Raw genomic sequence first — 219,952 nt, forward strand, 5'->3', positions numbered from 1 at the left:
AAGGACAGATACTTTATATAAACTGCTGCAAACTAGTTATATATAACTGACTGGTACATGACAGTTCATAAATTCTGTGAACTGAGTGTTGTAGTTGTAATAAATATTTAGGAATAAAGCCCGTAGATGTCAAATTATTGGGATATTTTGGACATTACTTTAATATATTTTTATCTTGTTACATATTAATGTGACGCTTTCATTTTTGTCTTCTCTATTAATTTACTATTAAAAATTGTGTTAATGTACCTGGCAACAGTGTGTTAGTAGGACGCTGTGGTGGAAATGAACAGCTATAATTACAGTTTGCAGACTGCCTTAAATTGTAAGACACATGCCATAAACACAGAAATGATTAATACTGTCTTGATTATTAATCAGATGAGATATTGTATTACTGTTCAGGCTATCTGCAGTTAGTATAACAGACCTATATAACAATGAATTGTTCCACTATAGGACTCACTGTCACATCATTTTACAATGTCATGCATTTTGCACACAACTACATACAATGTATGACAATATGAGACAGCTGTTCAGAGTATCAACTATATGATAAAAATAGATGCAGAGAAGAATCCTTATGTATGAGAACAATTTCAGAAAAAAGCTATTGTTTTACTTGAGGTACAACTGTGACTATTATTAATATTTATTTGAACTCAGATATCCAAGTAGTCACAGAGTCACTGTGGTGATTCTAGACATTTGTTTCAGTTGTCTAAAATTCAAAAGAAACTAGGATGGAAAAAAATGATACACAAAATAAGTATGTAAATGTAACATCTTGCCATTTTGAAAAGTCCAGTGTGCATGTGTCCCCTCAATGTGGTAATCTCATTGGCAAAAATATAAAACCACTATCCATAAAATTACTTCCTTCTTTATTTATATGAAGTACATAATCAGTATAAAAAATTCGCAGGAAACTTTTACTCCATATAAAATATCCATAGTATAACAATATACACTATTAAAAATATAAATTCATACACAAGAAAAAAGTATATTGTCACAGTGACGAACTTGTTTAGTATTGATACTGAGTGTAGATTTCATAAAATTTATTACATGCATAATATATATGTAAAAACAGATATTCTTGAATATTTATTTTTTTCACACAATGCTAATACTACATACAATGCAACATATTACGATGAGGTTAGGAACAGTAACATAATAAGTAATTGAAAGAATAACAATTCTATATTATGCTCTTCATGGGCTTCACCTTGCTAAATGAGGGTATTTTTGTACTGTATCACATGTATATCTCTGGTTGTTAAATATGTTTGATGTGTGTTACTTCCAAGTGTGAACAAATTCAGTAGAGCTAAATTTCTGTGATGTATGTATCTGGTGTTTGGAAACATGATTTGCTACGAAGAATATCTATAATTAATAATATGTAACTCATGTGAAAAAGTGCTCTTAATGAAATATGTACCCTGGTGGTCCAAGAATGACTAGTCTCAGTATACAATGTTACTGAATAAGATGAGATAAGTGAAACAAAACTATTTCAGGAATGGCACTTTCTCAATGAGAAATGGGGAAATCTGAGAAAAGCAACCCAATTTAACCTTTAGAGGGTGCTAAATTAAGGCAATAGAAAATCTGTGTCACAGTGTGACATAAAATGTATGAACTCATACAGTTTCTGACTTTTTTTATTGTGCTTGTCTCTAGTGTCTCATGATGAGCCTGCCTGTTTTTAGCATTAATTAACATTACTAGAATTATTTTTTTAAACGGTTACTGTAGATACTAAAACCTGTAGTACAAAATAAAATAAGTTGATTGTAATATGACAATACCTATCTTTACACTGAATGATATTGGATGAAACCATTACCCTAGAGTCTAGACAAAAGTTTACAACAATATCCCAGTACCAATGACTTATTGTGGGAAAAAAAGGTTAAAGACATCTACATAAAATGCATTTTCAATTACTTAAAATTGACTTAAATTTTTTTGGTAATTATTCTTGTCCCATTTCTTATTCATTTATCTTGAGGGAATAAACAGAACAAGATTATGTGTTTGAGGATATTTCTTTTGAAAGCATTATAAAACTTAATGACCAGTCTAATCATAAAATATAAGCAGTATATGATATTTGAGAAGTATTTTGTTACATGAAAATCTGAAATTACAGTGTTTAATGAACTGTAGTGAGAATGTTTCCTCTATAACCAGATACCAAAGAATGCCCTTGTTGTAAAATTTGCTTTATTAAGTACTAAAGTAGCCAACTTTTGTTTTATTATAGTTGTTAGGAATGCATCAGCATAAAAACACTCTATAGTAACAGTTTAGCGACACACTAAACTCATGTTATTGCATGGATCTAATTCAGTTAAGGGTTGTATACAGAAAATAGTGACAAACACGAATCACTTAAATTATACAATTATTCATGATGTCATTTAATAATACACGGAAAGAGAGTGTGCAAAGTAATCAGCTAAGGGCAAAGAGCTAACTGGTCAAATGGAAAGAAAATTAAAAAAGCTTGAAAACTGTGAACAGTTGTAAAGTTAGAGCTCACAAAATACAACAATGGTGCCCTTCTCTGTGTGAAGTCTGCCAACTAAATTTTCACAGTCACATAACTGGAAATGTCTTTGTTCCATTCATGCCCATAAATTCTTAAAGAAAAACTATACAGACAAAATACTATTGGGCTGATTTCAACAGTCACACCACAACAATGAAAATGTGCCAGTATAGTCATTTACAATTATAATAAATGTTAACAACTTCTGTATAATTCAGTATCATACTGAACTTCCAATATTAGGCTGTAAATTAAATGAGTATAATTACATGAGAGAACAAGAACAACCATTGCCTTACCCTTGTAAAAATACAATATTAGCATAACAGACAAGCAGATACATGCTTTAGCCAAACAAGGAATGATATTTCATGGCCCTGTAGGATGGCTGCACCTCTATTGTGATCATAAATTGTAGTTTATAGGGAAACGCAGACATTCAGTATTTCTTTCCTCTAGAACATTAGTCCAGAAAGCCTTGCATCAAAAGCACAATATGATCAGAACCAAATTCTCATGATCCAGAGTCCCTAAAAAATTAAAAAATTCTATAGTTTTTCTCTGTAACACATAATATGCATGTTATGAAATTGGTTCTCTCTTTATATTTTATATTATAAAGTTTCAAAAAAATAACATGTGAATTAAGTATATTTCCAGATGAAAATTAAGTGCTGCCAACATGAGCTACTCTACTATAACTGAGTTTAAGGCAACAATAATAAATCAAAACTTGCTGATAATTTCCTGTAGTACAGGTTTGGGAAGAGTAAAATTTGATTTTGAAAAGACTGTAAAAATCCAATCAAGTTTTACAAATTGTATTTTTACCAACATAAAGTACATAAAAAAGCATTTAGAAGTAGCTAAGATTTAGAAATAACTCAAGTATGATGACATCCATTCAAATGTAGAACTCACTCTTTACTCTATCCCATCATGTATTTTGTAAATATAAATTCCATACATAAATAAAAAAAGTCACTTAGAAAAATCAATATCTTAACATCCGATGACATTCATAGTCTCTGATTTTATAATGCAAAATAGAAATAAGCACTTCAATGTTGGATCTTTAATAGGCATGTTTAAAAAAGACTGGTTATTACTATAAGTGTGTCAAGCCATTCCCAAAAGTCATCATCCTACTATGATTGTATTAATTCCAAAAAGAAAGAACAGAAAACTGAATGCAGTTTCAAATTCACAAACATCTGTCAGTAAACAGCAGGCTCAGTGATTTTTTGCAGTGGATGAGGTCTGGTTTATAAACTTGTAGTAGGAGGTAGTGAAAATGTGATTCATTAGTCTCATTACATACAGTGTACAGATCATTAGATCTGCTGTACAGTAGACATGCCAAGTTTGAAAAGAATATAATATATTTTTACACTGTTTTGACAAAGTTACATGTTACAGATGAACAGTTATGCATGTGCTTCTATATAATATTTGTTATACATTAATAGCTACAGATAAACAGTCTACATCTTTCTATTGTTCCATGAATTCTCAATGGAATAGTAACTTTTACTGCTAAAATATTATGAAGTAGCCTTTTCAGAGAGTCAAGATCCATGTTTAATTTGTTTCTACCTTGTAGTTTGTTACATATTTTAGCCCCATGTACAGAGGTGTCTGAGGATAAAGCTTTAAGTGATGTGAGGAAAGTTTGAAGTTCTCCTTGTGATGAGTAACATAGCTGTGCTTAAAGTGGTATTTCAGTTTATATTGGTTATTGTAAACAAAAATCAAAATTTCAAAAATGTACAATGAAGGATTGGTTAGTATTTTTAACTGTTTATATAATGATGACATAACTCATTTTTATGGACAGCATACATGTTTGTAACAATGTACTTCTTAAGAATTAATGGTCTTGTGATGTTTCTAGAATTTCCCCAGAAAATTATCTCATACTGAATAACTGGTGAGTATATAGGGCATCTCCTGTACCTGAGTTATCCATGGTATGCAGTGCTGGGAGCAGGAGTGTCATAGGGATTAACTTGGATATTGTGTAGGTTGGATGGTTGACAGTATATTGCTCTGGGGCATGAATGTAAAATTGTGGTTGGGATATAAACCACCTTAGGGTGTGATCAAACAGTCCATGCATGTAATGCTGGTTCATGGTATCCAACAGGCACAATATTTCAGCAATTAAACATGTCACCATCATCAGGTGCACTGATGAAATGAGCTCCAAGGGGTGTGTGACCAACTTATATCCTCTCCCCCTGTGAGCCATTCGCTGGGCAGTCTGTGCCCAAGGGAGTGCATCGGCAGCTGCGGAGGTGATGGTGATGGAGTCCGTGGTTGCATTCCATTCATTCTGGCTGCCAGATCATTGTGTTTGCTACAGCCAGAGTCCCAGTTGATTAGATTATCCTTGGTGCAGATTTCAATAGGGTTTCTAATGGCAATGCCACATTATTTTGAAGTCTATGCCAAAACCTTGGTATGTTTATATTCCACTGCATGATTCTCAAATAAACTGTGGTCTGCCACTGCCGACTTGGTGGGATACATTAATTGAGTACCTATGTCATTGGTTTTCTTGGCATCAATCTTTGATGCCGCATGCTATTTGTTCAATACTTGTCTTGCCACATCTACATAGATTCTGATATAACCTGGCCTATCGCAAATGGAGATCATCTTTGACACCCAGCAATAATGCCCGTGTTTTCTTGGGTGGGCAACATAAAGTTTATACTCAGTGTTTTTTCAGTATGTTTCTGATTTTTCCTGACAGAGCACTGGTGCACAATATAAAGGCACCGGCTACATCTTCCTCTGTGACTCCTTGAATCTCCATACATTGTACTATGGTGGGGCAGAGAGCATGCATAATATGCTATTCTGAGGAACCATTTTTTCGGAACACAGATCTGAAGTGTTCCAGATCCTGGGCAGTCTCTTTACATCTGGGATAGTGCAGGCTCTGTGTGCAAGCATTTTCAGTACCCCATTCCTCTGCACAGGATGGTGTCAGTGTCTGCATGCAAATACAGGTCAGTATGTCTTTTATTCTGAGACACACAATGGCCCAGGATGTCATGAGCTCTTCTTTTGAGTATGGTGTTCAGGAATAGCAGTCTTTTTTCTGCTTCAGTTTCTGTAATGAATCTGAGGTTGAGATGTATGGAGTTCAGATGTACAAAGAAGTCAATGAGTTTGTCCCTTCCATGGGACAGGTGATGACTGTGCTATCTACATAAAGGAAAAAGCAATTAGGTTTCCTTTTGGATTATGTCAGGGCTTCTTCCATGAAGTGCTCCATATACAAATTCACAACCACAGGTGAGAGTGGGCTGCCTATTGTGATTCCTTCCATTTGTTCATAGTATTCTCCATTAAAGCCAATGATCTTGCCACAGTGGTAGCACCGGTTCCCATCAGCTCACCGTAGTTAAGTGCTGGCGGGCAGCACTAGCACTTGGATGGGTGACCATCTGGTCTGCCAAGTGCTGTTGATAAGCAGGTTGCACTCAGCTCTTGTGAGGCAAACTGAGGAGCTACTTGATTGAGAAGTAGTGGCTCCAGTCTCGTAAAATGACATACGGCCAGGAGAGTGGCGTGCTGACCACTTGTCCCTCCATATCCACATCCAGTGACCCCTGTGGGCTGAGGATGACACACTGGCTGGTTGGTATGGTTGGGCCTTCATGGTCTGTTTGGGTGGAATTTAGTTTAGTTTTCATTTTATTCTCCATTACACAGAAAATGTGTGGAGGTCAGAACATGTCTGAAAAGGATGGTGGTCTTACCATCAAATTTCTGACCAATAAGTTCTAGTTACTGTCGTAGTGGCACCATGGTGAATAATGAAATGAAGTCAAAGCTCATCAGGATATCTGAGTCCTTCAACCTGAAGCTGTTGAGGTGTTTCACAAAATCGACAGACTTGCAATAGTGATGTGGGCATTTACCCACAGAAGGGCTTAGTATTTCTGTCAGGGATTTTACCACCTAGTATCAAGGATCCCTGATACTGCTGACAACGGGGCATAACAGTGCTCTATCTACAAAGTCTTCATTGTACAGTTCTATGTGGTAACTATTTTTTGATGACCACCTTTGGTAAATCCAAGTTGTTGTACTCCACCTTCTTGGTAGAATCAGTGCTGATCTTCCTGTAGGAATCATCATTTAGCAGGCTCAGTACCAGCAGCATATATTTGACTAATGTATTCCAACAATAGCAGTTGGAGAACACTGTGCAGTCGAGAATAATGTGATGGAATATGAACATACCAGGATTTTAGCACTGTCTCCAAAATACTGGAACAAGGACAATGTCATTATAGAGGCCATCAAAATTCACACCAGGAACAATCTTATCAGCTGGGGCTGCAGCTGTAGTCTCAGCAAGGCTTGGGAATTGGCACTGGGTTTAATTAAGCAGACACTCACTAAACACAATGATCTAGTGCCAAGGGAATATCGAGTAACTACACCTACTCCATGACAGATGGTGAAACCATCCCCTCCATGGCTGTGAAAGTGTGACCTCAGGTGCGGATCATGTAGGGAACTGATCGTGGGTTGGAGGTGACATAAGTCAGCCATGCACCACTCCAGTGTTCAGTTTGTAAGCACACCTGATGGTGGCTACATGTCTGATCATCAAAATATTGTGTCCACTGAATACTATGAACCAACAGTACACCCCTGGTCTGTTTAGCCAATAAATATGCTGGGAGAAACTGAAAAATCACATCTTAGAGCTTGATGAGAATTACCTGGAGCCCTGACTAAGGTTGTGTCTTGTTTTATTTAGGCTTGGGTAATAAAGGTAGAGCCGCTCAACAGCTAGTTTGCAATTATCATCTACTTTTCGGTGATAAGTACTGATTGAAAGATTTTATCTTTCACTTAATTATTTTGTACTAGTTGAACAGGATATGGTCTTCCTTCAAAGGCTTTGATAGGTTTATTAGCATATTTAGATAACTCTTGTTTACCACTATAGCTGCAATATTTATTATGTCAAGACTTTAGGGAAGGAACAGGTCAACATGGAAATGTGCCAGATGCCATCCTGTCTCTGTTTCTATTCTTGTTTTCTTGCCTAGAGCTCATCATCCAGTCTTTGTTTCTTCTTGTTTTCATTTTTTGATACTTCTTTAACTTACATGTTTCGTCATTGTATAAAGCATATCCACTGTCATGCAATTGAAATGCCTCAACCTTAACATAGGCCGTGGAGTGGCAGTTACTCATTGCTAGTGTTCATGTCACATCTTGTTAGTTTGTCTTCCTACATCTGAGACACTAATCATCTCCTCTACTCCTTCCCTGAGGTACCTGCCCCTCTACCACCACCAGACTCCTTACTTGTCACTGTGGATGCCATATTCCTATACAACAACATAACCCATACCCATGCCATTATTGCTATGGAACATTTCTGTTTCCAGTGTCATCAAGACACCAATTCTATCTGCTCCAACCTAATCTCTTTGGACACCTCTTTTTCACCCACCTTTACATCTTTTCTGAAGGGCAAATACATGAACAAATCTGCAGGGCTGTTCAGGGGATTCATATAACACCTGCTGTATGGAAATCTAGATAATTTGTAATGCCACTCATTCCACAGTATCAGTCTCATCATCAATCAGATACGTGTGTGCTTATGTCTGTTTAATTTCCTCCACTGAAGAATGACAATGCAGTTTGAATCAAATAAGTGATTTGATGCACCTTTCCATGCTCATCTGTCCTGTGTGAGCCTCTTCAGCTTGAAACACACCAAGATGGGATAGCTCCACTTGGCACAATTCTATTCCTTAAATATTTCTTTTTTCCATTAATGAATAAACCATAGTTACATAAACTAACTGAAACTGTAATGGAACTGTTCAACATAGCTCATTTTTATTGTCAAGTACTGGAGAAGCTGATTCACTGTAATTGAAAACACACACCAAAGAGATGGAAACCACAAGTTGTATAATTTTCCAGAGATCTGAGTAAATGTATGTTGTAGAAGCATTATTTTATGAGAAACAGAATTATTTTCGTATTACTAATATACAGAATATAACAGTACTTACTTTTCAAAATGTAGATTGTATGTGGGATACCTTGGAACAAATCTGTTATCATCCTGATAATGTCTTGTATCTTCTTCGTCATCAATATTACTGGCTCCATACACACATTCTTCATAAGAAGGAGGCGCTGCAACGAAACACACATAGAGTAGTAACACAGAATGTGGTGGCATATATGTTTCTTCTTCTTGCAATACAGAAATACAGTCTTCTTTGTGACAGATAAACCTAGGTATACTTTCTGCAAGTAGTCCTCAACAGCTCTTAAATGATTCTGGAAAGACATCATAAGGTGGACAACAGCTATCAGTTTAATAATAATTAGTGTTACTTACTAATTACTAATTTCAGTCTTAAATCATCAGCACTATGCAGAATACTTAATAACATTCTGGATAGATTTTTTGGCCATACACCTAAAGAATGATAGAAAAATAGTCATGATATTTTGGTTATTGGAAAACAAGTAATTCAAAGAGAATAATCAATTACATGTCATATTGAGAGAGAAAAGTAGATCAGCTAGATTAAGGGGCACAGAAACAAAATGTTAAAATGGGTTTAGTTAACTGCTGGAGCATGCACAGCAGCCTTTGTATTAGTCTCACTAAGGTTTCTCGCTCTTAGCACTAGGAACAGAAAGCTGGCTGAAACAAGAAGTGAATGTGAGTGAAATCTTAAATTCACTTGGATAAGCCAGTTGCCATTTGTATGGTGCATTTCTGTATTTGCCTGAAGGTGAGCAAGTTCTTTTGCATAACCTACCTACAATAATGCAGGTATCTCATTAAGGACAAGTTCTTTCCTTTATTGAGTAAATTATTTTATTTTCTATTCAGTGAATACTTGTTTCAATATCTGTCCTTTTAGCATCATACAAAGAGTGAAAGGAGGAAGGATAACACAATCTTTCACAGTGAAACAATCTTGGAAGACAGAATTCAGTATTTTGTACCTTTCTAGCTCCTCATCCTCTGTATCACTCGTCAGCAAGATATTGCATTTGGCTAATTAATGTGTATTGCTCATCAATATGGAATGGGTAGGATTAACAGAGGAGATAGAGGAAAACCAAAATACAACAGCTAATTTCATAATGGGTTTGTTAAGAAAGTGTGGAAATGTCTCAGAAATACTTATCCAACTTCATAGCTACTGTAAGTGAGGCATTGTGCATCACTGTTTAGTCTTAAAACTTGAGAACACTTTTCGAAAAGAGTCAAGCAACATTTTACTTTTCTCCCAGGTATTTCTTGATAAATGTACGGGATATAAAAATCAGAAAAAAATGAGCTCATACAGGGACTTACCAACAGTTATCTTCTGTGAATAGAAAATGTAAGTGGAAATGATAGTGGTATATGAAATATACTCCACCTAACACCCTAAGGCAGCGTATGCAGTATAGTTGTGGATTATAATAAAATGGCTGGGAGTATAATAATTCTAACAGTATATTCAGACATATGAATTTAAAAATAAAAATGTAATAGTCTGCTTAATTCTCAAACATATCTTTATCTTGAGAAAGGTAAAGAAAAAATATTTAAAAATATGTAAGAGAAAGGAATGATGGTAAAGAGGGAAGCTCAGTCCAAACACAGATGAACAGAGTCATACAAGATCAAGGAAATTACAGGGAAGCAATGTGTAATTATTATGCAACTACAGAATATGCAAGTAAGTGCCACTCAGAAATATTTCAATCTGGGATCAACATACATGACAAATGCTGAAGCATTGGGCTATCAAGACAATAGTGGTATCAGATGAAGAATATAATGAAAATCAGTTTTTGTTGTGTTGTAAATTGCATGAAATAGTCACTAGAGCAGCTCAGATTTCACAGACTGATCAAAGATGGTAAGATGTTATTTAAATGATAAGTAACACACTTTTATAAGTTATGGCTACAGGACTTTAATATCTATATTTAACAAGGAAATTATAAAAGCTAAATCAAAGTGAAATGGGCACTAACAGTTAATATGAAATTGGAATGAGATGCACCAAACTGTTAATAAGTCATTCCGTTTTGCAATAAGTTCTGCAACATAACAGCAGAGCCTCAGGTTACGTTGGTGATACAAAGGCAGGGCCAAGTGTTTTGGGTGGACCTTAGGCTAGAGACCAGTTGTATACACAACAGAAAGGTCATATTTTTATCCAACAGAAGGAACATCTTAACTGTAGCTATCCTACACTACAGGATCAAAATTTGAATATTATACACTTCCTCCAGCTTAGGCAAATGAAATGGAGCAAATCAGTTGGTTCTTTCCACATAAGATCCAGTATATGATGTGCCTTAAGGGGCTTAATGAAGCACTATTTTGTTCATGGGCGGTTCCTGTCAGCAGCACATATCTAAATAACTAACTGCAGCATATTGCTCAATATTGGAAATTAACACATTTATGGATGTGTACATCCACAAAGGTGTTAACTTCAAAATTCACACCAAAAACATAGGACAATTTTGGCATGCAAAAGCATACAGCACTGTAGCAAACCAATAATGGATACAAAATGAGGCCCCAGCAAAAATACAAAATGAAATGTGTACACCTGTCTGAAGATGGATTTGTAAAAAACCAGTCATGGTTTGATCCAAATAAACATTGTTAAATTATACCTGTGGCTGGTTGCTTTTACAATTACAAAGCCTATAGTATTACAGCCACAATCTTAAAGTGTCAGTTTTCAACAAAATAGTTTCTATCAGAGGCGTGCTCTTGTTTAAATGAGTATGACTGAACAGTGAGGTACTAGATGTCTCATTCTACCTTCCTCAGCACCTCTAAAAAATTTCCCAGAAATTTTGGCATACGAACATATTCACTCTGTTTATGCTGAGTAGATGGAGACAGTGGAAGTGGGAAAGGGACAGAAAAGTAATAAATACTGAAAGATAGAAGACAGTGCTTGTGGTATAGAAAGAGTGAGGGAGCCAATTGCAGTGTGAGAGAATGACAGGGACACAGTGGCAGTGGAATATAGTTGACAGAGACAGAACAGTGCTAAGAAAAGAGAGAAGGAGAGAGTGCCGGTGGGAGTGGAGTAAAGAGAAAGAGGAACTGGAAGTGGGTGAGAGTCAGTGATAATAAGAGCAAGGCATTTGACTGTGTAAATCACAATATCCTTTTAAGTAAACTAGAATATTATAGCGTAACAGGAAATGCTGCAAAATGGTTCAAATCTTATATCTCTGGCAGGAAACAAAGGGTGTTATTAGGAAAGAGACATGTATCAAGCTATCAGGCATCATCCAACTGGGAACTAATTACGTGTGGGGTCCCACAAGGTTCCATTTTGGGGCCCTTACTTTTTCTTGTGTATATCAATGACCTTTCATCAGTAACATTACCAGATGCCAAGTTTGTTTTGTTTGCTGATGATACAAACATTGCAATAAATAGAGAGAGATAATGGCAGTGAGAAGAGACAGCAGTAGTAGCAGAGAGCAAGAGGGAGACAGTGACAGTGAGAGGAGACAGTAGCAGTGGGACAGAACAAAGGAGACTGTGGCTGTCAGACAGGAGACAGTGACAGTGACAGTGACTCAGAGATAATGACAATGATTTGTAATGAATGTGTGAGAATGGGCAAGTGAGAGTGAATGGTTTTGGTGACTTAAAGCAATAGAATAGTGCATGTGAATGAGTTACAGTTAAGGGAGCTTGTGGCAGTTAGATGTGAGTTTCATGTTAAAAAGAGTGTGATATGTTTGCATGCTCAAATTTTTGGGAAAAATTTTAAAGACACTGAGGGAGGTAGAATGAGGCAGCTAGTTCACCACTTTTCAGCAGTCAGAGTGTTTTAAACGGGAGCATATTCACACTTTTGGGCTCCGATGGGACCATTTTTCCACTGGTACTTCATATGAACTTTTTTCACATATTTACTTATTATTTTCTCTCTCTCTTTTCCAGTTATTACTTCTTCCAACTCATGAAAAAGAAAAAAAAATATTCTTTCTTAATTATGTGAGCTGTGCAACTATTTTTCCTACTGTCAGTGATTTATCTGATTACTCTATTTTCCAAAAAACTTTGTCATACAATCAAGTTGCATTAGGAAGTCTGCTTTATTTGCTAGTGGTGTTTGGTTTCAGGCCTTCATCTATTTTCAAACAGAATACTGTTGTGTATGCATGTCTGAACAACCATAGCAAATAATCCAAATTGCAATACAAATACTTAAGCATACAGTAGACAAGATACAATGACTAGTGCAAAAAGAACTTCTGCTTTATGTATTGCTGATATTTATGTCTTAATTTCATACTTTTAAATTTCAATTCACTGTGACGGTAATAGTACAAACTACCAAAATGTTCCTGAAGGTTGTGTTCATATATTTTGTAGACCATAAAGAGTAAAATGACTGTTAATATTAATAAATTGAATCCATGTGAAATAAAATTGATACTGGAGATGTCTAATGGAAAGAAAAACTTATAAACAGGTCTGGCCCATATAATTGTGATTGTGTGATTGTGATTTTTAATAATCCCATAAATTACCTTTCGTACAGTTATTTACTTGTAACATAGCACAGATCATTAGGCTTACAATCTAGATAATATGAAATATAAAAGTATATAAAATAGCTTACACATTAAATATACATAGGAGCTTTCACAGTATATATATAATATTACGTCATACACAATAACTTATGATGCAGTATATTCATAATCCCCCCCATCAACCATGGACCTTGCCATTGGTGGGGAGGCTTGCGTGCCTCAACGATACAGACAGCCGTACCAGGTGCAACCACAATGGAGGGGTATCTGTTGAGAGGCCAGACAAACGTGTGGTTCCTGAAGAGGGGCAACAGCCTTTTCAGTAGTTGCCGGGGCAACAGTCTGGATTATTGACTGATCTCACCTTGTATCACTAACCAAAATGGCCTTGCTGTGCTGGTACTGTGAATGGCTGAAAGCAAGGGCAAACTATAGCCATAATATTTCCCGAGGGCATGCAGCTTTACTGTATTGTTAAATGATGATGGCATCTTCTTGGGTAAAATATTCCAGAGGTAAGATAGCCCCCATTTGGATCTCCAGTCGGGGACTACTCAGGAGGACGTCATTACAAGGAGAAAGAAATCTGGCGTTCTACGGGTCGGAGCATGGAATGTCAGATCCCTTAATCGGGCAGGTAGGTTAGAAAATTTAAAAAGGGAAATGGATAGGTTAAAGTTAGATATAGTGGATTAGTGAAGTTCGGTGGCAGGAGGAACAAGACTTCTGGTCAGGTGAATACAGGGTTATACATACAAAATCAAATAGGGGTAATGCAGGAGTAGGTTTAATAATGAATAAAAAAGTAGGAATGCGGGTAAGCTACTACAAACAGGATAGTGAACACATTATTATGACCAAGATAGATACAAAGCCCATACCTACCACAGTAGTACAAGTTTATATGCCAACTAGCTCTGCAGATGATGAAGAGATTGAGAAAATGTATGATCAGACAAAAGAAATTATTCAGATAGTGAAGGGAGATGAAAATTTAATAGTCATGGGTGACTGGAATTTGATAGTAGGAAAAGGATGAGAAGAAAACGTAGTAGGTGAATCTGGAATGGGGGTAAGGAATGAAAGAGGAAGCCGCCTGGCAGAATTTTGCACAGATCATAACTTAATCATAGCTAACACTTAGTTCAAGAATCATAAAAGAAGGTTGTATACATGGAAAAAGCCTGGAGATACTGACAGGTTTCAGATAGATTATATAATGGTAAGACAGTGTTTTAGAAACCAGGTTTTAAATAGTAAGACATTTCCAGGAGCAGATGTGGACTCTGATTACAATCTATTGGTTATGAACTGTAGATTAAAACTAAAGAAACTGCAAAAAGGTGGGAATTTAAGGAGATGGAACCTTGATAAATGGACAGAACCAGAGGTTGTAGAGAGTTTCAGGGAGAACATTAGGGAATGATTGACAAGAATGGGGAAAAGAAATACAGTAGAAGAAGAATGGGTAGCTTTGAGCGATGAAATAGTGAAGGCAGCAGAGGATCAAGTAGGTAAAAAGAAGAGGGCTAATAGAAATCCCTGGGTAACAGAAGAGATACTGAATTTAACTGCTGAATGAAGAAAATACAAAAATGCAGTAAATGAAGCAGGCAAAAAGGAATTCAAATGTCTCAAAAATGAGATCGACAGGAAGTGCAAAATGGCTAAACAGGGATGGCTAGAGGACAAATGTAACAATGTAGAGACTTATCTCACTAGGGGTAAGATAGATACTGCCTACAGGAAAATTAAAGAGACCTTTGGGGAAAAGAGAACCACTTGCATGAATATCAAGAACTCAGATGACAAGGGAGATGTTCTTGAGAAAAATATTATGGAAATGAAAGAGGATTTAGATGAAGATGAAATGGTAGATATGATACTGCTTGAAGAGTTTGACAGAACACTGAAAGACCTAGGTCAAAACAAGGCCCCAGGAGTTGACAACATTCCATTAGAACTACTGATAGCCTTAGGAGAGCCAGCCCTGACAAAACTCTACCATCTGGTGAGCAAGATGTATGAGACAGGTGAAATACCCTCAGACTTCAAGAAGAATATAATAATTCCAATCCCAAAGAAAGCAGGGGATGACAGATGTGAAAATTACCGAACTATCAGTTTAATAAGCCATGGGTGCAAAATACTAACGTGAATTCTTTACAGATGAATGGAAAAATTGGTAGAAGCCCATCTTGGGGAAGATCAGTTTGGATTCCGTAGAAATATTGGAACATATGAGGCAATACTGACCCTGTGACTTATCTTAGAAAATAGATAAAGAAAAGGCAAACCCATGTTTCTAGCATTTGTAGACTTAGAGAAAGCTTTTGACAATGTTGACTGGAATACTCTCTTTCAAATTGTGAAGGTGACAGGGGTAAAATATAGGGAGTGAAAGGCCATTTACAATTTGTACAGAAACCAGATGGCAGTCATAAGAGGCGATGGGCATGAAAGGGAAGCAGTGGCTGGGAAGGGAGTGAGACAGGGTAGTAGCCTCTTCCTGATGTTATTCAATCTGTATATTGAGCAAGCAGTAAAGGAAACAAAAGAAAAATTCAGAGTAGGAATTAAAGTCCATGGAGAAGAAATTAAAACTTTGAGGTTCGCTGATGACATTGTGATTCTGTTAGAGACAGCAAAGGACTTGGAAGAGCAGCTGAACGGAATGGACAGTGTCTTGAAAGGAGGGTATAAGATGAACTTCAACAAAAGCAAAACAAGGATAATGGAATGTAGTTGCATTAAATCGGGTGATGCTGAGGATATTAGATTAGGAAATGAGATGCTTAATGTAGTAAAGGAGTTTTGCTATTTGGGGAGCAAAATAACTAATGATGGTCGAAGTAGAGAGGATATAAAATGTAGACTGGCAATGGCAAGGAAAGCGTTTCTGAAGAAGAGAAATATGTTAACATTGAGTATAGATTTAAGTGTCAGGAAGTCTTATCTGAAAGTATTTGTATGGAGTGTAGCCATGTATGGAAGTGAAACATGGACAATAAATAGTTTAGACAAAGAGAGAATAGAAGCTTTTGAATTGTGGTGCTATAGAAGGATGCTGAAGATGGGTAGATTACATAACTAATGAGGAGGTACTAAATAGAATCAGGGAGAAGAGAAATTTGTGGCACAACTTGACTAGAAGAAGGGATCAATTGGTAGGACATATTCTGAGGCATCAAGGGATCACCAATTTAGTATTGGAGGGCAGTGTGGAGGGTAAAAATTGTAGAGGGAGACCAAGAGATGAATACACTAAGCAGATTCAGAAGGATGTAGTTTGCTGTAGGTACTGGGAGATGAAGAAGCTTGCACAGGATATAGTCGCATGGAGAGCTGCATCAAACCAGTCTCTGGATTGAAGACCACAACAACAACAACAATGACATATTCACAATATTACACGGTACAAAATGTCTTATGATAAAAAAAATAATAATAATAATAATTTTGTGAGACATAATTAGCTTATATTATACATCAGTGGTTCCTAATTATAGTTAATTTCTTTAACACCAATTTCTGTTGCCAGGTCTTTTTATGATGTGTGAGATTTATCACTCACAGGATGAACTCTTGATAACTGTTTGCCAATGTAGTCAGCTACACTATAAAATTCTCCTTGTGTCAGAAACTGTTTTAGAGTTGTGGGGAACGTTTTCTCAGTTTTGAGGTCTTGTAATTCCCTTGGCATTGCTTGTATTAACTTGATGCCAGAGTATTTGGGTCCTTTTTCCTTGTGTTGTGTGTATGAACATACTGTGATTCCATATTGCATGTATGGTTCAAAAAGTCCATGATAGACAGTGCACAAGAGGTCTCAGTGAGTATACTGAGCCAGTTGTTTCATTATAAATATCACTGAGTTTAACTTACTGGAAACAGTATTTATCTGCTGTTTCCAATTTAGCTCACTATCTATTGTAATTCCCAAAAACTTAACAGAGGCTTCTTCCTCCAGTCCTTTTCCATCTAAGAAAACATCCATATGTTCTTCTTTCTGTTTATTATTGAAGACCATGTACATAGTTTCTTTTTTCAGATTAATAATTAATTCCTTTTCAGAGAGCTATTGTGTTGTACTACTGACTGATATGAATGTATTTTGCTCAAGTGCCTCCAAATTGTTGGAAACATTTTCTTGTCTTATATATTTCTCCTGGTGCTGCCTGTAGGCTTCAATATTTTCTCTGTTTCATTTCTCCTAAGGTAGCTCTCTGTTCTATTATTTCCTTCATTATCCACTGCTTATTTTCGAGATTTTTTTCTTTTCCTATTGGTTTTTGGAAATGCTAAATTGTAGTATTGTGTTATGGTGTCTTGGAAAGCATTGTATTTTTCATCTGTTCCCTGGGCTTGAAGTGTGTCCATCCACTGTTCTTTTCTTAACATCACTTTGACAATGTTGATATTTTGTTGGCTGATAAGCCTAACATCTCTTTCTACACTTTTGTGTTCCTTTTGTGAGTTCAGATTTCCATATAATTCACAAAGCTGTCCAAAATGATCAGAAATTCCTGTTAGCAGAACCTTTGTTGTATATGCTTCGCTATCTATATTAGTGATAATATTGTCAATAATTGAATCAGTTACCAAAGTCGCTCTTGTTGGTTCCATAACAGTTGCCTTCATGTTGTATTGTTGTAGCAGCTCCTCAGATTTTTGCTTTCTCTGTCTCTCTTCCCATATCAAAGTTAAAATCACCACATATTACACAATCTTTCATTTTGTTTTTTTCTACTAGAATCGGCATTTTTTTGAAGAAAGGATTTATTTTGCCACTTGGTGATCGGTACACACAATACTCTTAACTCATTGTAGACCATACCTGTAATTTCAAAATCTTTTTCTTTGCATTTTGGTAAGGTTTTGTAAGTACACTACTGGCCATTAAAATTGCTACACCGAGAAGAAATGCAGATGATATATGGGTATTCATTGGACAAATATATTATACTAGAACTGACATGTGATTACATTTTCATGCAATTTGAGTGCATAGATCCTGGGAAATCAGTACCCACAATAACCACCTCTGGCCATAATAGCGGCCTTGTTACACCTGGGCACTGAGTCAAACAGAGCTTGGATGGCAAGTACAGGTACAGCTGCCCATGCAGCTTCAACACGATACCACAAATCAACAAGAGTAGTGACTAGCGTATTGTGACGAGCCAGTTGCTCGGCACCATTGACCAGATGTTTTCAATTGGTGAGAGATCTGGAGAATGTGCTGGCCAGAGCAGCAGTCAAACATTTTCTGTATCTAGAAAAGCCCGTACAGGACCTGCAACATGCGGTCGTGCATTACCCTGCTGAAATGTAGGGTTTCACAGGGATCAAATGAAGGGTCGAGCCACGGGTTGTAACACATCTGAAATGTAATGTTCACTGTTCAAAGTGCCATCAATGCGAACAAAAGGTGACCGAGACGTGTAACCAATTGCACCCCATACCATCACGCCAGGTGATAATGCCAGTATGGCAATGACGGATACACGCTTCCAATGTGCGTTCACCGCAATGTCGCCAAACACGGATGCGACCATCATGATGCTGTAAACAGAACCTGGATTCATCCAAAAAAATGACATTTTGCCATTCGTGCATCCAGGTTCATCGTTGAGTACACCATCGTAGGTGCTCCTGTCTGTGATGCAGCGTCAAGGGTCACCGCAGCCATGTTCTCCAGGCTGATAGTCCATGTTGCTGCAAACGTCATTGAACTGTTCGTGCAGATGGTTGTTGTCTTGCAAACGTCCCCAGCTGTTGACTCATGGATCGAGTCATGGCTGCATGATCTGTTACAGACATACGGATAAGATGCCTATATTTTCGACTGCTAGTGATACGAGACCGTTGGGATCCAGCACGGCGTTCCGTATTACCCTCCTGAACCCACTGATTCCATATTCTGCTAACAATCATTGGATCTCGACCAACGCAAGCAGCAATGTCACGATACGATATACCGCAATCATGATAGGCTACAATCCGACCTTTATCAAAGTCGGAAATGTGATGGTACGCATTTCTTCTCCTTACACGAGGCATCACAAATACATTTCACCAGGCAACGCTGGTCAACTGCTGTTTTTGTATGAGAAATCAGTTGGAAACTTTCCTCATGTCAGCACGTTGTAGGTGTCGCCACTGGCGCTAACCTTATGTGAATGCTCTGAAAAGTTACTCATTTGCATATCACAGCATCTTCTTCCTATCGGTTAAATTTTGCGGTTGTAGCACATCATCTTCGTGGTGTAGCAATTTTAATGGCCAGTAGTGTATGGGCATATTTCATTTGCCTGTAGTTCTACTTCTAGTTTTTTATTACTCATGTATTGCAGATTTTGATGCAGAATTCTGAGCTTAATTTCTTTTTGCTTACTAATAAAGTACTCAGTCTCTATTTGATTAGCATGTTCATGTTTCTTGCCATTAATATTTAACTTCCAGTTTTTTGCTTCCCTTGGCTGTACCATAAAAAATCGTCTCCCAAATGTTGAGACATCATCTTTCTTCTTACGAAAGTTCTTGTGGGCACTGATTCACTAGGCTTTCTTTTTTTTTCTTTGTGCAGCAGTTTGCTGCTGTTCTTCATCTTTATTACTTTTGCATTTTGGACTTAGTTCCAGTAATATATGCTCTTCTTCTGCAGTGTGTTTTGGGTTTTTATTTAGTGTCCTTGTTTCTCTTGTGGCTATGTTAAATTCAGCTCAGTCTCATTAGGCCTAACTATTTTTTGTTGCTCTTCATCAATAGTTTTGCCTTTCAGATTAATTTGCAATGATATTGCTTTTTCTGGTGCTGGATATTTTGGATTTGGAATTGGTTCTGTCATTTCTACTATGGAGCTATCAAAATTCACCACTTTTTGGTTTTCAATTACTGACTTCATTTCTACTGTGGATATGTTGCAATTCAGTCCAGTCTTGTTAAACCTAATTATTTTTTGTTGCTCTTCATCACTGGTTTTGTCTTTTGGATTAATTTCCAGTGACATTATTTCTTCTTCTGCAGCTTATATTGCATTTTGATTTAGTTTCATGACTTCTTCTGTGGAGATTTCACAGTACAGCTCACTATTGTCAGATAAATTTTGGGTAACTGTTTTGGTTTCAATATATTGTTAGTTGCTGTTGAAGTATTCCTATTTGCCTCACTTATCACCTCTATTTTCAATCTTTTACACAAAGCTGTTTTTATTGTCAACACTAGATGCAGCCCATGCCTTGTAGAATCATTTCTGCTCAGAAAGGTGTTAACATCAGTTACTGTAACGTGATCATGCTCAACTGCAGCTCTCGTTGTTTGATGGTTTAATTTATAAAGTGAATTGTTTTTGCTGGGAATGTTGTACCTGTGTGGGACTGTACACAATATATGTAACAACATAACAGCAGTTGCATCCAGTTGCAGAACAGAAGTCTACATAATATTTGCAAGTTGCAAAAGTCATTACAAATTCACTGCTTAACAAAATAAGCAGACCACCCAGAATACATGGTCAGATGCCAGTGTAATTTTGGACAAGTACACACTATCAGCATGTATGTAAATGATCTGAATCAATTCTCTGTGTGGAACAGCAACGACAGTGTATTAGTGTTGTTCATGTTTAGTGTTGCTGCTGGATTTGGGAAGTTATATAGGGGGCATGAACAGCTTCAGATGTTCAGTGAACACTCTGAAGGTTAGAGCAATGCTGTGTATTCATTTTAAACACTGCTATCAGCATGTGGCACAGTTTGAAAGGGGCCTCACTATGGACCTCTATTGCATCACCCAGTCTAATTATCATAGAGATTTGTGGGGAATTTGGATGTGACAGTGGCCCAGTGTCGGTCTCCATGAGAATTTGAGGGTAGGCATACTTGTCAAGCTCCCAGTTGACCCAGTCTATCCATCACAAGGGAGGGTCACCACTTGTGCACTTGCATGTAACAGCGCATGTTTCATACAACTTCAAAGCTAATTTGGATTGTATGGTTAACTGTTATGCCATTAAGTAGGCCCCATACAAATAATTTTGTCTTCTGAGCTGCATAACATAATTTTCAACAACTTCCTGTCAAAAGACTCACTAATATTACTTCCATCTGTTTGTAGAAACATGTATTACCAATTCATTTAATTGTAATTGAGTTACTAAAGAGATAGAAAATATATTGTAATTATAATGTTTCAAACCTGTAACAACTCTGTTTCTCATACTGTCAGCTTGCTATGCTATTGGTTAACATAACAAAGACTTATTACCTCATAATTATGGTAATTCATAAAATGAAACCAGATTAACAATATGAACAGATTGTTTATTTGGGCTACTGTATTATATATTGAAATTCCATTCACACTAAAAAAAATGCACTCAGTTTTGAAACAGGGAACATGGGAGGAATACTTGGGATAATGCAGTTTCACTGTAATTAACAAAAATGTAATCATCATTTATTTGAATCACTTCACTTATTTTTGCATGGAAACAAGAGATATGTAATCATCTTTTTATCAGTTTCATGCATTTCAATTGTAAACACTGTATGATGACATTTTTTTGTAATTATGAATAACTTCTGTAATTGCAGTTAGTGAATTCACTATACGCAACAACACATCGAGCATTAGCAAGAGATATAAGACCCACAAGAAATCATACAGGAAGCCCAGTATGGTGCAAGATCTTGAGCAGCACTTTATGATGTAATAAATTGTACACTCGAAACAATAACTGACTTTCCATGTCTTTTGAGAACCATGGTGTTCTCTGACCTGTTTTGACTTAAGAAACTTACAGGAAACATCAACTGCAGTGAAGCAACCAAATGAAGATGAGTTATGATCAATGTTTATTATTTTGAACAAGCCGAGTTATATTCCACAAGTTGTAAGAACATTTATTTCAACTGACATCGACAAAATTAATATTTCGTGAAGATGTTTACTTTGAATTGATTTGCATTGAGAACATTTACCCCCAACAAGGCGGTTACACTCCAGCACTAAGTACATCATAACCTTTTCACATCTGTGCATGCCAAGCAAGAACAAGTGATGGACTCCCTGTAACACCCTGTGTCATCCTGGACCATTGGTCAGAGACTAGCAGCAGCCGGCTGAGGGAATTACTGTCCCAGGCATAGACTGCCATTAACACCACAATACAATGGCTGTGTTTGGAGTGATGCTATGCCTGGGAATCGTGGACTGCTGTCGAATGCCATAACATTGTATTTAGTAATGAATTGTAGTTCTGCACTACCCCACATGACCATCGCCAGTGAGTATGTTGGTGTCCTGAGGAGACGTCTCCCTCTTCCAATGTTTTCGGGAGGCACAGCAGTGTCACTCCAGGTGTCATGATGTGGGGAACCATTTGGTATGGTTTCAGGTCACAGTTTGCAGTAAGGGAACTCTTGACAGCACATTCTGTGCCCTCATGTGTTATTTCTTAGGCAACAGTAGATGCGCTTTTTCAATAGGGCAGTGCTCATCTACAAATGGAATGTGTCTACCAACAGGCCACCTGACGCTAAGCTACTCTCATGGCCAGAAAGACAGCCACATCTGACCTCGATAGGGCATCTGTGGGACCAGCTGAGATGTAACTTCATCACAGTGCTTCCATCCAACCAGTGCATGCACTGAGGCCAGAGGAGGTGAATGTTTCTATATTCTGGTATATTCAATGTTGGTATAAAACCAGCATTCTGGCATGTTTGATATTTGTGTAAATTGCTGCACTCTCCATCCAGGAGTTCAGTTCTGCTCCGAACGTACATTAGGGTCAATAATAAAAATGCTTTCAGTTCTAAGTGTTTTACTTCAATGATGACCCTGCTTCAGATTTGGACTCAATTACGTTTCCAGCCCAGACAATATTGTTTTTGAACATCCACGTATTTTGTGTTATTTTTATTCTCCAAGATGGGCCACAGAAATTAGAAGACAATACAGTTAAAATTATTATTGAGAACTATCATGTCCCTTCTTTACATTAGTTCCTAACTTTCATGTAATACAAACTGACAGGCCACTCCACTAGCAGAAGAAAGAGTTGTTAATTTTGTAGAACCAGATTTAAATGATGTGGTGCGGTATACAGAAATGGTCTAGAGATGCTATGATTTTCATGAGAGAGTGATATTTATCACTAATAACAACGTTATTTTAATGTTCACCCAAACTACACTGCATACTTTTCACCAGTGAACATGACCAGAACATGCAGCCTTGACTTCTGACTTCTGTTTTTCATTCACGAAAATGAAAAGCTGTTTTGTTAATTTCTGATTTTACAAATCGGAGAACAAATATGGAATTTGTAATTAAAACTGAAACTAGAATCACACAGTATGAGAGTGAATAAGCTCTTCTTCCACAAGACAAATACAAACACATTTACAAACTACGTAACAATATAAGTCACTTTTCCATCTCTGTAACTTTCCCAGTTACCACCAAACACTCATCTGTTACCTGTTGCTTATACTTTTATTTTTTTGAAATAGCATTATTTTGGAAAGAGCAAATTAAGCAAATTGCTAGTGTATATACAAAAGTAGAAAACATCTTTCTAGTAATTTGTTGTCCCATCTGTACACCCATAATTGTTTCATACAGATTAAGTACAGGTTAAAAAGGAAACAAGAGAATATGAGAATACTTACGAACTTCTGGGTATGGCAGGGGTGGCGCAGATGGAACTATGTTTAACTCATTTGACAGTCCATCTGTCATACCCTGCTGACTTGTGCTGGGTGGCATGACAGCTGCAATATTGGAGGAACATGGTGCAGTAGAGTACTGTGTCTGAGGTGGTGGACATGGTGCCGAAGCTGCGGATGACTGTGGAAATTTGACAGGGGCATCTTGCAAGGGGGGGAGTTGAGGAGTCTGAATGGAGGAGTTCATTATCTGTTTGGATAATGCAGGTGGTATGTAGCTCAAGAGTGGAATTGTTCCTAATTTTATTGGGATGTTTGCATGTAAGTTTCTGTGGGGCCCATTGATAACAGCTTTAACCTGTTAACAGGAAAAATGAGAAGTAATTTCATATACAGTTTACAGATCATCAGTTCTAACAAAATATGGCACAAATACTGTTAAAACATGACACTTCATAATTTATGATTATTGAATAAAAAATAACACACAATTGTGACAACAATTTAGTGTAACATTTATCTGCAACAAAGGAACACAAAGTTATAATTTACTACACACACTTATCTCTATTTGAATGAAATTTTCTTGAAAAAATGTATCACTAATAATAGTGAGCTCCACATAAGTATTTCTTAATAAATGAAAAGCACCAGTTTGCTTTTGTTAGCAAACTGGTGCTTTTCATTTATTATAATGTTGTTCTACCACGAACCGATGGCAGATTCTGTTAGCATAAGTATTTCGTCATTATGGAGTCAAACTTAGAATGCTTACATGCAAAAAGTAATCAAGATCAATGATACTGCAGTTATTCAAATTGGATGGAGGCAAACTAGGAATTTTCAACTTTCTGGTCCAAGTTCTAGATGCATTTGGCCCCACAGGTTCATACACAATAGTCTCCATCTTGTCTGTTATTCTCTTTGTTTCCTTACGAGGTGAATGGGCAGTGAAACACACATTCTGAAAAGAAAAAATGTATTTATTATTATTTGCAACAATATTTATGAAAACCAAAGTAAAAATTCAAACAGTGTAAAGAATAAATGTAGATGCACTTTGTGAACAAACCACTTCAGTCATTCAATCAGTAATATGAGTGTAATTGATAATTTAATACTGAGCATGAACTTGATGGGCAAACAGAATTTATTATAGAACCATGACTTTTTTAAAGGAATTCACATGAATGCCACACATGCTCTACAGTTCACTGTACTTTTCTTGTAAGTTTATCTGCTAAATAGTGGAAATAAGTGACATCCATACAATCAAAATTTTCTTTCTTATGCTATTCTGTCACAACCTACTCACAAATCCATTCAAATTATAAAAGTTTGTGTATGTATGTTTCACATCTCCTTCTAAACCACTGGATCAATTTCAACCAAACTTGGTGTGCATATCATTTACTGTAACAAAATAATCACTGTGTGTGTAAGAACCATCAACCTCTGAAAGGGGTGGGGCTGAAAAAGAAGCATAGTTTATGCTACACAAATAGCCTGACTATATTCATCCAGAATTCGAGAATGAGAGCACTTAGTGACTTGCAGCCAACTTAGACATAATTTAAAATTTTTATAAGACATTTTCTTGCTGACAGCCCCCACAAAATGATGAAAGGAAAAAAGTTATTGGTTACTACATTTTTGTTGTTCATTTTGTAAAAGTGCTGCATCATGTATGATGTTTTAGTTTACTACTTCTTTACTACTAACTCTATTCACCACACATTTTTCAGGCAGTACCCACAATTACCACTTGATACACATGCAAAATTACATCATTGTGTGACACATAGTTCAGGAGATATGACGTCACAAACATTGAGCTGCATGAAAACAAAACTGCAGGGCTAGATTTGCTAGAGATGCAGATAAAGTATGTGTATACAAATGTGACAAATACATTAAATATATGTGACATGAGAGCATATGGTAAAGCCCAGCATAAAAAGTTCCTCCTAAAACATTGATTTCAACCAAACTTCATACACATATTATTTACTTTCTGGAAAGAAATACTGTGGGTGTAAAAAGTAGAAATCTCCTATTGAGGTGAAGATGATAACATGGGGAAAGAAAAGAGGGTAGGTGGAGATGGACAGAAAGAGATGAGGAAAGAGGAGGTGCACACAGATAGGGGAGAGGAGGAGATGGACAGAGACAGGGGAAAGGAGGAGATGTGCTAATAGAAGGTTAGACTAAATACATACCCAAGCAATGCCAGTTACTCAGCTAGTAAACAATAAGTAGAGGTGTTAGTTGTTTGCATTTCATTCGCATACTTTTTTTTTTAGCTTATCTTAGGACTTTTTATGCTTTGCAAAAATGTATTCACTGTTTATTTTTTGCCTTCTTTTATGACTAAATAATAGTAAATGCACTCATAATTTTTTTCAGACTGAAATACAAACTTTCATGTGTGTTCATGGAACAAGCTGAAATGATTAGATGGAGCATTTTCTTTCTCCAGACTAATTTAATATGTGTTTATCACAAGGATGGCTGTGATGATTATGTCAACAGAATTGGTCAACATTAACCATTTTCATCATTGTTCTTACACAATATTTCAGTAACTTAGCTTGTAACCTTCATCTGGTGTGACCTGAGCCTGCTCCTCAAGTGGACCTGGTCCAGTATTTATGTCAGTGGCCTTACCCCTCCACTGGCTTCACGAAACTGTATTTACTGTTTTATTTTTTGCCTTCTTTTAAGACTAAATAATAGTAAATGCACTCATAATTTTTTTCGGACTGAAATACAAACTTTCATATGTTTTCATGGGACAAGCTGAAATGATTAGATGGAGTATTTTCTTTCTCCAGTCTAATTTAATATGTGTTTATCACAAGGATGGCTGTGACAATCATGTCAACACGACTGGTCAACATTAACTGTTTTCATTGTTGTTCTTACACAATCTTTTGGTAACCTAGCTCATAACCTTTATCAGGTGTGACCTGAGACTGCTCCTCGGGTGTACCTGGTCCAGTATTTATGTCAGTGGCCTTCCCCTCCACTGGCGGTTGCAGGCGTTTCCTCTGCAGTCCGCACCCACTCGCCGCGACCTGCTGGAGAGCTGCTGTTCTGTTTTCTGTCAGCTGCAGTTCTGCACCCACCAGACTTGCTCCTGGGTGTTCCATCTTCTGCATGGCATGTTTGGAGTTCTATCCGGGTTGCCAGCCATTCTCCATGTGGTCCTCTCCCGCTCACTGCAATTTCCTGGAGCATCACCATTCCAGTTTCGGTCCGCTGTGGTTCTGAGTGTCCCCTCTGTGGTCCGTGCCTATCAGATCCACTCCTGGACGTTCTGTCTTTGGTCCGGAGAGCCTGGCACTCTGTTTGGGATTCGTTTTCTATATCTATGTCTTCAGTTATTCTGCTCATGGAGTGCTGCAGCTGTCCCCGTTGCTCCTTTAACAATTCCAGAGCAGGATCCCGGGCTCTGCTTAGCTGGTAACCCAGGTCGCAGATCATGAGATTGTCAGTTACTTTTATCTCTATCAGTTCCCTTATAACACTGTCCCAAAAGCTGGGTGTCTGTGCTAGAATCTTGGTTTCATCATAATTCATGGCATGTTCTAGTTCTAGACAGTATTCAGCAATGGTTGATTTCGTCACCTGTCTTAATCGGGTGTGCCTTCGATGTTCCTTGCACCTGATATCCAGTGTTCTTGTCATCTGGCCAATGTAGGATATGCCACATTGACAAGGTATATTGTAAATGCCTGGTTCCCGTAACCCCACAGCTCATTTTTAACATACCATCCCACCCGACCCCCATTCTTGCTGCATGGACAGAAAATACACTTGATGTTGTGTCTATGGAGGATCCTACTGATTCTGGCAGAAATAGAACCAGCATAGGGCAGATATGCTACCTTCTTTGCTTCATCTTGCTCTGCTTCTGGAGCCTGTGGTGTAGTGGCTGGTTGGAGTGCCATCTCAATTTGTTTGGTAGTATATTCATTTTTGCAGACACTGTTTTAAGATGCTCTATTCCATTCGTAGACTCTCTTGGTCTGACAGGATATGTGCTTTATGGGCCAATGTCTTAAGAACCCAGTTCTTCTGCACAGGGTGGTGACGGCTGCTGGCCTGCAGATATAAATCAGTGGGTGTGGGTTTTCAATACACTCTGTGACCAATGGATCCATCTGCTTTCCTTTTAACTAGTAAATCCAGAAACGGCAGCTGGGCATTCTTCTCCAGTTCTATGGTAAACTTGAAATTTGTGTGGCAGAAGTTAAAATGTTCAAGCAACTCACTGAGTCTGTCCTTATCATGAAGCCAGATCACTAAGGTGTTGTCCACATTCATACTGCCCTTCTCTGTATAAGTTCAATATCCCCTGCTAGTCCTATTTGATATGGGTCCAAAACACTTGAGCAGTAGTCTAGGACGGGTCACACAAGTGATTTGTAAGCAATCTCTTTTGTAGACTGATTCCACCTCCCCAGTATTCTGCCAATAAACCTAAGTCTACCACCTGTTTTACCACATTCCATTTCACACCCCTATAAAGCATGTGGGTTTATATACTGTTGTCTCTAAGGCCCTCTCCTCAAATCTCTCCATAAACATGTTGGCAACCACAGGAGACAGTGGGCTGCCCATAGCTACACCTACAGTTTGCTCATAATATTGGTTCCCATACAGGGAATATGTGTACGCCTGAACAGATCCAACAGAGCACTGTCAAATTATTCTGCAATCAGTTCTAGTGATTCTTTCAGTGGGACCCTAGTGAACAGAGATACCACATCAAAACTAACCATGATGTCTGAATCTATGATGTATAGTTGCTTGAGGCATTGCAGGAAGTCTTCTGAGTTTTGGATGTGGTGAACACATTTCCCCAAATATGGAGAAAGCAGAGCTTTCAAGTACTTGGCTGTTGCATATGAAGGTGCCCCAATATTACTGACAATTGAGCATAGGAGCATGTCCTCCTTGTGCATTTTAGGCAAACCATTTAATCTAGGTGGTACTGGTGCTTTTTCCTGGAGTTGTCTGATTATCTTATTGAGCATCCCCATCTCCTTCAGAAGAGCCCTGGTCTTCTTGTCCACCTTGTCAGTGAGGTCACACTCCAAGGTTCTATATGCAGGGTCCCTCAGAAGTTGGCGTATTTTCTCATCGTAATCCACCCATTGCAGAATCACTGTAGAATTCCCTTTGTCTGGTGGCAGTACTACAATACTGTTCCGTCTTCCCGGAGCTTATTGAGTGCACGCCTTTCCTCAGTTGTGATGTTCGATTTTGGAGGCCTGGCATTGGTGAGAGCCCTGCAAGTCTCTTGGCGGACTTCCTCTGCCACATTAGGTGGAAGTGTGGCTGCAACTTGCTATATTACACTGATGAAACCAGAGATGGGCACATTTCTAGCGGTTGTTGTGAAGTTGAGACCCTTGCTGTGTAACTTTAAGGTTGCATTATCAAACTGTATGTCACTTGGGTTTGTCAGAGTGTGAATCTCCTCCATCTGCTGCGCTTTCTTGTTCATGCAGTCAAACTTCGCAGATTGGCAAGATGAAGCAGTCCTTCAAGCACACTCTGCTAAAGACCAGGAGGCGTGGTCTACCCAGTTCCAGTATTCCTCTGTTAAGGAGGCTGTCAAGTACAGATGAAGATGTGACAGCTCCCTTGCTACAACATCTAATCTGTGGCACATATCTTGGATCCTCTCTCTCACCAGTGCCATGCTTGCTCTGCGTTTTACCTTGTTCACCACTCTGGAGTTGATGTGATGTTTAATTTTGGGAAATACTGGTACCACTTCTCCATCTCGACATCTCAGCAAAAAACTGAGAGAATTCGGCATCCTCCCTTTCCTCTGTCGAAGCTTGTCCAGCTTCTTGAGATTCTGGTGCATCTCTTCTCCATAGAGTCTTCTGATGTAACTCTTCGGGCTTTCCAGGTGATCTAATGACAGCTTGGGTTGTCGGATGTTCTACTGGATATCAGCATCATTCTCACATGATATTTTGGTAATGTAACTTGTAACTTATATCAGGTGCTCCTCGAGTGGGCCTGGTACAGTATTTATGTCTGTGGCCTTCCCTGCACTGCCCTATGCTGGTTCTATTTCTGCCAGAATCAATAGCATCCTCCGTAAACACAACATAAATGTGTTTTCTGTCTATCCAGCAAGATTGGGGGACAGGTGGGATGGTATGTTAAAGATGAGCTTTGTTACGGAAAACAGTCATTTACAATATGTCCTACATTGGCCAGATGACAAGAACAGTGGATATCAGGTGCAAGGAACATCAAAGGCACACCCGATTAAGACAGGTGACTAAATCAGCCATTGCTGAACACTGTCTAGCAATAGATCATGCCATGAATTATGATGAAACAAAAATTCTAGCACAGCCACCGAGATTTTGGGGCAGTGTTATAAGGGAATTGATAGAGATACAAGTAACTGATAATCTCATGAACTGCGACATGGGTTACCAGATAAGCAGAGCCTGGGATCCTGCTCTGGAATTGTTAAAGGAGCAACGGGGACAGCTGCAGCACTCCATGAATAGAAGAACTGAAGGCGTGGATATACAATACGATCCTCAGACAGAGTGCCAGGCTCTCCAGACCAAAGATGGAGTGTCCGGGAGGTGGTCCTAGGGGCATGGACCACAGAGGGAATACCCAGAACCACAGCAGACCAAAAACGGAATGGCAACACTCCAGAAGATCACAGTGAGCGAGAGAAGACCACATGGAGATTGCCTGGAAACACAGACAGAACTCCAAATGCACCAAGCAGATGATGGAACATGCAGGAGCAGGTCTGGTGGTCGCAGACCGCAGAAGGAATCCCCAGAACTGTGGCAGACAGAAAACAGAACGGCAGCGCTCCAGCAGGTTGCAGCGAGCAAGTGCAGACCGCAGAGGGAACACCGGCAATCGCTGATGGAGGGAGAAGGCCACAGACATAAATACTGGACCAGGTCCACTTGAGGAGCAGTCTCAGGTCCCACATGATGAAGGACACACACTGTGTTACCGAAATATTGTACAAGAACAACGCTGATATCTGGCAGAACACCCTAGAACCCAAGATGTCATTAGATCTCCGGGAAAGCCTGAAGAGTTACATTAACCGGTTTGCTGCTACAGATATGCTGAGTAAGGTGTCATTACAGCCTAAGCCCACTATCTGCACCACGATATTTCCATTAGTGACAACTTAATGCCTGCTGTATTACCCGTGCTTGTCTCCTGGCCATGTGCTGAACATTTGTCATAGCTTGTGAGGTACACACTGTAGAATCCGTATGCCCACACTCTGTAATTTATCTGTGCTCTTGGCGCATGCTACCACAATAATTCATTCACAGGCAGTTTACAAAGGAAATGAATTCCTAATTGGAAAAAAACTTCTGTTGCATCTGTTTTAAATACAAATTCTTTCCTCTCTGTCAGAATAATTTCATCATATCATGAAGAGAAGAAGCTGCATGATTTTTTATTAACTGGTATTATGTGTGCTGTGTATTTACTTTGTGCTTTGAACAGATATTTTTGCATATGAAGACTCAGGTCCATCTGTTGCTAGCACACTGTTTCATCTGGAGAGATTGTTCAAACTCGAAACCTTTAAGCTTTTTAATTCCTTTTACAATGTGCAGCCCTTTTATATGTCTGTACAGTAGGTTGTTTCAGCCCTTTTATATGTTCCTAGACAACATGGAGATGCAATAATCATGATACCCAAATATAATCATCTCTGTTAAGTGGTAATAATTTTAGTGTATCATTAGCAGATAGGTATGTACAGTTTTTGTTTTACTACTGCAATGTATGCTTTGTAATTACCTCATGCACAAATACAGAGTAGCATCATCTGAAACAGCAAGCTTGTTTCTTGTGAGCACACTTCTTCATTTGGAGACACACAGCAAAGTGAGGAAACTTAATTGCTTGAATACTTTTTACAATACTTCGTATGTCTTTCATCCTTCCTTATGTCCTTACATTGTATCCTAGTACAATTGTTTCTGCTGTGTTGTAATAAATTCATCAGATCATAAAGTAATGAATATGTGTAGTTTCAGTTTAACTGGCAAATTGAATCCTCTGTATTTATTTCATGTAAGGTATAGATAGTGTAGCAACTGAAATACCATGCCTGTTTGTTGCAAGCATATTCTATTATCTGGAGAGGGATTTCAACCTCAGGGACTTGAAGCATTTGATTACTTGTTTCAATGTGAACTATATATTTTCAGTTTTGCTCTATGTCCCTGTGTTAATTTCAGCACCAAATAACATCTAAATTCAGTTGCCTACATTACATGGTAATAATTTAGGCATGTTATAAGTAGATGGACATGTATGAGTTTTGTTTTACTATCACAATGTATGCTGTGAAATATCATTAGGTACAGAATATATATGGTAGCATCTGAAACACATGTCTGTTTGTCTGCTAGTGAATGACTTCATCTGAAAGAACTGTTTGAATATTTTTTATACTCATTGTATCTATTTCCCATCCTTCTTTTTGATCCAGGCTTTGGTCTGACACTGACAAAATTAAAAATAGGGTTTTGTATTCTCTCTCTCTCTTTTAATAATTTTTTTAGAAGTGTCAAATAATTTCAATTATCAATTTTAGTTCCCACTGATTAGTAATGTTCCTTTGTGTGACAAATCTTGAAACAAGGTACAACATGTAATGGTCTGTCACAAGTTTTGCATTAGTATACAGTTCCTGGTGCACTTTCTGTTTTGTGGAAACCATACGTCTGCAGATTAGCAAATTTTTCTTTTAATGTACACTCACAATAACATCAAGGAAATGCCTATCTGTAAACATAGAGGATTCTTGACATTTGATCATTTTCTCTGCCAGATTTTCTTCAATCCATTACATATTTTTCTACAGTTTCTACAAGTGCCATTTTTCGCCCAGTAAACCAAACTAAGGAGAGCATGAGCATTTAAAATGCAGTAATCCAAAATGTGAAAAAAATATTTCTTATACCATTTCCCAGTGTTACGCACCAATCTTATTGAGCTCAGTAGCATGTCAAAAATGTAAACTGCACTCAAACTTCAGTTTCAATTTGCAAAACATTGGGTTTATTGCTTTTCTTGCCAGTATTTCCATCACCCTTCTCCATTTCAACCATTTGCGTTGTGTTGTATATGGTCAAACATCTGGGCTTCTGTTTTGTCACACTAACTGATAGCAATCCTTTCATCTGTAAAACTTCAACTCAGTTTCTCCTCGTTTCAGTTATCTCTGCACATTACACCTCTCATTATGAACAGCACCACATGATCGTTCAGTGGTTGTGAAGACAGGAATAGGTCTGGAGTGAAATACCATTATATGACCCTGTTCCGAATAAGCTCTCACCAGTGTTCCCACTACATCCCTACTTTTCTCAACTGTGGAATGCAATTCCTGTTGTTGTGCCAGAATATACAATGAATTCCAAAATGTACCTAGTCTGACTGACACAGCACCAATGTTTTTATTCTGAATTTATTTAATTTGGATGGAATATACTGTTTAAAAGATAATTGTCCTTGTACAAAAAGAGACTTTTATATATGCAAAGTTTCTGATGTGGACTATATATCTTGAAAACATCAAACAAACCATATCAACACAATTTCTAATTTTAAGCAAACTGTTGCCTCCGTCTCCTGCACAGTTGTCACTAATCAATAGCATTTTCAAGAGAAAAATAAAACTGTCCTGGGGCACAACTTTGCTGAAAACTGGAATGTTTAAAGTAAGTCAACGGACCAAAAAATCACTTATTTTCAACTTTTATCTTGAGCCACTAGAGGAGAAATAGCAAAGAAACAATAAAATTTCTCAAAGTCAGTATCATTTCCCCTTGACCACTGAGAATGCACACTTTCAAGAGTATTTGCAATGGTGCATATGTAAAAGTGATTAATTTAATCAACTATAAAATAAAACATGTCTCCTGATGGGAATATCATAGCAAAAGGCAGAATGCGTGAGTCATTAATCAATTAACATTGGTTCTATGAAGTCAAATTATCAAACATATACTTTAATAGTTAGAAATCCAATCAAAAGTGTCACTGTGGCGAGCTCTATTTCAGAGGGTTTTGCTATCATTTTGTGATTCTTTGCATCCTGAATATCTCCCAACTTCAGCTATTATAGAAGCATCAAATTGGTGTAATGTACCAGCTGATGTACAGGGCTCAGGGCTATTTTTGAGATTCAGTTGAGGACTCACCACTGTTATGGACATCAAAGAATTCACACTCACTGTCACTCCTCATGAGTATCTGCATTGTATCTGTGTTTGTGGAACTACAGTGATGTGAAATTTATCTAGTACAACATAAGACTATAAAGTTAATATTGACAAAAGCATGCAAAGTGAAGTTGAAATCTGCAGTGACAGATCACATTGGCAAATGTGAAAATGTTACAGACTTGAATTGTGTGAGATGATGCAGAGATGTTTAGTTTTTGGTCCTGTTTCTTTGTTTGGTTTTTATTCTTTGTTTATTTTATGAAATTTTGTGAGCTAGATTCTTTTGCTCACATTAAAATTATTCAAAACTGAAATTTGCTGATTGGAAACAAGTTGTTATTGTATAATACCTTCTTTAGAGAACATGTAACAGCACTTATTGTTTCTTCAGTTGCATTATCAACCTCTACTGTCACAGGTATTTCTTGTCCAGAGACAAATCCTGTAGCTGGAACTTTAGCAACTAATGTTAAAGGGCCGGATCTGCACCAGCAGCAGCACAGACTTTTCTCAGTGACTTGAGATACAGGTTCCTGAAACATTATGGCACAAAATGTAGTATTCTGTGGACAAAAAATAGAAGCCACTGAATATGCTAATCTACATATGTAATAGCTGCTGTTATGTGAAATTTAACATTGTAAAAAGCATGCAAAAGAGTTTTGATCCATATGGGCAAGTCATAGCTTGCTTCTACAGAAATTTAAATCATACTTTTTAGCAGAAGCTTAAGCTCTTCCTTGCTTTTTTTCTGTATCTGTTTATTAACTAGTGATACTGTATGAAAAAATGGTGAGCCTTTTTCCAGTACAGATGACCATGGAAAAATGTTTCATGGATGTGCCTCCCACAACTGGATAACACATCCATACAGCTTTGTCATATTAAAATGAAGTTTAGTGTTTCTGAAGGCAATGAGACCTTAAATGATGCTATCTGCTTAGCTAGATATCATTCATTGGCCACTGAAGGCAATATTGCAGGAGTATAAGGACTAATGCAGCCAGAGTAATGTGGCTGTCACACCACCAGACAGAATATTTTATGCCTTTTTGTACCAGCAAATCCCAGCACCGTGCAAGGTTGCAATGAACAAGAAATTTAGTTTACTGTGGAAACAACACACCTAGTGTGACAAAAAGATGGAACATCATGTCACTGTACAGACACTTGTTTAAAATCCCTCATGTGGTGCACCTCACAATTTGAGTATGTCTCTTTGATGCAATGAAACTTGATTTCATTGTTATAATGCTCTGACCATATTGCAAAACAAGTGGGTGTTCAAAGACAAAGATGCATCTATTGCCTCCAAAATTATTTAAAATCATCTACCCAAAATATGCTTTTATAAAAATAACATTTCAGTGTATTAGCTGTACTATGGTTGCAAAACGTTGGACGCCTTTGATATAGCACTGGTATTACTCTATATGCACTTGTGTTACTATATGTGACTCTCAAAAATAAAGACCTGAGTGTAAGGAGGGAACCTTGCCATGGTTAAAATACTTCTGTAGCCACAGGACAGTAACTATGCTCTGCTTTTAGAAGGTGAACATTAAAGAAAATGTGATTGGTTGAGGGTTTCTAGAGAATGAAGGCATACAGTTATTGGGCTGGAAATTATTTGGAGCTTAAATGAAATATATAAGGCTTTATTTCATACTTTTTCCATTACCATTTGTATTGATATTTAAACTTTATATTAACTATTATTAAGACCTCATACAAAAAATACACACATCTATTTGCATGGATTCCAAACAAGAAATGCCTCCCCCCTCACCTCCATCACACACACACACACACACACACACACACACACACACACACACACACACAGAGAGAGAGAGAGAGAGAGAGAGAGAGAGAGAGAGAGAGAGAGAGAATGAACATTTATGGAAAAGCTCATCTGCATTATTATCTAAATTCTCCTCCCCAACCATCCCTGCAGGAAGTTACATGTCCAAACCAAATGCAGCCAAATTATTATGTAAATACTTTAAAAGTAAAGGAGACCACTCACCAAATAGCAGAAGCATTGAGTCACTGATAGGTGCACACAAAAGAGACAGAGAGCTTACTAGTTTGTCAGTCTAGAGCACAAATACATACACACATGTATATGGTCAAATCAAATCCTTGCTATAATACTATTAATATTTGCAATTATCATTGCTCAGCTGCCTATTTCATGTGTGCTTATCCTATAGATAAGAACCATTCTGTCTTCTGCGACTGAATGTTTATTTTGTTTTTAACTAAACGTATTTTGCCCACTTATACTAGGCATCATTAGTGATCTATAATATAATGAATATTATTTAATGATTATTGATTGTAGATAATTTAAATGTGCTCCCAAGTAATGCAACAGATTTCATGACAAAATACAGGGGTCCAGAAAAACATGAAAACATCCCAACTACAACATATTACCATGCCTAATACATGCTGGCACTCAAAACAGCTTCCAGTCATCTCAGAATGGATAAATACAGGCCCTGTATGGTTTTCATTGGAACCTTATACCAGTCTTCTTGCAAAATAGTGGCAAGTTCAGATAATGATGATGGATGTGAATAGTGATCATACATCCTTTCCTATGAAGCAGGCCAAAAAGGTTTAGTAATACTGAGACTGGTGATTGTAGTGGCCAGGGAGATGTGACAGTTCATCCTCATGCTCATAAAATCATCCTTATGCTCATAAAACCAGTCCTGGATGATACAAGGGGGCCTGTCATCTTGGAACAAAGTATCAGCATGGGGAACAAACATTGTACCATGAGATGATTAGCCAAAATGATCACATAATCCTTGGATGTGATGTGATCTTACAGAGTAACCATGGGGCCCATGCAATACCACACAATGATCGCCAAAATCATCATTGAAGCCCCACCATGTTTCACTTTCGGCAGGAAGCAGTCTGCATCATATGCTTGGGACAGCATATGCTAGATGTAAACTCAGCCAGAGGTTGTAAACAGTGTGAAATAAGACTCACCTGACCAAATTTATTTACTTCCATTGATCCATAGTCCATGTTTTATTGCTCCAGCACTATGTTTTCCTGTTACAGGCATTTGCATCACTGAAAGGTGATTTTTGGAATTCTAGCTTGTCCTGCAATTGTCAGCTTATGGAGATCTTTTAGTGTTGTTTTGGTGCTGACAGGGTGTAAGAGTGTGATACTCAGTTCTGCAGGGACATTGGCAGCTATCCTCCTCATATTTTTCGTCCCAGTCCCCTTCAATGACTTTCTCTCACAATCACTCAACACACATTTCCATCTGCATTGTGACTTAGTGGTTAATGTTTTTTTTGTTTCCCCTGTATGTGGTACAAATCTTCAATATGGTGCATCTTGAAATTCCAAACTGTTCAGCGACCTTGGTTATGGAAGCACCAGTGGTACAAGCATCAATGATGTGCCCAAGTTTGACTCCACTTAGCTCCAAAACAATATACTCACAACTACACTTTTCTGATTATGACTGACACTTAAAACCTACTGAGGGAACTGCACAGGTGTCATTTGCAGTTTGCAGCACCTACAGTCTTGGCTAGGATCTCCTTTTACATTTAAGCAGATGTTTCTTGAGGTGTTTCCATGTTTTTGTCCATTCCCTATACCTAACACTAAATAAATTTCTTTGCATAACAGAGCACTGACGATGCATAGTATGACTGTACAAAACATGTTTGGTTAGATACAAAAGAAACATTCAGCTTGAAAAGACAGAACTCTTCTTATCTAGATTATCAACATGAAACATTAGTGTAATGTTGCTGATACAAACAAAACACATATTTTCACATAATTTCAGGGTCTGTAGTCACAACAGCATATACCAAACACATCACATATTAGAGCTGAAGTGGCCTGTATATAGCCCACAGTAAACAATTCAAATCTTAATCTCACCAGTTCTTGTATTACGCAATTTCAAACAAGAAACAATGGCCTGATGGCATCAGAAATAGATATAAATGTTCATACACTAAATGATGTACTATATGTAACATTCCTTTGTACATCAGCATTAAAATAAATCATTGTCATTGTGTTGACACGAAGCTTAGGGTGCTAGCTTATTTTGCAGCCATTTACTTGCTTTTTGTTTGTGGAATTATTTTGTGGAAGAACATACCAAAATAAAGTATTCTTGCTGCAAAAATGAACAATAAAAACAAAATATATGTAAGATGATGACATGTCTTGCAGGGATCTCTAAAAATTCCTTTAGAATCTTATATTCAGTTAACAGTGTACTCTTATTTGCTATTTATTGATAATAAGAAAAACCATGTTTGAATGATCTATAATTCATTCATAATTAATTTTCTCATTCAAATTACTCTTTTTTCTATAACATTCTATGAGATTACAGACTATAACAAATGAAAGTGAAAATTTTACTTAATGGTCCTTAATTTATGAGCAATAAAAACTGAATTACTGAGTGTTAATAACAGAAAAAGAAAAACAGTACCTAGACTACACAAATCTTTATTTATTTCTTGTTCACAATTTCAAAAAGCATCACATTTCCTGTACAAACTTCTTATGAAACCACTATACAAAAATTACACAGCCTGTCTGAGATCTTCATAACTAAAACATAAATTGTACTTTCATTCGCCTCTCTTTCCTTTGTGGAATGTTATCCATTGCTGTAATCACATATGATAAAATTTCTTGAGGTGGTGAACATTGTCACATTGTACCAGCAGAAAATGATGAAATGCCACATGCTTTGTAGTTAATGGGAACAACTTTCATTCCAGAAAGCAAGTGTCTTTCACATTTCAATGGGAAGATGTTGAACTTCAAAAGCAACAAGTGCTCACTATACATTTCAGTAAAGTGTACTTAGTTTTAATTTAAGTACATTATTAGATATTTATTTTATATGAAAAACAATGTTGAAAAATAGAAGAGTGTTCCACCAAATGACAGAGATTACAACAGCTGACTATTGTACATACAATGTCTTCTTTACTGACTATTGTACCTACAACGGCTTCTTTACTGACACCTCTAGTGAAATCTTATGTGACACACTTAAGTTAAAAAAGCAGCTCACAAATTTTCAATGTGTAATTCATCATTCCATGCATCAAAATATGCTAATATTATTGGTATAGTATTTCTTTGCAATTATGGATAGTCAGTTTATTTTATGTTGAAATTCTTAATGTATAGTTTAATCACAGGAATTAAAATTTGAACTCAAAAAGTAAAATTCAGTGCAGACTGTAACACACCTCTTCCAAATTTATGCAATAACTTCCCCATGGTATGGATGTTAGTTATTTTTGAACTACATAGACAAGATGTGCAGGCTGTACTAAATTATTATATTTGTACTTAGATGACTGTCTTGATTTTGGCTCTGTTGTCTCTTCTCAGAGGTATAACAATGGCTACAGGTCCTATTTGTAAGAAGAAATTATACTATTTTTGGGACTGTAAACTTTGAGGATACACTAACTACCATGTAAAACCAGTTTCTTCTTTCTATCTTTTGTATTCTTAATTACTTAGTTGACTGGTTCACAAAATATATGAGCTATAAAGTTCTGATCATTTGTTACATCTGCCTAAAAGATATCTGCTCCTCACAAAAGATTTCACAAGACTGTCTTTCACAACTGCTTTCTGCGATAAGTCCAAACATTACTAACTTTCCACAACATCTAAAATGGAACTGCTTCTTACAATTTTGACTACTCTTATCAGTTGGTTTTCCAACACCCCATCTTACAACTGCTCTTCCCACCAAGTGCAAGGGAGGTAAAAAATCACATATAAATTCAAAGAAATTAATTGTGTACAATTTGATAAAAATCTTATTTAGCTCAACTGTTATATTTAACAAAACTTAGTGAAAATAAATTTACATTTTCTCAAGTTAAAACTTCAAAATTATCTTAATCACATGAAATATAAAAAGGCAGGCATGAAATAATGTATTTTTGTAAACATAGGGTTTATACAGAGGTCTTCACCTAGAAATGAAGGCAAAAAATTCACTGTTATTGTAGAATTAAAACTGTGTATAAGGCTTGATCACATCACAAGCTGATTTAAGAACACCCCTGAGACATGACCTAACATCTATTTTAGAGGTTATTACACTGAAGAGACAAAAGTAATGGGATAGCATTATGCACATACACAGATGGTGCACACAAGGTATAAAAGGGCAGTGCACTGACAGAGCTGTCATTTGTCTCAGGTGATCCATGTGAAAAGGTTTCTGATGTGATTGTGCCCGCATGATGGGAATTAACAGACTCTGAATGTGGAATGGTAGTTGGAACTAGATGTATGGGACATTCAATTTCAGAAATCATTAAAGAATTCAATGTTCTGAGATGCACAGTGTAAATAATGTGCCAAGAACATCAAATTTCAGGTGTTAAATCTCATAACAGAAAATTCAGTGCTAACAGACAAGCAATAAAGCATGAAATAGTGGCAGAATACAATGTGGCACATACGACGAATGTATCCATTAGGACAGTGTGGCAAAATTTAGCATTAATGAGCTATGGCAGCAGACGACTGATGTGGGTACCTTTCCTAACAGCATACATCACATGCAGCACCTCTCCTGGGCTCATGACCAAATCAGACGGACCCTAGATGACTGGAAAATCATGGCCTGGTCAGATTAGTTCTAATTTCAGTTGCTAAGAGCTGATGGCAGGGTTCATGTGTGGCACAGACCCCACAGAGCCTTGAACCCGTTATCAACAAGGCACTGCGCAAGGTGTTACTGGTGGGTCCATAATGATGTGGGCTGTGTTTACATGGAATGGAGTGGGTCCTCTGGTCCAACTGAACTGATCAGTGACTAGAAATGGTTATGTTTGGCTACTTGGAGATTATTTACAGCAAACAATGATGGAATTTTTATGGCTGACAATGTAGCTTGTCACCATGCCACAACTGTCCATGATTGGTTTGAAGAAAACTCTAGACAATTCAAGCAAATGATCTGGCCACCCAGATTGCCTGACATGAATCCTATCAAACATTTATAGGACATAATAGAGAGGTCAGTTCGTGCACAAATTTCTGTACCGGCAACACTTTTGCAATTATGGGCAGCTATAGAGGCAGCACAGCTCAATATTTTCGCAGGGCACTTCCAATGACTTGTTGACTCCATGTCACATCATGCCGTTGCACTACGCTGGGCGAATGGAGGTCCGACGTGATATTATGAGGTATCCATTACTTTTGTCATGTCAGTGTAATGATGCATGTCAATTACACAAAAAGAATGTGACAATTAATTATAAGTTTAGAAGTTAATATGTTATGCAAATACCATTGTATTCTCAGAGAGTATTTTTCTAAGACACACCAAACGAAAAAAAAGTTATTAAGTTAGGAAAAGCACCTTGTTAATTACATTATTTGTATTATATGGGTCCTTAGGACATCCTGGAATGTTGAAAAAGTAATGATATACATTTATTTCTAACTTTACATCACCATCCACACTTAACAAACCACTGTAAAGTGCATGGCGGAGGATACTTCCCATTGTATCAGTTATTAGGGCTTCTTCCCATTCTATTCACGTTTGGAGTGTGTGATGAACGCCTGTTTAAATGCCTTTGCATACACGTTCAGTAATATAATCTTGTTCTTGCAGCCCCTATTGGAACAATTCATAAAGGATAGTTATATATTTCTACATTTATCATTTAAAGCTGTTTCTTGAAACTCTGTATGTAGGCATTCTTGGGATAGTTTGTGTCTATTTCCAAGCAGCTGACAGTTCAGTTTCTTTAGCATCTGAGTGATGCTCTCCCACAGGTCAAACAAATCAGTAACCATTCATACTGCCCTTCTCTGTATATATTCAATATATTCCAGTAATCCTATTTCATACAGGTGCAGTATATCTCTGCAATATTCTAATGTGGGTTCCATATAATGATGAATGTTTCATAAGAAATTTCATTTGTAAACTGACTGCATTTCTGAAGTACTCTACCAAGGAATCAAACACTGAAAATAATCATTTTTACAATATAATGAAATTGGATTGGCAAAAAAATCTATTCATCAAATAGCGGCAGGAGAACAAACTTGAAAAAAGGTTTTAATTATGCAACCTTTGGAGCCAGTGGATCCTTCTTCCAGCAGAAGGGTAGAAGATGCAGGAAGAGGGGTGAAGGAAAAGGATTGGAGAGGTTTAGGAAAAGGGGTAGAGATCTGAAAAGTCACACACAACCCTGGGTCAGGGGAGACTTACCGGTTGGGATGAGGAGAAAAGACATCACCTTCTCATTCCGTCCAGTAAGTCTCCCCTGACCTGGGTCCTGTGTGACTTTTCTGAACTCTACCCCTTTCCCTAAACCTCTCAAGTCCTTTTGCTTCAACCCTTTTCCTTCCCCTAGAATCCTTCTTTCCATTATAGATAATTACATCATCTACAAAGAGACTAAGGTTACTATTAATATTGTCTGCAGTCATTAATATGCAACATGAAAATCAAGGACCCCAACACACTTCCCTGGGCACACCTTATGTTACTTCTGCACCTGTTTGTGACTTTCCATCCAAGATAACATGCTGTGTAATCCCTACCAAGAAATTCTGATTGCCTCGATCCATGTCTTTCAGGGTATCATGTGAGAAAAGTGTGAGTCAGGTGTCACACAATCAATGTTTTCAGAATCAATGCTGCTTAGCTTGGAGGAGGTGATTCTGTTCAGTGTACCTCATTATGTTTTCTCAAAATATGTATCAGGAGGATATTGGAGATTTGAAGGATGTTGGAGAGTAGTTTTGTGGACCACTTCTGCTATCCTTTGTATAGATGGGTTTGACCTGTGATTTCTTCCAATTACTGGGCCTAGTTTTTCATTTGAGGGATTTACGGTAGATTATAAGTAAAAGAGGGGCTAATTCAGCTGCAAATTCAGTATAAAATCTGACAGGGATTCCATTGGGACCTGGGCATTTGTCCAATTTTAACAATTTTAGTTGTTTCTCAGCACCTATGACACTAACGTCTATGCCACTTGTCTTTGCTGTCATGTGAGAATTAAATTAGGATAGTACTCCTGGGTTTTCATTCATAAAGGAAAATTTGAAAACAGAGCTCAGCATTTATGCTTATGATTTGCTACCGTCAATTTCTGTTACTGTCTTACCCATGAAGGTTTGGACATTAACTTTGGTATCACTAAGAACCTTTAAATACAGCCAGAATTTCTTAGGGATTTTTGGGAGATCTTTAGATAATATTCTGCTGCAGTAGTCAGCAGAGGTTATTAACCAAAATTACATCAGGGCTGTCAATGACTGCAACTTCTAGATTAGACATTGCAGGCATGATGCAAATGCTCGTTTGACAGCCAAACACATTTCAGTCAGCATCTTCCTATCTACAGCCCTATGCCATAGTTTTCTATTTGATCCTCTCTGGAATGTTTCAAACTGCCTCTTTATCTAGTTTGCTGAACACATAAATACTTGTACTTTTTTTAGTTGCTCTTCGTATGTTGGAAATCATTGTTAATACAGTTGTCACATGGACACTGATATCAATATCAAAGTAGATATCCTCAAAAAGGCCAGGTCTATTTGTTGCTATTATATCCAGTACATTTCCATTATGACTGTATTTTTGAACAATCTGTTCTAAGTAGTTCTCAGAGAAGGCATTTAGTAATGTTTCACAGGGCATATTGTCACACCCACCAGTTACAAACTGTAATATTCTCAGTTGATTGTTGAATGATTAATGTCTCCTCTGATGAAATTATGACTGAGGAACTTACATACTGGTGAACTTAAGTTTTCTCTAAAGATTTTGGTCACATCTGAGGGGAAGCCTAGCAGCCCGTGGAAAGATCCAGTTACAAATTCATGCCCACCCTTGATACTGAGCCCTGCCCACAAAATGCAGTTTTAGTTTCCACCTCATTGGGTTTTAGTTTCTTATCTACAGTCATAAATGCACAACCTCCATTTATCATTACCCTACCCTTTAGATTCTCCTAAAAAGTATCACTCCTGTCTATTTCAGGTTTCAACCAACTTCCTGCACTTAACTATTTTGTGAGCTCCACTGCCTCTCAAGAGTGCTTCAAATTTTGGCACTTCGTTGTAAATGCTCCAACAGTCAATTGCAATGGTTTTAAGACTCTCAGCTTTAGTGGGCATTTCTTTGGATCTCATACTGAGACTTATGAGTCCCCTACAGTTATCATGATGGGCTGGATGAAGAGTCATCTAATCTAAAATACCCTTTTCATGCTAAAACTAAGTATAAAAAATGATTATCATATAACAATGTTAATAGTGATAATAAAATAACCTAAAACATTTATTTAAAGAGTTTCTGTGAAGGTACTCTTCATTGGTTTGGAAGGAATTTTCTAACAGAAAGTTCTTTAATTCAGTCCTGAATTCCACTACGTTACCTACAACACATTTAGGCTAATATGCTCCACAAAGTTACTGAGCACATCTGAACCCATGTATCTCCCTCCTGTCTGTAATATTATATAACAAGAGAAAGGCAACTACTCACCTATAGCAGATCAATGCTTGGAGCACAGAAACAAATAATAGGGAACAGCATTCACAATAGTGTTCAAGAACTAGCTCTTTTCCTAGCAGAAGTACACACATTCACAAACAGAACCACACAGACACCCAAATATAAACTCCCGTGACCTTAGCAAGACTGATAATAATTGATACTTCATTATTGAAAACAGTGCCTGAGCTGGTGGAGGTGGGGAGTGTGTAGGGAAGGGCACAAGCAGGGGTTAGTGAGAAAGAGGCAGGTCTTTGGACAGATGACTCAGCAACAGCACAGCAAGATGAAAAGAGTGCAGAGGATAGAGTAAAATGGGATATAGGAAGGAGGAGGGTGGAGAGAGGGGGGGGGGAGAGGGAAATGTGAAGATGAAGAGGGAGAAAGGTAGGTGAGAGAGAAGGGGGGGGGGGGGTTGAAGAAAGAGGGTAGGAGAAGGCAGTGCATTATTTGGCCAGAGTAGAAGTGGTGCAGACAGAAGTGAGAAGCGAAAATATATGGTGAGGCAGTGGGAACAGGTTAGCAAAGGCTGATGGCAGGGGGACTGTGAGAGTGCAGGGTATGTTGGAAAGACAATTCCTATCTGAGTAGTTCAGAGAAATTTGCGCTGGAGCACAGTACTCAAAAGGCCTGGATAGTGAAGCAACTGTTGAAGTCATTTTTGTTCTGGTATGCGGCATGTTCAGTAACACAGTGGACAAGTTTGAGGTTTGCCACAGTTTGGTGGTGGCCATTCATGTGAGTAGATAGTTGTTTACTGGTCATGTCCACATAAAATGGGGTACAGTAGTTGCAGCATAGCTTATATATAGAATGGCTGCTTTCACACATGGCCCTCCCTTTTATTGGGTGGGAAATGCCTGTGACTGGACTGGAGCAGGATAAGATGTGTGGGTGCACAGGATAGGTCTTGCATGTGGGCTAACTCCAAGGAAATGATCCATAGGGTACACGATTGGGAGGTTTGGAACAAGGATGGATAAGGATATTTTGTAGGTTGTGTGGGTGGTAGAACACTACTTTGGGGGATGTGAGTAGGATTTAGATCAGGATGTCCCTCATCCTAGGGCACTGCGAGATGCAGACAAAGCCCTGGTAGATGATGTGGTTGAGCTTTGCAAGGTCAGGATGATACTGGGTGATCAGACAAGTGCTGGTGGTTAGCTGGTTAACAGGTTTACTGGTATCAGAGGAGCAGATGGCATGAGAGACCTGTTTATATGTGAGCTGGATATGATATTGTGTGTCAATAACGGCTCTGGCAAGATTATTGGTATAATTTGACAACTCCTGCCTTCCACTGCATATGTGGCATATGGAGAAGGAGAGGCTGTAAGGAAGAGACTTTCTGATGTGGAACAGGTGACAGCTGTCAAAATGGAAGTATTGTTGGTGGTTGGTACACTTGTTGTAGATGGTGTTATTTATGGAGCCTTCTGAGAGATGGAGATCAACATCTGGAAATGTGTCTTGATGAGTTGAGAAGGACTAGGTGAAGTGAATTTGAGAATAGGTATTGGGGTTAGGCAGGAAACAACAAAGGTTGTCCTTGTCATGGTAGTAAGTTTCAATGTGTGACCTACCTGCAAATCAAATTATATTGTCATAACCAGAATCCAGTCAAAATCCAAAAGCAGGGTTGTCCATGAAGTACAAACAAATATCACTGAAAACATGTTCAATGTGAACACCAATGCACAAACAGATCAGAACGGACTGAACTCCTGCATGGAGAATGATGCTATTTCTGCAAACAATGGATATTTCAAAAGTATTTTGAGAACCTTCTTGAAATGATAAATACTAAATAACAAATAAATGGTTCTTGGGTTTCAACTGGTGACATGCAGCATGCCAGCCAATGACACTAACCACTATACCACACTACATCCACCACAGCCTGCAACATGTCTTCCTCAGAAGTTCTCATTGGAGCTCACTACACCCTGGATCTAGATCTTGCCAATGATCCTCTGTACGACAGTGTTGGAGGATTCTTGCACTCAGGTTGTATAGTTACATACTCTTCACCATAAAAATAGGCTCTCCCATCAAAGTGCATGTTTCATGAGTGGATCTTTAGTTTGCTTGAACCTTCCATCATTGATCTATGCCTCTGGACTGTAGCATGTTTTCATATGAAGTAAAGCATATACAAAGGAAAGTATAACAGCTCTGCTCTCTAGTCTTCTTGATGAAGCGTCATAATCCACAACTCTATATGTGTTGAAAAAGGTTATGATATGACCCAAAGTAGCTCTTTATTAACTTTTCTGGCAGTCTCACTTTCCGCATAGGCTTAAAAATCTGTATAAAGTCTCCTGGGCTGTATCTTACTGGCCAATGCTTGATGTTATAGTGCTTGCGTTCTTTTTCCTGAGCATCCAAAGACTTTAGATGATTCAGTTGCCTAGCTTATTAGGCACAGGTGGTGATATTTTTCATGTAGTCATCCTGAGTATCGTTCAGTTGAAACAGGAAAATTGTACACATTGTTGTTTTGGCCCCAAGATCTTGGAGCAGAAGGAAAAGTGTGAAGCCTGTAGTGTCTTACTTTGCTGTGTTTTATGTTAATGTCACAATGACAAGTATTGTAGGCCAATTTATCTGTTTGAGATCGTATTAAAGTGTTCTGTGGAACTATTTATTTGTGAGTGGTAGGCCATTGTCACCCTGTGGGTGATTTCACAACTTAAAATTACCTTTGACTACAAAACCTTTCCGTGATCGGATATCATCATACAGAATGCTCCGTGCTTCAAAATGATGTCTTCTACAAGGAGCCTTGGAATTTCTGGAGCTTCGGTGACACTACAGTTGACTGCCATGAATAGAACTGTTGTGATTGTTGATAATTGGAGCCATAGTAGTTGTCAAAAACTCATTCTCTTTCTCTGAACATTGTGTCCAGGACGTCAACAGTGGATGGATACTGGCTTGTTGTCCTCTGTCCTCCAAATTTCCATTCTTCTGCAGGGCATTGTAGTTGGCAGAGGAGCTGATGACACTTGATTGGGTGCTGGGTTGTCATCTGACAGCTGTGGCGTAACTCCAAATTCTCAAAGTATTTTTCATTTGGCAGGTTTAGCTGGTGGTGGAGATTTGTACTAAAGGGCAATAAATCCATTTTTTTCAACATTCTCTATTATCTTCTGACATGTGGGTTCAATGTTTATGGCTGCTATCTCTTGCTTACTTGATCTGACAGTTCTGTCTGCCACAAAATGCTGTACTACTTCTCTTACAACCTGGCATAAGAAAGAGGTGATGTCATGATGGACTTCCACAACTGCCATAGGGACCACATTTGAGGGTCATCCTCTTAGATCCAGTTCTTTTTCTGTTGCATTTTGTTGATGTACTGGCACTGCTTGATGAATTTATCTCTTGTTGTGACATCCTTTACCAGAAGAACTTGGTACACATCTTTTGTGACTCCTTTCAATATTGTGAGATTTTCATGGCTTCTGTCATATTCAGATTCTCACTGCGGCACAGCACCAAAACATTCTGTAGGGCTGTAGTGTTTCCCCATGACATTGGACCCTGTTCTTCAATTGTTCTTCTTCTCAGCAGACTTGCTGCTGATTGACATCAAATATTTTCTTCAGTTCTGCCTGAAATTTATTCCAGCTACTGAGCTTCTCTTTGTTGTTCTTGAACAATGTCCAGGCTGTGCCATCCAAGTAAAAGTACACGTTTGCCAAACACACCATGTCATCCCTCCTCCTGCATTTGGCAACTCAGTCAGTTCCTTAATTCATGAGTCTCCTGAATACACAGACTCCGGTAAATGTAAATGTCATGTGACTAGGGCCTCCCGTTGGGTAGACCCTTCGCTGGGTGCAAGTATTTCGATAGGATGCCACTTCGGTGACTTGGACGTCGATGGGGATGAAATGATAATGATTAAGACAACACAACATCCAGTCCCTGAGCAGAGAAAATCTCCGACCCAGCTGGGAATTGAACCCGGGCCCTTAGGATTGACATTTGTCACACTGACCATTCAGCTACCAGGGGTGGACACAGACTCTGGTAATGATTGTAACGGAACATATTAAAGGCTTTACTGTACCGAAGTATGCGATACCCTCCAAATTCAACCAGTTTAACGAGTATTTATGATTATAGAAAAGTTATTGTGTATGTTAACAATGATTGCATAACATGTCTCCATAAACAGTCAACCCATTAAATTATAGTGAATAACTGACCCACACAAAAGTTTATATCACTTGATCACTGATACAGCAAATGTCATCACGTTAAAACACTAAGTTCATCTTAAATAATTAATATGAAGTACGAAAAATAGTGGCCAACTTAGGTATTTTGGATCTCCTTAAATAAAAATCACCCAGTGAAACCTATTTGTTCACTAGGAGCGGTTTTACTCAGTATTCACGAAATCAATCCTATTTTAGACGAAAACCAATGTAATTCTTAACAATTCATGTTATTCACTTATTTATGCAAATTAGAGAAGTCAACTGAAAAACTTCTAAAAAACGGCCTTTTTGTAACAAAGAATTATTCTGTCAAGTCAACAAATCTGTCTGTCATTTTAATAACATGTTAAATTATGTCTCTCAATACAAATTAATAACTTTTCTGCACAAATTATGATAACAGATGTACATGTGACTTATAAACTATATCTCTTTTTAGTAGTTCTTTGACAATGTTATAAATACAAGCAGCAAGAAGGGTTGAGAGGCAGTCGGAATGTCACTTTGGTAAAGTGTGTTTGTGTGTTATTGTTTGAGGTGGATAAACAATGCAAAGAACATGTAAAGGAAGTACTACTTTGTGTTGTGTCATGGTCTTTGGTGGACAGTGGAATTAAGATGGCCACCAGAGTAATAAATATTTGAAGTTTACATATTTGTTGGTTTCGCTCGTTCTTTATCATCAAAAGCACATAAAAAACATGGGACCTCATGTTTTTAACCCTAGACAACCAGATTTAGAGCCAGCATCAGCATCGAGACACAGCAGCGATCCAGCAAGTGGCAGCGATTACCACAACACAATGCATTTTAATGGCGCCAACCTAACATCAAGTGCTAACAAGCTCCATAAATGGGAGTGAAATAGTGCGATTATAGCAATTAGCTATATCTAAGTCTAGGCGACCATTACATGATGCACTGCTTGTATCCTGGTTCCTCTCTGTGTAGCGATGGATTTTACATTGCCTAATTGGAGCCATGGTGATACAGAAGGCTGAACATTTCAATGATGTGCCATCAACAAGTGTCAGCACACGGACCATTCAATGAAGCATCATCGATACGGGCTTTCGGAACTGAAGGCTCACTCACCTACCCTTGATGACTGCATAACACAAAGCTTTATGCCTTGCCTAGGCCCATCAGAACTGACATTGAGCTGTTGATGACTGGAAACATGTTGCCTGATTAGACAAGTCTTGTTTCAAATTGTATTGAGCAGATTGATGTGTACGGGTATGAAGACAACCTCATGAATCTGTGGACCCTTCATTTGAGCAGTGGACTGCTCCAGCTGGTGGAGGCTCTGTAATGGTGTGAGGCATGTGCAGTTGGAGTGATATGGGACTCCTGTTATGTCTACATACAACTCTGAGAGGTGGCACATAAGTAAGCATCCTATCTGATCACCTGCATCCATTCATGTCCATTGTGCATTCCAATGGACTTCAGCAATTCCAGTGGGACAATGTGATACCCCACACATCCAGAATTGCTATAAACATTTCCACTGGCCACCAAACTCCTCAGACATGAACATTATTGAGCATATTTGGGATGACTTGCAACGTGCTGTTCAGGAGAGATCTCCCCCCCACCCCCTACCCCTTCGTACTCTTATGGATTTATGGATAGCCCTGCAGGATTCATGGTGTCAGTTCCCTTCACCACTACTTCAGACATTAGTTGAGTCCATGCTACGTCATGTTGTGGCACTTCTGCATGCTTGTGGGGGCCCTACACAATATTAGGCAGGTGTACCAGTTTCTTTGGCTCTTCAGTGTATATTTTTGAGACTTAATGAGCAAATTTTTTCCAAAATAGAAGGGCCCTTTTTCAGTCATCTGTAGATTTATATTTCTGATTATTCCTCATTTTAAGCAAACTTGAGACCATTTATGCCACCCGTATTTGAATATACACCTGATAATTCACATTACCTCAACCTCATATCAGTCATACTGTAAATTGGTATTGAAGAACATCTCAGAAAAGAATTCAATGAACAGTATCTTTCACTAAGAAACATCCCTGTAGTCTACCAATTAAACTCAGTGTACCATCTGGCTTTTCTACAGGAATTATTGTTGTTGAAGAAAAACTTTCAAAACATAAAATGGTAGTTTGATAAGTTCTGTTGAACTAATTTCAAAAATTGTTTAGTTTATCTGAAGTTTGAACATGTTGAGTTTTTAGGTTGATGATTACAGTTCAGAAGTTGAGCTCAAACAAACAAAACTGTTCCAGATTCATACAATGTACATTAAATTCATTATTTGCGAATAATCTAAATCATTGGATGAGATCCACAGCTGCATATACATTTGGCAAATCATTGTAAGGGATGTGAAGGATATTAGTTTTTACTGTAGGTTACCATATATAAGGAATTCTTTGTGTTCTACTCAGATGTGAGTGCAGGTTTACTGATTGTTCTTGTGTTTCTGTGTGAGATGTTACTTTCCTGTTGATTTTCTTGATAGTTTAGTAGACACAGCAAATATGAGCTGGAAGTAAATCAATTTCCATGGTGACAACCACATTTTCCTCTCTCCCATTTGTCAAATAGTACAGTGACTTCTTCATTGTATACACACTTTCTGTCACTTGCTAGTATAGCCCAGTATGGCTCCTAAACACTTCTGCAGTGAAATTCACACTATGGTCTTATAAGTAAATATCCTTTGTAAATGAAATCTAGTTTCCAAGCATTCTACAGATTAACAGTAGTCTGCTATTTGCTTTCACCAAAAAGAAAGTTATTTAAGCTTTACCCAAAAGTGAAGTTATGTAATCATTCTCTGTCATATATCCTTACATTATTAGAGCCTTATATTACATGACAGATGTTTTTCAAAGCCAAGTTTTCTGTCAATAAATTCAGAGTATCTTCTAAAATTCAGGAACAAACAGAATTATAGTAACAAGGACAAATTCTGCCGATCTCATACAAGTGTGTGATATATACTCCTCCACAACACTGGGACTAGTTTACTGATTAAAGAATTTCTTGTAGATTATTGCCAAGAATGCTGTTGACTCTGCACCTAATTCTCTTCACACACAAAGGCTGTAGACAGTTTTGGAAATTTTAAGTTTTCCATCTTTTTAATCATGAGTCTTGGAATCTATACCATTCAGATTTGCAATCATATAAATGTTAAAATTCCAAGTCAACGAAAAACTGTTAACATAAGCAGACAGTTTGTTGACAATTGTGTTATCATTTTTGAATCCTTTTAAGAATTGGTGCATTACAATTCTCTTCCTTTTCTTTTGAGGTAAAGCAAAACTCAAATATATAGTTATTTATAGTTATTTATAGTTAACAAAATGTCACAAAATGATTTCATTAACAGTTGGTGTAATGGATTACAAATAGACACAGAAATTAAAGAAAACATGAACAATTTAGATTGCTGCCTAAATAAGAAACTATCATTTTCAAATGAAAATGGTCTTTAACTTACATCTTTTATCATCATCATCATCATCATCATCATCATCATCATCATCATCACCACCACCACCACCACCATCAGTTGACATAGTGGAATATTCAAACACAGGTCATTCTTATATGCAGTACAATGGAATATTAGTAAATCAATGATACCATGTCTCTCTTATATATGCAATACTTCATAATAACATACCTTGACCAAAGGATCTGTATTCAGATCTAGATGTGATAACACAGTGTAGAAAGCTTTGACTTTTTCATCAAATGCCCATGGACGGTTCATTTTTGCTTTGATTGTGTAACGAATATGGCCATATGTGCCTTCAAATGACGATGGTAAATTTTCTGGGAGTTTGACAGAAAAATTATACACATGCTCCCCTGGTGGAAGTATGAGCTCCTCAGCTGAAACAGACCATGTTTTGAATAAATTTGTAAACCAAAATGAGTACAGCTGCAAGTAAAGTAAGCACTTTATCAGAGGTTCATAACCTTTACAATATTTACATTTCTCCCAGATCCAGAACTGTAAAGAAAGTAATGATCATATGTAATTCATTTTGTGAAAATAATTTCTTGCTGATAGTCTAGAGAGTTCTGAGGTACCACGTCATGGGTCAAATTTCCCACTTCCTTCTTGATATTCACAAACAATTGCCATGCCTTTTACTTCATTATAAACTATGCAGACATTTCCTAGCACCTTTAATATTAAATGGAAACTTAAATCTTGTTTTATGCTCATATACAGTAGAATTTTAAAAATCATTCTGAACTCAAAGGTAATGAGGTATGTCTAACAGAATGACCTTGTCCATGGGACCAACATGGACTCTGAAAACAATGCTCATGTGAAACCCAACTCAAGCTTTTCCCACGTGGCATTCTGAAAGCCACATTCCTCAGCTAATGCCCACGAACTGCTATGACCTCTGAAGTAAGTAAAATAAGCACTTTATCAGAGGTTCACAAACTTTACAATATTTACATTTCTCCCAGAACCAGAACTGTAAAGAAAGTAATGTTCATCTGTAATTCATTTTGTGAAAATAATTTCTTGCTGATAGTCTGGAGAGTCCTGAGGTACCATGTTGGGGCTCCAATTACTGGGCAGAGGGTTGCAGAAGCTGCGGATCGGTCCCCATGGAGATGGAATGCATTCTCCCAGTCACACCACTTCCGGTCCATTCAGAAATGCCACATCTCAAACCAGACTCTCTGGCATGTATGTCCATCCTCCTTCCTCATTTGACAACAATCCAGAGCACAGTCAGGTCAGTTATGCACACTACGAACAGCCATAAGCAGTTTCTAGCATTTTCTACACTTATTGTTATGTGAGGTATGAGGTAGTATTTTGTGGAGTGTTTGTAAATTTTCTGAGTTCTACATATTTAAGTGCAGTATAATATATAAACAATTTGAAGCATGCTGTTAAATCTTCACTCGCAGAGTTTCACGATGAGTAAAATTATGCGCATTTTTAAAACTAGTTACATAGCATGTAGGCAGTTAAATAATACTTCATTGGTTGTGCATTATATTGTACCTTGAAATGGAATGAGGTTTTCTACCATGGAACACAACACTTGCAAATGAACTGAGTTTCTTCAAAATGTCTTTAATTTGCAACTGGTTTGTTGATAATGCTTCTTCTTAATTTGATTTCACTTACTGATTATTGATGCATTGTAGAGTAATAATGTAACACATTTTTGTTGTTGTTGTTGTTGTTGTTGTTGTGGTCTTCAGTCCTGAGACTGGTTTGATGCAGCTCTCCATGCTACCCTATCCTGTGCAAGCTTCTTCATCTCCCAGTACTTACTGCAACCTACATCCTTCTTAATCTGCTTAGTGTATTCATCTCTTGGTCTCCCTCTATGATTTTTACCCTCCACGCTGCCCTCCAATACTAAACTGCTGATACCGTGATGCCTCAGAACATGTCCTACTAACCGGTCCCTTCTTTTTGTCAAGTTATGCCACAAACTCCTCTTCTCCCCAATTCTATTCAATACTTCATCATTAGTTATGTGATCTACCCATCTAATCTCCAGCATTCTTCTGTAGCACCACATTTCGAAAGCTTCTATTCTCTTCTTGTCCAAACTATTTATTGTCCATGTTTCACTTCCATACATGGCTACACTCCATACAAATACTTTCAGAAACGACTTCCTGACACTTAAATCTATACTTAATGTTAACAAATTCCTCTTCTTCAGAAACACTTTCCTTGCCATTGCCAGTCTACATTTTATGTCCACTCTACTTCGACCATCGTCAGTTATTTTGCTCCCCAAATAGCAAAACTCCTTTACTACTTTAAGTGTCTCATTTCCTAATCTAATTCCCTCAGCATCACCAGACTTAATTTGACTACATTCCATTATCCTCGTTTTGCTTTTGTTGATCTCATTTTTGAGATGTTTGTATTCCTTTTTGTCTGCTTCATTTACTGCATTTTTATATTTTCTCGTTTCATCAATTAAATTAAATATTTCTTTGTTACCCAAGGATTTCTGCTAGCCCTCGTCTTTTTACCTACTTGATCCTCTGCTGCCTTCACTACTTCATCCCTCAGAGGTACCCATTCTTCTTCTACTGTACTTCTTTCCCCCATTTCTGTCAATTGTTCCCTTATGCTCTTCCTGAAACTCTCTATAACCTCTGTTTTAATCAGTTTATCTAGGTCCCATCTCCTTAAATTCCCACCTTTTTGCAGTTTCTTCAGTTTTAATCTACAGTTCATAACCAATAGATTGTGGTCAGAGTCCACATCTGCCCATGGAAATGTCTTACAATTTAAAACCTGGTTCCTAAATCTCTGTCTTACCATTATATAATCTATCTGATACCTTGTAGTATCTCTAGGATTCTTCCATGTATACAACTTTCTTTCATGATTCTTGAACCAAGTGTTAGCTATGATTAAGTTATGCTCTGTGAAAAACTCTACCAGGTGGCTTCCGCTTTCATTTCTTAGCCCCAATCCATATTCACCTACTATGTTTCCTTCTCTCCCTTTTCCTACTCTCGAATTCCAGTCACCCATGACTATTAAATTTTCGTCTCCCTTCACTATCTGAATAATTTCTTTTATCTCATCATACATTTTATCAATTTCTTCATCATCTGCAGAGCTAGTTGGCATGTAAACTTGTACTACTGTAGTAGGTGTGGGCTTCGTGTCTATCTTGGCCACAATAATGAGTTCACTGTGCTGTTTGTAGTAGCTTACATGCACTCCTATTTTTTATTCATTATTAAACCTGCTCCTGCATTACACATAGACTAGTAAATACAGTACTGTCAAGAGTTTTTCAATTTGAGTGCTTTTTAAACTGAACAGTATTTTTGTTCCTAGGAATGTGACCTTAGAACAGTTTTCAACATTTCAAAAAATTTTGCTTTTCTGGAGAAAAAAAGTACAGCACACAAAAATGAATGCTATAATTTCAAAATGTAATAGGAAATTATATTAAACTTCTATTACAGGGCCAGCTATATGTGAAAGTCTGAAAAGAGTTCCAATATATCACACTCTTCCCTATGTTACAAGTTTCATTGAACACAGAATCCAACATTTAGAAATTAATAATATATAAATAGCGAAAACAATACAGTTTACATTCATTCATGAACACTAGAACAACAAAGAAAAATTACAGACAAATAGATTTAAATTACAAGCACTGGCAGTAACGGACATGAGAGAAGGTGTGGAAGATGAAGAGAATGATAAAATGCAAGTAATGAAGGTACAGGAAAAGAAAGTGGCATGACTGACTGAGTAATAAAAAGAGAAAGAAATTGTCACTGGAGAAGAAAAGGAGCACTTGATTTACTCTCTTACAATGGGAAACTAGCCATAAACATTAATTTTTTGCAGATAAATTTATGAGATTGACAAGAGGAAGAGCTTCAGCATTTTCTAAAATGCAACAGGGCACTGCTTTATGCAAGGAAGCTTGTTCTAGTGATGCCCAGGTGGAAAGCAGAATGGAAAGAGTCTCCAAATACTGGCACACAAAGCATGGACACTAGATGAGTGAGAACTTGTGATTGTGAAGAGATGACAGATACTTAATCTCTGATGTAATGTGCTGAGAAACATGCACAATGAGGAGCATATGACAGTCACTTGTCTGCCGCAACAATCCTGAAGCACTAACGTGATCAAATGGGCAGATGTTGCAGGTAGAATTAAACATGATTGATTCTACCTGTTCAGAATTCTCACTACGTGTGCTATGATGGATTGCATTGCAATAGTGGATGTTCACTAAAACAAATGACTGCCAAGTTTATCTCCTGCATCGTGTGAAAATGTTTCAAAACTTCTGGAGGGTATACAGGCACAGAGAAACCTTCGTGAATGTGGTTGTAATAGGACATCCTCCTCTAGCATTACTTTTCCTCAACAGTAGTTGTCAATACCAGAAATATTTTTCAAATTTTGGGCAGGTCAGTATTATCTCAGCTGTTTTCCTGAAAAATTTCATATAATTTTATACACCATATTGTGTATTCCAAGCTAAAATTTATGAATAGGAATTATTATTTTGGATGTTATAATCAATAGTACTAACTCTGCATGTACAGTTAAATTAATTTTTCTACAAACATTTGAAATTATGAATTATCCGGCACATTTAAAATTTCTATTATCTAGTACTGTTTATTATGTTTACTTCTGGATTTATTTATGAAATAATATTCAAAACTAATAGAAATTCATTTGCCAAGAAAAATTATGAAACCTTTGGAATATTGTTATTACCACAGAGTGAAGAGTAGTAAGCATGCCACTGCTGTGATCGGACGTATTTTTGTATTTTGGACGAACAATGTAATTTTGGCTTTCTTAATGTGAAAATTCAAAAGACTGTGTGATATACTAAAATGTGACAAAATAAATTAATGTAAAAACAAAAATTCTGCAATGACAAACTTCAAAATAATTTAGATCAATTCAACCATGAGAACCTAAAATGTGACAATTTCAGCTTCAAAAATCAAAACCCTAGACAAGACGAACTGGAGCCAACTCTACAAGAAATGATAAGTAAACTAAAAAGTTGTAATTTTACTCCTGCCAAATCTTCAGAAAAGAAATTGCTCATTGTGGACTGTAGCTGCAACTAGGGAGGAGGTAGATTACAAGTGAGGACTCGTCCGGGATTAATTGAGTAATAATGAAGTTTTGTCTGTTTCAGAAAGTGCTTGATTCTGTTAATTTTCAGAATTTATGTATAAATAAATTTTTGATCACGTGGAGCAAAAAACCAAAGACTGCCCAACAAAGCAAATCAGACCAAGAGTGATGATGTACTACCGCTAATGGCGGTCCAGATCAAATGAAAGGGAAGAGGACTTTACAACTACAACCAGGGACATCAAAAAAGAAAGATAAGCACAAAATATTTGTGAAGTTAATTTGTTTGTGGACTTGTGTGCTTGTTAACAAAATTAATAGGGACAAAAGCAAGAGTGAGGTAGAAATGAAAGCTGCAGGATCGAGTCAGAACATGTCTGAGCCAAGTGAAATCATAGTCAGTAAAGAAACTGTAAAAACTAATATTTTACAGTTAATTTGGCCAAAAATAGAGGAACTGAAGACAGATAAAAAAAAAAGCAAATTGAACAGAGTACAAGATCAGATAGATCAACTTAGTAATCATGTTTCAGAGCTAAAAAATGGGTTGTCAGAGGGGTTAAAAAGTGTGAATGAAACAGTTGATGTTTTAGAAAATAAATGAGTTTGTAGCTGAGTAAGCAAAACAATCAAAGAATGTTGATGACATCAGAGTTAAACAGAAGGCCGTAGTGGAAAAACTATGTGGGCTGGGAGCCAGTTTAAACCAAAAAAATTTAAATGTAGAAAATAATATGCAAACTAATGTAACTGTTCTAGATCAAAAAATTTCAGCAGCTCAGGAAAGTTGTATTAACAAAAATCTGTGTGCAAACAGTGATACTGCATGGTCCAACACTCTTATCAAAAGTTTTGTATTGTTAGTGAACTTCTGCTGCACTGCAGAAATAACTTTGTGTCAGGCATGAATGACAATACTAAATTAAATTTTTTAAAAATTTATTGAAGGCAAAGCTCTGTCATTGGTAAATTTAAATTAAGTCAATAGGAAACGTATCAGTGTTTTGAGAAAAGTTTTTTAAATAAATTTTGGTCAGAAGCAGAACAAGGGAGAATCAAAAGTGAATTTTTGAATGATCCTAAGTATAGGAATAGGGACGGCACTCTGTAAGAATCAACATGAAAAATTAGCACATCTTGACAAACCATTTGACAAAATGACATTGACTGATGCACTTAAAAGGAGATTACCAGAAAGATCGTAGTGGTATTTGGTACATGGACCTGATGATGTCTTGAACAGTCTTTATGAAATTTTGACAGGCTGGACAGGGCAGTAGAAAGGAGTATGTACCAAAATAATAGGAATTATATAAATGACAATGGGAGCAATCACAGAAACAGAGATAATGGGAACTTCCATCAGGATCAAAGTGTCAGTAGAGACAGAAATTCTGAACAGCAGCAGAATACGAATAATGGGTATAACCGTGGGCACTTTAATAGAAGAAATAATCACAGAAATAACTATTCAGGAAATGTCAGTTTGCCTCAATGAAGGTCCACAATTTTCAGCTGAGGAAACATAACAACCACACGACCACCATGTTACACTTGCAATTAGACAGTAACAACAATGTTAATTAGATAGCACATGTATCTGAAACTGAACAGGAGGAATATCAGATTTTTCATTTATGTTTTGACCAAAAGTTTTAGGATACTATGTTTAATTATGGTGATGTAAATGCTAATCACAAATCAGAATGTGAGAGTAGTGAGAATTTTGATGTAGTTGGAGGTTTGAGTCCTCCCTCAGGATGGGTGTTTGTGTTGTCCTTAGTGTAAGTTAGTTAACTTAGATTAAGTAGTGTGTAAGCTTAGGAACTGATGACCTCAGCAGTTTGGTCTCTTAGAATTTACCACAAATTTCCAATTTTCTTGGGTGGAAAACAGTGTTGTTGATGTATGTAAATCAGGTGATGACTGTATTGTATCTGAACTAGGTGGTATTTTTGATGTAGTGTGAATGAGATCTGTGACGTAACTGAGGCTGGTAACTGTGAAGTAACTGAGCTGTGAAGTAACAGGTTGATAAGTCTGAGACTGATGGTGTATTGCAAATAAATGTAGGTGAGGAAAGTGACTTTATTGCAGATGAATGTAGGTGAGGAAAGTGACTTTGAAGGAGATGAGACTTGTATTGTTAGTGATGTTGTATGAAGTAGTTTTGGAGGAATATGATGATTGTTTCAGGTATTTGTGGAGTTTAAGAATAATGAAGGTTCAGAGTTATTTGTAAATGATGTTGACAATGCAGGTAAGGTAAGTGATGTATGTGATGTTGTAAGTAAGGGTCATGGAATGCCAGTGCAACCAAAACAGTTTTTTGTTAATGTCATGCAGCTTAATGATCCAAACAATAAAGGTGAGCTATCTGTGAGACTGGAGAATAATAGTGAGAACATTTGAAGTTTGTTTGGAATCACTCTGATGATAACTTAGATGAAGGTGCATTCTGGAATAAGTTAGCTATGGTTAGTTAGAATCTGAATCACAGTTGGTGGAATGAAGTGAAAGAGGATCTAAGTGGGAAGTGTAATTTTGACAGTAATGTGTTTAATGTACCTTCTGTAACAAGTGATGTTAGTTGTGTCATGGACTCTATTCACTGTGTTCAATCTTTATCTGAAAACATGAGACATCAAAGTAATGTTATGATATGTGTATAGTTGATTAAACCTTGTGAAGACAGTGTGGATGGAACATTTGATGAAATTGAAAGTGATCTTCTGCATGAAGTGTCGGACAACAGAGAGATTTTGGGTGCCCTTACATTAAAATTAAGACTGATCAGTGGGAAGGCAACTGTTTGATTGATACAGGTAGCCTGATTTGTTGTATATATGCACAATTTAGAGACAAGACCATGTATAATAAGAATTTTGCGGAAATACCCATTGTAGGTGTAAACATAAGAGAAGCTACAGGTAAGCGAAGCAAATTGGTAAAACCTCAGGTACGTACTTTTAACTTTTAGTATAGGAGACAGGACCTTTGAGCATGAATGCTTAGTGATCCCAAGTCCAGAAGAAAATATAATTCTCGGTATGGATCACATAGTGAAAGTTGAGGCTTGTTTTGAATGGAGTGCTAAAGAATTGTTTATTTTGGAACCTAAAAGTAATACTTATGTTGTTTTTGTGGTCTTCAGTCCTGAGACTGGTTTGATGCAGCTCTCCATGCTACTCTATCCTGTGCAAGCTTCTTCATCTCCCAGTACCTACTGCAGCCTACATCCTTCTGAATCTGCTTAGTGTATTCATCTCTTGGTCTCCCTCTGTGATTTTTAACCTCCAAGCTGCCCTCCAGTACTAAATTGGTGATCCCTTGATGTCTCAGAACATGTCCTACCAACCGATCCCTTCTTCTGGTCAAGTTGTGCCACAAACTCCTCTTCTCCCCAATTCTATTCAATACCTCCTCATTAGTTATGTGATCTACCCATCTAACCTTCAGCATTCTTCTGTAGCACCACATTTCAAAAGCTTCTATTCTCTTCTTGTCCAAACTATTTATCATTCATGTTTCACTTCCATACATGGCAACTCTCCATACAAATACTTTCAGAAACGACTTCCTGACACTTAAATCTACACTCAATGTTAACAAATTTCTCTTCTTCAGAAACGCTTTCCTTGCCATTGCCAGTCTACATTTTATATCCTCTCTACTTCGACCATCATCAGTTATTTTGCTCCCCAAATAGCAAAATTCCTTTACTACTTTAAGTGTCTCATTTCCTGATCTAATTCCCTCAGCATCACCAGACTTAATTCGACTTCATTCCATTATCCTTGTTTTGCTTTTGTTGATGTTCATCTTATACCCTCCTTTCAAGACACTATCCATTCCATTCAACTGCTCTTCCAAGTCCTTTGCTGTCTCTGATAGAATTACAATGTCATCAGCGAACCTCAAAGTTTTTATTTCTCCTCCATGGATTTTAATACCTACTCCGAACTTTTCTTTTGTTTCCTTTACTGCTTGCTCAATATACAGACTGAATAACATCGGGGATAGGCTACAACCCTGTCTCACTCCCTTCCCAACCACTGCTTCCCTTTCATGTCCCTCGACTCTTATAACTGCCATCTGGTTTCTGTACAAATTGTAAATAGCCTTTCTATTCCTGTATTTTACCCCTGCCACCTTCAGAATTTGAAAGAGAGTATTCCAGTCAACATTGTCAAAAGCTTTCTCTAAGTCTACAAATGCTAGAAACGTAGGTTTGCCTTTCGTTAATCTTTCTTCTAAGATAAGTTGTAGGGTCAGTATTGCCTCACGTGTTCACACATTTCTACGGAATCCAAACTGATCTCCCTCGAGGTCGGCTTCTACCAGTTTTTCCATTCGTCTATAAAGAATTCGTGTTAGTATTTTGCAGCTGTGACTTAATAAACTGATAGTTCGGTAATTTTCGCATCTGTCAACACCTGCTATCTTTGGGATTGGAATTATTATATTCTTCTTGAAGTCTGAGGGCATTTCACCTGTCTCATACATCTTGCTCACCAGTGGTAGTGTTTTGTTAGGACTGGCTCTCCCAAGGCTGTCAGTAGTTCTAATGGAATGTTGTCTACTCCTGGGGCCTTGTTTCCACTTAGGTCTTTCAGTGGTCTGTCAAACTCTTCATGTAGTATCATATCTCCCATTTCATCTTCATCTACCTCCTCTTCCATTTCCATAATATTGTCCTCAAGAACATCGCCCTTGTATAGACCCTCTATATACTCCTTCCAATTTTCTGCTTTCCCTTCTTTGCTTATAACTGGGTTTCCATCTGAGCCCTTGATATTCATGCAAGTGGTCCTCTTTTCTCCAAAGATCTCTTTAATTTTCCTGTAGGCAGTATCTATCTTACCCCTCATGAGATAAGCCTCTACATCCTTACATTTGTCCTCTAGCCATCCCTGCTTAGCCATTTTGCACTTCCTGTCGATCTCATTTTTGAGACGTTTGTATTCCTTTTTGCCTGCTTCACTTGCTGTATTTTTGTATTTTCTCCTTTCATCAATTAAATTCAGTATCTCTTCTGTTACCCAAGGATTTCTACTAGCCCTCATCTTTTTACCTACTTGATCCTCTGCTGCCTTCACTACTTCATCCCTCAGAGGTACCCATTCTTCTTCTACTGTATTTCTTTCCCCCATTCCTGTCAATCGTTCCCTTATGCTCTTCCTGAAACTCTCTACAACCTCTGGTTTAGTCAGTTTATCCAGGTCCCATCTCCTTGAATTCCCACCTTTTTGCAGTTTCTTCAGTTTTAATCTACAGTTAATAACCAATAGATTGTGGTCAGAGTCCACATCTGCCCCTGGAAATGCCTTACAATTTAAAATCTGGTTCCTAAATCTCTGTGTTACCATTATATAATCTATCTGAAACCTTCTAGTATCTCCAGGGTTCTTCCACGTATACAACCTTCTTTCATGATTCTTGAACCAAGTGTTAGCAATGATTAAGTTATGCTCTGTGCAAAATTGTACCAGGCGGCTTCCTCTTGCATTTCTTAGCCCCAATCCATATTCGCCTACTACGTTTCCTTCTCTTCCTTTTCCTACTGTCGAATTCTGGTCACCCATGACTATTAAATTTTCATCTCCCTTCACTACCTGAAAAATTTATTTTATCTCATCATACGTTTCATCAATTTCTTCATCATCTGCACAGCTAGTTGGCATATAAACTTTTACTACTGTAATATGCATGGGCTTCATGTCTATGTTGGCCACAATAATGTGTTCACTATGCTGTTTGTAGTAGCTTACTCACACTCCTATTTTTTTTATTCATTATTAAACCTACTCCTGCATTACCCCTATTTGATTTTGTATTTATAAATCTGTATTCACCTGACCAAAAGTCTTGTTCATCCTGCCACTGAACTTCACTAATTCCCACTATATCTAACTTTAACCTATCCATTTCCCTTTTTAAATTTTCTAACCTACCTGCCCAATTAAGGGATCTGACATTCCATGCTCCGATCCGTAGAAATGCCAGTTTTCTTTCTCCTTATAACAACGTCCTCCTGAATAGTCCCCGCCCGGAGATCCAAATGGGGGACTATCTTACTTCCAGAATATTTTATCCAAGAGGATGCCATCATCATTTAACCATACAGTAAAGCTGCATGCCCTCGGGAAAAATTACGGCTGTAGTTTCCCCTTGCTTTCAGCCGTTCACAGTACCAGCACAGCAAGGTCGTTTTGGTTAGTGTTACAAGGCCAGATCAGTCAATGATCCAGACTGTTGCCCCTGCAACTACTGAAAAGGCTGCTGCCCCTCTTCAGGAACCACACGTTTGTCTGGCCTCTCAACAGATACCCCTCCATTGTGGTTGCACCTATGGTACGGCTATCTGTATCGTTGAGGCATGGAAGCCTCCCCATCAATGGCAAGGTCCATGGTTCATGGGGGAGGGGGGGGGGGAGGAGTAATACTTATGCAAAAACTAGTTTCTTTATTTTAAACTGTGGGAAACTATTTGCAAAAGATTGTGAACAAAGGCGAGTACCAGATGTTTGACGATGACATTAATTTTGATGAGACTGAGGATCAGGAATTTGATAGTATGGTAGGTTCTAAAGTGAGGGAAGCTGCAACTCTTAATGACCAACAAAAGGAACATCTTAAGAATTTGTTATTGGAGTTTAGAAATGTGTTCAGTAAAAGACCAGGGAAAGTGAAAGGCTATCGGTGCATGTTTTACCTAATAGATTACCAACCTTTTTTTCTCAACCCAGATCGTATACCATTTTCAAAAAGGAAAGATGTTGAGAAAGAAATTCAGAAAACTGAAAGGGGGGGGGGGTTTAACTGAGAGAAGTGGGACTGCTTACAATAATTCTTTGGTTGTGGCAAGTAAGTGAAATGGTGGAGTGAGAATTGTTTTGGATTCTAGACATCTTCGTAAGTTTCTTATCAGAGAGAATGACCATCCTGAGAACATGGATGAGCTGTTACACAAATCTGATTATGTAAAATTTATGAGTAGTTTGGACTTGGCCTCTGGATTTCACAGATCCCACTTGAAATTAATTCTAGAAAGTATACAGCATTTTTGTATGGAAGTAAGTGTTTTAAATACTGTGGGCTAAATGTATCTGTAGCTGATTTCATAAGAACTCTGGATTCTGTCTTGGGAAGTGAAGAGAGCTTAAAATTAATTGCGTGTGTTAATGACATTTTGATCACTGAAAAGGTTGTGGATAACATTTGAATCTGTTAAGGGACGTGTTTTCAAGATTGGAATCAGGAGGTATGACTTTGAAAAATCTGGTAAATTTGGCGTGGAAGAAGTTAAATTTTTAGGACATGTTACATCTGAGAAAGGAATTGCACCTGCTAAAGAGAAACTTCATGCTATTTCTAATTTTCCTACTCCTTGCAACAAAAATCAGTTTAAATAATTTTTTGGGTTAACTGGATCTTATAGAAAATTTTGTAGCAACCAAGCTTTGAATGCTTCATTCCTGTGTGAATATTTGAAGAAGATTACTGTTTTGGATTGGAATCAGTAATATCAAGTTGCTTTCGATGAGATCACAGGACAGTTTTGTAAATGCCAAATGTTGTTCAGACCGGACTTGTCTCTTCCTTTTTGTATTATGACAGAAAGTAGTGTTGTTAGTTTGGGTGCTCATTTATTTCAGGATGTTGAAGTTGAAGGTGTTACTGAACATAGGTCTCTTGCATTTGCTAGTAGAATTTTGCAGAAGCATGAAAAGACATCCACTGTAACTGAAAAAGAGCTTTTGGCTATACAGTGGATGTTCTACAAGGTTAAAAATTATTTACTAGGTCACAAAGTCATCATCTATACTGATCACAAAGCACTATGTTATCTCCAGGTGTGTAAGCTGTACCATATAAGAATTACTGATTGGGTCTTGTTTTGACATCAGTTCAATTATGAAATCAGATACATTAAGGACACAGACAATGTAGTTGCTGATGCTTTGTCCAGGCTACCTTTAGGGAGTGAATCATCAAATAAGTTTGGAGAAGGAGAGATAGAGTTTAAAATTATGTACCTGAGAGGTGTAAAATAGGAAAAAGCGATCTTGAAAATTTGCAAAGACATCCACAGGTATCAAAATCATCATCAAAACTGGAATTTGGTTAAGAGCACATTGAGTAAGAAAGGAGGAGAAAAGACGGAACAATATTATAAGATACACAAGTGTATTTTATTCAGGAGACTTAAGACTGCCTGAGATGATTGGAAACTATGTTGACTGGAACAGTGTATTTATAATTTAATTACCTATACACATGAAAGTTTTGGTCATTGTGGATCAACCAAATGTACACAAAAGATTCAGGAAGAAATCTATTTTTATAACATAGGAAGGAGAGTCAAGAAGAAGATTGCCAGCTGTGGCAGATGGCAAAGAGTGAAGATATGTAATCAAACAAGTAGAGTCCAAATACAAAACATACTGCCTAATAGTAACCTAGATCTCATGTCTGTGGATGGTTATGGATCTTTGCCTAAGTCTAAGAATGGATTTTGTTATGTTTTGTGGTGGTTGATGTATTTTTGAAGTTCATGAAGCTGTTTCCTCTTAAGAAAGCTACCAGTAAGCAAATCATATCCAAGTTTGAAAACACACAGTTTTTATCTGCCAATGGTTTTCACTTTACATCACAGGCATATCAAAAGCAACTTGATATTCCTGATTCCCACATGACTTTGTTGACCACGCAAAAATAAGGCGTATTCTAACTTCTGTGTATCATCCATCAAGTTATCCTGCAGAAAGATATATGAGAGAAATTGGAAGACTGTTTAGAACATATTATAGTAAGAATCATACCAGTTGGACAGATTATGTCGGTGATTTTGAGGATATTATGAACAGCTTACAATATTCTTCAGCAGGTTTTTCACCATTTGAAATCATGTTTAATCACCAACAGCTAACTTTATTTCTGAGAATATTGAGTTTCCACCATGTAAAATTCTGTCACCACAATAGAGACAAGAGTCTGTCAGTGAGATGAGTGTCTAATTTTTTTTTTGTTTCCTTTTCTTTCTCCATTGTCATGAATGTAGTATGTAAGATGATGTGATTATAGAAGTTCTGTCTTATCTATTGACTGAATTCAAATATATGCCACACTATATTTGCAGGTTCATACAACTATATAATTCTGTTTTGTAATAGATTTGTGCTTTAGAATGTGATACATATATGCCATGTGACTAAAGGAGCATATACTATGACAATTTTGAAGTGGGACAATGCCAATAAATATCTATCTTCTTATCATAGAATGCTATTAGTGATAAATATTATTACTATTTCTGTATACTCTGCAGAAAATAATTAAATTTAATTGTCATGAACTGTTTTTGGTAGAGTCATGGGAGTTGTGGTAAATTGAGCAAAGACTCGTTTTATTCATATGTGTGGTAAATATTAGGAATAGTGGCTTAAAGTTTCGTATGTGAACAGTATTTAATCCATGCTGATGTAAAACCAGTATGCTTATTTTTTTTAGTATAGATAGGCAAAACGTATGCCGTGTGAGGTGAGGGTGGTATTTAACAGCATATTTAGTACACGAAACAGTGTTTCATGATTCAGTGTGAAAGCTAGATGGGAAGTTACCAATCTGTTGGAATGCATGATGAGAAATCTAGGGAGGAAACTGAAAAACGTGTGTGGATCCACTCCCATACACCTTCATGGCTGCACTCTTGCTGGTCCAGTTGACCTACAAGAGCACATGCTGGGTAATGTATTCAAGCTTCTGTCAGCTACATCAGTCTAGTGACTGAAATTGTTAGCCAAGAAATTATTCTATACGAAGAATTTGTGGAACTATTTGTTTAGAAAATTAATCACTTCTATGAACAGTGTAATTCATAGAAATTTATGTTTTTCAAGTAGGGGGATTAACTTCCCAATACATTACATAAATTTAACTAATGCTGTGGATGGCTGATGTTCAAAGACTGAAGATTTATTATGTTCAATACAGAAATGTGAAAACTTAAAAAGTTCAAGAGTGCATTCTATGAACCACGTTGTAAATAATTATCAGAATCTGATAAAATTAGGCGTTGTTAGGTTAGTAGTCAGACATGTCAATGAATTTTCTTATCTCAACACTCAGTATATATATTTTTTAATCAATTGTAAATGAATCTTCTAGACTTCTATGTACATATGTTAGTTTGTATGAACAATTAGGAAATTCTGTGGAAGGCATTTATAATTTTGATCATAAATCAAGTATAGACTGTATAACAGGGTGTATACATTTCTGATTTCACACACTGATTTTGGTCCTCAAGCTACTTAACTTTGTTATCATTCAAAGCTATTTATGGCTCTGTTTACAAGTATTTATCCTCAGTACTGCATTATTGTGTCTCATTGGAACTTGAGTTGTGTGCAAACTCATGCTTAACTTTGTTTTGGCTCCCCCTGGCCATTGCGACTGTGTGCGTGTACCAACGGAGAGTGTGCAATTATTGATTGAGGCTATATGCTTCCTCTAATTATTCTTTACATATGATTGCACTGATTGATATATGATTATGAATTTGATTCATTTTGCTGTGTCGAATCATTTTTGCTGGTGTGTACCCTATGTGGTTCGGATACATGAGTCAGTCCCCACATCGTAAGCATTGGCCCTAATATCTTTTCATTATTTTCTCTTTTCATGAGTCAACATATCCTTACATACTCTGGTTTATGTGGCTGATTGATTTTGTGCTATACTTGTACTCTGTAGCGGTTCCATCTGCTTTTATTTATCTTCGTTATGTTGTCCTTTGTGTCGACGTACTGCATTGCTACACTGGCTGAAAAATGCGGTTTGTAATTTGGACACTGACTACAGTAAATAATGTAGCCGACAGATGCATAGTTACATTTCACAGTCTTTTACTTTTGCTGTTCACAAACCCCCTATACAAATTTATTATGGCCAGTGCATTATTGATTAACTTTCAATAATTCTCATTAATAGTTACAGGTGAGCCACCACATACTGCTACAATAGTTTACTGTTGAACATCTATGAGCAGTAAAAACATAACCACAAAGTTCATAGTTCTTGAAGAATAAAAAGGTACATATGGAGTAGACACTGTCTGTTTCAACATGTGGTCTAATTGTTTAACACGTACTACACTGTTAAATTGATGCATTGTTGTCATTCTAAGCAACACAGGTTCCTCGTCTGAAACTCGGCTCTGGACTGACTGTCTCATGACCAAAAATCAGGCCCTTATATTTCATTACAATAATAGGTACTGAAACTACACATGGTTTAAAGTTAAATTTACAGAAATTACAATTAAAACTTAACTCTTAAATTAACTGAATACATCAAAAAATTCATTCCTTTCAACAGTTTGTTCTATTACAAGGTTTAGGCCGAATTATTTGTTTAAATCATGAAATTAACAAATACAGTTATGCAAACAATGCTTTTGACACAACTGTTAATCACTTTGGAATTAGTTAAGGGCTGGCTTTGCACACATGTTTTCGAATATAGCCAAATAAATCCTTTAACAATACTAGTAGCTTTTTCCATCAATTGTTTACAATTATTACAGAATTTATATTTATTTATATGTCAACAATAGAATTTATGTTATGAAACAATTACTGATTTCACCCTATAACAAAAGATACTAACTAGGAATAGTTAAAATAAATAAGAAAATCAATTAAATACACAAAACTAAGCACAAAATTAGATCTGGTGTTATATTCTTTAAAACCGAGGGCCAACCTTTCACTTTTATGAAAATGCAGATTGTACTCACATATGCTAATGCTAAATAGTTAAAAGTAACAACACGAATTTAATGAGGCAGATGGCAAAGTTCACCGTAATAACAGATCACGCGGCATTAACTAGCAGTCGTTTAACTAAATGGGCTTTAAAACTTTCTGAATATGACTACGAGGTTAAGCATAAACCTGGTAGACTGCATTCTAATGCTGACTCCCTGAATCGTAAGGGTAGTTCAAACAAATGATGATTTGATTGAGGAACTGAAAGAGGCGCAAAGCCGAGATGTTGAATGTCATATTTCATTACTGAAGATGGTATTTTATACCGAAAGACTCCGGGTGGTAATAGAGTAGTAATTCCTAAGGAATTACAGTCCAGAATAATAGCTCAATGTCATGATAGTTTGCAAGCATGCCATAATGGGCGAAGAGCAACAAATGCAAGGATAGCTGCACGGTATTGGTGGAAAAACAGAAAGAAAGATGTTCAAAAGTATATTCAAAATTGTTTACCTTGCTCTCAAAGAGCACCCCCTCCTAGGAGCAAAATACCTTCACAAAGCCTTCCAGAGGCGATGAGAATATTCCAGAATATTGCCCTGGATGTGGTCGGTCCTTTTCCACAAAGCAATCAAAACAATAAATATATCCTGTCCATTATGGACCACTTTTCTTGATACCTTGTTTTGGTACCTCTCGCTGATATGACAGCAGAGACAGTTGCTAGAGAATTTGTCAATCACTTAGTTTTGCCTTTCGGCAGTCCTGACACTGTTCTAACAGACCAAGGTATGAACTTTATGTCGGCTTTATTTGTTCAAGTGTGCAAGCTTCTAGGAGTCAAAAAGTGGAGAATGACCCCCTTTCATCCAAAGGCAAATGGCCACCTGGAACGTGTCCACAGAACAATTAAGAAAATGTTAAGTTACTATGTAAACAGAACGCATTCAGATTGGGACCGTTATATCAATATAGTTGCTTCAGCCTATAATAGCCGTCTCCATGAGTCAACAGACTATAGTCCTTATGAGATAGTTTTTGGCAAACCTATGAACTCACCTTTTGAATTGGACAAATTGCCCCCAGGTGTGGACATAACTGAAGTCAAGAGGTTAGCTCGCTGTTTCAAGTCAATTTGGAAACAAGTTCATCCAATAATTCCAAAGCCACCAAAAAAACAATTACAGTGGAGTAATAAGAATGCAGAAATGCCCCTTTACAAGCCTGGAGATTTAATCTTGTTACATAACCCAACAGTAAGACGAGGAAGAACAAAGAAGTTTGCACCTCAATACGAGGGACCATACCCTATCATTTGGTTGACCTCTCCAGTAAATGCTAAAATCCAGAAATGCCAGATCAGTTAGTGATAGTACGTTTTGATCGTCTGAAACCCTTTTATGGAAAAGCACCTTCCATTCCGACAGTTTTGCCTAATCCATCGCCTAGTAGTGTATCAACTATGCCAGGACCTACAGTGACTAAAGTAAAGAAAAAGGAGGTAAAACCTTTACCTGTCAGACCTAGATATTCCTTAAGGAAAAAGCATCCTTATGCATTGAGGTCAAGAGACTAAGTTTGTACTTTGTTTTGTAGTGTATCAAGCAGAGCTTTTAACTTATATTCATTTGAAGTTTCATGTAATACTTGTTCAGTTGCATGTGCTGCTGCAGCCTTAAGTGTAGCTTACTATTATGTAAGTGCAAAGTGTAGAGTAAGTAGCAAGCAAGCAAAGTGCTGGAAGTATGGGTTGGAATGGCAGTATAATTATATTCGATGAGGAGATATCTGCTCAAATAGTACGATAAGTTGTCACAAGGGCTCCTAACCACTTCCTGAATGGAAAAAGTAATTGACAAATAATACGAGACTATCATGATCCTACACTAACACGAGTTTAAAACTCAATCCTGGGATATTAGATCAGTTATAGCCACTGTTTCCATGTAATTAAATTCTCCAGAGCATAAGATAATGGAACGATTACAGCTGTCCACATTTTTTGCAGTTCCTGTGTATCACACTAGAGGATATCAGACCCAATGCTTGTAATCACTGGGTCACTCTTATACTAGCTTCATATGCCTCGTCGTAAATATCAAGAGACTATGGGGTATCATCTCAGTTGTGCAACTGGATTCGTGATTTCCTGTCAGGAAGGCCGCAGTTCGTAGTAATAGACGGCAAATCATCGAGTAAACTTGAAGTGATATCAGGTGTTCCCCAGGGATGCGTCCTGGGACCTCTGCTGTTCCTGATCTATATAAATGACCTGGGTGACAATCTGAGCAGTTCTCTTAGGTTGTTCACAGATGATGCTGTAATTTACCGTCTAGTAAGGTCATCCGAAGACCAGTATCAGTTGCAAAGCGATTTAGAAAAGATTGCTGTATGGTGTGGCAGGTGGCAGTTGACGCTAAATAACAAAAAGTGGGAGGTGATCCACATAAGTTCCAAAAGAAATCCATTAGAATTTGATTACTCGGTAAATAGTACAATTCTCAAGGCTGTCAATTCAACTAAGTACCTGGGTGTTAAAATTACGAACAACTTCAGTTGGAAATTCCACATAGATAATATTGTGGGGAAGGTGAGCCAAAGGTTGCGTTTCATTGGCAGGACACTTAGAAGATGCAACAAGTCCACTAAAGAGACAGCTTACACTACACTTGTTCGTCCTCTGTTAGAATATTGCTGCGCGGTGTGGGATCCTTACCAGGTGGGACTGACGGAGGGCATCGAAAGGGTGCAAAAAAGGGCAGCTCGTTTTGTATTATCACGTAATAGGGGAGAGAGTGTGGCAGATATGATATGCGAGTTGGGATGGAAGTCATTAAAGGAAAGACGTTTTTCGTCGCGGCGAGATCTATTTACAAAATTTCAGTCGCCAACATTCTCTTCCGAATGCGAAAATATTTTGTTGAGCCCAACCTACATAGGTAGGAATGATCATTAAAATAAAATAAGAGAAATCAGAGCTCAAACAGAAAGGTTTAGGTGTTCGTTTTTCCCGCGCGCTGTTCGGGAGTGGAATGGTAGAGAGATAGTATGATTGTGGTTCGATGAACCCTCTGCCAAGCACTTAAATGTGAATTGCAGAGTAGTCATGTAGGTGTAGATCACACCACATCTCTCTCTCTGTTTCTCACCCTGAGAGTGCAAATCCACGCTTGAACTATGGAGTGTACCCCAGAGTTTAATCTATGTATCAATAAGGTAACAGGACGAGAATAGTGAGGTTTTGGAATCATTTATTATCGAAAGAAATAATTACACAGTACATACAAACCTAACATTCAGCCTGTAAGGACACAGCAATTTTAATGATATTTCTTTTCACACATTGCGCTGTCCATTTACACAGCATACCTATGCAAAGTACCTATGACTATCAGTAACAAAATACACCTACTAGTGCCACTGCAATGAAAGAGAGCTGGTAGCTGCACTGAAGTTTTAGCGCGTCATATGCCTACACTGAAATGCTGGAGAGTATGACAAAGAATGTTGAAAGGTAAGTGTTCTGTGAAGAGGAGTGATCTGTGTTATGGTACCTGGTTATGGGACCTACACTTGTAGTATTTATGCCATTCATCCTCCATATGATAGTACTGGTAACTTCCCTTTTGAATAATGCTGCAATAGCTATTAACCACAAATCATTTTGTCTAATGCTCAAATAAAGTACACCTTTTCGTAACGATGTCTGCTGACGTACACAACATAAATTGCTATCTTTTAAGAGGAACTTTTATTGATTGCCTAGCGGAAGCTAGTGAAAACTTTTCCCAGATTACAAACCAAGTGAATATTCAATGTAATTTCTTCAATACTATGTGATGAAAAAGTAACTTATTTAGTCAAAGTTCACATAGAAAGATCGTTGTCTATGCGCTGACGTATACTGGCACTACTACGTAATTGATAGAGGACACAATGATTTCTAATGAAATGAATCTCGGTTCGTATAGTGCCCAATAATATTTTTACGCTATCTTGGAAAATGGGGATTAAAAGTTTTTGTGTTCCACCATTAAAGAGACTATTGGTATTCGCGGTTGCAAATTAAAGGAAGTAGTGCTGCTCTTGGGCGTCCTCGGGCGTACTCCTTCGCCATACACATTCAGGAATTGGCGGATGTACATAACTTAGTGTAGCTGGCCACTACGATGTGTATTTCTGTTTCCAACCTGGCTATGTATGGAAGGGATCTGGGCTCAGAATCGTCCAATAGAGAGCACTACTTTAAGAAGAATAGAATCAGAATCATAGTTAGAGTTGAAGTATTGAGTATCACAACTTCGCTAGTTCGGCATAGTCAAACACTAGTGTACTAAAGTCATTCACCCACATAGTGACAAATTACAGGCCATGCCATCGCAGACAAAAACAAAACATAACTAAGCGTACGAAGGAGTGCACAGCTGCCTGATAGAGCGTCCTTGCTGGAGGCGCCAGAGCAGCGCATTCTGTTAGATACGCAGCCGCACGCACACCCACACACCAGTACACACTACATCAAATGAATCACTGCACCACATTTTGTCATTTGTTATGTCATCTAATGAACCACACACGTCCTAGTTGATGAATTACACTACTACACGAAGTATCTTATACCTAAACAAACGCAAATTACATGAAACACACTAGTAAACGAAATTATTCGTACCTTATCTACAGCCTTGCAACTAATTCACACTCTTATGCTGTCTGAAATGCAACCTATGGCGTTCAACAAGCACGTATGAGAATTACAGGATACACAACTTCCAAGATACACCATGAAATGGGTTCTGCACTACTAGTGTAAATACATCTCACATATACACATTTGCTGTCTTCTACAATGCAGATAATCATTTTCTTTAGCTAAAGAAGTATAGAACACTATTAGCTTTCATACAAGTGATCATTATAGAAGGCTAAATCAGAGAATTATTCACTGTTTACACACGACATACCTATAAAATTATGTCCTGATCGCAACAGCGGCTCACCGAGCAGACGTCACAGGTAAGTCATGGATTGTTGGGATGTCGCCGTGGTGCTACAGTACGTGCTCAGGTAAGTCTCCAGGATTAGGGAGATACATGATAGAAAGAGGATAGGGCATGACACACACCTACTGACAAAATATTGGCAGAGTTAATGACAGCTGGTCTGCATAATTACTCATGCAAGTCTATACTTCGAGTCAAGCTCAATAGGGTATTCTTTCTTCACTAACGTTTTCCAGTCTGTTCCTTTGGCAGTGGTCCCGCTAGATTGTGGATAGGAAGCGAGAATCTCATCAATCCATTCATGCGCATCACTAATTAAATGACGAGACCCTCACGCATCCTCACAGCCATCGTTATTCAGCATGGAATAGCATAACTATAGATAAAATATGCATACTTTACCATAACATAGTAAGCGGATTTAAAGAAAGAACCATTTATTAGAGAGTGTGGCAGGGGTTATAGGTGGTACAAAACAAGTGAGAGAATCTCATCATTTCACTGCCACAATTTTATTACAATTTAACACTTCAATGAATTACATTTGACTCACATCACCACAGTCCCACTCGTTCCTATTTGCTATTACCGTCATTTATGCACTTTGTACTGATCACACCACCTTGCATTACAAGTAATGTTTTCACACACCCAGTAATGGATGTCCTTAGTATTCATAGCCATGAATCATGACAGTCTCCTTTCAAATGACGTAATTTCTACGGAATTAAATGTCTTAATGCCAACTCATAGCAAATTGCACATCTATTAGTCCTGAGATGACTATACTACCTTCCAGTCGCTTTGCAATGCTTGCTCACTGATCTAAGTCATAAGCTAATTTATGCTGTGTGTTTCATTTTATTGTTTTGTATTATTGTATTGTGCTGCTAATTGCATTATGCCTCATGTCAGTTTATTATGTTGTATGTGTGCATTTTTTTGTCATTTTATGTTGTATACTTTCAGTTTGTATACGCAAGGAACACGGGGCCATGTCTCAACCCTCCCCCTCCCCTCACTGTATTAAGGGATAGCTACTTACTATTATCTTTCCTTTATGAATCAAATAGCACCTAAGCCATGCCAGTCATTCTGCTACCTTGCATAACAAAAAACTAAAACACCTGTTTGTCTGTGGGAATGTTTCGGTGTCACGCAGTGATGGAAGACTATCTGACGCAGTCACTGACGTGTCAGATTGATAGGTTGGACTCAGTAAATTATGGAAACTACTCAGGAATGGGCCCAAGCACTACGTAGTAATTGGCCAAGGGTAAAGGAACCCCTGCTAAGTTTGCCTGATCACTAAATGGCTAGTTCAGTGAGAGACAGATTCGCACTCACAATGGACAATGAGTAATAGGGACAACTATTTCGTTGGCTCGGTTTTTTCATGCTACTGACAACACACGACATGCTGGTATCCATGTTGCCGAATCGGTGAATACCTGCAGTCACCTATGATTGCAGTTAATTTTTGAAGCCCTCCCCTTTTACTACTTACGCTACTGCCGAGCCCTCGAATCTATCCTGCCTTTGTTCTTTTGTTGATGAGTATGCAGTGGTACTGTAAATTACTCCAACAATACCGGTCCTATCCGTCTTTCCAGCCATTTTTCTCATCAAGGTATCACTCCTCCCTTGTTGCAGTGTCCATGTTTAACCTATTCTCTGATGATCTATTGCGAAATGAGAATCGTGTCTCTGCTATCTAGCTAAGTGAAGAATCAGTGTCCTTCAACAGTAGGTGAAAACCTGCGTCGGAAATTTTTAAAGACTTAACATGGGCATTACTTGGTTGTTCCTAAGGAGAGCTTTGTCCTTCCCTTAAAGTACATAAATACAATCATCGTGTTCGCATTTTCACTTTTCCTTGCTGCTCATGACTTTTTGTGACACTAAACACAAGTGTGATGCGTAATTTGAGTCATAGCAATGATATGATACGTACTTGGAAGAGCCACCACACAGTTCTTAGTGCCAACATAAATTATCTCTCAGTGTAACTCGCTAAACTAAGTACGCCAATATTCGGTCATGTAAGAGGGAAGTTTTATTCCCCACGCATATTACTGTGAAGCAGTGCAGCGCGCAACACACGTGTGCGTGCAGGCCCAAGCTGCCTGATCAGCAGACACGCGTATCACATAACGCTGTAGTAATGACGGGCGGTGTGTGCAAAGGGCAGGGACGTAATTAACGTGAGCTTATGACTCGCGCTTACTGGGAATTCCTCGTTCATGGGGAACAATTGAAAGCCCAAATCCCTAGAACGAAGGAGGTTCAGCGGGTTACCCCAACCTTTTGGCCTAGGAAGACACGCTGATTCCTTCAGTGTAGCGCGCAAGCGGCCCAGAACATCTAAGGGCATCACAGACCTGTTATTGCTCAATCTCATGTGGCTAGAAGCTGTCTGTCCCTCTAAGAAGAAAAGTACAGCACGAAGGATGTCACATGACTAAGTAGCAGGCTAAGAACGGCCATGCACCACCACCCACCGAATCAAGAAAGAGCTATCAATCTGTCAATCCTTCCAGTGTCCGGGCCTGGTGAGGTTCCCCGCAGCCACGTGCATACGTATTGTAACCGGTAAACTTTACTGTTCAGCTACGCTATACCTCTCAGAATCTTTATCCACAGAATGGGCAGTAAGTCACTCTGAGCTTTAAAATGCTATACATTATTACAATGTTGATCCACCTTTTCTTGTATTACAGTCATTACATACTGCATTATTTTGCTGCCTTCTTAGAACCCAAGTATTATGCCAGGTGTTGGCACATTTCTTCTCCAACAGCCATGTCAGCGAATCTCGAGTTTTCATAGGAGTAAAGAGCCGAAGTATCTGTCTTGTTAAGTTGCTGTTCCCAATTTGCCTGAAGCAATTGGGGTGTAGTAACCACTTCAGTCATTCTGTTAATTGCTTAATGCCTTGATATCATAACAAATGTGGTCCTTGGTTGTTGCCAATGCTTCTCACATAACCATCTCTCCACAAATGCTTGCTATTTCATTCTTTTCTGCCATGCTCTGCCTTATTTTTACCTGATGCCGGGAAACATTTTGTTATCCTTGTAAACATGCACTGGTTTGCTTAATCCACGAATCTCGACCACTCAATAACAGCAGTAGCAAGTCCTTCTTCAAGTTAGTTACTATTCAGCCCATCTGACAATCGCAATCTTGTACACCAGAATCTCTTTCATGGCTGCTATCATCGGTTTTTCCTCTCATTACCTCTGGTGCTTCTATGATGATGAAGTCCCATCTTGCTTTGGCAACCCATAACGAAGAATAGCCACATATTGTCAGACATAGTGTATGAACTACATGTTATCACTTCATGAACACCCGCACAACGTTCCTTACACATTCACAGACACCTCATCCACATGATACGTATACACAGTCATACTCACCCCACCCTGAAAGGGAGAGTATAAACTCTACTACATGAGATGTATTAAAAGGGTTCAGCTGCACTTGTTTTGTTTGCATTTCTGGCAGTTAAACCCTCTATCTAGTTATCGCTTTTGCATCTACTCACTTCATTTGGAGAGAATTATTCATTAAATACTTCTCACTGGGAAAACCTGTTATAATTCACGCAGAAAATGCTTTTCAACATAGTGCGCAATATGTTGTCTAGGGTAGCTGCAGCGATCTGAACAGTCACCCTGGAAATAAAAACTCCATAGATAAAGGGCCTATGGAATTTTCTGAAAATTGTTATCACTTACAAAATGTAATTACCGCCATTCTCTACCTGTTTGTAACCTTCTCTGTAAAGGAAACAAGCAATCATGTACTTTATCGCATGGTTAAGTGCTTCCATCAACACGCTTAACAGTTTATCTGCATCTAGCGGCTAAGAAACCTTCCACCTCAACAGATTGACTCTCATTGATATCGCACCAATATTCTGGGTGAAGACCCATAAATATCTACATATAAAACAAAAACTCACACAAATAACACATAGGCGCTGCTGATCCCCTTTCAGTCACACTTCTTACATAGATGCGGGCTTATTCTGCTGACTAATTCACTCAGTCTGATTGTGAAATTGTCGTGTCAGTCTTCTACACGTGATCACTGACTATAGGTACTTGTCAGCAATGGTGACAACCCTCTTTTGGCTACTTGCTTTTGTATAAAGACCCGTGACCGCTCACTTACTGGCCAGTTCAGTATTAACAGTGAAGTTGCATCTGCCTCATTGGAACATACTACTCTCCAACTCCGTTGCATGGTAAATATTGACCAAAAACTATTACGCACTGCTGAGATATATTTTGTTGTCATTACTACACACAGTCGCATAGAGATATTCTCACACCTTCTCTCTCTTCTGAATGCAGGACACTACTACACTCTGTCCTTTCATCGGCCACTTCGGCGGTGTCACTCATAATCTATTGGAGTTGTTGAATAACTACCAGGAGAATATCGACCAGACATTACACCATGAGATTCTGTGCTTTATTGATTCTTTTCACTGGAGCTGTCAGTCTCCCACCCTTTAGTAATCATCCGTCATCGTCAGGCACCATGTTTGAACGTTTGAACAACTTGCTATATACCCCCCATCAAGTGGTAATACATGCCAATATACACCTAACGTCCATTAAGGAAGAAGAGCTAGCTTTACAACAACTTATCAATCGGCTATTGGCCTGTAAACCTTTACTTGAACAATCAGGGCAGACTTCCACCTTATGCACTCTGTGGGATTTAAAACAAGCACTGCTAAACACTCAAGAACAACTATGAAGCATCTTCGACACTGTGCCCCTAACTTGGGTTAAGAGAGCCTGGTTTAATGCCGGAGGTGTGATACTCAAAACTCTCTTTGGTACTCCCGACCATGCTGATGCTACCCGCTGGGACCAAACCCTTTGCCAAGTAACTTTTACTACTAACCAGAATTGGGACGTACTGGTCCATCAGCAATTATGCCTCAGCCATATTGAAGACAGTTTATTAGCTGCTACTAGGCAATTTCATGTCGTGGCAACTGACCTTGTATGCCGGTACGAAACATTCAGGAATGTTATCCAACAGGACCTTGAGTTTTTACATCATACCATAACTAATGTGACCTACACTTTGGAGATAACGAGAGCGCTACAGATCTTACTATACAACACCCATGTCGTTCAGTTACATATTAGCACCTTCCATACTATTACTCTGCTAGGAATACACCATAAGCTTAGCCCTACGTTAATGCCTGCAGAAATGTTCCTGCAAACTCTGGCTAATGTTTCGTTTCATCTGGCATCGCCAATGCAAATGCTTTACCCCGTATGGGAATCTTCGCTACCCCATTATTATGCCGCAGCTACAGTACATCTCGTGCGACGTCTCAAGGACTGTGCGCACAGATTTCTCTATCCATCACATGCGCCAACTGCGAGTTTGAATGCTACCGATTGCACACCTTTCCAGTTCTTGGGTTGCCCTACGAAAGCAAGTGACTTGGCAAACTAATGATATCTTAGCTATTAGCAAAGATCACCGAAGACATTCTGTCATGCAGCTGACTGACCTCCATCAGTGCCTTCACACTAATTACTATATGTGTTCAATGTGTTCAAACTTATCCATTCATACTGGAACTAAGGACTGAGAGGTAGCCAGAGGGAAAAAAAAAAAAAAAAAAAAAAAAAAAAAAAAAAAAAAAAAAAAAAAAAAAAAAAACTGTCCTCGTATGTTATCAACCTTGCATGAGCCTTGGTTTAAACCAGTAGGGGACAGTTTATTATATTTTGTACCTCAAACATCTAGAATTGCTTTAATATGCTATGACCATGTTTTTGTGTCTTGGACGTATCATTTCGCACTAGAAAACAGTGGATTACTGTTCAACATGTCCACCTGTGATTTAATAACAACTACTGTCAAACTGTCAGCACACCTAACACAAGTGAAAAATTTGAGCCTCGGACCCCTTTTACTTTATTTACCTGAGGTACCCATGGTACTACCATCACCCGATAGTGTACTCAGGCTACCCAACAAGTCCAATGATCGATTACTTCAGTCAATTGATGAATTACTAGCTCACGAAAAGGGCCAAATTGCCCTGGATCGAGCTGTTGCTCACATAGCTACCTGGTGGACACAGAAACAATTGCATATGGTTACTCTGCCTAGTGCCCTGACTGTTCCAACCCCGATTGTTGCAGGAGCCATTCTCTGGTGCCTGTATAAGAAAGGATATTGTAAACACATTAAGTCAACACAACCAACTGTCCCCGAGGCACAGCCCGAGGGTGAATTTCGACAAAAGTAATGTCAGGCATGGTATACCATAGTGAAATACACTCTTTAACTGAAATAAAGTTTGTATTGTCTAATGATCATTTACTATTATTGTTATCATGTATCAATGTATCTAATCATGTGACCTATTGGGAAAGATAGCTACTGTTCTAGCATTGTTATCAGGGAGTAGTGTAATTATCTTTTGGGGTCTAATATTTTGGGTAAAGATACTAGAGATGACCACTGAATGTAGGAAACCTTAGTTTATTTGCTACTGAAGCCCACCCATGCAAACTTTACTGATAGAATCCCTGGGGGAGTGTTTCAGTACCTGCCTACACAATAAGCAGCTGCCACCATGTCAGTCCTTCCCGCCATCCCCACCTGAGGGAACGACAGTGTATCCGACGCTGCGCGGTGCCATGCGTTGCCTCGCTCTCCGTCAGTGGCACATGGGCCACCCCATCACAGCTGTGTTTACTTTTCAATGATTGTCTATATTATATGTGGAAGATATACCATCAACAGTTAGAACTTTAACTCTATTGTGTTTAACCAACTGCAATCAGTGTCCCTACACAGAAGCAAATGCCTTTTATGTTACATTATGAACATGTTTTAACTTTCTATTATCTGTATATGAAGCAATTTTTTTAGGTTGTTAGTGTTTCAATAAGCCTTTAATTATTATTTTGAAGCTATTGACCATAGAAACTACCTCTCAGTTTGAGAATTTCAATGTTTTATCTAATTATTTACTATCTTCATATTCTGTTGTTGTCAATTGAATACTTTTATTTTGTAGAATTAACTAATTTGTTACAATTACTACCTTCATATTTTAGTTTAGATTCTGAAACTGATTCCACTATGTAGCAACAAGTTTAACGTTTGCCAAGCAACACAAACAATTACACATTTCTAGAGGCGCCTGTAACTTTGAAAAGATCAGTGCTGATTCAGTTCGGCCAGCATCTACACTTCTGCTACACCGAGTTTAGCGTTGCAAGTATATATGATTAACAGAATCTGTAATACTTCATTCCAGTGTTTTTGTAAGGCTTAGATTCACTCCACCCCCATGTTTGCAAATATTAGCACACCCGACAAGGGAGCAAATTGTTTTCTTTTATCAATGAGCAACAACTAATTTTCACCATAAAACCTCGCTCCCGCAGAAGGGGAAGGAGATGTACAGGTGCTGACAGATTGAGTACGGGAGTCCTTTATTTTCAATAAAAGAAAAGGGAAATTTTTTTAAAATGCGGGAGGTATGGATGACAATGGATCTTCACAAAGCCGTGCACAGGCCCCTGGTTGGCGATACATCAGATTTTTCCAGTATGTGCCACTATCCAACAGCTTGTTCACGTGCTCGATGAACAAACAACCTTTCTGCTGGTGGGGTGACGCTTAGGGATGCATCGCTTGCCTAGGCAGAGCTCCTACAGTAGCCAATCAGAAAGGTCCAGGAGATCACGTGTGAGCACCCACCGTGCCGAGCTGTGCGGACGAGGTGTGTGGATCATGCTCTTTTACTCACAGCCCCCCGACGAGATCAGACACATTGGCCAGTTGCCTCCATGCAATTTTCAAGCCCCGCCTCAATCTATTTGCACCTTAGGGCCGCTAAACTCACATAATGTACCCCAGATAGGTCAATCAGTAAATGTTTTCTCAATAAACGAGAGGCAGTTTGCTGACCGGAGTTGAAAAATTAACACTTGTTCTTTTTTAGACCCCACTTCCACTTCAGCCAGATCCTGTCATGCACACTCAATGACAAAATCTTGGACTCACTCAGGTGGACGTCCCACACAGGAGCAAGAGAGGTCATTGGCAGTAACAATGTTCATGATCAGAGGTCAAATGGGGATGATGATAGAGAGTCAGCTGTAGGAGGAAATCTTTGCTAAAATAAGATCCTGGTCATTGTTGGGAGGAAGCTCAAAAGAGTTCAGGAGCTGCATGTGCATGGTGGAGGCATCATCTCAAGGTGGTGGTGAGATGACAAAGATTAAGGTTGTGCCATTCCTGGCCTCAACAGTGGGGTCATCAATGTTGACATCCCCAACATTGACAGTGAACACAGGGGGAGTTGGTTGTGCAGAGGTGGAGTAGGAGTGAGGTATGGTACTTCACTATCGTCAAATAAGTCACTCGAAACACTGGGTGTGAGGTGTGAACCCTTGAGAGGGAGCGACTCACAGTCAGTATACATATTGTATATTAGATTGATGAAAGATGAAGCTGAGGCCACAGAAGATGGGGAGGGGTCGTAAGGTGGGTCCAAAGGGATGGTAGGTGCAGCCTGAGTAAGGTGTCACAGAGTGACCAGGTGGATTTCAATCGATTCACTGAGGCTGTCTGGCATTTGTCACTAAGGCTGTTGTTGAAGGTTTTCTGTCCATGACTGAGGACTTTGTAAGGGCCTGAGTAAGGACACTGAAATGATGTGTGAACAAGGTTATTGTAAAGCATCACATAATCACAAATAGCCAGTTCTTTGTGGACAACAACATGGGGCAGAGAATGTGGCTGTGAAGATAATGCATCAAAGTGTGTGATACCAACATTCCATAAGGCCACTGCTCTGTGTGTGGTAAACACTGATGTGAAATTTGTCAATATTGCACAGCATGCCAAGTTTTGAGAAGAGTGAGTACTAAAACTGGTGACCCTGACGGTTGTAACTGAGCAGGGACAGCCAAAGTGGGCAATTCAAGAGTTAACAAAAGCATATGCAACTATTTTAGCTGTAATGTCAGAGAGGGGAACCAATCTTGTGACTCGGTCAATGAGAGACAGAACGTAGTGTCAATAACGGCACGACATAGACAATCCTTGGGGATGTTAAATTGTCCAAGAGGGGCTGGACGTGCCATCCCACCATACTCCTCTGATGCGGGATACATACTAATGTCCAAGCATGACAATCGTTTTTGATCTCTGATGAAACAAAATGTTCTGTGATTAGTTTTAAGATAGCCTTGATACCTGGGTGTGCTAGTCTGTGCAAGGATGCAAAGATCATCTGCCATCGAGGGGCATGCATGACTGGACGGAGCATGCCTGTCAAGGTGTCTCACATGGTGGGTATAGGATACCCAGGAGGAGGTAATGTTCATGCATTAAAAAGTATTTTTTGTCCACCAACATTTTGGCTAGCTCAGGATCACCTGTCTGTAAGCGCAGCAATCCATTCATGTTCAGAATGAGTAAGCTTATGGGTGCTCAATGGAGGGGTTATCAGCAATGTTCGAGGGAATTGAAATAATTTTTTACTTGGGATGAACAGTCCACATCAATGTTATTGGGCCCACATAAATAGTATACATCCAAGGTATACTGTCAGATGAGGTTCCTGTGCTGGAGCCATTGAGGCAGAATATCCTTTCCAGATTACGGACGATGTCAGCCAGTATGCAGTGGTTGTAAACATGGTGAATTTGTGTTCCTTAACATCATCGTGGAAATGTTTGATTGTCACATAGACCATGAGAAGTTTGTGCTTGAACACTGGCCATTTGCACTGAGAGGACACATGTTTCTTAGAAAAGAACCGAGGAGGCTCGGCTGCGTCACTGATATGCTGTTGCAATACTGCACCAATCGATGTGTCACTCATTTCCACGGTAACCGAGATGTGAGCATCAGGCACCGGGTGAGCCAGTGTGACTGTGTTCATGAGGGTGGACTTAAGTGACTCAAAAGTGGTAATCATATCTTTCATCCAAGGCACCTTCCTACTGCCTGAATTGTTCTTACCAACAACTGTGCCTGCAAGGAGGATCCAGGTAGAGGCAGTATGAGGGAGGTGGCTGCAGTAGAAATTTATGATGCTGTGGAATCTACATAGTTCACAGTAATCTGTAGTAATGGCAGGTTGTGAACAAACTCTACATGGTCAAATGTTGGTCAGATCTCGTCAGACGAAATGCTATAACCCAGGAAGATAACACTATAGCTGGTCAGTTGAGACTTCTCATAATAGATTTCAGCACTGTTGTGGTGCAGTGTCACCTGGAGCTGTGACAGATGCTGTTCACATCCTTCAGTGGTAGATGAAAATATCAAAATGTCATCAAGATAAGCATATTCAAATGGCATGTTGATCAAAAGAGAGTTAATAAATCTTTGCCATGTTTGGGCTGCATTTTTGAGGCTGTAAGGTCTGAAGCAGTACTCGTAAAGCATGAAGGGAGTAATCAGTGCAGATTTTGGAATTTTGTCAGAGAACAAAGGTATTTGGTGGTAAGCCTTGCAGCATGCCAAGACACTGAACACCTGTGCACCATTAAGCAATTGGGCAAAGTCTTGGATGTGAGGGATTGGGGGTTATCTATGATAATTTGAGAGTTCAGGACACAGTAATCCCCACATAGATGAAATGAGCCATCTTTCTTCTAGATAAGGTGTATGGGGGAAAACCAATTGCCATCTGATGGGGGAATGATTCCGGCATCAAGTAGTTCACTGATGGCTGACTTGGAATGTCATAACTTTTGGAGGTTATAACATTCAGGTAACTTGCCTGAGGACCATCACTATCAGAATGCAGGTGGGAAGTACACTGGGATGTGATACCGGAGAGACAAATTTCACTGACCTTTGAGCCCTGAGACATTGGCAGCAGTGAAGGTAGAGCAGACTTGGTAGTAACCATGTCGCCTGGTTGTGAGGAAATTGTGTCATATTACATGAAGAGCCTGTGGCAGCCATGCAAATGCAGCATCGATCCGTTGAAATAGTGAGGTGTTGTGTGCTCAAAGAGCTTCAATTATGGAGAACTTGAGTGAAAGCTCAACCAGTGAAACAGTGAGCTGGGCCAATAATGTAGAGCAATGGGAGAGGGAGTTAGGATGGGGATTTTTATAAGCAGCATTGCACCAGAGGCATGGTGTAGCACTGAAGCCAATTATATGTTGGGCAAAAGTCTGAAATGTCTATGGAAGACAATGCACAACACAAGTTCATTGACAGCAGGGACATGATGTTCAGTGGACCTGGAGATCTCCAGCACTGAGGTCTTTGATGTGGGAGATGTTCACTGTGTGTGCCAGTTTGATAGGGAATGTGATGTAGGTATAACACTAGCCTCCGCACCAGTACCAATGAGGAATCAGTGGTCTGATATGCAGTCTGTAACATAAAGATGATCACCTTTGGTAAGGTACAATGTAGGAGGTGCATGGGCTGGGATGCCTAAACAGGTCTGCATAAAGAGCTTACAGTGTAGGATGGTGGCAGTTCCCAGCAGCATCTCCAAAATTAGCATGGAACCAGAAGAAGGAGTACACAGAGTGAGGAGTAAGCTGTGCCATTCACATGCTTTCTATTGGATTCTGTAGAGAGGGGTCCCTCCATTTGGCTACTTCCTCGGAGGAGATCGGAAGTGATCAGAGAGGTGGTGTTGGCAATGCATGAAAGTTACCGCCTAATGATTGTGTGTCATCGTGGGCAACAGTGTGCACTCTTGCATGGCCTCTACCAGCTGTTCAAAGTGGAGTGGGGTGGAAGACTAGTCGTTTGTAGTGCCAGCATTATCATTTGAGTTACTGTTCAGGCCAGCGAGAATGTGTCTGTGCCACAGGATGCTATATGCTTGATTCGTGAGGCGTAATGTATTTTCCAGTGGATGAGTACCATGTGACAACAACTGTAATTGCAATTCATAAGAGAATGTGACAAGCCATGGTATCCACAACCCAATGTTCGGCATGAATTTGACATCCACTGATGTGCAGCATTGCTGCCAAAGTTGGGATGGGGTCTGAGATGCTAAGACCTTGATATGTATAATATGATGCACAACCTTGGAAGGACAGCATGTCAAATGTTCAATAATAGTAGTTTTAGCCACATAGTATTTGCAGTGGGCCAGTACAGAGAGGACCAAGTCACTGATAAAGTCTATGTAGTCATGAAAACAGGGAAATAAAATGGGAGTCTTTGTCCATAATGCCATGGAGATCGAGGATGTTATCTGCCAAAGCGAACCATGTATGTGGATTGTCCTTCAATAATGGAGACAACTTACAAAACCTGTCAGATAAAATTGTTTATCCAGATGTTGGCATAGGAGGTAGTACAGCATTGATTGAGAAGTTGTGGGTGTCCTAGTGAGACGTTGACCAAGGTCATCATGAGAGCGGGGAGGGGGGTGTTGGGGGGGGGGGGTGTGTGTGTTGATGTGATATCTGCATGCAGCACATGATGCAGTAGGATGACAGAGCACTGTAGGCCAGTGCAGTGGAGATGACCATGGTTGGCAAGATAGCATTACATGAACATGCAGAAGACAAATGTGATACAATGTGTCACCCAAGGCCCATGTGGGTGGGAAGAGGGTACACAATGCAGGAGGTGTGGAAGCACAGTTAACCATTACAGGAGGTACAGCTGTAGCTACAGAATGTGGAAACAGAGGAGTCAGAACATATGGAGCTAGAAAGCGGATGGTATCCGTAAAAGGCAAGTAATCCAAAGATTCCAGGCTGCCGAGCAGCAGTGGTGGAGTATGTAACACAGTGGTTACACATTGAGAGGTAACATCGGGTCAAGAATGTACATTGTTAACATGTTGCATGATGTGTGAAGTACTGAAACTGACATTAGAGTGTGAAAACACTGAAGTCGGAGCACTCTTTCCATGTCATTGTGCAGATGGTAAGGTTATAGCATCTGTTTGAGTCACTTAAGCGTGGAATTGTTCCTGATCCAGATCAATGGTAAGATGTGGAGGATGACACATTTGAGATTCATAGTCTTGTGGTACAATGTGATGGGGTAGCACAGAGTCCGACACATTGTATATTCCAGGATTCATAGTTAGCAAAGTACACATGCAAAATTAGACAAATGCCACAATAACGCTCAACAGAGCATAGGCAAGTCGAGGCCTGCACACACTCAGGCCCAGAAAGTACACACTAATCACACTTCCAGTACACTGCCCTCAGATGTGGTGAGCTGTAAAACTGGTAAACGTAGAAGTTCAACAAAAAGTAGCCACATTGTTAGTCCATGATAAAGTGCAAACCCGCATTGTAGGCACCAAAATGATGTTTGTGAGCATCATCAGGGTCACGAATTGGGAACTCCAATCTTAACAATGATATGGTTGAGGATGGAAATCATGGACACATGATTTGTTATCAAAAAAATAGATGCACAATGCAAGTGACCAACTCATAATAGCACACAGGCACAAAGACAAAGAGAGCAGAGTCAAAGCTCATAGCATTAAAGATGAATGACAATGTTCTGGAGGTTGACGGTCACCACAAGCTAATCAGTATATTTGAGAAAGGTGACCCATACCAACAGAAACTCTGCCAGTCCCACTTTCCTGTAAAATGCTTTGAATTAGCAGAAACTAATTAATTGAAGAGATAATTAGCAATCAAGTTCATAGGCAGCTCCATTTTTCTTTGCAGATTTTGTCACAATGATTTTTAGATTCTGAACTTTGACTGCATTCTTTTCGTATTTTAACTTTTCTATACAAAATTACATACAGCATTGATTAGTTAACTCACTAATTAATAATGTCACATATTTACCCTAATATACAATGTGGCACTCATACATGTTAACAAGGGGATTCACATCATGAAGAATAATAGTGTCCATATATTTTTCTAACTTTCTAATCATCAACATTTTCTATAAGACAAAATCACATTAGTTCTTGTAGTTCATTAAAAACAGTAAAATCTGTCCTACTAAATTTTCAGAGCGTATTGTAATTTATGAAATAACAGTTTATTCTATCTTTAAGTTGTTGAACATCACCAAAAATTGGCAGTCTGCAGCTTGAAAGCCAATGAGTAAGGCCTGTGTTAGATACATTCTCATTATTGATTCATGTCACAACTATACAAATTGTGTAAGCAAAAATATGAGGACCGGTAACCACATAACTCAGTAATATCAATGTTTAAAGACTTTTGAGTTATTACACTGCCTCAGATTAAGGAACATATTAATTGAACTGTGTCATGATTGATAGCAAGTTTGGAATGCCATTGTCATCAAATCAAGTTATTATTTGCCATGATTATGCCTATTCTGGACTGATTAAATTGAATTACCGCAGTGTATTTTCTTCTTTAATAAATTACTGCAGGAACTATGACAATTTGATGTAAATGTGAAATTCACAACTGGACTATAACTGTTAGGAATTGTAGGTGCTGATACGGTTCAGCACACTAATAAACTTTTGTAACTGACAAACAGGTTGTCATTATTAAGAATTGAACTTTGTAAGCAATAAATGTATGTCAGAGCAATTCAAATTATGGTGTTGTGTAGATTCTTGCGAAAACAGTATTCTGTACTCGATGAGACTTTCAGCTCTGAGGTGACCAGAAGTTTCTGCCACCAAAGAGAAATTACGAAAAGGATCAGTACCACTACAACCTGTAAACTAACTTCCTAGGTGTTTGGATAGCTTTTCATGATATGTCTTTTCTCAATGTAACTAAAGCACTTAATCCACAACTTGTGGCCTTTCTGATCCATCAATTTTCCAGATCCTTTCACTTGATTATTATAATCAACTTTAGCTTTTGTTGTCATTGTAGTCAAGCCAGCTTAAGAAGGTCCCTGAGAGTTTGTAGCACTGTTGCCAACTTTTGACAGTAAGTGCTAATGGTTGCAGGTGAAAACAAATGCAATAATTAGGCATGCCATGCAGACATTTACAAAATCACATTATGTTATTGTTTGAGGTAGGCATGTGAAGCTGCCACACCCAGCCATCTGCAATTAATGCTGACTCAACTACACTGTATACAACATATTATGAACTATGCTTACCTTTCAGTTATCAGATGTTGAAACAGTTACATACACTACTGGCCTTTAAAATTGCTACATCACAAAGGTGACATGCTACAGATGTGAATTTTAACCGACAGGAAGAAGATGCTGTGATATGCAAATGATTAGCTTTTCAGAGCATTCACACAAGGTTGGCACTGGTGGCAAAACCTACAACGTGCTGACATGAGGAAAGTTTCCAACCGATTTCTCATACACAAACAGCAGTTGACCAGCATTGCCTGGTGAAACGTTGTTGTGATGCCTCGTGTAAGGAGGAGAAATGTGTACCATCACGTTTCTGACTTTGATAAAGGTCAGATTGTAGCCTGTCATGATTGTGGTTTATCATATCGCGACATTGCTGCTTGCATTGGTCAAGATCCAATGACTGTTAGCAGAATATGGAATCGATGGGTTCAGGAGGGTAATACGGAATGCCATGCTGGATCCCAACGGCCTCGTATCACTAGCAGTCAGGACAACAGGCATCTTATCTGCATGGCTGTAACGGATTGTGCAGCCACGTCTTGATCCCTGAATCAACAAATGGGGACGTTTGCAAGATAACAACCATCTACACAAACAGTTCAACGATGTTTGCAGCAGCATGGACTATCAGCTCAGAGACCATGGCTGAGGTTACCCTGGATGCAGCATCACGGACAGAAGTGCCTGCAATGGTGTACTCTCGACGAACCTGGGTGCACGAATGGCAAAATGCCATTTTTTTTTATGAATCCTGTTCTGTTTACAGCATCATGATTGTCACATCCGTGTTTGGCGACATCACAGTGAACGCACATTGGAAGCATGTATTCGTCATCGCCATACTGGCGTATCACCCGGCGTGATGGTATGGGGTGCCATTGGTTACACGTCTCAGTCACCTCTTGTTCACATTGACAGCACTTTGCACAATGGACATTACATTTCAGATGTGTTACGACCCGTGGCTCTACCCTTCATTCGATCCCTGCGAAACCCTACATTTCAGCAGGATAATGCACGACTGCATGTTGCAGGTCCTGTACTGGTCTTTCTGGATACAGAAAATGTTCAACTACTGCCCTGGCCAGCACATTCTCCAGATCTCTCACCAATTGAAAACATCTGGTCAATGGTCACCGAGCAACTGGCTCATCACAATATGCCAGTCACTACTCTTGATGAACTGTGGTATCGTGTTGAAGCTGCATGGGCAGCTCAACCTGTAACGCCATCCAAGCTCTGTTTGACTCAATGTCCAGGCGTATCAAGGCCATTATTATGGCCAGAGGTGGTTGTTCTGGGTACTGATTTCTTAGGATCTATGCACCCAAATTGTGTGAAAATTTAATCACATGTCAGTTCTAGTATAATATATTTGTCCAATGAATACCCGTTTATCATCTGCATTTCATCGTGGTGTAGCAATTTTAATGACCAGTAGTGTATATATTTTGTGTCTGTTGGTCTCTAGAAGTGCCTACCAATCCCGACAAAACCTTTTGTAGGCATCTGGAAATGTATCCAGAAACTTAACAGCCAGTACTGAATTTTCTTGTTTAACTTCCAGGTATAAGCCTTTAAATTTGGCTCTGTTGCCATACCATCAGCCCAATTCATGTGAAAAGTAAAAATTTCCATTTGGAGAGTATGAATCAATTGTTCTGTTGTTCAGAAATTCCATGTCCTTTCACAAACATCGGACCATTTCATTACTACTGTTTTAATAACAATCTGACATGTCCTTTCACAACTATCAGACCATTTCATTACTACTATTTTAATAACAATCTGACTTGTCAAGTGATTAGACTTGTACCATTCTTCCATTTTCAGATTGTTAAGTTAAGCATTCTATGGTTGCAACATTTGTCAATGGTCGCACTTTTACAATACTATTTATTTAAACCCTATAACCTCTTTCTAAATTGTACTGAAAATTTGAATAAAATACTTCCACACATCAAACAATGGAAAATCCAGGATGGAATATAACAATATTATGAAAAGGAATGTTCCTACTCACCATACAGTGGAGATTTTGAGTCACAGATAGGCACAACACAAAGACTGTCACAAATAAAGGTTTCAGCCAGTAAGGCCTTTGACAAAAATAGACAGCGGATGCACGCACGCACACGTACACACACACACACACACACACACACACACACACACACACACACACACACATGCAACTGCAACTCACACACACGACTGCAGTCGCATGCAAGGTTTATCTGTTTAGCAAGAGTAATAGAAGGCAGATTTCAGACTACTTAACAGATCAAAACGAAAATTTCTGTTCCGACAGTGACAATGTTGAGTGTTTATGGAAAAAGTTCAAGGCAATCGTAAAATGCGTTTTAGACAGGTACGTGCCGAGTAAAACTGTGAGGGATGGGAAAAACCCACCATGGTACAACAACAAAGTTAGGAAACTACTGCGAAAGCAAAGAGAGCTTCACTCCAAGTTTAAACGCAGCCAAAACCTCTCAGACAAACAGAAGCTAAACGATGTCAAAGTTAGCGTAAGGAGGGCTATGCATGAAGGGTTCAGTGAATTCGAAAGTAAAATACTACGTACCGACTTGACAGAAAATCCTAGGAAGTTCTGGTCTTACGTTAAATCAGTAAGTGGCTCGAAACAGCATGTCCAGACACTCCGGGATGATGATAGCATTGAAACAGAGGATGACAAGCGTAAAGCTGAAATACTAAACACCTTTTTCCAAAGCTGTTTCACAGAGGAAGACGGCACTGCAGTTCCTTCTCTAAATCCTCACACAAACAAAAAAATGGCTGACATTGAAATAAGTGTCCAAGGAATAGAAAAGCAACTGGAATCACTCAACAGAGGAAAGTCCGCTGGACCTGACGGGATACCAATTCGATTCTATACAGAGTACGCGAAAGAACTTGCCCCCCTTCTAACAGCCGTGTACCGCAAGTCTCTAGAGGAACAGAAGGTTCCAAACGATTGGAAAAGAGTACAGGTAGTCCCAGTCTTCAAGAAGGGTCGTCGAGCAGATGCGCAAAACTATAGACATATATCTCTGACGTCAATCTGTTGTAGAATTTTAGAACATGTTTTTTGCTCGAGTATCATGTCGTTTTTGGAAACTCAGAATCTACTATGTAGGAATCAAGATGGATTCCGGAAACAGCGATCGTGTGAGACCCAACTCGCTTTATTTGTTCAGGAGACCCAGAAAATATTAGATACAGGCTACCAGATAGATGCTATTTTTCTTGACTTCCGGAAGGCGTTCGATACAGTTCCGCACTGTCGCCTGATAAGCAAAGTAAGAGCCTATGGAATATCAGACCAGCTGTGTGGCTGGATTGAAGAGTTTTTAGCAAACAGAACACAGCATGTTGTTATCAACGGAGAGACATCTACAGACGTTAAAGTAACCTCTGGCGTGCCACAGGGGAGTGTTATGGGACCATTGCTTTTCACAATATATATAAATGACCTAGTAGATAGTGTTGGAAGTTCCATGTGGCTTTTTGCGGATGATGCTGTAGTATACAGAGAAGTTGCAGCATTAGAAAATTGTAGTGAAATGCAGGAAGATCTGCAGCGTATAGGCACTTGGTGCAGGGAGTGGCAACTGACCCTTAACATAGACAAATGTAATGTATTGTGAATACATAGAAAGAAGGATCCTTTATTGTATGATTATATGATAGCGGAACAAACACTGGTAGCAGTTACTTCTGTAAAATATCTGGGAGTATGCATGCGGAACGATTTGAAGTGGAATGATCATATAAAATTAATTGTTGGTAAGGCGGGTACCAGGTTGAGATTCATTGGGAGAGTCCTTAGAAAATGTAGTCCATCAACAAAGGAGGTGGCTTACAAAACACTTGTTCGACCTATACTTGAGTTTTGCTCATCAGTGTGGGATCCGTAGCAGATCGGGTTGACGGAGGAGATAGAGAAGATTCAAAGAAGAGCGGCGCGTTTTGTCACAGGGTTATTTGGTAATTGTGATAGCGTTACGGAGATGTTTAACAAACTCAAGTGGCAGACTCTGCAAGAGAGGCGCTCTGCATCACGGTGTAGCTTGCTCGCCAGGTTTCGAGAGGGTGCGTTTCTGGACGAGGTATCGAATATATTGCTTCCCCCTACTTATACCTCCCGAGGAGATCAGGAATGTAAAATTAGAGAGATTAGAGCGCGCACAGAGGCTTTCAGACAGTCGTTCTTCCCGCGAACCATACGCGACTGGAACAGGAAAGGGAGGTAACGACAGTGGCACGTAAAGTGCCCTCCGCCACACACCGTTGGGTGGCTTGCAGAGTATAAATGTAGATGTAGATGTAGATGTAAATCACACTGTGAGCAGCAGGACCAGTGCATGATGGGAGTGGTGACTGGGTGAGGGTAAGGAGAATGCTGGGGTGGGGAGGGGGAGGGATAGTAGGGTAGGGGTGGCGGACAGGTGACCTCCATCTCAAAGATGGCTACACGATTATCTCTGTCCACATCAAACCTACTAACCACCAGCAATACCTCCACATTGACAGCTGCTACCCCTCCCATACCCAGAAGTCCCTTCCAAACAGCCTAGTCACCCATGGTCGTCGTGTCTGCCGTGATGAGCAGTCCCTCTTTAAATATACAGAGGGTCTCACTGAAGCCCTTCACAGACCATAATTATCCTGCCAATCTTGTACACAAACAAATCTCCCATGCCTTATCTTTCCAGTCTCCCACTACCTCCCGAAGTCCCACTGTCCAGCCACAGAGGAACATTCCCTTCGTAACTCAGTACCACCCAGGACTGGAGCAACTGAATTATATTCTCTGCCAGGGTTTCAACTACCTTTCATCATGCCCAGAAATGAGAAATGTCCTGCCCATTATCCTTCCCACCTCCCCCACAGTGGTATTCCGCCCTCCACTGAATCTGCGCAATATACTCATCCATTCCTGCACAACACCTGTTTCCAATGCCTTACCTCATGGCTCATACCCCTGTAATAGGCCTAGATGCAAGACCTGTCTCATACATCCTCCTACAATCACCTTCTCCAGTCCAGTCACAAACATCGCCTATCCCATCAAAGACAGGGCTACCTGTGAAACCTGTCATGTGATGTACAAGCTAAGCTGCAACCACTGTGCTGCATTCTACGTGGGCATGACAAACAATAAGCTATCTGTCTGCATGAATGACCACTGACAAACTGTGGCCAAGAAACAAGTGGACCACCCTGTTGCTCAGCAAGCTGCCAAACATGACATGCTTCATTTCAGTGACTGCTTCACAGCCTGTGCCACATGGATCCTTCCCACCAACACCAGCTTTTCTGAATTGCACAGATGGGAACTTTCCCTGCAAATACATCTGATGTTCCTGTAATGCTCCTGGCCTCAACTTTTGTTAGTCTCTGTCCTCACCCATCCAGCTCCTTCCCTGTTCCCATTCCAGGACTATACAGCCTTCATTCCATCATTGCACCCTATCCTTTTACTTCTCTCCTTTTCTGTGATCCCCTCCCCCCCCCCCCCCCCCCGACTTCCCCTCTCCCCTGTACTACTCCACCTAACCTGCAGCATTTCACTATCCCTACCCTACTATCCCTCCCCCTCCCGCTCCCCCTCCCCTTTCCCACCACAGCCTCCTCCTTACCCTCACCTAGTTGCCACTCCCGTCATGCACTGGTGCTGCTGCTCGCAGTGTGGTTTCATTTGCCTGAGACTGCAGTCATCTGAGTTGCATTTGCATGAGTGTGCATGTGTGTGTGATAGTGTGTGTGTGTGGGGGGGGGTGTGGGTGGGTGTCTGTGGTCTATTTTTGACGAAGGCCTTACTGGCCGAAAGCTTTATTTCTGACAGCCTTTTTATTGCACCTATCTCCTTCTCAGCATCTGTGCTATATGGTGATTAGCAACTTTCCTTTTCATAATGTTGATGCTTCCACACATCGTAGTTCTTGGCACCTCAGAATTTCTCAACACCATGAACCTCCATGATTAATGCATTACAGAAAGCTCAGCCAGCAATGCAAATCTACAACTATGTATACATCTAAATCCATACTTTGAACAGCACTGTGAAGTGCATGACAAGGGTATTTCTTCCCATTCTATTCACATACTAAGCATGGGAAGAATAAGTGCTTAAATGCCTTTGTGTCTGCTGTAATTAGTCTAATTAGTATATTAGGTTCTTGTATATGCCTCACTTAATACTGGTTCTTGATATTTAGTAGACTTTCATGGGATAGTTTGCATTTATCTTCAAGCATTTGCCAGTTAGGTTTCTTCATCATCTCCATGATGCTCTACCATGGGTCAAACAAGCCTGTGACCATTCTTGCTGCACTTTTTCTACATTTACATCTGCATATATACTCAACAAGCCATTGTATGATGCGTCTTGGAGGGTATTTACCAGTTATTTTCTTTCCTGTTCCACTTGCAAATATGGCAAGGGAAAAATGACTGTGTATATGTCTCCATATGAGCCCGAATTTCTCTTATTTTATCTTCATGGTCTTCATGTGAAGTATATTGTTGGTGGCAGTAAAAATGCTCTGTAATCAGCTTCAGATGCCAGTTATCTAAATTTTCTCAATAATGTTCCAGGAAAATAATGTCATCTTCCCTCCAGGGATTCACATTTCACTTCATGAAGCAAATCCATAAAATTCATATGCTGATCGAACCTCCTGGTAACAAATCTAGCAGCATGCCTCCGAATTGTTTCCATTTCTTCTTTAAATCTGACCTGGTACTGACCCCAAATGTTTGAGCAGCATTCAAGAATTGGTTGCACTAATGTTCTACACTTGAACTACTTTACAGATGAACCACACCTTTCTAAAAATTCTCCCAATTAACTGAATTCAACCTTTCGCCTTCCCTACTACCATCCTTACTTGCCCGTTCCATTTAACATTGCTTTGTAAAGTTACATCTACATATTTAATTGAGATGACTGTGACAAGCACTTCATTACAGCTAAAATTTAGATCAGGGCCAGTGGCAGCCATAGAGTGGTAGATATCTACTACTCATAGGTTGGTAACATGTTAGTTTCATATAGTTTATGGGATGATTCTTTGATGTAACCAAGGAAAGGTGAGAACAGAGGCTATTTACTTCTAGCACTGAAATTGAAGCCATTGTCTTGTTTGCTCTTTTTAGTGTATTGGTAAGTTTCAAGAGAACCATTTTGTGATTATGCCAGTGAGTGTTACAAAGTGACTGGTTTAATCCTAGAACGGTCGGTCTGGGTCTGTGAGACCCAATAGTTTTTATTTCATTGAATTTATGTTCTTATAGTTGCTGATTTGACTCAAGCATTCTGCCAGCTTCCTGAAAGAGCTGAGAGAAATTGTTCACTTTGTGAATGAGTCTTCCTTCATTTAATCATTGTTTGTCAGTGTTCCAAAAACCGCTTGGGTCTGTCAGACCCAGCCCGACCATTTACATTACTAGTTTCTGGCACTACAATCCCATTTTGTTTGGTTTAGGCCTATCATTCAGTTACTTTGCAAACAATTTGTGATGTCCTAAAGCTGACTTATCATTGTCAATAGTTCAAAATATAAAATGGCATGAGAAAATCTTTCATGCAGTGAATTTATAGAATTTTATACAATCATGAGAGTGAAGTAGATGATTCTGATACAAACCCAGACTTTGAAATAAACAGTGATCATGAGAGTAATAGTGAAATAAGTGGTGGTGAGGAAGATGTTCAGACTTTTGTCAACACCGATGCACCTACTGTTGCTGATTCAAATACTGCTCCTGCAACTGACTCAGGTACATTAAAAAAATTAAGCCTGAAATTCCAGTTGAGTTTTTACCCAAAAAATTTAAAAAAAACATTCTCAAGTATGTTCAGATTTCAGGAAGACATAACACTTCTTTCATATGCAAAAAAACAAAACAAATCAGTACCCCCTATTTCAGGACTGCAGCCAGTCTTTGCATACTTTGTGGAGTGAATTTTACAGTGACCGACTGCAATCCCAGAATCTCTTTAAACATTTAATTCACTGGGAAAATTTTAAATTTAACTGCTTGTTTGTCCGTGCATCATGATGATGAAACTGACAGTGACAGCAGCAAAAGAAAGACCAATTATAATAACATACTACAACAAAACAAAGGACGGCGTAGATCTCATTGATACTCTGTGTGTTGGACATACTGTTGCTAGAATGACAGATGCTCTGTCTCTTCTTTCAGTTGTTGAACTTTGCAGCTCTCAATGGCTACATTGTATTCAAAGCAAACAAAACCATTTCAGTTAGAAGAGAATACCTTAGAACAATGCATGCAACCCAGCCAGACCTAAAGCATGAAGTTCTCAGGCTTACTTGTAATATTCCCACCACCTAAGAACAAAGAATAGTTGAAGATCCACAATCAGGGAAAAGGGGGAGATACTACAAATGCAAGGAAAGCAAAACTAAGTGCTTTTGCAAAGTTTGCAAGGTGTGGTTTTGCTTGGTGCTTGCTGAAATGTCTTGTGGTGACTGTTTTGAAAAATGATGATTTTAGAGGACAATATTTGACTAAGTATTTATTATATTCACAATTTCTATTTATATAATGATAATTCTACATTTTTGCTTCTTAGATCTATAATTTATTCTAATTTATGTTCGCATTTCAATCATATTTCCTGGTATTTCCAGTTTTCTTTCTTTTAGTACTAGAAAGAAGTATGTTTTTCAGGTTTTTTTTTACAGTTATTATACAATTTAAAAAGTTCAAATAATGTCACTATAGCATCCAAACAAATTAAAAATTCATCATTTGATGTACATATACTGTTTGTCACTTGTTATAAGTGTTTTATTTATTGGGTCCCACAAACCCAGCCAAACCATTCTTGAAAAAATTTTTCACCCAAATTTTCTAGCATTAAGTGACTTAGTTCTGTGTAGTGGTGTTGCCCATTGGTGCACATATCATGGTTTAATTGCAGAGACATGAAAATGAATCAAATATGGTGCTGAAATGACTCTTAAAAGAGTCAAAGGTTTGTGTGGATGGGATCATATGGAAGTGTACCAAAAGGTACTACTTTGAGTAAGTGGATTAATGTTTTTCAATTCAGGCATGAGGCAAAGTGGGTGAATCAACATTTATTAACAATAGAGTCACACATTTGACATATTATTAAAAATTGATCCACAAACCTGCTCCCATGATTGATCCCCTTAGTGTGCTTGCACAAATCAACTGCATAGCAACACAAAACAGAGAAATATTTCACTGCTTTTTTAAATACATAATGGGTTGCAATAATTGTATCCTTGGTGTGCTGACACACTTTTCTTTGTTCCCATCATACCTCATCACAAGCACTGACAACATTCATGCACAAAGCATTTAAGTATGCCACTGGCCCTGTTCTAGAATTTTACCATGCAGCATTAATGTTGTATTTGAACACAAGGGGAATTGTTTTCCTCTTCATCTGCATTAACTTAAATTTTTCTATGTTTATAGCAGACTGCCATTCATCACACCAATTGGAAATTTTGTTTAAGACACCTCATATCCTCCTGTAGTCATTCAACAATGACACCTTCCTGTATATCACAGCACCATCAGCAAATAGGTGCAGATTTCTGCTCATCCTGCTGCCAGATCATTTATGTACATAGAGAATAAGAGTGGTCCTATTACACTTCACTGGGGAATTCCTGATGATGCCCTCGTCTCTGATGTCAAGGACAGCATGCTGGATTCTACTACTAAAGAAGTCCTTGAGCCACTCACATATCTAGAAACCTATTCTGTATGCTCGTACCTTCATTAGCAGTTCACAGTGGAGCAGTGTGTCAAATGCTTTCTGGAAATATAGGAATACAGGATCTTCCTGTTGCCCTTTATCTATGGTTCACAGGACATCATGTGAGAAAAGGGCAATCTGAGTCTCACAGGAGTAATACTATCTAAATCCATGCTGACTTGTGGACAGAATCTCTTCTATCTCAAGAAAATTTATTACATTCGAAGTGAGAATATGTTCAAGAAGTCTGTGGTAGGTCGGTGTTAAGGATACTGGTTTGTAATTTTGTCAGGCCATTCCTTTACCCTTCTTATATATAGGAGTCACCTGCAATTTTTTCTAGCTGCTTGGGATTATGCACTGGGTAAGATATTCATGATAAATGCTGTGGTGTCACCGCCAGACACCACACTTGCTAGGTGGTAGCCTTTAAATCGGCCGCGGTCCGTTAGTATACGTTGGACCCGCGTGTCACCACTATCAGTGATTGCAGACCAAGCGCCGCCACACGGCAGGTCTAGAGAGACTTCCTAGCACTCGCCCCAGTTGTACAACCAACTTTGCTAGCGATGGTTCACTGACAATAGTTAGCATAGCCTTCAGCTATGTCATTTGCTACGACCTAGCAAGGCGCCATTGCCAGTTACTATTGATACTGTAATAATGTGCCATCAAGAGACGTTCACCATTAATGGATTAAAGTTAAGTATTCCACCAGCTACGTCCATTTTTTCTAAAGTCTAATTTCCTTGTCCTGTTCCAGACCTCACGCCAGCCTGCATGAGCTAAAACGCATGCCTTTCGGCTTCCTCTAGTAACCCGGTGTTGGCTCTCCTGCCAACCCACAACAAATGCAATCTAAGTAAGGGGCCAATGCCTCTCTGTAAAACCAAATTGAGATTCCATCTAAACCTGGTTACTTATTTGTTTTCAAGTCTTTTAATTGCTTCTCTACGCCAGGGGTGCCTATGTACATGTGTATATTCAATGTTCCTTGTTAGTCCTATTTGGTTAGTGTCTCAAATACTACATCAATATTCTAGGATGAGTTGCACAAGTGCTTTGTAAGTAATCGCTTTTCTATACTGATTAAATTTCTTTAATGTTCTATCAATGAACCAAAGTTTGATACGTGTTTTACCCACAGCTGCCTCTATATGGCTGTTCCATTTCATATCCCACAAATTATTACACTCAAATATTTGTATGAGTTAACTAATTCTTACAGTGACTCACTGATATTTCAGTCATAAGGTACCACATTTTTTCATTTTGTAAAATGCAAAATTTGACATTTATAAATATTTACAGCAAGTTGTCAGTCTTTTTCCCACAATGAAACTTTATCAAGATCTAACAAAATATTTGTGCAGCTTTTTTCAGATATTACTTCATTATAGATAACGGCACCGTCTGTGAAAAGTGTGATGTTATTAATAAAATTGTCTGCAGGGTAATTAATATAAAACATGAACAGCAAGAGTCCCAACACACTTCCCTGGGGCACACCTGAAGTTATTGCTACATATATCCATGACTCTCCATCCAAGATAACATGCTGCATATTTCCTACCAAAAAATCCTCAATGCAGATAGAAATTTCACTAAGTAACCTGTATGATGGTACTACTTTTAAACATGCAGGTGTTTGGTACTGAGTCAAACACTTTTTGACATCAGGAAATACTGCATCCACCTAAGTATCTTGATCCATAGCTTTCAAGACATTGTGTTATAAAAGTATGAGTTGTGTTCCACATGGATGATGTTTTCAGAAGTCACACTGGTTATGATGGAAGAAATTATTCTGTTCAAGATATTTCATTACATTTGAGCTCAGAATATGTTCCAAGATTCTACAACAAATGGATAGCAAAGATACTGGATGACAGTTTTGTGGTTGACTTCAGCCATAATTCTAGCAGACATGTGTAGCCTGAACTTTTTTCCAACCACTGGAGATGATTTTTTGTTCAAGGTATATCATGATTACAAGGGGGACTAATCTAACCACAAATATCTGACAGTGATTCCATTGGGCTATGGAGCTTTGGCCAATTTTAATGATTTCAGCAGTTTTTCAATGCCACACACACTAATATCTACTTCATTAATTTCTGCAGTGGTGCAAGAAATAAATAGGGGAAATACTCCTGGATTTTCCTTGGTGAAGGAACACTTGAAAATGGTGTACAGAATTTCTGATTATGCTTTGTTACCCTCAGTTTCAGTTCCTGTCTCATCCATGAGTGTCTGCGTACTAACCTTGGTGCCACTAACAGTCTATATACTCGCATATATGACTTGAATTTCATTGGGTTATGTGTGAGGTATTTTGATAATATTCTGCCATGACAGACATTGAAGGCTTCATGCATTGCTCTCTTGACAGCATATTGCTTTCTATAGCCATAAGCTTTGTTTTACACCTATTATGCAATAGTCTTTGTTTCTTAACAATATTTCTCATGGAGGGTCACTGTCCTACTTGGTACATATCTATCCAGTGCTGTTTAATTATTCTTTTAAACTTGAGCCACAGTTCTTCTACAACCTTCCAACCAGAGATAAGTGTTTCAAGTTCCTCATTGACATTTAACACCATTACTTCTTTATCTACTGTGCCAAACATATAAATCTATCTACTTGTTTTAGTTGCTCTTTGTAATCGATATTGCTGTAACCGTGTCATAGTCACTGATACTTGTATCATTGCGTAGATCCTTAAACAGGTCAGCTGTTTTTTGCCATAAGATCTAATATATTTGCATCATGAGTAGGTTCAGAACTATATGTTCTGCGTAGTTTTACATAGAAAGCATTGAGCCGTGTTTCACAGGGTGTCTGGGTGACACCCACCACTAGCAAACCTGTAATTATCACAATTGATTGTTGGATGACTAACAATTCCTCTGATGATTACGGTATGACTGGGGAACTTATGTACAAGCAGACTGAGGTAATGATTTTATAGACTTTCCTGGCGTAATAACTGCTGATATTCTTCATGGGCTTGCAGCCAGATCATGTCATCGTCCAGACACAATATTTCAGCGGACCAGCTGGCCACCATCTTCAGGTGAGTTAACGCTAGTACACTGCCTTGCTGGGTCTGAATTCCAGCCACAGCGATGGAAACCTTTATACACCATGGACAGAGCACCGCCTGTGCACAAGAAGATGGCCAGCGCCTCCTGGTGGCAAGTAGACATGGTGGGAGAAGATGGCAGAAATGATAAATTGCAACAGTACTAGTTGGAGGAATCCAATGATCAAAAAGAAGACCATTGTTGTTTGGTGTTGGACAAAATTGAATTCCACATCTTACTTAAAAGAAAACCTTTATCCCTGTTAATAATATTACTTGATAATCTATTTCAGTGGATTCTTTAAGACCACATTCCCAACAGCAAGAAGCAGGAGAGATCAATTGTGTCTTGTCTTACATCTTCATGTGTCCTCCGTTAAGGCAGTGTTCCACCACTGCTGACTTCTCAGGCTGGAACAACCGAGTGTGCTGATGATGTTCCACACACCGGTCCTGGATAGTTCGAATAGTTTGACCAATATACTTCTTTCCACAGTGACACAGAATTTCATAAACCCCAGGCTTCCTCATGCCCAAATTATCTTTAACTCAGCCAAGAAGGGCTCTAGTCTTGGCCATGGGCATAAAAACACTTTTAATATGATAGTTTCTTAAAATTCTTGAAATTTTGGATGATATACTTCCTGCAAAGGGTAAATAAGCAAGAGCTTCAAAAGTATCCATGTGGCCAAACCATATAAATGTCAATAATGTATCTCAAAAAACACTTAGGTTTAAGAAAAGAAGTTTTGAGTGCCATGTCCTTGAAGCCTTCCATAAAAAGGTTGGCGACTATGGGCGAGAGTTGACTCCCCAAAGCCACTCCGTCACTTTGCTCATAACTTGGTGGTTTCTTCATCTAATTTCTCACTGATTAGTAACAGGGACTCCTCAAGAGGAACTCAAGTAAAGAGAGAAATAACATCAAAGCTGATAAGCAAACCAGAGAGACCACAGTACAAAGATTTTAATTGTCGAATAAAGTCGGACGAATTTGATATGTGATGTTCACATTTTCCCACATTTGGCCTGAGGACTGAAGCTAAATATTTGGCCAAATTATAGACAGGGGCACCCAAGTTGCTGACAGTGTGACGCAGAGGAATACCATTCTTATGAACCATGGGTAAACCGTACAATCTCAAAGGAACTGCCGCACCGGGATGAAGTTTCTTGATGACATCACTAGGTAGGAAGCTCTACCTTAAAAGTGAGAGAGTCTTCCGTTTTATGCAATCCATGGGATCATTTATTATTTTCTGATAGGCAAACAAAAGATCCATTTTGGTGACATAATCCTCAAGTGAGAGAATAACTGTGGCATTACCTTTATCAGCCGGAAGAATTCTCTCAGAGACCGAATAGCAGCCCTTTCACAAAATGGAATATTATTCCGTGGAGCACGAACTTGACAAAGTTTATAGGCAAACTCCTGCCTGACCTCTTCTGCCCTGTTCTCAGGAAGGTGGGCCACAGCTTGTTCTACAGCACAAATAAAATCCATAATAGGAGTCCTCTTAGCAGTAGGTGCAAAATTTAAACCTTTTTCCAAAACAGATAATGTACCATCATCAAATTCCTGATTCGTAAGATTAATAACCACCTGTTAGCAGGTGTTGTCACCAGACATAATAGGAGAAACACAAAGATGTTGGAACTTAGATGACCGTTTACTAGTAGCAATTTTCTGCACTTATTCTGAAAAGGCCCAGGAAGCACTATCCACCCTTTCCCATGATTGGTCCATCATGCGAACCAATAGAGGATACTTTTGAAGCTGTTGCTTATTTACCCTTTGCGGGAAGTATATCATCCAAAATTTCAAGAATTTTAAGAAAATATCATAATAAAAGTGTTTTTACGCCCCTGGCCAAGACTAGAGCCCTTCTTGGCTCAGTTACAGATAATTTGGGCTTGAGGAAGCCCAGGGTTTATGAAATTCCGTGTCAGTGTGGAAAGAAGTATATTGGTCAAACAATTCAGGACCGGTGTGTGGAACATCATCAGCCCACTTGGTTGTTCCAGCCTGAGAAGTCGGTAGTGGCAGAACACTGCCTTAACGAAGGACACAGGAAGATGTAAGACAACACACAATATTGATCTCTCCTTCTTCTCGCTATTGGAAATGTGTTCTTAAAGAATCCATTGAAATTAGATTATCAAGTAATATTATTAACAGGGATAAAGATTTTCCTCTAAGTAAGATATGGAATCTGATTTTGTCCGACATTAAACAACTACGGTCTTCTTTTCTATCATTGGATTCTTCCAACTAGTGCTGTTGCAGTTTATTGTTTCTGCTGTCTTCTCCCACTGGCACACTGCATGTCTACTTTTCGCCAGGAGGTGCTGCCCATCTTCTCACGCACATATGGTGCTCTGTCCGTGGTGTATAAGGGTTTCCGTCATTGTGGCTGGAATTCAGTTCCGGTGAGGCAGTGCATGAGCATTAACTCACCTGAAGATGGTGGCCAGCTGGTCCGCCGAAATATTGTGTCTGGATGATGACATGATCCGGCTGCAAACCCATGAAGAATATCAGCAGTTATTATGCCGGGAAAGTCTACGAAATCACATCCACAGCCTCTGAGGGGAGGAGATGGTGAGTTAGAAAGTTGGATAATTTTTGCAAGAGAAAAGGGAAGTTACTGAGTGCACTTGTGTTTTTATTGGGATGTCGGGATGAGGGTGTTATCCTTAAATTTTACATAATTAATCATTATATTGACACAAAAGTAGCCAATAAAATCAAGAAGCGAGCCAGTCTTGCATTGGTACGGGAACGTATTCGATTTACGCAGTGACAATTGGATTTTGTATCCAAAGATTTATAATATTTGCATTTGGAAATTTCTTCAAGACTGTCTGCCACATCGTGGGATGGGTGGATAGCACTTGATGGGCTTTTTCAGACTCAGTGCAGAAAATTGCTACTGGTAAACAGTCATCTAAGTTCCAACATCTTTGTGTTTCTCCTATTCTGTCTGGTGACAACACCCTCCAAAGGGTGGTTATTAATCTTATGAATCAGGAATTTGATGATGCTACATTATCTGTTTTGGAAAAAGGTTTAAATTTTGCACCTACTCCTAAGAGGACTCCTATTACAGATTTTATTTGGGATCTAATAATTATTCCAGCTGATAAAGGTAATGCCATGGTTATTCTCTCACTTGAGGATTATGTTGCCAAAATGGATCTTTTGTTAGAGGAAATGGCCTATCGGAAAATCAAAAATGATCCCACGAATTGTATAAAATGGAAGACTCTCTCACTTTTAAAGAAGAGCTCCTTACCTAGTGATGCCACCAAGAAACTTCATCCTGGTGTGGTGGTTCCTCTGGGATTGTATGGTTTACCCAAGATTCATAAGAGTGGTATTCCTCTGCATCCCATTGTCAGCAACTTGGGTGCCCCTACCTATAATTTGGCCAAATATTTAGCTTCAGTCCTCAGGCCATATGTGGGAAAATGTGAACATCACATATCAGATTTGTCCAACTTTATGCGACGACTAAAATCTGTGTACTGTGGTCCCTCTGACTTGCTCGTCAGCTTTGATGTTATTTCTCTCTTTACTCGAGTTCCTCTTGAAGAGTCCCTATTACTAATCAATGAGAAATTAGATGAAGAAACCACCAAGTTATGACGTCATGTGTTGACTTCAATGTATTTTGTTTCCAATGATGTATATTTTGAGCAAATTGATAGAGTGGCTATGGGGTGTCCAGTCTCCCCTATAGTTGCCAATCTTTTTATGGAAGACTTTGAGGACATGGCACTCAAAACTTTGTTTCTTAAACCTAAGTGTTTTTCAAGATATGTTGATGACATTATTATGGTTTGGCCACATGGAATTGATGCTTTGAATCGCTTTTTAGATAATTTTAATTGTCTACATCCCAGTATTCAATTTACTATGGAAATTGAAAGTGATGGTAAATTTCCATTTCTTGATGTTTTAGTTCAAAGACAGGATGATGGGACTATTGGACACAGTGTGTATCGGAAACCTATTCATAGATCTTCATGCGACCAGCTGTCATTCATGACACCAATGTAGTGGAGTTTTGCGGACTCTGGTGAAAAGAGCTTATGCCATTTCTGATGAGGAACATTTGAAAGAAGAACTTGATCACTTGAAGATTGTTTTTAAACAGAATGGATGTACGGAACAACAAATATGCTGTACTCTTCAGTTTGGTCTGTCACACGGTCCAATAGAGGATACTTTTGAAGCTGTTGCTTATTTACCCTTTGTGGGAAGTATATCATCCAAAATTTTTAACAATTTAAGAAAATATGATATTAAAAGTGTTTTTACGCTGGCAGCCCAGACTAGAGCCCTTCTTGGCTGAGTTAAGGATAATTTGGGCTTGAGGAAGACCAAAGTTTATGAAATTCCGTCTCACTGTGGAAAGAAGTATATTGGTCAACTATTTAAACTATTCAGGATGGTATGTGACACATCATCAGCACACTTGGTTGTTCCAGCCTGAGAAGTTGGCAGTGGTGAAACACTGCCTTAATGAAGGACACAGGATGATGTATGACAAGACACAATTGATCTCTCCTGCTTCTCGCTATTGGGAATGTGTTCTTACAGAATCCATTGAAATTAGATTATCAAGTAATATTATTAACAGGGATAAAGATTTTCCTCTAAGTAAGATATGGAATCTGATTTTGTCCGACATTAAACAACAACGGTCTTCTTTTCTATCATTGGATTCTTCCAACTAGTGCTGTTGCAATTTATCATTTCTGCCATCTTCTCCCACGGGGCACTGCGTGTCTACTTGCTGCCATTAGGCACTGCCCAGCTTCTCCCACATGTGTGTTGCCCTGTCCATGGTGTATAAAGGTTCCTGTCATTGTGGCTGGAATTCAGTTCTGGTGAGGCAGTGCATGAGCATTAACTCACCTGAAGATGGCAGCCAGCTGGTCCGCCAAAATATTGTGTCTGGTTGACGACATGATCCGGCTGCAAACCCGTGAAGAATATCAGACTGAGGTTATGTCAAATTTTTTCAGTTACATCTGCAGATGAATTTGGTTGTCAATAGAGGTATCCAGTTACAAGTATAGTCCACCCATGATACTAAGTCTTGCATAAACCATATCACATGAAGCTTTATTTTCAGTCTCAGTGAATTTGAGTATCTTGTCTACTGTGGCAAAAACACCCCCTCCATTAGCAAGTTTTTTGATATGTGCTTAAATTTTGCCCAAAACCTTATGGCTGTCAGTTTTTGGTTTTAATCAACTTCCTGTACCTATGATTATCTATGTTCAACAGTATAATGTGGCAATTGAGGAAATACTGTGGTGAAGTGATCAACACTGGGACTGATTAACATCCCGATACATGGGTTGTGAATAGAAAACATATTTTATAAATTACTGTTAATAATGAGATCATTAACTTTTTTGCAGCTGCTAGGGCCAAGTGTCCTGCCTGCCCAGCCAGTTAACGGGGATGAATGTATTGTGTGCATGGGCAGGTGTATAGCTTACACAGCCTCATGGCCACTGTAGGCTTTGGCCACTGTAGGCTAGTTGCACGATCCAGTGCACACACAGCCACTGTTCAAAAATATTCTTCTTAAAATCAGTATCATACTGTGTGTCTCTCTCTCTCTCTCTCTCTCTCTCTCTCTCTATATATATATATATATATATATATATATATATATATATAAAGAAAGATGATGAGACTTACCAAACAAAAGCGCTGGCAGGTCGATAGACACACATACAAACACAAACATACACACGCAATTCTAGCTTTCGCAACCAACGGTTGCCTCGTCAGGAAAGAGGGAAGGAGAGGGAAAGACAAAAGGATTTGGGTTTTAAGGGAGAGGGTAAGGAGTCATTCCAATCCCGGGAGCGGAAAGACTTACCTTAGGGGGAAAAAAGGACAGGTATACACTCGCACACACACACATATCCATCCACACATATACAGGCACAAGCAGACATTTGTAAAGGCAAAGAGTTTGGGCAGAGATGTCAGTCGGGGCGGAAGTACAGAGGCAAAGATGATGTTGAAAGACAGGTGAGGTATGAGCGGCGACAAATTGAAATTAGAAATTAGCGGAGATTGAGGCCTGGCGGATAGCGAGAAGAGAGGATATGCTGAAGGGAAAGTTCCCATCTCCGGAGTTCTGACAGGTTGGTGTTAGTGGGAAGTATCCAGATAACCCGGACGGTGTAACACTGTGCCAAGATGTGCTGGCCGTGCACCAAGGCATGTTTAGCCACAGGGTGATCCTCATTACCAACAAACACTGTCTGCCTGTGTCCATTCATGCGAATGGACAGTTTGTTGCTGGTCATTCCCACATAGAATGCTTCACAGTGTAGGCAGGTCAGTTGGTAAATCACGTGGGTGCTTTCACAAGTGGCTCTGCCTTTGATCGTGTACACCTTCCGGGTTACAGGACTGGAATAGGTGGTGGTGGGAGGGTGCATGGGACAGGTTTTACACCGGGGGCGGTTACAGGGGTAGGAGCCAGAGGGTAGGGAAGGTGGTTTGGGGATTTCATAGGGATGAACTAAGAGGTTACGAAGGTTAGGTGGACGGCGGAAAGACACTCTTGGTGGAGTGGGGAGGATTTCATGAAGGATGGATCTCATTTCAGGGCAGGATTTGAGGAAGTCGTATCCCTTCTGGAGAGACACATTCAGAATCTGATCCAGTCCCGGAAAGTATCCTGTCACAAGTGGGGCACTTTTGGGGTTCTTCTGTGGAAGGTTCCGGGTTTGAGGAGATGAGGAAGTGGCTCTGGTTATTTGCTATATATATATATATATATAAAGAAAGATGATGAGACTTACCAAACAAAAGCGCTGGCAGGTCGATAGACACAGAAACAAACACAAACATACACACAAAATTCTAGCTTTCGCAACCAACGGTTGCCTCGTCAGGAAAGAGGGAAGTAGAGGGAAAGACAAAAGGATTTGGGTTTTAAGGGAGAGGGTAAGGAGTCATTCCAATCCCGGGAGCGGAAAGACTTACCTTAGGGGGAAAAAAGGACAGGTATACACTCGCACACACACACATATCCATCCATCCATATTGGGATGGATATGTGTGTGTGTGCGAGTGTATACCTGTCCTTTTTTCCCCCTAAGGTAAGTCTTTCCGCTCCCGGGATTGGAATGACTCCTTACCCTCTCCCTTAAAACCCAAATCCTTTTGTCTTTCCCTCTCCTTCCCTCTTTCCTGACGAGGCAACCGTTGGTTGCGAAAGCTAGAATTTTGTGTGTATGTTTGTCATTATGTAGAACAATTCATGTTCTTTCAGGTATATTATGTTTGTATCATGTGTACTTTGCAGATTAGGAAGCCAAATTGGATTTGTTTGCCAGTGCATGCTGTATGCTGTTCCACTTGGCAGTGAGTGATGCTGAGAAACTAAACATGTTTTCAGAATGAAATTATCACTCTGCATTAGAGTTTGCACTGATATGAAACTTCCTCCCAGATTAAAACTGTGTACCAGACCAAGACTCAAACTTGGGAACTTTGCCTTTAGTGGGCAAGTGGGCAACTGCTCTGCTGACTGAATTACATAAGCATAACTCACAACCCATCCTCACAGCCTTACCTCTGCCATCCCCTACCTTCCAAACTTCACAGAAGCTCTCTTGCTAAACTTGCAAGAGAAGCATCCCTGGAAGTAAGGATACTGCAGGGACCTGGCTTAGCCACAGCCTGGGTGCTGTTCCCAGAATGAAATTTTCATTCTGTGGTGGAGTGTGTGCTGATATGAAATTTCCTGGCAGATTAAAACTAGCTCAGTCAGTAAGTTTTATACATATTCTAATGCTTTCTTGGAAGACAAGAGACAGCGTGGTGTTGGGTTGCGTGACTCACATGTCTCTTCCAGTTGACTTACTCATTGTGTATGCAGCCGATCCTCTTCTTTGAGTTATCAGCTACGTTGCTCTCACTGTTTAATTCATCTCCAAAGACTTTATCAGGTTAAAGGGAATATTATTATCAGCTCTACATTCTTGAAATAAATTATGTACTCATAGGATCTTTTCAGTTCAACAACAATATATTTTCAACACTCATCCTCGTGCTTACATAGACATGTGTGGCACAGTAAAAAGGCTCTCTCACCCTCGTCATTAAAATATCAGATGTTCAAGATGGTGGAGAGCCCAGTGTTTCTAGAATTTACCCTGAAATTCTCGAGGCACTACACTATTTTGCTGCATGGTCTGTCTTTTGTGACATTTGATATGATGGTTCATTAGGATAATTCATGCCCTTCAGGTTATATATGTTTGTGTCTTTTGTCTTGATAAGCTAGGATATCAAATTGCATCTAATAGATCAACTCATAAACTGAAAATGGTCAGGAGCAGGTAAAAGCTGTAGTGCTTTCTGAGAACAGCAAATAAAGACAGTGTAAAAGAATGTTGAAGTGTGGACAATAGGCCTTTCAACTTCCCAGGTGTAAATGAATGCCCATAGCCATATGGCTGTTCTCTCTGTTGGGCGTACTTGTGTGCCCATTGCCATCTGGGCATTCTATCTGGAGGACATACATGTATGCCCATAGAAAAGGCTTAATTTCATTATTATATGAGTCGATATTTGTCGTTACACTCAAAAAAAGTTTTACTGCTGGGCATCAAATCATCATTATTTTATCTAAAACTAATTTCATAAGATTTTCTATAAAAATAATCACATTAACATCAATTCTTTTTATAACTCTTTCAGATTGAATCTTTTGAGAACAACAATTGCATGCTTTCAGTTATTGAAACAAGATTTTATAAGTATAATAGTGCAAAAAATTGTGCAGTAATTAAAACAGATATTACAACTTTTCTAAATTGACTATTTCAACACTAATGATAGAGTCTTCATTGACTGCACATGGAGAATTGTGCATAGCTCTCATCTCTGCAGAAGAGACATTTAAACTAGCCACTGTCAGCCACTGCTACTGTGGGTTCACCTTACACCACACATTGCACTACACATGCCACCAGAAGATGCTGAATTTGCATCACCCCACTATCCTCTGATTACTCTTAGATCATGCCAAGATTACACAAGACTTGCAGAGTGACATTATGAACCTAGCATGATGTTATTGCTACTCTGACTGCTAGTGAATATTGTAATCAAGTACTAGTGGAAGAGAGAGAGACTTAAGGATAGAAAGTTATGTGTCCTTAATATTATATATATTGTAAATAAATACATTTATGGCTTAATCATTCTCTAGAGTTTGATGTGTTCTAGAGCAACATCCACCACATTACATTGACAAGCACAACAGATATTTCTCGTGAGAAGTTTGTGATTAGTGACAGCTTGAAACCATGGAAGAAGATTTGACAACTCTGCATGCTGAACTAATCTATATTTCTTTCAGTGCTGGCAGATAAATTGAAATTTTTCTTTTATAGAGACAGTCAGGAGTTGAAAATGCCACGATGTCTTCAGTTTTGCATTATTCTTACAGTGTTACTTAAATTTGGTATATCTGTTCCTGGAGTGATTTAAATTTTATAACCAATATCAACTTCTGGAGAGCAACCATTCACGGCACTTATTCAGTTTCAGAACCAGCAACTCAGAACTTTGTTAACAAGCTTTACCAAGCTGGTGGAAGCACAGCAAGCAAATATGACCCAAGCACAGAATACTGGTGGGCCAAGTATCACCTTGTTCCTTCCACTTTTTTGCTCTTTTGGTGAAAACCAAGAGGAATGAACAGAGTACTGTATGCAGCTTGAGCAGCACCTTGCAATTTACAAAATCAGGTGTAGCTCACAACATTCTGTCTTTTTTGCTTTGGCAGGAGAGCATATTTTCATTTGTGTAGAAAATTGTTCCCTCAAGTTGAACCCCAAACCCTACCCTATGAAGATGTTGTTCAGAAGTTAGATAATTTTTTTGAAGTTCAGATTCCTATAGCTTGTTTCAAATTTTTCCACATGTGTTGTCATTATAGTGTCTTACAAGGAACAGATTGCTGAATTCAAGGGCATGACTGGGAACTGTAAATGTAACCACATTTGTGGAGCTTCTTTTCAAGACAAACCCACAGTCATCACAGTGCTCTAACATCAAAGCATAATGTTGGAACTATTGTTACACATTTGGAAGTGCTGAACAATGGACCTACAGGACCACTCCTAACAATGATGGAAGAAATTGAGATATTTACACACCAACTGCAACAGCCTGGCAACAAATTAAATTAGCAGAATGATTAACAGTACATTTTTCAGAAACTTTGAAAGCCTTTTCCAATCATCTACCTCAGCACAGCCCCTGAATGATCAAACAGCCCCACTCACTGAGAAGAGACAGCAGCAGTGCATTGGCTCACACACCATCCTAGCAGCAGGCTGCTGTGCAGACTGGCTTCTGTACACATTGCAAAACTGCACACCGTACAAGCCATTAAGTAGCAGGAAATGCAATCAACCATAACTGCCACCACCTGCTCCCTATAACTTTAGTTGCTACACACAGTTTCACTTTTATAGTTTTATGTTTTTTACAGCTTTGTAGTTTCAATGGTTTTTTTAAATCATAATACACACATCAAAAACAGTTTTGTGTCACCTCAGTTCAGAGAGTTCCGGAACCTGTACAGAAAATTGGAACAGAGATCAACATAAACATCATTTCTGCCCTTTTTATTGCTCATGAAAAGCACACATTTCATGTTGTACCACCATACAGCGAGACCTTCAGAGGTGGTCCAGACTGCTGTACACACCGGTTCCTCAAATACCAAATAGCACGTCCTCTTGCATTGATGCGTGTCTGTATTCGTCATGGCATACTATCCACAAGTTCAACAAGGCACTGTTGGTCAATATTGTCCCACTCCTCAACAGCAATTTGGTGTAGATACCTCAGAGTGGTCATTCATATACAGCCCTTTTCAATCTGTCCCAGGCATGGTCAATAGGGTTCATATCTGGAGAACATGCTGGCCACTCTAGTCAAGCAATGTTGTTATCCTGAAGAGGTGGCTACACGGGTAGTAGGGGCTGTGTGGTGTGGACTGCATGGTTTTTTAGGTTAGAGGGAATCGGGAAAACACAAGAAGGGCTTCAGTCACAAAGGGTGCAGGCTGAACACAGGAAGAACGTCGATACAGAAACCATCAGTATAACAGTTGTAAATAGTCATACCTGTGTTGGGAAAGTACCAGAGCTCCATGTGCTAATAGAAAGCACTGATGCTCAAATTGTTATAGGCACTGAAAGCTGGCTAAAGCTGGAGATAAGCTCAGCCAAAATTTTTATGAGGAACCTAACAGTGTTCTGAAAGGATAAGCTAAACACGGTTGGTGGTGGCATGTTTGTTGCTGTTAGAAGTAGTTTATCTTGTTGCAAAATTGAAGTATATAGTTCCTGTGAGTTAGTAGGCACAGAGGTCATTGTGATGTTTAAATCATAAGGAAGAGGCCTTCAGGTCGACTGTTAATCTACCATTTAGGCAGAATATTGAGAAAGTATCAAGTGAGAGTCATCTTTCGCCCTCCTTCCAAAATTTCATCACTGGTGGGATCCGTTAAAGACGACCTGGGCCTGCGTAAACCAGGTGTTTACAAAATTACGTGCGAATGCGGCTAATCATATATAGGGCAAACAACACGAACTGTGCAGGAACGCATTGTGCAACACCAATGGCATACTCGCCTTCTCCAACCCACCAAGTCCGCAATCGCCGAACATTGTATTTCCACAGACCATTCCATGAATTACAACAACACAAAAATTTTGGCCCATACATCAAACTTTTGGAGCTTGATTATCAATGAATCTGTGGAAATAAGATTGTCTGACAATGAGACTCTCATCAATTGAGATAGCGGTTATCAGCTGAACTCTGCTTGGAATCCTGTTATAGAGAAACTTCGTAGTTGACGTAGTTATCTGCATAAAGATGTAAATTGACCTGACACCGATACGCCAGGCTTTCGCAGTGGAGGGCGCGAGGCGCAGTGCACGGAGCCGTTATGAATGCGCACGCTGAGCAGCGCATGCGCAATGTCACCTCAGAAGGCTTTAAATAGCGGAACTCAGCGCATACTCGCCAGTACTACTACAGTGGCATTCACCTGAAGATGGCCAGAAGACTCTGCGCCAAAATATCGTGGCAGGAAGTTACTGATATCCGGCAGTTCTCCCGTGTTTTTATGGAACAGAGGTCATTGTTGGCAACTGGAATAAAATAATAATTGGATCCTTTTACCAACCTCCCAATTCAGATGATACAGTTGCTGAAAGGTTCAAAGAAAACTTGAGTTTGACTTTTAAAACGTACCCGCCTCATACAATTATAGTTGGTGGTGACTTTAATTTACCCTCGATAAGTTGGTGAAAATACATGCTTCATTCCAGAGGTATGCATAAGACATCATCCGCAACTGTGCTAAATGCATTCTTCGAAAGTTATTTCAAGCAGATAGTTCACGAGCCCACGCGAATAGTAAATGGTTGTGAAAACACGGTTGACCTCTTGGCAACAAATAATCCTGAGTTAATAACAAGCATCAAAATGGATACAGGAATTAGTGAACACAGGGTTGTCATAGCAAGATTGAATATTGTGACCCCCAAATCCTCCAAAAATAAATGAAAAATATATGTATTCAAAAAATCAGATAAAAATTCACTTGATACCTTCCTGAGAGACAATGTCCACTCCTTCCAAATTAACAATATAAGTGTAGACCAGGTGTGGCTTGAATTCAAAGAAATAGTATCAGCAGCAATTGAGAGATTTATAGGAAATAAATTAACAAACAACAGAGCTGATCCTCCTTGGTACACAAAATGTGTCAGAACGCTGTTGCAGGAACAATGAAACAAACATGCCAAATTTAAATAGATGCAAAATCCCCAAGGTGGGCAATCTTTTACAGAAGCTCGAAATTTAGTGTGGACTTCAATGTGAGATGCTTATAACAGTTTCCACAATGAAACTTCATCTCGAAACCTGGCAGAAAATCCAACGATATTCTGGTCATATGTGAAGCATGTTAATGGCAAGAAACAATCAATGCCTTTTCTGCATGATAGCAATAGAGATACTATCAAAAACGGTGCTGCCAAAGCAGAGTTACTAAACACAGCCTTCAGAAATGCCTTCACAAAAGAAGAAGAAGTAAATATTCCAGAATTTGAATCAAGAACATGATGATGATGTTTGGTTTGTGGGGCACTCAGCTGCGTGGTTATCAGTGCCCATACAAATTCCCAACCTTTGCTCAGTCCAATCTTGCCACTGAATCAAGAACAGCTGCCAACATGAGTAACATAGAAGTAAATATCCTCGGAGTAGTGAAGCAACTTAAATTACTTAATAAAAGCAAGTCTTCTGGTCCAGACTGTATACCGATTAGGTTCCTTTCAGACTATGCTGATGGATTAGCTCCATACTTAACAATCATATACAACCGTTTGGTCGACGAAAGATCCATACCCAAAGACTGCAAAGTTGCACAGGTCACACCAATATTCAAGAAAGGTAGTTGGAGTAATCCAATTAATTACAGGCCCATATCATTAATGTTGATATGCAGTAGGATTTTGGAACGTATATTGTGTTTGAACATTATGAATTACCTTGAAGAAAATGGTCTATTGACACACAGTCAACAGGGGGTTAGAAAACATCATTCTTTTGAAACACAACTAGCTCTTTATTCACAAGAAGTGTTGAGTGCTAGTGAGAAGGGATTTCAGATTGATTCCGTATTTCTGGATTTCTGGAAGGCTTTTGACACTGTACAACACAAGCGGCTTGTAGTGAAATTGCATGCTTATGGAATATCGTCTCAGTTATGTGACTGTATTTGTGATTTCCTGTCAGAGAGATCACAGTTCTTAGTAATTGACAGAAAGTCATGGAGTAAAACAGAAGTGATTTCTGGCGTTCTCCAAGGTAGTGTTATAGGCCCTTTGCTGTTCCTTATCTATATAAACGATTTGGGAGACAATCTTAGCAGCTGTCTTAGGTTGCTTGCAGATGACGCTGTCATTTATCAACTAATAAAGTCATCAGAAGATCAAAACAAATTGCAAAACAATTTAGAAAAGGTATCTAAATGGTGAAAAAATTGGCAGTAGACCCTAAATAACAAAAAGTGTGAGGTCACCCACATGAGTGCTAAAAGGAATTCGTTAAACTTCAGTTACATAATAAATCAGTCAAATCTGAAGGCCATAAATTCAACTAAATACCTAGGAACTACAATTATGAACAACTTAAATTGGAAGGAGCACATAGAAAAAGTTGTGGGGAAGGCTAACCAAAGACTGTGTTATTGGCAGGACACTTAGAAAATGTAACATATCTACTAAGGAGACTGCCTACACTTTGCTTGTCCGTCCTCTTTTAGAATACTGCTGCCCGGTGTGGGATCCTTACCAGATAGGACTGATGGAATACATTGAAAAAGTTCAAAGAAGGCCATCACATTTTGTATTATCGCAAAATATGGGAGAGAGTGTCACTGAAATGATAAAGGATTTGGGCTGGACGTCATTAAAAGAAAGGCATTTTTCGCTGTGACAGAATCTTCTCATGAAATTCCAATTACCAACTTTCTCCTCCAAATGCGAAAATATTTTGTTGACACCGACCTACATAGGGAGAAATGATCAACATAATAAAATAAGTGAAATCAGAATTCGTACGGAAAGATGTAGGTGCCCGTTCTTTCTGCGCGCTGTACGAGATGGGAATAATAGAGAATTCTGAAGGTGGTTTGATGAAGCCTCTGCCAGGCACTTAAATGTGATTTGCAGAGTATCCATGTAGATGTAGATGTAGATGTGCACGATGGGGGCTTGAACTATCATCCATGAAGACGAATGCCTCGCCAATATGGTTGCACTGTCGGCCGGAGGATGGCATTCACGTACAGTACAGCTGTTACAGTGTCTTCCTTGACCACCAGCGACATACATTGGCCCCATATAGTGCTACCCCAAAACATCAGGGAACCTCCACCTTGATGCACTCACTGGACAGTGTATCTAAGGCGTTCAGCCTGACCAGGTTGCCTCTAAACATGTCTCCAGCAAGTGTCTGGTTGAAGAAATATGCGACACTCATTGGTGAAGAGAATGTGATGCCAATCCTAAATGGTCCATTCTGCATGTTTTTCAGCCCTTCTGTACCACACTGCATGGTATCATGGTTGCAAAGATGGACCTCGCCATGGACATCGAGAGGGAAGTTGTGCGTCATGCAGCCTATTGCGAAGAGTTTCAGTTGTAACACGACGTCCTATGGCTGCACGAAAAACATTGTTCAACATGGTGGCATTGCTGTCAGGGTTCCTCCAAGCCATAACCCAGAGGTAGCAGTCATCCACTGCAGTTTTAGCCCTTGGGCAGCCTGAGCGAGGCATGTCACTGACAGTTCCTGTCTCTCTGTATCTCCTCCATGCCCAAAAAACATTGCTTTGGTTCACTCTGAGATGCCTGGACACTTTCCTTGTTGAGAGCCCTTCCCGGCACAAAATAACAATACACCCATGATCAAACTGCAGTATTGACCATCTAAGCATGGTTGAACTACAGACAACACGAGCTGGGTACCTCCTCCTTCCTGGTGGAATGACTGGAACTGATTGTCGGACCCCTTCCGTCAAATAGGTGCTGCTCATGCATGGTTGTTTACATCTTTGGGCAGGTTCAGTGACATCTCTGGACAGTCAAAGGGACTATGCCTGTGATACAGTATCCACAGTCAACATCTTTCTTCAGGAGTTCTGGGAACTGGGGTGATGCAAAACTTTTTTTGATGTGTGTATTTAATGATATTTCATGCGGGTCTGGGTCCTCAACATAAACCCACTTCTGTAATTTTACAATCTTTATATCTCTCCCTGTTTATTGATCCATTGTTCTAGGCCTATACTTCTACATGCAATTTCATTTTTATATGACTTTATACTTTCAAAGATTCACATTTTGAGTATCTTCAGAAACTAATTCAGTTTTTGCCACTTTATTTCCACTTTTATAATTTACTATTTTATCCCCTTTTACTGTTTTACACATCCATTCTGGTGTCTTAACAGAAGGTCTTTTACATTATAGATTTTTTGCAATTTTAGTACAAGACTCTCTCCTGTTAAACCCACAGAATCCTTGCCACTACCCTTGCCCCTGCCCCTCTCCCTTGCTTTCTTTGCTCACTCCATTTTATAATTTCACTATTTTATGTCATTTACATTTTACATACCCATTGTTCTACACTATTAGCATTTCAATGAGAATTTTTACATAATTATACATTCTATAAGTTGAGAATAGCCTCACTTTCTAGACTTATAACATCCTCATAACCTGTGACATAGTCGCGAATACAAACAGTGAGCCAGGTATTGTCAGATGTTTTTTATTCCAGTCTTGGATCAGAATATAAAGTCCTTCAATGATGATTTGTTTCATCAGTAATGACCATCTTCAGACCTGTTCCATACCATGTCATAATGTGATAAAGTCGTAATGGTGTTGTCAAAACATATAAATACACTCAACAAAGCATCATCACGTAGAACTAAAATATGGAGTAAAATAGGTCACATCATCCACACAGTCATTTTGCAACTGGCACTTTTGTATAAAACATACTGAATATCAGGCCTAAGACTGTTTATTTAAAAAGAACATCAAACATAAACCTACTACCAGAAACTATTTTTACAATCTTACTCAAGGGGAAGCCTTCTGGGGGATTATCATCACAGCTTCATTTTCATCAAATTGACTACAATTAATTCAGCTACTCTTCATTGCATTCATATTAAGATGCCTAGTGGTGGAAGACAAGTCCAATAATTTTGCCGTATACAAAAAGTATAAGGGAAATTGAATGAAATGACATAGAACTGGAGAATGTGAACAATCACTTCAGAAATTGAAAAATGCAATGCTTAGTCACCCAAGCCTTACTCATTTTGATTTGCAAAAACTAGTAATGCTTTCAGTCAATGCATCATCACATAGAACAGGGGTAATTTTATCTCACAAGTTTGGAAACACTGAATGTCACATAGCATTTGCATCTAAGATGATGACCATGGAACAAGTCACCTACAGTGAGGTGGAAAAGGGAGCTTTTGTTACTGTCAATGGTGTCATAAAATTTCATCAATATCTGAATGGTAGAAATTTTTTTCTCACAATTAATCGCAAGCCATGAACTGCTTTCCTTCATTCAACAAAATATGTGCCTGACTGTACAGCACAGAAGCTGAAACAGTAGGTGCTACTTCTTGCAAATTATCAGTATGAAATTCTCTATCACCCTAAGACACAGCATGCAATTGCAGCCACTCAATATTGCTTATGTATGCTAAGTGATTCCAAATTCAATGCATCAGATGCTTCTTGTCTTCAAACTGATCAATCTGATTCACAAACACTGCAAACTTTTCCCATCGATTATGCTACTGAACAGGATCAGTCACTATGATTACTCAGATATTACATTCAGATGGTTGACCATATAATCTACACAAACTAGGTGCAGCACAACAGCCTTTCTCTTCAAAATGGTGCAATTTTCTTGCATATTCCTAATGAGTGAATGTGAGTCATGGGTCCCTCATGATTACAGCAACATGTTTTGGAATTATTACATAGAGGACATTGGGCAATCATTAGAAATAAGCTGGTAGCACATCTGCATTGTTTGTGGCTTGTGTTTAATAAATAGACTGGAAAGATGACAATGCACTGCCAGATATGTATGGATAACAAGGCTCCATTGTCAAGAATTTTTCACTTGGCCACAAACTGACATTTATTGCTACTTGCAGCCACATTGATTTTGCTGGTTCTTTCTGGAACACATGGTAACTGATTATCATTGATGCATACAATAAATGTTCATTTGTTATTCCAATGAATTCAACAACTGGTGCTAGCACTATAAAAGCACCCACTTCTCTCTTCTGCTTGGAAAGTTTACCGTGAACAATTGACTCAGAGAAAGATCCACAGTTTTCTTCATTGGAATTTCAATGATTTTGTCAATAGAGTGGATTCACGGATTTTCTCCCGAATCAAATGGTAAAGCCAGATTGTTGTTTGGAATTTTAAGGTTCTAATGTCCAAACTTTGTGCTTTTCATCTGAGAGGAAATACTTTATTTTTGTTTCTCAACACCTATGGCACTCTGACTTTTCATGACACTTTGTTGACAGGATTATTATGTGGCCATTGTCACCACACCCTGCTCCATCTATTTCACCTTTGACAGCCTGATTCAGATGCCAACTTTGCAAGCAAGTTCCACATGAAGGAGAAATTTTTATGTCATGTCTTTAACAAGCCTCAGAACTGGAACCAAGCTTCATCACTCAGATAACTGGCAGAGCTCATTACACCATTTGCAGCAAAACAGGCACCCACCAGCGGCACCAAAATTGACTACCTTTTCATAATTATTGTGATCCTGCCATAGATATTCATGTTTCAGGAATGCTGCCTGCATCCCAGACTGATACCCCTGAGCAACCCTTGAGGAGTGCTTGATGTTTGGGTGCATGGGTTGTCACATAACTCTGCCATAGAAGTCAATCCCAACAGCTGCCACCTCCACAGTCACTGCCACTGCCGCAGCATTTGTTGCTGTTGACAGCAACATAAGTCTGTAACATCAAGTCTGCCATACTGCCTTTTGCATACATAGTAGTGCCAATGCTGCTTCCATCATTGGGTAAGCATCCTATGTCTGGGTTTTTAGAAGATGTTCTCAGATGTTTCCAAGGCAAATGTCAGGACATGTGTTGGCTGATGCCATCTGACATCATGTCAGAGCCAACTCCATCAGTGGCACCACGGCACAGATCTCCCCTCATGTTACCGACACCCACACTATGCAACAGTAGTATGCTATTTTGTGAGGGGAGGAACGCACTATCGATGACATCTTCATCAACTGGATACATGAGTGTGTTGCTCACATCTCCACAGATGAGACATTTAACTGGCCACAGCAAGCTGCTGCTATTGAGGGCTTGCCATACACTACACAGTGGAACTACACATGTCACCAGAGGATGCTGAATTTGGATCATCTCACGTGGTTACCTCTTCTTGAAGCTGTGCGTCGTCATCAAAATGCTGCATAGCCAACCACTTCTTCATTGCTGGGAATAAGTGGAAGTCGCTCGGTGCCAGGTCGGGACTGTATGGCAGATGAGGAAAGAACTCCCACTTAAAAGATTCAAGAACTTCACGAGTGGCATTTGCCGTGTGGGCCCGGGCGTTGTCGTGAATCAGCAAGTGTCTTTGAGCCCAACTTTCCCCTGCGCTTGTTTTGTATTGCTCTTCTGAGGTTGTGCAGAGTTTGGCAATACCTTTCAGAGTTTATTGTAGTGCCGCTTTCCAGGAAATCCACAAAAATCACACCTTTTCTGTCCCAAAAGAAGAGTTAACCACATGATTGAAGGCACAGGCGGCCGAATTTTATGACGAAGGAATTTCCAAGCTCGTCCATCACTACGATAAGTGCCTTAATTTAAATGGCAACTATGTAGAAAAGTAGTATTTAAGTGTGGTTTTCATCTGTATATAATAAAAAAAATTACCAATACTTTATTTATTTTTGATTCCAAAACGTAATGTACTTTGTGGATAGCCCTCATACATTTATGTTTAAATCACCCTATAGTGTTTTATGTGCTCTAGAGGGTCATCCACCTCATTACACCAATTGACACACTGTTTCAAATAAGTGTTTTACTAAATTTCATATTGAACACTTGCATCTATCAAAATCTGGTTCATACAATTTTAGGAACGAAATTCTAGATATATTTAAATGCTTAAAGGGTTGCCAAAGTTACTTGTAAATCCATTCATCAATCATGTTAATAATGCAACATGAAGACTGTAATTGTTACCTGTTATAAAAAACCAAGCTTCTGGGCCAAAGAAAGTTGGTATAGGATTTGGTTCAAGACAGTTCAGTTGAGTGTTTGAGCAGCATGCAGTGCAAATTTGTTTGGCAGAATTGATGTATCTGAGTAAAGTTATAATCCAGAACAAAAAATGATTAAAAATCAGTGTATATTTTTTAATTTAAATGCATAACTGACATCCAACATTACTTGAACTGCAGTGAAGCAAGTTTTAACAATCATGCCAGCAATGAAGAAAGAGACCAAGCTAAGTAACCATCTGCTACTAATTACATCAGGATTTGTAAAATTTTTCCTTAATTGTTTTGAAGAAAAACATAAAATTTACATTTAATCATAAACTTCTCCCATAAACCTTTTAGCAGATTGTTACAACTGTTTTTAGGTCCTTTCACCTCTGGCACCTTGTTGTAAATACTCCAGCAGTTAATCACTAGAATGTTAATAATTTTAATACTCTTGCATGTGGAGACATTTCTTAGGATCTTACACTGAAACTTCTTGGTCTCCCATAGCTACTGACTACTGTTATGGGGACTGAATGACGAGTCACTTGATCTCAAAAAAACCTTGTGTGTGTGCCACACACAGTCCAGTTTCTGGGAATCAGCCTCTGGTGTAGTGCGCAACTGATCTAGGAGGGTTGAATGAAAAATAATGTCTCCTCCTTCGTTAATTGGGAATATGGGAATATTTTAATAAATCAAATGCAGAAATAATCCTTATAATGTGATATTTAATTACAAATATTTAATTTTTCACATAATCATCAGGCAATTGGATACATTTCTGCCAACAATGAACAAGTTTTCTGAAGCCATTACGGAAGAAGTCGACACACTGTTTCCGCAACCACGGTCTCACAGTTCTCTCAATGTCTTCATCAGAAGCATAATGATGTTCCCGCAGATGGTCTTTCATTATCATGAACAGATGGAAATCAGATGGTATTAAATCTGGACTGTATGGCTGATGCTGTATGGTGGCCTGTGAACTTTGATTCCAGGAGTCAACATATGGGGTACCCATCGTGCACAGATCTTCCGATAGTCAAGCAAAGCAATATGACCCACACATTCTTGTGAAATGCCGATTGTGCTTGCAGCTTCTCTCTGAGTGATATGACGGTCATCCTGAATCAATCCATCAACATTTTGTTTGTGAAACTCAGTGGTTATGGTCACAGGACGTCCAACTCTTTGTTTGTCATGCAGGTTAGATGCTCCCACCTCAAAATCTTTAAACATACACACCCAACAATGCACAGTGCTCACATCAACACAATCACCATAAACTGCTTTCATTCTCTGATGAATCTCCTTTGGGGTGATGCCTGCTGTCAAGAATTCAATGACTGCACATTGCTTAAATAGCTTTGACTGACCGTCTGCGTAGGGATCCATACTTTACACTGTAACAACACAACTGTTCAATGCTAAGGCTTCCTACCAACTGGAGCTGTACAGAAGAGGCTAAGTAACAAGCCAGTACCTGCAATACCAATGCTGCCAACTGTTGAAGAGTTACAAAGGTGGAGGCATTACTTTTCAGTCAACACTCATATTTAGGAAGACCCTACAGTTCACATCACTATGGTACAAGTGTTAGGAGTCACAATCAAGCTTGTTACAGATCCTTCAAAGTTTCTGGTTCAAGTTTTACACTCCATTGACAATAGGAGGCCACAACCAGGTTTGCAGATAGTGAGCCTCATTGACACTCCAGGAACAAGGCTGATCTTGTCAGCCTTCTGTGGCTGTCACCTAAATTATCCCATTATGATCTCAGAGCTCAGCTAACAGTCATCATTTGCTACTATGTGCACCACATTCTCCATTTGGTTGCACCCCGTTTCCTCAACAGTTGCTGGAACAGCTCCTTCAACATACTGAAAGAGGCCCTCAAGCATGCACTGAATGCACTTGCTATTATTCCTTTCAATCTCTTATTGCCATTTTCCTAAGGGATACCATTATTCACCACAACTCTGAACTGTTGACAATTAATGGTGCCCTATGCTTTTGCACTTGCCTCATCCAGTTACAATAGGTGAAGTAAGTCTCAAAGGCTCAGTTATAGTTTCAGTGTGAAAATAGCCCCTTGAATTTGTTGGTTAGAATCCTGAGTTCTACCTGATCCCGACTTCCCCGTACAAGGCATGCAGACCAACCATTGACACACTACTCGCAGCCAAGGGGACAAGTAGTGACAGATTCTGTAAACACCTCAAAGAAGACAGTATCTACAGTAGAGGATGGTATTCAAGGTACTATTGGTATCTCTGGTACATGACTCTTAGTAGCCCTCCCAACACACCCATTCACAGAAGCTTCCAATGGCTTGTCAGCAGTCAGTGTAATTTCTAGATGCTTATCAAAATTAATTAACTAATCCCATGCGTGCAGCACCATACATAGTGAGGCTGCATTGTGGCTGGCACAATATTTTACAGAAGAGTAAATAAATAACTTTAAATTAAGCTTGTTGATCCTCTTTTTAATTTATGAGGCTGATTTGCTATAGGTCTTACCAGTTGCTTTGAAAAGGAAGGAAGATTAACGTTTAATGTCCTATTGACATTGAGGTCATTAGAGATGGACTGTTGCTTTAAGAACTGAAGTGATTAACAGGCAAAAAGAGATATCTGTTGTGACAACAGAGAAACTCAGGATAAAATTTTCTGTTTCCATAAAATCTTTTTGGAACTATGATCACTAAATAACTTGAAAATAGCATTAATTTACAATAACTACACACAATATACACTCCTTTTAAAATAAAATAAAACTAAATGTGACATAGTATGTTAGTTACAATACATGCAATAGTTACTGCAAATCACAAAAGCCAATTTGCTACAAAACATGTATGCACCAGACTTGTGATTTTAGAAAATGATCAAAAATATATGTTTATTCACTTAAGTATGCACTGAAATTTGGGGTTAAGATTCTCTCTGTCCCTCCCTCTCTTGTCTTTGAAAGAGGATACTACTGCTAAAACTCTATAATGAACAAAGACAAGCATTGAAAAATTTTCAAAAATAAGCCTGTTTTTCTCATAAATATACAATGTAATTAGGGAATAATTGTTTTTGAATGAGGATATGTACTGTTGCTAAATGTGTCTAAAAAGCTCAAATTATGTTTACAGCTGAGAATATAGTATGGAGTTTTCACAGCACTTGCAGATGATTAAAAATATGCAATATATCATGATCAACACATGTCTTGGCACAATCAAAGATCATGTGAAAAAAACACCAACAGTAATAATATGAATCTGGAATTTTGAACCAGACCTGCATGGTACACACAGTCTCATACATAGAAAAATTCAAAAATCAGCTTATATAAGTAAATAAACATACAAAATGCATGAATTCTTACTTAGCTGAATTGTGGAGCACCATCAAAGTATGTGCTCCGTTTGGCATGACTAACAATGCAAATACACAATTTAACATGTCAAGAACTACAAATGAAAATTAGTGTTGCAAAATTTGAGTAATGTTACTAGCAATAATGAAAAAAAGAAAAAAACCCTCGCTGTCATGAGTAACTATGTTGCATTTGTTATTTTATATGTTTGTGTTCCACCAACATCAATTACAAATGCCATCACAATAATGTATTTGTTAAATGTATAATGACACAGGTCAAAATAATAATTATGAAATCTCTCCCATGTTTAGCGGTAAAAAAATTGTGTTTATAGTTCATGTTAGTATTAAATAAAAAAAATATATATTCAAGAGTAAGAAAGGTGATGTTAAACAATTGTAAAAAGTTCAATAAGTTTTTTAAAATTGTGTAAGTGTCCAAAGGTGTTAAAATGCTGTTATGTAATATCATATTTATGCCCACTGTGTTAAGCAATATGGCATGGATTTAATTGCTACTCTACAAGAAAATGTGGTTTATTTATCATTCCACATAAAATTTCACATATAGTTTCACATTCCCCATGAAAATCTCAGCAAATAAAACATAGCACTCTTTTCTGCCACACACATTGCAAAGAGCTTTATAGGTGTTAACTTAATCTATATCAGAAACAGTCTGATGCAGTTAGCATCTGCCAACAATAATATATGATAAGCTGTTTTTCTCTCAAAGCTTCTAGAACTTTTGATAAGTCAACACTATTTTAGTGTGATTTTAATTTTTAAATTATCATCAAATTTAGTTTATTGAATGTTTCTTGAGGACATGTGAAGATTTTCAGTAATATCAGCTGATAACAAAGATTTAGACATTTGCAAGTATTACAATTGGAAACTTCCTGTACTGTTACAACATCAATTACATGTTGATATAAGAAATATAAGGATATAAATGGTGACTGCAGTTGAAAAAGCCTATTAAAACTGTTAATAAATAACATAGTTTTGTTTTAACAGGATTTCCTGTTGAATTTTTGTGAACTAATCTTCAAAGTGCATTGTTGCATGAAGTGAGCACATTGATGTACAGACAAAAAATATATTTACAGTAAAATTTATAATCAAGGATTAGAAACATTCATAAACATCCACACTAATGGATTATATACTTCATAAATGAAAGCAATACAAAATCTATCCAGAAAGTGAAAGATGAAAACATAGAACATGTCTCAAAAACTAAATTTCTGGGTATGCATATTGATGCTCAACTAAAATGGACTGAACATATTAACGCCCTTGGAAAGTGAACAGCATCAGCATGCTATGCCCTTAGAATAATAAAATCGGTGTGTAGTAACTCATCCACCAGAGCAACTTACTTTGCATATGTGCACTCAATAATTTGTTACGGAATAATCTTCTGGGGAACAAATATTCAAAATATGCAAACAATCTTCAAACTACAAAAAAGAGCCATCCAAATTATGACAAATAGTAACAAGAGAATGCACGTTGCACCGAGTTGTTTAAATCTTTGGGAATCTTGACTGTTCCCTGTGCACACGTTTTTGAAACAGTGATTCACATAAAGAAAAACACCAATCAGTACCCAACGAACAGTTCCTACACGAACATGAAACCAGAGCAAGTCACCACCTAAATCTGAACAGAAAAAACAAAACGAAAACACAGAATAGTGTACTATGCAATGGACTTAAACTATTCAACAAACTTCCACAGAATATAGAAGATAGAAGCAAAATACATGCCTTCAGACATGGCCTGACAAGTTAATTGTTACAAAAGTGTTTTTATTCTGTCGAAGATTACCTGGAAAGTAGGTAAAATTTCATCAGCAATGTGACTGATTAAGTACTGTAACTAGGGGCTTTCTTTGATATGTTCAATAACAGAGTGGTACATCATGTATAATCATGAAACACAGTATGACAATTTATAGTACAATCATGAAACACAGTAAGACAATTAATTGTAGTTTATATTTAGGAAATGCAATTATACTTTTATGTGCTCTTGTGTCTATATCATATATATGTATTTGTTGACAACATCCATACAATCTATATTGTCTACGGATGGATGGAAATAAATAAATAAATAAATTTAAGTGGAATCACATGTTTCTCTAGTTGGGAAAAAAGATTCATCAGACCCTGTTTTATTACACAATGAAACTCGTTTCAGATTTTATTATACACACATTTCAGTTAAATGCATCAAAATCAAACTACCAGCAGATTTCTTCTATTCTGCTATTGTGGACATTTTTTGTAGTGGGAGAGGAAGATTTTGATTCCATGTGTTTCACTTTTGTAAGCATAATTTTCACTAACACATGATTCCATCATGTATTTATCAAACTGGCTGTCTATTATTGTGGACATTTTTTTAGTGGGAGAGGAAGATTTGAGTTTGATTCCAAAGTATTTCACCTTTGTAATCATAATTTTCACTAACACACAATTCCATCATACATTTATCAAAATAGTTGTTTACAAAGTGCGGTAATGGTGAATGATAAAGATAATTTAAATTACTCAGACCTTTTCAAAGTTAAACTGCTCAAGTGTGCTTTATTTCATTCTGTGTTGTGTGGTGGCTTGCATAGGTTGTACAGCTGTTATTTATTATAAATACTGATTAGGAGGTATATGATTTGTACACATGTTCAGTTTTGACACAGCAAGGTGGGACTATCCAACTGGTTCTTATGTCACTTCTGATATCAATAGCTTTTTTCCTCCCTTTTCCATTCTTTTTTCATTTATAGTGCATATACCACAGTTACAGGAAATAAATTATTTGTTATTCAAACACGATTTCATGAATACTGTTTAATTTACTGATTGCTGATGACAATAGTATATTTAGTTCATATGGAAACATTTTATTTTACTATATCGACAACCATCTCAATGCCAAAATTCAGAACAGCTAAAAATTGATAATTTTGAGTTGAACTGGCTTATTTGAAAGTCCTTAGTCCCAAATTTCAACAAACATTTACTTTCACTAAAAACTTTATATTTAAAAAGTTATTCATACTTAAAATTTTCATGTCCACAATATTCCATTCTTAAAATATCATTTCCAGTTGTCAGGGCCATAGTTTTGCAACCCCAGTTTTTCTGTATCCAAAGACATACACTGTAATTTTTTTTTATATAACCTGTTAGCTTGTTAATTATTTCAATTACAAAATTTCACTTCCTCAAAAGTTTTGTTGAACTTTGGGACACCCCATGCATATTAAGACTGCTTACCTATACAACAGTACCAATAATTTTGCCATTTTCTAATTATAAAAATCTTAGTTCTAACTTACTTCTCTGCCTGTAGTATCTTCACTCCTGTTAATTTTCTTGTCTTTTATGTTAACATCTAAAAAGTAATAGCTTAATATTTTACCAATTTGTAACTTCAATAATACACACATCTATAGGTAGGCATTGTGGATAAAGGTAGAGTCTGCAGTTGGTATTCAGTTAATACAGTCACTATGTCATCCAGTCTGTACTCAGTTGTTAAAGTGTATTATTATGTGCCAGAATGGTAAACTTCACAGCAAATCTCACAATGTGTTCAGTTAATTTGCTGATTAATGCCACTTGTGGAATTACCAAACATTCTCTGAATTTCTGTAGCTTACTGACCTGTGTAAAGATTTTGATGTCATATAGTTTACAAAGGTGATCATCAAACTAAACTGTGTGTTAATAAATATAATGAGAAATCAAAACCAAATTCTATGGTGTTGTGTATATCATTTAATAAAAGTGTACCACCATCAATAAGCACAGGAAGAATACTGTAATAGAAATTTGACGAGGCAGAGAATGTGAATCAGGTTGATAAGTTATACAGTCTCTATATAAATTATATGAGTGGTCATAAGGATTGGCAATTTGTATAGCAGGACTTAATTTTCATACCAGTATCATTGTATTCAAGAAAATACACCTTGCACCAAAATATGATGCAATTTGGCTGCAATAGATATCTAAACTATTAGAATGAAGAAGGTCTTTCCTAGCTGGGTAGCACTATGTCACGACCTGTTACAGCAGTTTGCAGCAAGATGCTTCACTTGTGCTCTGACTAGTGTTCTTATTAACACTTATCTTGAATCACAGAAGTGAAATACATTTTTGGTACTTGCCATATCCAACTACAGCCTATAGAAAACTAGTAAAAAAACAAAATCTGTCACAAGTCAAAATAGATACCCTTTTTTGAAATGCAGACTGGTAACAAAGAGATGCAAGTTTTTAATAGAACTTCTTAAAAACATGATATAGTGAATAGAGGTTTTTTTAAACCAAATTAAATAAAATCCTGAGTAATAAAATATTTCATTTTGCTGACAGGAGAAACATATAAAGGAAATATCTACTGGACAAATGCATGATACTAACAACTGTATCTCAAAATTTAAAAAATCTAGAGCTTCCATTTCACCAGCTTATTTGAGGTAAATCAAGTAAAATTTTATGTTACAGTTTCATCTGATAGGAGAGCAGCAACACATTTTCTTTTCAACAGTAAGCTTTCGTCTTGCCATATAAACTAATGATACCCCATTTGTGATCTGAGCATCTCTGAAATGGTAGACAGCTCTACAAAAATTAAATACCCAGTATAAACAAATCTGATCAGAAAATAACTCAAAATAAATAAGAATAAATTAAACATACTTACATGGACCTCCAACAAAGTAATATTTTGTTTCAAAGTAGTTTTCGTGTGCTGAATATCTAATATGCTTGGTATGGCCTCTTCTTCTCACTCGTCTGGTCCACCTTACATTTGCTTCACCTCTACATTTTGCAGAAATATCTACATGAAAGATCACAGATACAGAAAGATTAGCATTCATGAAAAGTGTAAGTTATAACATCTAACAGTTATTCTACAATATCTGATTGTCCTTAATATTTAGGGAGAAGTGTGTGATGTGTGTGTGTGTGTGTGTGTGTGTGTGTGTGTGTGTGTGCGCATGTGTGGCGTAAGATGACTAATTCAAAAGCTTGCAAAGTTCTCAGTATTTATGGAAAATCAAAAAGTGTTACCTGTTTAATATTGTAAGGCTTGTTTATGTTCTTTCTGATGATTTTGAGAATCTACATTTCAGTGAGTTGCTACCTTTACTCCTTAAATTAGTAGAAGTTATGCAGTGACAATGAGGCTTGCTTAGGACAGACTAGCCTGTTGAGATAAATCAAAGCCAGTCTTTGGACTGGAGACAACAACAACACCAATATTATAGCCTGAAGCCCTGGTGAAGAAAAAAATAAAAACATGGAACCAAGATAAATGAAAGTGTGTTTCATATTAAATGCAAAAGCTATGGTGAATAAAGACTGAATTACATAGAGTAGGTTGCCAAGGTATTCATTCAACTTAATACAGGAACTCGAGAATGCCAAGACAAATATAATTGAAAGAACTAGTCACAGACCGCAACTTGTATTGTTATGGAAAGTTGTTCAAGAAAGTCATATAATATAAAATGTCTCTTCCCTTCAAATAATATAGCAGTAATATTGATGTACATCAAAATGTACATCAAGAAAGTTCAAAGAAGAGCAGCACATTTTCTATTATCGAAAAATAGGGGAGAGAGTGTCAAAGGCATGTTAGAGGATTTGGGGTGGACATTATTAAAAAAAAGGTGGGGTCTTCTCACAAAATTTCAATCACCAACTTTCTCCTCAAAATGTGAAAATATCTTGTTGATGCTGAACTACATAGGGAGAAACAATCATCATAATAAAATAAGGGAAATTAGAGCTACTCAGAAAGATACAGATATTCATTTTTTCGACATGGTGTTCAAGAGAGGAATAATAGAGAATTATTGTAAAGGTGGTTCAATGAACCATTTGCCAGGCACTTACGAGGGATGTGCAGAGTACCCAAGTAGATTTAGATGTAGATGTAGGTATGAACAATTGTTCTATTTATTTTTGATCCAACATCAAATGATTAGAGCCTTACTTACTAGAGTTACATATTACTGCCTGGAACTTTTATCTACACAACTTTTTCTAAATTTAGTTGAGAGAGCAATGTTACATATATGGACTATACATAAAAACAATTTGTTATTGCAAAACTTAGGTTAAGGAATCTACAGTTTGTGACACAGTATTCAGATCTGAGATTCAAGGATTTACAGTTTGTGACACAGTCTAAGATCTGAGATTACATATATTTTTAGATAGATGGTCTTCCATCATACAAGTGTAATAAATCTAGAAACTCATCTACTGAATATACAGGATTGTTTAGGAGCCATAATTTTAATTTCATTTTTAGTTTTGTAATGGGCAATTTGGAGATATTAGGATGGAAGCAATTCAGTAGTTTTATGCCTGCATAGCGACGGCTTTTCTCATAAAGTGTTGTTCTATGAGAGATGATGTGGGGTCTCTCTCTACCTCTAGTGTTGTGATCGTGTATTTCTTTATTAAGTGTATTGTTACTGTTTACTGCCATAATGATTATCTTCAGTACATACACGTTATGAACAGTTAGTATTTTAAATTCTTTAAATAAATTTCTGCAAGACTCCCTGGTACATTTCTTTCCCATAATTCTAAGTGCCTTCTTTGGTAAGATAAGTACACTTTTCATATTACCTTTACTGCTGGATCCCCATACCTCTATCCCATAGCCCATTGGATGTTACAGAAAGTGTTTGAGAAGGAAATCATATAAATAATTTGAAGAAAGAGAATACATAAAAGGTATATGTGAAGTCAGTTGACGTAATGGCATTATCTATGAGTTCATGAGTTTACAAATATGGTTTTGAGATGATACTCCGGGATGCTGCTCAAGTGGGAAGGTATCACACTATGTGGGGAATACATTCTTCATCTAGTCATGGAAGGAAGGTAAAATAATATACAATGTCTCACAGAGTGTCATTAAAGTCATTAGAGTTGAAGCACTAAGTTGACTGGAGTACAATGAATGAAGCAGTGATCTCTGCCTGTTCACAGAATCATCCAAATAACCAAACATTTACTTCCTTACTTGTGTGGTTCACACCTCAGTGCAAGCCTTTTTACTTGATGTTACTTGTGCAGCTTGCACCTCATGTTTCTTAATTTTAACTTTCTCATTAATGTCACTGATGAGTATATATGTAGTACAGTGTCATGTTTTATTTTGGAGAACCACAGAAAACTCAATTTAAAATTATCATTCATGGATTTACACCCCACTCATACCAAATATGATTTCAGTGTTAAACATTGGACTATCTTTTGTATTCTTTGTCAAAGGTACCACACTGCTCATGGATTCCACTGAAATGAATTAGAAATGGAGCTATGTTTCATTGAAACTGATTGCAGACAATAAAATTGGCAGACCTATGTAAATTATAAAGCAGTCTAAGCAAAAAACAGTAGTATCAAAGGAAGGACTGCAGCTGCATTTCCTACAAGTCATTAAGCAACAAGACAAACACAAATTAAAAAGTGATCAAATCCAAAGACACCAGAGCAAAGTTGGGAGAACATTTGAAACCAACAACTATCAACATACTGATCAGGCAATCACAAATTACAAACTGGGTTTGGTTGATTAGAGTAGAGGCAGAAGCAGTGCAACAAGAACCTCTACAAGTAAAGTCAGCAATGGTCGGCAACCTATGGGTGGGAATCACATGGAAGATTAGAATATTTAACTTCCTGTTAGCTAAGGAAAAGTGAGAAAATGTTTTCATTGAAAAAACTGTTGATGGTATTAGGGTAATTCAAAATCAAACAGACAAATAGCGACACAGGAAAAATAGCTGTACACTGCATCAATTTTAGCCATACATGCCATGGAAAAATATTGAAAGAATTGCATCTCTCACTTAAATGTGTGAAATTTTTTACTTCCTGTTGCTGTATGGCAACATCATGCATTCAGACATAACTCACTCTTCAACAGGCAACACTTTTATAAGAGCATATCAAACAAAATCTTTGAACAAATACATTTTATGAATTAAACATTTTGTGAGATGTTAAGTTTTGATTTAAAATTTGTATTACTGATCTGCTGTGACTTTTAAAGCCAGATATTAGTTTGAAATAAATCAGAAAACATTAAAATTACTCTATATGATACTTAGTTTTTTCTTGTTAAGGCACAGTTCCATATTACATTTTTTGCGTTTAACAATGGTATAACCTTTGAAATAAAAATTTGCCCCCTCTGTGTTTTATCTAAATGAACAGGCCAGTGTCCAACCTGATCAAATTTTACATTTTTACTTGGGTGGTGTGAAAATGTCTTCTGCCTCTTTGCTGGTAGTTTATCCATATAACTTGATTTACCCCTCTTTGATGTAGTACTGAAGCCAATTTTGAGCAAAGTTTCAGCCAATTAAATTCAAAAAATTGCTAATTGGAACTGCTTTGCTGTAGACCCTGGAATGTGGATGCTGTCAACTCTGTGATATAGAATCCAGCTGTTAATTATATGTGTATTATATGTATCAACAAGATAATAAAATAATCTGAAGTGCCAATTTTTACTCTGCATTATGATTCTGTATCTGCCAGTGAGGCTGTTCAGAATGACCACTCCTCCCATATGCTTATTATAGATTTGTACAATCTTTGGACAATGTACAAAAATATGTTGCTTCCTACTTCATCATATCTCTTTACATTGCATGCAGGGTCATTTCCTACAGCTGGGACATTAACATGACTGTCTTGTCATCCTGCCAGAGTACATTTGACACCTTTGTACATTCGTACATTCAGGGACTTGTCAGCTGGGAGTTTCTCATTGTGAACTCTCTCCCTTCTAAAAATAGCTAAAGATAAAATGCCTCTTCCCTTCAAATAATGTAGCAGCAGTATTGATGTGCAATGATTATCAAAGTAAACTGTGTGATTTACATTATCAGGTACATTCTGGCATAATCTAACAACCATGTTGCTGCTGGCTCAGATATTAGGCTCTGCATTATTCTTGTCCCATTCATGTTCATGTCCTGTACATATTTCCATTTTGTTGGTGTACTCAGACACATCACATAACAAAAACAGTTTATAGCCATATTTATGTGGTTTACCTGGCATATACATTTTAGATGGTGCCTGGCTTTAGTAGTAACACTGTCTTGTACAACAGATTGGCCAACAACAGTGTTCCAGTACATCCTCACATTCTTCAGTGTTACTACAGAAGAAACAATACAGACATCTAAAAACTGCCAAATATCTTCTGCAGCAATATTGCAGTGCTTAAACAAATCTGCTTAGATCTTCATGAAATCAACCCCAAAATATCTTGATAAAAAATATGAAAAGAAGTCATATGGTGTTTCCTTTGCTAATATCTCATCTGATAAAGCTTCTCTTCCAAGAAAAGATAGCTCTACATAATTCATCTCTGATTTTTTTCACAATACATTTCATATTTTCTTCATCTATACTGTAATTAATGTCTTACAACATTCCAGGAGAACAGCCACTTGAACTCACAGTTGAAGTTCCTGCTGTAACTACTGAAGTGTTTGCATTCATTGATTGCCCAGCACACTCAGATTCATTTGAAACTGCACCTAGACAGGAAGCACTCTCTTCATAAACAATAACATTAACGTTTTCATTCTGGTTTCCTATTTATTTCTTGCTACTGTCACAAATTTCATCTTCATCGGCACTTTCATATCCACTTTCAGTCAGAATTGGTATCGAGAATAAAATTTCCTCTGTCAACTCTTTTAACTGCCCACATTATCCATAAAATAAACTTCTACTCACGTTGTCTTGTTTGATTGCAGAAACATCATAAAATCACTGAAACTGCACAAAATTCATGAGCAGTGAGCACCAGATAACTATACAAGTGCACGACAATGCTGTGAATGAATGCATGATGTTGCCAAATGGCAACAAATAATTTTATTTATGCCAAAACTTATCCCATAGGCATATAACTTCCTAAGCAGTAACTTATGGTCGATGACATCAAAGGCCTTTGATAAGTCTAAAAACAATCCACAATTTAATTCCTTTCTGTTTATGGAATTTAGAACAAGTTACAAAAAATTGAAGATAGCTGTTTCAGTTGATTTATTTTTACAGAAACCATTTTGCACATTAACCAATATTCTATTCTTAATAAGAAATTTGTATAGTCTCTGATACAGTATCCTTTCTATTATTTTTGAGAATGTTATTGTCTGTAATCTATCTTTACTTCTAAATCTCTTTTAATGTCCTTGCGTTTGTAAACTGACTATGACCACGACTGTTAAATTATTATGGACAAATAAACCATTTATTATTTATTTATTTATTAAGCAGAAAGGTTTTCAGAGTCTTATTGAACAAAGGCAGATACTTCGTGTTCCTTATTTCTTGTGAAGACTGTTGTATAGATGGATGCCTTGCCTAAATGGTGAGTTCTTGAAGGGGGAGGTACACATATTTTGAATATAGAGTTTTGTTTTTTGCCTTGTACCATGATCATGAACATTCACATTTTTGTTGAATATAGTAATATTACTTTTTATAAATTTACATGTTTTTAATATGTAGAGACTGCCAAGAGGAAGAATAAGAGAACTTTGGAAGAAAGGTCTACAGCTGTCATTTGGCTTTGCCCTGTTCATTATTCTCACAGTTCTCTTCTGGGTGAGGTGAATGTCTTTGCTATGTGTGGAGTCTCCCCAGAATATGATACCATACTGCATTATATGATGAAATTGCATACAGCAAACAGTGTGGAAAATCTCTGCACTTGTGCAGTATGTGAGGATACATAAGCTGTAGCACACTTGGTTCTCCTTACTATCCATTTTGTTGATATGTGTTTCCCACTTTAAGTTGTTCTGGATACAAAGCCCTAAAAATCTTGTTTCTGATGTGGGTGGTATTGCAGAGTCACATAGTTCCACATCACGCATAAATTTTGTGGTTCTCAGTTGGAAGTTTAGGAAGGTGGTTCGCTTTGTATTTACTATCAGGTTTTTCTGTCAAACCAATCACCCATTTTGTCTACACTTTCAGTTATAGCCTCTTGCAGATCATGGTCATTTCTACTGGTAACAAGGTCTCTGGCATCATCTGCAAGGAGTGTACTTGTAGTGGCACTGGTATTCAATGATAAGTTGTTAATATAAAGAAGGACAGAATAGTCCAAATACTGAACCTTGGGGTACACCTTGTGTGACACTACCATAGAGTATAAATTTCAATATGTCCATGACCACTGCACGTTAATCGTACTTTAGATTAGAGTAGATTAGATTAGTAATGATGTGGAACGTGTCAGGTTAATAAAAGGTGTCTATACAAGATATTACATTAGACAAAATATTACATGACACTCAATTTTTTTTATTATTTTTTATTTTTATTTTTATTTATTTATTTATTTATTTATTTATTTATTTATTTATTTTTGTGAGGTTGGGAAATTAATTACCCACTTACTACATCCAAAAATTCATCTAATGAGTAGAAGGAGTTGCCATTAAGAAATTCTTTTAATTTCCTTTTAAATGCTATGTGGCTATCTGTCAGACTTTTGATACTATTAGGTAAGTGACCAAAGACTTTTGTGGCAGCATAATTTACCCCCTTCTGAGCCAAAGTTAGATTTAATCGTGAGTAGTGAAAATCTTCCTTTCTCCTAGTGTTGTAGCCATGTACACTGCTATTGCTTTTGAATTCGTTCGGATTGTTAATAACAAATTTCATAAGTGAATATATATATTGTGAGGCTACAGTGAAGATTTCTAGCTCTTTAAATAAATGTCTGCAGGATGATCTTGGATGAGCTCCAGCAATTATTCTGATTACACGCTTTTTTGCAATGAACACTCTTTTACTCAATGACAAGTTACCCCAGAATATGATGCCATACGAAAGCAGAGAATGAAAATAGGCGTGGTAAGCTAATTTACTCAGATGTATATCGCCAAAATTTGCAAAGACCCTGATAGCATAAGTAGCTGAACTCAAATGTTTCAGCAGATCCTCAGCATTTTTTCTCCAGTTCAATCCCTCATCAATGCAGACACCTAGAAATTTTGAATATTCCACCTTAGCTACCAATTTCTGATCAGAGCCTATATTTATTAATGGGGTCATTCCATTTACTGTGTGGAACTCTATATACTGTGTTTTGTCAAAGTTTAATGAGAGCCCATTTGCAGAGAACCACTTAATGCTTTTCTGAAAAACATAGTTTACAATTTCACCAGTTAATTCTTGTCTGTCGGGTGTGATAGCTATACTTGTATCATTGGCAAAAAGTACCAGCTTTGCATCTTAGTGAATATAGAATGGAAAGTCATTAATATATATTAAGAACAGCAGAGGACCCAAGACCGAACCTTGTGGCACTCCATTCTTGATTGTTCTCCAGTTTGAGAAATCATCAGTTTTTTGCATATTATGGGAACTGTTTATTTCAACTTTCTGCACTCTTCCAGTTAGGTATGATTTAAACCATTCGAGCACTGTCCCATTCATACCACAATACTTGAGCTTATCTAGAAGTATTCCATGATTTACACAATCAAAAGCCTTTGATAGATCACAAAAAATCCCAGCAGGTGACTTCCGATTACTCAGAGCATTTAATATTTCATTAGTGAAAGTATATATAGCATTTTCCGTTGAAAAACCCTTCTGGAAACCAAACTGACATTTTGTTAAAACTTTATTTTTACAAAGGTGTGAAGCTACTCTACAATACATTACTTTTTCAAGAATTTTGGATAAGGCAGTCAGAAGAGAGATTGGGCGGTAGTTGTTGACATCAGACGTATCCCCTTTTTTATGCAGTGGTATAACAATGGCATACTTCTGTCTATCTGGGAAAATACTCTGCTTCAGAGAGATATTACATATGTGGCTAAGAATTCCTTTCTTGGGAACAAGCTTTTATTATCCTGCTGGAAATGCCATCAATTCCATGTGAGCTTTTATTCTTGAGAGAGTTTATTATCTTCCTAATTTCAGATGGAGAGGTGGGTGGAATTTCAATTGTATCAAATGGTGTGGGTAAGGCCTCTTCCATTAACTGCCTTGCTTCTTCTAATAAACATTTAGATCTTATTTTTTTTCTACAACATTTAAAAAATGATTATTCAAAATGTTTTTAACTTCCGGCTTGTTGTTTATTAAGTTTCCATTCACTTTGATGGTGATGCTGTCATCCTGTACTCTCGGTTGTCCTGTCTCCCTGTCATAATATTCCAAATTGTTTTGATTTTGTTATCTGAGGTATTAATCTCAGACATGATGCACATGCTTCTGAACTTTTTAATAACCTTTCTTAATGTAGCACAGTAGTTTTTATAATATTTGGCTGTTTCTGGGTCATTACTCTTTCTTGTTGTTAGATACAGTTCCCTTTTGTGGTTACAAGATATTTTTATTCCTTTAGTAAGCCAAGGTTTTTTGCATAGTTTCTTATAATTAGATTTAACTACTTTCTTGGGGAAACAGTTTTCAAATTCTCTTACAAGTGTGTCATGAAATTAGTTATATTTTAAATTAGCATCGGGTTCCTTGTACACCTCATCCCAGTCTAACTGCTGAAGATTTTCTCTGAAATTTCTAGTTGTTGAGTCACTAATTGAACGCACAACGTTGGAGGGTAGTTTTGAATTACTGAATGGAGCTATATCATATACTGTAACTAGCTGAGCATCATGATCAGAAAGCCCATTCTCAACAGGACAAGAATTTATGTTTTTAAACCTATCTTGGTCTATAAAAGTGTTATCTATCAATGTGCTGCTGTCCTTTACTACCCGAGTAGGAAAATTAATGACAGATGTCAAATTGAAAGAACCGAGCAAGACTTCAAGGTCATTCTTCCTATTACACTCTTTCAGTGAATCAACATTGAAGTCCCCACAAATAATATTTTGCTTTCCCCTATCTGACAGATAGCACAACAAGGCATCCAAGTTTTCCAGGAATAAATGAAGGTTTCCTGAAGGGGGCCTATATACTGTTACAATTATAAAAGAGCCCTCCTTCAGTTTAAGTTGACAGACACATGCTTCTATATGTTGCTCTAGGCAAAACTTTTTTGTATCTAAGCTTTCTACACAGTGATAACTTTTGACATATGTGGCACCTCCTCCTCCCACCTTATTCTCTCTACTCATACGTGCAGCTAGTTTATAACCACTGATATTTACCTTTACCATGTCAGACACAATGTGATGCTCAGACAGGCATAGTATATCTATTACATTATCAGATTCAATGTCATCTAAACAAACCAGGAGCTCATCTACTTTATTCTCCAATCCTGGAATATTTTGGTGAAAAATGGTAACATTAATTTTTACTTTACTTTTGTGAGAATCTACTTTTTTCTTTAATCCATCAATATTTTGGTTAAATATGGTAACATTATTATTTACTTTCCTGTTGTGAGAATTTTGTGAGTTTTGGACCTCTTTAGCACCTGCCTGCCTGAAATTCTCATTGGACACTGATATTAGTCTAAAAAAAAGGTACATCCATGAGTACTATTGTCCCTCTTATGGATTTCACTAACAATCCTGCCAGTTTACCCTTCCCTTTCCTATTGAGATGTAGACCATGCCTTGTGAAATCCCCCCTATCAATATCCTCTACAGGAACCAATCCAATGTCTGACAGAGTGGCCGCCCTACGCAACTGATCCAACTCCATATTTACCCTCCTGACAGAGCGGTTCAACTGGGGCTGATCATGCCACACGAAATCAGGCACCAGCCCAACATTGGTATGGGTCGATGCTGAGGCTATTTTCATCAGGTCACACTCAATGCTGTAGCCCTGATCCCTATCAATACTGTTTCCCATTCCACCCACTACCATCACGTGATCCTGCCTTGTGAATCCCTTGCACAAGGAGCCTATATCCTCTATCACCTGGCTAAGACTTGCACTTGGCTTGAAAAAGTTTGTGACCTGGTACCTGTCACCTAATTTTTCCTGCAAAATTTGGCCCACACTTCTTCCGTGGCTGCTAACTAGCAACAGAACTTTCCTCTTACTTTCTACTTTTTTTTTTGAAACAGTTGCTTTCCTAGTGAAATTCTGTTGCATCTTAACTACATTTACTTCTACTGGAGCCTCTTCCTTACTTAACTGTGGTAGCAAGGCAAATCTATTGGTTGTGCCAATTGGGAAACTGTCAGACACTGTCCTCTTTCTGTGGCCCCTGTTCCCAGCTACCACTTCCCACTGCTGTTTGCCCTCCTCCCCCCTTAACCTCGTCAGTCCCTCCCTCGCTCTGTCCAAATCAGCCTGAAGAGCTCTAATTTTCTCCTCCTGTTCAACTATAATCTTATCTCTTGAGCAAACCCTGCAAGAGAATGGAAGAATCTCATTTGCTTCCCCAATTCCTACGCCGCTACAATTTCCCCAATGAAACCACCTGTCACAACAGCTGTACAAAACCCCTGAACTAACTTTCCTACTGCAGCTCACACACTTAGTATACATGGTAGTTTGGAATTTAGTTAAGAGATTTACTAAGTGATAACGGTAATATATTAAATACAGATACTTTCTGTTACCTGTTTGAGATATATAATCTAAACCACTTCAGAGGGATGCCTTTGATGCCAGATAACAGGCATTTGTCAAGTAGAATATTGTGGTCTATGATGTCAAATGCTTCTGACAAATCTTGGAAAATCACAATTACTTTTTCTTTTTTGTCAAGAGCATCTATGGTGGAGTGTATATACTCATATATACCAGTTGTTGGATTTATTTTTCCTGAAGCCATGCTGGGAAACTGATAGTATTTGGTTCTTTTCAAGAAAGTTTATTAATTTTTGATAGATTAGTCTCTCCAGAAGTTTGATAAACATCGATAATAATGATACAGGTCTATAGCATTCCATGTTATTTTTCTCACCTTTTTTTAAAGATTGGAATAACTCTAGTCACTTTCATGCAATCAGGAAATGAACCTGTCACCAACAATGAGAGGTACAGCTATTTTAGTTATGCAGTTCTTTAAGATCAAATCTGGAATGTCATCAATTCCAGATGATAGTTTGTTTTTAAGGCTCTTTTTGCTTAATATAATTTAATCAGCTGTAGTTTCGCAGAAAAACGCAAATGTTTATGGAAGTTTTTATTTTGTTTTGTCTATTGGGTGTGGATATGGTTCTGCCCACACTTTGTAGTAGTTGCTTTACAATACTTTTACAGTAATTGTTGAAAATATTTTCAACCTCTTGTGGAATTGTTGTGGGTCAGTGTAGTATTTTCATGTTCATGAGGTATTTGATTTGTTTCATTTGTTATGAGACTCCACACTGCCTTGACTTTGATTGAGGACTTGCAGCTGCTACCATTGCTAGAATGATTCCTCATTCATCTCTGCTCTGCTTATATACTTCTTTTCTTATTGCAACATGTACCTGCAATACCACCAGGTAGCATATAGTCTCATGATGTGTTCATAAGTGCATATTTCGTATGTTCAAGTACTTTGTGATGTTCACCTGCCCTTTTTTTTTCTTCATTGATAGTCCTCAGTGTCGATGTACTGCATTGTTATACTGGCTGAAAATGGGGGGGGGGGGAGGGGGGGGGGTTGGGGGAGGTAGTTTAACACTGACTACAGTAAATGATGCAGCCGACAGTTGCACAGTTATGTTTCACAGTTCTTTACTTTCACTGTTCACAACCCCCCAATATTACACAGTTATATGGCCAGTTCACTATTGGTAAATGATAAGCCTCATTAATAGCTTGCAGGCAAACATCAGCATATTGCTACAATAGTTTTCTGTTGAAAATCTATGAGCATAGATACATAACCACACAGTTCACAGTTCTTGCAAAATAATAAGGTATGTGTGATACTATTTCTAAAAAAAAAAATGAACAGACACTGTCATTGTTTTAACACATGGTCTATTTGTGTTACACTAATTCCACAGTTAAGTTGATGCATTGTTGTTACTTGAAACAGTACATAATTCCCCTCCGAAATTTGGCTGTGGACTGACGGACTTCGGACCAAAAATAGGGTCTTTATGTATCCTCACAATAATAGGTACTGGAACTATACATTGTACAGTGTTTAAGTTACAGAAATTACAATTAACACATAAATCATTCAGTTAAATGAATACATCAAAAAATTCCTCCTTTTTAACAGTTCATTCTGTCACAAAGGTTAGGCCAAATTATTTGTTTAAATACTGATATTAACAGATATAGTTATACAAACAATGCTTTTGACAAATGTGGTAATTGTTTTGGAGTTAAATAAGGGCTGGCTTTGCCAACAAGTTTTCAAATAGAGCCAAAGAAATACTTAAAGTTTTCTAGTACTTTTTCTTCCAAATGTTTATAATTATTACAGAATTTACATTTGTCTGTAAGTCAACAATAGAATCTAAATCACAAAACAATTACTTATTTCATCCTATAATAGAAGTATTAACTAGGAACAGTCAAAATAAGTTAGTAAATTAATTACATACATAAAACTAAGCACAAAATTAGGCCTGGTGCTATTTTCTTTAAGACTAAGGGCCAGCCTTTCTCTTTTATGGAAATGCAGATTATACTCATGTATTTTAATGGTGATTAGGCAAAAATGAAAATAAAATAAGTTTAAGGAGGCAGATGGCAAAGCAGGAGAGGAAGTAAAGAAATCCCAGCTTGCTTCATCACAACTTCAGTAGTAAACATACTGTCTGTAAGGGGAATAGAGAAGGAAACAAAATGGCAACGTGATTCTGTAAGCATCAATATGCTAATTTCTAGAAGCATCTGAAAAACTTGGTAATATTATAATATTACAAATGGAGCATAGTGAATGACTGTGGTGCTGATTCTGCGGGGAAAATGGCTGATACTACTTGCACTATGAATTTGCTCCTCCTATTTCCTTATGTAGGAGGTGCTGTTTCTGATTAAGATAATAAGACTATCTTTATGCTGAAAGATCTACTTGTTATCACAATATCAAGTGAATCTGCATTCTAGCCTTTTTGCCAATAAAATAACTGATTTGTCAAATATTATAACAGAAACTGAAGGAATGAATTGTTGTGCATAAATACTTGTAACAATATACCCAATGTTGTCACAATTTTGGAGTGGTGTTTGTATGGTTTTATGTTTATAAAAAGTAGAAAAAGAGCAGAAGATTGAAAATTATAATGTCTCTGTTCTGTCACATTTGTGGGCACTGCACATCAACTAGATGGATGTGCATGGTTGCCTTCCTCGTCTTTTTTATTGTTCTCTCAAATGTCTTCATATGCCACACAGTTTACTCATATCTGTAATCTTGCATGCACACCCTCACTGAAAAGCAAGCCATATAACCTGTCATGTAAAAAGACAATCTCTACCTAAGTAGCAGTTTATGACATTTCAACAAGAGAGTGCATTTATAAAGCCCAAACCTCAAGTGATTTCCCTAAAGTGAATAACAGTTTGGTTACACTGAGGAGGACACTACTGATTTCCCATTCCCACTTGGTTCAATTGAACCTTGTGCTTCATCTCTAATGACCTGATTGTTGATGGGTTTTGTTAAAAAGTGGTTGGAAGGGTGTAGATGTAGAACACCCATACACTTTTTTGTTGTCTTTTGTTTCCCTATGCTCAACTGATAACAGTCCAAAAACATTAGGCCAATGGCAACTCTGGACCAAATACACCATGTCTTCAGATTCATATTACACCAGTGGGAAAATGCTCCTCTCAGAGCACAAAAAAGGAGAATATGACCCTCTTTAAAAAGGATCTGACAGATAAGTGTGGAACCAGATGCCTCAATCCTCATTCTGTCTTCCTCACCAAAAATTTTAGCTTGCAAATATATTTCCACTCTTTTAACACAGAACATTCTAAACCATTTTACCCAGTCTCTCTTTGCAGTTAAGCCTTCACACTCAGCATCTCCTTCTCACTGCCACTGTCCACCTCCCACCGCCTCTTTTTTCTCCCACTGACTTAAAGTGTATCCAACTGCCACTGTCTTCTCTCTCACTTACACTGTCTCCTTTTGACTTTCTTTCCCATTGCCACTGTCTCCACAATACCACAGCACCTCAAAAATTCTAGAAGGTCCAACTATTTTTTCCCTATACCCATGTATTTAAAACTTCAGTCCAAAATGTGCCCTCACCTATATCCATGTGTTGATGTTCGCTGATCTGGGAGAGTCTAGACCCCCCAAACCTATCTTTGGTCTCCAATCGCCTGTATTTTCTGTTTTTCTATGGTCTCCTCTCTCATTTGTTCCCCCTGCTTCTATCTCCATCCATCTCTCTTTCTCTTTTTCTGCCACTGTCTTTCACTGACCATTCTTGTTTCCTCTCTGTTTACCACTGTACTATTGTTTTCATCCAACACTTTTCCTCCTTCACTGCCACTTTCTCTCTCCCACTATCACTGCCTCCTCTATCTTTCTTTCCCACTGGCACTGTCTCTCCTCTCTCTTCCACCATCAGTGTCTCTCTGCTATTCTCTTTCAGTGCAAAACAGTCAAAATTTTTGGTGAGGATGGTGGAATGAGGATTGATGGAGCCTGCTTTGTGAGTTCCCTTCTTTTCACTTTTACAACTGGGTGTGCTGCTTATATAAAATGAGTTCTATAGGTCTGTAAGGTTTTGACATTTTTTATATACTTTGACACATTTATATACATTGATGCAGATAAACAACAAATAAATAAGTACGCATGATATAAGGTTAACACAAAATTGTTTGCTTCACATTTTTTCTCAATACTTTGCTCATTGACCATAATTCATTGATATTCCTGGCTTATGATCTTTGTCTTAAAAAAGTAAAAATGTCATTAGAAATATTTTACTGAATTTGTAGTCTTTCCAATTTTACATAACTTTTTGCAGTCATAGTAAGTTTTTTCATGAATGTTAAGAATCTTTTTAGCACTTTTTTGTCATTGAAGTACCAATTTGGGTATATGTGTAAAGGCGTGAATTGGCCATTATACAGAGACAGTTTGTCATAATGTTTTATTGGTGAAAAACTGTTGACTAAAAACATAGTTTGGTGACCTCAGAACTCTTTTGATGACTCCTTGTGGTGACAAACAAAAAATACTTCATTTTAATGACTGCTTCACAGCCTGTGCCATCTGGATCCCTCCTACCAACACCAGCTTTTCTGAATTGGGCAGGTGGAAACTCCCCCTGCAGTATATCCTATGTTCTCATAACCCTCCTGGCCTTAACCTTTGTTAGTCATTGTCCTACGCCCACGTATCCCCTTCCGTATTCCTACTTCAGCACTCACAGTCTTTTTACTTCTCCTCTTTTCTGCTGCCCCCACCCACTCCATCTAACCTCCCTACCATACAGATCCAACATGCTTGAGCAGTCTTCTAGTATAGGTTGCATATGTGTCTTGTATGCAGCCTCTTTTGTAGACTGACTGCATTTCCCCAGTATTCTCCCAGTAAACCAAAATCTACTATCCACTTTATCTACAACTGAACCTACGTGCGCATTCCATTTCGTATCTCTACAAAGTGTTACACTCAGGTATTTGTATGAGTTGACTGATTCCAGCTGTGACTCACTGATATTATAGTTGTAAGATACTACATGTTTTCCTTTTGTGAAGTGCACAATTTTACATTTCTGGACATTTCTAGCAAGATGCCACACTGTGCAAGCCTTTGAGGCCTTACCACAATCTGACTGAATATTTACAGAGTTTCTTTTAGACAATACTTCATTATATATAATTGCATTGTTTGCAAAAACCTGAGGTTACTATTAGTAGTACCCAGGAGGTCGTTAATATACAGTATGAACAGCAAGGATCCCAACACACTTCCCTGGGGCACAGCAGAAATTTCCTCTACATTAGTTGATGACTCCATCCAACCATAACCTGCTGCATCCTCCCTATCAAGAAATCCTCAATGCAGTCACAAAATTCACTTGCTTTTGATAATAACCATTGATGTGGTACTGACTCAAATGCTTTTGGGTATTTTAGAAATGTTGCATCTACCTGACTGCCTTGATCCATGGCTTCAAATGTGTCATGTGAGAAAATTGCAAGACGCATGTCACATGAGCTATGTTTTTAAATCCATGTTGGTTGACTTCAGACTGATAGGCCATTTGTGATACATAATTATGTCTGAGCCCAGAAAATGTTCTAATATTCTACATTAGGATTTCAAGGATACTGATGATAGTTTTGAGGATTACTTCTGCAGCCCTTCTTGTAATGAGTGTAACCTGTGCTTTCTTCCAACTACTGGAGGCATCTGCTGTAGATTATAGTTCAAGGAAGCCTAAGTCAGCTTCAAATTCAGTATGGAATGTGATAGGGATCCCAATGGGCCCAGGAGCTCTGTTCAATTATATCAATTTCAACTATTTGTCAACACCACTGACACTAATATCTATTTCACTCATCTTTTCAGTGGTACAAGAATTACAATGGGGCAACACTCCTCGGTTTTGCTTTGTAAGGGCACATATGTAAACAGAGTTGAGCATTACTGCTTTTGCTTTAATGCTCTCAATTTCAGTTTCTGACTCATCATTGAGTGACTGGATGCATACTTTGGTGCCGCTAATAGTCTTTACATACGACCAGGATTTCTTCAGTTTTTGTGAAAAAACTTAAAACAACATCCTACTACAGTAGTCACTGAGTGCTTTAGGCAGTGCTTTCTTGACAGTAAAATGTGTTTCAGTCAAGATATCTACCTATAGTGCTCTGCTTTATTTTACACCTGTTATGCAGTAGTGTCTTTCTTTACAGTGACTATACAGGGTGTTACAAAAAGGTATGACCAAACTTTTGGGAAACATTCCTCACACACAAAGAAAGAAAATATATTATGTGGACATGTGTCCGGAAACACTTACTTTCCATGTTAGAGCTCATTTTATTACTTCTCTTCAAATCACATTAATCATGGAATGGAAACACACAGCAACAGAACGCACCAGCGTTACTTCAAACACTTTGTTACAGGAAATGTTCAAAATGTCCTCCATTAGCGAGGATACATGCATACACCCTCCGTCACATGGAATCCCTGATGCGCTGATGCAGCCCTAGAGAATGACGTATTGTATCACAGCTGTCCACAATACGAGCATGAAGAGTCTCTACATTTGGTACCGGGGTTGCGTAGACAAGAACTTTCAAATGCCCCCATAAATGAAAGTCAAGAGGGTTGAGGTCAGGAGAGCGTGGAGGCCATGGAATTGGTCTGCCTCTACCAATTCATCGGTCACCAAATCTGTTATTGAGAAGCATATGAACACTTTGACTGAAATGTGCAGGAGCTCCATCGTGCATGAACCACATGTTGTATCGTACTTGTAAAGGCACATGTTCTAGCAGCACAGGTAGAGTATCCCATATGAAATCATGATAATGTGCTCCATTGAGCGTAGGTGGAAGAACATGGGGCCCAATCAAGACATCACCAACAATGCCTGCCCAAATGTTGACAGAAAATCTGTATTGATGATGTGATTGCACAATTGTGTGCGGATTCTCATCAGCCCACACATGTTGATTGTGAAAATTTACAATTTGATCACATTGGAATGAAGCCTCATCCGTAAAGAGAACATTTGCACTGAAATGAGGATTGACACATTGTTGGATGAACCATTCGCAGAAGTGTACCCGTGGAGGCCAATCAGCTGCTGATAGTGCCTGCACATGCTGTACATGGTACGAAAACAACTGGTTCTCCCGTAGCACTCTCCATACAGTGACGTGGTCAATGTTACCTTGTACAGCAGCAACTTCTCTGACGCTGACATTAGGGTTATCATCAACTGCACAAAGAATTGCCTCATCCATTGGAGGTGTCCTCGTCGTTCTAGGTCTTCTCCAGTCACGAGTCATAGGCTGGAATGTTCCGTGCTCCCTAAGACGCCGATCAATTGCTTCGAACGTCTTCCTGTTGGGACACCTTCATTCTGGAAATCTGTCTCGATACAAACGTACCGCACCACGGCTATTGCCCCATGCTAATCCATACATCAAATGGGCATCTGCCAACTCCACATTTGTAAACATTGCACTGACTGCAAAACCACGTTCGTGATGAATACTAACCTGTTGTTGCTACGTACTGATGTGCTTGATGCTAGTACTGTAGAGCAATGAGTTGCATGTCAACACAAGCACCGAAGTCAACATTACCTTCCTTCAATTGGGCCAACTGGCGGTGAATCGAGGAAGTACAGTACATACTAACGAAATTAAAATGAGCTCTAACATGGAAATTAAGTGTTTTTTGGACACATGTCCACATAACATCTTTTCTTTATTTTAGTGTGAGGAATGTTTCCTGAAAGTTTGGCCGTACCTTTTTGTAACACCCTGTATACCATGGAGGTCCCTCCCACTAAGAAATGTTATATTGGGTACATATCTATTCATAACAAGGTCAACCATTCTTTTAAACTTGTCAACATCGTTCCTCTACAGGATTCTGTTCTGAACTAAAAGTTCCAAGTTTCTCATTCAGATGTGACACTACTGCTTCTTTATCTAATTTACTGAATACATACATCTTTCTACTTGTTTTAGTTAGCTTTCATACTTTAGTGATCGCTGTTGCTACAATTACCTCATCATCGATACCAGTTCTAATGTTGACATCCTCAAAGAGATCAGGTCTATTTGTTTCCATTACATCTAATACATTATCATTATAAGTGAGATTCCAAACCATCTGTTCTAGCTAGTTGTCAGAGAAGGCATGTAGTAACATTTCACATGATGCCTTGTCACAACCACAGCTGAGAAAACTGTGTTGATCTGCCCAGCTGTTAAATATCAACTATTTCACAACCTCTCTCAGTAATAAAAACTTTCATTGCAATGCTGGAATAATAGGTATGTAACATGCTTATGGTATCAAGCGTAATTTTTGTTTTAGCTCAAGATGTTGTCAAACAGTAAGTGTGGGGTAGTTATAGCGATCAGTTGCAAGTTCTATCTGACACAATAATCCAATATCAAGAGCAATATTGTAGTCTTTTTCTTATATTATCAGTCATAATTTGGTGTCGTTAGCCCTTCCCTCTGTGCAACAAAAGCAGACCATGAGAATGCACAATCCAGAATATGGAACAGTTCTGTATTTATTGTTGGCCTATTTCTAATTACGATGTGAATTAACGTACGTAGTGGAACAAAGCGTGAGATAAGAAAAACATAGAAGCATATTGCAAATAGTATTTCAGCTTAAAGTCTACTACAGTATTACTGAATGATGTTTCATAAATGGTCTATTTCCCGATAATTATTCATTTTTTGATTGGTATTAAGTTCCAGACAAAGATTAATGTTATCAAATCGTGACGCACTTGATTGAAAAACCGTGGATGGAAAGGGCGAATTTGACAACAAGAAGAAATGCGCGCTATGTTGAAGTCACAAAGATAACTGCCGTAACGAGAGAAATAAATTTGTCGTATGATAGCTCAAAGTAATGTGACATGTACGTAATCTTTGACCGCTTACTGTTTTCTGAATAACTTTTGTAACTGCTCCATAAATGTAGCCGAGGTGTTTGTTATAACGTAACATTCATTGGTTTTACGAACTAACAGTCAATTTTCAACCGAGCTAGACAGCGAATTACGCTACAGACTAGAGTGTTACCACAACTTTCATGACAAACAGTTCGGAAAAAGAGTTTGTCGAAGCTGGGTAGCAAAAGTTTAAATTCATAAATGACATGGCAAAATCACCGAATTATATGAATTTTGGCGTTCAAAATACGCCGCCTCTTTTCTCACCTGTCATTGGTTACCTAATCTATCCTTTCATTAGCCTGGAAAACAATGCCACCTGCTATAAAAGGACTCAAAATGACATGGCAAAAACACCGAATTATTTGAATTTCGGCGCCCAAAATACGTCGTCTCTTTTCTCACCTCTCATTGGTTATCTAAATCTATCCTTCCATTAGCCTGGAGAACGACGCCAAATGTCATGACTAGACTCAAGATGATAGCGTCAATTGCTTTTCAAAATCTTGTTTTCTGTGCGGTTAATATGTTCCTACTATCTACGTAGCCTTCCTGTAGGTAATTTACGATGTGAAATGAGCATCACTGATAGACAAGTCCTTACTGTGTAACCTATTAAATATATGCATATCGCAGAAAATTACTTCTTACTACTTACAGCGAATTTTTTCCTCTTCGTCTGTTTTGACAACTACTTTCCCCGTTACGGTATCGCCTCCATAATACGTCGCTACAGGATTGTCGAGATATATTCGAATTTGTCGGACCATTCTCTGTTGTTCGCGTATGAACAGCTGACGCAGACAGCCTTTGCACAAGAGTAAAGAGATGCTCTAAAGGCCGCGTAGTAGAGCAGCCACACAAATTTCTGGATGTCTGTAAGTGAGTCGCCGCTGAAGGCCGATTTATGTGTGTGCAGTATTGCGTCACGCGACAGACGCGTCAAAACAGTTTGTACTGAATTCTGGGCGGCAGTATTCGCAACCATTGCTGCCAGAAACGTTGAGTAGCGTGGCTGCCAGAGTTTGCGTAACTAACTGAAGTGAGCATCGCGTTGATTTAGAGTGATAACTGTTAGCAATATTTGAGCGTAACGATTTTATGTCTTGCGTGTCACTGTTGTCAACAGTTTTAGTTATTCCTCAGACTACCTTGCTTTTCAAAAAAAGGACAGCAGCCGGAGTCAGCATCCACATTCCACATCACATTTCAAGAATAATAAAAACTAACAAGAGTGGTAACACCGTCAGTTACTGAAGCACTTATTTTTTTTATTTTTTTATCATTTGACAATATTCGACACGTCATAATTATATGAATGTGCCAGAAGGCCAATTCTCTTTTTGATTTTAACATGATCTGACGTTAAACATGCACTGCCACAAAAGTATTCAGTCTGAAGATGACACAAACACCTTAATTAGGGTAAAATGGGTAAAAACACTACAGAAGACACAAAGTACTGTGGTATTCTAGATTGGTTCGGCCATAGCAACCTGATAATTAATAAAAATAAAACAGTATCACTAATTTCCATAACATCAAGAGAAATTATGAAGAGGACATAAATATACACACTATGTCAGGCACGGCTAGAGTAAATGTGGTCAGTACAAAATTCTGGTTGTCTGGCTCCAAGATAACCTGTCATAAAAGTATTCAACTCCAGAAGACACAAGCACCTTCATCAGTGGTAATGTGACAGAGAACACTGTCAGACTCACAGAGTAGTATTGCAAATTAGGTCAGCCATAGCAAGCTGATAATAAATAAAAATAAAACAGTACCAGCAGCACTAAATTTCCGTAACATCAAGGGCAATAACAAGGAGGAGTACCAGGCACAGGTATTATAAATGTGGTCGGTATAAAATTTCTGGAAGTCTGGCTCTAAGGTAACCTTAGTCAGGCAACACAGACCCACAGTTAATTTGAAAGAGTTAGTACCATGTGCTATCTAATGACAGTGCTAGAAAAATACTGCCATGTGGAATGCCTGATGACCATGTAGCCTATTATGTTAATGTACGTTCTGCCCTAAAATATGGTATCATTTTATTGGACAACTGAACATCTTACCACAAACTATTTATGATGCAAAGAACAATAGTGAGAATCATGAAATAAATAGAAAAATCTAACCCTGCAGTCTGCTCTTTGACAGGATCGGAATTCTTTTTCTTTAAAGTATTTATGGATTTATCTTCTCGAATATGCATTTTTTTTAAAAAAAAAGAAATGTACATAATATCTTCTAGTGTCCTTCTCAAAACTTATAACATTCATAATCATAACATAAGGCAGAAAACAAACTTTCATATGCACCAAGTAAAAACAAGCCTTTGGCAAAAGACAACACTACACTGTAGTAAAACTATTTAGTATCTGATCGGGTACATTTTGAAAACGCATGTATGAAAACAAGTAACTGGCAACACTTCACATCATTCAGAGCATCAGAAAGTACAGAGGAATGTGTATCACCTCACAGTACCATACCAGATTAGATTAATACTAGTTCGATGGATCATGAATACAATATTTCGTAATGATGTGGAACGAGTCAAATTTTCCAATACATGACATAATTAAGTTAATTTAACAACATAATTAAGTTAATAAAACAACTTTTTTTTTAATTTTTTAATAATTTTTTTTTTCTTTTTTTCTTAATTTATATCTAAAAATTCCTCTATGGAGTAAAAGGAGTTGTCATTCAGAAATTCTTTTAATTTCTTCTTAAATACTTGTTGGTTATCTGTCAGACTTTTGATACTATTTGGTAAGTGACCAAAGACTTTAGTGGCAGTATAATTCACCCCTTTCTGTGCCAAAGTTAGATTTAATCTTGAATAGTGAAGATCATCCTTTCTCCTAGTATTGTAGTTATGCACACTGCTATTACTTTTGAATTGGGTTTGGTTGTTAATAACAAATTTCATAAGAGAGTATATATACTGAGAAGCTACTGTGAATATCCCTAGATCCTTAAATAAATGTCTGCAGGATGATCTTGGGTGGACTCCAGCTATTATTCTGATTACACACTTTTGTGCAATAAATACTTTATTCCTCAGTGATGAATTACCCCAAAATATGATGCCATATGCAAGCAATGAGTGAAAATAGGTGTAGTAAGCTAATTTACTAAGATGTTTATCACCAAAATTTGCAATGACCCTTTTTGCATAAGTAGCTGAACTCAAACATTTCAGCAGATCATCAATGTGTTTCTTCCAATTTAATCTCTCATCAATGGACACACCTGTCATAGCTCACTGAGTAGACTTCCAGAACATCTAACCCACATCCACCATGGAGCTACAGTTCGAATCCTCATAACATTCGTTTTTCATTTTTTTAGATCTCCATTCACTAGTTGTTGTTTATAAATATGTTATCATTTTTTCATGTGACAGTAGCTCATCACCTGACAGTGGCATCCATTAAACTGCATGCAAGTGTACAAACCATGCAGTGCACAACCATAACTGCTCCAGTCAAGTTCATGTATCTACATCTCCATATGCACCTCATAAGCACCATATGGTATGTGGCAGAGGGTACCCTGTATTGCTACCAGTCACTTCTTTTTCTCTTTCAGTCTCAGGCAGAGCAAGGAAAATAACTATCTACATGCATCCGTTTCAGCCCTTATCCACATGGTCCTTATGCGATGTGTCTGTTGGCAGCAGTAGGACTGTTCTGCCGACAGCTTCAAATGCCAGTTCTCTAAATTTTTTCAATAGTGTTTCTTGAAAAGAAGGTCACCTTCCACTCAGGGATTTCCATTTGAGTTCCTGAAGCATCTTCGTAATACTAGTGTGTTGGCCGATTCTACCAGTGGCATCCCGATGGAGTACACAAACAGTGAATATGTCGACAGGCTTTTGTGCAGGGTGCATCTGATAATGAAGCTGCTGCTGTTGTTGCTTTTGTGTATGCTGCATGGTACCCACAAAGGCACCATCCCAACAAGAATGTTTTTTACTACCTAAAAAAAATGCCTGCAGGAAACCAGTAATCTTCATCCACAAGTAATGGACAGGACTAGACGTGATTCTTGAAACTGTTCAGCAATCATCTCCTTGAAGTACCTGTGGTATTGCAAGGCAGCTCCAGATATCTCAGAGACTGGCTGTTCAAGGGGTTGCACAACAAAGAACTGCATCCATATCATTATACCAGTGGCCGGAAGACTGCATTCAATGAGTACAATTTTGTGAATGGCTTTTGCACCAAGTGGAGAATAATGAACATTTTATATATGATATGGACTAACGAATCTAGTTTCACTTGTGAAGGTGTTTTGAATCTCTGCAACAGCCATTATTGGTCAGAACACAACCCACATGTCACCTGTGAATGTGGCTTTCAGACACAAATTGGCATAAATCCATGGGCCACAATTGTGGGAGAGTGTTTCTTGGCCCTTAAGTATTTCCAGACAAGTTGTATGTAACTTGTAATATTATTCCTGGTGGAAAAAAGCTCTACTTAGTGTTCAGCAGCAGCTATGGTTTCAACATGATGGTGCACCACCATACTTGGCAATTAATGTGCATGACTATTTAACTGAAGCATTTCCAGGAAAATGATTGGTCATGGAGGTCCAGTGTTCTGGTCTCCACATTCCCCAGATCTTAATTAACTAGATTTTTCCTTGCGGGATACTTAAAGGAACAAGTATATTGTACTCCACCCATGGATGTACTTGACCTAACAGCTAGCGAACATGCCACTTTGGCAATGGTGGATGCAGGTATGTTGCATAGGGTGTTTGCAGATCCAAAGTAGTCACTTTGAACATCTTCTCCAAATTGAATGTTGTTTCTATGTGTACATACTGGCTCTGTGAAGATATGCTTGGATGTCAAACATACATAATGGAATTATTGGGCACAGCATAATACGCAATTTAGTGTAGCCTAACTACTGTATTTTTTTGTACCCCATTGGATACAGATGATCTTACTGTATCCACTGTTATTTTCTATTGGCTTTATTTGTGTCAATGTATGAAACAAATTGGTTGTTTATATCTCTAAGAAGGTCATGTTATGTCTTATAGTTTAAATAAAATTAACAGTAACAGAAACAAATACACAAGATACTGCATTGTGGAGGTGTAAAGTGGACTGAAAATAAAGCAAAAAGTTTGCCATGAATGTGACTTGAACATCAGCAAGTCTTCGTATCTGTTCCTCACAGCATTGCCTCATGTCACTGAGCTAGTGGGACAGCTCTGACACAGAGCAGAGTTCATCCTACCTGTTCTTGGTGATGCTGCATGCAGTTACCGCATTACCAGTCTTGTTTCTACACACACACGCACACACACACACACACACACACACACACACACACACACACACACACACACACACACACATGGTGAGTCAAAAGTGATGTTACAACTTTGGAATGATATAGAAATTTATTGCGATATCTTACAGAATTGGTTGATGTGTCTTTTTGTAGAAAACTACCTTAAATTTGATTTAAATAGTGCACCAGTAATTGCCTATCTGAGAACTGTCATTTATAATTTTAACTACTATTTTACTTTGGACTGATTTTTATGCTGTTTATGTTTTTTAAATTAGATTTTAGCTCATCTTTTATTGGTTTATGTAGAATTTTAAACATCCTGCCTCTGGCTTTATGTAAAATAAGAAAAAGGCAACTACTCACCTACAGCGGACCAAACCATGGAGCACAAAAAAATGTAATAGGAAACAGCATTCACATTGTTATCACTGTGGAGGATGATACACAAGTGTTGTTATCCTCTGACTCTTCTGTACTTGCCAGCAAACTAAAGTTCAGGAAATAAACACCAGCTTTTTATGCTAGGAATACTGTTGCCCACATTCTTTTCAACAGTGAAGACGTGTTTCCACCTTCAGTAAAGAGTGGAATTAATAGTATTTTCTGCAATTTGTGTGGATTATTATACATACATCGATCAGGTAACATTAGTATATTGCATCAGAAAATCAGGGGATTAAAAAACAAAGTAGATGAGCTTCTTGTTTGTTCAGAAGATTCAGAAACTGAGGGTGGAATAGATGCACTATGCCTGTCTGAACGTCATATAGTCATATATAAGGAAAAGTTAATGTAGGTGGATATAAGCTTTCAGCACTTGAAGTATTACTTGCTTCTTTCAGTCTGACATCAGTTATTGATTTTCCTACTTGGGTGGTACAGGAAAGCAGCACTCTGATAAATAATGTTTTCACAGACCAAGATAAATTTAATCAAATAACAAATTTTCTCATTAAGAATGGTCTGTCTTATCATGATGCACAGCTAGTTACAGTATGTAACAGAGCTCTATACAGTAATGCAAAACAGTCCTCCAAAATAGCGCATTCAATTAATGATTTAACTATTTAAAATTTTAGGGAAAACTTGCAACAGTTAGACTGGGATGAGGTATACAGGGAACCTGATGCTTATTCAAAATTTGACCTATCTTATGATACCTTTGTGAGTATATTTGAAAATAGTTTCCATAACAAAACAGTGAAACATAATTGTAAGAAATCATCCAAAAAACTATCGCTTACTAAAGGGATAAAAATCTCTCATAAACAGAAAAGAGAAATGTATCTTATAACTAGAAGAAGTAATGATCCAGAAATAGTGAAACATGATAAAAACTACTGGACTATGTTAAGAAAAGTAATTAAAAATTCCAGAAGTATGTGCATTATGTCTGAGATTAGCACCTCTGACAATAAAATTAAAACAATTTGGAATATTTTCAAAAGGGAAACGGCAACCAAGAGCACAGGAAGACTGTATTTCTATCAAATTCAATGTAAAGTTTGTTAACAAACAATCAGAAGTAGAAAACGTTTTTAATAATCATTTTTTAAATGTTATAGAGAAAACAGGATCCAGCTAGTCATTAGAAAATGCAAGGTAATATATGGAAGATGCAATACCTATGAAATTTGATAAAATTGAAATTTAACCCATCTTTCTTACAGGAATTAGGAAAATAATAAAGTCACTCAAAAGTGAAAGCTCACATGGAACTGATACCATTTCTGACAGAGTACTAAAAGCTTGTTCCCAACAAATAAGTAGGATTGTCAGCTACATATATAGTAGCTCACTGAAACAGTGCATTTTTCAGATAGACTGAAATATCCTATTTTTAAACCATTGCATAAAAAGGGGATAGGTCTGTTTCCAAAATTCTTGAAAAAGTAATGTATTCAAGAGTAGCATCACATATTTGTAAAAATGAAGTACTGACAAAATGTCAGTTTGGTTTTCACAAAGGCTTTTCAACAGAAAATGCTATATATGCTTTCACTGATCAAATATTAAATGCCCTGAATAGGTTGAAAATCGCCCATGGAGATATTTTGTGAGCTCTCAAAGGCTTTTGACTGTGTGAATTATGAAAATCTTCTAGATAAGCTTAAGTATTGTGGTATGAGTGAGACAGTGCACAAATGATTTAATTCATATTTAATTGGAAGAATGCAGAATGTTGAAATTAACAGTACAGATAGTCTGCAAAAATCAGCAGAGTCCTCTAACTGTGAAGGTGTCATGAATGGTGTTCCTTAGGGTTCAGTCTTTGGCTCCTTATTGTTCTTAAGCTATATTAATGACTTGCCACTCTATACTCATGAAGACCCAAAACTAGTTCTTTTTGCTGATGATACAAATATAGTAACCACATGCAATTAACAAGAATCAGCTGAGGAAATTCTAAATAATGTCTTTCAGAAAATTAATAAATGGTTCTCTGCAAATGGACTCTCAAAACTTTTTTAAAAAACACAGTACACACAATTTTTTTTAGTAAATTACATAACACAATTGATAAATATAGGCTATGGACAAAAGTCTGATGCTAACACAGAATATTCAAAATTTCTAGATGTGTGCACTGATGAGAAATTGAACTGGAAGAAACTCATTGATGATCTACTGAAACAGTATGGTTCAGCTACTTATGCTATTAGGGTTATTGCAAATTTTGGTGATAAACATATTAGTAAATTAGCTTACTATGCCTATTTTCATTCAATGCTTGCATATGGCATAATATTTTGGGATAATTCGTCATTAAGAGGAAAAGTATTCATTGCACAAAAGAATGTAATCAGAATAGTAGCTGGAGCCCACCAAAGATGACCTTGCATACATTTATTTAAGGAACTCTGGATATTCGCAGTACCTTTGCAATACATAAATTCACTTATGAAATTTGTTATTAATAACCCATCCCTAATTCAAAAATAATAGTGAAGTGCATAGCTACAACACCAGAAGAAAGGATGATGTTCACTATTCTGGGTTAAATTATGGCACAGAAAGAGCTGAATTATGCTGCCATGAAAATCTTTGGTCATTTGCCAGATAGCATTAAAAGTCTGACAGATAGCCAACCAACATTTAAAAACAAATTAAATGAGTTTCCTAATGAGAACTCCTTCTACTAAATAGATGAATTTTTAGATATGAAGTAGTAAATGTAAAATAAATAAATTATATCTTGTAAAGAAAATCTATGTTGAACTGACATGTTCCACATCATTAGAAAATGTCGTATTCATGATCTATAGAACAAGTATTAATATAATGTAACCATGAATATCAGGAATATGGTAAAGCATCAAATGTCCAACATCACTGCTGCTGGAAAAAGGTCCTGCAAGAATGGGACCAATGACAACTGAAGCTGAATGCTGGTAAATGAGAAAGTACACTGAAGCACCAAAGAAACTGATATAGGCATGCATATTCAAATATAGAGTTATGTGATCAGTCAGAATATGGCACTATGGTTGGCAATGCATATATAAGACAAGTGTCTGGTGCAGTTGTTAGATCAGTTACTGCTGCTACAGTGGCAGGTTATCAAGATTTAAGTGAGTTTGAACATGATGTTACAGTCAGCTCATGAGCCGTGGGGCACAGCATCTCTGAAGTAGTGATGATTTTCCCCTATGACCATTTCACGAGTGTACTGTGAATATTAGGAATGTGGTAAAACATCGAATCTCTGCCATCGCTGCAGCCAGAAAAAGATCCTGCAAAAATGAGACCAACAATGACTGAAGAGAATCACTCATTGTTACAGAAGTGCAACCTTTTCTGCAGATTGTTTCAATTTCAGTGCTAGGCCATCAACAAATGTCAGCATGTGAACCATTGGAGCTGAAGGCCTACTTGTGTACCCTTGACGACTGCATGACACAAAGCTTTATGCCTCACCTTGGCCTGTCAGTACCGACATCAGACTGTTGATGACTGGAAACATATTGCTAGGTCAGATGAGTCTCATTCAAATTCTATCGAGTTGATGGACGTGTACAGCTATGGAGACAACCTCATGAATCCACAGACCCTGTGTGTCAGCAGTGGACTGTTCAAGCTGGAGGTTCTGTAATGGTGTAGGGTGTGTGCAGTTGGAGTGATATGGGACCCCTGAGACATTTAAATATTGCTCTGACAAGTGACACGTACATAAGCATCCTGTCTGATCACTTGCATCCATTCACGTCTAGTGTGCATTCCAATTGACTTCAGCAATTCCAGCAGGACAATGTGATACCCCACATGTCCAGTATTGCTACAGAGTGTCTCCAAGAACACGCTTCTGAGTTTAAACACTCCCACTAGCTACCAAACTTGCCAGACATGAATATTATTGAGCATATCTGCAATGCCTTGCAACATGCTGTTCAGAAGAGATCTCCACTCCCTCGTACTTTTATGGGTTTGTGGACAGCCCTGCAGACTCATGGTGTCAATTCCCTCCAGCACTACTTGAGACATTAGTCGAGTCCATGCCACATCATGCCACGGCATTTCTGCATGCTGGCGGGGAGCCTAAACGCTATTAGGCAAGTGTACCAGTTTCTTTGGCCCTACAGTGTATAAAATAAATATCATTGTGGAACATTAACATGCATGTTTAAGTTTATAGTACAATTTTTAAATTCATAATCTATAAAATATTCTACCAAGGACCTACAGAACTATCATTTAATATAATTTTTTTTAATTTATGAGGGCTCATTTAATCTTTTGTTTGTACATTATCAGTGTAGAGCTTCTGTTTTTGTTTAGTATAATATAATGGCAAGCTTGATTTCTGTGTAATGAACTGGTTTTCAGCATATCTTTTTTTGTGTCAAAAATTTCAAATACAACTACATAGGTTGAAAACAACACTGATTATTGTTAATTTATGACTTCAATGCAATCTCCATCCATTTCTAAAGTTTTGGCCCATCTTTTAACATGGGCATGTATTCCAGTGTGGTGAAATGTACAACCCTGTTTCCGATGCCATTCTTGGTACCCAAGTTGCACAAACAGTTGAGTATCCATCACATTGCCTTTACTGAGGGAGGTAATGTAACAAAATCATTTGCAGTCACCCAGTAGTCACCACAATTGATGTCACCAACTCACTGAATGTTGTGTGGAATCTCTGCAATCACTGGGCAGCTGCTCCACATTTTCTTAGCAAATGGTGTTTGCTCTTCAGGTTAATTACAGTGACAAACCCATTGTTTAACAGTGCTGATATCTATGATTGCATCACTGTACACATTTTTCAGTCTTTCATGAACACAAATGAGCATTTTGCCTCTTGCATTCAAGAATTCCATCACAGAACACTGTCCAGTATGAACATCAATGTCGGCCATTTTTCAAGCAACTGCAGTTCTGGCATCTGTTGATGCAGAAAGTTACTACTACACTGGACTTGTGAAGAAGCATTGTGGAACAGTGCCAAATTCAAATTTTTCACTTCACAAACTTTATGTAAGGATAAAAAAATAGGAGTCTTTACGTTTTGACTGATTCTTGTATAATTTTCTGTTTCTTTGAATAAGTTGTTGATTGCAGGATATTATTACTACATAAAAAAGTATTGCTCTACATGCATACATGCAAACATGTGTTGACTTAGATTCAAGGGGAGCAAGGACTAAAAGGGTAAGACTCATGGAAAAGAGAACAAATCAGCTTAATTGTGAAATAAAGGCACAACAGTAACCAAAATGAAGGCAGTCTGAAAGAAAATGGAAATCTGCAAAAGCAATTTTCTTCCAGGTAGCATTCAAAGACAAAAGTTACAAAATCCCAACAAAACTTACAACATCCCAACACCAGCAACAACACAGAATTGAGCAGGCTTTTTCCATTATTTCTGAGTGCATGCTCTACTTTCATTTTTGTGGCAACACTTTAATATTAGGTTCTATGAGCACTAAACCATTTCCTTTCCAGGAAGTGTTTTGATAGCAACCCAGGAGTATGTGGTGACATGCTTGTCTAAATTTGAACAAAGCAATGGCAAAGGCAAGCAGGAATTCCAAAATGTTAAAGTGCTGCCAGCACTCTCTCCTTGTATACAATCGGAAACTTGAGGCTTGTAACAACTGTATTCAACATCTGGAGTAGCACATCATCGTGCATCACATATCAAGTAAGGTGGAACAAAAAGAATTTTTGCTAGCATATCCAGGCCTTCTGTATTTCAACTGCTCCAGAAACTCTCGCCTACTTGTGAACCTGTGACTCTCTCCTTTCTGCCATCAAGGATATTACTGAGAAACATTATGACTTAGTAGTCTGTGTTGCTGGTGCCAGGCACAGATTTTTTCAGTGTTTTAAGAAGTTAAATCAGAGCTATAAAGAGTAGATTACTAAATAACAGGGCTTAACAAGGCAGGGTAAATTTCATTTTGAAAATGGGCAATGTAAGAAATTTTATGCAGTTTCTCTAATTTAGGATATGCTTATCATGCACTCTACTGAAAAAAATTAAAGACCTGCTTAGTCTAACAAACCTCTCTTCAAAAGAATATCTGCCATTAATTTGCACATACAAACATGCACATGAATCTGCTGAAGTATCACAGAGCAAGGATGTTGATGTGTTCATTATGCTTCAACAACTGGCACTGCCTAGTGACTGGTGTGGCCAGACCTGAAAAACACAGGAAGATCATACTACTCAACTTAGGCAGTAAGTAAACAAGTTCAGGAATGCTGAATTACAGTCTTATTCATGCTGTGCCATGAACCACAACAGAGACAATTGTTTCTATCAGAATGCATGTTTTAATTATTGTAAAAAGACCAGACACAGGGTTGAGGTGTGCAAAGTGAAGCACAACCTACAGCAAAATAAAACACCCAAGCATACTGAAATGGTTAACAATATAAAGTCAAGCGATGTTCGCAACAAACATGTGTAAATTCAGAATCTTTCATGGACAAATTATCACAAATTATCAGGTGAATGCTGTCTTTCCTGCCAATACCTAGTCATTATCTGTAACTATTCAAATTAACGAAGAGTCTAACTTTCAAACAGATAAAGGGTCACCAGTTTCAACTGTCAACCCAGAGGCATATGGAAATTAGGATCACCAAAGTTAACAGACTTTCAAAGCTTGCTCTTCACTTACAGCAATCAGGAGATTCCAGTAAAAGGATAATTTTCAATGGGCATTACATGTAAACAATTAATGAAAGAGGCTTCATTCATAGTTGCAAATTCAAGTAAAGCAATTTATTTACTTGGACTGGAACTCTCCAATGCTTTGGGCTTCCCATTCACAAAGGAGAGAATTAAATTCAAACTAACATTCTAAATGGAAAGTTAAAACAGCTGTTATAAAAATATGATGATATTTTTTCTGAAGCAACAATCAGTATTTTAGGGTACAAGGCACATTCAACTGAAGACAAATACAGTGCAAAATTTTTGCAAAGAACACAATAGTCCCTTTACATTAAAAGATAAAGTAAAGCAGGACCCCAAGCACCATGGACAGAATGAAATTATAGTTCCATAACCAGCAATTGTACAGAAACTGAATGGCTCATTAGGCATCTGCAAAGATTTCAAAGTGATGGTTAGTGGTCAATCTATTATCTCCTTATCCAGTTCACAATCCACAGAACCCAATGTCAAAATTAACTGATGGCATGCACTTTCACAAAATGGATCTTAAAGATATATATTTGGAACTCTGTTTGGATGAAGACATACAGAGACTTATGGTGATAAATACTCCATTTGGTCTATACCATTACAAAAGATTACGCTTCGGAATATGCAGTGCATTGAGTTTCTTCCAGTGGTATTTAGAAAATTTAGAAATCTCCAAATGCTGTGAACCATCAAAACAACTCCATAGGAACACATACTGAATTTGAAACCCGTTTTCAAAATTCTACAAGCAGCAAATTTGAAATCCAACAATGACAAGTACACCATATTTCAACATGAAGTGCAAAACTTCAGACACATACTTTCTGAACATGGCATCCAGCTGTTGCTGCAGCACATTGAACCCATTAAAAACCTTTCAGCTCCCAAGAACATCAAATAATATGACACATTAATACAAATAAATTATTATAGGAGGTTTACCACTCGAGCAGCTTCCATCAGTGAGCCACTGCACAAGCTGTTACAGAAAGGCACACAATGGAAATGCTACAGTGAATGCCAATGCATACCGCTACTTGACAAACTGAAATGATGTTGATGAATTCTTCTTGGGTTATCAGCCAAGTGGTGGCATCATCTTGTCGTAACGTTTCAATGAGTTTCGCACCCATAATCTTCTGGTGAAGTGTCGAGATGCTGTGTTCTGCATATCTATATAGCCGCTTGGCCGTCGTTCACTACTGTAGGATGGCCAATCACGTCAAAGCTGACTAGTAGATTCTTCTCATCCAGGCATACTGTTAAGGTACTCCAAGGAGGGACGAGAAGAATCCACTAGTCATCTTTGATGTCTTTTCTCTTTTCACCTGGGCGCCGCTGTATGATTCCTTAGTTCTACTCAAAGATCACTTCGATGAGGACACACTCAGACTCTTTCACCTCATGTTAACCACAGCATACTTCAAATGTGGTGGGAAATCCTGTGAACAAACAGATGGTGTTGCCATGGGTTCCCCCCGGCTCCAGGTACTGCCAACTTCTACATGGAGCACTTTAAAGATGTGGCACTGAACACTTCCTGCCATAAACCAAAGGTGTTCTACAGATATGTAGATGACACTTTTGTAGTGTGACCCCATGGCAAGGAAAAACTACAGGAGTCCCTATGCCATCTCAGTGGCATAGATGACAGCATCAAATTCACCATGGAGGTAGAAGAGAATGGCTGCCTTCCCTTCTTGGATATTTTGAGCAAGAAAAATCTGGACAGTACGTTGGGACACTCAGTCTGCAGGAAGAAGACACACATGGACTTATATCTCAATGCTTGGAGCTGCCACCATCCAGCACAATGTAACTCAGTACTGAACACCTTAGTACAAAGAGCCAGGTCGATCTGTGACAGCAAGAGTTTGCTGTATGAGTTAGCACATCTGCGGGAAACCTTCCATAAGAATGGATACACTGAGACACAAATAAGACACGCCTTGCATGCAGACAAGAGGCAAGAGGAGAAACCAGAAGAAGACAAAGCAAAATGTGTGGCACTTCTGCTGTTTACTGGATCGCCAACAGCCAAGATCACAAGAATAGTAAAGAAGCATGAAATAACGACCATCTTTCACGCACTGAAAAAAGTCAAAGATATACTTGGCTCAACGAAAGACCAGCTGGGGTTGCAGACACTGGGCATTTACAGTATTGAGTGTGAATATGGGATGGAATATATCGGGCAGACACAACGATGTATCTCCCAGTGCTGTACTGAACACATCAGGAACGTACAACTAATACAGACAAACAAGTTCGCAATAGCAGAACATAGCATTATCAAGGGACGCTCCTTGGAATTCAAAAAAACAAAGAAGCTGTGCAGGGCCAACGGTTTCTGGGACTTGATCTCCAAAGAGGTAGTGGAGATACGTCTGCACAACAATTTAGTAAACAGGGATAGTGGTTTTCAGCTCAGTGCAGTGTGGAATTCCACAATTGTCAAAATACGTCAGGAACTTTCCGATCTGAAGGCAGTGGCATCCGCAGACAGATTGGATAGCCACCGGGTCTGGACACTGGGCCACACCACATCTCTCCCTCCCCCCTCCCTACTGACACAGTATCCCCTTCCGGAGGAACATGGAACGTGATTGGTCAGCCTACAGTAGCAGACAACAGCCAAGCAGCTATATAGATATGCAGAACACAGCATACCGACACTTCACCAGAAGATGATGGGTACAAAACTCATTGAAACGTTGCGACAAGATGACGCCACCACTAGGCTGATAATCCAAGGAGAATTCATCAGTGGAATACGCCAAGAAAGACTGCAATTGAAATTATGTTTGCTTGATGCCAAATATTTTGTGACATATGATCAAAGCAAAATGCTGACTGCTGCAGCGGATGCACTGGTGCTGTTTTCCCACATCAGCAACATGTTGTGAGTGACCTCAGACTCTCATAGTGACACAAAGAAGTTAACAGTCAAGAAGGAGGCTCTTATGATTGGTCAAGGTCAATAAATTTCTTGACTGCATTTGAGGACATAAATTGATCCTCCTTACCAACCAAAAACATTTTCTGGCTGTCTTTGGACCAAAAATTACTGTTTTTACAAGGGCAGCTTAATGTCTGTAGCACTGGCCGTTACTTCTGTCAAATTATGACTACTAAATTATATTCAGTTCCACAGTGCACCACATCAACACAGATTTGTTTTCTCTATTCCCCATGGGGTAAGACAAGAAGTTTGTCACCAGTTTATAATGTTTTTCAAATTTTCCCAGTAAACTATAATTTAATTACTGAGCTTGTACCTATAGGTCCTGGTTTGTCTAAGATCTAACAGTATATTCTGTGTGGTGGGCCAGTTCTTTGGAGAAGTTTGGGTAGGGAATATAAATTTTTATTGTAAATGTTCATGCAGACTCGATGCTGTAGTCAGAGTTGGCCACTCACAGGACAGTACCACAGCCTGTCCATTTGCTGTGCATGTAATTGCAGACCTCAGCATGGATCCCACAGCTGATAATTGCTGAATTAAAGATGCCTTCACTGGCATGAGATGAGACTGAAGTCCAATGAGATTGCTGGGAGGGATCACATGGGCTTCAGACATAGTTGACAGAGCAGTGAAACCAAGAGGCAATGCTCTCACCTTTGCTGGCTTCTGACCAGCTAAAACATCCTCTTTGCTACGCTGATGGCTTATTCTAACACTTAGACCATGAAAAGTCTCTCCAAACACAAGGTGACTTCTGTCTGTGCAACAAGATGGCTTCTGTCAATGCAACATGGACACCCCTTCCCAAAATGGAATCCATGTGTTTATTTTCCTGGAATCCTGTTCTGTTCTCATTTAACTGTTGAATGCCCGCACATCTCCCATCTGCTACAGTCATCCTGTACAATTCAAGTGGAATGGAATGGAATGGAACGATAAGAAGTTACTTACTCAGCCAGAGATATAATTATATTGGAATATGAGGCATGTGCTTACAGTGTACAAAGGTGTCAGTCTGGAACATGCAGGATCAGGCAAGTCATGATTGGTTATTCCTTTGATGCTTAAATCTAAGGTATTAGAGATGCTACCAAACACATTGCCAGAGATCATTGCTCCTGGGAAAACATTGATAAAGATATTGACACAATCCTGGCTAAATGCCACTTCCGTCAAAAAATACCATTCAGCTGTGACTTGGCAATATTTTCCATGGCCAAAGGCATCACACCCTGATCACATCTGCATATTGATTTTGCAGGACCATTTCATGGAAGCTACTGGCTTAACCTCATCAATGCTTTCTCAAAATTTCCGTATGTTATACAGATGTCATTGATACCTTCAACAAAGACTATTTGGGCTTTTTCAGATCTGTTCTCTGTTGAAGGCTTGCTGAAATCTATTGTCACTAATAATGGCACTCAATTTTCTTCTCAGGAATTTCAGTTATTTTATGAATCCAACGGGATTTCATATTTCAGAACTTCTCTGCTTCATCCTGAGTTCAATGGTCTCACTGTAGGATTCACACAAACTTCAAGTAACACAGGATGAATTGTACAATATCAACAATGTTTTATTGATCTCCCTTTCTAAGTATAGAGCCTCTCCAAATGGGGTACACTCTCAAACTAAGAAACTACATGGAAGACTGCATCAAACATTAATGTCAATTTTAAAGCCACTTGTGCATCGACAAGCCAAGCTTGACAACAGCTGAAACAAAACTTTTTTAAACCAAATCATCCAGTACACAATGCAATATCCAAATGGGGAAAAGACATGGGTGCCAGACATAGGCACAGAGCAGCTTGGTAATGCATTGCCCCAAGTTATATATTTGCTAGAAGTTGCAGTGGACCATAAAAATCAAATCACACCACACTCTACTCATAACAAGATCTGTATGCACCACAGGCATCTGGGGAACTTTCAGATGCAGCTAGAAGCCTCCGAACCCACCTCCTCCACCCCACATGAACTGATGGAAGTTGACCTTGTGCCTCACACCTCAGAGACAGCCAATGGACATTGAAAGGGAAAATGCAGCCACTCCCTCATCATGACTTTGAGTAGGTTTCCCAAGCTGCCATGGGCAAATGACAGGGCAAGCATTATGAGTGCAGCACTAAATTTGCACACCGACAAGTGCAGAAGCAGGATGCTGATGAGGCCCGCTCCCTGAGGAGGCATACTGTGTTCAACATAGCTCAAAATGTTCACAGACTAAAACATGAGACTGCTGCCACTGTGCTGCTTCTGTGGTGGGTCACAACCATCTGCCAACATGTTGCCAGGCGTGATGTTAACTGTAATGTTAGGGATAAAAGAATGTTGTACCAAAAAGATGACCAATGACCTCAGCAGTTTCGTCCCTTAGGAATTCACACACACTCCAAAAGAAATTAAAAGTTAATCATAATTTCATAATGTTAATGGTAGCTTTAACTAAAGTTCTTGTAATCTGCTGGGTGTAACTCAGTATATTCAGAGTAATAATTAATGTTATCAACTTATCTTGCTCTTGATGCTTCACTGCAGATGCTACTTCCTGGAAGTTTGTTAAGTGAAAACAGGCTGGAAAACTGCATGGTTCTCAATAATTGTGTAGAAACAGTTGCTGTTTCATGTGTACAATTTATTATGTCACAGAGTCCTCATCAAAATCTTATGTCATATTGGCTGTCTCATGCAGTTTCTCATGGGTCTTATATACATTTCCTGACAGTTGAACATTGTTACATACAATAATTTATTAATTACAATCACATGAGTAATTCAAAATTACAGAAAATGTTATCAGTTGGTAGTTACAATTGAAATGCATGGAAAAATAAGTCAAATGATTCAAATAGACAATGCTGACTACATTTTTGTTAACTGCACAGAAACTATTCCATCCCAAATCTTCCTAATATGTACATTACTTTTTGACGTGAACAGAATGTCAATAAATATTACAGTAGCCCAAATAATCACTTTGTTTACATTATTGACAAGATTTCAGTTTCAGTAACTAGTAAGTAAGTCTTTTTATGATTCGCAGTTGCAGAGTAACTAACAGTGTGTTAATCAGAGTTTGTACAAACAGTATTTTTGGTGCCTCTTTCATTATTTTACTGTTCAAAACTCAATGGTTCCAGATGTAATAACACTAACTGATTATAAATGTTCCTAGCAATGGAAGGATGTAATATTGTTGAGTACTTTGAAATAATGTTACTGAAAGTTACATTTAAGTGTTCAAAAGGTGAAATTACCTATAGTGGTCCTATCTAATCATACAACATTTAATTAAGCAACCTGAATTAACTTTGGTGTCAAGTGAAAGATAAGCTAAATTAGTTCTTGGAATCATATGAAGAATGAGCTGTAACATTTCACAGGCACCATTGAGAGTACTGTCAACCATTGACTACTTTGCTTCCATGAAGCATGGGTGTGGACAGAGCTCCAAAAAAGGCAATGACCCACTGACACATAGTCAGTTCCATCACAGCTCAGACACATTTCTGGCAATTTTACCATGCAGCTCAGTTCCAACATTTTCTTTCACAAGTCAATACAGTTATGTTTCTTCTACAGAAAACCATGAAATTCTACAGTGGTTATAGTTACAACATAGCAGTCGCTATTTATGCTACAACAAGACCATTAATGGAAAGTGTTTGCAAAGTAATTTCAGATGTAGTGACTAAATCATGAACTGCCACAAGACAGCACAGTTATTTAGATTCCATTGTATTAGATATAGAACTTGAAGTGCCTCATATCAAGCTTCCAGACAGTTAAGTACATTTATTGTCACTATTCTGTGTTAATAAATGATAATTGTGCTTTTAAACTGTATGCCACATTTATGTTCTACTGCAACACTCTCACAACAGTGTATGTTTAGATATTGTTGGCATGCATGTACTGTTGTGTTATAGAGAAAAATAGCAGAAACTTCATTTTCAGCTACCATAAATGTCTGGCTATATTTATAGTGACATTCAGTTACAACATCCAAACAAAGATATTCATGGTTTGGATTTATGTGGTGGGTGTACCAAGACATCCTGTGGAACAATATCAAAATCTTTCTCTGAAAACTTCTCAGAGCAGATACTTGAGAAACATTCACAATAGAAATATATTTTGTCCAAGAGATATATCTGACATTGAAACTGGTATCAGTAACCAATGAACAGTTGTAAAAACAATGATTACTGCAGCACAAAGCAAGATACAGGAGTACTGCCCCAGTTTAATTCTTGCACCACAACAGAACAGAGTGATACAGATCTTAGTACTAGTGGCATTTAGAGACAGCTAAAATTAATAAAATTGCCTAAGTCCCCAGGGCATGATTCCAAGTTCAAACTTTATGAGGTGTCACAAACACAATTATTCCTTGTATGTTAACCAGCAATGGAAGAAAAAGAAAGGTCATTTGAAATTCAAGTCATGCTTTTCTTACGCATCATCCTGAAACTTATTCACCAAGGCAGTCTGTGGGAGGCTGTATTTATTGATTTGCAAGTTTCAATGGGCTTGGTACTACATCAATCCTTCTTAACAAAAGTATGATTGTTTGTTGTACCAAATGAAGTTGGTGACTAAATTGAGGAATTAGGCATGCCATAGGGAAGAATGTTGAGACATTTGCTGTTCAATGGGAACATCAATCTTTTTACAAATGCTGCAGGTATCTATACTGAAGTACTATCTAAAAACCCTTCACGAATATACAAGTAACTTTTGACAAGATTCCAAATTAGTGCAAAAAATTGATGACTTACTTCAATTAAAGTCATAAAGCTGTAAAGGGACACCCTCCTCTAACATAACAGTTATTCAACAGAAGGAATCGAAATCAAAATATTTTTTAATCTTGTGTAGGTTAATATTATCTCAGCTGTTTCCCTAAAGGAATTTCATATGATTTTGTATACTATGCTAAAATGTATGAAGAGAAATTATTTTATTACTTTATTACAATCAATATGCATTAACTCTGTATCTACAGTTAAAATTACTCTTCTTTTAGAAACATTTGAAACTACAAAATACCTGGCATACTTAAAATTACTATTATTAATTGCACAATGTAACACTAATTATTAAATTTATTTTTGGATTTATTTACAAAATAATAATATAATTTGGTGAAGATTCTTCTTCTGCCAACAAAGTTTGTAAACTCTATGGAGTATTGTTAGTACTGAAGAATGAGTAGTAGCGGGCATGTATCTGATGTGATCAGATGTGGTTTTATGTTTGGCAATAACAATGGAAATTTCGGTTTTAAAGTGGAAATTGTTAAGACAGTGTGATATAGAAAAATTTGATAGAATAAAAAAAAGTACAAAAATAAAAATTACGTAGCAGGCTTACTTCATCATTACCACGTCATTTGGAACCTACAAAGTCATAAAATTTCAGCCTCAAGAATCAGCCTCTAGACAAGACAAATTGTAGCCAACAATGAGAAAAGAAGATAAGTAAAAAGTTATTTGTAAATCTGACTCCTCTCAGAGCTTATTGAAAGATTTAATTTTTAAGACCGAAAATCAAGAAATGAGGGAGGGTAAGATTACAAAGTCTAAAATTGCTCACATCACAAAATGCAAGAATGTAGCATCTAGAACTGCAGTATCAAAGAATCATTACTGGAATCAATCAATTCTTACAAATACTTGGTTGTAAAATTTCGCGGGGATAGTAAATGGCATGATCACATAGGCTTAGTTGTAAGTCAACTATGGTGCATTCATAAGTAACTGAATCCACTTTCCATTCTTCCCTTTTTCCCCTCTCTCCTCCCTGATGAAGGAACAAAGTTCCGAAAGGTAGGAATGTAAATTTTCTGTTCTGTTTTGTGTATCTATCAGCTGTACTGAGCTGAGGTAAGTACTGGCCAGCCCCTCTATCTCTTTGTTAGTAATAATTAATTAAGGCATTTGTTGTACCATAATAAGGTACTTGGGCCTACACATTGATGCAAAACTTTAATAAATGAATTGAAATTATCTGCCAATGAGCTCTTAATCTAATGAAAATAATTGTAATATCTGATCAAACCAATTTATATGCATTTCTAGATTTCATCAGATGGTATTACGAATTTATTCTTGCCCCCATAGTAAGTTGCATTGCAAGTGTGCGGGCTCAAAGGAAAACATCAGTTAAACGTAAACAAGCCCCACACAAAGTACACATTAGCATGCTACTGAGATTTACAAATGCATAAAAAACTATTTCTGTGGAAGCTCTTTTCATATTATTAGCAATATGCCTCTTCAATATGGAGTGCAGTAATGGTTAGGAAGAAGAGACACAGAGAATGTGATGAATTTGTTAGAGCAAATAGCAAACTCCAAGGAAGAAAGCATTTGTGCATAATGAGAGGATGACAGAACTAGGATACAGATACAACAGGACATCAACTATATGAGTTCTTCCTCAACGTGAGGGAAATACATAAAATGAAGTACTTTCTATCCTTGAGGGGTATGATCCATTTTCTTGAAGGACGTAACTAAAAGCAAAAGCAAACTACACAACTGCTACTACAATCATATATATAACTGAGAAAAAGAAAATAGAAATTACTTTAATTATATAACACAATAATTTCTAGCAACAAAAACTGATTATCTTACAAAAGATGCAAATAAAAAATTCTAAGGACAAACTACCATCTGAATTCAGGTATCAGCCCACAGTACATTTGTTTTACCAAAGTGCAATCTCATATTCCAGTTCTTCATGACACATGCTGCTGGTTCCCTGATGCACTACTTGTCATTAAACATCAGTTATGTTCTTGCTCTATGATAAACACTTTCATGTACATAGTTATATGGCTCAAAGTATATCACAATGGTTATGTTGCATATTATGGAAACTTTCATGTTGTGGTATCATTTTGCATATTGCACCCACCAAGATGCTCCCCCATGGGGTTCTGTGTTTCCCAAAACTCAAGCAGGCTGCTTCCAGATTGTGACATCACTTATAACTGAAACAGAAGCAGTGATGTGGAATGACCTACAATGGGTTCTCTATTTCTCTGCAGCCTAAGATACTGTGAATATTATGTCATCTGCAGTACATTAATACTTACATCTTATATACTAATGTAAATTAATGATAGATCTTTTTACATGCAATGTACTCCTTTTTCCCTACAATTTAGATAGTACAGTGCATTAAAATCAGGGAATTATACAGACAATATCATTCTTTGAACATCCTGTTCAACTAATTCTTGTGAAATGTCACTTAAGCTGTTTCTCCTGCTACAAAATGTATTTCGAAGTAACTTCTACAATTTTAGATTCTTACCGCTCCTCTTGTACAGTATGCTTCTTCCTACCCTAGTGGCATCTCACTCATGCTGTGGTGTCAGGATCTTGTCTTACCAAGTACAATTTCAATTCATATTGTGATGTGTTCTCAGATAATCTGTTTAGTTATCATACAATCCCCTGCCGTAACTTTATTATAGACACTGTTATTTCTAAATAGTTCTTTCTCTTCATCTGTGATATTTCACAGTTACAATAAAAACAGTTATATACTGTAATTACTAATCATGTTTGCAGAAAACAGGAGGTTGTTATAGTAACTGAACATATTTTGACTAATAAATTAAGATCAATACTTAGGAATGAGAAATGCCATAGAGTTACTGCAATATCTATACAAGACTTTCAATGTGTACATGGTACTGTATATGTTGTTGACAATACTAACCCAAGCCAGCAAGTTTGATCACACTTGATTCGGTTTTCAAGGTCTTCACTGTGTATTATAGTGGCCAGGAGCCTATAGTATTAACAACATAAGCTGACAAACTTAATATCTAGTAGTTTTTTTAGATATTCAGCATAAATACACAACCTCAAAAATTTCTGTGCTGTACTTGGATGCCTAGTTTGCCTATATCATGAATACACAAAGTGTAAATGTGAATTTTGAATAGAATAAAGCACTATTTTTCTACACATATGCTCTAATACATGCTAACAAAAATCCAACAATTTTTTCACTCATATGCTCATAAGCTTCTTGATTCTTGTCACCACTCTTTCACTTTCTGTCTTGCTTCAAAAGAATGTAAGTTTTTCTTAGGCAATAAAAACAGAAAAAAGAGAAATATTGTCAGACAGAAACAAAAATCCATAAGATTAGTTACTTTGATTTACGTAATGAATATCAATAGTTAAATCATTTGGATGATTCTAATATCTTGCTTAAAGCAATTCTGAAATACTGCATGAGTCCAGTGAATGAAAATAACATTTTAATTTAATCCTAATAATAGTTTTTCTCCTCTTTATGACACATCTAAGTTTGTTGTATTCAATCTGCCATTTATATTATCGTGATTTTCTTAAATAAGTGGGTCTCCTGAGAGTTTGATAACAATCCATACATCATTTTCTATCTATCTTCTATTCTACACATTCATAAATTAAAAGTTCCCTTGCATGGTTTCTGTTTGTACACTCCTGGAAATTGAAATAAGAACACCGTGAATTCATTGTCCCAGGAAGGGGAAACTTTATTGACACATTCCTGGGGTCAGATACATCACATGATCACACAGACAGAACCATAGGCACATAGACACAGGCAACAGAGCATGCACAATGTCGGCACTAGTACAGTGTATATCCACCTTTCGCAGCAATGCAGGCTGCTATTCTCCCATGGAGACGATCGTAGAGATGCTGGATGTAGTCCTGTGGAACGGCTTGCCATGCCATTTCCACCTGGCGCCTCAGTTGGACCAGCGTTCGTGCTGGACGTGCAGACCGCGTGAGACGACGCTTCATCCAGTCCCAAACATGCTCAATGGGGGGACAGATCCTGAGATCTTGCTGGTCAGGGTAGTTGACTTACACCTTCTAGAGCACGTTGGGTGGCACGGGATACATGCGGACATGCATTGTCCTGTTGGAACAGCAAGTTCCCTTGCCAGTCTAGGAATGGTAGAACGATGGGTTCGATGACGGTTTGGATGTACCGTGCACTATTCAGTGTCCCCTCGACGATCACCAGTGGTGTACGGCCAGTGTAGGAGATCGCTCCCCACACCATGATGCCGGGTGTTGGTCCTGTGTGCATCGGTCGTATGCAGTCCTGATTGTGGCGCTCACCTGCACGGCGCCAAACACGCATACGACCATCATTGGCACCAAGGCAGAAGCGACTCTCATCGCTGAAGACGACACGTCTCCATTCGTCCCTCCATTCACGCCTGTCGCGACACCACTGGAGGCGGGCTGCACGATGTTGGGGCGTGAGCGGAAGACGGCCTAACGGTGTGCGGGACCGTAGCCCAGCTTCATGGAGACGGTTGCGAATGGTCCTCGCCGATACCCCAGGAGCAACAGTGTCCCTAATTTGCTGGGAAGTGGCGGTGCGGTCCCCTACGGCACTGCGTAGGATCCTACGGTCTTGGCGTACATCCGTGCGTCGCTGCGGTCCGGTCCCAGGTCGACGGGCACGTGCACCTTCCGCCGACCACTGGCGACAACATCGATGTACTGTGGAGACCTCACGCCCCACGTGTCGAGCAATTCGGCGGTACGTCCACCCGGCCTCCCGCATGCCCACTATACGCCCTCGCTCAAAGTCCGTCAACTGCACATACGGTTCACGTCCACGCTGTCGCGGCATGCTACCAGTCTTAAAGACTGCGATGGAGCTCCATATGCCACGGCAAACTGGCTGACACTGACGGCGGCGGTGCACAAATGCTGCGCAGCTAGTGCCGTTTGACGGCCAACACCGCGGTTCCTGGTGTGTCCGCTGTGCCGTGCGTGTGATCATTGCTTGTACAGCCCTCTCGCAGTGTCCGGAGCAAGTATGGTGGGTCTGACACACCGGTGTCAATGTGTTCTTTTTTCCATTTCCAGGAGTGTATGTTTGGCCTAATCTTAGAAACAACTATAGGAGTTATGATACAGTTTTCATTAATACATGAAATGACACATGAGGAAGGCTTGTAACATACAATTTTGAAATATATTGTGCAAATTGACTGCACCATGAAGAATTAAAGTCCCCTGTGACTGTGAAACAAGCACTGCTGCCATCTAGCAGTTAACAGTAGAACTCTTTGGAAACATTCGTATTGCCATAAGGCTGCCTGATTGTAGTGCTGATTGCCATATGAATGACATAGCAATGTTACATGGCAATGGGTACTTTGCATTAATATTATGTGGTGAAGGAAGCTTTGTACGAATGTTGCATGGCAGACAGTGACATGTGCCAATATTAAATGATGAAATGTGCTTCATACCAAAGTTGCATGGCAGAGTGTGCTTCATATCAATGTTATATGGCAGAAAGAGTTTCAGAACAATGTTATGTGGCAGAGGGTGCTCTATACCAATGTTGTGAGGCAGAAAGTGCATCCTATTGACGTTGTGTGACAGAGGATGTTTTTTACCAATGGTATGTGCTTTGTACCAATGTTGCATGGTACAAGGTACTTTCAGAGGGTGTTTCTCACCAATATTGCATTGCAAAGGTTGTTTCTTACATAAGGTATGAGGCAGTGCATGCTTTGTAATGATGTTTCATGGAAAAGGTTCCTTCATACCAGTGCTGCATTGCAGAGAGTGCTGTGTACTGACATTTCAAGGCATATGGTGCTCTGTACCAATGATATGTGGTGAAGGATGTTTTGAGCCAGGTTACATACACCTTCACCCGGCTGTGACCAGCCTGCTCTTTGGACACTGACCACCACTGGGCAACAATACAGCTGCTGCATCTTTCTTTCAGAATAAAAGAATCTATGTTATTGCTATTTCTATGACTTACTGTCAGTCCTCCACCTGGCTGCATGAACCTACCATCTTGCTATTTGACACTAAATGTTTCACACTGTAATGGAGTGTCAGGATGGCAGATGAGGTCAGGTACCTCACGACAGCTTGCAATGGCATTGAGTGTCGATTAGCAGGGTGGTGGTTTCAAGAAGCAAAGCGTAGGTCTGATGGTAAAGCATGAAAACACCAATTACACAGATCTGCAAGAAAGGTACAGTAGTTGTAGTGTTGACAGGCAGTGGTCAGTGTCCCAAGATACAGGTTGGTCCTGACTGGGGAAAGGTGCTTAGCTCAGTAAGCAGCCTCATGTAATGACCAGTACACATCTTCACCCCATCGAATAGGTGACTGCTGAGATCAATTACATTGTCAGCTCTCCAACAGAGTAGCACATTATGATGTCCCATACAGGCAGGCACTACACCGCTATAACAGACTCCAGAGGAGTTTGTCACATTGACTGATGCAGACGGGTGACTCAGTGCTGCAAGCACTCAAGCACACAGAATTGAACCAGGGTTCCAGCACAGGATGCAGTATCACTGCCTGGCAGGGGCAAGGCTGTAGTAGAATAGTGTGCATACATCAGACAGGTGGCTGCTTGGCAGCTAGTTAAGCCTAGTTGTGGACCATGATTCCCCAGGTAGGCACTCTGAAGTTGGTAGAAGTTGACCGGCAGGAAGGCATCAGTTCAACTCTTAGTGTCATCAGGACTAGGTATAGCTAGTAATTCTATTGGTAGGGAAGACAGCATCTAGTAGCAATAGCTAGTACCTCTTGTAGCTGACTTCAAGAAGTGACTAACATTATGAAGCTGAAATGTGCAGTATTTATGGTTGTTTGACCCACTACTGTTTTAAGTCATCACTTCTCTGGACAGCCCATCAATAGTCTAGTGAGGACTGGCAAATGGCATGAGATTGAAATTTATATGTACTCAAGTTTAGAAAAAGAAATCATATCAGTTTATTTGCTTATGGGGGGGGGGATCACATGGTGAAATCTGCCTGGGGGACAAGAGAAGAGAAAATAACCCTGGTAGGCTCAGACCCATCATGGAGGAGAAGGGAAAATGCCAGGGTAAAGAAAGTAAGCCACTTAGTGTTTGCCCTAGGTGGCATTTCGTAACAGAAGAGAGATACATTTTTTGATTGCAGCTCCAAAAGCCTTCAGTCTTGCAAATCAGGTGATCCTTTGATGTTATTTGATTGATGAGACAGCTTTTCTGTCTATTCCAGCATGAATTGTTCTGTTGTTGTAGCATCAGCTTAAAGGCAATGGATAAAAAAGGTAGCCTCTTTGCAAAATTTAAATAATAGAAATTACTCGTGTTCAGTCAGGGCCTCAATAATTAAAGAGACAGATTGTAGTAGAAAAGAATTGTGTATTTCTACAAATGAGATTTTTACTACTTCTCATCATAATCCTCACTGATATTAATATGCTTGTCCCATGGTGTACCAATTTCTTATACCTGATGCAAAGAAGTCTTTGTCTCATTTTTTATCCACTTTCCCACAAATTCTTTGACCTTCTTGTTGCTGCTGAACTATTTTCCACATAACCTTGAGTGGACCAAAGCTTCATCACACATTAAAATCTTTTTTAGAAAAGATACCTTCCCTTTCATAATATACTTTCAAGTCTGTACATACTTTGAGCCTTGTTTCTTTGTGTTACTGCATTAATTCTTTTGAAACCCATCTTACACCTGTTTTGCTGTACTTGAGCTTGTTACTGATAATGAAATGTGCTAACACAGTGTTGTTTTTGTTATATGTTCAACTGTAATACACCAGTCTCCAAAAATACGGTCACCAGTGTGGGTTTCAAGTGAAAAAATTGTCACTTCAACTGGCTGGCCAGCAAACTGCTTTACCAGTCACAGAGGTTAGACTGTGTCTGAACTGTTACACCCACTTATTACAATTTACACAATTCATATGATTTTCACCATATTGTAAAATAATTAGAGAAAAGATTTTAACCAGTTTTTCGCCTTCATAAAGCAAAACACTGATCACTGAATGATGTTGAACTGAAGTGGAAACTTCAAGCAGACTTGCCATCATTAAATGTAATATTGTGGTTATACACAAAATAATTTTTATCCATCACTTGTTCTCACCCAGATCTACATCTACATACATACTCCGCAATCCACCATACGGTGGGTGGCAGAGGGTACCTTGTACCACAACTAGCATCTTCTCTCCCTCTTCCACTCCCAAACAGAACAAGGGAAAAATGACTGCCTATATGCCTCTGTATGAGCCCTAATCTCTCTTATCTTATCTTTGTGGTCTTTCCGCGAAATGTAAGTTGGCGGCAGTAAAATTGTACTGCAGTCAGCCTCAAATACTGGTTCTCTAAATTTCTTCAGTAGCGATTCACGAAAAGAACGCCTCCTTTCCTCTAGAGACTCCCACCCGAGTTCCTGAAGCATTTCCGTAACACTCGCGTGATGATCAAACCTACCAGTAACAAATCTAGCAGCCCGAATCTGAATTGCTTCTATGTCCATCCTCAATCCAACCTGATAGGGATCCCAAACGCTTGAGCAGTACTCAAGAATAGGTTGTATTAGTGTTTTATAAGCGGTCCCCTCCACAGATGAACCACATCTTCCCAAAATTCTACCAACGAACCGAAGACAACTATCCGCCTTCCCCACAACTGCCATTACATGCTTGTCCCACTTCATATCGCTCTGCAATGTTACGCACAAATATTTAATCGACTTGACTGTGTCAAACACTACACTGCTAATGGAGTATTCAAACACTACAGGATTCTCTTTCCTATTCATCTGAATTAATTTACATTTATCTATATTTAGAGTTAGCTGCCATTCTTTACACCAATCACAAATCCTGTCCACGTCATCTTGTATCCTCCTACAGTCACTCAACGATGACACCTTCCTGTACACCACAGCATCATCAGCAAACAGCCGCACATTGCTATCCACTCTATCCAAAAGATCATTTATGTAGATAGAAAAGAACAGTGGACCTACCACACTTCCCTGGGGCACTCCAGATGATACCCTCACCTCCGATGAACACTCACCATCGAGGAAAACATACTGGATTCTATTACTTAAGAAGTCTTCGAGCCACTCACATACTTGGGAACAAAATATGCTCGTACCTTAGTTAGGAGTCTGCAGTGGGGCACCGAGTCAAACGCTTTCCGAAAGTCAAGGAATATGGCATCCGTCTGATACCCTTTGCAAGATATCATGTGAAAAAAGAGCAAGTTGTGTTTCGCAGGAGCGATGCTTTCTAAAGCCGTGCTGATACATGGGCAGCAACTCCTCTGTCTCAAGGAAATTCATTATATTCGATCTGAGAATATGTTCGAGAATCCTGCAACAGACCAATGTTAAGGATATCGGTCTGTAATTTTGAGGATCCGTCCTTCTACCCTTCTTATATACAGGCGTCACCTGCGCTTTTTTCCAGTCGCTCAGGACTTTACATTGGCAAGAGATTCGCGATAAATGCAAGCTAAGTAAGGAGCCAATGCAGCAGAGTACTCTCTGTAAATCCAAATTGGAATCCGATCAGGACCTGGTGATTTATTTATTTTCAACTCATTCAGCTGCTTCACAACCCCAGGGATGTCTATCACTATGTCCTCCATATGGGAATCTGTACGAGACTCAAACGGCGGTATGTTTGTACGATCCTCCTGTGTGAAAGATTCCTAAAATGTTAAATTTAAAATTTCAGCTTTCATTTTGGTGTCTTCCATTGCCAGGCCAGACTGATCAGTGAGTGACTGGATGGAAGCCTTCGACCCGCTTACCGATTTTACGTAAGATGAGAATTTCCTTGGGTTTTCAGCAAGATCTTTTGCTAAGGTATGACGGTGGTAGTGGTTGAATGCTTCTCCCAATCTTTCTTGTACTGCGAGTGCAACTGCCTTTGCTTCATGAGCATTCTCCGAATTGTGCTGTTAAACCACGGTGGGTCTTTTCCGTCCGTAACCCACTTTTTCGGCACATACTTCTCCAATGCGTGATTTACAATGTGTTTAAAATTTGCCCATAATTCTTCCACGTCCATTGTACCATAAGTAAATGAAGTTGATTCATTTACTAAGTGGGATGCTAACAACTGCTTATCTGCTCTTTCTAGTAAGAATACTCTCCTAGACTTCTTGACCGATTTTTTAACTTTCGTAACCATAGTTGTAATGACAACATCATGATCACTAATCCCTGTCTCAACACTAACACCATCGATGAGGTCTGGTCTGTTCGTGGCTACCAGATCTAAAATATTTCCATTACGTGTTGGCTGTTGATTTAGCTGCTCAAGACAGTTTTTGGATAATGTGTTCAAAAATCATTCACATGACGGCTTGTCTGTACCACCTGTACTGAATCCATAGACATCCCAGTCTATACTAAGTAGGTTGAAGTCACCTCTGACTAATATAGCATGATCTGGGTACTTCCGCGATACAGAATGTAGACTCCCTTTGAATGATTCTAGAACAGTCATGGTGGAACCTGGTGGCAACACCCCAAAATTAACTTTATTTCCCCTAGCCCTGTTAAACGTGTCCAGATAACTTCACAATCAGGTCTTCCCAGTGATGCCAACCTAAAGTCATGAGAGTATGAATCTCCTCCTACAAACTGTTTTGTTTCTACATCACATAGTCTCTTAAATTATTGAATGTCTCTTGTATCATTGCATGTGCTACCATGTTAGCTGGTTGATTAGGAATAATGATCATTGCCACAAAGCAAAAAAAGTGATCTATAATAGTCAGAACATAGTAGCTCCGCACTGGTGTCTGGCTAAAATTTTCCATCATATACATTCTGATCATCTCAAAATGCTTAGTAGCTTCTGGCTTTGACTTACACACATGACATACATTCACTTCTTTTTGTAGTATGGCAGGCACTACTATGTGAGGTCCAGGCCTTAATGTCCTACACAATATCCCGTTGTGAACAGCAAAATGCGAAAGCTTGCGATCTCTGCCAGCAGCTTGTGCTCTCCTTCACTTCATAACACTATAAGCTAGTGTCTATATCACATCTATTTTACTGGTAAGCCCATCCACATTACTGTGTTTCTTGCCAGACATGCGAATTACTTTGAAGTGAAATTCACTCAATTTTACTTACCATTGTGTAAGACTATTTGGCACATCCTTCAGTCCCAACAACAATTTCAATTCTATGCAACCTGTCAACACATTAAATTTTTCCCATATCATTAGCAGTAAAAGCAGATAAATGCCATATATTACACTTAACAGCTCTTTCTTGAAGATAGAATAATTTTCTTTGTATTTATTCAACTGCCATGATATGTAAGTGACTGGATCATTCACTTCCTGACTTAAAACACCACGAAATACATGTTCGTTAGTATCACATGGTAAAATGAATTCCTTTTCGTAATCTGGAAATATCAACACAGAACTAGTTGTTTAAAACTCTTACAGTTTTTCAAACACAGTTTCACACCCTAGTGTCCTCTGGAGCTTCACACCCTTTTATAACAAATGTGTAACTAGCCGTGCTAAATCTGCAAAATTCCATTAATAATTTCCTATAGTAATCAGCCTTTACCAAAAACAACTGTAAACCCTTGGCACTGGAAAACTTTGTACAGCATTCATGAACCATGGGCCATTCTTGCTCCATGCTGGGTAATTCATTTCCTTCTGTGCAAAGTGACACTAGTCCATGCTAAGAATCAAAAGTGTTTGACACAGTCTTTTAAAAACTTCTCTCAACCCTTGCACATATTCCTCCACATCTTTTGCAATAAAATGCAACATCAAGTTACACAAAACACTGTTATAGTGTTAATCCTCTCAAAACTCCATTCAACAACAGCTGAAATGTGGCTGGTGCAGTTTTCAAAACAAACAGTGTTCACTGATACTCGTAATGACACCAAGGAACCATATGTGCAATTTTTGTTCCATCTATAGGTACCTACTTCCAACTGATGTTACCCACTTCTTAGGTCTATTGTGGAAAAATATCTACATTAGTTCAGGTTGTCCAGGTTTTCTGTGATATTCAGTACTGGCCATACAGGCATTTGCATACCTGTAATCACAACAGAATCAATATTTCTTCATCCTCAAGAAATTTTTTTTAGGTACATAGGTGCACCCATGGGCTAGTACTTTCCACAATTATGGCATCAATTAATTGCTGGTTGACGAATTCTTGCATTACCAGTTGTATATGGTGGGGCATGCTATGTGGCTTACAGTGACCCAGTGACTAATCCCCATTTTCACTCAGATTGCAGCCAATGGGCCACGGGGATTAAATAGGTCCTCGAATTCCAATAATAATTCCTCCATTACTACTTTTTTTCCTTCTAAATATTCAACCTTTGCACATAATGCAGTTACACTGGCAGCCTGCACATGACCAGTTGCAAATATGTCGTGTTTAGATCATCCTCATCTAGAACACCTAAATTGACGAGGGCACTACTCACTCACTGTTTACTTCTTACATGTATACAACACTTCTGCGCAAAAAACATTTTACTTATGTAATTTGTTATTTTCTTTCAGTAGTTGTAGCACATAAACACATTTACAGGTATTCCTGTTGTGGCAGAGCAGGTTGGTATCTCACTATCCTTTAAACAATCAGTCCACCTACATGGATAGGTTTCAGTTTGTCTGACTCTTTACTCTGCAATGGAAGATACTAGTTTAGCCAACAAAAGCAGCATTGATTAAAATTTGACTAAATACCTACCACGCAAAGGCCACATGGCCAAATGGCTACCAAGTCTGTATTTAATATGCTGACATCAATTATGTAATGTTACTGACTGTCTTTGTAACAAGTTCACACCCAAAAGTAGCCAGAAGATATTTAGTCTGACCCGATATTTTGAATGTCCTAAACAGCCACTTAACCATGGATACTTGCAAGTTAACACATTCAGTCGTTCAGCAGGCTACCTGTAAGGAAGTGCTCACCTTAATGATTTGCAATCTGCGTGAAACACACCACATGGAGTGTATGAATGGCCCAAAGCAGTATCCCTGTTTCTTATGGTACCTTATCATACAGATTGAGCCTTTATGACTTTTCATGCAGCTTAATAAACTGTCTTTCATGATGGATGAACCTCACAGCAATAAATTATAGACTAAAGTTTCCCTGCATTGAAAAATGTTCCCCCAAGTTCTATCATTTGTTTCTAAGGTCAACTTTACCATGATGTTCATACATTAAATCTAACCTTTGGATTGTGCAGTATACTTAATCTATATGAGGCAAGACCTCCATACTTCCATAATAATGTTTATACAATAAATCTAATCTTTGGACTGTGCAGTACACTTAATCTACACGTGACAAAACCTCCATATTTCCATAACTGCAGAATTACTTAAAATTGTAGAATTCCTTAACCAACAATTGACTGATGGGATTATTATGGAGTGTGCTAGTCCATGGGTGCACCTGTGTTTCAAAAAAACATTCAGGTTGGATGAATAATAAGATTCTGTTTCGATTACAGATATCTCGATGCATGTATTATTATGGCTGCATATCTAATGCCAAATATTATGGAAACCCTGGACAATTTAGGATAATGTACACACTTTTCCATGAGCAATGAGTGGGTATCATCAACTGGAAGCATTACCAGAGGACCAAACAAAAACTGTATTTGTGTTTTCTTGGGACCATTATGAATTTCAGCAAATGCCATTTGGTGTGAAAAAGACACTAGCCACATGTCAGCGGTTGTTGTATGGAGTTTTAAGAGGCTTAATACTGAAATAGTGTATGGTGTACCTTGAGGATGCATATGATTGCAAAGGATATGGAAGAACATGTGCAATGCTTGAGAGAAGCGTCTGAAAGACTGCATCAGCACTCTTGATCCTTAACATAGAGAAATATCATCTTGCTCTGAAGGAAGTGATTTAGCCAGGCTGAAGTAAGAATGGCCCAGGGTTAGTGAGGACTGTACAAAGCTTTCCAGCACCTCAAATGAATAATGAATTACAGTCATTTTTGGGACTGGATGATTACTATAAGAAATTCACAATGGATTTTACAGATGCAGCATGACCACTCATGCATTTGTTGAAAAAGAGCACGAAGTTTCAGAGAACACTAGAGTGCAAAAACATGTTTAAAAATTAAAAGAATTATTAACAACTAGACTATGTTGATCTTTCCACAATGCAAAAAGAAATTCATGATAATAAAATACTTTCAGAAAGTAGTTATAGTTTTGGAAGTTTTATTCTGTGATTGATTTTTAGACTTCATGTCTCATCTTCAAATGTACCTTAGTGTACATCTACAGTTACATAATCCCACACTTCCATATTAATTTCCCATATAACAGCAGGTTGTTAAACAAAAGACAGGTGGACACACCCTATGCATGCAAAACCATGTGAAGTGACACAACACCGATGGGCAAGGGACTCAACTTTAGTAGTGTGTGGATAAGTCAAGAACTTGGGTCTGACAGAAAGCATGCTAGGGTAGTTGCTGCAGTTCCAAAGACCACTGTGTCCAGATGGCTCAGTGGTCAGAACATCTGCCTAGTGAGCAGAAGACCTGGGTTTGAATCCTTGTCCAGCACAAATTTTCAGCTTTCCCCATTGACTACAACCAACACCCACTCACAGCCAATATCTGTAATTTATTTATTTATTTATTTGCTCTTCTGTGGGACCAAATTAAGGAGAAGTCTCCATGGTCATGGAACGAGTCAATACATGAAATTATAACACGATAGTATAAACAGGTAAAATGAAATACAGGAAACGTATTCAGGTGACAATGAATTACATTATTTGATAATGTTTCAATATTACACACAAGATCCTTCACTAGCAAGCTGGTGTCATCAGCAAACAGAAATATTTTTGAATCACCAGTAATGCTAGAAGGCATATCATTTATATAAATAAGAAACAGCAGTGGCCCCAGCACCGACCCTTGGGGAATGCCCCACTTAACAGTGCCCCATTGGAACTGAACATCACTACCACTCTCAATATTGTGGAGAATTACCTTCTGGTTTCTGTTCTTAAAGTAAGAGGGGAACCAATTGTAAGTTACTCACCTTACTCCATAATGGTCTAACTTCTGCAGTAATATTTTGTGGTCAACACAGTCAAAAGCCTTCGTTAAATCAAAGAAAACACCTAGCATTTGCAACCTTTTATTTAATCCATCCAAAACCTCACAGAGAAAAGAGAATATAGCATTTTCAGTTGTTAAACCATTTCTAAAACCAAACTGTACATTTGACAGCAAATTATGTGAATTTAAACGCTCCAGTAACCTTGTATATACAACCTTCTCGATAACTTTAGCAAACACCGATGGCATAAAAATAGGTCTATAATTGTCAACATTATCCCTGTCTCCCTTTTTATAAAGTGGCTTCACTACCGAGTACTTTAATCAGTCAGGAAACCAACCACTCCTAAAGGAAAAGTTACAGATATGGCTAAGTACTGGGCTAACATACATAGAACAATACTTCAGTATTCTGCTAGATGCCCCGTCATTTCCATGAGAGTTCTTGGTCTATAGTGATTTAATTATTAACTGAATCTCCCTCTTGTAAGTATCATGGAGGAGCATTTCAGGTAACAGTCTCAGAACACTTTTTTCTACCAGTGCTATATGATTCCCTGTTGGGACTAGGTTTCTATTTAGTTCACCTGCTTATTAAGTACTGTACATATATGCGACTTATCAGTAACACAGACATTCCCACTACGCACTGATTCTATATCCTCAATCTGTCTCTGCAGACCAGCCACTTCCTTTACGACTGACCATATGGTTTTAATTTTATCCTGAGACTTAACTATTCTATCTGCATACCACATACTTTTTGCCTTCCTAATTAATTTTTTAAGCACCTCACAATACCGTTTGTAATGGGCTGCTGCATTTAGATTTTGACTGTTTCTAACATTTTGATATAATTGCCAATTTGTTCTCCAAGATATTCTTATCCCTCCAGTCAGCCACCCAGGCTGCCTGTTTGTGCTAGTACCCTGTTTTTAACGTTCTTACGGAAAGCAACTTTCAAAGAGCATGAGAAAAGTCTTGAGGAAAGCATTATATTTATCGTCTACTGTATCAGCACTATAAACATCTTGCCACTCTTGTTCCTTGATAAGGTTTACAAAGGTCTCTACAGCAACTGAATTAGCTTTCCTAAAAAGTTGATAACTATATTTAACATGTGTTGCCACACAAAAATCTTTTAGAGTTAAAACTTGTGCATCATGATCTGAAAGGCCATTCACTTTTTTGCTAACAGAATGCCCTTCTAGTAACGAGGAATGAACAAAAATGTTGTCTACGGTTGTTCTACTGTTCCCTTGAACTCTCGTTGGAGAGAATATGGTTTGCATAAGATTATATGAATTAAGGAGGTCTATCAGCATCCTTTTCCTTTCACAATCACTTATACAACTAATATTGAAGTCACCACATATAACTAACTTTTTGTATTTTCTATAAAGTGAACCAAGAACCTCCCCTAGCTTTAGCAAAAATGTTGCAAAATCGAAGTCTGGGGATCTATAACTAACAACAGTTAGAAGTTTGACTCCACTAAATTTAACCACACCTGCACAACATTCAAACACCTTTTCAGGGCAGTACTTTGAAACATCAATTGACTCAAATGGGATACCATTTTTCACAGACATGGCTACTCCCCCACACTGCAAAGAGCTAATAGAAAAGCTGCCAGCCAACTTGTATCCTGGTAAAGGAAGCCTCTGAATTATCTCCTTATTTAAGAAGTGTTCAGATATACCAATAATTTCAGAGTCAACATCTGTAAGCAGTTCACTAACTTTATCTCTAATGCCTTGTACATTTTGATGAAGTATACTAATTCCCTCATTACTTGGATACTTAAACTTTGTTGAAAGTGGTTTCTTTGTTAGAGAGACTTCCCTTAAGCAGGAATACCTATCAGCTGACTTCAATCTAAAAAAGGTGCAGCTCTAACACCCACTAGTACACGAATTTTCCCATGAGTGATCCCACCACCCCCACCTATGCTGTCACCTATAAGCTTTGCCAACCTCCCCTTTCCATACCTGTTGAGGTGCAGGCCATGTCTAGTGAAACACGTCCTGCTGATAGACTCCACCAACACCACTGAAATGTGATTCATGCCTTCTGTCATCAACGCACCCCGAAGTCTCATGTTATTTCGCTTGACGGCTGTATTAAGATGAGGCCGATCGTAACGCTCAAACAGTTGCATGAAATGCACATTCGTGTTGCCAGTCTGAGTGGCTATCTTTTCAAGGTCATCATCTATGTCATACTCCCCATCCCTATCAATACTATTACCAGCCCCACCCACAATCACTACCTGATTCTCTTTAGTAAAATCCCTACATAAGCCCCCTATGTTAACAGTCACCTGAGCCAATTCTGCATTAGGCTTCACAATGCTGGTGACCTGGTACTCACTCCCCAACACTTCCTGCAGCTGCTGGCCTACACCTCTACCATGAGAACTACCTAACAGCAGAACCTTCTTCTTTCTCTTAGACTTTGCAACTGTCCTAGCCACCGTAACTGCTGAGGTCTGCTGCACACTTCCTACATCTACAGCTACTAGAGATTCCTCTCCACAAGACTCTGACAGCTGGTCATATCTATTGCAAACACCAATAGTAAAACTATCTGAAAATCTCCTTCTCCTAGTAGATCTCTTGCCAACAGCCAGCACCCATACCCCAACCCCCTTCTCCCTCCTCATCCAATGCGTTTTTCAACTGCACCTGAAGGGCCGAGATCTTACGCTCCTTCGCCTCTATCAACTTACTCTTGCTACATAACCTGCAGTTCCAGGAGAGGATCTCACCAGAATTCCTTTGTTTCTTAGATAGTATTTTACACTATTATCATTCAAGAAATTTTTTGCACTAAATAGCAATTACTTTTCAGGTATTTTTCAGATCTCCCTTAGTATTTTTTTGGAATTTGTTTGCACATCCAGATTTTATTTGTAAATTTCAAACAATTTTGAGAAACTTTGTAACAATGATAGATCTATAATTTTCCAATTTATCTTGTTTGCCCTTTTTATGGATTGGGAGAATTTAGGCATATTTTACTCAGCCCTAAAAACATTCTTCATCAAAGGACTGGTTGATTATGAGAGAAAGTACGTGTCCAATTCTATGACATACTACTTTCATTTTACTAGGCAGAACCTTATCCCAAGTCACCAAGTTTAAATGTTTTTTTGGGACATTATTTTTCATAATGTCATAGCCTGAAAGTTGCGAGAACTTAAAACCTGTGCAATTTTTGTCTGTCTTTTTACAATTTGTACTTGTTGGTGAGCAGCCACTGATGTTATTACAGTTTATAGTGAAGTCACTGAAGGATTCACATTTGGCACCGGGGTCAATAACAGGTCCACCATTGATCACAAGTTTAAAGAGGCACTTTTCCTCCATTGAACTATCTACCCACTTCTTATAATAGATTAAACTTTTCCCTTTTTATATAAATCTGTTGCTTGCAGTATGCTTTGTTAGTTTAAGTATTCTGCCATTTTTTATATGTGATTACACATTTAAAAAACTCAAGGTTTTGATTGATTTTTGTCTCCATATGCAGTTTCCTTTTTTTACTGTTAAACACTCTAATTCCTTTTGTTACGCCTGAGCTATTTTTATGAGAAGCATTCATTGAGCATTTATGAGAAGAATTTATTGAATATATTCATGAATTCAGTTAAAACGTTATGAAAGTTAACACTTTGTTAAAGTGTGTTTGCTGAGTGACCACATGGTCAAATAAAAGTAGCAATAATTTCATGTGGCTCACTGGCCTGGTGCAATTTGACATCACATTGGTGACTCTATGAACAAATAAGGCTGAACACAGTTGAGCAATAGAGAATAGAATAACTTACAGACTTGATTTGGAAGGTCAATAACATTCAAATGAAAAAGAAAGCTTTTCAGAGTACCCATAAAAAGAAAGATATTTTACATGTACTGCTGCAAACTAGTTATTTATATTGAATGTCAGAAGACAGCTTACAAATTGTGTGAACTGTGTGTAATAGTTATTGTTAGTATTCAGGAACAAAATAATTAGAAGTGAATTATTTGAAAATGTTGTAAATTACCTTAATTTTTTGAAGGTTTCATAACTAGTTTATTATTATTATATTATTATTATTACACACTAATGAGATAAGTTTTCGTTTCTGTCTTCACTGTGCATTTCTTACTAACAAAAATTGTTCTGTACCTGATACTATCATGACAGTGGGCTCACAACCTCTTTGTTGAGGTTATGAATGCCAAAGGGATGTTGACCAGCTGCCAAGTCACCCCCTATCTTGTGGTGTTATGCAGGTACAGAACAAAAGGGCATGTGGTCAGCTGCTCTCCCAGCCATTTTGTTGACTTTCCAGAATGTGTAGCTGCTACTTGTAATTCAAGCAATCACAAGACTGAGTGCACCCTGTACCATATCTCCATCAACAAAAAATCGTTGGCAATACCAGAAATTGAGCCTATGTCCTTGTGGCAGCCATCTACACTGACCACTCAGCTACAGAGGTGGACTGTTAGTAGGCTTCTACTATGGAAATGAAGTTATAATGAAGATTTGCACTTAAATTATGCAGGTAAACGCTATTTATGTGAAAAATTAAATTTAATCATAAAAGAAAGAATCGAACTGAAAAACTTAATATATAAAAACAGTTTGTTCACAACTGAAAGAAGTCCGACAGAACCTTTTTTAGACTAACTCAGCCTTCACCATACATATGTGAAGGCAAAGTACTTGGCAACATCGCAAATCACAGTAAAATCAAAATAATATCGCAAAATGTCTAATATATTACCAATAAAATTGAACAAATTGACGAATTTCTAAGTGTTAGTAGCCCTCATATTTGTCTTGTGAATGAACTAGGGGGCAAAACTGAAGAATTATGCAGCATTAATTTAAGTAATTATAAAATTATCAGTGTCTATTGTAGGGAACAACATAAAGGTGGTGGTGCTGGTATTTATGTCAAAAATAATGTCCAGTGCGAAAAAATTGATTGGATAGATAAACTTGCATGTGAGATGGTCTTTGAAATAGCTGTCATAAGAATAAAACTCAGATATAGCAGATTAATAATAGCTAGCCAGTACAGATCCCCTAACAGTAACATGGAAGAATTCTTTTGCCATTTAGAGGAACTTCTTGATAACCTCTCACCTCATAAAAAGCAGACTATAATAGTAGGGGATGTGAACATTGACTCATTAACTAATAGTGTAAGTTACCTTAGATATATTGATATATTACAGTCCTATAATTACAACCACGTGAATTCAACACCAACAGGAATTACAGGTGACTCTCAGACATGTATTGACCATGTTATTACAAACTTAAGTAAGGAGGACCTTGTAGTTGGAACTGTTGAGAACCACACTTCGGATCATAGTGCATTAGTCCTAGAGCTTCACACTGACAAAGAAACAGTATCTCATAAGGAACAATTTACTTATAAAAGAAAGTTTGACTATCATGCATTAAAGGAAAAACTGGCACACACAAACTGGTATCAGGTAGGCCTATATGCAACAGAAGACATTAATGAAAAGTGGGAAATATTTTATACAACATTAACTCATTAAGTTAAAAAGTTATGGGGTCAGAGGAGTGGCATTAGATTTGTTGAGATCTTACCTTGCTGACAGTAGACAATGTGTTAAGTTGTATCATACAACTGGGGGACTTATACAAACAGTAAAATCATCTAATAAAATTCTTAACTGTGGAGTCCCTCAGGGAAGTATTATTGGGCCTTTTCTGTTCACTGTGTACATCAATGATATAATAATTCCAAAAAAATGCAGACCTTGTGAATTATGCCAACGACACCTCCTTCATAAGCTGGGGCCCTACAAAACAGCTAGCAGTGCAAAATAATATGAAGAACACTAGCCTTATCACAGAATATATGGATACTGAGCCAGAGTTATCAATTGAAACAATTGATAAACATAAATTTCTCGGTATTATAGTTGATGAACATCTTACATGGGAGGAGCACATCAGCTAAATGTGTAAGAAAAATCTCATGTAATACCTACCTGCTAAAACGCCTTTCTAGCATAATAGTGTCACCAGTCTTAAGACAAATCTATTTTGGTATTATACACTCTCACTTACAATACAGTATTGAGATTTGGGGCGGGGCACCAATGGTATACATGGATAGGGCTTTTAGAGCCCAGAAGAGAGCAATTAGGATAATAGCGAATATTAGTAAATGTCAATCCTGTAGAGAATACTTCATTAACTATAATATACTAACAGTGTATTCATTATATGTTCTAAGGACTATACTGTTTGTAAAAGAACATATGGAGCACAGTATAATAAATAGTGATATCCATTGTTATAATACAAAGAAGAAAGAGGATTACTACATAAAATTCAGAAATAAAAAAAGCAACCAATCATAATCCATTTTCTGCTGGAAGATTTTTTTACAACAGACTGCCAAATACCATAAAAATGTTAAAAGGAAACATATTTAAAATAAAATTAAAGCAGCTGTTAATTGCTAAATGCTTGTTCTCCATCAAGGATTTTTAATGTTGTATGTACTTTATTTCTACTACTAAATTATTATTATTATTGTTCATGTATGTACTGACTGACTATGTCCATGACTGTAAAAGTTATTATGGACAAATAAACCATTATTATTATTATTATTATTATTATTATTTGTAGACTGCCATAAATTGTAAGACACAAGCCATGAACACAGGTGTGATGAACATTATCTTGATTATTAACAAAATGAGATATTTTATTACTGTTTGGTCTATCTGCAGATAGTGTAACAGAACTATATAATAATGTATTGTTTAACTATGGGGCTCACAGTCTTTACAATAATGTGTTATTCAACTGTAGGTATCACTGTAGCATTATTTTATACTATCATACTTTTGGCTAACAAAGCTATTTCCCACCCCCTCCCCATGCCTCCTTCTTACATCACCACCCACCCTGGCAGACTGGTGTTGACGTGAGATGCAGTCACAGTCAGTCTCCAGCACCTGGAGATAGTGGCCATGTGTGTGATTTGTGTTTGTGAGAATGTGTGCATGTTTACTATTTCAGAAGAAAGACTTTGTCTGAAAGCTTAATATTTTAGCAGTTTTTTTCATTATGCCTGTCTGTGACTGAACGCCTCTTCTATGTGACGAGTAGCAATCCATCCTTCCCTGTTGTTGTTTTTGCATACAACAATATACAATGTGTGACACTATAATGCTATAATGTAGCTATTCAGTACATCTACACAACAAAAATAGGAAGAATCCCTATGTGTGAAAATTCTCAACAGCTGTTTGAAAATGCTAACATTTTATATTAGGTACAACTATAACTATTATGAATTAATTCAAAACTCTCTCTTTCTCTCTCTCTCTCTCTCTCTCTCTCTCTCTCTCTCTCTCTCCCCTCTCTTTGTGTGTGTGTGTGTGTGTGTGTGTGTGTGTGTGTGTGTGTGTGCGCACCACACCTTCATGTGAGTGGTCCATGGAAATATTTCTTATAGAACTTAATTGCTTTATCCAAAAAATTATTTCAACCTTTATTCATCTGAAATACATACATAGTACAAAAGTTTCATATAAAACTGTCACTATAAAGGTATTCACAGTATAACAATATACACTATCAAAAATACAAATCCATGTACAAAAATAGTACATTTTCACAATGATGAACTTCTTTAGTATCAATACTGAGTGTAGATCTCTCAAAATTTATTACTTACCAAGCACATATGTAAACAGATGAATTATTAAACACAGTTCTATATTCACACAAAATCTACTATTACATACAATAATGTAGAAAATAACTAAAGGAATAACAATTCTATATTACACTCTTCATGGTATTCATATTTGTTAGAGGACGGTGTTTTTGTGCTGTGTCATATTTTTATCTCTGTTTGTTAAATGTGTCTGATGTGTGTTACTTCCAAGTGTGAACAAGTTCATTAGAATCAAGTTACCTTGACACATGTATCTGCTGTGTGCAAACAATAATCTGCTGCCAGGAAGATCTGTCATTAATAACAAATTATGTGGAAAATAACTACTAGTGAAAAATACAGCAAAGAGGTTTGAGAAAACTAGTCTCAATATGAAATCTTACTGAATAAGATAATGAAAATGAACTACCACTATTCCATGCAATACAAACATTTAAAAATAAAATTACACTGGAACAAAGACAGAAATTTTTCTACTTACTAGACTGAAGAGGAGACAAGTCAAAGTGTACATCACAAGGACACTATGTTTCAAAAACAGTAGATTAATCATATGGCTGATGAAACAAAAGCACTGAAGGGCACAAGACCAATGAAAGAGCAATTAGTAAACATTTTTCTGATTTTTTTGATTGTTCCTGTCTGTACTGTCTCTTAGCAGTTATGCTGTCTGTTTTTGACTGTAAACTAATTTTTAGCATTAGTTAACGTTGCAGAGATTGAAAAATCACCCAACCAGTTGCAAATAAAGATATATTAGCCCTTTGACCTAGATTTCGATATTTGTAAAAATATTGTCTTCAGAAGTAGTGGGCCCTAAAAATGTATACCTAAGTGGTTAGGAACGATGTCATAGGTTTGGTATCAGGTGTGCACTGACTGAGGAAATATTCAGCAGCAGACAGACCATGTATGTGGGGGATGTTGGAATAGAGGAAGGTGGCATCAATGGTGACAAGCTTGAGGAATACAGTCAAACGTCTTACTAAGATCACAAAGTGCCAGTACTACAGATTCTTTGTTCTCAAAACATTGCTTTGTCCTAATAACCAGATCTAGAGCTACTGCTGTAAATTTGCTTTTCCAGAAATCATGCTGTGCATCTGTGAAGAGTTCATTTGATATTTGATCTTTCATTACAGTCTCAATGACTTTAGTGAAGGCTGGGATGATTGAGATTGGTCTGAAGCTTGCTACCATGTGGGGCATGGTAGTATCTCCACAAGTTTCAGAAAGCCTGGAAATACACCAGCAGTAAAACGCTTATTAATTACCAGTTAAAAATTCAGCAATTTTATTGATCTTTTTCTCTGGGACCTTAGTAGACATTACTCATATATCTGGACTATCAGAAGGTTTATAAGATTCTACAATCTTTTATAATATCAGTTTTTTGTAATTCCTTCCAGTTCATCATGGTGCATGTCTTGTCATTTATGATAGTAGCTGCAGGATCTAAATTGAGGTCTTGGATTGTACTTGCAGTGTTTTCCACAATGTCAATAAAATGACTATTGAAGTCGTCTGGACTATACAAGCTTAATGGAGAGGTGGTTTTCTTTCTGTGTTCATTGATCAGATCCCTGGCTGTCTTGCATGAGTTGTGAGCTCCTCCTCTGAAACTATCATTGCTTTTCTTTTTGCCTTCTTCTACATTCTTTCTATAATGTCTTTTTGCTTGTAAATATCTGCTGTAGATCGCTTCCTTTGTACTGGCATCTGTTACTGTTTTGTAGTGATCATATAACAGCAGTACAATGCATTTTAATTTTTTAATTCATCAGTATACCATGTTTTTTCTTTCATGCTGTAGCTGTGTTGTGACAAGCTTGTGAGGCATGTTTTGGTGTTCTGTGGATAGATACAGTCAAATTTCATTTTGATGATCTGGAAAAACTCTTTAAGTGCATCAGTCGCTGCCATTTCCAGCAAGCCAGGCTGCCACTTTAGAGCAGTTTCCTTATTTATGACCCTTTCTGTGAATACATAATTAGAATGCCATGTAACAGTTGGTCAACTTTTATCTCTTTTTGTATATAATTCATTGCACTGTGATCAGAGATCATTGGGTCAATTACACTTATCTCATAGCTCCAAGTATTTAGATTTGTGATCAGTGTCATGGCAGGCATCACCTCTGGATGGTGGATGGTATGGTACAAATATCCCATAACTAGCTACTAGGTACATAAATTCTCTCTCCTCAATGCCCTCTTCACCAGAGTGACACATGTGTCATTACATTCTACATTGCATTGTTTTAATTTTTATTTTTTCTACAATATTTAAGGTATATGTATGTGTACTTTAGATCTTAACCAGAAGTAGAAAAAAATTTCACAACACATATTAAGCTTATTGTTCATGGAATTTCAAAAAGCAGTGATTGTAAGTACACACAAATTTATATTTCACTTCTTGTACATGATTCTTGTGCATGAAATACACCCTTCATAGCTACATTTAGAGGCATTCTTTGCCATTCTGCTGAGGAATATTCTCACAGCATTATAAACTGGCACTGCAAGCAAAATGTAATGTGATCTAGCAGGAAAGACTAAAACTATGCAACCTACACAAATGTGTGATAAAGGTCATGGATTGGTAAAAAGGCCACTTATTAATTGCATAGGATGAATTCTTGAAGTACACATATGTGTGCCCATGGACTGAAGACTAAAGTGATCACTCCTTTCTTGTATTATAGCTGTTAGGAATGTGTCACCATAAAAACACTATACAATAACAGCACAGCAACACACTAAGCTCATATTATTATATGGATCTAGTTCAATTAACTTCTTTAGTGAAGCTATAAACATGAATAAATTATACCATCATTCATTTCATTATTTAGTAACACAGGCAGTGCAAAATAATTCTCTACAGACAAAGAGTTAAGTGGCCAAATGAAAAGAAGGTTAGAGATGGTTGAAAACTATTCACAGCTGTAAAGTCAGAGCTGACAAGGTACATCAATGATGATGTTGTTCTCTGTGAAATAAGAAAGATTGTGATTGTGATTTTTATCGGTCCCATTAATTACCTTTTGTACAGGTATGTACTTGTAACATAGGACAGGTCATTAGGCATACAATCTAGATAATATGAAATACAAAAGTATATAAAATAGCTTACACATTAAATATACATAGGAGCTTTCACAGTATATATGAACGGCTTATTTCAATAGTGGTACAAGTCCATCACCTCCACTTTTCTGTCTATAATGCTTCTGAAATTAATGAACCAAACAAACAGAAAGAAAGGTTCATCTCTAGCAAGAAGCCATGTGCTTGAATATTTCTGGTATCTCAGCTGCAGATTTTTCAGCACTCATTTAACTTTAGAACTCTGTATCTCAATATGAACAAAGATGGACTTGTACCACTATTGAAATAAGCCCTTCATATATAATATTACATAATACATAATGACTTATGATGCAGTATATTTATATTATTAAATGGTACAAAATGCCTTATATACATGCTACATAAAATAATAATAATAATAATAAAAATTTTGTGAGATATAATTAGCTTATATCATACATCACTGGTTCCTAATTATAGTTAATTTCTTCAACACTTATTTCTGTTGCTAGTTCTTTTTATGATGCATGAGATTTATCACTCACACGATGAACTTTTGATCACTGTTTGCTAACATAGTCAGCTACTCTATAAAATTCTCCTTGTATAGGAAACTTTTTTATAGAGTTGTGGGGAATATTTTCTCAATTTTGAGGTCTTGTAATTCATTTGGCATTGCTTGTATGAACTTGATGCCAGAGTATTTGGGTCCTTTTCCAAAAACCTTAAGTCTATGTGGAATACACCGCAGTTGTTTTCTGTCCCTTGTGTTGTGCGTATGAACAGTCTCATTAGTCTCAAGTTTTGTGTGGTCACATAATACACTCATAATGGTCTTGAATATATACAATGATGGAAATGTTAGCAATGCCAACTAAAGTTTAAAAATCACATAATCAAAAATGTTTTACACTTGATGCCATGCTCATAGATCCTTCAAGAAACAAGACACAGTCAAACTATTATTGAACTGTCTTTAACAGTTGCACTATGAGAATGGAAAAGTGTCAGTGTAGTCATTTACAATTACAATAAATGTTAAGAATCTGTGTATAGTTCAATCTGATATTTAAATTTCAATCCTAGTATGAACATTAAGTGAATATACTGAGAGAAAAGAAACCATCATTGCTGATACCCTTGTAACAATACACGATTATCAAAACAAAATGCAGATACATGGTTTACCCAGACATAGAATGCGACCATAAATTGTAGTTTCTATGGAAATACAAACATCCACTATTTCTTTCATCTAGAATGTCAGTCCAGAGAGCTTTGTATCAGGAGCACAGCAGGATCAATGATGAGAACCACATTCTCATGACCCAGACAGCCTAAAACATAAAAAAAATCATTAAGTTTTTTTCTGTAAAACATAGTATGCACTGTATGAAATTTTGCATTTTACACATTTCTAAGCCATTTTGTAATCAGAAAAAAGATTATTTATTTGCATTTGATATTATAAAGCTTTAAAAAAATAAATGAATTACACTTATTTCCAAATGAAAACTGAAACTTGCTGCTTCTTCAAATCAGCTACTTCATTAAAGATGACGTTCTTCTCTCAATATGTTACTGGCACTCTTTCCCTTGTTTGTTTCTTTCATGTAAATATGTATCAAAAATTGAGCCTCTATTGTGCACAGAAACTGGAAAAACCTAATTCTGACAAATACATTACAACCTAATGAATAGAATAAAATAAAATAAAATTTGATCTTCAGACAAAAATTAAGGTAATTATAATTGCTATCTTTGAATTGAATGTTTAGCCTGCATTTACAGTGTTTATCACTATATTATTAATTATTTTTAAGACCTGTTGACTTAAAGCCATAAAAGAAAATAAGGCAGTTATCTGTAAACATGCTGTCACACCAGTCCACATGTGGTTAAACGTGCTGTGCTGGTTGGTCTCAGTTGTTTGATTATAAATCATCATACCAAACAAAAAGTTGTGATGCATGTAAATAAAATGTTTCAAGGTAAAGAATTAAAGCAGAGCATAAATTATGTTAGCTGAGCCCAAGACAAACAAATGACTAAATTTCAAACTGTGTAGAGTGTTATCAAGACTGGAACAAGCAGAAGTAAGATAAATAAAATATTTTGTCTGTGGTAGTTGCAGTATTGTGACAGATGGAGTTAATACCTGTTTTGCTAATGCTAGCAACACGAACCACTCTGCTAGAACTGTTGCAAAGAAAATTCAGTCATTTTTCCAAATTGTATTTTTATCACCTTAAATTACATAAAAAGCATTTAAGAATTTAAACCATCTCCTGTCAGATCATTTCTTTAAGTACTTTATGATGAGTCATCGTGACACACTACTCTTCATGTAAACTCACAGGAGAAAGTTGCGTATTGTTAAATCAGGTGAAGATCCCCATTTAAAGGGATCACTTGATTTGTAAATAAAGCATTAACTACATTCTTACTTATTCTTGTCATGTGAGAGGTTGTTCTGTCTTATTGAAAAAATGTCTTCTCATTCATTTTGTACTGACAAAGTTGTAGAGTAAAAACATTTCCTAACTTGTCTGTACATCTATGAGAAGTTACTGTCACAGCACTGCCTTAATCACCTTTAAGAAAATAGGGCCATAAGGGCCCTGATGGAGACATAGCACACCACATAGTAACTACCATCTAGGATACATGTCACTGCAAAATTTATGGTTCTGCTTGTTAACGTAACTGGACAAATGGTAATGGTTCTCATCACTCATCCATATACTGTTTACAATGCCTTTGTCTTCACTAATTAAATTCCAAATTTCTTCACAGAACCACCTTCAGTCCATGTAAGCTGTTTCTTTATGAGCCTGAAAAGTTTGAATCTTGTAAGGATGATAGTGTGTATTGTTGTGTAAAATCACACTAACCATTCTTGGAAATCCTATGTCGTGCCATTCCAGCGATCTGAGCACTGCAGGTTTCTCTCAATTGTATTGATGTTTTCAGGAGTATGCACTGTCTTAGGTGTCCCTAGCTTCTTTGTAAATGTTGAAAATTGTCTTCAATGTTTTAAACTACTTTTTAATTGCATGGGCAGTTGACACCAATCATTTATGATTAATTTGAAAGGTCTCACCTAGTCATGTCCTAAGCATTGTAAAACGGATGAAATCTTCAGAAAGTGTAGATATATATGACATATCCTGTAATTTATTTAAGAAAGTAATAGATTATATTGTGTACCCCTTAACATTCTGTATAAATAAATGCATATCTGAAGGATATTTTCCCGAAGAACTCAAAGTGGCTAGGGTAATTCCAATATATAAAAAGGGAGATATGGACTCACCTTCCAGTTACAGACCAATCTCCATAGTCCCAGCTTTTTCTAAAATACTGGAATGTGTAATTTACCAACAGCTATCTGGCTATTTTGAAAAATTAGGAATAATTAGTGAATCTCAGTATGGTTTTAGGAAAAAGTTGTCTACTGTGGATGCTATAGACTTTGTAGTCAAATACTTACATCAAGTGTTTGAGGATAAGGGCTATGCTCAACTCACATTTTGTGATCTAAGCAAAGCTTTTGACTGTGTAAAGCATAAGCCACTCCTAGAAAAACTGGAATTCTATGGCATTAGACATAACAGCCTTAAATTAATAAAATCATATCTTCAGAATCGTAAGCAAGTTGTTTGTGTAGGGAGAGAAATGTCGAGTATAGAGCAAGTCAAGGTAGGTGTTCCGCAGGGATCTGTGCTGGGCCCCTTTTTGTTCCTGATAATGATAAATGATCTGCCGTCATTTATCAAGTCCACCACTGTGTTGTATGCAGATGATACAACATTTCTTCATGCTAGTGAGGATTTCAATAGTCTTAAAACTTGTGCAGAAAAGACAATTGACCAAGCATCCTATTGGTTCAAGGCAAATGGATTCCTCCTGAATGACAACAAAACACAGCAGATGGTCTGTAGTCTTAGAGACAAGCTTCTGTCAGATGATCCAAGTTATGTCAAATTTTTGGGGGTATACATTGATGATAAATTATCTTGGGGTCAACATGTACAATATATTAGTGGTAAATTGTCAAGAGTTATTTACCTGTTAAGGCGACTTATGGATTGTGTTCCTGAAAAATATGTTAGAACATCCTACTTTTCCTTCTTTCAAAGTATAATAACATATGGAATTATTTTGTGGGGGAACTCTAGCTGTGTACATGACATATTAATACTGCAAAAAAAAAGCTATTAGGATAATTACTGGTTCTGCATATAAGGCACACTGCAAACCATTGTTCCGTGAACAGAAAATCATGATGTTATAAACTTGTACATATACTATGTTCTAATTTATACGAAGAAGAAATTACCAGAAACAAAAACCAGAGAAAATGTACACAGCCACAATACAAGAAGGAATAGGTGCCTCTGTATTCCCAACCACAGATTGTCAAAGTCACTCAACAGCTACGAAATCATGGGATACAAATTATTTAATAATCTTCCTCAATCTGTTCAAGAATTACCTGAACAATTATTCAAACATACAATTCATGACTGGCTAGTCCTCCACCCATTCTATGACATAAGAGAATTTATCAACTGTAATATAATACTATAATGTTAACAAGAAACCTGTTGTTTCTTTCAAACTATTAATTGTATTTTAGTATGTATATGATGTTGTCTATTGCTGTAATGGCCGAATGACAATAAAATTATTATTATTATTATTATTATTATTATTATCATAAACTTCACATTCAAAATTTTCATGCTCTAGATGTTTCAATCTCAAAAGGTAAGTCTTTCCAAATTCCAGTACTATAGATTAGTAGCCTGATTTTTCTGTCTCTGAAAATGAGCGCCTGCACTAGCACGACATTTTAGTTTGTTAATTGTCTGTCTTCATAGCTGAGTGGTCAGTGTGGCTGACTGCCACTTGTGGGATCTGGGTTCAAATTCTGTTACTCCCAGGGATTTTTCCTTGATGGGAGAGCTGGTACAGGGTGCAGTCAGCCACATGAGGCCAGTTGAGTAGCTGTTTGATCAATTAGTAGCAGTTCCAATTTCAAGAAACCTGATTATGGCCATGAGAGTGTGTGGTGACCACATGCCATTGGCAGAGGATGACACGGCAGTCAGTCACCCATATAGGGCCAGAATGCAGAAATTTCCCTATCTTAGTTTTTTTAATAATCAGATTAGAAAATTTCAATTTATCAAAAATTCTTGGTGAGTTTTGGGAGTCCCCACATTCATTGAAACTTCTGCCTATAATTTTGTTGTTTTATAGTTATCAAGCTTTTTGTTAAGAAAATGTATTTTTCTGCCTCTTCAGTCTTTGTATGTTACACCAATTTTATCTTTTATGTTAGCAACTAAGATGTAATAATCCTGTATTTTACCAATACATAATTTCTGTAATGTGTCTATAAATAGGTGTCACTTGAATGGTCTGAGTCAGTCTGTAACATCTATTTTTGACCTATTTTGTATCTGTATCGATATTTCTGTGTCATTTTGTAGTGTTGCTGATATAAAATGTTGTAGCTGTTATGGAAACCCTTTGGCTATGTATACATGTTTCCGTTATGTGAAAGTTTTTAACAATGTTGTTTAAATTATGCTTGTGGATTTAAATAACTAATGGAATGATTGTTATGTAATGTACTGTAAATGACTTGGTCCATAGCTAGGGAACATAGGATTAAATGTAAAAGATGTGGGTAAGCCCCACAGCTATGGAAGTAGCCTGGCTGAGTGGAAAATGTATCATTGGCAACCAAGTGGCAACTTGTCCTTTGTGACGAGTAAGGAGTCTGGGCTGAGAAGTGCTGTGGTTAACACATCACTAGCAGTAGTGGATCATTGTGGCTCATATTCCTGGAGTTTTGAGGCCAGAAGAGATTAAGGGCAGTATTTATGGGCCGCAGATGCTGCATTTGGTGATTCCATTATCGTGGCTTGGTTTTTGGCCCTATAAATATAATTTCAATGCCAAGAAGATGCGTAACAAGGTGAGGCCAACAGTACTGCCATGAATGTATTGCCACCAGGTTAATAGCCACTGCAAATTGTGCCACCAGCCTTCCACTAAATTGTATATATTTGGCATTCTGTAAATGGACCAGATATTTGTGAAATTTGGTTGATTTTAATAATAATTGTGGTGTTGCTAAAAACTCTATCTTACACCCTTGATTATCCCAAATCACAAACCTGGACAGGAATCCTATCCTAGTGAATTTAATTGCAAGTGTCCTAATTTATTATGAGAAAGGGTTGAATCTGAATTTAATGTTGTGTTGTCCATTGCATAGCCAATTATATTTTTGATTAGGTCAAAAGACTGCTTATGAAAGCACATTTGTTATTTAAAGAGTTACACTTTTTTGTGTTTTACCTGATCAATATAATCAATAGTTAATGATAAGAATACTTACCATTTCTCATACATATTGGTGTAGTGTTGTTAATGAGCATGGTTCTTTAACCTATGAATTTTTATAAGAGTCCACATGTACTAGGCTAGTTAGTTAATGAAGCAATGCAAAAGCTCGTTCAGAGCCAGTGTACTTAGATTTTAATTCTGTTTAGTTGCTTAAAACCGAGTTTAAGAAAGTACTATTTACTGTGTTATCTATTCTAATGCATGTTGGTTAATGCACAGGCATAGAGGCCCTGTACTAAGCAATGAAGTTATAGATTAGAATCATTAGCAGACCCCTTGATTTAAATTTAGAATTATTTCTTACCTGTTCAGTATTGCTACTAGTTTCATGTATGTTGGTAATTGGTTTTATAAACTGTTACACCTAGTTTATTTAAGGTACGTGTTGTTGAGAGGCATATGCTATTGTTCCCTATCTCATTGACCATTTGTTTGTTAGTAACACATTTATCTGCAAGGTTAAGTTACTGTGTTGTAGTATGAACAGATATAAGGAAAGACTTTAGTGTGTGTGTGTCATGGAAGGTTAGGTTAGCCTTATCATTACCTTCCGCTTTATCATTTTGCTTGACACAAGAATATGTAATTAGACTGGCAACTGGTTTTAATATGTATGTTACAACTTACTTTTGTGCTGGGAGAACATCTGTTCATGCCCCACCATTTACTGTTGATTATACTCTGCTGGGGTGCTTCGGAAATAAATCCCATTTTCATTGTTCTGGTTCCATTAGGTTATCTCATGGTCACATCTCAAAAATTCCTCGCAGAGGTATAATGCTAGCATCGATTGGCATTTTAAAGGTGGTCAGTGGTAATGTTTCAAGTCTTATCAAACAATGGAAAATTCAGGATGGAATGTGTAACAATATTTTGAAAAGGAAAGCTGTCACTCACCATATAGCAGAGGTGCTGGGTCACAGATAGCCCACTGTAGCCAGTGGCTACAGTTCCCTTAGTCTGCGGTCATGTGTATGTAAGAGTTGTGTTTGCATATGTGTGTGTGTGTGTGTGTGTGTGTGTGTGTGTGTGTGTGTGTGTGTGTGTCTGTGTGTGTGTGTGTGTGTGTGAGATCTATTTTTGGCATAGGCCTTACGAGGTGAAAGCTTTATTTGGAACAGTCTTTTTGCTGTGCCAATCTGCATCTCAGCATCTTTGCTATATGGTGAGTAGCAACTTTCCTTTTCATAATAATGAGTCAGTCCTAGCTGGACAGTTAAAAGAGTACAGGTACTATGTGTCAATCAGTCCATTCCCAGTAACTGAAACCCAAATGCTGTGTCAGTCAGTTAATGCTGATCCATGACAATCATTGCACACATGAACTTTCTGAGACTTCTGCTGAATGTCATAGTTTATATACTGTGACTTATTGGTCTGTGTTAAAACACTGAGGCTACTAAATTGTGAAAAGCTGATTACTGAAATGGAACTTAGCATCAATAAATATAAAGAGACTGAAAAGTAATGTCCGCAGTGTTATGTGCATTATTTAGGAACTGTTCACCAAATCCAGTAATCATAGGATATAGTAACATGTACAGAAGTCACTTGCAAATTATATTTATTGCATGTCTAGATTTCGGTCACTGTTTCCATCCCCAAGAATATCACGGCAAAAACAGTATCTCTGGACTTTTGGCAGTGTGTTCTGAGATACCAAATGTTTAAGTTGTATCTGTCCATATAATGTGTAAATAAATATTTTGTACGTGAATCGGTAATATTGACAGTCATTACACCTCATGAACATCGTGTTCCATTACCCAGATCCTACATTATCTTCAGTACAGTAAAAATGGCCATGCAGTGACCAAAATCTACATATGCAATAAACACCATTTGTGACTGATTGATGTACCACTTAGTACTTGAAATTAATATTGTCACTGGCCACAACTGTTTTCCTAAGGAATCAATACTGATAATTTCAGGATGGCCATATAATAAATTCCATGAGACTTGTGAGATAATCAGTAATGCTACAAACTATTCATAACTACAGCAACCTACATCCAAATGAACCTCCTTACACACACACACACACACACACACACACACACACACACACACACACACATTTCATCCCCATAACCAAAATGACTATATTTCTGGGAGTGTCTTCTGAACCGATCTCTTCTTTAGTCAATCAAGCATTCTATTAAATTCTTTTCTCCTAGTCGGATTCAGTACCTCTTCATTCACTGAAGAATAAGAATTCAAAATGTTAAACAAGCAGTCATCTCTGTCTCCCTCTCTCTCTCTCTCTCTCTCTCTCACACACACACACACACACACACACACACACACACACACACACACATACGTGCACATCAATCCATCAGCAGCTCTTCCTGCAGATGAGTAGCAAGCTATTCTGTTGTACTTGACACTGTTATAATCAAGAACAGCCTTGGCCATAAATTTACAAGGTTGAACACACATAGCTAGCTAGACAGTACAAGCAGTAAATAATAAATATCTGCTAGAAAAATGAAACTGTTTACTTTAAACTGCAGACTCTTTTTACGTGAACATATAAATGTAAATGTCGTGTGACTCCCGTCAGGTACACCATTTGCTGAGTGCAAGTCTTTCAATTTGACACCACTTCGGCGACTTGGGCATTAATGGGGATGAAATGATGATGAGTAGGACAACACAACACCCAGTCCCTTAGACGAGAAAATCTCCGACCCACCCGCGAATTGAACCTGGGCCCTTAGGATTGACATTCTGTCACGCTGACCACTCAGCTACCAGGGGTAGACTACATGAATATGAAAAGAGGAGATAGAGAAATATTTTTTTATAAAATACCCAAAATTTAAGTCAGCCTTGTGAAGTCAAGTTTTGTTAATTAGTGTGTTCATGTGATGCTCTTATACAAATTTGGAATGCAACAGCAGCACTTCTACATACAATAAGAATAGTCATACACCATATACAGTGTGTGCACTTGTGCATTATAGTGTTGTGTTTTATGAATGAATGCAGAAACAAAATTAAGGGGAAGACTGACACACACAAAGCACATTATTATTATTATTATTATTATTATTATTATTATTATTATTATTATTAACCTGGACTCAACACTGTGAAACAAGCTCTCCTTGTCACAAACTAGGATAAAGAGTGAGCAATCAAGGAGTAACACTTCTTGAAAAACTTTGGTCGAGCTGGCCTCACTGGTAGTACCTTGGAAGAATCTTTCAACAGAGTTACAGGGGAAGATAATCAACTGTTCTGAAGGTGGAAAAAGACCTTGCATCCCAATGAGGATAAAGTGGAAGAATTACCTCAAACCCACCAGGTAGCATCTGTTCCCAGGTTAGAGGTGACTACCAACAGCGTCAATTCCCTATGTTAAGAGTGGATGGAATAACCTATAAGGCTGGTCCAGCAGCTATAAGGTGGCAGACCCATCACTGGACCTGCTTCCTGTGAGCCAGCAACCAATTGGATGGACATAACGTCATGCTTTCAAGATTCAAATAATTGGACTGACCACCATGTTTGATGACTCATCCTCAGAAAAGGATAATTCAAGGAAAAAGTGGTATATTCTAAATACTAATAGAAAAACTGTCAGAAACAGCAACGGACTTGGAAGAGCAGTTGAGCGGAATGGACAGTGTCTTGGAAGGAGGGTATAAGATGAACATCAACAAAAGCAAAACAAGGATAATGGAATGTAGTCAAATTGCTGAAGGCCTAAAACAATGCCCACTATACTTGGTCCAAGAATTCTTTGACTGTGAAGAAAGTGAATGGACACAGTGAACATGACATAGTCTATATACATTACCTGTATAAAGTTTAGAAGTTATTCTGTAATTCATTATATTGTAAATCACTTGATTGTGATTTTGACACAGTCTGTCCAGCCATGGCTGGTGAACGATGAAGATCTGCTAATAAATGGTAATATGGTCACTAAATACTGTTTTTATTATTCCTGCCTTGAAGTTGCTTTTTCTGCATTTCTGAACATTTGGTCAATAAAGGTACATGTAGTTTTGGTAATTCTAGGGGGAGAGTTTATAGTGGCCTGTAACTTATATGCTGCAAGGATGGTTATGAGATTTTGTTTTTCATTTGAGTTTTTCTGGAAATTTATTTTGAAGTCACCACATACTATTAATTTTTTCTTGTTAGCTATAAGTTTGCTGAGTGCACTGTCTAGTTTCTGTAGAAAAACATGTAAGTCCACATCTAGGCTCCTGTAGAGCCAAATTATTATTGTTTTTAATGATTTTATTTCTGTATCTGAAATTTCAGTCTTTCTCTTTTCCCAGTGTCTCTAAGGATTTTAAGCAGCGGTGTTTGGTGTTGCTTCTAACAAAAATGCATATCCCACCATCAGCAGAGGATGTCCTACAGAATAATGAGGATAAATCTTGGTAATTTTGTGGCTGCTAGCATATCACTACTCAACCAATGTTCACTTAAACATATAACAGAAGCTTCCTTGAGATCACCTGACAAGAGTATTTTGAATTCATTGATTTTATTTGGAAAAGATTGAACATTCTGATGAAAGAGCATAAATTTTGTACTTCTCTCAAGTTCAGGCTTATGTATTGGCCCCTTACCTTCTTTCCTGTTCATTTTCACAACTAGTGTCTGCTTGGTCATGAAAAAATCCTTATTTATTATTGGTGGACATTGTTTTTTGGTTGTTTTCTTTTCTGTCTGTGGATGTCTGCTTTCCTGTAGCTGTGGTTGTATTTTTTAACATTTTTGTTTTTTGTCTATAGGTGTCAGTTTTCTGTGTTTTTTCATAGTTGTACAAGTTTGATCACAAACCATTCTTAAATTAGATGTTTTGGATTTGCTTAAACAGTTACTCAGAAAGGCTTTTGTAGAGACTGGTTCTAAAATAATTGGTGTTCTTGTAATAAGGTCAACATTCTGTATTAATTTTTCTAGCATTTTACCAATGAGCAACTGGCTGGAATTGTTATAGCGTTGTCCATGTTTCATAAACAGTTCTCCTGATATGGGAAGCTCCATAATGTCACATTATGATAGGCCTTGCCCATTTTTGGAACAGTTTGTTTATTTTTTCAAGCTTCAGATTTATCATTGAGTTATTCTGCAGGTTGTATCTGTGTGGCATGCTTATAACTATGGTGCTGTGCACTTTGAGATCATGAAGTGTAGTTTTTAAGTACTGTGTAGCATGTTTACCTTCATTTTGGTAAACATCATTGCTTCCACCCATGATTATGGGGATCATTCTTAGACATTTAGTGAGTTACCATTTTTTATTATCTCAGACAAAGGTGCATTTGGTTTTGTCACTCCTGTTGCTGTAGGTGAATAACGTACTATAATTATTTATTTTTTCAGCAATTCTCCTGGCATGGCTGTCACCAAGCATCACAACTCGTTTTTTTTTAACTTCACTTGTTTATTACTTGCCAACATTATGTCGGCCATGTGCACTCAGGCAGCTGTGTTTGTGTATTTTACAGATGAGGTTAGGTTGTTTTTTGAAAAGTTTATTTTTTGGGTGTCAGTTTCTTCTTCAACTAATACACTGTTATTTTTTCCAGTCACAACTGCTGATGATAGATTGTCCATGTTAAATTTTGTTTGCTTACTAGTAATTGTTTTCATGGGCCTACTGAAAGCTTTGTGTCTTTCTTCTATCGAGTTCGTATTTTCTTTTTCTCATGCAACGCACAGACTTTTGTTGTTACTATGTGTATTTGTTCTTAATAGTTTTAGTTTGTCTTTTAGTCACTAGATATCATTTATTAGCATTTCCATGATAAATTGTTCAGTATTTAAATTGTAATTTTTTAGCATCTCAGCTGTGTTCATGGACTGTTCACTATCACAGTAACATAACAAATTTTTTGTATTAAGTCACTGGATGCAGATAGAATGAATCAGTAATTGAGTTTCAGCACAAATTCAGAAACCTTTTATCACTGTTTCTAAAAACACCCACATGTTTGTTCTTAGAATGGGAGCGTGTACAACAAACACTCTGACATGACGATATATTTAAGCTATTATTTAAACTTCGAGACAACATTGTGGTCACTAGCTAAGAACCACTGGCACTTAGGTAGCTGAATGCACTAGTGTTTTATTCACTACCAATCAACACTTAATTAGGAGCCACATTATGGTATCTGTAATATATCAGCCATTGTGGAAAACCTGTCAGCAAGGAAACAGGGAGACGATATCATAGGAAAAGAGCAAGCACTAAAAGAGAATTATATAGAAAACACTGGTAGAGCTGGAAAGAATTTGTGGTCCAATCAGAACTTGATATTCACATACACTAGCCACAGTTGTTCAAAATTATTACAAAGCTAAACAGTGAGGTAAAGTGGAAGTGAATCCCATTCCTTTGCATAAATGGTTGTAGTCCTTTCAGAATCTGTGGTCTCAGCATCAGAGTCTCTTACAATTCAACTCTCAAGGAACTATTCAAAAGAAACCATTTGTTAGAGTGAACTTTAACAAAATAAAAAATACTAAAGCCACAGAAGAAGATTCAATCAATCCAGGGCTGTTTAAATGTGCAAGGAAATTGTTTATAGACAGGTTCCTAAACTTCTTAAACATGATCTGGCCAGGAGAGCTGGACCAAATCAATTTGCATTCCTATCTTCAAAAAAGGAGACCTGAAGAATTGATAACTACTGAGGAATAAGGTTGTTGAAGTTAACATACAAAATTTTTGCCAAAATTGTCAAAAATAAATTGTACAGAGGTCACAAACCCATCAAAAATAAGAAGCAAAAAGGGTTTCTAAAAGTAAGATCATGCTGTGGCAGTTATTTTTCATTGAAATTCCTATTAGGAAAACAGAGTATTTAACCTAGAAGTGCATATTACTTGCATCAGCTTCCAAAAAGCTCTTGATAAAACCAACAGAAACAAATTATTAGAGATTCTGGCAGATGATAATGATCCCCAGCCACTTTTCAATGATATATGCAAATTTATGGAACATGTTTAATCTGTGTCAAGAAAGAGGACAATTACCAGAGTGGGGCAGAATAATTACAGGATTATGACAGGGATGAGGCCTTTCACCATGCTTGTTTATTATGTATAGGAATAAAATCATCAAAAATTCCAATCAACAAAAGCACAAAGCTAGATACATTACTTTCTGCAGATGATTTAGTGCTTGTAGCATCTTGATAGCATGAACTGCAGCATTCTGAAATCTTCTGTAGTCTTATAGAAGCACATCAGATTACACCATTACAAGACCTTTGCAAGATCTATGCTATGCTACGGCACCACAGCCTGTACAATAAAAGCAAAAGATGCAAAAAGATTAACAGCTTGTGAAATGAAATTCTTCAGACAAACAGTTGGTGTTGGTTATACCAAATGGGATAGCAAAAGGAATGAAGATGGATTGGAGGAACTTAAAATGGAATTAATCACATATTATATTCAGAACAACCAGAACTACAGGAAACATCTACAATGAATGAACTCAAAGAGGATCCCAAAATCCATGCTACACTACCACCCTAACAGTATTACATTACCAGGTCGACCAATAAAAAAATTGCATGAGAAATTCCTGATGAGACCATAACAGATCACGGGGCTTAACACATGGAAAGAAGATTATTATTATTGATGTTATTATTATTATTGTATACTTATTTATTGATGAATTTAATTTTGAGATCTGCTGAGTTATTGGTAAAATGAATTATGAGTTATGCAACACATAATATGAAATTAAAAACTTTAGAAGCTGTAATGACAATAATGGCAAATTAATTTATTTTCTAGAAGCTATAGAAAGAGTAGAGGGAAGAATCTTAGTGACTATAATTAATAGATGACTGAACAGGTACGAGTTGATGAAACTTAAATGAATACCCTCCCTAGCAACTAGTAGGTGTTGGCCTCAGGCAAGACATTTTTCTTGACCTACAAGGTTAGACCAGACCATGAAATGGGCAATTTTGAGAAATTACAGTAAATTAGACAACAGCACCTCAAAAGTAGCAGTCACTACACTTCTGTTTTCGAAAAAGTCAAGATCAAAGGCCATAAACAGCATCCGTTTTGGAAAAGTTCATATAGTTAAGATACTGAAAAAAGCCTAAGTTTTATTTAGAAATGTAGGGCTGCATGAGTAGTTTCAGTGAAATATAAGAATTAATGATTTTGATCTGTTGCAGATATACATGAGGAGGAAACCTCTTCCAATCTAGGAGAGTGACCAAGCGATACAAGGACCACACTCAAATGACAGTCAACTATGTGTTCCTGTCAACTATGAGTTCAGACCACTCTCTAGCAAGAGAAAGGAGGGGATGAGAGAGAGAGAGAGAGAGAGAGAGAGAGAGAGAGAGAGAGAGAGAGAGAGAGAGAGAGAGAGAGAGAGAGACAGACAGACAGAACCAGTAATAATTCAGTAACAACTTGAGAGAGAGAGAGAGAACCAACAATAATTGAGTAACACTTCTTGTCACCTTTTCATATTCACAGCCTCTGAAAGAGGGGAATACATTTTGTCAGGGTGACAAAATATAAATTCTACGCCAAGGATTAAATACATGCAGTCAAAGTTTGTAAGCATGTATGCTGATCATCATTTTCCCACATTCACAATAAAATTTATTTTATGTAAAAATAACAAATAAACTCTCACTAAAGCAGTGTCAAAAATAAAATTTATGGGCGAGATATCAGAACCCTTTACAATCAGAACAGGCATAAGACAAGGAGATGGACTATCCCCATTCCTTTTCAACTGCATCTTCGAAAAGGTCATTTGAGAGTGGAGAAAGTTGTTAGCTCAAGAAGAAACAAATGAAGAGCAGTTCAGACTTGGTCCTAAGAACAAAAGGGCATAAACTGACTGCCTGGCCTTTCCGGATGACCTGGCCATTTTTGCTAACAAGACAGTGTCAGCAGTCAACAAGATCAATAGGCTGCCAGAAATTGCTGAAAAAGTTGGATTCCAGATCTCTATTCAAAGGACATATGATGAATATCTGTGATGGATCTGATAGGATGATCACCAATCTGTGAAAAATTGGATGAGTTAAGAATTTCAGATATCTCACTAAAGTCATCCAGGAGAATGGATTAGAAGAAGAAGCAATTAATGTCAGGATGAGGAGATTAGACCAAGCATACCAACTGACAAAGAATACCTATAGCAAAAAGTCTATGAGTATAGGGGCCAAGTTCTGACATAATACACTTGTAAAACCTGAGGGCTTATATGTTTCAGAAACTTTGACCATGAATAGACAAGGTCAGGCAGAGATGCTGGAAAAGCGAGAGCGTATGATATTAAGCAAAATCCTACGTAATAGATGGGCTGATGTACAATGGCAAATGAGAGCAAATGAGGACTTGTACAGCAAAACAAAACCTATCACAGCATCAATTAAGAAGAGATGATTGTTATTTTATGATCATCTCATGAGGATGGATGGTGACCAACTAACAAAAAGAATATGGAGTTTCATCCAATCTAAGAAAACAAGGCCAAAATGGTTCGAAAAATGTGAAAAAGATCTTAGACATATTGGTATCTCAGAGAGAGAAATTCCGGACAGGAACAAATTTAGAAGATTGTACCAAGGTTTTAAAAGACATCCACATCCAAAAGACGGTGAGGACCATTATCTGAAGAGCATAACCAGGCACCAGGCACTTCTTGGTGGGCTCAGAAGATACTGGCAGGAAGTCAAAGCTGGAACAAGAACAAGACTTGGACACTAGAGTGAAGTGGGTTGATACAGTCCATAGAGGCTCAACTTGTTATACGAGGTGCATTCAAGTTCGAAGGCCTCCGATTTTTTTTCTCCAGACTGGAAAGAGATACAAACATGCGCATTGTTTTAAAATGAGGCCGCGTTCATTGTCAATACGTCCCAGAGATGGCAGCACCATACGGCTGATGGAATTTTACTGCCAGCAGCGAGAATGAGAACTGTTTTAAATACTTAAAATGGCGACGTTTTCCTTACTTGAACAGCGTGCAATCATTCGTTTTCCGAATTTGCGTGGTGTGAAACCAATTGAAATTCATCGACAGCTGAAGGAGACATGTGGTGATGGAGTTATGGATGTGTCGAAAGTGCGTTCGTGGGTGCGACAGTTTAATGAAGGCAGAACATCGTGTGACAACAAACTGAAACAACCTCGGGCTCGCACAAGCCGGTCTGACGACATGATTGATAAAGTGGAGAGAATTGTTTTGGGGGATCGCCAAATGACTGTTGAACAGATCGCCTCCAGAGTTGGCATTTCTGTGGGTTCTGTGCACACAGTCCTGCATGATGACCTGAAAATGCGAAAAGTGTCATCCAGGTGGGTGCCACGAATGCTGACGGACGACCACATGGCTGCCTGTGTGGCATGTTGCCGAGCAATGTTGACATGCAATGACAGCATGAATGGGACTTTCTTTTCATTGTTTGTGACAATGGATGAGACGTGGATGCCATTTTTCAATCCAGAAACAAAGCGCCAGTCAGCTCAATGGAAGCACACAGATTCACCGCCACCAAAAAAATTTCGGGTAACCGCCAGTGCTGAAAAAAATGATGGTGTCCATGTTCTGGGACAGCGAGGGCATAATCCTTACCCATTGCATTCCAAAGGGCACTACGGTAACAGGTGCATCGTACGAAAATATTTTGAAGAACAAATTCCTTCCTGCACTGCAACAAAAACGTCCGGGAAGGGCTGCATGTGTGCTGTTCCACCAAGACAACGCACCCGCACATCGAGCTAACGTTACGCAACAGTTTCTTCGTGATAACAACTTTGAAGTGATTCCTCATGGTTTTCCAACAATGAAAGACACTCTCTGTGGCCGCACATTCACCAGCCCTGCTGCTATTGCCTCAGCGATTTTGCAGTGGTCAAAACAGACTCCTAAAGAAGCCTTCGCCGCTGCCACGGAATCATGGCGTCAGCGTTGTGAAAAATGTGTACGTCTGCAGGGCGATTATGTCGAGAAGTAACGCCAGTTTCATCGATTTCGGGTGAGTAGTTAATTAGAAAAAAAATCGGAGGCCTTAGAACTTGAATGCACCTCGTACTTTATATATCATGCCAGCGCTTTCATTTGGTAAGTTATATATATATATATATATATATATATATATATATATATATATATATATGGGAGAGGGAAAGACGAAAGGATGTGGGTTTTAGGGGAGAGCGTAAGGAGTCATTCCAATCCCGGGAGCGGAAAGACTTACCTCAGGGGGAAAAAAGGACAGGTATACACTCGCACACACACACACATATCCATCCACACATACACAGACACAAGCAGACATTTGTAAAGGCAAAGAGTTTGGGCGGAGATGTCAGTCGAGGTGGAAGTACAGTGGCAAAGATGTTGTTGAAAGACAGGTGAGGTATGAGCGGCGGCAAATTGAAATTAGCGGAGATTGAGGCCTAGCGGATAACGAGAAGAGAGGATATACTGAAGGACAAGTTCCCACCCCGGAGTTCTGACAGGTTGGTGTTAGTGGGAAGTATCCAGATAACCCGGACGGTGTAACACTGCCAAGATGTGCTGGCCGTGCACCAAAGCATGTTTAGCCACAGGGTGATCCTCATTACCAACAAACACTGTCTGCATGTGCCCATTCATGCGAATGGACAGTTTGTTGCTGGTCATTCCCACATAGAAAGCTTCACAGTGTAGGCAGGTCAGTTGGTAAATCACGTGGGTGCTTTCACACGTGGCTCTGCCTTTGATCGTGTACACCTTCCGGGTTACAGGACTGGAGTAGGTGGTGGTGGGAGGGTGCATGGGACAGGTTGTACACCGGGGGTGGTTACAAGGGTAGGAGCCAGAGGGTAGGGAAGGTGGTTTGGAGATTTCATAGGGATGAACTAAGTGGGTTACGAAGGTTAGGTGGACGGCGGAAAGACACTCTTGGTGGAGTGGGGAGGATTTCATGAAGGATGGATCTTATTTCAGGGCAGGATTTGAGGAAGTCGTATCCCTGCTGGAGAGCCACATTCAGAGTCTGATCCAGTCCCGGAAAGTATCCTGTCACAAGTGGGGCACTTTTGGGGTTCTTCTGTGGGAGGTTCTGGGTTTGAGGAGATGAGGAAGTGGCTATGGTTATTTGATTCTGTACTAGGTCGGGAGGGTAGTTGCGGGATGCAAAAGCTGTTTTCAGGTTGTTGGTGTAATGGTTCAGGGATTCCGGACTGGAGCAGATTCGTTTGCCATGAAGACCTAGGCTGTAGGGAAGGGACCGTTTGATGTGGAATGGGTGGCAGCTGTCATAATGGAAGTACTGTTGCTTGTTGGTGGGTTTGATGTGGACGGACGTGTGAAGCTGAAACCCAGAAGGCTGCCTTTGATCGTGTACACCTTCTGGGTTACAGGACTGGAGTAGGTGGTGGTGGGAGGGTGCATGGGACACTGCCCCCGATGTAAGACCTGTCCCATGCACCCTCCCACCACCATGACAACTAATGAGTAATTAACTACAGAGAAGTCAAAGTTTATTCATCATAACATCAATTTAAAAACTTTTATAATATACCTTCTTCTCTAGTTCATTCCCAAGGTGTGAGAAAATGTGCTGCAAAAGAAAATCATAGCAAGACACTTCTGGGGTTTGCAAAATAAAATAATTTTCTTTTATAAATTGTGATTTTGATATAGTAAAATAAGCTAAAATAACAGACAGCTTAGAACGGTGGACTCTAAACCACCAGAAAACAAATGAAAATGTGCACTAATTAAATGAAACTGTTGCAGGAATCACAACAGCAAAATATGTATTAACCCCAAAATTGATGTTATTGAAAAAGTGTGAAAATAGCATTGGATTAAAGACTTAACAATGATAACAGGAACAATGAACTGGGTCTTTTTGAAGATAAGATAATGGAGTGCATCTATTTATTTTTCTATTTTTTCTCAATATTTTGCACGTGTAAAAATATTGTAGCAGTGTGGGGCTATGGAAGCACGAGTAGCCATAATTGTGCTGCCTGTTGTAACCAGTTGGCACAGCATATCACCATTATGCTCACCTATATACACTGATAAAACCCCTCAGTGATTAACCAATGATATTACGAAACCTGTGACCCTTCAGTGGCATTATGACAAGTGGAGTATGAGACACGGAGCATCTGCTCACCAACAAGCCCACCCTGGTGCATATAAATATTGGCCATCCAGTTGGCAAGTGGCATCAGATGAGTGATCACTGTAGAGTGAGCTGTCACCATGACTGGGCATCCACTGATGACAGATGCCACCAGTCGGACACATACCCAGGGTTTGTTCCCAGGCATTTCCACTGCTGATGCGTGCCATGGCAGACAGCCAGCCTGCCTTGCTATGAACTAGCCTGACAAGACTGCTGTGCCAGCATTTGACACAGCTCTGTACCACCGTCCATGGTATGTTGCCTCACAAGATCATCACACTACTAGGCAATGCCAAGCATACTGTCTGCAGATGTCTTCATGACTATTTACATGTACCAAGAACTGTGGGTTCAACATCTATACCTTGCCTCACCCACTGGACAAGGGCACAAGACTTCCATAGTAAACTGTTTACAATAATATAAGGAAAACATAGACTGCTACTCACTATAAAGACAATATGCTGATTTGCAGACAGGCACAACAAAAAGAAACTTAAACATTACCTTTCGGCCAAAACATTTCACTCCAGCATGCTGGACACGGTGGTCATGTGTTAATGAAGTGAACTTGCTTGTGAGAATGAATGTGTGTGTTTCCTTTTTTGCAGAAGACTTTGGCCAAAAGCTAATGTGTAAGTGTTTCTACACTGTGCCTGTCTGCAACTCAATGTGCACCATTACAGTGAGTAGGAATTTATCTTTTCCTTATATTGCTGATATTCTAACCTGGAGTTTCCACTGCTTGTAGTAAACTGTTGTAAATAAATAAACACATCAATTGTCCCTATGTTGAATGTGACTCAAACTGTCTCATCTGACCTCTTCATCTCAGAATATCACTTGCACTGAGTGTCCTCAATTATTTGCTGGATCATTTCCAATCTCTGTCTTCCTCTCCCCTGCCTCCATAGGAGGTAGGGCAATTTATCTGTGTTCTTGAGAAAGGTGGAAGGGAAGCAGAGTTAAACAACTGTATAATTGCAGGTAAGATGTTTGCAGTGTGATGGACAAGGCTAAAATTGGATTTCTTTGCCGGATGTGAGACACTACTGTGAAATGACAATAAGCAGTTTGCTAAGGGAAAGAATGCGTGCTGTGAATGTCTTTTAGCGACTGCGTGTGCTCTCCTGCCAAGAGGAGTGTGGGAAACAACAGTCTAAAATGGAAGATTTTTGGCAGTGACAGTGGCAGTGGGTGAATATGACAGATGGAGATGACACAAAAACAAAAGAATTTGATTGATTGGAGAAGAATATAAGATGTAGAAACCTACATTCTGTGTACTTAATCACTACTGTGAAAACATGGAACACCAATATCTTCTGTAATGATAGTTGAGCAGTCCAATGCCTGATATTCATGAAAGTGTGTAAGGTGATGGATTCTAGCACGTGATTGTTTGTTTGGTTTGTGGGGCGCTCAAAAGCATGGTCATTAGTGCTGCATGTGAAATTGTCAACAGAATTGGGATATGATGGTGCAATGAGGGTCATGTATATTTGTGTTGTGATAGAAAATGGACATTAGCACAAGGAATTTTACTCACAGTTGCACTACTTTGTCTGTTTGGCAGTAAAATGACAATTTTCATGTGTCCATCAGAATAAATAGATGACAAAGTGTGAATTTGTTTGAAACCTACTTCAATTTTGTTACATCAATGTAATTTCAAAAAAGAACTATATTATTTAGTGATATGCATTTTCTTTACTATTTAAAGATTGTACACTTTACTCCTTGTATAGGTTCATATTAATAGATAAAAAATTTTGTTTACAAACCACACTCATTTTCATAGAGGATTTTGTATTTGGACATGGATTTTTCAGAAAATATTTTGTTCTTTATCCCAATTTGAACATTGGACTTTTGCTCACATGGAATGTGGGGAAAAGTTCTTGGGAAGTTATTGTAATGAAACTGATCAATACTACACTCTTGGAGCTTATGGACACTCAGTCTCATGTTATCAGTGGATACTACACTCTCATTGTCTACTAAACAACATGATACATCATAAGAGTAAACAACATCAAATACCATAGTACTTAACAAAACAATAAATCATTAGAATAAAGTAACATTACATTAATATTACATAGAAAGTTCTTTAAATCTATATTTATAATTTGCAAGTCATTTAAACCAAGTACACATAAATACCAACATGAAGAGTGATTGTAAATTGTGACTGTGACTCCACTCAAATGATACTAAATCAAGAACATTGTGCATGTTATGTCTTTTCTGTATATGTTTTGTTCTTTCAAAAATCTGCATTATCAAAATATATTTTTAATATTATTATTATTATTATTATTATTATTATTATTATTAGTGATTTCTGAAACATTTGGAAGAGAAAAGAAAAATATGTAACTTAAGTCAATACCTTTAGTTTCTGTCAAAGGGTAGAATTTCTACTCTATGGTTTTTGTATAAACATATTCCTTGAATTGTACCATAACAGCACAGCTGTGATGTAAGTTGGACCTTGTGTTGTTTGAATGTAATTGAAAAGTAATGCAATAATGTTAAAACACCAAATAAAAATGTGGTTCTTCATTCAATGGTGTATATGAAATAAATGATAACCTTCAAATCCTTTTTGCAAGTGGGAACCATACAGACAACTGTACCAACAACAAGAATGACTACTAATTAGCAACCAATGAAAGATAAGAAAAAGTTCATTTGTTATAATGATGATTTAAACACAAGGAGAATCCAAATTTTCCTATTTTGTGGCAGACAGAAAACAGTATTCACACTAGCTCTTGAGCTTATGTTCTTTTTTAGTGAAAGTACATACATTCACACACACCACCACACAGACAACAAAACACAGTGTCCAATGGCTGCAGCTAGACTGTTAATGATTATTTGTTTTTGAGAGCAGTTGCCTGGGCAGATGGAGGTGGGGAAGGTGTAGGGAAGGACTCACAAGGCAAGAAGGGGTTAACAGAACATTTTGATGTGGCTCTTTTGCCAGATGGCTCAGCAGCTGCACAACAAGATAAAATGAATTTAGGGAGTATAGCATATAAGAGATACAGAGAAATGGAGAGGGGAAGTGGAAGGGAGGGAGAAAAGGAGAGGAAGGTGGAGATGAAGAAGGAGACATGGAGGGGAGAGAGAAAGAGAGATGGGAAGGCTTCTAGTATGGTCAATGGATTACTGTTCTCACTTATTTGGCTGAACACTTCTTACACTTTCACTGTCATTTATATCAACCAGCTGGAAATTTCATTTGTATCATTACAAATGTTTGCCTAGATATATCTCAGATATATGTAACCCAATGTTGGCTGTTCCCTGATGTATATGTTGCAGCTGAAGACCATGTATCTGTGCTTCCTTATTCTCTGCAGGGGCATGCTCCTCTCTGACTGAGCTTCTTACACTCTAAATTTGTATGAGTAGCACAGTATATCATTAGGCGTGGGCTCCCTGCCACCGTTGGATAAGCAGCGGCCAGCAGCAAGTCATACTGTTAGCTCACTTATTTGTTTCATTGTTTAATTCTTCATTCCTTTGCACGTTTTTGCATACTTGCATAGTTTAATTCACTAATTTTGGGTGTATTATAGTACTAAAGAGTTGTAGCATCACGTTTTAATACCTGAATAGTGTAAATTCACTTAGTCGTCAATCATCTGTTTTTGTTTTGAAGAGCCAGTGTCCGTTGGTCACAGCCAGTGAGCTCTCTGCCGCCATTGGATAAGCAGCAGCCAGCAGCAAGTCACCCTCTTAGCTCACTTATTTGTTTTATAGTTTAATTCTTAATTTCTTTGCATGTTTTTGGCTACTTGCATAGTTTAATACACAAATTTTTGGCATATTATAGTATTTGAGAGTTGTAGCATCTCGTTTTGGTACCCGTATAGTGTAAATTCGCCTAGTCATCAGTC

At 38.0% G+C, this 219,952-nt stretch overlaps 1 protein-coding gene across 3 annotated transcripts; it reads right to left on the reverse strand.

The window, feature by feature from the left end:
- Positions 1-860: 860 nt before the first annotated feature.
- LOC126162420 (arrestin domain-containing protein 3-like) lies at positions 861-151,431 on the reverse strand. 3 transcript variants are annotated; one of them, XM_049918920.1, is made up of 8 exons: positions 151,334-151,431; positions 130,352-130,489; positions 52,589-52,800; positions 34,463-34,645; positions 24,617-24,805; positions 23,845-24,199; positions 8,635-8,761; positions 862-3,099 (listed from the first exon to the last, which is right to left on the reverse strand). In XM_049918920.1, exons 1-8 carry the CDS (start codon positions 151,383-151,385, stop codon positions 3,084-3,086), a joined length of 1,272 nt encoding a protein of 423 aa, XP_049774877.1. In that variant the 5' UTR covers positions 151,386-151,431; the 3' UTR covers positions 862-3,083. The 3 variants fall into 3 exon arrangements, with proteins under 3 accessions (XP_049774878.1, XP_049774877.1, XP_049774876.1); XM_049918919.1 differs by lacking the exon at positions 151,334-151,431 and adding an exon at positions 150,841-151,252 and having other exon boundaries at positions 864-3,099; XM_049918921.1 differs by lacking the exons at positions 34,463-34,645; positions 151,334-151,431 and adding an exon at positions 150,841-151,264 and having other exon boundaries at positions 861-3,099.
- Between the last annotated feature and the right edge of the window lie 68,521 nt (positions 151,432-219,952).

Source organism: Schistocerca cancellata, chromosome 2 (assembly GCF_023864275.1).
Source record: "Schistocerca cancellata isolate TAMUIC-IGC-003103 chromosome 2, iqSchCanc2.1, whole genome shotgun sequence".
NCBI lineage: Eukaryota > Metazoa > Arthropoda > Insecta > Orthoptera > Acrididae > Schistocerca > Schistocerca cancellata.

Excerpts from the sequence above, each read along its gene's own strand:
- LOC126162420 (XM_049918919.1), bottom strand. The coding sequence starts at position 150,952 with ATGGTCCGACAAATTCGAATATATCTCGACAATCCTGTAGCGACGTAT. Across the intron at positions 52,801-130,351 it reads TTACTTTGTTGGAGGTCCAT|CTGAGGAGCTCATACTTCCA; the intron begins GTAAGTATGTTT and ends GGTCTGTTTCAG. Across the intron at positions 8,762-23,844 it reads CCTGCCATACCCAGAAGTTC|CGCCTCCTTCTTATGAAGAA; the intron begins GTAAGTATTCTC and ends GTTTCGTTGCAG.